The following is a 288,358-nucleotide window of genomic DNA, read 5'->3' as shown; positions in this document are numbered from 1 at the left end:
CCGGGTCCTCTGGCGCTCCACCCCCGCCGCGACTAGATCTTACAGGGGGCGGCGTATACGTGACCGCGCGCGCCACTTCAGGAATAATTCACGAATTACGGGGGAAATTCTATCGGGACAACGGCCCGTGATTTATGGGGCGGAAGTCATAATGGAGAACGTATCGCTTCTTCGAACGGGCGGACGGTGGAAATTATCGCGTTTCTTTTTCTTTATCCCTCCTTCCAGGGGCTGTTTTTTTTTTTTGCCACCTCTCACTTCGCTGGTCCTTATTCCTGGCTATTATCGGCAATTCCGTTCGCCACCCCTGAACGGCGAGTGTTGAAAGAGGATCGGTTGATCGATGAAAGGTCCCGCTTTCCTTTTCTTTGCGTTTTTCATTTGTACGAGTTCCCGATGTCTCTTTTCTCGTTATACCATTTCCTTCTATCGATGGTCGGTGGTCTATTGGTTTCGTTTATGTCAGTGATTCTCAAACTCTGCTTCACGGATCCCCGCTTTGCTCAGAACAGATATAAAGCTTTGACAATTTCAATACTGTTTATATACTCGTGACGATAAATGTTCAGTTTTAGTAATTGAAATTTGGGAAAGATTAAACGTAGAATCAGTAACTAATTTCTGTGGTTACATCTAATATTTGTCATCACAATTTTTGATAATCTTATTTACTTCAAGCTTGTTGAATTTAGTTTAATTTTGTGGTTATTGTTTTGTATTTATAATTTATCAATCACTTCTAATTCTGCTTCCAGAAACCAGAGTTACACGTAATATCTGTCATCACAATTTCTGATAATTTCATTAAATTCAAGTTTGTCGAATGTAGTTCAGTTTTGTCGCCATTATTCTGTATTTATAATTTATCAAACACTTCCAATTCTGCTTCTAGAAACCAAAGTTATATCTAATATCTATCATCACAAATCATATTCACTTCAAGCTTGTTGAATTTAGTTTAGTTTTGTGGTTATTGTTTTGTATTTATAATTTATTAATCATTTCCAATTCTGCTTCCAGAAACCAGAGTTACACGTAATATCTGTCATCACAATTTCTGATAATTTCATTAAATTCAAGTTTGTCGAATGTAATTCAGTTTTGTCGCCATTATTTTGCATTTATAATTTATCAATCACTTCCAATTCTGCTTCCAGAAACCAGAGTTACATGTAATATCTGTCATCACAATTTCTGATAATTTCATTAAATTCAAGCTTGTCGAATTTAGTTTAATTTTATCGCCATTATTTCGCATTTAGAATTTATCAACCACTTCCTTTTAGCTCCTGTTAAAAGTCTGTAAAATTTCTTGTTTTGTTAAAAAAAATTTGTAACTAATTAGTAATAAGCAAATCTAAACAAGGCGCGCCTGTGTCCGTTAAAATTTCTCATATTTATTTTTGTGCATTATTTTAGCAAACAATTGAATCTGAAATCGTTTAAGTTAAGAATTTTGAATACAAAAATACAGTTTTGAAATATGTTGAAAAATAATTTAATATTACGGATGATCCATCAAAAGTGTTTCATTCTTTAGGGATCCGTGGAAAATTGAAGTTTGAGAAACATTTATTTATGTGGTATTAGTAACTTGGTTTTTGGGCTTTTCTTCGTGTAACTGCAATGGCTGAAATTGAAAACAGTTAATCGATAAAGATATACCTTGAAATTATTGTGTGTTGATTATTTGAATTTGTGCATACTTTTGTAATGTTTAGAGTCGTTTGAAATTCTGCATGACAGGTGGTTGTTGAAGCACGAACTAGTGGAATCTGATTAAAATATTTGATTTTGTCGAGAATCTTCAGTCATCTTTGCTCTGAGTTTATTCCTTAAATTCCCCAATGATTTCTTTTATGTATTCATTTCTTATTTTTCATTAAATATCACATAAAAGTTAAAATATATTCAGAAATATAGATATTGAGTTTTTAACAAATTAATTACTTCATCGCCAATTGTATTCTATAAATATGGAGGAAATTGTACGATATCGTGTCAAGTTTTCTTATAAAAATGGTTTCGAACACGAAACAAAATTTAATATGAAAAACACAATCTGAGAGTTTTTTGCAGTTATTATGAAATGATTTTTACAAAGTCATCTATCATGGATCGTGTTAAACTTATTTTTCCTTGGGAATCAATCGTAAAAATTTATTTTATAGAGTTTGTTTTTCCCAATGGCAAATCGTCTTATTACTTGCAAAGTATCCGAGTATTGAGTGTGTAGTGTCAAAATGTCATTTTGATGAGGACCTTCAGTCGCTATTCGCGCGTTTAATTCACCCTTCGGGACTTGCATTGGTTCCGTTCCACTTTCAGTTTCGTAGTTCCCGGGGAAGTGATTTCTAATTGAAAACAGTCAATTAATCGAAATATGGAAACTACAGGTAATTAATTTATGATTTTCTTGTTTAAAAATGTCGGCCATACTTACATAATAAACGGCTAGTTTGGTTCAGATGCATCATAGTTGGCATAGATCTTGAAGCATTGACGATCTAAATTGTTTAAAAACATGAAAATATTAGAGTTCAGTATTTAGATCGCCATTTTTGCTCTAAATTCTTGTTTTCTCTTGCTCTTTCCGGATCTCTGATTAGCTCCTCTTTAGTGTTAATTAGAGAGTGTTATTAATACTCTATTGCATAATATAACCGATTGAAAATTTGGAGAAAAAAATATCTGATAAGTTTTGTGTGAAAGCATAACTGAATTTGTATATATTTTATTATCAAGATATTTAGTTGTCTCGAAGGTTTAATATAAAGTATAGTTACTGTTCGGTTTCAGTATTATATTCGTGAACGTATAAGCAATATAAAAATAATCTCTTCTTTTGAATTTTTAAAATTAAAATAAAACAAATGCAATCAAAAATTAACATTTAGTATAGAATCAGTGTTCAAAAAATTAACTAAATTCAAAACCTTTGTCATTTGAGTTGGTGTTTGGTAAAATTGTTTAAAACTGTTTAAAAATTTGATGAAAATGTCAGAGCTTCATGCATTTTTGATTCCTATCCTTAACATATTTTTCAGTTTCTTCATTAGATCTTTTTTGATACAATTTTTTATTTTTCCAGTAAAGCAGGACTGAAATCTAGAAAAAATTAAATTATCGATGTTAAGAAATTACAATAGATAAATTAGATTCAAATCGTTTGTCGGCAGAGATGGCGTAATCCAAAAACTACAAAAGTCGAGAATGTAATCTGTTGGAAAACACAACGAAAATATTAGAGATGCGAGTGTTCATCGCGAACATGCTCGGTTCGACGAGAGCTTTCGGCCGCCATTGTTGCTCCAAATCCACCCTTCAGACCTCTCGTTGGCTCCCTTTCACTACTATTCTCTTACGTTTCCGCAAAGTAAAACCTATGGAAATCAAATGATCGAAAATAGGAGTTATTTTATTATAGTGGATAAATTAAATTTAAATTATTCGTCGAAATGCAACTGAAAATGAAAGCTCTGTTTTGATCGAGAACAAAATGAAAATATTCAAATATAAAGTGTTCATTATGAATCTGAATTATGGTTTGTTGGAACCTTTAGTCTCCATTCGTTCTTCAGATCTCTCACTATAGTTCTAGTTTATTTCTCAGTACAGTATTATAGTACTAAAAACTGTGAGGTTTATGTTTAATCAGAAAAATTAAATGTATAATCGCTTGAGAATTATCTAAAATTTAACATGGGGCTGTATGGATAAAATAAAAATACCAAAGTATCAAGTGTTTAGCCATTGTTGACCCCAATCCACCCCCTAGATCTGTTATTGGTTTTCTTTTGGTACCAGCTTCTCATTTCTCAGTGGAACAGTATTTTAATCTATTTGAACGTTCCAAAATTATATTAGATAAATTGAATTTAAGTAGCTTGTCGTTATCCTTCGATATGGAATAAGCATTGATGGTGTAAACTGTTTAAATTCGTAAACAACTCGTTGCAATAAGTTCATAACAAACGTGCTCGCTTGGAGGACGTGTTAAAACCTAAGAAAAGTAAATAATCAACGATTAAGTAAATTAAATACAATTCGTCGTAAAAAGCTGCTGAAAAAACAAAATATAACCCATTACCAAGCGTTCGTAGCTCCTGATCCACCATCCAGGTCACCGTAAGTTTCAGTTTTTTATTTTCCAGCAAAACTCTATTAAAACCTACGAAAGTAAATAATCAACGGTGATAATATTAAATGGATGAAACGTAACTCGTTAGTCGATGTGGAAGCCCAGGCATCGAGAATGCAATCTATCGAGAAACAAAATGAATATAACCCAGTATCAAGGGAACGCGCTCGTTTGGACAAGATTTTTCGGTCGCCATCGTTGCTCTAAATCCACCCTCCAGATCTCTCATTGGCTCCCTCCGGCTTCGGGACGGAGACCCGAGTGCCTAAAGACTCTAACTCGATCAATACGTTCTTGTTCGCGATCCTCTCTCGGCTCCACTTTCTCTCCTGAATCCGTTACCCCCTTTAACTCCCCCCTCTCTCTCGTTCTCCTCTCAGCGGGAAGTGCCGATATTTTAAAAAACTGTCGAAATAGGAGCTCCTCCGTAGGAAGTCGCCGGAGTAATTAACGATTACCAATCAGCAGCTTCCAGTCGGGTACGTTCAAGGACGGGAGGGTCGCACGCGCGCCGTTTCCACCCTGATACGGGAGAGGAGAGGACCGAGAAAGAGAAAGAGTGGAGACGGCGTATGGTCGTTCGCTAATATGAATGCCCTGTCAGTAGCAGCGTCTCCTCGCCAAGAACGTGCCCGCTTGTTAATATGCCAGCTTCAAGGGAATATTTACGAGGGTGAAAAAAATATCGCCACGATTCCCCTCGAGTCTCCTTCCTTGTTTCGCTGTCTCCGGCCACCCAGAGGGCTCGACCGCGTTCGCCGAGGAGCTCACGAATATAATTTTTACGCGTATCTAATGAAATCCGCCACGATTTTTCATCCTCGCCGCGCCCAAGAAAATACCATTCGTTTTCTCTTCCGCTCGATCTGACCCCTGCAAACGAGAGAACGTTGTCAGTGTGCGTTCGCTCGACCTTCCGTGCTCTCTGTACAGAATACAAATCGTAATGCTTGGGACTTCAGACGGGGGACACGGGAACGATGAAAGAAGTTTATGGGAAGCATGCATCTTGCTTGACCTCGTTTCCCAGCGACAACCATTTTTGCAATTCCTGACGACCGAACTGAGAAACTATTTACTATTTTTGCTAACTTTACTTGCTATTATTTTGTTTTATTTATTTTTAATTTGTATTTCTTGATTACTGTTAATATGTAGGTAAATATGAATTTGTGTGTTTGTATCTTTCATCGTATTCGAATCCCTATGCAGGGTGTTTGGCCACCCATGGAAAAATTTTTGGAGGCTTCGTTAAAAAGTTATTAAAAAATTAAATTAAAAAATTTCAAACCATCCTGAAAAAAATATTTTTGGTTGCGGAGATCAATTACAATCATTTTCTGTGAGTACACATACCCCCGAAATCCTATCCACTTTTGAGAAAAAAATTCAGGTAGGTGCTGAAATTTTTCGGCGGGAAAAAAATTTTTCAAATCGTTCTAAAAAAATTATTTTTGGCTGCAGGGATCTATTGCAATCATTTTTGGTCATTACATATACCCCCGAATTCCTACGCATTTTCGAGAAAAAAATTCCTTACCAAAAATCTAATGTGAAGCCTGAAATGGTTCCCCGAAATTTCATCTGAATCTTCGAAACATCATAACTCCTGAACGGATTGGACGATTTTAATGTTTAAAAAAGCAAACGACGCGTATTTTAGTGTAGAATATGTATAAATTCTAAAAATATTCGAAAAGTTGTTCCTTGACCCCGCAAAATAAGAAAAACCCCATAAAAATGGTTCAATTTTCAAACGACCATAACTCCTACAATAGCGAATATATTTCAATGAAACTTTTTTCTGAAGTAGAGCTCATGGGTATCTATAAAAAAGTATTAGACAACTTTTCTATAGGGCGTCAAACAAAATTACTAAAAATCAAAAACGAATTTTTAAGAAAAATCGACAGGGGGTAGGTGCCTAAATTTTTCGGCGAAAAAAAAAGTTTTCAAATCGTTCTAAAAAAATTATTTCTAGATTCTGGGGTCAAATACAACCATTTTTGGTGAATATTCATACCCCCGAAATCCTGCGCATTTTCGAGAAAAAAATTCAATAGGGGTGGAACTTTAAACGTTAATAACTTCTTAACGAAGCCTCCATCAACAAATTGGTATTCTTGATTTTCGTCTTATTTTGGCCTCTAGAATTTTCCATTAAAATTTTTCCCAGAGGTGGCCGAACACCCTGTATGTCGTCAATATAAAATCAAATATAACATTTTAAAATGATGGGACAACTATAATTCTAAAGTATATTTGAATAAAACGATATCCATTATTAGGGTAAGAAATTGTAACTAATAATTGTATTAATATTTTTCTTGGATGATAATATAAATATATATGTAAAATTAAAAGATTTTAAACTAGTTTTTATAAGCTAATTTTTACTAAGCTTCTGATTGAATTGTTGCCTATTTGTTCGTTCAGTACTATTATTTTTATTTATTATTATAACGATTAGAAGTTACAACTTTGAAATAAACATCTGCTGGGCGAGGTTTGACAAAGTTATATTTTCTGATAAATATGTAAAAATAAAGGTTAACGAACTTCAATCGAGAAATTTGCATTTCTTACTAACAAACATGAATGTTAACTAGAAAATTATCCGAGAAGCAGTCTTATTTGCATAATTGGGAAATTTTCTATTTCAACAACTAATCAAAAATTACAAATACCTTGTTCAGAATTACAATCGACGAGGTGTTGCATTCGTTGTAAATGTCAGTAGATTTGGTGTTTCTGTAGGAAAATAGTCAGCCATCTTCTGTGTCGTAGTGCAATTTCTTGGATTTTAAATAGTCGTTTAAATAGCCACTGCGTTTAGCATAATTTTTGCAAGGCAAAGCAAATGTCAAGAGAGGCATAAACTTTCGACTAATTTTTTAGCTGAAACTCGAAAATTTTTCTCGCATTCCTTATGGAAATCGCGATGCAGAATCCCGTTGGAACCGATCTCCGTTGAACTGTTCTCGGGCGGAGAATTGTAAATGCAACCGGTGAAATTGATCGAAGAATTTTCGTACATTGTTCTGACGTAAAAATATTTACTTAGGTGCCGAGGACACGAAAAACCAATTAATGTACCTATCCTGTCATTTCAGAACACTCTGTATAACAAGCTCCGCCAGCGATGTTTACACGAGGGGCAGTTAAGGTATTAAAATTTCAAATTTTCTCCAAGCGAAGAATAACAAACAGTATTCAAATTCCACCGATGTTTGCGTCAACTTCAATTACGACGAATGGTTGTACCGTTGGCGTATTAATATAATTATCTTCGATTCTTACAAAGCAAATTCTTTCTCCATCGATTCGTCGTTTGGTCGTCAGAATTATCGACAGCTTGCCCCTCGATCTACAATATTTACGCGATTATTAATGTTTTCTTAACATCGAACGTTTATTAATAGCCATAATATTGCCATGCAATTACGTGTCTGACTTTTTAAATCTATTTTTTTCAAAAGATTAAATGGCACACGTTTGAAAAATTATTCGGAATTAAATCGCAAGTCAAGGGGTTGATTGAAATAAATACAACGTTGTAGAACAAAATAACGACCGTTATTTTTACCTGGTCTACTCGAATGCAATTAAGGCGCCAAAATCGATAATCGTTGTAGTCGGTTTATTCGAACACTCAGACTTGCTCCTGTACAACGTCTGGTTTAATTCCACGTTTACTTGGATATTAAGCAGAAAAACGAGGTAGATCTCCCCATTGGCGACATTTCGAAAGTGTATTGGCTCGAAGGACAAATACATTCTCGCCAGATAATGCCCGGTCCGTATTTTACGACGGATATTAAGATTCTAATCGCTTTTAAAGTCTACCCGGCGAACGTGACCTTTTACCATATTTTTTCCATTTCCTACACATAAATTACAGGTATTTCCCGGGCAGGTCGGTTGAGTCCCTTCGATTTACCCATAAAAAAGGCCGCATTGTCGAAGCTTCGTTTCCCGAAAGCCGCTGGGCGTTCTTTTTTTTTTTTTTCATGTAAATTTTACTGCGCAACGGAAGGAGGCCTAATTTTTTTCGCAAGGGCGGTTCCCGCCGCCATTTTGTGCGGCTGGAAGGGTCGGCCGGGAGCCCCTGAATTTACTCTAATTACTTTCCCGGGATATTACGGCTCTGCAAAAATGTTATTGATAACAACGGCTTGTCGAGTCTGAATTATACTTCGCCTCTCCGCCCTCCTCGCCCTCCACCTGACCACCTCTGCTTCTGGATCATCTTTAAAACAGTTATTATTTCTGATTTTAGTGGCATTAGATAAATTAAAGGTCTCGTCGTCGTTACACCTAACGAGACCGTTCCCTCTCACGCGATTCTGTTCAATTTAATAAAATATTTCCAGCACCTGTAACCGTTGCAAACAATTTCCAAGCTTTGACGTTAGATTGCTATTACGTGCTTGTTGACAAATTTTTTTCGACGTCGGTGATTGGAAATGTTCATTCACTGCGAAATTATTACTGTCGTTCGGGTCCATTTCTATTTTCAGTAATCATACGACAGAATAAATAATTTACTTTAGGCGTCCGTACTAAATAATTTATTTAATTAACAGGGTTCTCGATCGGTCGTAATTATATTGTATCGAACAATTTTTCTGTTTCTCACGAATGATTATGAAACGTCACCGATGGGAGTAATTTTTATTATGTTCTTAATTTTATCGGTAAGTCTTATCGAGTTCTGTTGAATATATTGTGCTTCGAGTAGATGTCTTTGAACAGAAAATAATTGTCTTTAGCTCGAAAATTGAATTTTGTATACGTCTTTTAAAATGTGGTTTAATGTTTCTCACAAGCTCGTAAAATATATGTCTTCCTCCATCTTCTCGTTTCAGATTCAAATTACTGTTTTAAGTGGAGCTGTAAAATAACTGAAAGAATCGTGAAATTTTTAAATAATCACAGCGAGACGATTGAAAACAGATTAACGAAAATCGGTATCTGTAAATGTTTAATGATATTTTATAGAAGTTTGATGGATAATTATATGAGAAATGGAAGCGACGGAAAAACGCGTACCGTCGGATCGCCGCCATTGACGACAACGTTCGTGTCGCGCACTATTTCGAATATATCTCAGAAAATTAAATCTACAAATTACATTTTTCTTCGGAATTATAACAATGATCACGTCATGAACATCAAACGTAAATAAAAATTTAATAATTTCTTCTGGTACATAATAATCACACCGTATACTTATTTTAAAAACTATGTGTTTTACTGCTTTGAATTTTATTTTATGGAGCTACTGAAAATCTACTCATTATTGTATTTTGTGCGAATTTGTTATAAATCAAAAACGAATTTAAAAAAAGAAAGACAGGGTAAAACTATAAATTCCCAAATAATTCTGAAAAAATTTTGTTTGATTAATTAATAATTACTCTAAAAATATATTTCGACGCCCCCGTAATTTTGCGCAACGAACGTCGTCGTCTTTTCGCTTTGTAATTTTAATCGCGTCGTTCCGACCAGTCAAACGAGTAATCGTAACTTTTCTTCGCGCGATAACAAGTGTTCCAATTTTCCGTTGCTTCTCGATGCTCGCGTTTCAATAGAAGTCGGTAAATTCGTGGCGAAATTCGAGCTGTGGGGTGAAAAAAAGGAGAGGAGAAGCGAACGAAATAAAAAAAAAAGGGAAAAAAATAAAATTCCCCAGCGATACTTTATCGATAGATTAATACGCGATCTCGGAGATTGTGTATCGCGTTTATCCAGGCGAAGTTATAGCTCACGCAATCCATTGACTGGGTCGGCCAGCTGCAAATTCGTGAATTCAAGGTCCACGACTAGGATTTCGCAGATCTAGTAGAAATTGCCAGGAATTAGATACATCTTCATTACGCCATCGATCGGTCGGTACATTAATATCGTCACACGTGTACCGGGGCGAATGAATTTGGCCTCGTTGCCCGTGACTATGGTCCTCCGATCGATTCTATCGAACTTTGATACGCGACTCGATACACGTGGCGATGTCGTCTTGTCGCTTCTGAAAATATTCTGCTGTTCTTCGAGTCGAGCCAAACCGGACACATCACTTAATCGATCGATCACAATTGTCTTACTTTCCTTCTAAAAATTTTTATTTTTAACTCTAACGTGTCACTTTCTTCTCAGGTACACTGATAACACCGCGGCGTATTAGTCATTCTTCTCGTGTTGCTTATAATGATTTTTACTAAAAAAATTCTGAAATCGAAACGGTGGACTGCATGGAAAATATTAGTACAAAGAAGGAATAATTTTATGTGTTTGGAAATGATTAAAAATCACGTTTGACGTTTTAATGTTGATTTCCTTTGAAATTCTATTAATCGTAAACTACGATAAGAAATTATTACAATTTGATGGTTTAAAGAAGATATTGAATTTTTAATTTATTTAAGAAAATCACTGAGTGGTTTCGTCTCTAATTTTGGTCCTCTTTGGTACAAATATCAATTTAAGAAATTCAAAAGCAATTTATTTAGAAATTCATACGAAGCAATTGCTGTCAGAAAAATAAAACTGGCTCTTCTTGCACTATTCCATCTTTTCGTATTATTTAGATCAATATATAAACGAAACGTTTAAATATACAATTTGTTTAAACACTTTCATCGTTCTATTGCTATTTCAATAAAAATTATACGATTTCAATGTTTCACGTAAAACAGATGACTTAAGGAATTTATTCGAAAGCTCATTACGAGTAGTTGGTAATATTATTAATTATGCACAAGTTTGAAAATTTTTGCTCGCGAACTACGCCGCCGTAATTGGAGATATTCTATAAAAGTTTCGTCCCGTCTCTATGGAAACGAACAAAAAAATTGCTCACCTCCGGGGAAATGTTTATTTTGCGTTACGAACGGCCCGGAGTAGCTCGTAAAACTGTTTCTGATATTTTCGTAACTCGATTTACTTGTAAATAAAGTTCCTTCGAAACGATACACAGGCGAATTTATCGCCGAATTTGTCCTAATTTTCCAAACACGTTGAAATAGCCATCTTCGATACGGTTCGAATATCGTCCCATCGTTTAAACATTTCGCGTGCACGAGTAACGAAGACACGCCATTAACTTTTTTCGTCGTTGCATTATTGGTAACGACGGAAATAATGGTAGAGCTGAAATCCGCGCTACGATCGAGAAAAAGGGAGCTCCGCGCGAACAAATGGAAAATGCACGATGAAATTGTTTTTAGGAGGTTTCGTTTTCCAGAAAATTGCATTGAAAATTTCGCGACGTACGCTGCGCGTCATGCTGAAACCTGGTGTAGCAAATTGATTTTAATCCGAACAAATCGTCGATAAAAGTAAAATAGAATCCATACATTTTTAATTACGTTCGTAAAAACGATGCCTATCCTTCGTTCTGAATGCTTCACGGTTCCGTGCAAAGTCAAAATCAGAGATAAGTGCTTTTTTGTATTTTCAAATCGAATGTTTTCGAAAATGGATCCTCGACGGAGAAGCTCGATCTCGCGTTTTCGGTTGATTTCATTATACAAAATTATTTCGTTTCTGGTTGCGTCATTTATTATGGAATCAATTATTCGTTGAAGTGGAATTCCCAGAAAATTATTGGCGAGGTAAATATCCTCGTTAGCAACCTTGCCCCCTTTATCGATCACTTGTTTTTACTTTCTACCGAAGTGTCAAATAATGAAACACGAATCGAGTAAAGCGGTTAATAATGAGAATTAAAAATATTTGAACTAATAATTTATTTATGATTTGATTTATTATCAAATTAGCGCATAATTATCGTGAAATTGTGAGATTATAGATAAATTCGGTGATACAATTTTTTGTATATACATTTTTTTAAGCCAAGGGTTTATAATAATTTACTAAAATTAATATTTTTGTATTACTGATTGCGATTTAAGTAATAATTACTATTGAAAAAGTTACAAGTTATTCGATAAAGGTTAGAAGAATTTTTATGTATTTTTCAATATAATTTTGTCGTCAAAATTGATGTTATTTGATATGAATTAAGAGAATATTGATTAAAGTAGTTGTTTTTGAACGATTGTATTAGTAACCACAATAGGCTCGTTTACAATCAATTTATTAAATTTATTATATTATATTATATTATTCATCAAATATTTCTGTATTTTAAAATATTTGCTTTTCCCAAATCATATGTAACCCTGTATTTACTTTTGTTTTGTAGCGTTATTATTTCATCAAATGGAAATTATACACGGTAGCATGATATACGTATGTATATTTGGACGATGGTTCATTTTCTCATTCAAATTTTCCACATATTGACTTTCACGTCATACTTTTACAAACGATATTTAAATTTCGAACTACGAATGCAGGTTATTTATAATCGAATTGTCACAAATTTAATTTTGACAAATTTTACATTTCAAAATATATTGAGAAAATTGAAATGACGAAAATTATGAGAAAAATTTGGGGTACTGCTTTGGAAAATTTTTGTTTCAATTTCACTTTATATCTAGTTATATCCTTTTCCAATTTCCAATTATATCTAAAATTTAATTTTTAGAAATTCTAAGTTTCAAATCGAACAAGAGTTCACTTAAAATATTCTTCAATCGTCGAAATTAATTATGAAAAAAACGTGATTTTCATAAAATCAGCTCAATAATCGATGTTCCTAAACATTATTAATCATACTGAAGCCGAATTTAAAATTTCGTTCAAGGAAATTTCTATCAAATCAATTTAGTAGTTAATGTTTTAAATTTCGTGAAGATTGGAGATCAATATTTATATGTGCCAGATAGGCGAAGTAAAAATATTTCCAATAAATTTTTTGCTGTTTCTGCGGTGTCAGTGATAGATACCTGTTAACGCTTACGCGAACAGATCCGTTCGTTACGTGTGTCCGCGATTCTCTAATCATACGTATCGAATAAACGCCAGGGACTGCGAGCAGCTTAAGCTAATTCGAGAATGGCAATCGTTCGCGAAAGGAAATTATTCATCGAATATAGTCTCGTTTAGGGGAAAGAATCTACAAAAAAAAATGATAACACTTGAAAAGAATCGATTATTGTATTAATAACAGACGCATAGAAACTTTATTGCGAATAAACCGAAGCAACGTAGTATCTTTTATTAAAATATTTTCTTTTTGATTTTGTTTTTTTATCGTTCATATTAGCGAAACACGGAGGAAACGATGAATGAACGGTAACATTGTCACCGTTTTCTTGCCTTTTGCCTCTTTTTTAATTCGGTCAATGTACCACGGAATTCGAGGACACAAAACGTCTGACACCAAAAGATCCAAAAAAGTTTCCGATCGATTGAACCCGTGTGTGTCGAACACGTGTCACGTGTGTAACGGGTTGAGTTAATCCGAGCCATTGTTCGTAACCAGAGTTCTCCAATCATACGGCGTCGAGTCCGCACGTAACATCGCATCGTGAAAAGTTCAAGTTAATTCGGGGGTAACGGCGAAACTTGCCACAAAAATTCAGCCAATCTTCGTTCTTTGAGGTCACATAAACGATGGCGTTTAATTAGTTCCTGATGTTTGCTTTTAAAGAAACCAACGGGGATTTTAATGCTACAAAACTCCCGGGCTTTCCATGCCACGGGTTCTTAATGCGTTCGCCGCCATGTTGGTTGATGGTAACCGATGCTATTAATTTCAAACGAACCATACGCAACCTGTAAAACTACGTTTGCAATCGATGGCAGAAAGGCGTACTGATAAACAAAGCTTTAATTAACTTTACAATTAAATTTTTAAATACTTCTGGTGTTGCTAGGAACGTTATAGACGCCATCGAATATTTCTGTTTTTCGTACCAGAATTTGAACAACGATAGTTTCGTAGATTTCTAAATAAATCGATAAACACACACGTTTCGAGGTATTCGTCTTGGTGAAAATTATCGTGAATATTTGCCAATGAGAATTGCCCCTCGATTTCGAAAGAACTGAGAACCATCGGGCAGCCTTGCAGTTGGAATATGTAAAATTGCAGTTTCCCCATTTTTAATGGCTGGGAATAAAAGTGAAGAACGACTTTCAGAAGGAAACGTGGAAATCGGACAGAAATACGGTCTGCTGATCCCCATAATTCACATCTCCGCGCGATCGATCGTCCTCCGGCATTTTTGAAGGTGACGAGAGCGAAACGAACGCGGCGATAATCGAGAAAAAAGAACGAATGGAAGGAAAGAGGGCACAATAATCGGTTTATACTCGAGGAGGCTGCGTATTGTTCGCGTAGAGTATTCATTGCCGGAAGTACCGGAACCGTTTATACTGCATCGTCGCATAATACACATTATCCCTCCCGCCTGTAATCATACGATCGGCTGGCTATCTGAGCCAGAGTTGTCATGAACATCGGTTCTTTGTTCGCGGAGATTCGATTCCTCGAGGAGAAATAGGCGGACGATCGTTTACGAAACAGGCACGTCGGCGAAACGGGTGTCGATCTTGAAACCAGAAGCGGAATTTCTCGTTATCGTCCAATTATTCGGAACAATACGCGGGAAGAATTCAATCCGCGGTTTTATTAACGCGTCCACCAGCCTCGGCGCTCGTAATGCGCCATCCAGTCTCGCACGACTTTGGAGACTTAAGCCGCGTACACACTGGATTCACGCGCTCTTCGCGAGGAATTATGGGAAAATTTTGGCCAATCGTCGAACGTTTGATACCGAAAAAAGATCTCCTCTTAATAATGGCGAATGGCTTTCGATTGAATTTTGTTGATCTAGGTAAGATGGCATAAAACACGGCGTCTTAGATAATCTTTCTAGTTTTATTTAATTCAAATAAAATTTATGTGTGTTTTATAATTGAAATACGAGAATTATTGAACATAAGTGTTCGCGAAAAGTTCGTGGAGCTCTTTTTCTCGTGTGTAAACGGCTTAGTCTTCTCCATATGCGAGGTGGAGACACATCGTTTTATTTTAAAGGATGATTTTCATGGTTGGTCGAAAATGTTTCCGAACTTAAATTTTATCAGATTTGAATTTGACGAATTTGTAGTATTTTTGTGTATAAAAAAATATTTGTATATTTTGTTTTACGATAAGTAGAAATATAAAGTGAGTAGCAAATGGACGAACGGATCGTGTAATAATAGTTATTATTATTTTATCTGCTTTATCAGCTGTGTAATGGAAATAAAAATTTGCACGGTAGCAGTAAAATTGATTTGAAATTTGTTTTCCTGGCAAGTTATATCAGAGTAATGTTTACTGCAATAATTATCTGTAAATACTAATTTGTTAGTTAATACTTCAAATATTTACATTACTCGATTTCTTAATTTCTAATGTGCCGTAATAACTGGTAAAATAACTATAATTAAATAAAGCAAAAGTTAGAATTTGTTTTACAGTCAAGGAGAAGTTGTAAAGAAGCACTTTTTATTATTTTAAAATTTAATATTATAAATGTTTGCAAAACGTAAATTGTCCTTAACTTCTTTACTTTCAAATTCGTATTTCCCGCGCGAACAGTCCATGAAGAATTGTTCCGAATATTTTTCTAAATTTATTTATATATTAATGTTTCTTTATGTTCGATTTATAAATAGTAATAATTCATCTATAGTCTGCTATTGTGGAAGAATTTTCGATCCTCCGTTGCCTAGAAAAGCGACGAAATGCTCGTTTAACCTCGAAATCTCGAAATATGTTAGAAATTTTATATACTTTTCGTACTACCGATTGCTCTTAACATTATAGTCAAAATTGGATTAAGTGGCTGTAAAGTCGTTAACACGAGTATTATTTAAGCTTCTAAGACTTTTATTCAAATTTTGGAAGATATACGGATACTATTCTTACGAGAAGGGGAAAAATGGCCGCCTACTCCGATTGGCAAGTAGAAGAGCCGTGCATAAACGCGGCGCCATTCGGTCTGGTGACACGTTTCATAAAACAGTCATGGTTATAAAGATTTGTTACATGGATTTATCGTTTTTTTAAAAGTTATACACTGTTGAGAGCTGAATGGCAATACATACGAATAATCTAGGACTAATGCAATAACAAAAAAGTGCTAAAACTCGGTCAAAAGTGGTAAATTAAAACTCGTTTTTAACAGAAAACTGTTACGAGGCAAGATGACGTGAAATGAACTTGAACTTTAAATATGTCAAAGCAGATGTTGATAACATTCATAAATAATACAATTCTTAATTAAATGATAAGTAATCAACGAACTATTTACTTCTAGGTAAGCAATAAATAAAAGGAAGAATTGTGGTTTTTACAAAGCTTTCACGGAAACATAAATATGCTTTCAAGATGGACGACGAAAGATAAGATTGCAAAATTCTATGTAAAATTTCTTTAAGGGAGCATAAACATGTTTGTAAATAAAAGTTTTCCAAACTATTACGATGTTCATGTGTCAATTGTATCTAGGCTGTTATTAACAACTAAACGTTTATAATATTTAAGAATTTTGAGAATTTTGGTTTATTATATTTATTTTAATTAATTCAAAGATCAGATGTCTTTCTTGAATTTGAGCAAACGAACTATTTAAATTCAGTAAAGAGAGACTCTGGACGAATTAAGTGGTTTAAAATTGTCACAGTTATAAATAAATGAAATTTGTCAAACGATGTCAAACATATCGATGGCTGATTGTGCACAGAATATTATGGACAAAGTCTATAAGAGTTCTCTATATTCTTCTTCAGCTCTCAACAATATCGTCAATATTTTAATCAACCTTCAACACTTTGACTGCCACGTTATCACTATAGAACTAAAACAATTAATTCTCAAGATGAAACTTCAAATGAAACAAATTCGAATAAACTTAATGAATTTCAGCGATGTTACGAAGATAAGTACCAAGACAAATTTCAAATCACACAGTTTACAATTGGGGGTTTGGCAGCCATCGCGTTAAAGGCGTGCTTCTACGTTCATCGTCTTTGCAGTTTCCAGCTACGATAGAATCGCCAGTTCTTTTTTCGACATAGTTTGCTTTAATATTAAAGTATTTATATCGCTTAATTTTGTACACTGTTATTAATACGTTTCTTCAACACTTTGACTGCCACGTCATCGCTATAGAACTAAAACAATTAATTCTCAAGATGAAACGTTAAATGAAACAAATTCGAATAGACTTAATGAATTTCAGCGATATTACGAAGATAAGTACCAAGACAAATTTCAAATCACACAGTTTACAATTGGGGGGTTTGGCAGTCATTGCGTTAAGGGCTTTTACGTTCATCTGAACCGTTGAATCGTCTTTGCAGTTTCCAACAACGATAGAATCGTCGTTACCGAGGCGGGAGGTAGTAGAATCGAATCCGAAAGGGGTAACCGGAAATGCTACACGGACAGTTGTCGACGTTGCGGTCGGGGAATCCGTTCTAATCCCCGTTCCTTCGCAGGCGGCAAAAAGAGGATCGAGCCATTAGCGTAAAATAGAAACGGCAACCGTTCGCGGTGAAAACCCCGAAAAAACCAGCTAAAGGGAAATCGTGGTAGCCGGTTAATCCTTGAGGAGGCTGTTCGCGTTGTTCTCCGGCAGGACGCGTTCCCAGGAGGGATGGAACGACAGCGTTGGCCGTGCTGCGGCGCATAATAAGCATTATCCCTGCCGTTATAATCGCGCGATCGGCCGCTTATCCAGGCCAGGCCTATCTGCCACGGCAGCCCTTTGTTTGCGGGAGACTTGCTTTTTCCAAGTGAAACAGGGAAACAGCGCCAAGGGCGCGCGGGGGTGGCGAGCGAAAGGGATCGAGAGACGGGCGCGCACGGAGGGAGAAAGAATCCGAGGGCGAGGAACATCATCGTCCACCCTTGCTAGCCGTCTCTCTTCGCCTTGTCCGTCCTTCTCTTTCTGTTCGCGCACCCCCGTCGGAGAAACGAAAACGACGACGAATGCTAAACGATCCCTCAACCTCAGGCCAACCCTCGGCAACCCTCTTGTCCTCGTGTTTCTCCGCGTTGTACGGCCTCGCTGATAGGGTAAGCGCGGGGTGCTCCACGTTGATGCGAACCTCGTGGAAGATGGCTGCCCTCCATTGTCCCGCCCGTTTCGGTTAGGCACTTTGAAATATTATGCCGGCCGTATCGCAGCCCCTGCCTCGTAGTCGTTCTCGGAATCCATCGCGTAGGCCTTGGTAACAATGAACGATATCGCGCGGCAGTCGACGAAAACGACGCAGGACGAGGAACGACGCCGCGACGCCCGAGAACCCCGCTCGCGCGACCCCTTTGTCGGCGAATTTTGTTTTCGGATAATTTTTAATTAATTCCCCAGGCCCGTACCGCGCCGCGGTACGCCCGCGCCTCGACTATGTCTCCGCCTCTTCCTGGCTACTTTCTCCCTTTCTCCACCCTGTGCCCGACCTTGTCTCCTCTTTCGTTTCTCCCGACCCTTTGCCGTCCCATTCCCGCCGCGTTCCTGTCTTCTTGTCGCTCCGTAAAGTTCATCAGGACAGAAATGGCTCCTTCCGCGGCTTGATGGGATCCCCTTTGCCGCGCGGATGGAGCCCTGCCGCTGATGGCCACGAATTGTACTTTGATGATGACGAAATGCGATCAGCCAGGCAGAATGCTTCGCCGCCCTCGCCATCGCTCCCTTCTTGGTTACCGAGCCTCTACCGTTCCCCGGGAATTTCTGATTAATTTTCGGAGGCCTCCGTTGCGGCCACGCGGGCTCCTGCTACCCCCTAAGAAACTACGGTTCGACGGAAGACTCCAGCCAATGGCGCCCGTTAGAGAAAATTTCGCGAATACGATCTACCGACGATTGAGAAAACGTTTAGACGCGAAAGTGCAAGGGTGAATCGACGATGGGGGCACTACAAGGTTTCGCCCTTCGAGGAGACTCACTTTTTCAAGTATCAAAACAAAGTTTTACAAACGTTTAATGAAAGAAGTATTTCTTATTTTTTGATGGCTTTTCAATTCTGTTAAATCTTTTTGGCGTTTTGTTTTCGATTGAATGTAATTTTTGGTAAACAGTTTTATTTATTGGCAAAGAATCGTGAAGGATTTTTAAAATTGTAATTTCAAGGCAAATGTGTCCAGTCTGATATTTTTCACTTCCTGATGTATTTCTAATTGATTAAATCATTTCTATAATCTTCCTCTTTTTTTTTGCATTTTTTTATCATTTTAATATGTCTACAACAAATGGAATTTTGTAAAAATATGCTTTCTATTAAATGTATTTTTTGGTGGACTGTTTTATTTATTAGCAAAGAATCGTGAAAAATTTTTAAAATTGCAATTTGAAGGTCAATGTGTTTAGTTCGATATTAATTTTATTAAGCATCCATTTTTTTTTAAATTGGTAACGATTTTAAAAGTTTGTTTCGAAAATGAATTTTTTTATTGAATATCAAAACGTTTGAAAAGATTCTTGTTTATTAGCAAAGGAAGGTGAAAAGATTTTTAAAATTGCTATTTCAAGGCAAATATGTTCAGTTTGATACTAATTTTATTAACCAGTTATGGTGACCTCTTTTTAGTTTTGACCTCCAACGATTCTAAACATATTGAAATTTACGAATATATTCTAATTTTCGCTAAAATTACAATTTAAATAGCAAATGGTAATTAATTTTAAACATGACGGACATAGTCGTCGTGACACAAAATACTGCCATTTCTTTATGACGGATCTAGTCGTCAAACACAGCTGACTGGTAACTATTTCAAAAGCTTGCTTCGAAAAGGAATTTTTTTACTGGATGCCAAAATGCTTAAAAAAATTCTTGTTTTTTTTTTAATAAATACGTTTGTAATTATATTGACTTTAAGTAGTATGTATAAATGAATATTTCTAGTCCCAATATTAAAATTACAGTACAATAAATAAAATGGAGTTATTTTCTGAATAGAACTAAATATATGTAAACATTTGGTACCCTTGAAAAATATCTACGAATCTTGATCGTTTCTCAATCGCAAGTTTTAAAGTGGGGCGATAAAACTAGAATATTGACAAAATATTGAAACATTAGTATTTGAATAATATTTACGTGGAAAGACGAACAATGAAACCATGAACTATTGTCTATGAGCCTTCTATCGACTGAATTTCTATGGAATTTTTAAACTTAGTAATTTCACATCCCAGCTCGAAAGATTTTAGGTAACTTTGCGTTCTAAAGTGACACATTAAGAAAATACAAATGCAAAAATTAACAAATTAAATAATTACTAAAAATATCTTTTTAGAGAATAGGTGTCAGTATTTTGCCTACTAGCTCCACAGAATTCTTAAATTTAAAACTTTATATACCACGGTGGAAAATTCAAGGTAATGATGCGTTCTAAAATGGCGTACCGTGTAAACGTTAACGTAAAAATTGAGAGAACATTGAACCGGGCGAGTACGAATGAAAATTGGGGCGATAGTAGAATGGTGGAACGTAGAAGTCTACGGTTGACAAAACCTTGAAACGTGTGTCCGCGAATGAAAATTATGACAGTCGAATGTTCGCTTTATTCAAAATTGGACCTAGAAATATTTTTTCCTAGAAAAGGATATCAACATTTTACGTATGAGCCGTTTGCAGAATTTTTAAAATTACTATTTCTGTACGGTTTTGATTTCAACAATTTTGTTTGTATTTTTACTTATTTTAACGGTATTCCGAAATGACAGAAGATGATAGGTAAAAATATAAAGAAATTATCAAAGAATATTCCGTCAATATTCTTTCTTGAAACTTTGATGCTTCAAATATCTGTTCCTTGAATAACTCTCAGGATTAATGAGTATTTCAAAATGATTAAAGAATTGGATTTTAGTTTAATTTGAGAAAAAACTGTAGAAAAATATGCAATTGGTAGCACAATTCGTGATTATTTTCATTTTTAATCTCCTCAAATAATTTCTTGTATTAATTTCTTTTGTAGATTTTAAAATGATATTTTTAATGGCACTTCCAAACGAACACTGACGTAAAAATTGGCAAGGTATTGAAACGCGTGAAAGTAAATGAAAACTGTGATGAAAGTGGAATGGTAGAATTGAGAAGTGAGAAATTGACGGTACATTGAAACGTATGATTGAAAATTATGACGAAAGTGGAAGGATAAACCGACAGGTTCTGTCAAATCAGAATTGAACATAAAAGAATCTTTTCCTCGATAGAGGGTTCAATATTTTATTGCAGCGTTTAAATAGACTTTTCAAAGGAAATTTACCATCGGGAAATCATATCGTAAAGTGGATATTTAGTGTTAACAGAATTAATACCGAAATCTATCGACGGCCATCATCTAAATAAAATTTCATTTTCCATTTTATTATTTCCATCGATATTGCGATGATCGAGGAGTTTATACAGATCTATTTTGCAAAATGTTTCTGCATAAAAAAAGGAGATTCAAAAAGACACGAACATATTATTTTCACAATATTTTTATGAACATCGGCTATGGTTCTTTCTCTATCATTCAACAATTTTTAGGATCGACGAGTATTTCAGAAATTTACGAAAAACTGGTCATTTGGCCATTTGACCGTTTTTAATTTTCTCAATGACACTTCGAGAAACACGAGCGCAACACATCGAAACGCGCGGGAGTAAGGACGAAAATTACGACAAAAGTGGAACGTTGGAACGGGGAAATTTCAAATTGACAAAGCGTTAAAACGCGTCCGAGCGAATGAAAATTACGAAAGAATTGGAAAGATAAAACCGAAAAGTTCTCTCGATTTAAAATTCGACTTAAAAATACTTTTCATGGCGAAGGGAACGTTTTCCGTGTGAATCTTCCGGGGGATCCTTGGGGCGAAATTTATTACGAGAAAATCGTGTTATTTAAAATATTGTTGGATTAATGCCTCGGGTAATTGGCTCACCGGTCGTCGAAAATCGACGAGGATCACAACCGCGCGAGCTTACGTAGCTTACGTTCGATATGGGGCGAAATTTCATTAAGCCTCCTGAAGGTAAATTGATCGAATAAAATGTAATACCGAAAAAAAACCATCGCTGAACCGACTTCTCCAAATACGAGCATTAATAATTTGCATTCCAATACCGATGGTAACGCGTCGGTACCACTTCCAGTTTTGCCCCCGATCGTTCGTTTCTATCGCGTTACATCGATCCTTCCGCTATTCGAGCCTCCCACGCATTCGTAAATTTTAATTGTTCGCGTTTTCTTTTTCCGTTCGACGGAGGCTAAACTGCGATCCTTCTTGTTTTTATTCGCGATCCAATCTCAATTATTCGAAAATCGTTCGGTGAGCGCGCGAACGCCCCCCCCCCTCCCCCTTCAAATGTTTAAATCGAACGAGCTCCCCGCGTGCAATTTTTCTATTTACATATTTCTTCGACGTCGCGTCAAGAATATTGAAAATTTACGCAAATTGCTTTTCCTTTATTTCGGTTACCGAGGGGAACTTATAATTCCGACGCCCGCGCAATGTGTGGCAACAAAAATAAACAGAGGGAGTCGTTTACATACCGACACATCGTGCGGGAACGTGTTCGACGGGAATCGATTATTCGCAAACAAGAAATATTAGCTGCCATTCGGTAGTAATTGAGCATAGTTTAACACATTGACTGCCAGACTAAAACTCTACGATTTTTGCGAGTCCAGAACTTTGATTTTAAACAATTGTAAATTACACGAATTAAAATTTGTCTTAATAATTATTTTCAAAATTCATGAACCTCATTCAAAGTTATTTCCTTTAACATTTCAGCTTGAGAATGAATTGTTTTGGTTCCAAAGCGAAAAGTCTCGTCACCCAAATATGGACGACGTGACAGTCAACGTGTTAATACATCATTTACTTCGTTAATATTTTCAGTTGCTGTTGAATTCCTAACGATATATTTCACCCGTGCGAGACGAAGAAACTTTGGAAAAAAAAAGAAGAAATGCTCTTTGTGAATCTTCCGTCGTAGAATGTTTGCATAATAAATGTCGTCGATCGACGAACCAAATTTCCGACATTGGTTTTTCCAGTCACGAACCAAGCCACGAGAGAAAATAACCGACCGGCCCTCGACGCCGTTCTTTTGCATAAGTTTAAAGAAATATGGAAATTGATTATTGATTGGTTCCGTGCAGCGTCTCCCCGAAGTGACAATGTCCCGTCGATCGATCCATTTCCGGTTTCACTCTCGCTCGCTATCAAACAGTTTGTATTACGCTGCACCGGTACCCGTTATGTACTTGATCTATATACACGCGAGTACATGAATATGCAATCTTGCGGGTGCGCAGGGACGTTCTCCAGAAATCGAAAGTAAGGACACGTTGGCGAGGACACGCGTTAAAATCGAATCGACGCGTTTAAAAGGGAGGGTGGGGGATGGGGAAATAGTCGCGCATCGTTTATTTCCATTTTTTTGTTCCGATCGTTCGTTCTTTTTTTTTTTCATTCGCTTTTAATTCGAATACTTTCACTTACGCGGGCGAAAAAATGTATGCCAAAAAAGAACTTTTTTTTTTTTTTTATCCTGTCGATATCGTTTCGATATTGATTTATAACCGCCGCTATTTTGTCGCGGGTAGTAAAAGTTACAGTCCGACGCGTTGGTCGCTCGCATTACTTATGGTTGTTTAGATTTATAAATTATCCACGCACGGGAGGGGAAAAATATTGGTAGCTGCTTTTTGTACCGATTGGCGGAAACAAGCCATTCGTATCTATTCGACGCGCACGGTCGATACGTCACGTCGATTAATATAAGTTTATATCGGTGACCTAGCGCGGCCGCGACGATATATTCTTCGCGGCAAGATATTTATGCGAAAACAAGTGACTCGAGCAACGCGACCGCTCATCGATGTTTACCAGTTATGTGGTATTTTTTTCTTCTATTTCTACAGTGTTTCAGAAAAACGACAAAATGACTGTCAAAAGTCGTGCTCTTGGATTTTTAAAGAACGGTAATAAAATGCAGTAAAAATGAGACTTTCGAAGAGATTAAAATTTATAGCCTTTTATTGCAGGGGATTTTCACAAAATTTTTAGCTACTTTACGCGAAAAATGTAATTTTGTCACTGTTTACTTTTCACACGGTAAATACATGTATTACGCTGAATTGTTTATTGAATCAAAAGCCAACAGTTTCTTTTCGGTTTATTGCTTAAATTATCTGTTTAATAATTTTTCTCTGGGCTATTTTGGGAAACCAATACAGTTTACACTCAAATTTGGTACATTCAATCGCGAAAAAGCTATTACAAAAAGCTATTTATAGTTAAATACGCAAATTTCTGTGATTCATTTATATTTGTCTAATCTAATTTTTTTTCTATTTTAATAGACGTTATTTAATATTAATATGGGGGAAGATGGCTTCATACAAATTTAATTAAAAATATAATATACTTTCTTTAAGAAAAAAAATTGTCCCTCTTTCTATTAATAATAATATATTACCAGCATTAAAATTTCAGTTGTTTTTTTTTCAAATAGTTGACATTTCTTTAAGTTTCTACCAATGACCTTCCTGACTATGTTTTATTTAATATCGTTTATTGCTAAATGTCCTGCTTGTGTTTCATTTATGTTTTCAGAAATTGTAATTTTTTGTCTTGTATTTGTCATTAATGATACAGGCTAGAATTATGTGGTCCAAAACGTCACAAAATATTTTTATTTATTATTCCAAGCATTTAAAGACAGCTTACTTAAATATTCGGTGAATATAATTCATATGAAATTTAAATACCGCAGCGATTTCCAATGATATAATAAAATGTGAATTAAATATGAATTTGTTCCAACGATTCTTTGTTTTCCATTAACAATAAAAATAAAATTTCAATAAATATGGAAGTTTCACAGAATAAATTATGTTCGTCGTGGCTTCTCAACCCCTTTTTATATTTTGCAAAAATGAAATTATTTTCTTGGTTATTTATATATTTATTAACTGTCGAATGTTTAATTTTTTAGCTCACTACAGAAACTTTGTAAAATATTCTTTACTCTGTACTCGCGTCTTGGAAGACTGTTTGATTAGAAATATCCTAATTATAACAAACATCTCGTTTAAATGCCGTTGCAATCGTAACAGAAAAGTGAATTAAAAGTCAAGAGATGCTAGAATTGTTAGAAATGATAGAAAGTCAAATTATATACGTTAATTAAAGTAGAATCGCAGTCAGTTCGGTAGTTTGCAAGTTCGAGTTGCATGTGTTCGTTCATTGCGTGTCTGGGAGGAAAGAAAACATTCATGAAAACGGGGTCGGTGTTCTTTTCGATTTAGCCGGAATAAATTTCCCAGAATTTTGAGTCGTCGTGGTGGATAGTCGGCGACACGTGCGTACGCGACCACGTAAATTAATCAAACGGTAGAAAAATTGGAAGAGGAAGCTATTGACAGCCGACGCGGTATAAAAAATAAATGAAATTCAATACCATGGCCCAACGGTGGATGGTTAATAAGCAAAAATTTGTCAGCTGGTACAAAGACGTACTTAATTGCCATCTCTAATTCTGTGTTCGACTCTTCACGTAGTCGTCGTCTTAATTATCACCATTCCTCTTTGAATTTTAAGAAGTCACTCAAAGAATTGTTATTTTACCTTTTGCAGAAAACATGATTGCAAGTAATTAATCGAGACTTTGTAGAATTTATTTAAAGTTTAAATCTTAATATGTGGGTTTCAAAAATAATGTTAAATAGACTGTTAATTAAGATGAAATAACCTTTTGTATTTTGAATTAAGTATTTAATTTTCGAAAAAAGAATTCAACTTAGAAATTTGTGTACACGAATTTCATGTTCTGCATTGGTGTTGCTCAAACAGCGAATGAAACTTCATACATTTGTTACTCGACATACTCGATGAACAACTAATATTGAAACGCGTCGATTTAGATATTTTAGGAACTTTCGTTGAAATCAGTTACTATGGTCCTGAAATGGTTTTATCATGATAAAAAAGTTTAGGAAAACACGCAGTCATCATAGAAAGATCGAGAGCATTATTTGCTCATAGAAGGAGATGAAAATTATCATTTGTCACTCGAATAATATTCGTAAATAATATATTTATAATCTATTCAATTCGCAAAGAGCCAAAGATTTTTCTGTTAGTTGTATGAAATTTCTTTTCCATTTTTAGTAGTTTTCATTAATGATGATTGAAGAGTTCGTCTGGACCAGTTTCATTCGAAAAATGTTTCTGCGCGAGGAAAGAAAATTGAGAGAAGCGTGGAGAAATTATTTCGAAAATGTACCTATCGACAGAAACGAAGCTTTTGTTCTCTTGAAACCCATGTTTCAAATTTGGATGTTTCGAACGCCCATTAACATAATAACTTCTAGAAACGACGAGTACTTTAAGTTAACTAGAAATAAATGCTAGTAAAAAGACATCGAATAAAAAACGATAGAGTATGTCGTCCATTATCAGTCATTTTTAAGCTTGTTATGTAATATAAATTTAAAGCTTCCGGTGCATCGTAAATTTCAAATATTTCAAAGGTTGAGAACGTAACGAACGCGACTATATGATATTTTCCAAGTGCAATTTTTAAGTTGATTAAGACTGGAATTAAAGGTAAATGAGTTATGCGAATAAAAAACTCGAAATAAATCGGTAAATTCGTACCAGTGTCACGATACAAAGGAGAATATCGTACGTAATGATAACAGAAATTTCAAATGTCTACGTAACGAACGTCCCATTATGTTTGATTTTTCTTTGAATTATAATTATTAGAACGTTCATTTCCAGCGTGAACGGAATATCTCTGGTTAATGTTTTCTCGAAAGTAACACATTTATGTAATTCGTTATCAGGAATTACAACAGCCCTAAATGAACGTTGAAAACGAATCTGTTAACATTTGATAGAAAGAATGACTTTTTTCATTGAAAAGTTTCGAGAAAAGCATTTGGAAGTTTGTTCCGACGGAAACTTTTCGCCCAGTTGTAAATTTCCCACAATTTTGACAAACTTGTGTATTCATATTGCATTTCATTGATATAATAATAACAAAGACAATTGAGATTTTCTTTTCCATACAAATTTCTTTGAAATTTATTGTTATATTACGATCGAGAGTGTAAAAATCCAGCCGACGGCATATAAAAACGTTCGCGAAACGTGACACGCATTTTTTCTATTTTTCTTTCAAACGTTCATAATTATTTCAACGCATAATTACTCGAAAAGATACTAGATTTTGTTTTTGTATCATTTCGATAGTGAATACTTCAATTTAGCGTAATGTTAAATTTATTAAAGCAGCGGTTACTTACGTTTCTGGCGACTTAAATTTTTGGCACGGTTCGTTTTCGAAATACCATTGTGAAATATCGGTTTATTAAACGCGATGGAAATGCGTGTTGATCGCGTCGGATAAATTTGCAGATTTTTAAGGTCACGGTTAATGTTTAAATTTAAACCGTTTCGCTTTTACTTTCCGCGAATTACCCATAATTTTCAATCGGTTTCGCCGTCGAAAAATGTTAATAATTCGAACGAGCGGCGCGCGATTAAAATTCATGTGCTTAACGAATTATATAATCGTCGATAATAATGTCTCATAAATTATAACGAAGCGGCAGCAACTGAATTTCCGCGATCGCATTTATCTCCGTCGCAAAAATCAATTGTTTTCGATGTAAAATTATCCACGTTTTCCGGTTGTCGCGATCCACAATTTATTTTGGTAATATGAAAATCACGAGAATAACACCAGCAGGAAACGGAGACGACAAGGCGAACGCGTCCGGTCTCCATTTTTACGCCGAGCAGACGTCCGACGGCAGGCGTCGCCACCATTACGCGAACTTTCACGAGCAACTTCGCACTTTTCTCGGTTTTTCTTTATTTAAATTAACAACACTTCGCGCACAACTTATTTTCCACTACATTCACCGAATCCTCCACTTGCACAAGCCGATTTCGGTCGAAATTTTTTACCGAACGTCGTAGAAACAGTAAAAATGTCAATTTTTCTTCTCGAATGTACAAAAATTTGTCTAAAAATCACACATTTCGAAGTCGATATATTCGATGGTTCTCTCTATCGTAATAATAAGAATTCTTTAACGAAACGGAATAAATATTATTACGTCTCAGCTGCTGATTCTTTTCAAGCTTTCTCGTTACTTTCTTTATTTATTTTTATGTATTTTTCATCGAAACTGCCTCTTGAATGTTTAAAGTAACGATATGTTTACATTCGAATGAAATTCAAATGACTCGCGAGACGATAGGAGCGTTTTAAGTGGAGGTAAGTTAGATTGGCGTGGCCGCCATAAAAATTCGGAGACTTCAACCGACGGTAAGCGCAAACTCTGCTCCCGTCACTTTATTTTCTCACTTTTCTTTTATATTTTCTTGAATACCTCAGATGATACTTAATGTAATCACTTGTTCTACGGTTTCTCTGTCACCGGTGACAATCGTGAATTTGCAAAAGTAGTTCTTCGAAGAGTAATGTTCGAACTTCTCGTCTCGTCGCGTCACTTGTTTTACAACTTTATTTGTTACTCAATTTTACATACTGTTTTTAGAATCTTGTAGAAAGAAATTGATTCGTGTCCGTTTGTACGATTTTTATGGAGGATATTAAATGAAAATGTACCTACAACTTAATTCGTAACATCGAACATTGCGAAGTTTCTCAAAGGGGCACTGAATTGCCAAAGAGGAGAATAAAATGAGATTGCATTAAATGTTAAGGTTGGAAATAGATATTTTCACGAGGAAATAAAGTGAGAATTCTGGCAGACATTTAATGTCAGAATCGAAGATGGAGGTTCACGCATTCTTTAAAAGAACCACAAACTGTTTCAGAATGTAAATATAGAGCTCCAAGGAATGTGATGAAGTATCTAACCATTAAAAATGCTGCACCGGTCGTTGTTATAAACTATTATATATAAACAGTTCTTTTCTCGACATAGTTTGCTTTAATATCAAACTATTTATATCGCTTAATCTTGCTTTTTACACTGTTATTAATACGTTTATTGTATTTTTGTATCCTTTGTATGATTGCGTGCAAGATATAAAAAAATTAAATAAGAACATAATACGTTAATCGAGCCCTAAAATTGTTTAAAGCATGTGTCGTTTTCAGAACAATTTTTATAATTTTGCAACGAGGGTACAAGAAATATTTCCAATCCAGTAATATAAAATATAAGAAATACAAATTAGAATCAGAAAATTTCTTTATTACTTTTATCATACGAAAATTAATTATATTGTTCGATGATAATATTAATTTATTGCTCGATTCTATTCTGCTGATTTGTAATTTCAAAAAACAGTGGGGGGACCACAGGAAAACGTAACAGGTAAGATCAAATGTGCATTTAACTAGTTCACCAAAGTTAAAATTGTTTTCGAGTCGATTAATATAGTTTTTATATCACGCCGCGATTGCCCTTAGGGTAAAATAATTCTGTGCCACTGAAACTATATTAGTCGACTCCAAACAAATTTCAACTTTGACGAACTTGTTAAATGGGCAATCATGATTATTTCAAAATAAACTTAGGCTTAACCGTTGGCCTGTCAACTTTGGTACGCGCTTTTTTCGTGCAATATTTATTTAAAAATGATCTTTCAAACGTAACTTGTCCTATCATCGCATGGTAGCCTAAACCTACTGCAAACTACTATTTTCCATATGATTGACAATAACAGAATTACTCTTCTTTTTCTGATTTTTCGGGATAATTTTGTCCATGGACAGAACAACAATAGAACAGACATAAATAATATATCATAAATATTATATTTGATACGATTAGTAATACAAAAATTACTTTGTCTGGTTTTCTGATTTGCCAGGATATTTTTCACTACGAATAGAAAAGAAATAAAACAGATATAAATAATATAAAATTACTATTATATTTAATAGGATTAGCAATAAAACAAAATTACATTGTCTGGTTTTCTAAGATAATTTTGTCCATGGATAGCATAGCAATAGAACAGACATAAATAAATATATTATGAATATTATATTTGATTCGATTAGCAATATAGGAATTACTTTTTCTGGTTTTCTGATTTTCCAGGATAGTTTTTACCACGAATAGAATAAAAATAAAACAGATATAAATAATATAAAATTACTATTATATTTAATAGGATTAGCAATAAAAGAAAATTACATTGTCTGCTTTTGCAAGATAATTTTGTCCATGGATAGAATAGCAATAGAACAGACATATAAATAAATATATTATGAATATTATATTTGACACGATTAGCAATAAAAAAATGACTCGTCCTTTTCTGATTTGCCAGGATAGTTTTGACCACAAATAGAATAAAAATAAAGCAGATATAAATAATATAAAATTACTATTATATTTAATAGGATTAGCAATAAAAGAAAATTACATTGTCTGGTTTTCCAAGATAATTTTGTCCATGGATAGAATAGCAATAGAACAGACATAAATAAATATATTATGAATATTATATTTGATTCGATTAGCAATATAGGAATTACTTTTTCTGGTTTTCTGATTTTCCAGGATAGTTTTTACCACGAATAGAATAAAAATAAAACAGATATAAATAATATAAAATTACTATTATATTTAATAGGATTAGCAATAAAAGAAAATTACATTGTCTGCTTTTGCAAGATAATTTTGTCCATGGATAGAATAGCAATAGAACAGACATATAAATAAATATATTATGAATATTATATTTGACACGATTAGCAATAAAAAAATGACTCGTCCTTTTCTGATTTGCCAGGATAGTTTTGAACACAAATAGAATAAAAATAAAGCAGATATAAATAATATAAAATTACTGTTTTATATTAAAATTATTATATTTAATAGGATTAGCAATAAAACAAAATTACATTGTCTGGTTTTCCAAGATAATTTTGTCCATGGATAGCATAGCAATAGAACAGACATAAATAATATATTATAAATATTATATTTGATACGATTAGTAATACAAAAATTACTTTGTCTGGTTTTCTGATTTGCCAGGATATTTTTGACTACGAATAGAATAGAAATAAAACAGCCATAAATAATGTAACATAACAATTACGTTTAATACGATTAGAAATAAAAGAATTACTTTGTCTGGTTTGCCAGGATAATTTTAACCCCGAATAGAATAATTAATAATTGTAAAAAATTTCGACAATTTTTAGCTACTGATAGATGCTATTGTTAGGATAAATAACGAATTTAATTTCGAATTGTTGCGTATCGTGGCACGCGGTTTCCCCGATTGCTTTCGAACGAGACGAAGAAATAAAATGGTGGGTGTCGATCGATGAGTTGTCAGTTCCCTTTCGATATCGCTTGACCTTCGTTTCCGGGCGGGAAATCCTGAGAAGTAAATGCGAACCGTATAACAAATGCCGCTTTTCACCCGTTAAGAATCGGATTGGACGTTTTTGGCCGCGATGAATCGGAACGCCGAACGAAGGAAATGGACGCGGCCAGTGAGGGAATTCGTGATCGTGAAAAATAGAACGACACCTGAGGCGGTCGGTCGCGGTCGCTTCTTTCGCGGTTTCGCCGCGCGCGGATATCAGAAATCGAAAGTGATCCAAGCGTTTCGGTTTCACCGGGCGCAACAGCCCAGCGCGAAAGAAAACAAAAGTGCCCGCCGCCGCCCCGGCGCTCTTGTTTTCCGCATTTTCGTTTCAATTGAACGGAATTAATCGACGCTGTTTTACATGCAATTTGAATTATCCGCAATAACGGCGCCTGATACACTTTATAATCGTTTTCACTGAACCTGTCAACGGAACCGAGCCGACACCGTTTTAAATCGCGCTGTCAGGCCGACATTTCCGCGATTCCGATTTTCAACGAAATTACGCGCGCCTAGTTATTGTTAGACGTTTCGTTTAAACGGGAATTCCGACTGAGACCGAACAAACATGGCGACGCGTGACCTGTAATTGCGTTTCTCAGAATAATTATATCGCTCGAATCACTTTAATATTTACCTATGAGTTGTATGAGCTTTCGATGTAAATATTAGTACGCGAAACACGCGTTATTTTCTTCGTCCATGGTGCACGATACGATCTTTTAATTTAGTTATCGGTCGACAGAATGACACAAACAGTTACGAATTATCCCGATCATTAATTAAATATATTTTCTTTTTCGTTTCTACTGTGAATTGTTTTTATCTCTTTCCGTGTATTTGTTACTACATTGTTATTCAAATGTCTGCAAATTGAAAAAAAGTATTTTTCATCCCCTCTGTGTATACGTTGCTAATGTAATGCATCCTGGGGTTAATTACTCAGTATAAAATATTATTATCGCAAATATACATTATTTTTTTCGTCTCTGGTGTTTCGATCGTTTTTTTGAATTTATCTAGGTGAGAAAATGGCGCCTTTAACCACAGAATTTGGAATTAAACATTCTTTAGACTTGTTTTCTTGAATCTGTATTAAAGATTATTTTTAATTTGTTTTGAATATGTAATCATGAAATTCACTTCGTCAGTCTTTTAGGTGCAAAGGATATTCTCAGTGAAATTATTCTATCTAATTATAAGATTAAGTTTAGGTTATTCTTACGAAACTTTATTCTCATTATTTTTGTTTCTAAATATTTAGATCTGTAATAATTATATTGCAGCGTTTGAAAATTCTGATCGATGCTCATACAACAAATGTTAAACGAAAGTAACATTTCTCAGAATATTGATACTGTTTTTCCATATTGATGTTTATTCTATTTACATAATAATTATTCTGAACAGTGTGTTGTATTTCACTTTTTCTTGTTGAACAAATCAGCAAATGTAAGGCGTCTAAATTTAGACGAATTTTTACGATTTATTTAAGTCGAAACTGTTACTTTCATTAGCAATCAAATTTCGTAATTGTGTATAGTTAATTTAAGAGTCTTTCAAATAGATGCAACGTATTTTTGGTATTCAAAAGAAATACTAATTTCAGACAAGCAGAACGAGACGAAAGAATTTTAGACGATCGAACTAAAGCAGTAAGAAATATTTTTCTGTATTTGGTGTTGAGTGACATGATATTAAGTATTAATCGACGACTTCACGGAGACAGAGAAACACACATCAAATGAAAAGTAAACAAAAATAAGATTCTGTTGATTTTGGGATGGAATAATGATTTTAATTTAGATTTCTTAAAATTTCGTTTGTTTTCTTCATTTCCTTACGGCTGACGAAAATATTAAAACCAGTTTTCAATGTTGACCGACGAAATCGTAGATATTCGAGCAATTTTCGATACGGAATTTCGTTTAATAAATTTATTCGTCGGAATATCTATTGTAATGAAAATAATTCGCTGCAGCGAAAATCATTTTCCAGGATATTTCTAATTCCTCCATTTTTTAATTTACGCATTATTAAAAACTTCCCTTATTTCCATCTTTCCGCTCGCAAAACAAACAATTTTCGCGATGAAAAATAAGCAGACGAACGTCAATCAGAGTTTGCATCCACCGATGAATATTACATGACTCTGTAGTTTATCAAACGAAAATTCAAGGATCGATGACTGTATTACCGCGTACCATCAAACACCGAACGAAATTTTCTAATTACATTATACAAAACTTCGTTCTCAATAAAATTTCACTTCGCTTCCGCCGCGTTTAATTACGCCCCGAGAAATAATATTCAAGTCGTCCGGGTCGAAATTCCCTCCCGTCCGCGGCGTTAAAAGCTGGCACGCGAAACGAGCCACGGAAACTCAATTATCGAATAGGCTTCGATCTATTAGGCTGTAACATACCAAATGCACGCTCGAGTGTTCTGCGTTCTTTCGACACATTGTGCCCAAGGAACGCGTCGTTTGTCCGCAATATAAGTAACATGCAATCGAGAATCGCCTCGTACACTATTGTTTTCTCTGTCTTTTGTTCTAAACTATGCTGCAATTTATTCTGTATTTCCTTTCCAACGATATTTCAGTTATTTTTCTTCCTTGACTGCCACGTGCACTTTACACTCGTTCAAAACAGAAGAAATACTTCAATACGCGTCAATTTATAGCGTTCCTAACGACACTGACATTATTTAAACGTTGATAATTATTAGGGTTCGTTCGTAATAAATGTTTGGAAGAAACGGTGTAAGCAGAAGCGCCGCTCACCGGTGACCACCGTGACATTCGTGTTAAATCATAAAAATTATGCAAGGGTCCCAGAGCGCGAGGCATATTTGTATACAATATGAAAAAAGATGCCATAAAAATAGATATTTATTTGACATATTTTTTCTTGTTTTGGGAATTTTAAATAATTGGTGTCGTCGGGAATAAACTTTTCGCTCTTCAGAGAAAAACTATAGAAAGTACGTGTAGAATTTTTCGAATTATACGCTTTTGTGCCTCATCTATATTTATCGTTTATGAGTGACGCTGCAGCCAAGAAGTAGAAATAATAATACTGTGTAGCTTCGATTAATAGTATAATAAAACTTATACTTTTTTTTTTAAATAAACAACACTAGAACAGCATAGTTTTTCCACCTAGAGCACTTCACTTAAAAATATATAAATTTCCAAGTAAAGATCACTGCGTGACAACGTCAACACCTTCACGCTTGTCTTTATCGACTCGTTTGACAAATGCACATTATTTGAGGTTTTTAATTTTCCGGGCATAGAGCACACCGTGTGGAAATTGTCGACACACCGACAAACGAATTTGCGGAAAAGTGACGGAGAATATTTTCCAACCACCGAAACTGGCCTCGTAAAGATTCGAAATAAAATTTCTGCCCCCGCTCAACCCCGCTGTACCAGCACCGCGAATGCCAACTACCGAAACGAACTTTCATGACGGTTTCATTGGCCGATAACCGCGATTGATTCGACGCTCGACCGCACTGCCGTGATTCGATAAGGTATCGACGTAATATCGGAAGATAAAGTTCCTTCGCGTTGTTGCAAAGTGTTCCCCGTACGACGAGATTCATCGTTCGCGATTCGCGCGCGCAAATAACTCGATTTGTTTCGTCCGTTCGCCCCGAATCGACGCGTTTCAATCAATTTTTCGCTGATCGGCTCGTTCCAACGAAATAGGCGGTCGAAAATATTTCATTAATAACGCAATTTAAGAATTAATTTCCATCGTACGTTCTCGCTTCTTCTGTTCAGTTTTTTGAATTATTTTTTTTTACTAACTGTTAGAAATCATTAATGCACCGCGAACGAACGTGGAAGTTACAAAAATTCTGGCAAATAAAACAGCAGGTAAATTTGATATTACCGTAAAACTCATCACGATTTGGAGGAATGGAATTAAATATTACGGAATAATTAACGGGTTCTTTCGCCAAAAGTAACGGGGAAATGTTTGGACGTGTTTAGAACGCGAATGTTTCGAGAATAGATTGACTAGTGTTCGAAGAAATTAGGGTTTCCGAAAGGAAATTGTTGGTCAGAAACTGGACCACTTTTCAATCGTATGCTTCAATAGATTTTTCACTCGTGTGAAAAAGATGAGAAACAATGAATACTGCAATGTCATTTCACCAGAGAGTACATTTCTCAATACCTGATTTAGCAGATCACTAAAATCGACGACATACCAACTCTATTTATTAATAGTAGATCCTTATTTCATAATTTTATTACACGATATTAGAGAGAATAATCGTTTCAATGCCCAATGATTTAGGAAGAACTTCTCATCTTCAGTTTAGTAACTATACTTCATATTAAAATTATAGAATTTAAGCAACTATCAGAAAACCGTGTTATCTTTTGCTTTACTTTTTCATACATATGTCTGCTATCTTTTTTTTGTTTAGATCTCTACTGATTTAATTTTCGTTCTGGATGTGTTTAAAGGCAATCGAATAGAGAGCGGATTTAATTCGTAGAATTTGAGGAATTAACGTCGAAATTTGTTAGCTTAGAAGCCTTCCAATAGACTTTCGCAGAATTTCAATCGGAGCTTGTAAACGTTATTTACAGAATCAGGAACAAATTCGACGATGAATGCGATTTGTTTCGACAATTTTCAGAGATTTAATTTTACAATTACAGAATTAATTTCGATCGTGTGTATTGTTTCGCGTGATAATTGAATTCATTGTCCTTTGATCGAATAAAACGTCGACGCGATTAACTTGTTTTAATATCTGGGGCCTGTTGCGCAATATTTTACGAGCTAACAACATTAGCGTATTTACATGTAAAATTAACTGCCGGTAGATAAAGTTGCAAATTATTTTCGTTTCCTTCTGTATGTTTTGGTCGTCGTGGTATTTAGTTCACGGCTATTATCGTTCTAGATTATAACACCGTTCGCGAAAGATGAAGCGAGACGGATAAACGTTTGATGAAAATGTATGTATCAATAATTTTCCAGGGATCGATATGTAAATTAGAGAACTAAGTCTCGTCTGTCGGTAGGTTAAAAAGCGTTACATAAACGGCCATGTAACGTGAATTCACTCTGCTAACAACGCCCATCAATGTCGACGGTGATGGTAGATATTTATTCAATAAAATCGCAGACTGACGTATTCGCCACTCTCCTCCCCCCCCCATTTTGTACGTGTGTACGCAGATGAATAGCAGAATTAACTTTGTAGCTACCGTAGAAAACGTTTTCTAATTTATAGAAATCGATCGAATCCGTGGCTCGCGGCAAACTATAATGGAAAGAGAAATTGCGAATCTTTTATTTCAAGGCGTACTTTGAATTTTTGTATTCCCTTTAATGGATAACTATATTCTATGGTTTTAAACAATTTTACGTTGAGCAGAACGGTGTATATTCCGGGTTGGACTCCGTGATGAAATAGTAAGCAAAATGTCAAATCAACAAACGGAAAATACATTGGCAATAGAAGTTGTGACAAAACACTGTAACAAAAACATTGTAGACAAAAAGTACCATTTAACATGGGTATCTGCGACGGATATTCTCGATTTTCCAGAGATGACAGAGAGAGACTAGAAAACTCTATCGGATCGCATCAGTTATCGCAAACAGTTTTTAATTTTTCGCACCTAGGATTTGGAATCGAAAAATCGGAAAAAATTCTCAAACACGTATCTCAATAACTACAATGCATCAGATTTTTTTCATAATTTTCGTACCCGATTAAATAGGGGAAATAGACATAAATTTGCTAATCTGATGGAATAAGATAGAGGGTTGAAATTTGGCACAGAACGTGTTTTCCGATGCTCTATCCTCCTTATTCGGCTATACCCTTTATATACAACGTTACTAATTTTTTTTTTTCGTACAGATCATAAATTTTAATATGAAATCGATGATTATATGTATTATTGCAGAGTTTATTTTTAACTTCGAAACTGTGAACTGTCTAATTTTCCTACTGCAATCGTGTATAGATAATTAAGAATGAATTTTCTCGTTACGATCGGGAAAATAAATTTATAGTCGAACAAATCACCGAGGAAGTATCGAAATATATCTGTTTTGATTTTTCTGCAATTTTAATAATCCTAGACAAATTTCTTGCAGAAGGTCAATAGTATAAATAATTTGAATTCGAGCCACCAATCGCGAAATAAGTCAACTGTACGTATAACTTGTGATTTTTTTGCAATTGTTGCAGTCTTTGTAAAAGACTGTTAGACAAACTTGTTGGAAAAGCCAGTGATTAATTATGGAGCACAGGGTTGCTCGGGTGTCTAGTAACTAAATAAGCTTCACGATTTGGAAATAATTTCGATCACTCCGCGCACAATGTTTCGCGTTACTTTTTAAATACTTTGGAAACTGCACTTCGACGACATGTTTGTCACGAGATACAGTCGTCATTCTGAGTCGAGCTATTCGCGATTTGAACTCCGATGAGTCCGCCGCCGAGATCGGCGGACCGTCTGTACTGAGGATGAGATATCGTGGGCCCTAATAAAGATTCGTGGGACCGTAGACAGCTCCGTACGAGCAGCCAATGGGAGAGCTCGGCGGGAACGAGTTCGAGGTGCTTCGTGGGGGGACCGTAAAGGCCATTATTCTGCTCATGCTACCTGCACCAGCAGGACGCGAAATTATTATGCGTAAATTCGTGGAGCAAGAGCTCGACGGCTGGGTGTCAGACATCGAGCTCTTTTGAGGAATGGGGTTACTTTAATTCGAAAAGAAACTGGGCACGTTTCTATAGACAGACGCGTCGAACATCTTTTGCAGAATGGCGAAACCGAGCTCTTGAAATAACCCCTTTGTCTGGTTGCTCATTTCTCATCTGTTTTTGTCCGTGTGTACGGGCACCCTGAAAAGACAAATTAAAATTCTTAAATTACTTATGGACTACCGAATGAGCTCCGACGAGCTGGTTTAAATAAATATTTATTCAAACGTTTCGATCGGTGATTTGATCCCCTTTCGTAATAAGTAGACGGATGTTTATGCGTTTATGGGAAATTTTGTATCTCAAAAAACTACACTTAATATGCAAAAATATAAGAAACACATTGAGTAAGATACGAATTATTGTATTTAGAGGTTGAGACTCTACAAAGCTCCCATTTCGTTAATTAAGCAATGTTAAAAGATGTTAAAAGAATCCTACAATAAAAAATGTTTGGGTTAACGAATATGCAAAACGAGAGAATCATAGAGCAAAAAATAATAAATATTATATCAACAAATTTACTTGCGTAACCGCTCAGAAAAATAATTAATTCTTCAGTTTTTAAAAGCTTTATAATTTATTTCCGTTTCGTTGTTTCTAACCCTTTTTTAATTCTTACGAATTTCGTTAACATAATTACGGTATTATTCTTTTATCTTTCGATTTTTATTCGTCAACACATTTTCAAATACACAAGTCATTCCAATAAGCGTATTATATTATAGAAAGAATTTTTTATTTCTGATTTTCCGATTTACATCAATAATAATTTGCACATGTGCCAGGAAAGTATTAGATTACAGTTGTAATTATTGGTACAAAAAGTAAATTCGTTATGGTTGCAACCGATTTTCTGTGTTAATAATGCAAGAAATTTTGCCTTTTCCTGTTCATTGTTTGCAGTGCATGAATAAATGGTTATCGTACCATATCCTTACTTTTATATCTATAAAGGGTCTTCTGTGTATCCACCTTCCATTTTCATACACGCTTCAAATATTCACGTCACATAGTGGCGCCCTATCACAAATTCCTCGCTGTGTTTCAATCACTTAATCGGTATAATTTACACGTCGAAACTACAAAGCATTGCTTCTTATAACATTGTAAAATTATTATACGATAATAATTATTAATTAAACTCAATTTTTAATTATATTTATCCATTTTACAATATTATAATATTATTCTTGCTTCTAAAGAAGCAACGAGTCTCTGGTTTTAATAAAGTCAAAAAATTTTTTTTTATTTAGATCAGTGTGTACCAAATATTTGTTCTCGTAGTACCTCGTAAATATTAAATTATTATATTATTGTCCATATGTAAAATCCATATTATAAATACGAAAATTTGTTTGTCCAATAAAAATAATAATAGGATTTCTTACGTTGTTTTTGATCGTAACATTTGAATTTTTTTTAGTAATAATGTACAACTACGATCTAATACATTTTTTTCTTACACGCTAAATAAGAACAACACTCTATTTTTACACATTCACTCCTCTAACTATGAACAATGTTATACGATTTTTAAAGTTGATCCCGCCGTTTTCATTTTATTTCTAGTTTTCGATTGTGTTGGGTATTAACGATCCTGTCAGTTCAAAATATCGCAAAAATATTTAATCATTTAACAGTCGGTTTTGTGTATTTTATAATATTAATATTTCGCGATATTAAATGATTTGCTTTTCGATGTATCGACCTTTGTATTCCGTGGACGTGTTTCTTTCGTTACACGAACTATTCGTCCAAACATTTGTTCAAAAACCCAACCCGCGTTTCGGAAAAACAAACGCCGTGCGTTGCAGCTCGTCGATTTCGGCGGAACGCTATGAAACATTGTTCGATCGATGTCATAATTGATAACAACATAACCAAATTCGTTTTGTTTGCAACGTTTGATAATGGGAGGTGTAAGTTCATTTCTCTCTCATTGAGAAATACCGTGTTTACTGTATGAAAATAAAGTGATCAACAATCGGTAAATGAATTTTCATTGTAGCGTGGAAGCCATTCGTGAAAGCATTAAAAGAGTAATAAAATTAAACGAGCCATTAATTTAAGTTGTATAATACAGGGTTTATCATATAGAGAGCGCTGTAATTCGCGATACCATCGAACAAGAGAGCGATTTGCCGTTCAAAATTATATCGAAATTTTATGATATTCAAATAAGAAGATTGCTTTCACTTTTTCATCTGTAAAGTATATTTCGAAACAATATTTTTCACGTATTTTCCTTTTTAGGACTTCCTTGTTTAGTATTAGGTTTTGTAGAAACAATCTTGATAATATTGATCTTGTTAAATGTTGCTCCAATCGATTGATAGCTCAACTTTATTTTTCTAATTACAGGAGCTCCGCAATTTAATTTGTATATAATGTTAAATTATCGTAAAAATGATTGTACGATTTTATAATGCAAGATGTATTATATTGGACCCTTTGTGCTTATATAAGAGTCGATTTTTAGTGAAATTAAATGGAATTTACATTTATTCTCCCTCTAAAATCTTCTAGAGATTTTTCTTATTTATTATATCACATTTTCCGATATTTCTGTCGAAATAACTGAGCTGGAGAAAAGAATTGTTTGGGTTTATTGTACAAGAACTATTTCCGAACTATACGTGCTGTATAGTTCAGGTCTCGATTTCGTTGAAAATTCAAATTATTTCCCGAGTGAAATTTTTACGAATCATTTTGCAAATGGCTTTCTAATATTTCCAAGTACACCCGTCGATATACGATAACGTCTATAAAAACTAAGCTTCGTATCCCAGCTGCTGCGATTGATCCCCAAACCATAACCGATCCATCTCCACAGGTTGGAGTCATATTTTTTAATTCCAGTGCTGTGACACAGTCTCTCTACTCTTTATCTTTCCTGTCGGAACCAAAAACATTGGATTTGCTTTCGCCGGCGAATGAAACTCTTTCCCAAAATTCTAAATCCGCTTTTTACCGCTTTTTCCTAAATTCAATCCTGTTTTCGCTATTAATATCCCTGAGTATCCACGGAATACGTTCATAGAGTTCAAATCTTTTTTAAAAATCTTCGGTAATTCTCACAAGTTTTCGTCGCTTTTTAAAATATATTCAAGTGAAGCATCAACGATTTTCAAGATGCTAAAATCTCAGTTTGTTTACGAATACAAAACATTTTTCAGAAACTAACCAACGCTTGCAAAAATCTTTATCGTTGCTACGATTTTTCCAAACGGGACCTGCACACATTTTTCTTGTTTTTCTCTCGGTGAAGGTAACTCTTTAACACGTTTGTTCATGTGGTCATCATTGAAATAATAATATAATAATAAACTCAGACATGATTGACCAACAAATTGGAAAGATATATATTATACAATTGCACAATCGATACATTGAACCGATGCATTCGACAGTCAGCGACGTAATGCGACAATCGCGACGAGCTCGAACATTTAGACTTAGAGTACGTAGTCTATTTTATAACATAAAGGACAGAGTGGGATCATTAAAGTCCCCCACACAGAAATTGTTTTGTTTTGTTTATAAGTTGGCATATTAATATTACAAAGACTGTTAGTAAATTAAAAAACGGTTATTTAATTAAATTTACAGCATTTATTTTAATAAAAAAATAAAATACTATCCACTTTCAAACATTTCATGTTTTGACATAAAATAAATTTATTATTATAATTAATAATTAAAATAAGGAACACAAACTAAGGAACTCAATTTTATTTCTTTCAACAATAAAAAATACAAAAAAATAAATATAATAATTCATTGCATCAGCTCCATTTCCATCGTTACCACTAAATGCTTTATTCAGTGTCACTAGAATCCATAATATGTTGTAGACAAACGATTTTCTTTTCTTCAGTTCTATGTTCATTACAAACAAAGTTAGAGCATGTGGCACATTTCAATTTAGACCTTTTTATCTTTATTTCTAGGACATAGAAAGCAACGACCACGTTTTATTCCATCCTTTGTTATGAACTTTATGGAAAAAAGGGAATCTGTAACGTAAAGTACGAAGTGGGGTAACTTGGGCCCCCCAAACGAAAAACTTACCTTATAATTATAAATAAATTAATAGTAGAATGCCACTAATAAGTTTTTATACAGGATTTAAAATAAAACTCGACTACCTAAAGGTAAAAAGAGAGAAAGAAATTATTTAGGAAGTTATTAAAGAAAAACTAATCTTGGGGGGTCCAAAGTCTCCCACTTCGTACTCTAAGGGTTAAAATTCAAGAGCCCTACCTAGCTTTATTTTCTTTGACATCTAATCTTGAGAATTAATTTTTTTCATCCCTTGTCGTGTCACCCATATGTGGGTGACGTAGCTCAGTCAATGCGTTAATTGCCTATCCAACGATCTAACGCTATTTTCTTCGACGTAACGAATTCTATCGCGCGGTGGTAGCAAACGAAGAAGTCAGAAAACCGATTGCGTGGCTGGAAATCGCTCGAAAAGCCATCGAGACGGCAACGCCATAAGCGCGCCGCCTCCAACCTCGACCCGCACCCTCCGAAAAATGAGAAAAGGCACGCGGATTCTCCCCCCGTCTCTCTTTTCGTTCATCTCGTCGCGAGCGCACGCGTTCGGAAGATATTACGTTTTATTAATATTTGCACTGCACGGCCGGTAAACATTTCCAAATCCACGTGGTCCACTGTTGTATACTCTGCAGCCGAGGACGGCGCGGAAACGCGAGGCGCGTGATTTTTCTTTCAGTCGTCGCGCCCCCTCCCCCTACCGCGACACTTTTCTCCGGGCATGGTCGTCGCTGCGTGGCACGAGGAGAAAAAAAAAAGCGGAAAAAGAAAAAAATGAAAGAAAAACACAGAAAGAAAGATAAAAAAAGAGTAAAAGGAAAATCAGGGGAACGAGCCAGCCTCGTCGCGTTCTCGTTCCCGGCAATTTCGTTAGCGCCGTTGCGTTTCGAAAAATACCTTGGAGCGTTTCGCGTCCAGACTTCTCTTTCCTATCCGGTTCTCTTGATTTCTCTCCGTTCCTCCGCGTTTCTCGCGTTTTTACTTCCCCGTACTCGCGGGTCCCTTTTTAACGTTACTCTTTTCCGTCGCCTCCCCCCTCCCCTCCCCCTGCTGTCGACGTCTCGCGTTCGTTTTTCTCGTTCTGTCTTCCTTTCCTCCGGTACGCGCGCGCCAACCAAGAGCCCTCCAACGTTAATACGTGCGTGCAATTACTTATTTTTGTTTCTTTTCGCCGCGCCTGCCGTTCCGACGTCCGTGCGCATGGAAATATTTAAGGTCTGTTTTGCGAGGGATGCACCGACGAAGCGTCGCGCTGCACGCGAAGCGAATTCCATTGGCAGAGAACGCGCCGCGGAAGCGCCCTTTTGATTGCAGAGCGCCGGCGGTAATTTCAGAAAACCATCCGTGTTTTCGCAACAGGATTGCTCGAAACGAAGACACGCTCTTAATGGACCGTTGAAAAAGGGACTGTGTCATCGGAGAGTAAAGTTGTTGCACTACGAAACGGCTGCGGGCTGTGTCTGCGCCATGATGGCTGACGCGCGCCATTTTTACGCCGCACGGTGGTTGAAGAAAAATTAAACCTTAATCGATAGCATGTGATTTTTGGTACACAGGGTGTTATACAGGTGTATACACCTCTGGGGAAAATTTTCTAGAGGCCAAAATAAGACGAAAATCAAGGATACTAATTTGTCGATTGAGGCTTCATTGAAAAATTATAGAAACATTTCCGGTCATACAGAATATTTTCGGTAAGAAATTTTTTTCTCGAAAGTGCGTAGGATTTCGGGGGTGTATCTATTCATCAAAAATTATTGTAATTGACCCCTGCAACCGAAAATAATTTTTCCAGGACGATTTAAAATTTTCTTTTTTCGCTGAAAAATAAAATCGCACCTACCCCCTGTCGATTTTTCATGAAAATTCGTTTTTCATTTTTAGTAATTTTGTTTGACGCCCTACAGAAAAGTTGTCTAATACTTTTCTGTAGGTACTCATGAGCTCTACTTCAGAAAAAAGTTTCATTGAAATATATTCACTATTGTAGGATTTATAGTCGTTTGAAAATTGGACCATTTTTCCGGGGTTTTTCTGATTTTACGGGGTCAAGGAATAACTTTTCGAATATTTTTAGAATTTCTACATATTCTACACTAAAATACGCGTAGTTTGCTTTTTTAAACATTAAAATCGTCCAATCCGTTCAAAAGTTATGACGTTTTAAAGATTCGCATGAAAATTTGGGCAGACATTTCTGGCCAGAAATTATATTTTCGGTTAGGAATTTTTTTCTCGAAAGTGCGTAGGATTTCGGGGGTATGTGTAATGACCAAAAATGATTGTAATTGACCCCCGTAACCGAAAATAATTTTTTTAGAATGATCCGAAAAATTTTTTTTTTACTGAAAAATGTCAGCACCTGCCCGATTTTTTTTCTCGAAAGTGGATAGGATTTTGGAGGTATGTGTATTCACCAAAAATGATTGTAATTGACCCCCGTAATCGAAAATAATTTTTTTGGAACAATTTGAAATTTTTTAATTATGTCGAAAAATTTCATACCTTCCCGAATTTTTTTCTGGGAAGTGGGTAGGATTTTGGGAGTACGTCTATTCACCAAAAATTATTGTAATTGACCTCTGCAACCGAAAATAATTTTTCCAGGACGATTCAAAATTTTTTTTTTTCGCCGAATAGTGTAAGCACCTACCCCCTTGTCGATTTTTCTTAAAAATTAGTTTTTCATGTGTAACTAATTTGATTGACGCTGTACAGAAAAGTTGTTTAATATTTTTTTGTACGTATCCATGAACTCTAGTTGCCCCCAAAATTTCAATGAAATATATTCACTATTCTAGAAGTTATGGCTGTTTGAAAATTGAACCAGTTTTATGGGGGTTTTCTCACTTTACGGTGTTAAGGAACAACTTTTCGAATATTTTTGGAATGTCTACATACTCTCCACCAAAATACGTGTTATTTGCCGTTTGAAACATTAAAATCGCTCAATCCGTTCAGAAGTTATGATATTTTAAAGATTCACATGAAATTTCGGGGAAGCATTTCTGGCCAGAGATTATATTTTCGGTACAAAATTTTTTTCTCAAAAGTACGTAGGATTTCGAAGGTATGTATATTCACCAAAAATGCTTGTAATTGATCCTTGCAACAAAAAATAATTTTTTCAGAACAATTTGAAATTTTTTAATTTCGCTGAAAAATTTGAGCATCAATTTGGTAAAAATCAACATTAAATAAATTAATTCAGTTGAGATTGAGAGTCCACCTAAGGGTTAATGTGTAACATCGATTGATTTAAATTACAAATTTATTTGTCATATTTCTGGTTATGGTAATTCCAACGGAATATTTTCCAGAAGCATTTTCAGTAAATGTAGAAATAGAGAAACGATTGTTTGGCCGTTGTAAAATGAGTTCTATGGGCTGTATGAAATTACATCGGTAGAACACACGCCGCGGGAGCGCCCTTTTGATTACAGAGCACCGGAAGTGCAGCTATTTCGAAAAACCGACCGTGTTTTCGCATCACAGATTGCTTAAAACGAAAATACACTCCAATGGGACGAGGAGAAGGAAGTGCACCATTGGGAAATAAAGTTGTTGCACTCCAGGACAGCTTTGAGCAGCGGGGTGGAATATTTTTGAACCTTCCATTGCCTCGATAGTAAATGATTACAACATACGTATATAGACATATCATTCATACACATTCATATTTATTACAATTGTTTAAAGTAAGTGAAAAATTAACACATCAATAGCTGATATCCACCACTTTTAAAAACTTTCTTTGCCTTCGAGACCATTGGTTTGCAGATTCAAACTTACAAATACAAATAAATATCGAAAGGGTTGAAATTTTTAATATTAAATACGACAATGTCAAGGAACATATTGTTTAACCAACATTTAATTATACTCGTGTTCACATTTTACTATATTTAATTGAACAATCATTGGAAAGTCTAAAATTATTCTTGCAACGTATTGTAAATTAATTTATTTCGTTAAAATTTTATAAGTGATAACGTTTGACTACGTAAAATCCACATTTGTAGTTCCTTGCATATTACACATTTTCTAGTAAAGGGTTTATTCCCGTTAATAAATGAATAATAATAATCATAGTAGGAAAACTTTGAAATACGTTTGATCTGTGATTAGAAAAATCGTGCAACGATAGACTAATTTGTTATCCGCGTAAAAATTTCGAATTTAAGAGAAATAATGTTTTATCCGTTGCTCGTCGAATAATTACAATTACCATATAGTATAACTGTTCATTTGCGCCGTTCATTATCCGAATAAAATTTCGTCCGTCTCTGGCCCGAGGGAGGCACGACGCGAACGTGTTGTAATTTTAGAAAACCGTCCGTGTTCTCGCGACAGAGATTGCTCGAAGCGAAGACACGCGCGATGCGCGCTAATTGGGACGAGGAGAAGGAACTGCGCCATTGGAGAGTAAAGCTGTTGCTGTCCAGGAAAGTTTTGATTTCTTTATGTCTGGAGTCTAATGGCTGATGAACCGCGCGCCGGCTGGGAACGCGACCGCCATTTTTACGGTGTGCGGCGGTCGACGTACGGTAAACAATAAATCAAAAAATCTATCTGAATTTTAATATGGGTATCGTAATGAAAATTATTTTCGTTGTTCGACTTAACTTTCATCAGATGCTCTCGAAGCGTCGATTTTAATATTCAGAGGCCCTGATAAAGTACAAAAACTGAGATACTGAAAATCTTTTGAGACGGATTTAGCTCTTATATCATGGAATATGTACACACATTGAGCAAATGAGTTTTAGTATGGGAAAATGTTATCGATTCTTTGTCGTAGTACTTACACTCTGTGCTTTTAAAATTTTCAAACTAGATAATAGATCCTGTACAACCTATCTATTTGCATAAATTATATAGAATGTATCTATTATAATGAAACTTTTCCCAAAAACTTAAGCAATTGATTACTTCAGAAGTTAGTATATGATCTGTTAATCTTCGTTAGTTTAAATTATTTCTGCCTACAAGTTCGCGTTGAATTATCGTTGGTGGCTTGCTTAAAAAATAGTATACCATTTTTTATTAACGGGACATACGCAGGAATTAATTAGATCGATTACTGTTTCATGTGACAAGTCTACTTTGAAGCTAGGAGCCTATAATCTCCAAATCTGAAGATAGATACTAATTTGGTTATTAGACTCGGGGCAACCACCCTTCTCGTTTTTGTCAAATCATAGAAGATCAGGTACCCAGAGACTCTTCTTAACCCTTCCTCTTTTTAAGTACATTCGATCGCAAGGACATTTTTTCTTGGGTCTTTCTTTCCGAATAGTCTATTATTTGCTCGACTCTCCAAAGGAACGAGACTTTTAAGGGTCCAAGTACAAAAGTTAACTCTGCAAGGCAAATCACCTTCGTCGAGTGTTAAGTCAATTCGTTGGACATGGTACGGATAAAGCAGTTGGTCTCCGCCAGCAAAGAGTTAAAGTACTTGTCGGTACGTACGCCCAGCCACATTAATTCGTTCCCGCTTCAAGGAAAAGTCACTAGCGTCGGGTTCCCTGTAGAGGTCCGTTATGTACTTCCCCTTCCCTTTCACGGATCGCTTGGAGTTGTCGGACTCTAGTGACTTTGCCTCCAAGCAGGAACGAATTAATGATGGCCGGGTTTGCAACTTCTTTCTTTTACAAACTGGGAGAGGTACACTTAGAATGGAATTACAACTCAAACACAATAAATGCTTTTACTGTACTCGACATGAATTTACAATAATAAAATTGCAACTTTGTAATTGTACAATTTTTTAACGATAATGTACCTAAACTGCTTTACAAATTTTTGGATTTTTATCTATGTGTTTGTTTTGGGTTCAACTCAAAATCTACCAAATTGATTTCGATATTTACTAGGGTAAACGAAGGTAAATATTAAACAATCTATATCAAAATTACAATTATTTGTGTTATTTAAAATTTCAGTGTAGCGTCATAAAATTCCTATTAGGTGGAGAGTTGTTGAAACACAATAAGTGCTTTTACTGTACTCGACATGAATTTACAAAAATAACATTGCAACTTGGTAATTGCACAATTTTTTGACGATAATGTATCTAAACTGATTTACAAATTTTTAGATTTTTATCTGTTTGTTTCGGGTTCAACTCAAAATCTACCAGATTGATTTCGATATTTACTAGGGTAAACAAGAGTAAATATTAAACAATCTATATCAAAATTACAATTATTCGTGTCACTTAAAATCTCAGCTGCAGAAGAACATAAAATTCCTATTAAATGGGGGGTTGTTGGGTACGCCGACAATAAAATGCACGATATTTCACTTACACTTGCTTTCACGACAAAAGTGTTCATAACATAATTTATTGGAAATTAAATTTAGAATCTTTTCTGTTCTATACAAATTTTCGATACACGGACGCAATTACGTTTTATTTACGTATAAAACGACTCCATGGCGGATGTGATAAAGACAATCAATCGTACATTTGTATCTGTGTGTTTGTTTCAGGTTAACTCAAAACCTACCAAATTGATTTCGATATTTACTAGGGTAAATATTAAACAATCTATATCAAAATTACAATTATTCGTGTCACTTAAAATCTCAGCTGCAGAAGAACATAAAATTCCTATTAAATGGGGGGTTGTTGGGTACGCCGACTACAAAATGCACGATATCTCGCTTGCACTTGCTTTCACGACAAAAGTGTTTATAACATAATTTATAGAAAATTAAATTTAGAATCTTTTCTGTTCTATACAAATTTTCGATACACAGACGCAATTACGTTTTATTTACGTATAAAAGGACTCCATGGCGGATGTGATAAGGACAATGTGCATTTTTTGTCGTCCGTGTTTTGGTGGTTTAATAAATAATGAAAGAGGCCATCGCGATACCTCGAGACGTTCGTGGTCGCAGGATCAGTCATCCGATAATCGGATAGGCGGCAGACGGCTCTTTATTAGTCGTCTGTTTTGCAACGAGTCAAACAAATTATTCAGCGGCGAGTGCTCGTGCTAGTACGCAGTCGAAAATAGTGGTACCGTCGCGTGTAACGACCGCATAAATTCCGCGAAATTGCCCGATGCTCGTTCGTTATGTGTGCCAACGTAGGAGCGAGAAAGAAACCAGGCGTGCACGCGACGACTGGCGAGAAAGAGTGGTCGCCGAGGATCCGGTCGTAGGTTGGGGTAGGGGGGGATGAAAAGTTGAAGAAAAACCGTGGCGTTGTTTACTGGAGCCGGCGGTGGAAAACTTTTCAGACGGTGGCTTTTGAATGGTCGTCGATCGTTCGACGAACTCCGTTGGCCCGTTTCACGATGCTCGGATTTACCGGGCACACGCACGCAAACGCTCTCCTCGTCTCTCTTTTCGCCCCGCCGTATCTGTTTCCTTCGCCACTCGTTTGCCCGGCGTTTTATTTTTATCGGCGAATTCGTCGTAAATTTATCGAGCGCCATTTCCAGCGACGCTTCCCCGAAACGAAAGTGTAACCGTGCAATAAAACTTTATTTTCCACCGGTGAAGTTCGAACGCGCGGTATTCGCGCGCTTAAATTAAGACGCGACGATAAATTACGATCTGATTAGTGATCACTGTGATCGGAAACAACCCTTGTCTGTCTCTCTTTCAATCTGTCGTTTCGCGTCGAAGACGATTCTTTTACCCCAGGGTCCTTTATGACCCGTGATGTATACCAAAACGAAAGTGACATTAAAACAGATTACTTTGAAACAAATGAAAATTAAAACAATTATGCTACATTCACTGCTTGACCAAACTCAAAATAAAATGCCTTCAATTCGCACACCTTTAAAAATTGTATATTTATTCTTTTTTACTGTGTTGTTTCGCGTCGAAGAGGATTCTTTTACCCCTGGGTCCTTTATGACCCGTAATATATATGTCAGAAATCCTTATCAAAACGAAAGTGACACTAAAACAGATTACTTTGAAACAAATGAAAATTAAAACAATTATTGTACGTAGGCAAAATAAAATGCCTTAAATTCACACACGTTTAAAAATTGTATATTAGGTTGGGGAAAAAGAAATTCATTATTTTTCACTTAGATGGCTGTAATGATATATTATGGTTGTTAGAAAAGTGACATTCCGTACTAAAAAAAATTCTTTTAAAGTTAAGTTACAGGGTGTAAAAGATAGAAGTTAACAAAGAGAAAATTCGGTATATTTTACAATTTTGCTTTGACGAAGGCGAAAATGCAAGTTAGACGGCTGAAATTGTGAATGGCGTTTATGGTCCCGATATTGACCTGATAGATCGACATGTAAGCAATCGTAACACTGCCCAAAAGCTAAAGGTCGACCACAAAACAGTTTTAAACCATTTGCATAAAGTTGGATTCAAAGAAAAGCTCGATGTTGACTATCACACGAATTGTTGGGTGAAATAGCCAAACGAAACGAAATCGAATGGCAAGAAATTATAAAATAAAACATATTTGACCCAAGTTGTACAATCCGAGCCATGTTAAATAAAGTCTTGAAATAAACGTGAAAATAATGGATTTCTTTTTCCCCGACCTAATATTTACTCGAACCTTTCCAATCATTTGAAGGTATAGTCTCCTTTCTTAAACGTTTTAATCCTTCAACCTTAAATTCAGTACGTCTTATTTTAGATAGATCGTCATTTCCAAACTTCTTCAAACGTTGTGCCTAGTTTGAACCGCTAAATAAACGCGTCGTATATCCTACTGAACTTCCAATCATGCTTCTAACTTCGGTGTACTACTACCAGTTGCATATTTCCGATGCGATACTACGACCCATTGATACGCGACGTCTTATGTTTGTCACGCTGTTTGACTTCTCCAAAGCTTTCGACACGCTTGATCATGATCTGCTGATTGCTAAACTCCAAGCCATTGTCGTCATTCTCTACCTTGTGGTTACGTTCGTACCTAACTAATCGCACGTAGCAGGTCGCGACCAATGTCAGAACCCCATGGTTCTCATCTGTTTGTTCAATCAAAGGATCTGTATCAGCCGGAATTTGACAAATTTTATTCATGACTGACCAATACAAATTTTAGATTGATTTATCACCTGACTTCTGTTTATATTTCATTCGTAAATTCATCGAGCTTTTGCTCTTTATATTATTACTGTATTATCGCATATTTGAAATGCTGAAATTTAATTTAGTAACACATTAGATAGTCGGAATAGGTGACTGATGGGGTTTGGACCAACGATCGCATGCAGGATAATTCTTCAGCCTAATGCAGGGATGAGGAATGGCGACCAGTATTCTAATTTCGTGCTTCATGCTTCTAATTTCTTATTTCTATCAAACGTAGGAGAACTTTTACTCTACTCTGCTTGTTTGTTACTGTTTGGACAAACGCATTGAGAAGAAGGAATACAGGGATGATGAATTGGCAACCAGTGTGGTTCATACTATTAATTACTTATTTCTATCAAACGTAGATGAACTTCTACTTTATTCTGTTTGTTTGTCATTGTTTGGACAAACGCATTGAGAAGAAGGAATACAGGGATGATGAATTGGCAACCAGTGTGGTTCATACTTCTAACTACTTATTTCTATCAAACGTAGGAGAACTTCTACTCCATTCTATTTGTTTGTTATTGTTTGGACATACTCATCGACAAAAAGGAATGCAAGAAGATGGAAAATAAATTCCCCACTCTTAGTCTAATACATGAAGGATATCCTTCGATCCTTTCGTGTCACATGGTTGAGTGTCGTCGTGTTGTAGAATGACTTGCTTGATTCCGTTGCCAGTCTATGGTTTCTTCCTCTCTAGTTCGTCACTGAAACGAATGAGTTGCTGTTGGCAACGCTCTGAATTAATGATATGCCCCTGTTCCAACGACTCATAATGAATTATGCCCTTGAAATTCCACCAAATGCACAGTAAAACTTTTTCAACGTTAAGGTTGAATTTCGCAGCGGAGGTTGACCGTTGGCCAGGTTGAATCCATGATTTTTTTCGTTTAGGGTCGTCGTATAATATTTTCCATCCCTCGTTAAAATTTTATGCAAAAATCCTTCCTTTCATAGGGAAATTAAAAAAGCGTCTATGCAAGTCATTTTTGCTATACGTTCGTAATAATTAATATTTATTTCCTCAAATAAACATATTTTTTTCAAAAATTTATTTTTTATTATTCACCCTGTATCGTTAAGTACAATTTTTCTCTGTACTGATTTTCATTACCACATTGCAAGTTAATTGCCAATGAAAAGGTTCTTTCACTTTTTTCTTTAACATTTCAATTTTGTACCGCCAAACTGCATACTTGAAAGTACTTCAGTTAATTTTTACTTAACTGTTTACGTATTCAAAGTGTATACATTTGGTGAAGTTATTGAGGTTATCAAAGATTTTGTTGATTTTTAAATGTGTCATACAGGACGATATTTTAAGTAAGATTTTCTAAGGCCTAACTGCTAATTAGTTTAACTGGTTAGGTTTGACTTATGTGTAGACAAAAATTTTGCAAATATTTCGGATACGAACTGTCCAACTTTGATTTTAACGTACTCTCGCATTAAGATGAATTATAGAATCAAAAATTAAAGCAAATACTTGCAAATTTGAGAACTCTGACATTTTTCTTTTATAATTTTATCTTAAAATACGTTCGATGAAAACAAAGTCTGAATAAGAAGGAAGGCACGTAGAACGAATTATTAACTGGTATATATCAAAGGATACACTTACGCACATTTCACTAACTGCTAAACTGGTTGAGGATTACACAGCGATGTTTACAGCGAGACAGGTAAACGAATACTGCGACATTTCCCGACAGTTTGCGACGAATAACCTGGGATCTTCGTGGAATCGAAATTTTACGATCCCAGACACTATTTATTTCCATGCCTCGACCTCGACTTTCAGAGTTTTTCTTCTTGGAACGTAAACTTACCAACGATTCATTTAACACTAAACCTACCGCGACCGGTCAAATGACCGTTTTTAAAATTTCGTTAAGAATTTCCAACACACAATATTATTTTAGCGCCATTTAACTTCACGACTTTTCTTATAGCATACGTACAATGAATTTTACAATATCCACTTCTATTCTTATTGTTTGTTTTCTGAGAAAAATATGTAGTCTGTCTTGCCTACCACGACCAGTCATCTAACCGGTTGAATGATTTATGGTTTTTTGTAAAAAACTGGACAAAATTTGGTACCAAATTCTGGTTAATTTCCGATATAAATAGGAACTATATGTATAGCAAAGACGAAAGGAGAGAATTTTTAGTTTCCACCGTCTTAGAACAGTCTAACAATGCATATTAAAAATAGTTAAACTTTAGACGCGTGCAGTTCCGAAACTACTAGAGTTTTTTAATAATTAAGCCACTGTTGGCAGCGGCAAAGCTTCTCCTTTAAAATGGTTTTTGGTTTTTGTCGATCCGACTTTCCGTTTTCGAGATATCGTAATTTATGTAAAACGTAATTTCTTAAATTCCGCTCTCCGCCTTAGAAAAGGCTATTAAGGCGCATTAAAAATACTAAAACTTTAATTACGTGCAGTTTTGAAACTACTAGTGTTTTATTAATTATTGAGCCACCGTTGGCAGCGGCAAAGCTTCCTCTTTGAAATGGTTTTTGGTTTTTGTCGATCCGACTTTCCGTTTTCGAGATATCGTAATTTATGTAAAAGGTAATTTCTTAAATTCCGCTCTCCGCCTTAGAAAAGGCTATTAACGCGCATTAAAAATACTAAAACTTTAATTACGTGCAGTTTTGAAACTACTAGTGTTTTATTAATTATTGAGCCACTGTAGGCAGCGGCAAAGCTTCCTCTTTGAAATGGTTTTTGGTTTTTGGCGATCCGACTTTTCGTTTTCGAGATATCGTAATTTATGTAAAGGGGTATTTTTCTTAATTTGACTATCTCTGTCTCCGTCTGACGCGTCGCGTCGTACCTCCTTGTCGCGCGTGAGTCGAGACAGTCACGTGACCAGGAACTCGTAGTATTTCTAAGAATTTACTACGCACTGTTTACTATTTTCACGCGCGCGAACTCATTGATATCAATGAAACGTAAACAAACTTCGGACGCTTCTATCTCCGTAACTAGCCACCGCATCGACTTGAAACTAAAATCGCTATATCTCCGGAACTAATAAAGCTATCGACTTGTTCGAACGCTCGTTTTAAAGGGCATTTCATCCTCTACCTAATGATCATATCACCTACTATAATTTTTGCTATCTTCTATGTTTATTTTGAAATTTACTTTGACGCCACATACCCAAAGAAGTTTCAGCAATTCCTACTGATCGTACGACTAGTGTACGATAAAACTAGATTATAAATTGTTTATTTAATTGAAAATTAATTTAAATTTAAATACAAAATGTTTGCGTAATTACTAGCCAGTACTTTTTCTTAAATAAGTGTTTTCTCTAGAACTAACTACGGTATCGACTTGGAACGAGCGTTTTATCTTCTATCCGATGAAAATTAAAAATTTTTTTAACATAAATGACAAGGATATCTTACGAATAAACATCAAAACACAAGTTTCTATAAATATAATGCACAAATTATAAGTACGTTGCCTCGTAAAAGAGAGAAAGAAAGACTGGTCATTTGACCGATCATGGTAGGAATGGGTATACATGAAATGCCGGTAGGTTTAGTGTTAAGACCCAAACATTGTATGTAGAAGAAAATTACCAAAAGACAGTTGGTAATAAGGTAGAAAATTTATTACAATAAAGCTACTTCTACAGTCTCAATTTCTTCCCAACAACTTTAATGGAAGTATGAATATTATTAACAGATGCAATTGCAAAACAGCTCTTTCAGGGGAAGGATATGAACTGTCCGACTTCGATTTAAATGTACTTTTGCAGAATAATTGTAGAGTGATCCCTTTTTGTGTATGTAAAATATTAGGTGCAGACTGAATAATTAAATAATTAAAGAGGGGCAATTATAGGTAGACTGCGGATCTTTATGCAAATTTACATTTTTATTAATAGAATTAACGAAATGGGAGCTTTGCAGAGGGCTGTCTCAACCTCTAAATATAACACTTCGTATCTTATTTTAAGTATTTCTTATATTTTTGGATATTAAATGCATTCTGTAGTTTTTTGAGAATTAAAATTTCCCATAAATGCATAAACATTCGTAGTCTAATTATAAGTTAGAAAACATGTACCAAGTAGGAGTCTATTGATATTGCAATGCTGTAGGAATTAGGAGAGTTTAATGATGCTCACATACCATAATCACATACTATAATCGTATACTGTAACCACATACTATAATCACATACTGAATCGTCTGTAAGTGTCACTGCATGGTGTAATCTGCACAATACATAGGAACAATCTATTTCATAATATACACAGAAGCTTATGAACTGAATTAACATTAAATTTTACAAAACATCCTGTTTTGTAAATAATTGTTGGTGTTATACAGAGCTATAGTTGTTCCACTTTAATTATTTATATATTAAAAACTATCAAGTATCTATATTATTCTGCAAAAGCACATTAAAATCCAAATCGAACAGTTCATCACCTTCTCTTGTACCTTCCATTATTGCAAAAGAAAAATGTTGTCCAAGATACACAAAAACTTATGAACTAAATTAACATTAAATTTTACGAGACATCCTATGAATAATTGTTTTAGTCATACAGAGCTATAATTGCACCCCTTTAATTATTCATATAATATATTAAAAACTATCGAATACCTACACCTAATATTTTACATACACCAAAAGGGATCACACTAGTATTATTATACAAAAGCAGATTGAAATCCAAATCGAACAATTCGTGACCTTCCCCTGTACCTTCCAATAATAATTGCAAATGAAAAAACCTCGTTCAAAATACAGTTTTGCTGCAAGACAGACCAAATTCCAACAAGCTCCCTTGAGGGGTTAATGGCCCTTTGCCACGCGCGTTGAAACGAGCGGGGAACGTGTTTTCGGCCTAAAACGGTGCGCGTTACAAAAGTGGCTAACTCGTTCAGCCTCTTCTGCCGCTCGTAAACGTACGCTGGATTATGTCCGAGCGGAGGCGTACGGCGCGCTTTGAAACCAGAGACGATTCCGAAGTTTCGTATTATTTCGAAAACCCCGAAGCGTCCGGCCCGATGCTCGACGATCGGCCGGCGTACGCTTCTTTCGCGCGTGTCAGATTGCTACCCGTCGGTTTTATTTTTATTTTTCTCTTTTTTAACGGGCCACGCTTTATGCGGACGTCCGATCCGCGCGGAAGTTTCTGCACGCTGACGTCTAATTACCGCGATCCTCGAATCACGATACGCCGCGTACTAATTAGCAATTACCCGTCACGTCGTACTTTCTGAGCGCGGCTCGGGTGGTTACAGCCGCGAAAAGGGGGGCGGCCGCGGGTCGAGGGACGATGGAGAAAAAAATACTTCATCGATCCCCGGGTGTTCGTCTCGTTAACCTGATTTAGGGAAACCATCCGTTCCGTTGGTTGCGCCAATTTAGCCTATTGTGCGTGGGCGGAACGAGTTTGTTGACTCTGACCGACGAAACAATTTCATTCATCGGTTAAGCCGCGACGTAAAAACCTCAGCTGATACCGCGCGGAACGGATCCCCTTGGCGTTTAAGTTTTTCGATCCCGCCAGGATTCAGCGCTAAACGCTCCCCCTCGGATCCCTGCGAAGCGGAGAAGAGGGATTTTTCAGGGAACCGTGACGCACGGCGCTCGCTACGCGAAGAACGTTGGATGCTTTTTGCCAACGACAACTAGCGAGTTCAAATTTTTGCCGGGCCGAAAGAAGAATACGCGGGAAAACGAACTGTTTGGGCGTTCGTAAATTTTGCACGATTTTGTACCGGCAGTTTGTAGCGACCGAAATTTGCGGCACGGGCACGAAACCTTTTTGGAATACTAAACGAGACCGGCAATGAAAGGTTAAAGGTAAATGTACACTTTTGACCTTTGGACGTGCATTGCCGCTGATTCGCGGCGAATGCGAAAGATGAAAGTTGGAGTATTTTCGACCGGTTCGATGGGCCGATTTATGTCACTGGTTTTCGATAGTTTGGCGAGTGTCCGGTTACAAAAATCGTTGAAGAATGAGTCAAGCTTGATTTTGCCAAGAGAATGAGTCAAGTCATTTTTGAGATCAGTTTTAGAAATCCTCGTTTCTACAATTTGAGATATGGTAATTTAAAAACAGTGTTGATTGGCTTAAAAGATACAGTACTGTCAGTGCTTAACTTTGAGTACTCGATAGTTTGGTGTGTCAAGCGGCGAGTGTCCAGTTACAGAAATTGTTGAAGAATGAGTCAAGCTTGATTTTGCCAAAAGAACGAGTGAAGTCATTTTTGAGATCAGCTTTAGAAATCCTCGAAATTTGAGATACGATAATCTAAAAACAAATACTGTTGATTGGCTTAAAAAATACAAGAAACAACTGTCAGCGTTCAATTTTGAGTACTCGCCAAACACTTTCAAATTACGTTTAGTCCAAGTCAATAATTTCGATTATTTTAAAAATTCCACATTAGTGACGTATATTAGCGTGACACAGAACGAGGAATAAATTTAATTTTCTCACATTTTTATTTAGACCACTTTCGTAGCTACATGCAGAAGTAGTAAGTAGCATAATTACGGAAATTGCAGTAGAACATAACTTATCATTAGCGTACAGACTTCCTGGATGTAAATCGATTATTGTTTCAGGGTGAAATAAGTCTACCTCTCTATTACAACAAACGTAACTGTTAATGAGGAAATCCCATTCAATGGATGTACGCAATTTGGTACGGTTCATCATTGTATTAAATTCGATACATCGATTGTGTTGTGCATGATCTGTTACTATGTTAATTCTAGTTGGTGTATGTCTGTTGTGCTGTGCAAATCATGTCAGGAATATTTCTGTAGGAGACGCCATTGATTTGAATTTGTTGTTATACCAGCTTCACGCAGATATTCTCCATTGTTATGTTATACGTAATGAAACCGCTTCGTTTATAGTTGTATTAACAAATTAAATACTAAATGGTTTTTTTAAAATTCATGTCTATTTTCTACATTTTATATTCAAAAATATATTACTAAACAGGTAATATGATTATTTCATAAAAATAATATTTTCCTTTAAATTGTCTTCTATAAACATTTAAATAAGATGCTGACAATTAAAAATATCTAATAATACCCAGACACATGTAAATTCTTGCAAATATTTATGTTTACCAAAAAATTATCACAACGTAAGTTAAAATTAATTCTGTTGATAAAAATCAGGAAATATTCTAGACTAAAGAAATCATGTAAACTATTGTTGACTGTAATTTGTTTTAAGTTATAAATCTACGTGTGTTGTTCTATTGTCAGTCCTGAATATCTAAGTAGGGAATATTTCATAGTTGTATTAAGAAAAATAATAGCAAGATAAATATATTGTGCAATATTAAACTTTTTTATCCATCAAACCAATTAGCTTCAGGCCTTGGAAATTCTAGATCCGCCACTGGCTTCTAGGTGTAAAAAATTTGGAATTTGTACCATCGGTATAGCTTCACGTAACATAGTGAAACTATTTATTCGAATATTGGTAATTTGTGGGATTCTTTGTATATGTTAACTCCATTTTTGAAGTGGTTTGTAGCTTCAGCAGAATCAGTTTTGCTAAATAAAGCGAACACATTGCGACTGTAGCACGAGTCGGTGTGACGAATAACAGTACTGACGCTATAAAAAATGAAACAATTGTTGTGTTGGTATAAATCCCTTCTTTCATTCGAGATACGTTCCATCTGCGTCAATACAGCGTTGGAAACGATCAAGTAATAAACGGAACGATTTTTGTAGCTCTGAATTCGGAATCGCCTTAAAGGGGTGTTCCAGCGTAATATATTTAAAAAATTTCATTTCTCCAATAAATCAAAAATACAATGCTTCGAGAATATATTTGAAAAATAATGTAGAGGGTTGAAATTAACCCCTGAATATTCGTCTCTTTTATTTTCAAACTCGCAAACTGGACTGAAACAAAAATTTTCCGACAAAAATTATTCCTTTTGATTCGATCTATCGAAGGGTAGAAGATTTATCGATCGTTTAAGAAACTAGAAAAAAGTTCTGAATAAAAATAATAATAATCTTTTCTAGAATATGAAGTTGTATAATCTATTTTTTAAAATACAAATATCTTATTCATTTCAATTATCCTGCGTTTTACTATCTGTTGTATACAATTTCTTAATAAATGTTAAAAGAATGTTGCTTGTCATGCAGCTAACGGTGTCAAGAAGTTCATTGATTGTCGGTAACCACAATTTAGCCAACGAAATATAACATCATCTATTAATTTTATTAACGAGTAAACAAGTAACGGAGTCACAATAAAACGATCGTTTCCAACTCTCTTGACGCACTTGATTTCTTTCATGAATTATCATTTCTTTGATAAATAAAATTTGTTTTGTAACATGTTTTATTGTTAATGTATTAACAATTTTTTAAATTTAATCCTTTCGAGGCGGATTTTTTTTAAAGAAAATAAAAGAGACATAAATTTATTCATTATAATAGAATAAAATAAAAAAATTCATTTCTTTTACTTCAGTACAAAAATGAGACATATACAGGGTGTTTGGCACCCTTGAGAAAAATTGTAATGGGAGATTCTAAAGGCCAAAATAGGATGAAAATCAAGAATACCAATTTGTTAATCGAGACTTCGTTAAAAAGTTATTAACGTTTAAAGTTGCGCTTGTACTGAATTTTTTTCTCGAAAGTGGGTAGGATTTCGGGGGTATGTATATTCACCAAATATGATTGTAATTGACCCCTATAACTGAATATAATTTTTTTAGTACGATTTGAAAATTTTTTTTCTTGCCAAACAATTTAGGCACCTACCCCCTGTCGATTTTTCTTAAAAATTCGTTTTTGATTTTTAGTAATTTTGTTTGACGCCTTATAGAAAAGTTGTCTAATACTTTTTTGTAGGTACCCATAAGTTCTATTTCAGAGAAAAGTTTCATAGAAATATATTCACTATTGCAGGAGTTATGGACGTTTGGAAATTGGACCATTTTTATGGGGTTTTTCTCATTTTGCAGGGCCAAGGAACAATTTTTCGAATATTCTTGGAATTTCTACACATTCTTCACTAAAATACGCGTTGATTGCCGTTTGAAACATTAAAATCGCCCAATCCGTTCAGAAGTTATGATATTTTAAAGATTCACATGAAATTTCCGGAGTACATTTCTGGCCATACATTATATTTTCGGTAACGAATTTTTTTCTCGAATCAGAGTAGGATTTCGGGGGTATGTCTATACACCAAATTGATTATAACTGACCTCTGCAACTGAAAATAATTTTTTCAGAACGATTTGAAACACACGAAATTTTAGAAGAATCATTCATTCATGATCAGACATTATATTTTCGGTAACGAATTTTTTTCTCGAAACTGAGTAGGATTTCGGGGGTATGTCTGTTCACCAAAAATAATTGTAATTAACTTCTGCAACCAAAAATAATTTTTTTAGAATGATTTGAAATTTTTTAATTTAATTTTTTAATAATTTTTTGACGAAGCCTCAGTCAAGAAATTGATATTCTTGATTTTCGTCTTATTTTGGCCTCTAGAATCTCCCATTAAAATTTTTCCCAGGGGTGGCCGAGCTCCCTGTATATCCCACTAGTGCTATAAGGATTATGACAAACTTTACTCAAATTTAATATACATGTAGTATATTATATGGCAAAACAAAAGATGTTTTTAGTAGATTAAAGAAATTTTAATAGATTAGTAAAAAGGAAATTATTTATACCTAACAATTTTTTTTAACAAGCCCTTACAAAAAGGCTGAATCTGCCTGTTCGAACAGTCTCGAAAGGGTTAAGAGATTCTTTCATTCCCAAAAAATCGAGATCGAACAATTACAAGAGATACGTGTTGCTCGCCTACGCATTAAAAAGGTGAAAAAATCGGCTTCCAACGGGTCAGTAGCGTTCCTTGCGATTTATGTTTGTGAATGGTGTTAGAATGTTGAGCGAGAGCGCAGAAGGTCCGGTTATTTATCAGACAGACTGCGTATAATAGGAAACGTTGGAGGCTGTTAATCGACTTTCATTATCGGCGATCTGTGGAGCCGGTTTTACATTAAGCCGACCGGGGGCACGGATAACGCCGCCTAATATCAATCTCATTAATGGCCTTAGCTTGAGACACGGCTGCACTTGCACAACGTGCACCGGATGCACTTCGGCCTGGCCTCGTATCTCCTGACGAAACGAAAGCGACGGTCGAGCTGCGACGAGAGGCGGAGGCGACGACGCGGCTGGACGGCGTTTGAGTTTTCGATCGGCGGGCAGGGTGAGATAATGCGATTAACGCCATGCAAAATTGGACCTCTTTGAGCAACGTGTCGTTCGGTCCACGATGCAACGCAGTTACCGCGGGAAAGGGCGCTGCTCCGTGCAATAACCTGCACCTACACCCGGCGTACGTGTAACGTACGTGTACCGACCTTCTCTGACCGTGCGCTACGGTCAAAGTGTGCAGATTTTTCGGGGTATTCGCAACGAGCAAATTTACCTTCGCGAGCCGCCGGAGCTGATTTGGTATTTCCGTCTGGTCGACGATTAAAGGAACGTTTTCGCTATAATTTCGAAGGATTCGTTTGGGCGAACAACCGAATTATCGACGCTCGTCCCTTTCACGTTCCTCGAATATAAAAATACTAAACAAATTCGGGATCGTTGATTGAATCGATGATGGTTACTTCACTTTCTTTCAACAATTTTAATAATGGACTCTTAAAAACAATATTTGACAGTATATTGGATCGAACAACCGCATTATCAACGCTCGTCCTTTTCACGTTCCTCGAAATAAGACTCCTAAACAAATTCGAGATCGTTAATCGAATCGATGATGGTTACTTCACTTTCTTAGATCAATTTTAATACTCGACTGTTGAAAACAATATTTGACAGTATATTGAATCGAACAACCGCATTATCAACTCTCGTCCTTTTCACGTTCCTCGAAATAAGACTCCTAAACAAATTCGAGATCGTTAATCGAATCGATGATGGTTACTTCACTTTCTTAGATCAATTTTAATACTCGACTGTTGAAAACAATATTTGACAGTATATTGAATCGAACAAAAGAATTATCGACGCTCATCGTCTCTTTCGCGTTCCTCGAATGTAAGAATCTTAAAAAAATTCGGTATCGTTGATTGAATCGATGATGGTTACTTCACTTTCTTTCAACAATTTTAATAATGGACTCTTAAAAACAATATTTGACAGTATGTTGAATCGAACAACCGAATTATCGACACTCATCGTCCGTTTCACGTTCCTCGAATGTAAGAATCTTAAAAAAATTCGGTATCGTTGATTGAATCGATGATGGTTACTTCACTTTCTTTCAACAATTTTAATAATGGACTCTTGAAAACAATATTTAACAGTATGTTGAATCGAACGATATTAAGTTTAACAGGTTGACTGCTAGTCCAAACTCCTGAAATTGTCCATGAAAACGATAGTTTGCTTTTATCTGATTAAAATTCAATAGTTCTATCTAGAATTAATATTAATTTTTACGAAACAACCTGTGAATAATCGATGGAGTCATACACAGCTATAATTGTACCCCTTTAATTATTTATACAGGGTGTTCGGCCACCTCTGGGAAAAATTTTAATGCGAGAGGCCAAAATAAGACGAAAATCAAGAATATCAATTTCTTGATTGAGGCTTTGTTAAAAAGTTAAATTAGAAAAATTTCAAACCATTCTGAAAAAATTATTTTTGGTCGCGGGGGTCAATTACAATCATTTTTGGTGAATAGACATACTCCCGAAATCCTACGCACTTTCGAGAAAAAAATTCATTACCGAAAATTTCATGTCTGACTACACATTGACATGTTTCCCTGAAATTTCAGGCAAATGTTTAAAATATCATAACTTCTGAACGGATTGGACGATTTTCATGTTTCAAAATGCAAACAACGCGTATTTTAGTGAAAAATATGTAGAAATTCTAAAAATATTCGAAAAGTTGATCCTTAACACCGTAAAGTAAGAAAAACCCCATAAAAATGGTCCAAACTTCAAGCGACCATAACTGCTACAATAGTGAACATATTTCAATGAAATTTTTTTTTGAAGTAATACTCACAGGTGTCTACAAAAAAGTATTAGACAACTTTTCAGTAAGGCGTCAGACAAAATTATTAAAAATGATAAACGAATTTTTAAGAAAAATCGACAGGGGGTAGGTGCCTAAATTTTTCGACCAAAAAAAGAATTTCATATCGTTCTGAAAAAATTATTTTCGGTTGCCGGGGTCGATTACAATTATATTTGGTGAATATACATAACCCCGAAATCCTACCCAGTTTCGAGAAAAAATTCAGTACTGGCGCAACTTTAAACGTTAATAACTTTTTAACGAAGCCCTGATTAACAAATTGGTATTCTTGATTTTCGTCTTATTTTGACCTTTAGAATCTCCCATTAAAATTTTTCTCAGGGGTAATCGAACACCCTGTATAATATATTAAAAACTGTAAAGTATCTACGCCTAATACTTTACATACACCAAAAGAGATCACTTTAGTATTAATATACAAAAGCACATTAAAATTCAAGTCGAATAGTTCGTGACCTTCTTCTGTACCTTCTATTATTGCAATATCTAGATTTATTTTTGTGACGACTTACTGTATGGACGAAGTGAGTGAATTAGTGGTCGATCGAGTACTTGTGAGAGCGCGTAGCCCTCTGCTGGCGAATTTGAGAGGCTGCATTTTCTCTAACGTCCAATCTTGAGAATTAATTCATGTCACCAATATATTAATGAATCTGCGAGTAAAATTATTTTTCTAAACGCATTTATATTTAATTCAAGCAAAACCAGCGTATCGAGTTGCGTTCAACGATATCAATTATACATAGTACATATAGTAGTTACGAATATTCCATAAAAGTGATTCACGCTTTCACCGTATTCCTTTTCTCCGCATTAAAGAAACATAAATTTCATTCGGTAAAATTTAAGCGACCTTGGAACATTGTCATCGTTCCAACCTACCAACTCCATTCTGAGTAATTTCTATTTAATTTGTGTATCATACTTTTTCTTTAATATACATCGCGCAGATAAATCCATTTACAGATTAAAACGTGTCTATCGGTATTTCAAAAAACTGGATATCTGTAGATTTCATCTTTGAACTGCATGACGCGATTAAACGGACGAACAAATACATATATTTTAAGAAATTATTTAACCCGAGAGAAGCAATGAAAGATTAACGAAAATAAGCTACTCACACTGACGAACTTTCAATGTCACGACAACCATCTAAACAAAACTGTTCCATTTATTTATAAATCCAACCTGGGAGCGAAGAAACAGATTCGAGATAGAACGCTGAATTAAAATGGCGGACGAAAGATTGACGAAACTCTGAACTCGAGTCACGGCAAAGGACCGTCGTAACGAGCATCGTCGATATTCGGCGTTTATTATGGCGAAAGTAAACATCATTATTACGTCGATAGACGTAGGCGTAAATACGGAGTCAAAGTTCTCCTCCATTTTGCACGAGTAATGAGAAGACACGCGACGCGTTCGACACGGATAGCTGGAAATTAACGTGGCGATTATCTAATATTTGCGTCGGTTCTTCTACTTCGTGCTTCGACCGTTGATTACTGATACTGTTTGTTTGGAAACGTTTATTCTGCGGTAATTGGCAACCTTCGGGCTACGCAACGGAACTCGACGATGTCTGGGACGTCGAGCGGTTAGAGTTCTCTTTGCTCGATAGGTCGAACGGTGTTCCGAAACGGGCATTCTGACGAAATGGCCCCCGATCTTTTTGCGGAGCGAAAATGGCGGGTGCGAGGTCCTTTTACAGGAATGTTTTTTGCAACGTACAGGATGTTTACTTCATTGTGAACATCTGGAGTATTTGTTTCTTTTTACGACACGCTAAACAAAGATTTTTCTTCGCGATACCAGAACCGTAATCTTCTGATTGTTCGTTTCAGAGGGTCAGGTATTTTAATAGGTTTTTTCGAGGATCCTAGGAAATTTTTAGATCATTTATATTTTTTAATTCATCTACATTTTCTAAATTGGGATTTTTATGTAGCTTATGGAAAAATCGATTTAAACGAATATTGTGTTCTGACCTTCAAACGACCTTGAATCAAAAAATCACTATTTTATTTCAATTTAAAATTTGAATACGTTATTGCAACAAATTTATTTAAATTACTTTTTTTACTTTAGATTGATTTTTATATTTACCAAGGTAAACGAGGGTAAATATTAAACAAATTATATAAAACTTACAATTAGTTGTGTTATTAAAAAATTTATTTTTTATTCTCAAAGGATAGTTGAATAAATTGCGAAAATAAATTATAGCGTTGAATCTATTATTTAGTTGGAATAATTTAATAAAGATGGTTAAATTTTGCAATGTACTCATGAGACAGCCCCCTTAAGGGATTCTTTCATTCCCAAAAATCGAGATCGAACAATTACAAAAGATACGTGTTGCCCTATGCATTAAAATGGGAGAAAAAATCGACTTCCAACAAGTCAGTAGCATTCTTTGCAATTGGACGTAATAAAAACATGGGAAGTCAATAAGAATTATTGAAAAATTTATTTTATATTCCCAAAGGATAGTTAAGTAAGTCGCGAAAATAACACACGAGACTGCAACGCCCCAGCGTTAGTCGGGAAATCGACAACGAGCAATCCCTCGGAACAATCGTTATCTGGCTCGGAAGATCAGCGAAGAAAAACGAGAGCAAAAACCAAATCGAGAGTCGAACCGATACTCAGGGGCCGTCCGGACTGTAATTTCGCGTACAGACGCGAGGATCGCGAACCAGCCGAACGGAACCCTTAATACGCGGGCATTGTACGTTAGATTGGAATCGCCGGTAGCGATTCTCAGTCCCGCGGGCTGTTGCATCGTAGACAGAGAGACACAGATTGAAAGCATCGGTTACCATAACCATGTCTCTGAATTGCCCGATGGAGACGATCGGGGTGACCCATTGCTGCGATTTACCCAGTACAACGGACGCGGGGGTTAACACGGAAGAGGTATGGCCTACAAAAATACAGATTTCCAATAACCGATAGACCCTCTCTCTTTCTCGATCGTTCTTCCTCCGCTCTTGCTCTCCCGCATTTTTTTCCGCCTTCCTCCCTCAGACGCGGGATACAGAAACAATACAGAGGGTTCGCCGGGATGGTGTGCTTCCCTCTCTTTGCCTTTGTCCCCCTTGTTCGTCGGCGGTCCGTTTCTCTTTATCCCTCCGGCTGCACGCGATTCTTTTCCAACCACCCCTGACCAACCCCACCTATCTTCCATCTCTGCCTCGATCACCTCGGTGGCCTCTCTTCTCGCCTGTTTTATTCCTTCTTTTTTCTTTCTTTTTTTTTTTTTTTGTTGCGAGCGTACGATGCATGTGTACCACGGGACCACGTGTTAAGGTTCTCCGTCCAAACAAACCGCGAACGGACTGGCTGCCGCTTCAATCTCTGGAAGGGGAGAGGGTTTCCTCCATCCCCCTGTTCGTCTGTCGATTCTCCGCGATTCTCTCTGCGATACAACCGCCCGCCGACTCTCTTTTTCCCTCTGCGACAGCGTTGCTGTGTCTTTGTCCTGTCCCAACCGTTCGTGGCCGTCTCCGTGGTTCGGGCGTCGGTTAATAAACCATTGATTGGATTGACACCGATACAGAGAAACCTGTCCGAGCTGAATGAACATCTTTTCCTCTCCGTTTTCTGGCTCTCCGCCACTGGGACGCTCGTTTCGACTCCTGTATCATTCCTTGCTCGCCTCTGCTCCATCGTTCCCAATGTTTCATTATTTTCTTTTTTCTTTCATTTATCGCAATCCTCCGGTTACCCCCGATATGTCTTCGATCGGATGCGTTGTTTCGGTTAAACCGCTATGTTATGGAATCAACTCCTTAATAGCTTGAGAGCCACTATTGCCACTTTTTGTGAACCGTAAAATACTAAATAAATAAATCCAAATTAATTCGAGAGATTTTGTATTAGATGCGTAGATAGATTTACTTATTTCAATAATGTCTCTCGTTCATCAATCGCCTCTTTAATAGATGATGTATATCATGCAATATAGGTATTTTATTTATATCTTTTAATTCTTTCATCCTTTATAATTCTTCTTTCTCCTTAACCTTTTATTTTTCTTGTGACTATGTTTGATAATATGTTCTTTGTTCTTTAAATACAGCTACAGTTGATATTTTATCCATCTTTCTTCTTTTAGTATCTGCTGCGTGTTTTCCTGTTTAAAGAAAAACAATTTTGAAAAGTAGATAGCCTTCCTCCTTTCAGTTCTAGTTAAATTTTCTGTCTTTCAGTAATATTAATTTTTAAAAATATCTTTCTTATACCTTCTCTTGAAATGCTGAAGTCCATAAGAATTTTTTTCAAAGATTCGCCATTTACTCGACGATTATAAATTTGTATTCGTTCTGTTACACTCGATTCTCTAACTTTTGACATTTTGTGAGAAATTGCTTATTATAATATAAAGTATATACACAAAATATATCATTTAAACTTCTTCAGATATAAAAAACATACAAATAAGAAACCTAATATTCTAATAAAAACACAATTTAATATTCTAATAAAAACTACAATTGTAGAATTACACTTTTGATTAAAAAATTTAAAGTAATATTAACAGTTAGGTTTCTCCTTCGATACTGATGTCCTGTCGATGTGGGGGAAACGATAAAGGACAAAAGGCAAACGCCAAATTTCAAACAAAAGAGAGATACACGACAGAGATAGGTAAAAACGCCTAAAATTGAAGGTTTCAACATAAAATATACAAATTTTCAACATACAAAGGCGTCAACATAAAACATCCAATACTAATTACAAACCTAATATTCTAATAAAAAGAAGACAGAGACACGTAAGAACGCCTAAAATTGAAGGTGTCAACATAGAACATACAAATTTTCAACATACAAAGGCGTCAACATAAAACATCCAATACTAATTACAAACCTAATATTCTAATAAAAAGAAGACAGAGACAGGTAAGAACGCCTAAAATTGAAGATGTCAACATAGAACATACAAATTTTCAACATACAAAGGCGTCAACATAAAACATCCAATACTAATTACAAACCTAATATTCTAATAAAAAGAAGACAGAGACAGGTAAGAACGCCTAAAATTGAAGATGTCAACATAAAACATACAAATTGTCAACATAATACATACAATACTAATTGCAAACCTAATATTCTAATAAAAAGAAGACAGAGACAGGTAAGAACGCCTAAAATTGAAGATGTTAACATAAAACATACAATACTAATTATAAACCTAATATTCTAATAAAAAGAAGACAGAGACACGTAAGAACGCCTAAAATTGAAGGTGTCAACATAAATACCAACGCAAAGTGTATATTGTACTGTCTTTTTCGCGCGATCGTTTCAACGATTGAGTAGAGCTGCGGGAAAACAATGTGTTTTCGTGTGTTTCGTAGCGTTTGCGTGGACGAGCACCCTTAGACGGAGTCCCAGTTTCGCCGGTAGGCACGATGGACGCGATTCCTCTGCGCTGGCAATTTCACAGGTGCACGGGTCTCGAAATGGGCCACGGCACATTACCATAGGGGATACACAGAAGCCAACGGGACGTACGGCCGTGCGTAATATCGGTCATTGACAGCGATAGTGTTCCGCAATGTTCCGGAGAATGTGCGTTCACGGTCACGCACATACCGGGTGGCGGTGGCGGCGATCCGCTAATGAAGACAGGGAGTGTAATTAACTGAAATGAACAACGATTAATTGACTTTGAACGCGGGCCTCTTAAATCACACTCCCATTTCCGCTGACAAACCGTGTAAACAAATTACATCGGTTCTCGTCGGCTTTAATTAGATTCATCGACCTTCAAGGTGATCCTATTTCGAGTGGAATGCACACATCCCCTACGAAGCATCGATCGTTCGCGCGAATTGGTAGAAAATTTTAGAAAAACCGATCCCTCTCTAACTTTAGAGGGATTTCGAAAAACGACGATTTTATTTCCCTCGCGGAGCTTGGCCGATATCGCGAACGAAAGATAAATTCGTTGCTTAATTGCGTCATGTATCGCGAAACTATTCCAAGATCGAAAAGCTCGCGTGTCATTGATTTAGAACATCAACGGTCATTCAGAGCTGCTTTGCTCTATAATCATGAAATTGCATACCAAACGGTGCGATCCACCCAGTATACAGTACGGTTTCATGTATGTGGCTGTTAACGTGGTACATGTATGTACAATAGCATTGGACCACCGATCGGGGGAGGTAAAGGGATAGGGGGACACGAAGGGGGTCAACGCGCGTTAATTGGTCCAGTGTCAAGGTCAAACCCCTCTGGCGTGTCATCGCATTATCATCGATTATTGGACATATCTCGTGGTCAGCTCGAGACTCGGAAACCTGACAAATCGATGACAGAGGAATGATAAGACGGCCATTACTATTGTGACGTTCGTCGTCCAGATTCAAGAATTCTTTAGTCCGCCCGATAAAATTCCGAAAACCTTTCGAAGCTGTTGCAAGTTTTTCCAGAAATTTCTTATACGTTTCACTGATTATGAAAAGAATTCGAATTGTTCATTATTTTACTGTTCGTGTCATTCTTATCTAAATTGGTCGAAGCATATTGACGTTACCTTTTGAAAACAATTATAACGAAAGTAATATGATTTGGCGACGATTTGTTACAAAAGCTATTGTTTATGGAGTGTAATGAAAACTCACATTTCAATTTTACCATATTTTCAAACGCCCAATGTAATTGAGATACTGGTTTTTGAAAAGAACATTATATTTTGAAGACTCGAACTGATTTAATTGTAACAATAATCATCCTAGTATCTGTAATGTGTGTGTTTTTTTTTATAGATTGTGTAATAAGAGTGAACGCGATGTAGATCTATTCATGTGGTGCAAGCGTCGAGTGTAAAATATAATTCGACGAACAGCAAAACAGCTTTTTTATTTATCTATTTAAAGATTTTACTCCCTAAATAGAAACAAAAGCAAAATTTCCAATCTAAAGCTTCCAAAGTCCTTCTGTCTTTATTAGTTCTTTTTTAACAATTTTTAAAAAGACAGAAAAAAGTACTTCCGAAAGAATATTTTGAAAAATAAATTAATGAAAAAAATCGTTAAAAATATTCTTCAAAAGATTACAAAATAAATAATAGCTTATGGAAACGATAGTTTAAAAATCTGAACCTATAGAATTCGATTTTGTTTGACGTATGACTATTATGGTCCGTTGTTCGAGGGTTAATTATCGTTCCTTTTTAAAGAGACACGAATAATGAGATTAAAATTGTAATTGAGATAAACGCCTCGGCTGGTATCGTTTATACGAGTGGATAGTAAAGGATTAACCACGTGCTCGATCTGTCAGACCACGTGGATGATCGCATCTTTATCGCGACAAAGGTTGCGCGGATTACGCGGTGGATACCGAAGAGGGGGTGGAAAAAGCGACGAAAAGGAAGAAACTGCGCCGGCGGACGCGGCAATAAATCGGTCAGGCCAGCCATCCGTTTCTTTTTGCTCTTGTTCGATTTTTTCCGTGGTCAGCTGTTGCATCGATCGAAAAACGAACGAGACGGTGCGCTCCACCTATCTATGAATGTAACCTGATGAAACAGCGTCTGTTTATATCTCTAACCACATCTGCAACAAAACGAACAGCCAGTAACCCAACCACTTTATCAATTTTCGATCGTAGCTAAATATTTCTGGGTGAATTTGAATTCTTTCACTGCATTATTACTAACGCGATTCATTTTGTTTACCCGTAAGGAAAGCAAGAATCATTCATTGGTCACTGGGAAACTGTTTTAATTACATTTTCAAATTTCTCAAATACGTGAATGCGCGTTATGCAAACAAAGACAGATTCATTTTACTAATATAAAACGTAAAAATGTACGGATTTTAATATGTTACACTTACGCGACGAATGTAGTACAATTTCGCATGAAGAAACTATAACGAGCCAGCCTCGTTTCTGTACGACAGGGGCTTAATTAATTATGCTCTCAATGACGAACTGTTAGCCTTTCAATTTAATATTCTAAGTAGCTATACGCAATAGTATGTTCTTTTTTATGTATTGTTTATCTAATCGTTGGTTTTATACATTCTTTTTTGCTCGTCAGGTGTTTTTCTAGAAAATAATTTATTTATATGTTGGAATAGGAATTGAGAAAAATTTATAATGCGTAGTAATAACTTACTAAGGATTTGAATAACGTATAACGAATTTTACATATTTTACACGAGTGAATGTTTTGCATATATTTATAATAGATTTACGTATATTCATACATACTTTACATACTTTAATGCTCGAACAACAATTGTGTTGTTTTGTATAAACTGCAAATTAATACCAACAGAATACGTTTATTGCGCCATTATTGTTACGAATAATTAATTTATTTTCAACTCGGATTCATATTAAATTTCAAATTTACACAGTAGTTTGGTGAATATTATTAGTATGAAGTAATTTTTGTACAGAAATGGATGAGCAATTCTGACGTAATTCCTAATATTATATTTACGAAGTTTTCGCAGTTTCTTCTACGTTACAATTATGATAAATTCATTGATATGATCCCTTGTAACTTTTAAATAAAAATGTTTACTCATTAAACCAAGTAACACAATTATTTAGTTAATAGTAATTAAAGTTTAAATATAATATGAATATTATTTACTCGCAAATAAGATGGTTTAATTTATAATTATATTTTCCGTAATAAATATGTCGAAAACATTTTTTCTTTGACTTTTATCAACAGAGTATTAAACATTCGAGTTTCCACTTTTACACTGTCTTTTTTTCATCGAGGGTATGATCTTTTCGCACAGTTATGAGAACCTAAAACTTCCGGTGGCTCATATTACGTGGAATGACGGGGAATACGAGCACTGCCATATTTCTTTTTGTAGTTGGCAGGTTGAATAAAATCTTTTGCAAATGTACACAAATGTTCAGCGAAAGATGCTTTCTAAAAATATGCAAATAAAAACGTTGTATTCCCCTTAGTTGTTTTTATTTGATAAAATAAACTTAACAACGTCCATATTACTTCGTGTTTTTTTACGCGAAACAGAAGCGTGCTGACAACTTTTTCAAAAATGCCATTGTTACATAACAACGTATCGTAAATCTAACCACGTGTCTAAAGCACAGAATTGTTGATTTTATTAGAAGCATGTTACATTAGGTGATAAAGAGTTCGAGTCTATAATTGTACAAGATTACCATTATTACTATTTTTCATTATCCTTGTCTGACTCTCCGATCTCTTTATCCTTTGAAACATTTTCTATTAATTTTCCTATCTGGTATAGATCGATAACGACGACAACAGAGTATAAATATGTCTATATTTTCTTGTTTATATTTTTATCCGTGAACAACGTTCAATAATCAGATAATAGGAGTCCATTAGAAGTTCATCGAATCGGACATTGATGACAATTCCGTTCCAATAAATGGAGTCCTACAAATTCACGAACCTATCTATACACCGAGAGAATTATCGAGTAAATATCCTAATAGAAAATGGCGTAAAGTTACCCTTAAGTCGATCAAGCCTGGGACGACATCATAGTCGAGTATCCATTACCATGTGTACACTTGTAAAATCAAATTTTACTTGGTAGAATTTTTACAGAGTAAAAATTTCACCATGCCAACGTATTCACGACTGCTGCAGACATGGTTACAATTCGACTGACACAAACAGACTAACGATAGAAGTAGCCAGTAGTCGTACTACTGAAGATAAAATGTAAACATTAGAGGACAACGAGTATGAAGGTGTAAACGAAAATGATCATGCTACGTGAGGACTTGAAATAATTTTCAAACTCGATTTTCTCGTAAACGAAACTTCAAAGGGAAAAATGTTATTCCTGTTTTCGACTTATTTTCGTACGTAGAATCAGCCTCTGTCCGATAGTACCACCCTGTATATTAGTGTATAAAATAAAACACAGCTAATAAGATTGATAGTAATTGCTAGTGGACTCAAGTAAGGCAACTCCAGCAGGAAATGTTCGGTCACCCCTGGGAAAAATTTTAATGGGGGATTTTAGAGGCCAAAATAAGACGAAAATCAAGAATACCAATTTGTTGATGAAGGCTTTGTTAAACAGTTATTAACGTTTAAAGTTCCGACCGTACTGAATTTTTTTCTCGAAAATGCGCAAGATTTCGAGGGTATGTCTATTCACCAAAAATGATTGTAATGGATCCCCGCAACCGAAAATAATTTTTTTAGAAGGATTTGAAATTTTTTAATTTCGCCGAAAAATTTAGGCACCTACCCCCTGTCGATTTTTCTTGAAAATTCGTTTTTTATTTTTAATAGTTTTGTTTGACGCTCTACAGAAAAGTTGTCTAATACTTTTTTGTAGGTACCCATGAGCTCTACTTCAGAAAAAAGTTTCATTGAAATATATTCACAATTGTAGGAGTTATGGCTGTTTGAAAATTGGACCATTTTTATGGGGTTTTTCTCATTTTGCGGGGTCAAGGAACAACTTTTCGAATATTTTTGCAATTCATACATGTTCTCCATCAAAATACGCGTAGTTTGCTTTTTTAAACATTAAAATCGTCCAATCCGTTCAGAAGTTATGACGTTTTAAAGATTCGCATGAAAATTCGGGCAGACATTTCTGGCCAGAAATTATACTTTCGGTAAGGAATTTTTTTCTCGAAACTGAGTAGGATTTCGGGGGTATGTCTGTTGACCAAAAATGCTTGCAATTAACCCCTGCAACTAAAAATAATTTTTCCAAGACGATTCGGAAGTCTTTTTTTTCACCCAAAACTTTCAGCACTTACTCGAATTTTTTTCTCGAAACTGGATAGGATTTCGGAGATATGTCTATTCACCAAAAATGATTATAATTGACCCCCGCAACCGAAAATAATTTTTCCAGAACGAATTGAAATTTTTGAATTTAATTATTAATAACTTTTTAACGAAGCCTCCATCAATAAATTGGTATTCTTGATTTTCGTCTTATTTTGACCTCTAGAATCCTCTATTAAAATTTTTCCAGGGTGGCCGAACACCCTGTATACAGGAATAGGTGGTCAGTCGAGTACTTGCGAGAGAGCGTAGCCCTCTACTGGCGAGTACAGCAGGCGTCGCCACATTTTCTCCAACATCCAATCTCGAGAATTAATTTTTTTAGCTCAGCGAAAAGTCATGTTACCCATATATGGATAACGTGAAAAGAATCTCCGCGTCGAACAGGTTGAACTTGTTTCCTGTTTCTATTCAGCAACCCTATTGCAACGCAGGATGACGATCTATGAGTTCTTCAACGGATCGTTCGCTATGTTTTAGGACGTGATTTGAAGAGTGATGGGTTTTGACACAGTTTCAAATAAATAATAAACTGTACAAAGGTTGGATTCGCTGATGGGGTTTACTGTATGTTGTTAAGTGATTTTCGTGTGCTGGTTGAGTGAGTTCTGTTTGGTAGATGTATGTTTGCTTGTCGATTCGATTAAGGTTATTTTGTGGAAAGGTGAAATGTATGAATTCTGATTGGTCGGTTGTGTTACGAGGATGGATCTTTGATGGTCTTGAGGTGGGGCTTGGTTGTTCAAACATTTTGGGAAATGTTGGTCGATCAAAATAACAGGTAATTGAGGTGATTTGCACGTGATGTGCAGCTGTCGAGGAGGTCAAGTTTTAGGCTGAAAATAGACAAGCGACTTTCCCTTGTCTTGCAATTGAAAACAACCAACAAGACAGGCATAAAAACGTCGATATTGTCTATCTTTCTTCTTTTAATTGCAAAAGAAGGAAACAGTCGTTGTGATGCCACCACAGGAAAAGTCGCTAGTCTGTTTCCAGCCTTATGGGGACGGATTTGGTCGCGAAAATTCTTAATTGCCGAGCCTAAAAATGCGATGGTCGCTGCGACCCTTCTATGGCTACCTGTGTTGGGTCTCAAGAACCCCTACCTACGCTTCTAAGAGGGACGTTAAGGAGTCGCGAGGCAGCAACAGGGCGGAAGCGTCGATTGAAAATGAAAGTAAATGACGCGGCTGGATACGGGCGGGCAAACGGACAATAACCAATCATGTGCAATTAACCTGTGACACCATGACACCTAAATACTGCGAGATAGCTACATAGCGGTTATGTTCCCATTATGTGGCCGTATCGACATGTGTTTCGTGCCATGCCACGCCGGGGCGTACGGTAACGGCACGCTACGCCACGCCGGTCCGCGCCACGCTGTGCCGTAACCGGCACACGGTCGCGCATTGTCCGATACCGTTCACGGGATACGACGCATAGACGGGTCTGCATATGTACACCAGACATATTGATACACAGTACGATACACACCGATTACATAATAGGCCTATGTCGCGCAGGTCGGGCCTCGGACTAGGAAACCTGGCTGGATCGACGTCGCTCGATCTGATGTAGTTTACTCGATCGAGATAACTCGCTTTACCATGGACTGTTACCGCGTTCGTTCCTCGTGGAAACGGGCTGCCCTTTGCGGAGGAACAGGTTTCAGGAGAGCAGGGGTCCACGAAACTTTAGGGGAGACTTGTACTAGTCGAATACGAAAGATGGAATTTGTTAACACTTTGATTACTACGTCACCCATGTCTGTGTGATGGGATTCACTATGGAACTAGTAAAATTAGTTCTCAAGTTGAGACGTTGAGGAATATAAATTTGGATTGAATTTGTGTATTTTCAAGAGGACCAGGGTTAGGTTTGAAACTTTAGGGGAACCTCTTGTGCCAGACGAATATGGAGGACGGAATTTGTTAACACTTTGATTACCACGTTACTCATGTCTGTGTGATGGGATTCACTATGGAACTAGTAAAATTAGTTCTCAAGTTGAGACGTTGAGGAATATAAATTTGGATTGAATTTGTGTATTTTCAAGAGGACCAGGGTTAGGTTTGAAACTTTAGGGGAACCTCTTGTGCCAGACGAATATGGAGGACGGAATTTGTTAACACTTTGATTACCACGTTACTCATGTCTGTGTGATGGGATTCACTATGGAACTAGTAAAATTAGTTCTCAAGTTGAGACGTTGAGGAATATAAATTTGGATTGAATTTGTGTATTTTCAAGAGGACCAGGGTTAGGTTTGAAACTTTAGGGGAACCTCTTGTGCCAGACGAATATGGAGGACGGAATTTGTTAACACTTTGATTACCACGTTACTCATGTCTGTGTGATGGGATTCACTATGGAACTAGTGAAATTAGTTTTCAAGTTGAGACGTTGAGGAAAATAAATTTGGATTGAATTTGTGTATTTTCAAGAGGACCAGGGTTAGGTTTGAAACTTTAGGGGAACCTCTTGTGCCAGACGAATATGAAGGATGGAATTTGTTAACACTTTGATTACCACGTTACTCATGTCTGGGTGATGGAACTCACTACTATGGGGCTAGAAAAATTAATTCTCAAGTTAAGATGTCGAGGAAAATAAATTTGGATTGAATTTGTGTATTTTCAAGAGGACCAGAGTTAGGTTTGAAACTTTAGGGGAACCTCTTGTGCCAGACGAATATGGAGGACGGAATTTGTTAACACTTTGATTACTACGTTACTCATGTCTGGGTGATGGGATTCACTATGGAACTAGTAAAATTAGTTCTTAAGTTGAGACGTTGAGGAATATAAATTTGGATTGAATTTGTGTATTTTCAAGAGGACCAGGGTTAGGTTTGAAACTTTAGGGGAACCTCTTGTGCCAGACGAATATGGAGGATGAAATTTGTTAACACTTTGATTACCACGTTACTCATGTCTGGGTGATGGAACTCACTACTATGGGGCTAGAAAAATTAATTCTCAAGTTAAGATGTCGAGGAAAATAAATTTGGATTGAATTTGTGTATTTTCAAGAGGACCAGGGTTAGGTTTGAAACTTTAGGGGAACCTCTTGTGCCAGACGAATATGGAGGATGGAATTTGTTAACACTTTGATTACCACGTTACTCATGTCTGGGTGATGGGATTCACCATTATGGAACTAGAGAAATTAATTCTCAAGTTGAGACGTTGAGAAGAATAAATTTGGATAGGATTTGTGTCTTTTCAGGAGGACCAGTGTTGACTAAACCTTAAAGAAGACGTCTTGTACCAGACGAATACGAAAGATGGAATGTGTTAACACTTTGATTACTATATCACCCATGGCTAGGTGATGGGATTCACTACTATGGAACTAGAAAAATTGATTCTCAAATTGAGACGTTGAGGGAGATAAACTTGGATAGGATTTGTATATTTTAGTAAGGGTACAAAAATAGTGCTTAGACAAATTTTGAGGTCGACAGAACTTTAGGGGAATTACATACATCTAAATGGTCTCAGATACAGTAAAATTCTGATTATTCAAGAGTGATATTGAGAAGTAATGAAAATGAAGAATATAATCGCAGACGAGTGCCCCACTTTTCTGGGGCACAAGAGTATCATTACCATTTTCGTGCCACTCACAATCCATGAGGTTACAGAAATGAATACAAGAGGAAGTGAGACAGTAAATGAAGTTATAGAAGTTATAGAATTTGGGGGTATGAGTTACCCAAAAAATAATTGCAATTGACTCCCCTAGCTAAAAATAATTTTTTTAGAAGGATTTGAAATTTTTTTTTTCGCCGAAAAATTTAGGCACCTACCCTCTGTTGATTTTTCGTAAAAATTCGTTTTTCATTTTTAATAATTTTGTTTGACGCCCTACAGAAAAGTTGTCTAATACTTTTTTGTAGGTACTCATGAGCTCTATCTCAGAAAAAAGTTTCATTGAAATACATTCGCAATTGTAGGAGTTATGGCTGTTTGAAAATTGGGCCATTTTTATGGGGGTTTTCTCATTTTGCGGGGTCAAGGAACAACTTTTCGAATATTTTTGCAATTTGTACATATTCTCCATCAAAATACGCGTAGTTTGCTTTTTTAAACATTAAAATCGTCCAATCCGTTCAGGAGTTATGACATTTTAAAGATTCGCATGAAATTTCGGGGAAGAATTCTGGTCTCACATTATATTTTCTGTAATGAATTTTTTTCTCGAGAATGCGTATGAACTCGGGGGTATGTCTATTCACCAAAAATGATTGCAATTGATCCCTGCAACCGAAAATAATTTTTTTAGAACGATTTGAAACACATGAAATTTCAGGGAAACATGTCAATGTGTAGTCAGACATGAAATTTTCGGTAATGAATTTTTTTCTCAAAACTGAGTAGGATTTCGTGGGTATGTCTATTCACCAAAAATGATTGTAATTGACCCCTGCAAATAAAACAAATTTTTTCAGAACGATTTGAATTTAAATAAAATTGATTGAAATATCTGTACACTATTTCTTTTCAATACCACAAACATGTAAACTGTACGATACAAAGTATTTGGAAGTTATAGTTTTACATTAATTTTAAGAACAAAACTCCAGAATTTACAGCATTTTTTAAAAGTAATACCTTGGACCTAAAATTGACAAATTTTAACTTGAACACTTCAGTTTTGTTTGAGTTATTTTAACTTTAATATTAATTATTTCCACTATAGCTGTATACAGTGACATATAATGCGCGATGAATGAAAAAATACTTCGTTTCACTATCTGTCCTCGACCTGTACAATATAAACCTAAACGTAACACATAGTAAGTAGTCATACAAGTGTAATTATTGTTTATGAAAGACCAAAAAATATTAATTACTCTGGCTATTAATAACCATTATGCACGACTAATTTTCTAGTTGTACCGATAAGCAATATGGATGATGAAATTTTTTCTCACTATCCTCGACCATTCATAATATAAAGTAAATTCTAAAACTTAGGAATGTATCTTAGTAAGTAAAGAGAAGGCATGAAAATATATGAAACAGAAAATAGAATAAATGAGTAATTATAAAACTGTAATTTATTTATATCGATGTAAGTAGCTTAGAACTTCAACAGACATTGTGCTAGGATTATCTACACTAGCGTTTTTGAGAAACATCCCTTGCTAATGCCAGCACATTTCAGTCCAGACAGTATTGGGTAGCATTAAATGGGGGGTCAAAGGTTGTACCCTCAGGACTGTCCCCGTGTTTGTTGCTAACGAAACTGAGCTGGTTTTGCGAAGGAACAGGTTTTTAGGAGACGCTGGTGGCCGAAAGAACTTTAAGGGAGCGTCTTGAAATAATATTTAGGAATAGGGGTATTTATGAACCCCTAACTACACTCATGCGATCTGTGGGGATGTGCAATTTCTTTCTCACATTCCTTAAGAGAGTATTTCCACTTGGAGACGCAGATGATTCAAATAAAGAATTATTATACCAGGTAGTCTATCTAAGTTGACCAACTTTACTGTTTGGATCAAAATTTTGTTGAAAACGAAATTATAGGGTTATACATAATAAAAATTGAAGGTGACCTTAAGAATCTATTTGAAAAGGATAAAAAAAAGTCAAATATCATCACCTTGAAGTTTCTTCCAAATCGTATAATCCACGATGAACAAATTTGATGTGATCGTTTATTTTTTGTTCTATGTGATGGTGTGCACGAAATTTTTAAATTAACTTTCTTCTGACGTAAAATGTATATCTTTTTAATATTTCACCGACTGCACATTGTTCCTGAACCGAGGCGCATTAACATAGCTTAACTTAAACTTCTACAACTCGCAATATGGGAATTAATACGTTCGCTACCACCATTTTACCACCGATTCTATCTAATGTAATGTATGCTTTTAACTGCAACAGAAGCTCCATTATTTGAATTAATACGAAGCCAACATGCTTTGGTTATTAAAAGTTTCGGATAATGAAACTACTTTTCTGATGTTATTTGCTTCATACTTAAGATAAAATTAATATGATACTAACAGAAACGTGAATATAATGTAAAGAAATGATATTCGTAAAAGTTTACGAATCTCGTATCAATTCTTACATTAAAGTTAGTAGTAATAAACATTGATTTAAATAAATATAGAGTGACAGGCCTAATATCAGTCAAATATGTTCATAAACGTTTGAGAAATGAAATATCAAAATTTTAGAATTAAATGTTTAGAACGAAATGTTACGAATAAGTGAAAAAAACATGTTTTTAACCGTAAGTAATATAATTTTATTCTACGTATATCTTTGCATATAAACGAATGAAATTTGTCGTACGCCCAGTGGTAGCATTAATTGTCCGTTCTGGTCAGCAAGATACATTATTATGATAGAATATTTATGAACAAAAATGAAATACTGACGCGCACTTGACGAATTATTCCTCCAAAATGCACTTCCACAAATCCACTTCGTGTCAATCGAGTAACATTATTTTATAGATAAATTAAAAATTTCAATGGAACATAGAATTATCACATGTGAAAACACAATGTAAATTCATTATTTAATACACCACCCATTTTAAGCATTTATATGCATACAAAAAAATAATAAGATTCGTGTAGCTTACTATAAAGTTAAGTGTTATTAAAAGAATTTTCGTAATGTTTATGAAAGTAAGTTTCCTGCAAATATATGTAATAATAAATGTCAATGTAATAAACGACTTTTCCTCAGATGGTCTAGCGAAAATTTATTGTTTCTCCGTTATTTTTAATTATATTACGCAGATACCTACTTTCAGTCAGAAATATATTTTTGGGTGTATTTTGAACACCAAAGTTTTGTTTTAATAATAAATAAGTAACCCATCGAAAGTTAACAAAGTGAAAAATTTGGTTCAGCTGGAATTTGAACTCGGTTCAAACAGAATGCAGTCTGTGTAACCACTCTGCTACGATCGCTCTTGTTGAAGTATGGTTGCTAACAAACATAGACCAAGCTAAATTTTCCAAATTTTAACCTCTCTGTTCTCGAAAGTTTAGGAACATATTCAGACAATATTGTGTCTACCGTTTGCGCAGGTTTGGTCCAACAATCCCATAACAATTTTATTGAAAACGATGTTTCATACTATTAACCAACACTCTGTGGTTTCTTTTCATAATTTTTATGAGCACAAAATTCCTGAGAAAGGCATTAACGATACCAGTAATAGTAGCTTTCTCGATACCATGAAAATTTTTAATTTTTTTAATTTTCCTTTTTCCTCGCAAGACATAATAATTAACGCGAATAAAAACTATTACAAAGAGTTATTTAAATAGCTTCGTTTGATAACTGAAATAGTATTTGAAAATTCATTATGAGTCAGAATGACTGTACGTCGGATATATTTATTTCAAGTGCAGTGGTCGAAATTATTCATTGAAAGAGCACTATTGAACAAATTATCAGAAATTCCAATTCGACATACTTGAACTGCTTGAAGTATCGGTGATTATTTCTAATACTATTGTATCGTTTCAGTCGGGAATAAAAATTAGAAGCAGTTTGTATATAAAATTGTCTAGCAAATTATTATTAATACACGAACTAAAGAGTAGCCAAATATTAATAGCGATATTTATGTTTACATCTATATTTGTATACTTTTTCTCGTTTATGTAATAGCTTCCACAAGAAAAACATACTTGAAATATTCATTTCAAATTTTCAAAATCAACTAAATATTTCAAACAGAATATTAATTGATGTACAAATAAATTATTATTCCACGTTGGACATTATAAACTCGTACCAGAAATAGCTTGCGTAAACATTATTGTAAATGTCATAGAATTATGTTATAAGGTAACAATAACGTGGTAAATATATTATAATTGAAAATTAATGTACCACGGGGTGTGTAAATAAATGGAGTTTGGCAGTGGTTGGTCGTCGACCAGAAAATCATAAACTTTTAGACGAATTTCTCGTGTTTCATAGCGAACCATAGAATTTCTAATACTGTCGGCCATGCAACTCGCTGTGCTAATGATATTTTTATTTTTTATTTCATACACTATTTTCCCCTAGTTCTGGTTATGCCTTTCATCTTCTTCTATTTAATGTTTACATAGTTACATTTTTACTTGCGTAAAACTTGTAATATCAGTCCTTTGTATTCTTGGGTTGTTGAAATGTCGCTTATATTTTTTTCGAAATAGAGTCCATTCGACACTTGTTTCTTGTTTCCTTTTATTTCTAATCAATTCGAACTAAACGCTGGATCAACGTCGCTCGGTTTGATGCAGTTTACTCGATCGAGATAACTCGGTTTAATACGGACGATTCCCGCGTTCATTGCTGATGGAATTAAACTGCTGCGACAAACAGGTTTTGGGAAGATGCTAGGCATCGAATGAGTTTAGAGCTATCGACTAGTAGTGGTAGACACGTGATCTCGTTATCTTTTCCTTCCTTAATAGTCGAAACATTCAATTTGAATAACATTTTGCAATTTTAGAAAATAAAAGGAAATTGTATTGTCGGGACAAGACGTGTTAAGTGATTTGCAAAATTCAGGTAATCGTTGTAGAACGTGATTAATCATGGAAGGAATTGGAAATATTGTTACTTGTTCATATTCTCGTTACTCGATGCAAGATTGAACATATTTTATTTGAAATTAAATAACATACGACTTTATTTTATGTGACACACAAGTAAATTATTTTAATATAATTCTACCCTAGTTAATTCAGATAAAATAATAAATTAACGTATGAGATTGTAGTGTAAACTGTTAATTTTTTGAGTTATTTAAGAAATAATTTCAATAGAAATTCAAATAAAAAATAAAATAAAAAAATTATTTCGATCGAGAGTTAAATAACGAAATAATCCACAGAAGAATTGTTTAACTGTTCAAATAAACTAATTCATGATTATTTCAACTAACATCTGGCTATACAATATCATTAAAATAATGTATTATTTTAATGACCTCTTTTTAAATGCTTTATTTCAATTTTTCCAATGTCTGACTTCTGATACTAAATTCCCCTTTAGCCCATTGATCTCCCTTTCTCGTTGTAATACTAATATATGCAATGATTTTTATGAATTTCGAGAATGTGAAACTAAATCTGAGTTCATAGAGTTATAAAACTGTCTCATAATGTGATACAATGAGAAATACACTACCTGAACTACAGTTTGTCTACCCGTATTATTTTCTTGTTATTTTATTTAGTGGACAGATCAAAAGCTTTCGTTATAAATTACGTGGTTGAGAAAATCCTCCAACGTATAACATTATACCACTTATAAAAGATTCCAACATAATTTTTCAAGACAATTTTTGGTCTGAAACATTATTTTTCGTTTTACTATTATCTAACAGGTATTAAAGCAAATTCAACGAGCTTGAGACAAAATTTTCTGCTTAAAATACATTCACCTTCTTCAACTGTACAAATATGATCTTCGTCTTTAAGATTTGTTGCTACTTTATAAATGAATAAACACTTTTTAACATACATCTAGCAATATAAGTTAAATTTTCGAAAATTATAATCGAATAATTCAATAAAAATACTTAAAAGAGAAACATACAACATTGATGATTCACACATATTGTGTGTGCACTGAACAATAATAAACTAAAATAATAAATTTTGATACCTAAAACAATTATAAAAAAAAGAAAGTATCTTTAAAATTATAAAAACATAAAAATAATCACTAATTTCAGTTTTCTTCATTCTTATCTACCTCGTTCGATTTTGCAGATACTACATTATCAATAAACGCCCTCCAATCTTCAAATACAATTCCATTATTCAGAAAATGAACTTTCATTACACTTTTCATTTAATATCAAGGTGGTCCAAGAATATTACAGCCTTCTAACATGAATTTTTAGAAACATACGATAAGAAAGAATATTATTTTTAACAAATTTATAAGACAAATACCTACGCGATACTTCCACATCATAAACGAATTGTTTGAATTCTTTGCATGTAGAATCATAAATTTCGCCAAAAATACATGTGTGCAGCGAGCCATCGATACATTCGTTTGTATTTGAGGATGTGTTAGAACTACCCGTCAGCGTTTTTAGAAAACATCCCTTGCTAATGCCAGCAAATTCGAGTCCAGACAGCGTAGGGTAGCAACGAATACCTGTGCAGGGTCAAAGGTGGTACCCTCGAGGTCAAGACCTCAAACCCCGTTTGGTCTCCGTTGAACAACCTGTCAGCCCTGTTTCCAGGACCCCTTTGAAAACTAGTTTCAGTCCCTCTGTCATTTTTCGAAACCGTAAACGCTACTCTATGGCTCGCAGTAACCGGTTCTTCGCTGGGGGTCTTCGCGGATCATCATCGGGGCAAAAATTGTTTGCACGCTGCGCGAATCAACGCGATCCATCGACCGTAGCTTTATTCATTAGGCCCGTATTCTCACGAAAGGGTGATACTTTAAGATAGCGACGCAGCTAGAAATAGAAGGATCGTTCAGACGTTATTGTCTGGAAGGTCACGAAATTCGAGGGACGTCTGCGCGAAACGTTGGAAAGGAGTGGGGAAACAAATTCTCTTCCGACGAATTAATAATAAACGTCAGAGCAACGACGATCGACCTTTGCATACGAAATTATGGGACCCGCTGTTGGTCCACGATGACAGGAATTAAATAATCTTCGCTTTATGCAGCGATTAGCAACCGAAGTGTCTCGTGGGAACCTTCCGCCATTTTTGCAACCGTTCTTTTTTAGATTATTTTACGTTACAGCTTCTCTTCCACTCTGTTGATTATTGTGGAATTAATTAAACACGATCATTTGTAGGGTTGAGAGTAGGTGACTAATGGAATACATTTCTTTTGTAATATTATTTAGTATTTTAGATCTGTATTACAAGTTTTGACATTTTTTAAGACGTCTGATGCCTTAGTGTTTATCAGAATTAATCTAATAATGAATGGAACATAGAATGAAAAATTTAAATTGTGTTTCTTAAATTAATCATTACATTTGTATTACAAGTTTTGACATTTTTGAAGATGTTTGATGCCTTAGTGTTTATCAGAATTAGTCTAATCATGAATAGAAAATAGAATGAAAACTTTAAATTGTGTTTCTTAAATCAATCATTACTTCTGTGTGTACGAGAAATTTTGTACTCTTTATTTTGAATTTTTAAAAGATCTTTAGTATTTTAACAACCTATAAACTGCTTTTTTTAGTCAACACACATCTATTTCCAGGTTCTATAGTAAAGAGTGAATAAAAAGCATTCATTTTTAGTATTTTATTTAGTATTTTTGATTCCTATTGCAAGCTCTGTAATTCTAAAAAGTCTTTAATATCTTAGTAATATCTAAATTGTTTTAACAATGCAAACCAGCAAAATAAAAATTTCAATTTTATTTCATAAATTAATAATAACTCTTTTTTAGACTAAATACGTCCATGTGTGTTATTAAACAAAGTATAAATAATTACTCAATATCGAATTTGATCCCAAATCGTTGTGATTCAGGGACTGTTCAAATAAAATGGTTTTGTTTATTAACACAAATGAATGTTTTTGAGATATTTCAATGATGACAATGCACTTTTAATATCAATTATTAACGAGTTATAAACGTTTCATGGTCTTTCATTTTTTGCGTAGCGTAGAACATTATGTGAAGGAAGATACGTTAATTACCATTTGCATAAGTATTTTCAACAAAATTCATTTCAGCGATTTTCCGGCACGATCTGGAAGGACTGATACGAGGAGAAACTTTATGCAAGTTAAAAGCACGACACAGTAAACTGCAAATAGCTCGAGCCGCAAGCACGAAAAGTTCTCACAGGCGTATCATGAGACGTTCTAAAACAGAGTATGATAACGTCGTTGCATGTTTAAACGCGAAACAATAGGTGCTTCCTCAAGAACATTTAACAGTCAATGCGGCCCTCAAGAAGTTTAAACTACGATATGTTATTTTCTAAAAGGGTTCTAATAAACTCCAATATTCGTTAATATAAATCTGGGAATAAAAATTACAGTAAAAATAAAAATGAGTGAATTCTTTTGTAAATGAAACAGTACTGAATTTTGATATAAAAATTATTAGATTTAATGAAACTGCACCTGGGGAATGTAGACAGAAAAGAAAATATGAGTATTATTATGACGGAAAATTTAATTTTGCCCTTCATGTTGATGAGCAACAATTAATCCCAGTATCACAATATTATTGAAAGTTTTACGAATGTAAACATCATTATTGGGAACATACGTATGCCTCCATAAGAAATTTTAACGATAACTAATAATTTAAGTTTTTAGTCAATTGACCATTTTAATAACAGACATTTAAAAAAATTTAGTTACTCCTGGAGTTTATTTAACGTTCATTTGGATCCAACGACAGCTTTGTTTTAAAAAACTTTCCGTTTAAAATGTTAACTAATACCTTTCGAGGGTAAAGTATTCATGCAAGGAAAACAATCTCCCGAGAATGTACAAATTGTTGACGAAAAATGATACTTATGGAATATGTGCTGCATGGAACATGTTTATTCTTCCAACAAATAATTGTTTAACACAGTTAGATTTTAAAAAAATGTGAGCTTATTCTGACAATAAGATTACTATTATTCAAGTTTAACTTGTTTTAATTATACAAAATTCTGATACGTACTTTCGTTTTGAACTTAAGTATTTACTAAAGCGTTGAACAGTAAAGTCCGACATTATACGATTGGGTACAAAAGGACCCTTCTCTATGCAAGGGAAGGGAAAAGTTTAATACAGTTTTTTCAAACATATAGGATTTGAGTTGGAGTAAATATTCTATTTATTTATATAGTTAAATTATTATTAAATGGTTTTATATTAGTACCAAAATAACTATATATTAGATAAAATTGACTTTTAATTAAATATTGTGGTTGAAAATATTTAATTTTGACTAAATTTTTTATTCTAAACAAATTTGCATACAGTTTTTCCTAACATATAGGATTTGAGTTGGATTATCCAACTTTATTTCTCCACTTTATTTATATCACTTTATTTATACAGTTAAATTATTATTAAATGGTTTTATATTCGTGAAAAACTGACTAAATACTAGACAAACTTTATTTTTAATGAAATATTATGGTTGATAATATTTAATTTCGAATAAACTTTCTATTGTAAACAAATTTAAATCCAGTTGTTCCTAACATATGAGATTTGAGTTGGATTAAAATCTAATAAAAACTGTATTTTCCAACTGTATAAATCCACTTTTATTTATACAGTTAAATTATTATTAAATGGTTTTATATTCATGAAAACCTAACTCTAAATACTAGGCAAAATTTATTTTTAATGAAATACTGTGGTCGAAAATATGTAATTTTGAACAAGCTTTCAATTGTTTTGACATTCGATCTGCATAAATAGAATACATTAAAAATATTAAGAAATCTTGTCCAATTAAAATTGTAATGTTCAAAAATGATATGGAGAGCGATGGCTGACAGAGCGTCTTGCGGAACAACGATTCCACCAAGTGGAGGATTCGCAAAGTTCTGCAGCCCCCCTGCACACTCGTGCAAGCCATTCTGCAAGAACGGGGCACCGTGGAGGGGGTCGAGCTGCAGCTCTGCTGGGGGTCCAACAATGGATGGCTGCTCCGCCATAAAAGGTGGCGGCCGGTCCACCATGCTAGGCCACCCTTTCCAGCTAGATCTCATTCCGGTTCCTCGGTAGCTCTATGCAAATCGTTTCGAAAGCGTTGTCGAGATCGTGGAGCGTCGTCCACGGCTCGATCAGTCGAAAATCGGTCGCGATTCGAGCAACTCGACGGAACCGACGCTCCTGGAGGTCCGACGACGAGGACGTCTCCGCGGAGGACGCGATCGTACGATCGAGGTTACGACGAAGTTGTCGGGACCAACGACGCGGGGAAAAATGGCGGGAAAAATCGGGGTGTGCGTGGGCGCAGGATCGATGAAGAGCGCAAAATGGCGACGCCTGAGACGAGATAGGGAACTCGCGTAGGAGGGAGAAATCGCCGCGAGGGTGTCGTGGAAGGGGACGAAGGAGCGAACGACGGAATGCAGAGGGTCGGGGGAAAAGGCGGAGAGAAAGGTGAGTATCGGAGGTTAAAAAAAAGAAAGAAGGGTACGAGGGAAAAAATTGAAGCCGCCCGTTGGAATCGAACGCGCTTTCTGGGTCAAGGATGCCGAGAGTGAAAATCAAAGAGTGGCCCCGCGCGGCTATTCCTTTTTCTTCCTTTTTTCCCCCTCTGCCCTTTTGTCCAGACGAATGAAATACCATTGTGCGAATTCCGGGTAACATATCCTCGACCAGCCATCGTGTTGTAATCGTTAAATACATTTGTACAGCAGGAGAGCACTTTGATCGCCGCAGAAACACGCTTCAAGCAATCGATCCGTGTACAAAGCGTGGTTCTTTACAGTTGTCTCGGAAAATACGCTCGGGCTCGGTTACAACTAGCGCAAACAAAATTTCTTTGTGTGAATCGTTGCCTACTTATATTCGATTTTGAAAAATTTTGAGTAAATTGATAGGAAAACATATTTTTGGAGATAAAAAATAATGTTAATGAGAGAAAAGTGATCACACGGTTACAACTAGCGTAAACAAAATTTCTTTGTGTGAATTGTTGGCTACTTATATCAAATTTTGAAAAATTTTGAGTTAATTGATAGAAAAACATATTTTTGGAGATAAAAAATAATGTTAATGAGAGAAAAGTGATCACAAGGTTACAACTAGCACAAATAAAATTTCTTTGTGTGAATCGTTGGCTACTTATATTCGATTTTGAAAAATTTTGAGTAAATTGATAGAAAAACCCATTTTTGGAGATAAAAAATAATGTTAAAAAGAGAATGATCACACGAGTAACTTGCAATACATTTTACAGATTTACTTTTTCACAATTTTAAAACCGTATTCTTACAAGCAATATTAATAACGAACATGATTTGGAAATTAATGTCATATTAAGCAACTCTTAAAATAAGAAAGTATTGGAAAGTCTTAATTTATTAATGTAAGATGGGAACAATGTTAAATGCTTTCTTGAAATATTTAGAACGTTGAGTATATTAATCTCTTTGTTTTTGCTTTAAATTTCATAGAAATTATTTTTATATACCAAGTAGTTTAGAAATCTGTTACATGACTTTGCTCAAAATTATATGGGAAACGCGGTTTTATAAAACTTTTGAATAATTGGACAACATGCTATAATGTAAATTGAGAAGTTAATGTTTCAATTATTTCGAGCAGTGCAAAATATTAAAAGTGTAAACGATAATTACTACTGAAAAATTCAGCGTTCAAATTTTAAATTAGTAGCTCTCGAAATTGGAAAACTTAAAATTCTAAAATAATTTTAGCAAGATAGGAATTCTTAGTATCTTGAAATGTATTCAACTTGTGATAGGCCTCCCATGAGGAGGTTTTATTGTTATATTATGTGTATACTGGGTGGTTTAGAAACAAGTGTAACAGACAATGATTTTTAAACTAAACAAGAAAGGATTCACTAATGGTATCTTTTGTATATCTTGTAGGTAATTGTGTGAGGTGAAATTAAATTTAATTTAACATAGTAGTATTTTTAATGAAATATATTAACAAATTCAAATTGTAATTATTATAAGCAGTTTAGAAAATTAAAATAGTGGTCGATAATTATTAATAGAAAATTCAAAGTATTCAAGCTACAGATTGGCAACCCTGAAATTGGAAAAGTTTTCAAAATTCTCAAATCATTAATGTAAAATGGGAACTTTTAGCGGCGTTGAAAATTAATTTTGACCAGTAATATGAACGTATTATAAGTCAGAAGGTTTAACATCATTTTTTTTAAATTTCGCCTACTCAGGTTTGCTTAAATTATATGGAATAATTTACAAAATAAATGTTATATTATATTATCCCCTCGTTAAAGAATTATAATGTAGTTTTTTGATGAACCTCATTCAAATATTTCTACAAATCAACGAAGACTTACTATACAACCTTATATGAAAGAAACTTTTATTCTTAATTTATGTGTTCGCTTATTTCCGTGGAAGTTACTTTCTGTCTTCAATTATATACATGTTTGTTAACAATATATATTTCATATGACTGGGAAAGCAGCCTCCGAAATCTTCTTAAATATTTTAAAATAATGATATAATTGTCGTCTTGATATGGTAACAAAATAAAAATTGAGCTTAAGGTTAAAATAAATTTGCTATGCCTAGGTTAAAGTATCGGAGAAAACAAATTAGCAAGTTGAATTCTGATTACTTCGAGCAACTCAGAAAATCAAAAAAGTAGTCACTAATTATGATGGGAAAATTGAATAATTTACAATAATATTTCAGATTATAAATCGACAATTTCCAAAATTCAAAAACACTTCAGAACTATCAATACGAAATACAAACTTTCGACAAAATTGTTAAATGTTGTGCTGTAATATTTAATGTCTCAAAAACAAATCCATTCTTCATAAATCCCCGTCGGATTAAAGTATTAGAAACGTCACTTGGTAGTAGATTAACAAGTTGACATTCTAATTATTTTGAGCAACCCAGAAAATCGAAAGACTACAAACTGGCTACAAACTAATTACAAACTCTGCAATCTTCAGTATTCTAAAAACTACTCCATTTTTGATAACTCCTTGTCTGACCAAATTATCCAAGACATTAGTGCAAAATAAATTTATAAACAGATATTTTAATTATTTCAATCGTCTTAGAAAGTGGAAAATTAAAAGACTGGCTATAAACTAATTACAAACTTTGCAATCTTCAGTATTCTACAAACTACTCCATTTTTGATAACTCCTCGTCCGACCAATTTATCCGAGACGTTACTCCAAAATAAATTTATAAACAGATATTTTAATTATTTCAATCGTCTTAGAAAGTAGAAAATCGAAAGACTGGCTATAAACTAATTACAAACTATGCAATCTTCAGTATTTTTTAAACTACTCCATTTATAATAACTCTTCGTCCGACAAAATTATCCAAGACGTTACTCTAAAATAGATTTACAAGCAAATATTTTAATTATTTCAATCATCTTAGAAAGTGTAATACCCGATTCTTATTTAAGAGCTCCGTAATTTACAATAATTTTCAGATTACAGAGAAGAGTAACACCTTGTCTGACCAAATTATCCAAGCCATTACTGCAAAATGAATTTATAAACAGATATTTTAATTAGTTCAACCGCCCAAGAAAGTGGAATACCCGATTCTGATTTAAGAGCTCCGTAATTTACAAAAATATTCAGATCACAGAGAACAGGAATCTCTGTCAGTGGCAAAAATTGCTCTGCAATGTGTTTGTACAAAAAAAAATATTCTATTTCCGATGGATCTCTTTGGAGATATTCCGTTGGCCGTGCAAGAGCCTCGTTATTAAAATATGCGAAAGTTCACGACCGATGGGTAATCATGGCGTTGAGAAAGAAGATTTTTCGAACGCGCTGCGCTCGGGCGCGCGCGCAATTGTGAGTCGTTAGCGGATTATTCCCCTTCGGCTCGCCTAGTTCCTTTTTTTCTCCCCCTCCCCCCTAGCGAAAGCCAGCAATTCTGCGCGCGAGTTTCTTTGGCTCGGCCGGATATCGGCCCACCTTGTGTCCCGACGTGAGATTCATTAACTTACACGGACGCGGCAGCCCGTTTAGCCCGCTCGAACTCCACGGAAAAGTGTAATCGACAAAGTTTATCGAATGGCAGGAGGGTACGAAAAGGGTCGCGGACGAGGGACGAGCAGTACGTGCCGGCGATTTTCCCTCGTTTCTCTGGAGAGTACCTACGCCGGTCGTGGTTGGCTACTGCTGCTCGTTTCCACGACAGCTCGTAAAATAGGAATGGTACGCCCACGAGACTAGGCGAGAGCCATAGACTCGGAAGGCTCGGTTAATTAGACGTCGAATCGATACCCTGGGCCGAGATATTTATTAAAAACCGAGGACGCGATGCGACCCTGATGATATGACGGATGATCGCGAACTAGACGATCACCCTATTCACGACTAGCCTCGCGATTTTTCGATGCGTTGTCTTCTGGATGAATTATGATATTTTCTGTGGGATCTTAATTTCTGACCAGTTGCACGCGAATGACACAAATTTCTTGTATTCGTTTATTGTGGTTCATTGAATTTATTGTATCTGGCTGAGAAACTGTTTTTGGGATAAATAATTGTATCGAGATATATGGAAGAATCTGTATTGAAAACCCACTTAGGTCCTTCTGAAAAATAACTAAAATTTTGTAGCATTATGTTCAATTTTTTTTAGTTCATGGTATTGTAGATATTCTGTACTTTTAGTTTCATTAATGTATTGTGTGCATATACAGGGTGTTCGGCCATCCCTGGGAAAAATTTTAATGAGATTCTAAAGGCTAAAATAAGATGAAAATCAAGAATACCAATTTGTTGATGAAGGCTTCGTTAAACAGTTATTAACGTTTAAAGTTCTGACCGTACTGAATTTTTTTTCTCGAAAATGCGCATGATTTCGGCGGTATGTGTATTCACCAAAAATGACTGTAATTGACCCCCGCAACCGAAAATAATTTTTCCAAAACGATTTCAAATTTTTTTCCCCCGTCGAAAAATTTCACACCTTCTCGAATTTTTTTCTCGAAAATGCGCAGGATTTCGGGAGTATGTCTATTCACCAAAAATTATTATAATTGACCCCCGCAACCGAAAATAATTTTTTTAGAACGATTTGAAACTTTTCAATTTTGTCGAAAAATTTAGGCAGCTACCCCCCTTCGATTTTTCTCAAAAATTCCTTTTTCATTTTTAGTATTTTTGTTTGACACCCTACAGAAAAGTTGTCTAATACTTTTTTGTAGGTACCCATGAGCTCTACTTCAGAAAAAAGTTTCATTGAAATATATTCACATTTGTAGGAGTTCTGGCTGTTTGAAAAATGGACCATTTTTATGGGGTTTTTCTCATTTTACGGGGTCAAGGACCAACTTTTCGAATATTTTTGCGATTTGTACATATTCTCCACCAAAATACGCGTAGTTTGCTTTTTTAAACATTAAAATCGACCAATCCGTTCAAAAGTTATGACGTTTTAAAGATTCGCATGAAAATTCGGGCAGACATTTCTGGCCAGAAATTATATTTTCGGTTAGGAATTTTTTTCTCGAAAGTGCGTAGGATTTCGGGGGTATGTGTAATGACCAAAAATGATTGTAATTGACCCCCGTAACCGAAAATAATTTTTTTAGAATGATCCGAAAAATTTTTTTTTTACTGAAAAATGTCAGCACCTACCCGATTTTTTTTCTCGAAAGTGGATAGGATTTTGGAGATATGTGTATTCACCAAAAATGATTGTAATGGACCCCCGCAACCGAAAATAACTTTTCCAGATCGAATTGAAATTTTTGAATTTAATTGTTAATAACTTTTTAACGAAGACTCTATCAACAAATTGGTATTCTTGATTTTCATCTTATTTTGGCCTCTAGAATCCTCTATTAAAATTTTTCCAGGGGTGGCCGAACACCCTGTAAAGTTTTTCGATGCATTGTCTACTGAATGAATTATGATATTTTTTATGGGATTTTAATTTCTAACCAGTTGCACGCGAATGGCACAGAAACTTCTTGTACTCGTTTATTGTGGTTCATTGAATTTATTGTATCTGGCTGAGAAATTGTTTTTGGGGTAAATTAAATCAAGATATATAGAATCCAACAAAATATTCAAAAAATTTGTATTAGAAATCTTCTTAGGTCTTTTTGAAAAATAACCAAACTTTTGTAACTTTGCTATTGTAGATTCCTTTAGTTTTACCAATATATTGTGTGGATATAGAGTAGTTCAGAAATAGTATGGCAAAGATTTTCCTGCTCAGCATACAGATTTACCGAGGGTGTTATGTTCATATTTTTATGTTTCTTAAAATTATTAGGGATTCATTGCTGCAGAATATTTCTAAAATTATTTAACTCTTATCCTGTACTGAATGTACTCAGGTCACAAAATCAATTAGCGAGGTGACATTATAATTGATTACTTAATAAATATTACTGTAAAGTTCAATGATTTAATAAAATTAATAATTAGAATATCAGCTTGTATACAAAAGTAATCAATTTAATATGTAGCAAGTAAAAGCAGAATATTATCGATTAATTGTTTGTAGCTCCTGCTGTCTATCTTCTATGTTAATAAAATGATGAAAAAGCAATCAAATTGGTATAAAGAATACTAATATTTGTAAGTTTGTTTCTGAAATTAATACTAGTTCAAACTGTTTGGATAGTGAAGAAGATTTACATGTGGTATATAAACTTGTTAATTGAATTCGAAACGAAAATAAAACAGTTCTTCCATCAGCAATAACAATAAAATATAAAATATGTTAAAGAAAAATAATATATCGAGCTTAGAAATTGTCTCTTATTTTCTATGATTTCTGTTAACTATTAAATTAAAATTATATACATTTTGTTAACCTGAACCATTACTGAAGTCGTGAAATTTATTGTTATGATAAGTAGTAAAGACAAAGAAAGAGATACAGAAATTCCAGAAACACTATTTAACGAATTAAAAAATATTTTAGAATACATGATTCAAGAAATTATCTCATAAAGCATCTCCTTTCATTTGATAGTAAGAATAACACAAATATATTTTTATTATAGTTCTTAATTACCCAATTTCGGCCCCTATCAGTGATGTTCCAAAAAACAAATAATAGGAAGGAAATTATAAGTTAAAAAAAGATATGTGTACACAAAGCAGCAAAGAGGGGAAAAAGTAATACTTCATACTGTTTATAAATGATAAAAAATAAAGTTTAAATAACAAAATAAACCTTTGTCGATGTATACAAAATTACGTACATTGTCAACGATACCTCAATTTGCTAAAAATTCTTCCATTCAATGGAAAGCAAAAAAAGGCATGTTCTGATAAATTAATCACTAAAATAGAATAAAAGGTATTAAGAATACTCGAATAAGTATATGTAGAAAGCTAAATATACCTGAGAGAAATAACAACAGAAAACAAATTACGATCCCAACATACAATTATTCATACTACTGCCAGTACATCGTTTAATTTAATTTCCTATTTCACAGCTAGAAAAGCTTCCCTTTATTTTTTCCAATATTCCGCGAAACGCGACAATCGAGGAAAGAACTTCAAAGCGACCATTCGCGGATTCAATTACGATCTCGAAAAGAAAAAAAAAAAAATAAAGATATTTTCACGATGTCGCGAGGCCGTGATTTTTAATAACTCTGACGAGACTGCATCGTATCGGGCCGTCGGTCAATTACGCACAGTCCACCTATCTTATTTATATTTTTCCTGAGATTGTTTCCCCGGCCTCCCGCGAGAACGTGGGCCGCGATAACGGCGACGTTTCGTGACAGCTCGTAAAACAGAAGCAACACGTCCGCGAGACTGTTCCGCGAATCTCGAGGACCGAGTTAATTAGATATTGAATTAATGCTCCTAGGAAATGCGCGCGCAACGAGAATCGTCGAACAAGCAAGTCTCCCGGTTCACGAAAATAACCTTTCCAATCCTCTTTGTTCTCTTCGTCGGCCCGCCATTCCTTCCTTCGCCCGGCCATCGTCCAGAGACGAGATCGAGCCTCTTCTTCGCAGGGATTTTAATTACCGGCGTATCCTTACTCTTAATTAATTATCGCCCCGTGCGGCACCTCTAAATAATTTTAATTAAAATCGTCGAGGGGGCCCGGTACACTCAGCGCCGACCGGCCGATTACAAAATTTAATTACCCGCCCGATATAAAGTGGTTCGATGCCTTCGCGGCTGATAAGAACGCACCGACGGTGTAACAAGCCATCGACAAAGGGCCTTTCGAGATTTCTCGTCCTTCGAAGAGGGGTAGATCCAGGAGCTCTACTAGGGGCTGGGGGATTTGGGGGATCTTTGATTTTTCGTTGAACGACTAATAATTTATTATTCTGATCACAGTCGATTAAATAATCGAGTTTACGTTAATTATTTGTTTATACAATCTAATCTAAAGTGACCAGTAAATGCATTTTTGTTAATTTCGTAACTATTTAGGGGAAAGCAAACGTAGACAGATTTTTTTCACTGAAGAATTGAAGAATAGGGCTGGATAAAGGTTACACAAATAATACTAAGATACAGTCGATTAAATAATCGAGTTTACATTAATTATTTGTTTATACAATCTAATGTAAAGTGAATAGTAAATATATTTCTTTTAAATTTCGTAACTATTTAGAGGAAAACAAGCACTCTACATAGACAGATTTCCAATATGAGTGACTTTCCACTCAAGAGTTGAAGAATAGGGTTGGATGGGGCTGGAAGGGCTGGGGGATTTGGGGGATATTTGATTTTTGTTTGAACGACTCCTTTCACTAAAAAGTTAAAGAATAGGACTGGATACAGGTTACCAAAATAATATTACGATACACTTTCATGGAAAAAATTATTTCTCACTTGCTAATGTTTCCCTTAATGAAATCTTTTATACAGGGTGTTCGGCCACACCTGGGAAAAGTTTTAATGGGGGATTCTAGAGGCCAAAATAAGACGAAAATCAAGAATACCAATTTGTTGATGAAGGCTTCGTTAAACAGTTATTCACGTTTAAAGTTCCGACCGTACTGAATTTTTTTCTCGAAATTGCGCAAGATTTCGGGGGTATGACTATTCACCAAAAATGATTGCAATTGATCCCTGCAACCGAAAATAATTTTTTTAGAATTAATTAAAATTTTTTTTTTTCGTCGAAAAATTTAAGCACCTACCCCCTGTCGATTTTTCTTAAAAATTCGTTTTTTATTTTTAGTAATTTTGTTTGACGCTCTACAGAAAAGTTGTCTAATACTTTTTTGTAGGTACCCATGAGCTCTACTTCAGAAAAAAGTTTCATTGAAATATATTCACAATTGTAGGAGTTATGGCTGTTTGAAAATTGGACCATTTTTATGGGGTTTTTCTCATTTTGCGGGGTCAAGAACCAACTTTTCGAATATTTTTGCGATTTGTACATATTCTCCATCAAAATACGCGTAGTTTGCTTTTTTAAACATTAAAATCGTCCAATCCGTTCAGAAGTTATGACATTTTAAAGATTCGCATGAAATTTCAGTGAAACATATCGACGCTATGGTCAGACATGAAAATTTTCGGTAATGAATTTTTTTCTCGAAACTGACTAGGATTTCGGGGGTATGTCGGTTGACCAAAAATGCTTGCAATTGACCCCTGCAACTAAAAATAATTTTTCCAAGACGATTCGAAAGTTTTTTTTTTCACCCAAAACTTTCAGCACTTACTCGAATTTTTTTCTTGAAAGTGGATAGGATTTCGGAAGTATGTGTGTTCACAAAAAATGATTGTAATTGACCCCCCCAACCGAAAATAATTTTTCCAGAACGATTTGAAATTTTTGAATTTAATTGTTAATAACTTTTTAACGAAGCCTCCATCAACAAATTGGTATTCTTGATTTTCGTCTTATTTTGGCCTCTAAAATCCTCTATTAAAATTTTTCCCAGGGGTGGCTGAACACCCTGTATTTTTGGAAACTTTTGATATCCTGTATGAGCTATAAAAATGACACAATTTAAGAAAGTACATTTTTCAGGAGTAAAATTATTTACTAAATTCCTAACATCAAAAAAAAGAACAAGCTCAAGTAGACATATTTTCTAAATTTTCTGGATTTATTAATAATACAAAATGTGGTCTATGTTTCGAAATTAATATTAACTGAGATTATTTATAAGACTATATCAACCTGATATTTTTCAAATTTAATTTATTGATTAAAAAAGTGCTTGCCCATATTCTCTATTTATTTCTTCCTAAAAAGTCCCCTTTATCGGGGTTCTCTGCAGCTTGTATTCACAGATTCTTTTCATTAACCTTGTACCCGACAAAATTTCATTTTAGAAACAAATAACACCGACGTCGTTACTCGAGAAAGTACTAATTCTATAAATCAGGTGCTTAACGCTTTGATTGCCACGTATCTATACATGTGTGATAGGACTCTTCACTATGGAATTAAAACAAATTAATTCTCTCGTTGAAATGTCGAAGGAAATAAATTTGAATAGGATCAAAGAAAATGTTTGAAAAAATGTTAAGTTACGTAGTTTACGATTGTCTAAAGCGAAAGTAGCGGTCTCGAGCATTGGGCATTTTCAGTCGCGTTGAGAAAATGGAGCACCTACTGGATAAATTCGTCCCAACCGTGAATCAGCCGCGTAAGTAATCTTCATGGCCTCCGCCTAATTTCGTTTCTCATTGAAAATTACGGCCACGCTCTTCCTCAGTTAATACGCATATTTTGTTAATTCAACTAAAAACCCCTGATCTCATTAACCCGTCCCACGTTACGTACCGCGGCGCAGTTACCTTCGGAACAGTTCCAGCTTATATATTTTTTCCTCTTTTAATACCGAGTACCAATTAGGACAACGGCGGAGTAAGTTCTGGTGCCCCTCTTGAGCCGCCATAAAGCTGGATAGTTTGGGGACGGGGGCAGGGGGAAGCCCCTTTCTCTCGGGCGACTCCAGATGGGGGCTTCTCCCCAGGGTGGTGGTGGCGTCGGTTGAGCCAAAATGGTGGCTCCGTGGCGGGGTGACCTCCGTGCCAGGGTACTTCGTAATGGCGAAGTTTACTTTGCCATTTGTATCGAGGTGAACGGAGAGGGACGAACCGAGCCGAGGAAGAAGGAACGCTTGACCGCGTGATAGAGACGAAAGAGCAACGTAGAGGGGGGGGGGGGGGGAGGAAGCGAAACTGTAGGAAAACCGGAGGGAGAGAGACGCGGAGACAGGAAGAAAGGGTGGAAGACGAGGGGGTTGGAAAGAGACGTTGGATCGACGAATCCTCGGGCTCCGAAAAGGAGCGAGGGGGTCGAAGCCAGGCTTTGGCCATAATAATTCACGATACAAAGCTTAAAGTACCTTGGGCCCGGAGGAAAGTTTCGGAGTGGCGCGCGAACCGTCCGACGTCGATAAATTAGCTTACACTTTTTACATAATACGACAACGAGGTCCGAGGAGAAGGCGTCTGCCCGCTCCGCGGAGGAGTCGGTGGTCGGAGCGGCCGCTAGGGGGTGCACCCTCCCGCCCCGTTCGTTCTGGCGTGCAGAGGTGTACCTAACTACCTCAAACTCGTCTGCCTCCTCGGGTCAAATTAATTCCGGTATTAAAATTTGGCTTGCAAATATTCCCGACCCGCGGCTACGCGTGTGCCGGGGCACACGCGCGTGGTCGAGCGTGTGCACTCTTCGTCGTTCGACAGCGTGCGCATTCATCTACATTCCGGTTTTCCCTGGTCACGCACACGTTACCCACACGCGTGTACCTCGGCTCACGTATATCCGTGTACGCACGTAATTTACATCTGTTATTATGGAAGAGGCCTCGGCCCGTTCCGCTCGCTCGCTCGCTCGCATGCGTTTCGATGTTTCGACTGACCTGTAGAAAGCGAAGGAAAACGCCCTCGGTCACCGGGAATTTCCTTCGACAATGAACGACGCTCTCTCCTTCCACGCCTTTTTGCAGATAATTTTCTCTATATGCCGGTTAGAACGTTCCGGTGGCCCTCTTGGCAGGCACCGTTAATCGAGCCTGAAACATTCTGTCACTTTTTCTTTGGACACTTGCTTTCTTTGTAACCATCCGACTTTTTTTTCCTGAGGGTCTTAACTTTTCCACCCTTTGAATCCCAAGAATTCATTTTGATAGGAGCAACTGGCTACTTGAATGCAATTTTGTGATACCATTTTGAAGTATATTAAAATTGCCCTTTTTTCCAGTGAAATCATTAAATGTTTGTAATTTTTAATTTTTTCGTTTGATTCGGACACGTGCTTTCTTTGTAACCATCCGACTTTTTTTTCCTGAGGGTCTTAACTTTTCCACCCTTTGCATCCCAAGAATTCATTTTGATAGGAGCAACTGGCTACTTGAATGCAATTTTGTGATACCATTTTAAAGTATATTAAAAGTGCCCTTATTCTCAGAGAAATCAATAAATGTTTGTAATTAAAAATTTTCTCGTTTGTTTCGTTAATTAGGTTTGAATTACTATACATAAACCTTAAATCGAGTTGTCGTAGATGCACGTCGTCGTAGCGGCGTCAATTGGAGTATTTAAGTCGAGTTAAAGAAAATACAAAGTCATTATGAAGTTCATTATAAAACGTAATTAATTCATACCAACCCCATACGTTACAACGGAAATAAAAACTATATTTTATTATCAATAATTTTAACAGTTGTTAAGCAATCATAAACTTTCTGTTCATAAATGACTTTATCGATGAACTTCGTATACATTTCTCAATTAATTTAATTTCAATCTTTCTGAAATATTTACTAGTTGTTTCATTGTAGATACGTTTATCTTACTTATTGCATATTTATTTAAATCGTGTGAGACGAAATCCATTCATAATAATTCAACTGTATGAAATGAAAAAAAAACGAAGGATTCTACAGAATACCAGGTTGCAACAATTGTGTAAAAGTAGTAGAATAATTTCGATTCGTTCGATAAATTTATTTTTTAAAACAATTTAAATAATAGCCAACAGTAAAAAGTTCGAATGGTTTGAGACTCAAAAGGAAAGTAAAACAATAAAACTAAATGTGGAAAAGGATTTGAGATCCGCAAGTTTGATTTTTGCTTTTCATCATACAATATTCATTTTATATCGTTGATTCTTAAATATTTTGTATAAAATTCAAAACTAAATACTTGATTTATTAATTCATACAATGGATATTGTTATTGTTCTTTTCCCCCCAAGATGAATTTTCATCATTTTCCAAAAAAATTTCATAATATTTTAATCTGCTATTTTGGTTAGCCTATCTATAATAGCTATTTTGGTTAGTCTATCTACTCATCATTTAAGAAGATTTACAAATTTGTGTATAGACTAATCTGTTTAATTAGTATTTAAAAAGTTATATCCCCTGGAACATAAACCCTCTTTACATTTTAATTGATCCATGGCTTCCACAATAACATTCATCCTGTTGGTTCGAAATAAATGATAAAAAATATTGTTAATTTATAAAGTTGATTATTTCTGGATCGTAATCATTAAAAAAAGTGACCGTACTCTGTAATGAAATTCTTTCTTTATCATTATCATAAATTATTTCAAAGAAATCCCACTGTTTCGTGAATAATTGCATCGAAATGCAATAAATGAAATTTCAAGCTAAATAAAACTTCGTTTTCATCGATTTAGATAAATTCTTTCTATCATAATAAAATTCACTTTTAAACAAAATTGCATAAAATGGATAATCCCGTATTACGATCGATTTAAAATTTGGTATTTCAATCGATTTAGATAAATTCTTTCTATCATAATAAAATTCATTTTTAAACAAAATTGCATAAAATGGATAATCCCGTATTACGATCGATTTAAAATTTGGTATTTTAATCGACTAAAATAAATCGTTGCTATTACAATAGAAATCAGTGTATTTTCACAAGGTAATTTGGACACCTTCGAAATGTCGTGACCGTTCATATTTAAAAAGTGGCATATTTCATAATTAAATTCTTTCTTCATTAGGATCATCAATTATCCCAAAGAAATCCCACTGTTTCGTGAATAATTGCACCGAAATGCAATAAATAAAATTTCAAGCTAAACAAAACTTCGTTTTCATCGATTTAGATAAATTCTTTCTATTATAATATAATTCAATTTTAAATATAATTGCATAAAATGGATAATCCCGTATTACAATCGATTTAAAATTTGGTATTTCAATCGACTTAAATAAATCGTTGCACTACAATAGAAATCAGTGTATTTTCACAAGGTAATTCGGACATCTTCGAAATGTTGTTTGTTTGTGTTGCATGAAACACCGCCATAGACGTGATCGGATCGTAGATGATCGATCAGACACGGTCGGGAACGTAAACCGTGCGCGTCCATATAATCGCGACGCTGAGAACACACGTCACCATCGCTATACGCGGGTGAATTCTCATGGAAATTTTCATATTCATGTATTCATTGTTTATTGGCGGCCGTTCAGGGGGCGGCGGCACGGAGTATTGCGCAGTCACGGACCGAGCCAACGTAAGAACGATCAGCCGCGTTCATAAAAGATCTAGCGACGCGACGATGTTACGTAGCTGCCGCCACGCTCGATCTGTGATTGCTTGATCGCCCGGAAAGCTCGATGCGCGATTGCAGTTTACGCGCGAGTTTACACCGATTGAAAGCGCCGCCTGCGCGCCCCGACGTTCGCCGTGCTTGTGTACTTTGCTCGAGAGGGTGGAAATCGGGGTTGCGTGTCTTATTTCGGTGAACGGTGATCGATTGATTCGTTGGAAATTGTTATACGCCTATCGGCCATCGGCGCAAAACCACCGGTGGGGTTTTCATTAGTCGTTTGCCAGCCGGTGGTTTTTGCCTCCCGATCGCGGTGGGCACGATGAAATTGCAGTCAATTGTAGATGTAATCGTTCGACCCTCCGCAGAAATCTGAACGGTTTCCGGTTTACCACCCCTTACGAAAGCTTCTGTCCTGGAGACGTTCCGGACAATTTTCATTCGCGAGTTTCAGAGAATTCTCAAGCTTCGTTAACGTTCAGGCACGAACAACACTGTTTCTCACGTTTATGTACAGCCAAATTAGTCGCTTTTTTATTTGTTTATTAGTTTTGTACGGTCATAACATTTTGTGCATCAATTTTGCAAATTCAAGAAACTTGTTTTAGCATCACTGTTTTGTTGACAATTCGTACAATAAAATATGATTATAGTAAAGAAATTATTTACTAAGAAATTATAGTAGTCTATAATTCTATTCAATTCTTTAACTACGTATGGTTACTCACTAAAATCAGCAACACGGTAGTTCTTTGTCATTTTTTTTAATCTTTATTTATTTCTTAAAAAAAAAATATAAGACGTGCAACTACTGATGCTCAAATCGTGCCAATTCTTTTGATAATTATAATTAAAATAATTTCGACTATTTATTTTATTGTTAATTCTGCGTTACCAGGTTTTTAAAGGCACAGTTAATTTAAAAAAAAATTAATTTTCTTCACTTTTTGTGTTTACATTTGCAAGCATAGGAAACAATAAACTATCTGACTAATATTATCATTACGATACATTTCTGAGATATCAGAGATAATACTTAAATTTTTTCAGAATTTTTAAAACATTTTATCACGCTGAAAATCTCAATTGGATTCAGAAATCACAAGGTTTGAAATTAAAAACTGATAAAATAAATTTCTAAAATTTTTGATGAAATTGGTTACAATAATAAATTTATTTTCTATTTTTCATTATTCAACAACTAATTATTTATCGTTGAATTGAATTGGAATATTATTACCATTAACATTAATATCATGTGCTTATTGTATTTTACCATGACGGTACCAAATTATTTGAATAATATATATATATAATTATTATTTACAATGTATTAAAAATATCAAAATGACATATTACGCGAAAATTACAGCAACTTTAGTGTTTACTCTAAACTACGTTGATGCCCATTGTAATAATCATTTATGTCAATTAATTGGTATGAACAAAATCTATGATTAATTTTATTTGTATCTAAATTTTATCATTCGATTTAATTACAGAGATTGAATGATCGATGTTATTTCGGTATAACATTGCATTTTTATCTTAATCATTAAACTAGCCATAAATGTATTAACAACAATCTTATTAAAATTATTTTTTTAAATTTCGAGTCCTAACAAAATTTAATTAATCACTATTTTATTAATGAAAGATTCGATTTTGTTTCCCTGAGAAATGCTAAGTAGGTTTTCAGCTATCAAAATGATGATTTGCTATTGATACTCATTTACAAGCTAACTTGTTCTCAAAAAACTCTTTGAAAATGCAATTCGTTTTCGAATTGTTTCACATCAATAGCCTCTGATTGTAGTTGACAAAAATTGTAATTGCGATACTACACAATAACAGTGTTTCACTTAACGAGCAAGAATAATAGTAATAACAAATAGTCTACTTAAAATCACAAAATTAATAATAGTATTAGAAATGATAACTCATTATTACATTTTTCTATTATATAATAAGATTATTAGAAAATATATAAGATAGTGATTAGAAAAAAATAAAAACAAAAATTACAGTTGTTAAACTTTTAAAAATAGAATTATACGCTTAAGTTATCCCTACTGTTCTATACGAACAATTTTCTTTCGAGCCCCCGTTGTATCGTAAGTCACCCCTGTCCATACTTTCAAAAACACTACTTCTACACTGCTCAAGAAATAACATATTTCATACCAAAAATTATCAAACATTCCTATCCATTTTAATCAATAAACTTTTATCGTCGTACTAAAATAACGCACAAAGCATTTCTAAATGTTGATAGTTTCGTTCCATTCATAAAATCGATGACAATCGAACGCTGATTACTTACCATTCAGCATTGAAATTATTTCTAAAAATATTTCGCCTATTAGCTTTGTCATATATTTTAATATACGAATTTTCGTCCCGTTTAACATAAGCCCCGGTTTTAAACCATGAACGATCCAGTACGTTCTTTCATCGGTCAGGTATTTATTAATTTTGTGCCATGCGAAACCATTTCGTTTTTTTTCTCCATTAGTCGGTCGAAAATGCGCGTCCATTTCGAAATTCCGAATTAATTGCCGTTTAAACGCCGGGATCAAACGTGCTTCCGGACCACCATCTCAAATCCCCTTTTTGTTTACCAACCTTGCTCCGCCGCAGTGACGTATGAAATTTTCTACAATTTTTACCTTCCTTCCCGTTCTTATCGTCCTTACTTAATACTTGTTTGCCGCGGAGACAGCTTTCCAATGGCGACCGTTTCTGAAGTCGTCCTCGTCGTCGTCGTCGTCGTCTCCGGTACGTGACAGCACTTTGTTTCGAGGGACTGCGAGAAATTCTCAGATCCATTATGTTTCCAAGTCCTTTGACTCTTTGTCGGTGATAAGCGCGTCAGTCTCCGGCTTCGTTCTCCTTTCACCGGAAATTTCTTTCAGAGGCCACTTAGCGCATGAAACGATTACCGTCGAGTTTTCACGATTGAACTACCGCGAAGTTATCGTGCCTTTTATACCACGAATTTCCTGGCTGGCCTCTTCATTGTCCCGGACAACGAGGACTTCGATAATGTCCTCTCCCGTGGAGGCCTTTATACTTTCCGCGGTCCGCTTTGCGCGCGGCATTACGCAATTAATAACAATATCGCGAACATTGATGTTTCGCCGACGATTGTTCCGAAGTTTTTTGTCCGGCCGCGCTTTGATCCACGGTTTGGCGCGAGATTATGATAATTTGAAAACCGAAATTAGGGATTCGCGCAGAGACGAACGCGGATTATCGTTCTTTGCCGCGTAACGTAGTTTGAGTTTTGCACAGGGGAGGGGTGAATAAATGTTTAAATACGATTTCGAGGAAAGTTTTTCACGGATGGAAAAGCCACGAAGCTGTAACAGTGATTTTTTCCGTTCAAAATACGAAGAATTGCACAAAGCGCGGCGTACCTATCTTTGGAACAAATTAATTTTAAATAAATCTGAATGCGAATTTTCGAAATTATACATTCGCTGGAAATGTGTTACGAGTTATAAAAATTTGCTTGTGGATTTGAAACGGAAAAATTGAATTTGACAGGGGTGAAGTATGTAAAAGTATAGTTTTGAATCTTGAAAAATATAGAAATTTTTAACTAGCAATTGTCTGTGAAAATGTTACGAAATATATAATTTTCAGGGCTAGACGGTTTTATGATAACGAACGCGTGAAAGTAGTGCGGAACTTATGCAGGCGGTTGCAAAATGGCGTAAATTTTTGTCTGCTTTAATCGCGAGACAAATCTCGCGACTAGTACAAACGCAGAGGGTCGTTTGTAAGCGTCGACTTACTGGGTCCGAACGGCCGCGAGTCCTACAAACATTTTATGTCCTCTTGACCATTTTTAACGAACTTTTTCCAAAACTTCAATCTATATGGCTCGTTCCCGACGCAGATGGCACATTCATTTTTCCACGGTAGTTGAGCTTTTACATCGTCTGCGTTTCTTCACCGCCCACTGGCCACCCTGCATAAGTAATTTTCTACCCTGCATAGGTAATTTTCATGACGACCTCGTAGTTGTCGGCGTTGTTCAAGCTAATGTCTAGCATCTGAATAAACGTGTTTATCCCCAAGAGGGGGAGGCGGTAGAGAGAATTGCAGGAAATACATGGTTACAGTGCAGCCGGGACCAGAAACGCTGCTTCTCGGTTTTAGCAATTGATAAAAGGCGCCAGTCTCGACCGTCACACATTATATTCCCGTTTGAAATTATCCAAGAAGAATGTACATTCTGGGAACAACAGCGATGGTAAACTCAATTTCATATCATTTTGGGAAATTGTATAAAATTAACCAAGAAACAGCGTTTGTATTTAGGAAAAAGAACAAAACGTATCAACGATAATATGGTGCTTTCTAAAATAAATTTTATAAGATCATACAACTTTTAATATTGTCAAAAATAAACGATTATTATGGGCCTTTCTGTCTAATTCTTCCTTGGTACAAATTTCAGGAGTCACGTTAAATTTTTAAATAGGAGGGAGCTAGTTCTATTTATCTTAGCTTAAAGAAAAAGAAAACCGAAATGCATCGACATTAATATTTTTCGATGCTTACTGAAACAAATGAACGTTATAAGATTATACAACTTTTAATATTGTCAAAAATAAACGATTATTATGGGCCTTTCTGTCTAATTCTTCCTTGGTAAAAATTTCAGAAATCACATTAAATTTTGAAATAGGAGGGAGTTAATTCTATTTATCTTAATTTAAAGAAAGAGAAAAACGAAACGTATCGACGATAATATTAGGTTGGCCAAAAATATGGTTCTCAATATGTAATTATAACAGAAGGTAATTCTCTTATAATATGAAATATCTTTATTCATTAATGACTTTTTTTACTCCATATTGTTACGTATTCTTATCTTTCGAACAAATTCATAAGTTTTCAACAAACTAATCAAGGGCTATTTAATAGCCTCTTAGGAATTGCAAGAATTTTTCAGAGGTAAACAGATGATAACAAATTTTAATTGCGTTTTCTCCATGGATTTTACATAAATTTTTACAAATTTGCATCTTGTGATTTCCTTTATTATTTCATTTAGAAAATTGTGCAAAAATTATAAAACTAATCTAACCTTCAAACTTTCTTGTTACTATTTATGGTTAAATGTTAGCTATTGATTAACCATGTGCTCTTCAGATTTGATCTGAAATTGCATTTCAGAATGTCTGAATGAACGTTAGAAGATTATACAATTTTTAATTTTAATGGGAGATTCGAGAGGCCAAAATAAGACGAAAATCGAGAATCTCAATTTCTTGACTGAGGTTTCGTTAAAAAGTCATTAAAAAATTAAATTTAAAAATTTCAAATCATTCTGAAAAAATTAGTTTCGATTGCGAGAATCAATTACAATCATTTTTGGTGAATAGACATACCCCCGAAATCCTACGCACTTTCGAGAAAAAAATTCGAGGTGTGAAATTTGTCGACAAAATTAAAAAATTTCAAATCCTTCTGGAATAATTATTTTCGATTGCGTGTGTCAATTACAATCATTTTTGGTGAATAGGCATACCCCAAAAATCCTAACCATTTTCGAAAGAAAAATTCAGTACGGGCGGAACTTTAAACGTTAATAACTTTTTAACGAAGCTTCCATCAACAAATTGGTATTCTCGATTTTCGTCCTATTTTGGCCTGTAGAATCTCCCATTATAATTTTTCCCAGGGGTGGCCGAACACTCTGTATACTTTTTAATATTGTCAAAAATACACGATCATTACAAGCCCTTTTGTCTAATTTTACTTTCGTACGAATTTCAGAAGACACATTAAATTTTTAAATAGGAGGGTGTTAGTTCTACTAGGTTGTCCCATAAGTGTCGTTCAATATTCTGAAATTGACGAGGATCAAACTTGTAATTTAATAGAAAACAAACAAAATTTGTTAGATCAAGAGATTTGTGAAATTTGAAACATACTAACATCAACGATTCATAGAAATTTCAAAGCCATAGATATTGTGACAAAGCTTGAAGTTTAAAATTCCCACTGGCTTATTAAACAAAATTTTCTTAATCGTGTTTGAGTGTAATTGTATGAATATAATAAAACCAAACCTTATAAGAAATAAAATAAAACAATCTCCAGACTTATTAGTAGGCAAACAATTTGAATGAAAAGCATAGAACTATAATTAAAAGAAAAAGAAAACAAGTTTTGTATCAACGATACAATAGTTTTGCTAAAGGAAGGGGAAGGAGTTGTCGAATGAGAAGAGATTTACTATTTTTCATAAAATTCCGTTAGCATATAATAAAACCTTATAAGAAATAAAAAACTATCTTCACTAGTGGGTAAACAATTTGAAAATGTCAATGTTTTAATAAAAAGCGTTGAGCTTCACTTTAATACAAAATCAAACGAGTTTTTCACAAAATTCTACATGTTTAAAATATTACTTTAAGTTGCAGTACAAAACTCAGCACGAACATAGTTACCTTATTAGTGAGTAACCAATTTGAAAATGTCAATGTTTTAATGAAAAGCGTTCAGCTACATTATAGTACAAATCAAACAAGTTTTTTATAAAATTCTATATGTCTAAAATATTACTTTAAGTTGTAGTACAAAACTCAGCACGAACATATGAGACGTCCCAATATTTACCTTATTAGTGGGTAACCAATTTGAAAATGTCAATGTTTTAATGAAAATCGTTGAACTACACTTTAATACAAAATCAAACAAGTTTGTCACAAAATTCTATTATACATTTAAAATATTGCTTTAAGTTGTAGTACAAAATGAACATATGGGACAACCTAATATTTACCTTAGCTTATCGAATTTTGACGTATACGACGAATAAGACGTTGCATAAATGAACGTAAAAAAAAGTCGATGATAAAAGAAAACAACAATTTAGTTTTCCTTAAGCGTCCGATTATTAGGGCCAGTTCGCTAGTCGTTCCTTGCGAGCGATGGCTGATTAGGCGCGTAACTCGCGCGCCTATTCCGTCGATTGTAGTTTTGTCGCGAACGGATTTGTTGCCGATACGTTTGAAGGTTGTCGTCTGTACGAGCACCCTTCCAGGATCGCGGTGAAAACACAAAGGGAGCCTTCGAATCGTTTGCGAGCGCGGCCCCGTTCGCCGCGATCATATTCGCATCGAGGCGCGGTCCAGCGATCACAGCCGGCCACAAAAGCGGGGAAACCCGCGTCCTTTCCGATCGGTCGAGCTCGCGCCTCCGAAATAAAGTCGAAGGGACGTGCACGGTTCGCCGGAGTCGATCAAAAGGAGAAAGAAGAAAGAGACTAGGCGGTTTCGCCCTCTTAGAGGGAAACGAATTTGCCCGGGAGAAGGCAACTCCGTGGCAGCCACCGGTTCCAATTGATCCCCGTAGCCGCTCTTCTGGGTCGTGATCAAAACTACGGGGCATACCGAATTTGATCTGCTGAAAGCTTCTTGTAATTGGACGTAATGCCCTCGTTCGCCGCCGCCCCGTGGAAGAAAACCGGGGCGGGGGTGGACAGACGGGCAACGAAGGGTGGAGAGCCGTGGAAAACGCTCCAAGGAAAAGGGGCGAAGATGGAGGAACCGTGGGTGGAGGGGTGGATTGGTCGCCAAAAGGGACGACGAGGAAATAAGAGAAGGCTCGACGAGCGGTCCGAGACGGCTGTTGCGAATTCGATTGTCCTCCGGCCGGGTCCCTCGCCCGTTCCTCCTCGCCTTGAAAAATCCCCGGACCCTATTTTCCAACGCAACCCTCGCTGCCCGCTCCCGGTCTCCCGAGGAACATGCCTCCCCCCCTGACAGAACACCGCGCGAAACCTCTCCAAATAAAGTCCCGGCCGCGTTCGGGGGACGGCGTCAATTTTTCGCTCGTTGCACCTGCGGCTTTTGGGGCCAACCTATCCGCCCCCCTCTCCAGCCACGTCGAAACCTGTTCGACGACCGATCGACGATCAGAGATGCTTTAAGGGGGATGCTCCATTATGCGGATAAAGGAGATAGGCGACGCGCGCGTTCGCGTGAAGGGGGTGGGGAACAATTCGTGACACGGGAGTATCCGATACGTGAATCTGCGTGGAATGGACGGCTCGGAATTTTGGCTACGTCAAGTATTGGGTCACTGCAAATGCTCTGTCTGTTGGTAAATATTGGGGAGGAATTTCTGTTTTCAAGAGACATTCACGTTCGGATCGGCACTACGAGGGGGAGGGAAACGAGAGAAGCTAATGTAAACAGTTGTTGCGGCGGCGACTATATTTTTAATCGTTGCGTGGTGCAAACGACGGGGAACTTAATGAAAACGATCTCGATTCTTTGAAGAAATTTTATGCCTACAGAGACCAAAATTTTGATTTTAAGCAACCGTATGTAACTTGAAATTTGTCCCCGGTACTTATTTTTGTAATCTCGCTAAAATTCGCGAATTCTATTTATTTATTTTTACATTTCAACTCGAGAATTAATTTATTTAGTTTGATAGTTTTGTCATCTATGCATGGGACAGTCAAAGTATTAAAATGTTATTGCTTAGTTCGGATAACGATTAATTCGAGGATATGAAAATAACGAAACAATTATTTCTTTGTAAAATGACATGAGCATAATTGGATATTTGTCAGATTTGAAATTGGACTAATTAATGTGTTACACTCTTTCAATGGATTGGAAGATCGAAAATAAAACTCAGTGGACTAATTGTAAAGTACTTCTTTCAAAGAAGCGACCTGAAATCAAGGTTGTATTAAATCTAAATTCACTCCTATAGTGTTTCTAGCGCTGCAATAAACAGTCTGAATAAAGAATAAATCATCAAACAATATTAGAACATAATTATCGCTGTTCGTTTTAATCTTCCTAGGAAATGTCTAATGGAATTTACTTCGAAATGTAATCTATTATTATAAATTTTCAAAATTTGTAGACTAGCGAGTTGTATATCGTGAAATTATCAGTATTCCATGAATAAAGAGTGTTTTCTTATTGCAGTGTTCTGCTTTTAGAAAATAAATATATATTCCTATCAAAGATAATTTGGCATCGTTAAAAATAATTCATATTTTAATGTCACGTGATAGATTCTGCTTATTGAAAAATTAAGTAGTTGTCATATGACTCAATTCAATCACATTCTACTCGATCGAAAGAGAGAAAGAAATAATCATAAATCGATATTCTAGAGTGGGACACGCGTGGAAAGCAAAAATATTTGTATCATAGTGCTTCCTTCATAAACAACTTCTGATAGTATTTAAGCAATTCCGAAATAATAGACAAGAATTATATTATTCATTTTCTAGAAATAAATATTTCTTTCTTTTGATACTTTCTAATGTCATGAAATAACAGTGAATCTGTTTTACATATTGATGTTAGGTGAGCCATTTTGAATATACTTTAGCTTTTCTTATGGCAGTTTGTCATTATTTACAGAACAGCATGATACCTCCATTGTGAAAAAAATTTATTGAATTAATCAACATTATTTATAAGTTATTATAGTATAATAAATTATTCTGTTATTTCTATATTTAATAAGATATAGTATAAAGTGAACTGGTCTCTATAAACAGAAGTTCGATGAACAAATTTGCAGAATTTGATAATTTATTTCGATAAAATTAAAATCTTATCTATGAAACCAAGGATTTCGTCAGAGTTTTTCAAATTTCTTCAGAAGATATTTAGAAAATCTGCTTAATAAAGAATTGATAACGGATAATGAATTCGATATCGAATCATTTGATTTTTTGTTTTTATCGTTGAAAATAACACTGAACAAATGTTTATGGTTCATCGTCCTATTTTTCGTGCAACTTTTATCGATAAAAATAGTACTGAAAAAATTTACGTAACATGTAATATATTTGACGTTGAAACTAAAAACCGCAGGCATTTGATCCAGTTGGTATACTTAATTGGTTAGTCGATCAAAAGTTTCGTTTCCATACAAAAAGACAACCTTGCAATAATTAAAATTATCTATCCGAAAACTTAAAATTTAAAGAATAAACAATTCGATACTTATTGAACTTATCGATTTGTACAATATTTTACACGAATGTTACCTTGTACTTTTCAATAAACGTTCGATTGGTAATATACGTACACAAATCACAAAATTAACATTTTAGATCAAAGGTAAAATATAAAATAGACAAAAGAAACAAAAATAAATGAACAATTGAAAGGCTCTTAAGAAGAATTATCTTAAGAAATACTTTTCGAGGTTCGTCTTTCTTAAGGAAACAATTCCACTTTACGCAAACTTAATTTCCAAAAACTAAATTATCACACAAAGGAAAAAGATACTAAGTATAAAAGCTTCATTTAAATGTCTTACGTTTCCTCGGGGTTCGATCGAAAACGCTCATCGATAACGGAGCCAGCGAGCATTGTGAAAAATGGCACGCCATACGCGAGACCGACGACACGAAAAGCAAAAACGCACCACGTGTTGCGTCCGAAATAAATAGCCGGTCGCGTAATAATGTAAACAGTATAACAATCATCGGCATTACGTAATTATATCGGGGCAACGGTGTTATTACCGATAAAGCGGCGATACCGTAATTTGTCGGGTGTCAAAGTTTTCGGGGAAAATATCGAAAAATTTCCACGCGCCGGGATATATATCGGGCTCTGGCAGTCGCGTCGCTTCTGCGGTCCGCTGGATATTATCAGATGGAGTATTGCCAACAGGTGATTCCGAAAATAACAATAATTTAATTTCCCGGAATATGTGGGTCACGGGGACTTTCGATTTCGCGTTAATTAAGTATCGTGCGCGCATTACGCGTCGCGTTCGTTCGCGTCGCGACGCTGTAAATCGCCTGTAGGCCTCGGGGGTTCCGTACCCGTCGCAAAGTCCAACGTAGAAAGATTCGATCGTGGACGGGGAACCGTAATTAATTAGAAACAGTAACCGCGTTATTATTCCCGTAAACGATTTTGGAGATGGTTCGATTTTGAGAATCAAGAAGAAGAAAACGAATCCTCGATATTATCCAGCCAATTTTCGAACAATTAAACCGCCATCGTAACGAGAGCTACCGTACGTACAGTAACTTGGAATTATCGGGAGCATCGCGCAGGGATCTTTCTGTTTGGGGGAAGAAAGGCTCTTGTTTAACCCTCCATCCGACCGTGATCCTTCTCCAGGAGACAATCATCCCCTGGAAAAGCCCGAGAGGCTCGTACGACAGCCGGAGATCTCCCAAACACGAATGTATTTTTAAAGTAAAACGTTAGTGCCTAATGTTCGTCCACATTTTGCGCTTAATACAAGATCGTACGGACGCGGGGGGGAGGGGTTATGGGGAGGGGGGGAAATCGAGGGAATAAGAGCGGTCGAGGGAGTCTCGCGCGCGTGTGTGTGCCGCGCGGAGGGGCGAGGAGAGTCGACGATGGGCGAAGGATGGAGAGAACGCTGGAGCGAAAGAGTAAGGGCGAGAAGTTGGACGAGAGGGTGGAAGGTTCGCGGGGTCGGTGGCAGAGACCCCCTTCGCGCTATCTCGTGGTAGGGCTGTTTTTCGCGGCTCGCAAAATGGCCGCCGCCCCCACCACGTCGGTCAGCTCCGGTTCGAGGGTGTAGAGAACTCGAATTTTCTCCGTCCTGCTCTCTTTCTACCCGGTTCGTTCGTTCGCCGTTCGTTCGTCATTCGTTAGTACACCCCCTCCCTGACGCCGGTGCTCCGGCCTCTTTCAACCCTCTCCAGCAACATTCCCCTCTACTTTCCGTTTCCACCACCATTCTTCCGACTCTCCCTTCTCCGGGGCAGAGCTTGCTCAGCGCCACTGGCGGGAACCGGAAGCTAACCGTTCTCGTTCCTCTCTTTCTCGCCCCCTTTACGTCTCTTCGTTCCTCGTTCTCAGCTTCTCTTTCCACCGTTACGCCACCCTCTTTCTCTGTCTCCTTTTTTCTCTGGCCTCCGTTTTCCACCTCCTCGACCCCGCCATCGTTGCCCACCTCTTTCTCCGGCCGAGCTCTGCTCCTGCCTCCCTCCTCCACCCTCCTTCGCCCTCCACCCTCGCTCGCGCGTACGCGTTTCTCTCTCTTTTTCCTTCCCCCCGGCCCTCGGCGGTCTCACGCACGTACACCGGCGCATACACGATGTTCCGGCGAGGTCGCGCAGGAATATTGTTACCGTAGAACGCGAATGAAATTTATAACTAATTACGGGAAAAGTTTAGATGACCGTCGGGCCGTTCGGCGGCCGGAAAGGGGGTGGCCCGATGGGTGACTGGAATATACGGAAAACGGGTGAGACGCCGAGGAGACAAGCGGGAACGAGAGGGGGCAGAGAGAACCGTTTCGGTCGGACAGTTGGGATTTGTGCCGGTATAGAAACCAAATTACATTAATTAGGGTATTAAGCGTCCTCGGTCGCGCGGGAGAAAAAAGACAGGGACCGGTTCCGGAGGGTTGCTGCCCGGTGAACGCGGCTTAAGACGGATTCCACGGTTTCCGTGCGACAGAGAATTTAAAAGCGCGTGCCACGGCCCTCTCTAATTAGCCCTTATCAGAGCGACAACGTGTTTTGGCACTATCGGTGAATCGACTCCATCGATCGTGCGGCTTCAAACTTATCGAAATACGCGACCCTCCCATCGATACGCTGAAATTACATCGAGCTTGATGCCTCCTCTTAATTACGGCTGCCGACTATTCATCTATTTATATTTATTTATTTCAATATTTTGCGCACTGATCAAATATTTGGAAATTCGTAATATTCGTACAGTATTATGTGGATCATGTTTCTCGAATTCAGCGTTCTTTTCTAAATTTTATTTTCACTTAAAGTGTAGTTTGAACGATAGATATTTTATACAGCATTTCTGTGTTGGCGAGTAACTTATTTTTGCAGTTACATGCCTTTCAGAAATAACTCTTTAAAGGAAAAATAGTAGGAATATTTAAGAAATATTTTGCTAATTTTTACACGATCCTATAATACTCGATATTCGTAGTATTCGAGGAATTATAAAATGGAAGAATTCTTCAGATAGTTCCAACCATGTTTACTAACTGGTTAATAATATTTACGCCCTGTCGTTGTTTCTTGCCTGTTCTATTCGAATAAACTTTTATACGTTTTAGACGAAAACTTCAAGCAACGAATACTAGTGAATTCAATCGTATTATTATTTAGATAGACATTTATATTTAATTCAGTTGCGATCCCAGTTACATTGTCTAGTTGAAGTCTGATATTTGACGTATGAATTTTCAGAAAGTGGATCTTACTAATGCTAACTTATTTCGATATCTGTTTAGTATCAGAACGCAATGCTTGGGAATCGATACGTGCCGGTATTAATGAGTATGTCGTTAGATTTGTCCCATTACTAGTCCTTACCCCAGCATTCTGAATTTCGAGGCTGAGCGGAGTTGTAACAAACGAGTCTCTTGTATCGCGGATCGCTTATCGATTCGATGAAAATCGCCGTCGATGCGTACACCAGGTATTTCATTTTGAATTTCAGGAAGGCGAATTGCCCCCGTACAACGCATCGCCAGTAATGAGGAACTTTAATAGAATTTCAAATTTATTATGCAGGGTGCGACAGTAATATATGTTTTTAAAAAATATAGTTCGACCCTTTATGGTCCTGACGCACTGAACGATGGGCACCCTATGGTTGACGCTATTCTGTGCGTAAAAATTATTCTACAAAATCTATAAACGTCTTTTTTTCTTAATGAATTCTTCTTTACTTATATAGAATAGTATTTTTGTTAAAAGATTTACCCTTAAGGAAGACTTAATTTAGGGTTAGTTTTGCATCAACAACTGAGGACATCCATTAATATAAATTTGGCATGCATTTTAATTTTAGTTGTATTTGCTTGGTGTGCTATTAATACGAATAAATCAGTGTACATTTCCTTCTTCCTTGATCATATTTTTGACATTCAATAATAATATAGTTCATCAGTAGACTTGAGTTGCGATAGGATTTATTTATTCAAAATATACCAATGAAACATTCATTGTGTACTAATTTTAATTTAATTAAATTAATTTCTAAACCATACAATCTGGGATGACTTGCTTTTTATGGACGTCAAATTTTCTTTACGTTTGCATATTGGTTCGATCTATTTATTAACGTCTGAAATTTTATTGCATATCGAATGAAAAAAACAGTTTGAGTCTCCAGTGATTTTTGAACTGGAGGTAGGAGAATTATTATGAATTTAAAGATTACACTTAATATTATTTTGGACGATGATAATTTCCATACCAAATCGACTCTTAGAAACCAAATTCTAATCTTCACTGTTGCTGAGGTAAAATGCGATATTTCCTCGCCGAATCGAAAGCCTCAGAATTAATAGAAGTGGTCGATTGCCCGTTCGGAACCGTTGAAAAATATTTCGAGTCATTTACCGATGAGTCAATTATGTATGCGCGTAATCTTTTGTTTTTTCAAGCCTGAGGCCTTCGATTCACCGCTCTTTGCCGCATATTATCTCAGTAACCCACCTCTTGCTGGGGTTTTTTTCCCCCCGCGATACGGTCCAATGCGAGGCACGATTTCATGATTCAATCGCAAAAGTCATGGCGCACCAGGCGTTCACCCGCGCGTCGACCCCGCCCGGACAAAAAATTATTTCGAACGTTTTTGAACGGCTATCGGCCCGAGTACGGTTTCCAGAATTTCCAATTCATGTAACGCACATATTACTTTTGCTTAATTGCAGATTTCATTGTTCTGCCGGTTCATAGAGCGATTCTCTCTTTCATGTACGCGGCACGGAAATTACTGGAACATGTTCGATTAGAAGCGCAGCCTTAATGAGATTCGCGAGCGTAAATTAGCGCGGGAAAGTGGCACGTGCTATAAATTAGTGTCTGCAACCGCTCGAATTACGTGGTATCGTTTTTAGCGCGTCGATCGGCCTCGTCCTTGACGATTACTTTTCAACGCGTTGGGTGGCACATCGTAATACAATACAAAAGTGTACACGGTACTCGTTTGTGATTTCTAATTCTATATGATCATACGATGATCAAATTGAAACGTTTAGTCGGACTGTATACGCTGTAATATTATTTAAAAAATTATTTACAACGACTAGAGAAATACCCAGCCTCGGGCGCGAAATATTGCAGCGACGTCCATGCATCTCAATATTCTTGGCACGTACGCGTGTGTTTCATTTTTTTTTAACTCGGTTTAGATACAACTAAACTCGCGAATAAATATTTAGAATTTAATGAAGATTTTACACTCAAACGGAAAAGAATTGGCTACTCGGGTTAGATGTAATGGGACAGTAGAATTCCAACAATAGTAGAAACCGATACGCAAGGGTAACAGGTAGAAAATTCGATTGCATCCCAGGCTCGAAAAATCATTCCCACCTTCCAAACAGATCAAGGTTTGGATCAATTGAACGGTAAAATTCTAACGTATTTTGTTTTTTTTAACTCGATTTTTTTGCTCGCTATTCAGGGACTAAGGCTACACAATATATTCCCAGTAAGATAAAAATTTACCGAACGGATAAATGCACCATTTCGTGGAATATTCGTCATATGTCAAAAGACGTTCCAAAATTGTTTGTGGTTGAAATGAACAGTGTGCTTTTATTTTGAAAATTTAGGGGTTATTGAACTTTGGCAGTTCACAATCGCGAAACAATTACGACTCAACGGTATGTATTGTGCTGAGCTCGAATGTTGTCGACGATTGCCATTTGTCAATTGCCAATTGTCGTATCGAGCGTCAAAATATAGTATTAATATAGTAAATGTAGTATTTGTACTATAAAGAAGAAACTACTATACTTGCGAATAAATATTTATTGTTATTGAACTTTGGCAATCCACAATCGCGAAACCATTACGATTCGACAGTATGTATTGTGCTAAACTCGAAAGTTGTCGACGATCGTCATTTGTCAATTGGTAATTGTCGTATCGAGCGTCAAAATATAGTATTAATATAGTAAATGTAGTATTTGTATTATAAAGAAGAAGCTACTGTATTTGAAATTAAATATTTATTGTTATTGAACTTTGCCAATCCACAAACGCGAAACAATTACGACTCGACGGTATGTATTGTGCTGAGCTCGAAAGTTGTCGACGATTACCTTTTGTCAATTGGTAATTGTCGTATCGAGCTTCAAAATATAGTATCAATATAGTAAATGTAGTATTTATACTATAAAGAAGAAACTACTATACTTGGGAATAAATATTTAGAGGTTAATGAAGATTTTATAGTCAAACGCAAAAGAATTGGCTACTCGGGGTAGATGTAATGGGACAGTAGAATTCCAACAATAGTAGAAACCGAAACGCAATGGAAGCAGGTAGAAAATTTGATTGCATCCCAGGCTCGAGAAATCATTCCCACCTTCCAAACAGATCGAGGTTTCGTCTATCCATCGATCTTGTTTTCAACCGAACGGTAAAATTCTAACGCAATTTTCCGACGAACGCCACGCCAGTGTTTTACGTGCGAAACCGCAAGCGGATGATCGGCGTGGCCAGGCCGGTGTATCGAAATTTTTCAATTTACGTGGCGCGCTCGCGCTCGTCGCGCGCCATGGCGACTTCCTGTCAGCGTTTAATTACGGATCTCCCGCCGGATGTCCGGGGCCGTTCGCGGTCGAGAGTCGCATTCGCGCGCCTTCCAAGTTTCGGGGCCGAAAATTACGGCAGAACGGGCAGAAACGCAGCGCGCTAACGAGATTCGCGAACGCAATTTAGCGTGGCTAAGTGCGGCCCGCGCGACGAATTACGAATGCGCGAACGAACTGGCTCCGAATGCTCGCTATTCAGGGACTAAGGCTGCACAATATATTCCCAGACTTCGTAAAATAAAAAATAGACACAACTTCTACGGCGAAGAAACATTTATCGAACGGATGGATGCGCCATTTCGTGGAATATTCATCTGTCGAAAGACGTTTCAAAATTGTTCGTGGTTGAAATGAACATTGTGCTTTTATTTGGAAAATTTAGGAGTTATTCGCGAAACAATTGTGACTCGACGGTATGTATTGTGCTGAGCTCGAAAGTTGTCGACGATTGTCATTTGTGAATTGCATCGAGCGTCGAAATATCGAGACAGTGTCCTGTTTTCTGGCCTCTGTGTCAAAAGTTTGTACTCAGCAATTTGCAATCTTTGCACAGTACAGTGATTCGTCTCTGATTAATCGTTATCTTTCTTCATTCGAAATATATTAGTATTATATTATTCTTCGTTTTAGAAGGTGGCAGGGATAATCACGCGACACTTATGAACGATACTGTACCAAATTTTTACATTGTGCTTGTACTTTGTCTACCAACATTACTACTATATTCAGACAAAATTCTATTGGAGTGAAAGATAACCAATAAAAAAAATATACAGCAATTTATTCGATCCAAAAATTTAGAATTTTAAACCATTCATTGCATTATATTTTTATTTAACGATTTTATTCACCAAATAAAAACAGAAAAGTAAGTACATAGATGAAGTGTACTAAATAGGGTGAAATGCTGTTTCTTCGAATAAAAATAGAACTATTTCTCTTGACTTTTGCTTCAGAATATTCTTCCTTACAGTTTCCTTGGTTCTATTGTTTAAATCGTCGATACAGGGATCATGAAATTTCGCGAAAAATCGACAAAGTTCGCGCCGACGTCGCGACCATTTCGAAAATCGAAGGAAAACAGACGTGGACGCGCGCGCGCGCTCGGTAATTAATTTTTACTCGCAATTTCTGCAGCGCCTGTGACGGCGTTGCTCTCCCCGCGATAGATGAACGAGGACGCAGGTGTAACTTTAAAACGTCGCGTGAAAGTTTTGTCCACACCTTCGGCAGGTGAAAAATTGTCCTTGAAATTCGAACGATTCTCTTTACCATGAATTTCCACTGATTTTCTTTTTCTCTTTTTCAAGGCTTACGGTCGCTTCAACAGTAGCTAGTTATATCGAGAAACACTCTGTTCTCTTAGGGTCGGGACACCCTATTTTTGCATCGATGTTGATTTCCTAAATTCTAATTTGTCTCAAAGGGTTGTCGATACTGAGTTAATTAATAAATAAATAAATTTTTGAACAATGAAACCCCACTCTACCGTCTCTTTTTTTCCAGTAAATAACGAAGGTACAAATGCAAGAAATATTTATGGTGAAAACAACAAAAAATAATTTTGGACGTAAAATAAATAATTTTGCAGAAATTATAGCGTCCGAGAAATATTACAAAACGCTCGAGCGTCGTGAAAAATTTAAAGACAGAGATACGGATAGAAACGTATTACGCGGATGTAAAAATCGAAATCTCAAGTGGAAAATAGGAGAGGAGCCCGAACAGAAATGACGGAAACTGTTGTGACTCCGTATTCGCCGTGGTAGCTGGACCGGTTATGCAATCCGTTAGATGCACCCTCGCGTGCATTTGCTCGTTGCAGTGCGGAGCGATCGTACTTTCACCGTGGAAAGTTCGACGTGCTCCCGCCAAACCGATCAGTCAGTGTACCGTAACGTGTTTTCTCCTGACGCATCGCACGTGCCAATAAATGGGAACAGAGCAATACTTCCAGCGAGCGTTTTAAATCTCTCTAAATTTCGAGCGAGAGGGACGGAAAGGTAGCCACTTGTGCTCGCAGTTCCGCTCGCTTATTTGCAAATACCGTAGCGGATGACCGATTCGTTTTCGAACGCGAAAAACAACAGAACGAAGCTGAGAAACTTCCGTAATTATTTTACCCAAACTAACATCCCAATATTCCGGCTACGGTCTCAACGCGACTACCCTGTAATTTCAAATTAAATAATAAATACAGGCTTTTCATTACGAATGCATTTGGTTACGTTTTAATAATTCATTTTCGTAGCTATTATACAACGATAAAACCCAATTACGGTAAAATAAATAAGATGGCCAGACGGTTCAGTGACTTCGAATTACACGAAAGTAATGCACCCCGATCAGCCTTATTTGTTTCATAACTTTTCCACGTCTGGCCGGCTCGAGGATTAAAGATGCGCGTCTGTCAGGTAACCTATAACTTCCGCGGCAAATTGATCGATCCGTATAGCTGTGCTATAACGCAGTTCTCCGTGACGCATCGCACGTGCCAATAAATCTACGCGGAGCGAGATACCTCCTGGAACACCCTATAAATTTCTCTGATCCTTGCTCGATGAGAGAGGGCGAACCGGGGATTGTCCTGCGATGGATTCACTTTTTCTCGGCTTTCTCTATTAATACATTAACGCACAGGGTGGTTCGATAGAAACAGGCAACCTTAATATTTTTGCTACTTTTGTAATTATATTAAATTATTTATACAACAGTCTGTTAATCTACGGTCACTAATAAGACTAATAGTTTCCATTTAAAAAGGGTTTTAAAATGGCATTAAAACATTATTTACTTATTCGTTCAACAGGACCTTAGAAAATATTTTTCGGGAATTTAAAAACGATCCTTGCTTTCTCGTTGATTAAAGTGGTGAAAATTTTGTATTTATAAAGTGTAAAAATAGCTGTTGTGTAAAGTGTAATAAATAACTGTTGTGAAGTTAAAATTATTATGAAACTTTGGGTTCCTGTAGAATATTATTAAAAAGCCTAATATGGAATGAGAAGGAGATTAAACAGTTTAATTAATTGCAGTGGATATTTCTTGGTTCGACGGACCCATTCTAATTCTAAGAGTTTCGAAATTTAATAGCTAGAATTATCATTTGAAATAAGGCTGTATGCGAAATTTCATTTTTCTAACCTGTTAGGTTTTCGACACTAAACTAATAGGAGACTTAAAGCAAATAAACAGTCTAATAACAAGTGAAATTATATAAAAGTGTATACTTATACATTTTTGGGGAAATAACTATAGTATTTTTAATTATTAAAAACATTCCAAGCCTTTGGATATTTGGTCTCTTCTATACATATAATCCGCCATTGGTTATACAGTGTATTTCATAAAAAAGTAGAAGTCTAATTATATTTTTTTGGAATTAATGATATATGTAATTATATTGTTCTCATAGAAGTGAATGCCGCAGTAAAAATTCATATAAATTCAAAAACCTAATTAGACATATTGTATAATTCATTATGATTTAGTTCGCAACAAATATAAAATATTAAATTTGTTTCAGAATTTCCATACATTATTTCATTATTCTTTAGGTTTTATAGAAGTTTATCATGAGAGAATGTTTAATTATCTATGAAATCTTGTGGTTTGTTCATTTTATCGTAAGCTGTTGTTTACGCAAAGAATCGATAATGAATCTTTAATGCTTGTAGTTAGCATAAATAGAAATTTAGTGATCTAACCTGTACTAATACACTATATTTTCATTGGTAACAAATTTATAAACATTTTCACTCGGTTATTTGTCGAAAAAATTTGTACATAAGCAGTTTTATTAATTTCTCTTTTCTTACTAATTTTAACTTCTAACAATTTCACATATTTTGCTATTGCATTATAAAACAAGTTTATCTTAATTGCTGATTTTACTGAATTCTTTTGCTATTTTTAAAAGGTTCTTCTAACGATGTTCTAGCATGAATTTCTGAAAAATAGTACACTTCTCCAAACAATGATTTTCTTACGTTTACCTTGAAACTTACACCCGTAAACACATATCTAAACAAATTTAGATTTGTTAACTCCATCTTCTTCTCTATTTCATTATAATTTAAACTGTTTCCTAATCTCAAAATCGAAAGCAAACGTCGATACAATTACTATTTGCGAAAACATGATACGTTTTTACAGCCCGGATTACGTAGGATTTTATTCGATATTTCCGTTATAAATGTTTAATAAAGCATTTACGAGTCTCGGCCGCAGAACACGGTCCGTACGTGGGTAAATCTGTGGGGCAGTGTTCTGTGTGTCGTCGGTATCTTGCCCCGCGGCCGATTGATAAAGCGAAATAATCGTTCGATGAACTCCGGGGACCGTTGTTTTTAATTGTTGCGCGTCGCGTTTCTGACGTGAAAGCTGGTACGCCGGTTTTCCATTAAAATCCCGTCAGCGGTAACAATTAACAGCGTCAGGAACTTTAATAAAAACTGCGAAAACCCGCGGCGGTGATCGCGTAATACGTTCCTCTTTGGTCTTACGTTAATTCTCGGCGACCGAATCGCTCCATTGATCCGCGCGTTAATAGCATCAAAGCCGTACAACGTCGTGTGTGCATCGGTCAGTCGTTAAGCGCACTTTTATCCTGTAACGTTCGACAGTTTCCCGCCAAACCAATCGCTATAACCCGCGTCAGACCCGGTGACGCATCGCGTGTGCCAACAAAGTCGGCTGTAACGATACCTTCTGGAACACCCTGTAAATTTCTCCGATCCTCCCTCGAGAAGTCGCGGGTACTCGAAAGGGGATGTCATTATCCGCCCCCTATCCCCCCTGAAACGGTTAGACTATTTCGTCGTTGCTTGATTTTTTCTCCTCTTGAAAAACGATCCCCCCCTCCTTCGCGTGTTTTGCGTCCCTTTCCGGTTCTTACGTTCCCCGACCGTCGCTACGCTTTTGTTACCAAGGAAGACCAATCGCGTGCCCCCCACCACCAGCCAGGCTAATTTTTATTTTCCCACAAGCGACGTTTTAAAAATTACCCTCCACTCTTCTCGCGCCCCACCACCGTCGCCCGGCGAACCGGTGGTGGTAGAAAAATAGAAGGGATGCCGGCGACTGCGTGGGTGGAGTTGATTTCCCTCACCGCGGACCGGCGCTTCCGAAAAAAAGGGAGCGATAAGATGGAAGGGGATCGAGGATCGAGCGAGAAGATCGGCGCAGAGGAGTCGGCGGACGAAGGACGAAACGAACACGTAGGAGAACGTTCCATCCCCTCCGTCGAAGGACTCGACGTTTTATTCATCCCCTCCTCCCTGTTCGTTTCCTTTTTCGCTTTTTATCGTTGTTTTCTCCGTCGGTCGGGAAGAACGTGATGCATTGTTCCGCGTGTTCCCCGTCGTCGCGTTTGGATTCGTTTTTCCCGCCAAATTCCCTGCCAACAAGCTGCTGCCACCTCTCTGTTTGGAATTCAGCCTTGTGTCTCCACCCCGTGCCAGCTTTTTTTCCCGTCGACCACCTCCACCGCCGCCACGGTTCACGGTCGTACGGCTTTCTTAGCTTGATTAATTATCGCGTCGAGCCAAGTGTCGGGATCTGGAGGTCCCCACCTTTTTTTTCGTTGCTTTTTCTGCCTTTTTTTCACCGGGGGTTAGATCCACCCTATTTGCTCTTGTCCTTTCCCTCCGTAGTCGCGGTCGAAACGCGCCCGATAGGAGGACATTACGCGGAATTATGAAAAGGCATCCGGCCGTGAACGATTTCCTGAATAAAACGACGCCGCTGCTGGGAGGACGTTCGACGATAAATTGAGCGCGACACGATCTATCTACCGACATGATTATATCGCGAAGCCTGACGGAGGATCGCGCGAATTAGCCTTTCGAAAGTTATTTGAAAAATCGTCGCTGTTTTGCTGAATCGTTACATTTTAAACACTGGATATTCTTCCACCAAACTTTCCTAAAATTCTCCACCCTCCGCTGGGTAATTTATTCGCGCAAACTCGACGGAACATCGCGAATTTATCGGAAGGTATTTCTCAAACTGTTCCGGGAATCATCGCTGGAGAAGGAAGCGGAGATTGAAGGAATCCGAACCTCCCCGAGCGAATAATTTGAAGGATGAGATAATTAAAATGGGTCCGCGGAAAGGCTGTCAGCCGTGACGGGCAGATAAGTCATGCACGAGTCGTCTAGAACGAAATTATTCTATGAATTCTGATCGTTGCGCGTATTATGCAAAAGCGCAGCTGAAAGTGACAATTTTTACGTTTCGAGAGCGGCCGCGTTCGTTCGTTCGTTACGCTCGAACGAGAATTTTCCATTAGGCGACACGAAGCCTTTTACTCTGTTTATTTCAGCCCGCGCTCGAAAAGACGTCGAACATCTATTTTTCGAAAATTAATCCCACCGGGCACGCTGTTCGACGTATCGATTGAAGGTTCAAGGATAATCGCGATAGTACAATATCGTCTATATTCAACAGTATAGTGGTACATCCCTCGAACGCTATCATGATGATAATACTGGATTTCTTCGCGTGGTCCAGGTTCTGAATAATCGTGGGGAAGTTGATACCGTGCGACTCCATTTCAAAAATATTAAATTATCTTTCAAGCCTCCGTATTTCATTCCGGAAAGTGCAACGATCTCGGTTTGTTAGAGTAAATTCAGAAACAATACCGATATCGTGTAAACGTCCAGGGGCGTTTGGAAGTTCGTGGCACCCTGTGCTCCTTCCACGAAGAAAAATATTTCCAGGAAGCTCGTGGCGAGGGTGAACGGAACGACTCGGGGGTGATTTTCAGGACAGCGAGGAAAGATGAACGACGCTCGAAAAGGTGCCCCACCCCGGGATGACGGTCCAATCCGGACTCGGCGTACTTTTTGCCTACCTTTCCACCACCACCGTCGTCCGTACGACTACCACCACCACCACCACCAACAGCAGCGACATCGTCGGCTACGGCACCCTCGCGACCCGCGCACTTTCAACGTGTATTTTTCCCCTCTGAGGTCGCGCGAGGGTGGCCTCCACGGGCCTCCCCTCGCCTCGTGCCGCGTTTCCTCGTCCTCGTCCGGCGTCGCAGGGGTGGCAAAGGGGTCGTAGAAGGGGCTCCGGTGCAGGGGTGTGCGCAGTACGCGACTTTTCCACGGACGATGGCGCCGAGCTTGGGATCAATTTAAAAATAACCTGCCTTAGACTTTCAAGGCTTTCGAATCGATTCGAATTCCGTGTCCACCGCGGTCGACCCTTCGCGCTCCGTCGTCCTCTTCTTCCTACGACTCACCCCCCACCTCCCACGCACGTCCCTCCCCCCGGCGTTGTTCGCGCGCGACCCTCATTTTTAGACAGACAGCTTCGGGGCGTCGGAACGAAATTTTGGCTCCGCTTTGCCCTTCTCGTGTTTTGCTACCTTCCTCTGCCCCCCTCACCCCTTCCCGTCGGTGGTTCTTCGGCCACAGCGTGGACGCTGATCGATATACAGATGAGAAGGATTCGATGTATGGACGGACGAGTATGAATGATAGTGTCACGCGGTCGGGGGTGTCACATGGTCTTGGCTTTAAACTGTGTCAGGGTATATCGGAGACCAAGAGTAATCCGTTTCTGATCGATAATACCGGCGTATCATAGACCGCAAGACATCGTACGCGGTACGGTCTATCGAGTGCCTCTTAAGTAATTGCGTAATAATAACGATACTCGCGACGAAATTAATAGTACACGGTCCCCCGCGGACGTTCCGTTTCAACGTCTGTTGCCAATTTATTTACCGATTTCTCCGCAAGGGGAATATTTCAAACGGTAGAGTTCGACAAACATATCCTCTGATTGGACAAACAGAAACTGTGATTGTACGGTCTGGAGACTGTATTTAAAAAATTTTCGAACACCGTCCTCCTCGCTCTTTGCTAATGGAACAATAACATGTAATTGATGGTCGGATAAATAACTCCCGGGCGAGGATTTTTTTGTCGGTTATCGTATCCCGCGAAATTTCGTCTCGTATGTGATCGGTGCTTCTGTGTCTCTTTCTATTCGTTACCTTACCCGCCATTTCTCGGGGAATGACCCTCGATGTACCGACAAAAATCAATGATTTTACGCGGTTAGGCGCGTTGCATGGCCCTTCGGCGTTTAAAAATATTTTTCATTTCTACGAGGATACTGTGTTAATTTTAGAATTATTCTGAATATCGTAACACGCATATTTCACGATTGATACAATACGGAAACATGGCCGCAATGTCGATAGATATTCAAATAAAACAATTCCATAATTTGTACAATTTTGTAAAGTTGTAATCTAAAAATTCTTTAAAATATATTCGTTCTATCTTCTCTAATATTATCTTCTGCTATTTATTTTGATTGCGGCATAAATGATGAATTTTTTCGTTTAAAAATTGACGCTAAATATCCAATATCCAAGTAATAGGTATACACGGTAAACATACAATAACCATAATTAAGTCTTTACTTTCACGAATTACGTTTCGCGTTCATGAAAATTTCACGCGTAAATCGTTACGTATCCAGTGCCGTTGCACACGTAAACGCATCGATACAGTTTGAGAGCTCGTGTATATTTTACAATGAAAATTTCTTCCTGGTCCCTTGGTCGATACTAATCGCTAGACACATCTGGAATTCAACTGTATCGCTTCATAACGAGGCAAAGTAAATACTTGCTCGACTAAATGATTCTAGATCGTCAACTACCGCGACAAAGTATGGTTCCGGTTACTGTTTAAACTGTACTTTCTATTTAAATAACCGGTTGCTGCGTTGTTTCGAAGTAGATATCGCTCGATATTGAAACCAAATTACATTTGAAACGACACAAAATTCAAAATTCAATCAGAAATTGGCGACTTCGGAAGCGATTATTCCGCCATTTTAAACTCTTCAGGAATGAAATCTTTCTGTCGAAATGAACTAAAATTCATCTTGGGCTTAGACTATGCAATCTAAAATGACTTTTGTGAAAACTAGAAAATATAATTTGATTTGAATAATTTAATCATTTCTTTTTCAATTGGAAACTAAAACGTAAAATTATATTGAAAATATTGTACGTATATATTGCTTATTTTTTGATGATATGATGAATAGGACTGGTAAACAAAATGAGTAAATAAAAACTATAACGTACTCGTACATGCTAGAATACCTCAGAGTAATTAAATTTCTAATTTAAATTGCACAAATGAATAGAAAGTCTTCGAAAAAATTCACACTAAAATGCTAGACGATAGTTTGATTAATATTCTGTCAATTTGTATAGAAATCTACACTCGAATAGGATAATGTTTTCTTTATAAATTGAAAAGCGTAATGTCTGCTTCTACGAAAGCTCGTCGGGAGAGGCAATTTTGGGTAGGGGGATCGACGTCGAAGATGAAAATATAATCAGCAAGAGTGAAAGGTAAATTGGTGACGGTCCGCGCTCAAAGTCGTTAACAATGTAATTCGGAATTCGTGTGCAAAATCCGGGCTGCAGACGGCAGTAAATCGAGGGTCCTTTTATCAAAGACGAGGACACGAGAACGAGCATTCGTAGGACGTATACTTTGCCTCCATTTACATCAGTTTCTTGATGCTCGGAGCGAGTTGCTACCGTAGCAGCGCCGCCGCCACCGGCAGACCACCCTTTTCCACCCACCCCCCGATCCCCCCTCCGACCCATCCTTTTGCTACTTTCCTCTCTCCTACCTAGCTCCTCCTCTATCGCGGTGCTCTCTGCGTGCTCTCGCGAAAATCCTCGCGATAAATTATGCCGTGCGGGTGGGAAATAAATGACCCACCCCCTTCGGCCCTTCTCTTGCTCGTCCACCCCCGTGCCGTCCCGAACTTCAATCCCCAGCGTGCACGGACCCACCGACACCCTCGTTGCCGCTGCCACCCTCCGACCACCTCTTTCGCTCTTCCTCTTCCACTTCCTCCGAGCCACCCTCCTCCTCCCCCCCCCCCGACCACCCCCCGCTGCCACTTCCTCCATCTCCTTTCTCGTCCTCCCGTTCTGTTCCTCCTCTTTTACCCACTGCCAGAACTCCACCACCTCCTGCGGTCCAACGACCAGGCGGCGGTGCTGCGAGGAAAGCCGGCTTTAAAATTATAATGGCACGCGCAATTTTGATAACCGTCGCCCGAACCACCACTACCACCACCATCCCCGGAGCGACACTGTCGTGAATACTAGCTCCCCGATGCCACGTCGACCACCACACCTGCGACAGCCCGAAGCTGAAGCAGCGAGACTCATCGCATCGACCTCCAACCACCACCCCTTGCAGCCCCCTTTTCTTTTTCTTCCTCCAGGAGCCCTTTTGATATTTCAGCGCGCGTACACAGATCGACGGAGCTCCTTTGCGCGGCTTGTTTGGACAAGTAGCACAGGATAAGGATCGAATCACCCGTGTTCCTCTCTCTTTCATTTACGAACGAGTTCTTCGGTGATTTGTGGGGGGGAGCGAGACGACCGGCCGCGAATCGTATTGGAAATTTTTCGGATTTAGCTTGGCGAAGCAAATTGAGCCTGTTCGGGAGCAGTTTTCGATGTTTGCGAGGGACATGCCTGATAAGTATACAACGAATGGTCCGGCGAAAATTTGAGAAAAGTTTTAGCGATATCGGAATTATTTTATAAACAGAAGTTGGCCCATGCTCGATCGCGGTCGATCAGTTTGTATACCGTTGAGTAAATAGCGCGCGGGTTACAATGATATAATCGGAATTTTTTTATTTTGTTCCTCTTTCGCGGGTGAATTCGAAATTGGAAGAAGTATATATTTCATTTTTGAGCTTGTTCTGATGTGTCACACGATGCTGAGTACTTCATGATCTTAAGCATATGTAATTTTATTTATACTCGGAATATCATCGTTCCATCTCTCGGCTCCAGAAATTCAAATTTAATGACTATTTAATTTTACACACGTCCAGATGGTAATTTCTAGAATTTAATTTGTTCCTTTTCAAAATATTAACATTTTTACTCACTCTGACTAATTTTTATTTGTATATTATCAACCGTAATTTTTATATTTTTTGTGTGTTAATAATTATCATTTTTGTACCGAAGAGGACCTAAATTAAACATTGCAGAGTTCATTAAATGGATAAACCAGAATCGTTTGGATTATGTAAGCTGTCATATTTGTAATTTATTAGTTTGAAATATTATTGTCAAATAATAATTACAAAACGATTGTCACAAATAACGATTGCACAAATAACAAATGCATTTAAAATATAGTAACTAAAAATTCTTTATCTTTTAAAGTCACTGAATTTGAAACTCTTTTAAGTGAAAATGATCGTTTACACATTATTGGATATTTTATTAAAAAATATTACGAAATTTTAAAAATTAATCGACGTTCATTTAATAACGATTTTTGAGTAATTTAAACCATTAATGATCACGAAGGTAAAAAGTATTGATCTAATTTTAATAAAAACAGCACAAGTTAGTGGAACGGTTGAACCTGACATGGCCAAACTTTGTAATTTCGATAAAAATATACATTATTCTGAAACACTAAATTATAAACAAATCAATCTCAGACATTATTATTTTTGAAATTGAGGAAAATATTTAATCTGTATTAAGAATAATGTCAAAATTCGCAAGAGTTTGTACTAGAAATCTTACAAAAAGTACTTTATATAAATAATCTGAATTTTTATTTAATTTTGGTTACCCTCTAAGATCGAATGCCATTATTTTTTAATTCAACGCTCCATTCAGAAAAAAATTTTAATTTCGCACCCTTTGTCAATTAAGTACCTTTTATGTTTATAAATTATACATTCTCCAACGGTCTTTATTTTAATTAAATTTTGAAGCTCGATATTAAAAAATTAATCACCTTTACTGATCTATTCATTACTTTATGATTCGTGTGTTCTTACATTATATACAAAATGCAGACGAAACATAGACTAAAAAATCCTTCGTTCGCTTGTGGACTTCTAAAGAGAAATTAATTGAAAATTTGATATTCTCTTTGGAGAAGCAGAGGCAGTAATTATTAAAATGAAGATTTTTTAAATAGTTGGCTCTAATGTTACTCAACAATTTCTATAACTTGTATATATTATTATACAAAAATCATGTGTAGTGTTACTTTTATATATTAATTCATTAAGTACGAAATTCCTCCTTTCTCAAAATTATTTATTTTATTTAATGTCGCATAAACATCTAATGTTTCCTTATTTTAGATCGCGTGATTAAATTTTTTCGATAATATAACTCAATAATATTACACAAAAAAGACAAATTTCAACATGCTCTAGAAATAGAATACTGACAATGAGTCACTTCCCCAGAATATAGTATGGCGTCGCTTCCTATGCTTGCCACCAGAGGGGTCGCACTCTCACAAGCGCTCGACCGACCCCTCGGTTGCTATATACACATTCCTCGAGGGTCTGCTAGTATAGTATAAAACAAAAAATAATAAAATCACAATATGGGAATGTTTCAACCTACAAAAATTAAGTAAATCATTGCTGTATACAATATTTTTTAAAACTCGTATTATAGAAATGATCGCAAGAAGAATGGAGAGCCCCAATCTCACGTAAAAATCGTTCTTGAAATAGATTTTAGTATCAGCGAAATTATTCAACGAATTAAACAATAATTTCTAAAGGTATTTTTCCCAGAGACGCGAAAAAGATTTTCTATACTACGTTCCAACGGAATTCGAATTTATAATGTTAAAAACCGCCTGCAAACAACTCGTTCTCCTTCTAAATGCCTTCATTTGCGCCCATCGTGAAAATGCCCGTCCAAATATTTCAGAAGCTCGTTCTCGCCGCTCGGTTGGGTCTTCTTCTAAATAGGGCACCGAGCGGCGTGCCCGTTAAAGCGATATCGCGTCCACGACATATTAACGCGCACCCCTTACATCCTGCCCGTGGACCAACCACCCTGTCGCCCGTAAGACCAAACAATGACGCGACGTCGGCCACGAGAATGGCCGTGCTTTTGTAGCCGGAAATTGTTTAAGCTTTTGTTATTTTGCGGCTTCTAAATCTCAGACGTCAGGCGGTGCCCCACCCCCCCTCTCCCCCAGGAGCTGGATGCTCGCACAGAAACGACCGTACACGGGGTAGACGCGGCGTGTGCACGCTCGAATCCGCGTAACCACCCCCCCGCGCGTTTCCGATCGAAATCGCGACTCCTTCGCGGGGTCGTTGCACCGACCTCAAACTATTCCGTGCAATTTGCGTTCGACAATTTTGACCCCCGCTTTCCCTTGTCTCTTCTTTATTCCGTCTCATTACACGCGAGGATATTTTGAGCTTCATTTAATTTAGCGGCAGCATTCGATACGGAAGAGATGGTTTTCGCGTGCGCACACACACGCGGGGACCGGTACTTTTTACTTCGCTCGTTTTTAATTAAACTTCGAAATGAATTCCTTTGTCCTGCATTTGCATATTTTAGGCGTCCATATGAATTTTCGGTTAATCGATTCTTCGCGGACGTGGATAATAATAAAGACACGCCCGTTACCGGAGGTAAAACAGTCGATCATCGTTTCCTTCCAATTTCCAATCGATACTAATTGCCGTCAATTTTGTTTTTTTCCCCCTCCTCCGTTCGCCGTTCCGTTTTGCGACTTCGTTCGCACCCGACCGTGTTCCGTTTCTTTCGCGGAGTTTATTACCGGTCCCTACAAAAGGCAAATCCGTTTTCGAAACGCGCGGATAACGAAATTACTCCCTGGCGCTACTCGTTCCTTGAAAACTTGCTTTCGGAGAAAAATGGGGGTGGATTTCAGATTTTCCTCGGGGCTCGAGTCTCGAGGAGCGCGTCGCGTCGTGCAAATAAATCGCGAGAAGCGAAGATAAGCGTCCGGAGCGATCAATATTTCCTTTGAAAATTCAGCGCCGCCCAACCTATTCCCCGCCATTTTTCCATACTTAATGAACGCGTGCAAGTACTCGTTACCGTGCTAATGCAATTAAAACGCTTACGTTGAATTATAAATATTTGCATGAATGAGTAAGTATCGAACAAAACCAGATTATCGCCGGTTATCGCCACTCTTACGTACAACACACACCCCTCTGCCCCCCGATAACTATGGCTACCGCGATCCCCGTTATTAACATCTATCGTCGAAGACGTTAAAAATCCTCGATATCGATCGTCGTTCGCAAAAACGCGCCTATACAAATTCTTCCACTGTTTTGCAAACTGAATAATTTATTTGGATTCGTCGAAATTTCGGTGTCCATCGTTAAAGTTGCAATTCGCGATTTCGTTCAAGATTGAAATTATTAAATTCGTCGAGTTGAAAAAACACCGTTACTAGAATCGATATTTCGAACCGTAAATCTTGGTCGAAATTAAACGCGTTCAACGCGAATTCATCGAAACCTCGACAAATTAATATTTATCGAGGGCAAACGTGTCGACAAAGGTCATTACTAAAATTAACAACTTGTTCGAAAGGTAAACCTTGCTTCCCGCAAATTGAAAAGTTCAAGTGTAAATAAACGGTAATCGAAATCTTTGAATAAACAAAAATGCAAAAACTAGTTCCTAAGAAATTTGTTTCGTTTATTTATTTAACGACTCATTAACTGAAGCGCTATTCTGTTTCACTTTTATACGCTTTATGACGCGTTACGTACAAATGTTATATTAATTTATTACGTCTAATGCGATACGTAACTGTTTGGTAAGAATCTATAATTTGTGACTTTCAATATTTTTGTTTTTATGATTTTTTAGATCGACGATAGCCAACCTTGAAAATTTTATAATTTGGTAGACATAAATATCTAAATAGTGTATGATGAAAACATGACAAAATCTCTATTAATAAGAAAACTCGACAATTTGGTTAAGGAAATTTTTTGATAATATTTACATTTCTGACATTTTATATTTAAAATAGAATAACACAAAATAATGGAAACGGAAATGAAAAAATAATACAAATTTCTTTAAATTATACTCACGTGGTAGTGCATTCTTTTTGTGCCCCAAACCTTCGGCAGTACCATGAATGTTTGGCAAATTCCTAGTAAAATAAACAGAAATTTATTAATTATTAACCATGAAACAGTAGGAACTACATTACACTAAGGATCAATGAGTTTCATTTTTGATCATCTTTTCAATGAGAATAATGAACATACAAATGTAAGCAGACTCGATCAACATTTTACGATAAATACTAATACACGTATACCTTGACAGTTATAACAAACTTAATTTTCTTTGTGTTTGGAAAAGCGTTACGCCATAGTCAAAGCCGTATCTAGGGCAAACAGAACCCTGGTCATATGCACCCTCGGTTCAAAGATGCAAATATATTGTTGTTTACACATTTACTCGCATTAGTTAAAATTGCATTATTGCAACACTTTTCAATTTTGAAAGTCATTGTAAAACTTTATTTATTTGTAACATTTCTATTGATTTGCGGATTCTGTTACCACTTCCAGTAAGAATAACTAAATATTTTAACAAATAGATAATAATAAGAGAATGTTTACGTTATTGACGAAACAAAATCGTTTAAAAGTATTGTCAATGTGTCTCTCTTCTGTATTAATAGTCTATTTAGTTCATATATAAGTTGACTCTAGTCCGTTTAGTGTAATCTTGAATGATATCCTCGTATCAAATTTTGAATATACAATTACTAATTATCCAGAATACTTATGTCATATTCGTTTCTGCGTAGAAAAGTCTCATTTTGTAGAAAACAGATACACTTGAAAATGGTTGCCACGGGTAACATTGAACCCAGATACGGTACTGACCACAGCCGTGGACAAAAGCTATCGACGCAAAACAGAATACATTTTCGATATCGAAGTCCACGAAAGTAGAGGCGATAAATCGTCGAAACGTATGCTCCACGCATGCAAACGCAATTTTCCTTTACGCCACATCAAGTAAACCCGTACGAACTAAATTCATCGCTCTGGGAACTGGTTGGCGACCACTGCTCCAGAAATTGTATCGCGCGAATTCAGTGAAAGTGACCAACAGCAAACACAAAAAAAAAAAAGGAAAAAGTAGAAAAAGGAGAAAAGAATTTCGATTCGTTCCCTTTCCAGATCGAACATTTCCCTGTGTTCTTAGGCGCGTCTATCGATTGCCTGCCCCCATCATCTCGCGTAGCCCGTCGACGTATAATGATCGCGCGTGGCTGTTGCAACTAATATCAAGCGTTCTTCTTTAGTGGTTATTTTTCTCTAAAATTAATTTTTTTTCTTTATTCTTTCATTAGTAACTAGCGAACTGTTTAACGTCCCACGGTAGATATTTATAAAGCGGCCGTCGCCACCCCCGGCGACCGTTCGTCCAAGGGGGCCAAGAGGAGACAGAGGAGGCGGCAGCAGAGGAGAAAAGGGTGGCCGGTGGCGGTAGTGCGCGGACTTTTGGGGTGGTCGGTGCCCACCTATCGACCCTCTCGGCTCCAGACTCCGCGCTGGCTCTCTTTTCATCCACCGTTTTCTCTCTCTCGGGCCGTTTTCTCTCTCCTCCGCTCCTCGTCCTCGCGCCTGGCCAGCTACCGACCTTCGCGCGCACACACGAGAAAAAAAGCACGCAGCCAGAGGGTGGAAGCGAGAACGGGGAGCGTAAAGGGCGACGGAAAAGGACGGCGCGGCGCGGGTGGCGGGACGGCGCGGCCGGAGAGGCCAAGCACGGCCGAGAGAGCGCAAAAGCTTACGGACACACCTCCACCTGCACGCGTTCGACACACACACGCGCGTATAAACGCACACGAACGCGAGCATCCTAATTTTAGCAGGCATTCGGCGCAGCTGTGCCACCCGCATGTATCGCGCGGGCTCGAAACTCCGAAATTTCGTGCAAATAGCACGGGAAGGAAGCCGTCCCTGATTAAACCGGTTATTTCCTAGGGAAAAAAGAACGCTCATTGGGACGAAATTTACAGGAAATCGAGTTATTAGTCTTCGGGATCGCGAACGGCTATCGTCGTTCAACGACGGCGTTACGCTTCGGTTCTCGTCTCCGCGCCCTTTCCGCCCCCGCGTCTTCCCTTCCGCGTGCACCCAAGAATATTTTACCGTACCATAATTATTTCGCGTTCCTTTTATTTTCGCTCGACGAATTTATCGACGAAAACTGTTCGCGAAATTTAATAATCGAACGCGTTTTTATCTTTGCGACGCCCAACGGATTAACACTTTCGCGAACCGTGTCTGGATACACCGATGGAGTTTTATCGTTTTGGTTGCCTGTTATGTTTTCGGGAAAGTAATCGTCAAAAATCAGAACAATTTGATTTCTTGAGCATAATGCTCTGCAAGACTAAAATTTTGATCTTATGTCCAAAATTTGTCTTAGTATTTATTTCTATAAGTCAATTGATTTCTCTAGTTCCAAATTGATACATCCTGTCACTCACATATGTATGACATGGCAGTCAGTGTTAATAAGCATGCAACGTTTCATTAAATCAAAGTAAAAATGTATTAGTTAAAGCAATTTTCAGATGGACGTTGTTTCTCTGTGTTTCACCAACGTTCGTGCTCCGTCTGCAAAGGGGTTGTGATTCTGGTATGGCCATGGGAATAATGGCGTGGGGTAAAATTAAAGAATAGTAAAGTCAAAATAATCTTTACGAGTAAGAAAATCAAAATGAAAAGGTCACTCGATACGAGCATGTTATTTGTCGTAAATGTTACGATTTTCGATGTAGATTTTTTTTTCAATTTCTACGTAGCATCACCCAGAGTTGCGCGAATTTTTATTCGCGATAAGTTATAAGTAACGAACAAGACTTTGTTTCCTTTTTCTTCGATTGTAACGAGTATTCATCGCAAATTTTAATTTTAAATTGCTCTGCGAAGAAGTTTGAAGATTAATATAACTAGACATTACAATTTTTTTTCGTTATTTATTTTACAGTTTTACAGCCACGAAAAATGCTTAATTCTAAAAAGACTAAACCACAAGACGAGATACTGAAGATTGAGAAAGAGCACCCAAGTTTTCCATGTTTTTTTATTTGCAAAAAATTTTACAAGGGCTACTGCTATAAAAATAACTCCAGTCTCATATGTTAGGAAATTAAAAATGAGTTCAAGAAAGTATTAGTAATCCCTCCGCCTCTGTTATAAGGCCAGTATTTTTCAGAAACGTATTGGGTCAGACATAGTCAGCCTTATCGTGGCAGAACTACTTAATCCTGGACTCTTCCCTGCAGAAACTGATTCCCGTTAGTTAGTAGCGCCATTTTGTTCTACATCGAACGCACGTATTTAACGAATCAAATATAACTACTGTCCTAACTTCCACTCGAATCAAAAATTCATAATTTTTCTCATCGAGTTTATCCTTAAATCATAATTAGCGAGGAGAAAACTTTGTTTAAACCAACAAAATTACGTTCTCGTAAATATCAACTCGCCCCATTTTAACCCTTAGAAGGTGAACGACTAAAACTTATTTCTATTTTATTCCCATTTGTATCTGCTACAGAATTTTAGAATGTGAAGCACAACCTTTTCATTTCTCGCGAAGAATTCATAAACCTCGAGCATTGACACAGAGTTTGGTATATCCGAAAGGTTGAACTGGATCACCAAAAATTGACCCTGTTTGGGTGGCGTGCTTCGAGTACATCGATCACGAACACCCGTACACTCGAAATTCAAAGTGAATAGAAACGATTCGGTACATCTTATCCGCCAACGAATGCGTATAATTGCAAAATTCGAATATCACGATAAATATAAAAATATACAATTGTTCTTCCTGTCCTAACAGGTTACATCGACACTCGACAACTTATTTTCGTGGTACTTCTATTTTCAGCGACCATTTTGGTACAGCATTTTTCGGGCAGTTAAAAATATTAGAGGGCCGTTGCCTCTTTCGAATTACGCGTTTAGAGGAGCGAGTCGATCGCGCGGATACATACATAGATCCCGGGTGCGTTCAATTCAATTAGTCGGTCGTGGCAGATTTGCATACGAAATTAGAAACCGGTTGATACGTTGATCACTCACGATGATAACGCGATTCTAACCGGAGGCGTGTTGGAATTGTCATTAATTCGATTACTCGCGTCCCGGCTGATTATTTATGTTTCGTCAGGATTCTTCCGTGACAAGGGAACGAGCTTGGACCGTTTTTGTTATTCATTCATGACCGCCGCTTTGATGCGGAACGGATCAATCAGAATGATATAATTCTGCGTACACATCAATTAGCAATAATTGTAATTATCGCTAATGTTTGTAGGTAACTGATACTAGCAGATGTGTATAGCGATAGACGTATTTTTGGAAATTATGTATTCGCGCTAACGGCTACGCACATCGCGCATCGATGGAAATTTATGTTTAATATCTACTCCCGTGTCATTCGGACGTCTGGGTTTATCGAACGATATTTCCATACGTAGCTCCTGTAATCGCAATCTTTATCGGTTTCGAAATAAACCAGAACAGAGAAAGGAAAACTGTTCGTTTCAATCGCGAATACAATTTCTTTTTTTCATGTATCCTCAAAGGACTTTAAAATTTTTTCAGTAAGGACATTTTGGTAAATTAACAGTATTCAAATTAATTTACTTATTTCCTCGTCGTTCATTAAACCTATCTAAAAAATTTAGCTATAATTGGTTGACGACACTGTTTTACTTTCAGAAGGAAATTAACAAAGAAAATAGTTTAAACAAAAGTTACTTTTAAGTAATTTAATTTTCGTATAATTTTTCGCAATTCAATTTTTATTTCGACTGTAATTTTTCCCTTGAAATAAAAAAGTGACATGAACCAATTACAGCTAAATTGTTAGGTAGATCTCATGAACATTTGTGCAAAGTTTTATAAAAATTCATACATACATACTTTCGAACAGTATTCTAGATTTTAGTGCACGTAGATTTATGGCTGGGTTGCTAGGATGGTCTTTTCATATTGTTCTGCATCTGCTACATAGACGTTCAATTTTGTTTGCTGAGAGTTTAATTCTGAGATCGTTGCGTACGCACATAGCATGATGCATTAAATATAGTTCGAAGGATGATATGTTGTAATGCTTCTAACTTAGTTACATGGCTTTTAGCTGCCATGCTCCACAATTCAATCCCGTATGTTCATATAAATATAATGCAGTATAGAATTTCGCGATTATTGTTTCATACAATTTTCATTACTGAAGTTTGAACCATAGTTTAGAAACGTAATTAGTTTAAAGATGGACAAAATTTTGTCAAAATTTTATATCAGTAGTTGGATAATTTATTTAATTGCAAACAATTAATTATTAGAAATTGTATCAAATAAAACGAATAAATATTTTCTTCAGTGAGACCTCGTATTTTATGGACACTCTGTATAATAAATTTAAAGAAATTCATTATTAACCATTGATTAACCAAAGATACCCTTTTCAAACTTAATGATAATATTTTTGTGCACCTTTCACAAATTTTTGTACTTTGAAAAATTTTGTAAATGTATATTCATTTAATTTTATTCATTGGTACCTCGATAAATATATAATCAATAAATTCACCACTTACTAAGTCTACACATAAAAAAACTAAAAAGAAAAAAATATCTGCGTTATTTTAAAACCAAAAACACTGTTATTTATAGTAATGTAAGTGACATTGTTTTACATTTTTATAAAGCTTTTTAATATCCAGCTTAATGGAACATAACTGAATTCTCATGTCTGCTTTTATGTCCAATCTGTGGCGATTTTTTGTTTCAGTTGAAACACGCGAGTCGTTCAATGTTAAGTTTGGCATTTTGCGGCGTAATATTTTAGATTTGGCTCGAATTTGTATACGTTTTAGACTTTAGAAATGTCGAAAAATTTAAAACAAATTTTGTAAATGAATGCTTAGAAAGATTCTAAAACAATGTGGTTACCTAATGGGGTAAATATACAATTTTACAAAACACTGACAATATTATTTCTCTAGTTTCCTTTACGTATTACGAAAAGAGGATTGAAACGTTGATTTGCTGTTTGTCCAAAACTTGTTAAAAAAAAAAACATTATCAGTAAGGTAAATCGATTGAAAACCGCGTTTAAATTTCATGCTCAAAAGGGACACAAAAAGTGAACTAAAATTTCGTTCTCTCGACACGTCATGTAAATAGATAAATAAACCCGGGCAATAGAATGTCGCGATCGTCAATGGTTTAATCCCGCGATCGATGTCACCGTGAACTCGTTCGTGCACCGAGCGTAAACTGCGATCGAAGCCGCCAGCCACTCTCGTGGGCTAATTTTTTCCTGCACGGTTGTTGGGGTATCGCGGATGAATTGTCCTTGAGTAAAGGAAACCATGCTCGTAGAACTCCCATTCATCGCTGAAAAATTTCGATTCGGACGGTTCGTTCGAAATATCGATCGAGTCTTCGACACACGAAACGACCGATGAATACGTAACGTGCGATCAACGATCAACGATTCCAAAAATTCGTAAATTTCGTTAGAAAATATTTTTCGTGGCTGGCTAGTGCCCATCCAGTGTTTTATAATAAGTCAGACCAGCGTACCGTCGTGCCGTTCCCGTTTTAGCTACGTTTGTTACCCTTTTGTACGTTCCAATTGTTCGCCTTTTAAATGCTATAACGCGCCACGCGGCACGGTTCATTCGCGGAAGCTCAACGCCTACGGAAATTGGGGCGCGGTTATTAATCAACCCTGCCGCGAGTGTTTTGTACCTTGGACGCGTGTTAAGACGAGGGATGCCCTTTCAATGAAACGAAATTGTCGCGTATAAATTTAATATACGAATATATATTTCTATAAAATCCGTTCTCCAAAAGTTCATTTATGTTTAGAGCAATAAATACGTTCAATAAATATTTCTTATATTGTCACGCGTGTATAAATTATAATAAAACTCCAATTTTTTTTTGCTTCGTTTGATATCGTTGATAAAATTGTAGAACATATAGTATTAACAGTGAAAATTTCTGAAAAGATGTCCTGAAAATAAGGGACGAAACCGGGGAGTAACGTTACGATTTTGGAAGTATATAGTAGAATGTTCGATAATTAAATGTTTGATAATAATAATAAAGGGAAGTAATTTCGTATCATTAAATAATCTTAAAATTGGCGTTTGTTTAGAAAATGTTGCTCCGATATTTCTCAAATTTCCTCTTAAAACAAAATTTATTATCAACATTTATACAGTATATCCGCCAAGTACGCTCGTTATAGAAGCGAACAATTGTATGGGAATACGCGTAAATTACAATCATTATGGCTTTTTGCTAATTACAGCCACGATCTCGCTATATTCGTGCTCGTTATAATCTAGTTCCACTGTCTATAAATGATCCATTAACGGAGAAATTGAGATCCAACTAAAGTCGAAAAATTGGAATTTTAGAAACAGGATTCCAGAGATTGCTCTTGAAATATTTCGAGTTTAATTTTGTTTGATTATCACCTATACCAATGGTACCATTCAGTATGAAAATTTTTAATTTCGTCTACAAATGTTTATGAAGTAATTTCTTAATAAACGTATTATTTACGAGTATTTTACGAAAATCAAATTGAATGCAAATTTTGTGTACGATTTCGTTCTCAATCCAATTTGATTATCATATTGTCTTCATAAACAGACTAAACAATACAAATTCGAAATTTATCTGAAGTTTATTAAAAAATAACAATCTATTTTAATTTTTATTCAAATTGAAAAAGAATATTTCCTGTTTTCTAATAAAGTTATACTGCATACTTTCTAATACGGTATTTAATTGTAATTAATAATATCTCTAAAGACTTCTCATTAGTCGTTAATACTTATAATCATCCCAATGTTGGGTCGAAAAATGTTACATTTGTAATTTTGTTCTGAACTTGGTAACTTTTAGAAATTATAATCTCTATATGTATACACATTATATCTTTTGGGGAGTAAAATGAAAAAGGTGAAAAAATATTGATTTTATTTTGCGTTATTTATAATCGAAATTGTCCATTTGTGGTTCTATCGATGTTAAGTTTCCCTCCGTTCGAATAATTTGAAAAACTTGTAATTTACAATAACGTCGCTATCTTTTAATGAGTGCCATTAAAAGTTACATTTTTTGCATCAAATTTTCCAGCCCTTTTGACATAGAATAAAAAATAAAACCATTAGAGAAAGCCTCGACTGAACGATATTAAGGATAGTTGAAAATACACTGTTGAAATTAGAAATCAATAAGTTCATTATATTTCGAAAAATTGAAGTTTCGTAATAAACGGGTTCAAACGTGTTAAACGGCGCGCTTAAACAATTTCACACGCCCTCAAAAATATTCAGCAACTTCGTTACGCTTTCGAATTCCGAAAATAAAACTTTCGGTCTACATTTCTAACCGATTAAACTTTCGAAAAATGCAAAAAAAGATTCTGAAATTCGTCGACCACTGCGCCAAAGACACCTTTATATCAGCGGGATTCGAGTCGCCTAAAGTTGCGCAAAATATCTCGTAACATCGTTATTTCTCGAATTTAAAAATACGACTTCAGGAACACGTGTATCTGTGTGGCTAAAAATTTTACTAAAACAAATTTTTTGTTTCTTCGAATCTCGTTCAACCCCCTCAATTAATGAAAAGTAATCGTATAAGAAGATTCAGGGATGCGCTGGATGTTCAAAATGGTCACTACCGATGGTCGATCGACGAACGAAGTCTCAACTTGCACAGTTGTATTTAACCAGCTTCGCTGCCCTAAACGGATCCTTCGGATCGAATTCTTGGTTTCGCGGGTCACGTAGTATAAGTTTTTTCGCGTGGCAGTCGGTCAGGGCCGCGGAGTAAAAAGAAAAAAAGGAAACAGAGGTAGGGGATCGCGTCGATGGAAAACGAAAGAGCGATATCTGCTGGCCGATCGGTCGTCGGCGCTGGCCGCGTAGAAAGGGGGTGTCGATGCCGGGAGGAGGGACGGTTCGATGATACAGAGGGATGAGAGTACAGTTTACCTATAACCCATAAATCGACCCCACTTTTCTATTAAGAGACGCACGATTGACTTGCGTTGTTCAGTTTCCTTCCCCCGATACCGTCGCCAGGACCGTTTCACTCCTTCCTTTTGCTTTTCCAACTTCTCCTACCACGCTGGTCCAGCGATCGCTACCCAGCGCGCAACGACCGCCATCCCTCCTTCTTTCCTTCTCCGAATCGCTCGCCTTTTTCCCTCCCGTCTCGATGGCTCTTCCCACCAGGAGGTCGTATCCTGCGCAAAGCTTCGTTCAATCCCTACCAACCTGTTCGTCGTACTGACTATTTAGTTTTTTCTCCTATCATCCCCCACCGACGCGAGACTGCTCCCTCGTCCGCGCGGAACAGCCCTGAAAACACGGCCAACCCCGTATATATCGACACGGGGCAAATACTACTTGGCCATCTGTTTTCGAAGAGACGAACGTACGAAACGCCGTTCCCATTGACTCCGATGCAACCGATCGCAGCTGTCCGATCGATCGCAACCCCGAGGTGAACGCTTCCTGTCCCATCCACGCGTTAACGTTGCGGATCCTTCGTCCAGACGATCCCCACGCGGCTCGCGCGAGCATAATTCGCGCTGCCCGGACGAGTTTCGAGGGCCTCGATTAAATAACTTCCGGGAATTCGGTAGCTTCGTTAGACGGTGCGTTTCGTATCGCTGGATACCTCGAGGAGTCGTTGCATCATCTCGAGCCGCTCGTCGCTCGCACGCAGAATTTCGACTCCGGAGAGTTTAACATCCCCGACGATGAGAACGTAACAGACTTTCGAACGAGTAATTACGCACGCGGCAAATTGGAAGTCCGCAACGCCCAGAACCCTGTTCCTTCATCAAAAACCAAGTAACAGTTTTCTATTAAATTCGCGAACTAGCGCAATTAACGGGTTTGGAACTAATCGACGCCAATACAAACTTTTCTATGGCGCGTCAACCCCGCGCGAACTTGTTTCCGTTTTATTAATATTCACATCCCCCGATCAGGCGGGTTAAAAATGAAAACGGTGGACGAGGGTGGGATCGAGATCTGGTTGAAGGAACTCGGTAGAAGAATAATCCGTTGGAACAACCGGATCCGTGGGCTATCGCGAGCACGCCAGGCTGAGGTTTTGCTGTTACATTCGGCGAAATCCGTGATTCCCGCGGATTATAAAATTTCTTAACATTTTGGGAGCGAGCGTATCGCGATGCACGAGCATTGGACGTACTAATGGAAATCCAGCGATAATTACGCGGCTGTAGCATAATTATTGAAGCTCGCGAACCAGACCTTTAAATTTCGTTAAATTTTACACGCGCCCGCACGCGTTACGGGCTACAGTGTCCAAGGGCCGGATATATATACAGGGGTAGAGGAGTTCATGGCAGTTCATACGTGCGTAATGCGGGGAGTTATGAACGTTTGTACGGAGTAGAGCAAATCGGACTGCTCTTGATAAATCTCGTTAATTTCACTCGTCGCTGATAAACATAATTAAAGCGCAGTCTTCAGCAACGTAGCCATCGATGAACGCCCCTCGCCGCGCTGTCTGTACTTCCGGTTATTTCTACCGTATTTATATTTCAACAAGGAATTTTAATCCTTCGTTGGGTTTTGTAATACCTTCGATTTGCGGTGTCGTTTTAATGGACACGCGCAAACATCGTCCAACCGTGGTCCACGTCGAAAAACGTTTCCGGATAATAGTTGAAGGGTTTCGCGAGGAATTACATGGGGTGCAAGGCTTTGTTTACAGCGGCCAGGCTTTTCGATATTTTTGATATTGTGTTGTCGTCGTTTGTATAAGCGGTATTATATATTTCTTTTTACCTGGTATTGGACTTTACAGTGAAACATCAGTCAAGGTCGATCATTTCAAAATCGAAAAGTGTATAATACTGAAAGATCAAAAATTGTGTATGTTTTAAAAACTACTATTATTCTCAGACGAGCCGTATAACATATTAAATGCTAAGGAATTCAATAAATTGTATGTCCAGGTAATTTTGTTAATTAATGCAATGGCTCCAAACAAATATAAGGATCTCTGGAATCAAATGTCGTTAGATCTGAACAAATCTAAGGGCATCTTTCCGAGTATCAACGTTGAAAACAACGTATGTATTTGGTGTGTATTTCATTATTTAGCAAAATAACATATAGTTGGAATACAAAAAATAGTAATAATACTTTTCCTCCCAATGTCTTTCACGATTTGTAGTAAAACAAAAGAAATTGAAAACGATGAATTTTGTCGATATTGGCGGGAATATATGATACCACACAGTATAAAATCCGCATAAAATATTGGTAAATATGCTCCTTTATAGCAAAAGAATTCTTACAATAAGACAGTACAGTGACAAGTGGTCGAATTAAAATAAATAATTTATATTGCACCAGTTGTGGATACGTGGCTGCACAGAATAATATCGTATTCCATGCGCATTAAATTATTGTTTTCCACGGTAGGTTTATATTCTGATTACCTTATAATTGCGAGACATTTCGCGAAATAACTATGCGTCGGATTTGCATTTATCAGCTAGAATGTTTCGCGCAGGCTGGTTCCCCTATTCTCTCTTTTTTTGCGAATGTCCTTCTGGAAGAATGTTAATTACGCGAAAGATTTGTGAGCCAAACGAATTTTTTTAAAACGGTATTTACTTTTCTGTTTCGTATTTATTTATACACTACCATCGTGCGCGTTTTAATTTAGAAATTTTTTTTAATTTACCTTTCACCTTAAATTGAGATCCGTTTAATGTCGAATCACGTTTGTCCGCCAATGGATTCAAAGAAACTGTTTTGATGTTCTATAATCATTATCCGATTATTGGATCTTCGTTTCTCGTTCCAGACATTCTTTCGGTAAAAATTAAATAAAAATCCGTTCGATCGCGTAACACGGTTTTGAATATCCCAGTTGTTTTCAGCTGCTTGCACTTCGAATTTTAATATACCGATATCGACGTAACTTGCCGCGCAAGAAATGGAGACCCCGATTTTCGTTCTCGTTCGAAATAAAATCCACGTGGCGAGCAAACGTTGTTTGAAACAGCTTTCATGACAAAATTCGCAGACAAATTTCAACCGTTGGTGCATCGAAGTACCGCGTCGATGGTTGTTCACGATATTCCGGTCTAATTTGATGTTAATCATTCGTTCATTTCCGTGCGTTCCAGAAACGCATAACGACGAAGAACGAACTACTCGATTTCATTATCGTGCGCTGGGTAGAACAGCGTTAACTCTTCCGCGATGGTTCGCGTTTCCATTGACAGAATCGAAGAAGTCACGCTTACAATAAATATCTGCACACTGGTTGATAACAGACAGTTCGAATTCTTGTTTTCTTCGATCGATCTTCGTCGTCATTATCCGTGAATTATCCTAATCGAGTGCCCGTCCAAGGAAGCCTCAACGAACGGACCTTAGTAATTATTGACTCACGATTAATTAGCATTAAGTTCGTGGCAAACGTTCAAGGTGCTTGCTCGTGCTGAGTACACATTTCTGGAAGCTAACCAATACTAGGTTCATTCGAGTATATGTAATCAAGAACCGATGATATCGATCGTACCCGACGAATTAGAATCGCGTGAAAGAAAGGAATTTAAATTTTCAAGATCAGTCAAGGAAATTTGATTTGGTTGAAAATTACGTTCATGGCGCACGTAAATATTAATTTGATTACCAGACGTTTCTGATTACGTTCTCATAATCGTACGTAAAATTTACTTGAATCTCGTTCCTCTATATTTTAACGCTCGAACGTAAATATGAAATAACGATCGAGAATATTACTAGCAATCACGGTGCGTCGAGTTTGGATTACATCCCAAATTCTAATCCACAGATACCGACTCTTAAATCCTGCGAATCTATCGTTTATAACAACGATGAGCTCTGCTAATCGTTCAGCATAATCGGCTGTTAAATCGAGTTCGAGCCACCCCCGCACGCGAATGTTATAAAATAACGCGTTCCATCGATTTCAATAACGATTCGTATCATTTAAACCAATGTTCTCTGTACTTGAAGATTAGGGGCTGGAATGAATAACTTAACGCACGGTCTTTGAATAAATTTATACTCGAATATTTGAGTATTCGAAGTATTATTCGAATTATATTGGTGGAAATAGAAGAGGAAAAATTAGCGAAATACGTTCAATATTTCTAATAGTTCTTTTAGCTGAAACCATAGCAATAGCAAACAGAATTTACAGTCGGTAATTCTAAGCATGTGGTTCCTATGTGGGAATTGAAATATTATACAGGACCCGAAGTAGAAAATAAATTCAGTTTTGTGTATAACTAAATGTAGAATGAGGTTCAGAATTACTATAAATTGTACAGATATCGCTAATAAATTGCCCTAAATGAAAGATAAAGTTTAGAAAAGGACGATTCAATGAACTTAATTTCCATAATATTCGAATACTAGATACGTGATTGATTATATATCCCAATATTTATTAATGTAGGAGAATTTGACAAGTAGTCCCAGCCTTGCTACCACGAGCTTTCGATTAGCATCGATGAAGAGCAATCGATCGAAGAAGCGCATCCCTCGAGACTCGAAGTCGCGTGCGATCGAAACGCGAGCAATCGAGTCCCTTCTCAGACTCGGGGGTGGCTTGGAAACAGTGAATTTCGATTCGGCAAACAGCATATTAGCGATCGATCGACCGTAGCGAGAAAGTTAAATCATCCCAACGAGGGCAGGCGCGCGTCGGGGTGCTCGCGTTTCTTCGCCATCGGCCGGTAAAACCGAGCGTTCCCCCATAAATCGATCGGAAACATCAATAGCATTCAGCGCGACTCATTAACCATTGAGACCAATCGATTCCTGAACAGAGTCCGTATAAACACTCGATCAAAGACGTGCGTACACATTACACGGGCCAAGTACAATGCACACAGACAGCCGGCGTCGTAGCCACGGGCCTGTTCCGAGGGACCTCTTAAAACACACCCCTGCGGCTCCCACGGCGGCGCGAGAAGGAAAGCTGGTCGCTGAGCTTCGTCGTCGCGGTCGTCGTCGAGGCTCTCTTTCGACGGGCGAGAGAGACGGGAGAGAAGAGCGGTCGCGAGATGGATCGCGAAGGGGTAGTCGACCGGGGGGAGGGGGGGGGGGTGCGCGGGTAGGGGACCGGTAGCGTTGGAAAAATTGGAAAAAAAGTGGGGTGTGTCGGGTGAGGGAAGTGGAGGACGAGGGGGAGGGGGTGGGGGGTAGGTTCGAGGTGGAAAAAAGAGGGGCGAGCAAGGGCGCGAGCGAGAGGGAACGAGACCGCGGGCACGGCGGGGCGAAGGGTGACGTCCCCGCGAGGAATTTCGGTCTCGCGGCCATTGCAGCGGGAGGGCGTGGCCGCGCAGACGCTGGCAAAGAAAAATCGTCGGCTCGTGGCCAGGAAAAGCAGCGCGCGCCGTGGGGTAGACGCGCGACGAGTTGCGCGAGACAAAAAAAGAAGCCTTGCCGGGGGGTTGGGGGGTGCAACGACTAAGAGAACAGGAAGAGGGTGGCAAATGCGCACTGGCGGCGCACGGGGGCGCCCTTTCGCTCCGACGAACGCGCGCTTCTCCGCGCGCCGGAAGTCATCCCTCTTCCTCCTTTTTCGCTCCTCTTTCTCCTAGTGCCCCTCTTTCGTGTCCCCCCGTCCCTTTTCCCGTCCGTTTTCGCGGTCTCTTTCCCGCGCGGCTGGCCGGTCCACGTTCGAGAACACCGGAGTAGCACTTTCCGGCCTGTTCTTTCTCCACCCGGAGAGCTCTCTTTCGCTCTCTTCCGTCATCCCCGTCGCGTCACGGTTCCCGACCGCCACCCCCTCGCGACACCCTCCGCCGCGTGCTGTTGGTAGACTCGACTCTGTCTGTTCCGCGTTAGTCGTCGCAGGAGGAACGGCGGAGACCCGGCAGGGAAGGAAGAAGAGGGCGAACAGCGGGATTTGCGGCCCGAGGGGATTCAGGGGGGTCGCTGCCGCGAGATCGCGTGCATGTGTGCGGCCCACGGGGGTGGTGGCGGCGAAGGGGACGGCGGGGGAGGGCAGGCAACGCGCGTAGAGAAGTACAGAGCGAGCATCAAAATTATTTTCCAGCGGGCACCACCGCCGGCGCGGTACCACCCCGAAATTTCAGCCCTTTAATTTCAGATGGTATGATAATTCGCGGCGATATTTCACACGAGTCTGGAACCTGGCTCAACGTGGATTTTATTGCGGCCGGCCGGCAGAGGCGGGGCCGGGTCGAAAATTTCCACGGAATTACGGAAAGGGGTCTACGAGAAGGGACGGTCTACGAAGTTGTTAATTAATCTAGGCGCCTAGGTGCTCTTTGCCGTTGCTTCAACTCCGGGGCTCCGATGAAATTTGCGCCGCGTTTGTGCGCTGGGCGCGGGGATCGATGCGCGACTCGCGAGTCCGCGACTTCGTTGCGATAAATTATCGCGGACGGTTCGCCGGCGAACAAGAAGGGCTCGCGTGCTGGTCGAGAGACAACAGACAATTCGAGGAAGATCGAACATTCGATGTTCGTTGGTCTTTTGGGCAATCCTTGAAGAATAACCGATTCTTAATGGCGCACAATTTTTCCTCTTTAACGAAAAGTTATGTATCAGTTTTGAAAAATGAATAATGTATATGTAATTGTTTGGACTTTATATCATAAGTGTTGTACAGTTCTAATCGAGGGAGTTAGATATAGCTTTTTTAGAATTGCTGCGTATCGTATGGAAATACCTATGCCAGTTACTGTAGTTCCTCGTTAATGTTCGAGGAGCTGCATCGACGAGGTGAACGTTGCAAATTTGGTTATTAAATGTTCATACATAAGCCTACCTACACTTCCTTGTAAACATGAAAAACGAAGTTTAAAAATAAGGAAAAAGGAATACATAAGAACCGGAGATTGAACGTACCAAAAAGATGTGAAGCAATTACAAATTGTGAGACAAAAGATCAGGCTGATGATCGCTGGTTAATATGTTATGAGGCGTAACGTTATTAACAAATCAGTCTTCACTATTTTAAAGTTGAACTACCATACAAAAATCTTGCAATTTGTAAAAAGAAGTACATATATACTTTGATATCTGAACGATTTTCGAATCTGTAAAATCAATAAACGTTGACCAGTTCTCTCTATTTCACTCACTCTGAGTGTTTTTCACTTTTACGTCACGGTTAAGTCTGAAAGACGTAACGATCGACAATTCAATAGATACCTCCCTCGATAACGTTCGCGTCGCGGACCCAAGCTAGCAAACAATAACGAGAAATCACTGTACTTGTCGCCATTACAGCCCTATTTTATAGCGTCTTGGGTTAATGATTCTAGATTAACGTCATACACTAGCCCAGATTGTATTTGTAAATAATCTTCTAAACTCTGGAATCCACTCACCTGACCTACTACAACAATTTAACCGTTATTTACCGTAGAGAGATCTACGAAATCGGTTACTTTCTGAGCCCCACAGAACACTTTACGAATATCCGAATCAATTAATGTGAATACCTGTTGTATCATCCTTTTGCATTCTTATGTATCAAAAGGTTTTCCCTCTTAACTACAAATAAATATTATTAGTATAACGTATGGAATGAGATTGTACAGGATAAAACAAGAATATTAATAATCCAACACAGAAACTTTAATAAAAGCAATACTTATATTATACTATTTGAAAGTACTAATACAATGTATATATCTATCTATCTGAAATAATTCATTTATTTCTGAAACCCCGTGTATAAGTTCCCCTAAACAGAAGCATCATAAATTTGCCGAGACATCGATAATGTAAAATAATATTTAAAATTAGTGTACTTTAGATTGTCCCAAGGACCAACAAATATTGAATTTTCGATATGTATCGCGCGAAGTAACATAAGGACAAGATAACAAAGAATTTCTATCGGACAATTGTTTAAAAAAGAAAACCTGCAATACTCACATCGCTGATAGTCTCCGTTTTATTTTTACAGGTCGAGCGGAAGCGTGCTGGGGATTATGGAGGAGCACCGCTGGAAACTGGTTCTGGAATGCTGAAACACGAATTCAAGTTGACGGAACGGCAATTTAGCATTTTTATTTTGATATCCGACTGATAAGTGATGGAAAACATGTTATTTTTTCAATGAAATAGAATATTTTAACAGTCCCAATATTATACAGCAGTGTTTCTCAACCTGCTGTTCACGAATTTCTGGATATCCATAAACACGTTGATGGCAGTACTCAAACTCTCGAAAGAAAACAAAAAGTATAGTACCTATACATATAGAGCAATAAAAAATATACTTTGCGTAGTATTTTATTCTAATTAAAACGACCCTTTAAAAATTTAACAAGCCTTTACATTGCTAAGTAGCATAAACACAAAAAAAGAAAATGAAATCTAAATAGCTCGAATATTTGAAACAGCTAAAATTATTTTTATAGTTTTATCAACAGTAATACTATTCAATGAAACAAAATAATTTATTATTAATCTTATTATAAACTACGTAAGCTCGATAATATTTTTAAAAATTCATCATATCGACAAACATACGAAAAGCTTAAATTAAAATGTGTGAAAAACGATACAGTTTAATGTTATATAAAAGAATAATTTAACTCTATTCTAAAGGATGAGATAATAATTCTGTTATTGAGGACATCAGTGTGTAAGTAAAGTTTGAGAAACACTGTTATACAGTGCAGTGTACTAGTTTCCGTATAGATTTCGCTACTGGGTTTCGCGATTAAAAAACAAAAACGGTAACATAAGTTACAAAATATGAAAGCAACGATGATGGCCTTGATACAAATACTTTTCGTACAAGCATTATACCCAAAATCCGTACTTACGTATTAATCGTTTGAAAATTACTTTGACGTTTTGAAAAACGTAACCTTCACGAGTCAGAATGCAATTGCAACTTTTTAATAAAGTATTTATGACTCCGTGTTTATATGACAGTTTTCGTCTTATTTTTTGTCACAGAACACGATGGTAAACATTGTAAGAAACACTGCGTGACACTGTACAGACATTGACAGTCAACGTTCATGAATATCTTTCTATATTCCTCATAAAATTGTTCTTATGTTGCACAAAACAATTAAATACCTGTTAACAGATCAGCAGCTGCCAATTTTTAAAGACCTCAAAATTTATACGTGTGGTGTCCTTTCTTTTTCACTTTATTTCTTAACATAACGACTCGCTTGCCGCACTGCCGACGCACACCTAACCTTTCCTAACCTTACCGATCTCCGCGGTAAGCTACCAACGTAAGGCGTAAGGCGCCAACATTTGAATCAGAATGTAAAATCGCTTTACATACGGAGCTTCGAAAAACTTTTATTTATGTAGATTTTATTAATCTATTTAATAAATTCCATGTATTACTTATGGTTTTCGAAAAGGTTTGAATGGTTACTGCTTTTCTTACGTAAATTATTTATGCAACAGCAAGAAAAATGCATTTGTTTGTAACAAAGAATTTGTTAACTATTGTACAAAACTGATAGATAAATAAATACAAATATTAACGATCACTAACGCTTATGTGTAAATTTTACTACTAAATATCCTTTTACACCCTTCAGTTTTCCTGAAATACAATAATCCTTCCTCCACAATGGCGTACGCGCCATTGGAAATTGAAAACAGATTTAGTTAATGTTTGCTATTGCTTTGTTTCATTTCTGTATTATAAACGATGTAACAACAATTATAGGTTGTCAGTTGCAACCAACCTTTCTATCGTAACGTTTGAACTCCTATGTTTGTGGTCATCTTCAGAAACGAAACAAATTCTTAATATACGTTCATTTAGTTCGTGCGAACTATTTCTTTCAGAGTCGTGAAGTTTTTGTTCTTAATAAATTACAGTGTGATTGTAAAATTAACGATAATTACAAATACAAAATTTACAAATACAATAACGCAAAAATTCAATGAGATGCCTTGTTCTGGACTGAGAAATAATAAAATTCGGATTCGGGACAAGGTAGACCCGAAAAGTTCCAAAACCCAGCTCCATACATGTACAGAGTGTTCGGCCACCCCTGGGAAAAATTGTAATGGCAGATTCTAGAGGCCAAAATAGGACGAGAATCAAAAATACCAATTTGTTGATGGAGGCTTCGTTAAAAAATTATCAACATTTAAAGTTCCGCCCGTATTGAATTTTTTTCTTGAAAATGCGCAGGATTTCGGGGGTATGTCTATTCACCAAAAATGATTGTAATTGACCCCTGCAACCGAAAATAATTTTTTTAGAACGATTTCAAATTTTCTTTTTTGCCGAAAAATTTAAGCAGCTACCCCCTGTCGATTTTTCTTAAAAATTCGTTTTTCATTTCTAATAAATTTGGTTGACGCTGTACAGAAAAGTTGTTTAACACTTTTTTGTAGATATCCATAAACTCTAGTTGTCCCCAAAATTTCAATGAAATATATTTACTATTGTAGGAGTTATGGCTGTTTGAAAATTGGACCATTTTTATGGGGTTTTTCTCATTTTGCGGAGCCAAGGAATAACTTTTCGAATATTTTTGTAATTTCTACATATTCTCTATTAAAATACGCGTTGTTTGCTTTTTTAAACATTAAAATCGTCCAATCCGTTCAGGAGTTATGACGTTTCAAAGATTTACATGAAATTTTGGGGAACCATTTCTGGCCTGAGATTATATTTTCGGTAAGGAATTTTTTTCTCGAAAATGCGTGGGAATTCGGAGGTTTATGTAATGACCAAAAATGATTGTAATCGACCCCTACAACCGAAAATAATTTTTTTAGAACGATATGAAAAATTTTTTTTTTGCCGAAAAATTTCAGCATCTACCTGAATTTTTATCTCGAAAGTGGGTAGAACTTCGGGGGTATGTGTATTCACCAAAAATGATTTTAATTGACCCCCGCAACCAAAAATCATTTTTTCAGAATGATTTGAATTTTTTTAATTTAATTTTTTAGCAACTTCTTAACGAAGCCTCGCTCAAGAAATTGATATTCTTGATTTCTGTTTTATTTTGGCCTGTAGAATCTCCCATTAAAATTTGCCCCAGGGGTGGACGGACACCCTGTATATATAAAATCGTTGAAATCCATGACACATTTCTTTTACACTATAATGTACTTCATTTTACGGGTACTAAGTAAATTGAATCCAGAATTTGTATAAATCTTTAAAAAACAGTTACATGATAGTAAATTATTCATAAAGTGACGAATGATTTCATTTCGAAAATACAGAAGTTTCTTCCTTTAATAAATCTTACTTCCATAAAGAAATCTTAAGGAATTTTACTTATAGGAGAGTCATTTTTCCAAGAAGCTGAGAAGCCACGTGAAAAGAAATATTCTCTTACATTTTTTCAACTCTTGAGTTCACCTAAAAATATTATGAAACCGTATTCGATCGATTCGAACGTAAACATGCTCGTTCGCGATCGAAGCGTTCGTTTTTGAAAGCTCGAGAAAGAAGAGATCCCGGGACCCAGGACACCCGGAAATTCCGTGGACGTATTCGTTCGTTGCTTCTTAATGTCTAATCCCGAGCGGCGCGCGTAGACGACCGGCAAATGGGCTAAATGTCCCCCGTGTTTCAGCGTCCGCGGGGGTGTCCCGGAAGTTCGTCGTCGTAGATAGGCGGCGAGGGGTGGCAACGGGAACAGAGCGTCCAGAACTTTATCCTCGCCGGTGCAAAGCGGCGCAATTTCGCTTCGTCGTTGGGAAGGGTGGCTGCGCGGAACGGGGGGTGGAGAGGGGGAGGGGGAGGGCAGTTGAACGAGCCAGGTAGAAGAATAAGAGGAAACGGAGGGGAGCGGAGACTGTCGACGGAACGAGGAGGGATGGGAAACAGGGGGGTAGGGGGGGTTTGTGCAGGTGAGGGAGAGGCGGCAATTTTTTAAAATTAAGGCTGTTAAACCTAATCTCCAGGTGTGCAGGCGCACGCGCGCAGAAGTCGTAAAAACTCCGCTATAGCGTCGAGGAGCCCCTTCTTCTCTCCGTCCCGTTCGAACTCTTTCCCTCGCTTCTGTTCACCCTCCCGATATCGTTCAGGCTGGCTTCGCAGCGACGCTGGTGGCTGCGCCGCCCTCGGCGTCCCTGGTCGGTGGTTAAATTGCCGCACGAAACGTTCTTAATGTCCAACGGCGGTGGGCCTCCCTCTCTTTTCGCCGTATCAACTCTGCTCGACTCTGCCCCTCGTCCCTTCGTCGCTTCTTCGCCTCTCGTGTTCGCCAGCCTTCAACGTTCCCCCCCTCCTCCCTCTCGTTACCCTGCTGTTTTCCTCCTAGCGATCCCTTTCACGTCTGTCTTTTTTCCATTCCTTCGTTCATTTTCTGTTTATTTCCCACCCGTCGTCCACCTTCCACGGCTATCCGTCCATCTGCGCGTATCGCGGCGTGTTTTCGAAGGGTCGTCTCTCCCTTTTGTTCTCCGGGAGGCTCTACTACTCGCGACTCGAACGACGCCATCGCGCGCGGACGCGTCGAATGCCGGATTACGAGCGGCCGCGGCGCGATAAACGCGCGAATTATGTTTAATATCGCCCGGTTATCTGGCCGCGCCACGACGCCCGGCGTCCGTATTCGCGGATCGTTGCCTGGCTTTTCTACCCGCGATACCATCAACCGGCTCCGGAGACTCGCGAAGGAACGCAAACGTCCATGGTCGTTGCCTTAATGGGCCCCGATACGCGCAACAAGCAATGCCGTGGAAACCGTCCTCGCGATTAAACGTCCCAACCGACGACTTCCTGGCGAGCCTGTAACGCCGGGGCGCGGTTTACCAGGGCGTAGAGGGTCATTCTGTTTCATTTGCGTGGCTCTTGTTGGTTTGGTTGGAAAGATAGACCCAAGCGAAAACGTTCTTAGAATCAAATATGCTCGCTATTGAGAAGAAGCTCCTATAATACGAAAGCTTAAGCAGTACAGGCTTGATACTTTAACCCTTTGCACTCCGAATTATATTTTAATTTTGTTACCAGCAGCTACCAACGCTTTTAAGTGTTTCATTTGAAATTTACGTTAACTAAAAAATAGGGTCATTTAAACGAATTCAATTAAATATCTGTCTTATTCACACTATTGTTGTATTCTATAATTTTCAAGTGTATATCTCCTTGGTTTGGGCTCGACAAAAGAGCTCCTGAGACGAAAACTGATGTCGAGTCACACTCGATTTAGGAGTGGGAAGGGTTAGGCGTTGCTATGTAGAATCAAAATCAAAGTTGGGAAAAATCTGTAATCTGATTACGCTTACTACGATACAATTATGCATAAGTACACGGTAATTAATATATGATTGTAATTACGTGCAAGTAAATACAGGGTGTTCGGCGACCCCTGGGAAAAATTGTAATGCGAGATTTTAGTGACCAAAATAAGATGGCAATCAAAAATATCAATTTCTCGACTGAGGCTTCGTTAGTAAGTTATTAAAAAATTAAATTAAAAAATTTTAAATCATCCTGAAAAAATGATTTTTGGTTGCGGGGGTCAATTAAAATCATTTTTGGTGAATACATATACCCCCGAAATTCTACCCACTTTCGAGAAAAAAATTCGAGTAAGTGCTGAAAGTTTTGAGTGAAAAAAAAAACTTTCGAATCGTCTTGGAAAAATTATTTTTAGTTGCAGGGGTCAATTTCAAGCATTTTTGGTCAACCGACATACCCCCGAAATCCTAGTCAGTTTCGAGAAAAAAATTCATTACCGAAAATTTTCATGTCTGACCATAGCGTCGATATGTTTCACTGAAATTTCATGCGTATCTTTAAAACATCATAACTTCTGAACGGATTGGACGATTTTAATGTTTAAAAAAGCAAACTACGCGTATTTTGATGGAGAATATGTACAAATCGCAAAAATATTCGAAAAGTTATTCCTTAACCATGCAAAATGAGAAAAACCCCTAAAAATGGTTCAATTTTCAAACAGCCATAACTCCTACAATAGTGAATATATTTCAATGAAACTTTTTTCTGAAATAGAGCTCATAGGTACCTACAAAAAAGTATTAGACAACTTTTCTGTAGGACGTCAAACAAAGTTACTAAAAATGAAAAACGAATTTTTAAGAAAAATCGACAGGGGGTAGCTGCCTAAATTTTTCGACAAAATTGAAAAGTTTCAAATCGTTCTAAAAAAATTATTTTCGGTTGTGGGGGTCAATTATAATAATTTTTGGTGAATAGACATACTCCCGAAATCCTGCGCATTTTCAAAAAAAAAATTCATTACGGGCGGAACTTTAAATGTTGATAATTTTTTAAGGAAGCCTCCATCAACAAATTGGTATTCTTGATTCTCGTTCTATTTTGGCCTCTAGAATCTGCCATTACAATTTTTCCCAGGGGTGGCCGAACACCCTGTATAATTCAATTTGATGAGAGTTATTTAAATTACAAAATCACCGTTCCATTTTAAAAAATTCCCCCTTTTTCATCCTAACAGTCATGTCAAAAGAACTTGCACTTGAGAGCCCCATTATTAGATCATTTAATTAAACAAAAAATGAAGTCGATAACTTCACGGGGTTTTTGAAGAAGTTTTAATATCATACTTGGACAAATTAAGAACTGTAAATTAAAAATTTTTATAAGATTGTACATGTAAATCCAAGATAAATATTGGAATAATTAGTTTAGAAATATGAACGAAATTAGTCAGTGGAATGATACGATTAGTCGATGCAACCATTCACAAACGAGGCATATACGTTGGTAATGGGAAAGTTTCAATTGATCATTAATTGTTTGGTAAAATCCTTAATATATATTATAACTCATATGTCCTTTGTAATGGATCGAATTAATGTTTCATTACACAATTGACATCGTTTCATAATCTCGATTCATTCTTGTTCGGCATGTACGAAGTGTCCGCTGACTTTTGAATGGAAGTATAGACGTCAACAGATCGTATTGGTCACGTAGAAATACAGGTTTCCAGGACTAACCGCTCATTGTTATTAACGTCAATATAAAAAGATCTCCCCGTTCCATGGAAATTCCTCCACAAATCGTATAAGCTAAATTGCAACATAGTAGTAAAAATGAACTCTAGGATACCTTTGTCGAATTTGGCTGTAGAAGTTATTCGGATCTCCCCTGATAGTTAAATTTGATCAATTTTAAATTATACGAACTTATAGTACGCATGATAGAAAGTTGTGGTTATTTGTGAAAAAATACATCTGTTTATTATAAATAGAACTATAAAAAGTATAGAAATTGAAATGAATGCAGAATGAAAGTTATCGATTATTTTACCCAACGAATGCTGCATAAAGAAGATGGATAGTTTTTCTGACAAACGCGCCAAAAACAATAAAATTGATTTGAAACTTGCTTTGACGTCACGTACCAGCTAGTATTTATTGCAATACATTGCAAGTACGAGTTCGTTGAATATTTACGTAATATCACATTATAATATTTACGTTTATCGTTTTCCTCTATTTTCGTCATAGTTTGTCAATTTACGTGTGGGTAAGATAATTACAATGAAATTAAACAAACGTTAATCGTTAACAATGTTGACCATGGAAATCCTCGAGCTAAAAACAATTTATTTTTCAACACCTGAATAAACTAATCATTACTTCCATGATTTTTTTTCTATTATTAAGTATTCATGTTTTAATATTTCTTTCTGTAAGGTTCAGAATGATCGCGACAATACTTTAACATGAAGAATGTAAATATTCGAAGTATGTATGTTTTTCCATGCGACTAATTCAGTCGCCAAGGGCACGCAAAGGTCAATTTCATTTTGTTAAGTGACAGAAAGTTCAGAACCGTAACAAATAGCTGGAACGTAATTGGTATTTCAACAGGAATACTGTGAAAAGATAAAAGCATTTCGTTTCACGAATATTAATTCATTAAGTATTATTCTAATCCCCATCGAGTCTACACTTTCGTAATTAGCATATCGCAGGTATTTCCTAGTATACACATTCGAATTATAATCAGCATTATTTGCGGGCAGTGCTTAACAACTGCGTTCCCTGCTCGCCAAGGTCCAAAATGGCGGTGGCTTTAAGGCATATACGCACTTTATTATTACGAGATTGAAATCGTTCCAGAGATAATATCATTTGACATAGCGTGTGCTCTTCGTGACATACAATAGATTGAAACTGTAAATATAGCAATATTATGTAGCTGTTGTTCCATAATTTCAATAGATACCTCTAATGAATGATAAAAAAGAAATTATAAAACAAAAATGTTTTGTTTGGAAAAGGACACCATGAGGCGCCAAGGACATTTGAAGGTCAACTTCGCTTTTTCATTTGTATACTTACTCTTTTATGACAGAATTCCATACAACATTAAATTCTGAAGGAATACCTATTAGAGTTTATGTATATTAACATTAATAAAAATAATTCTCGAAATATTTAACTTTGAGTAAATGATAACGTCTTTCAACCTTCTTTTTAATACGTATAGTATTACTAAAACAATGAACGCGAGTTTACGTTTGATAATCTTTTCGAAATCGAAGCTGAATCGAGGTCATTCTGCAGGGAACGAACCAAAAACAATATTTAGCACACGTACTATTTTTAATAGCATTAATAGCTGTAAAGAACGAAAAATAGAGAAAGGCAAAAAAATTTATTTTAAACGAAACGAAAATCACTTCCGGTACGCGCATCCTTTGATGGCATTCTCTCTGTACATTTTGTATACACGTTTACAGGGTTGCGCTACTTTGTTCCCGTTTTAAAAATTTAACAACATAATATGCCGAAAATGTCCTCTTTGGATGTTCATTTCTAAAATTATGCCAAACCTATAAAACAATTTTAGTTGAAATATATGGTTAAACCGAATTGTTTGATAAACTGAATATTTCTTACGTTTTAGGATTAATCTTCCATTGTTATGGATTCACTGTTATTGCCTCTATAACTGCGATTTTTTAATTTTAAAAGGTGCCAGCCTTGTTTTATCAGTTGATAGGGTAGTATAGGGTGTTCTAGTAATCATGGTAAAATCGTAGATATAATAAAAAAATGAGTATAGATTGTAATGATTCGTTTTACTAGAGGCGTCTGACCATTATTTACTATTTCTACTTGCGCTGATACTCCAGCGATACTCTTAATTTTTATAGTCGATTTTCTCGAAAACAAAGCCTCGCACGAAAACATTTTATTCTACATTTTCAACTCATTTTCCCTGTGCAATTATCCCTATAACCCACTATATCAATATAAATTTTTATGTACACAAAAATTCAATTCTCTCTAAATATGAATGAATTCAGTGTTACATTTAAATACTCCTCAAAGTGTTTCGGAATACAAAGTCTCATAAATGGGCTGCGAATTTTTATGCAAATTGGAGCTTTCTAGAGGGTTGTTTCAATCCCTAAATACAATAATTCGAATCTTACTCGAAGTATTTCCTATATTTTTGCATATTAACTGCAATTTCTTGAAAATTTAAATTTCCCATAAAACTTATAAATCGACATTCGTATAGTCGATGAGAAAACGTTGAGAAAACGGACTTTTTAAACCATATTAAACTCATCGTTTGGGTATAGAAATTTTTTTGTTTTAGAGATGGAATTTTTCAACATGTTGGGAAGCTAGTGGCCTGTACGAGGAGACTCGAAGTCGTAGCATCGAAAAGGTCCCGGTGTTTAAAATCGATTTCCACTCAGCGCGAGAGCCTTGATCAACCGATGATCGGCCCCGCGTTCGGTTTTAAAAGAACCGAAACGAAGCACCAGCAATCTTATTACTTTAATGTACCGCTGATGGCATTCTGAAGCGGCGGTTGTTACAGCAATTATCAGTCGATTAGCAGGCACCGGCGTAACAGCGTTCCGGGTTTCGTCCCGCGCAAACGTATTCGACGCTCCTCCCGGCGAGCGGATCAGCGCGAGGGAGTAGCGAAAACCGCGAATACCCGGGAAGCTCGAGTTGCTTCCGGTCGACACGCCGAGGTAATGCGAGCACCGATTTTCAAAATGGTGGAGAACAGAGAAACGAGCGTTTCGGAAACGATAAATAGGAATATTCGTTGTTTCCCGGGCGTAGTTTGCCATCCTCGCCGTTTCGAAGCGATTTCCACTGTTATTTCGCGATGCAATACCCCGAAAATTTTTACGCAACGGACCCAAATATGGTCCCCAATTTATTGAAACCTCGTTTCGAACATTCGACGCTCAATATTTGCTTGATATTTTTACTCTCCGCTGCTCGAGCACCTTTCTTAAGGGGCGATTATGAATTCTCATGTAACAGCTTTATAAAAAAACTTTTTTTGGGGTTGTAAAGAGATATACTTATAATAGAGATATCAATTGTTCGATATCGTTTCTTTTTCTTATTTATTGATACTTTAACTGCCGCCTCATGCATATATGAAGCTGAAATAATTAATTCTCAATTTGAAATGTTGAAGGAAATAAATTTGAATAGAATTCATAAATTTTGGTGAAGTTAGAAATTTTAAGTTACATAATTTACAATTATCTGAAATCAAAGTTGTGGTCTCGCAAAAATTTTGCAATTTTGATCTGGCAGTCAACGTATTAATTAACGTAGAATATTGTTAATCTATTGCAAAATACAAACTGCCTATGCTTAAAGTTGACGATACATTTTTTAAAAAATGGTGTTTAAAATTTTTAATGAAGCTCCGAAATATTAATCTACTGCTAACCATTTTACACTTTGACGAAGGAAATGCTCAAATTTTATTAAAGTATGTCACTCAAAATTTTGCAATTTTCTATTTTATAGCACATTACGTGCATTGTATAGTATGGTAGATATAACTTATTTATTAGTGCTGGTGTTTCGCATAAAACATAAATATTCAACGAGCAAAAATGTTAAATCGACTAAAATAAATACAAACAACTTAATTTTGAATCGATTAATGTAAATACAATAAAAGTCTTTTATTCGTATATTTTGAAGCTTCGATGTTTATCGAATCGATGGCGGAAATGTGTAATCGGTAATTAACGGAAATGAATTAAATAGCGAGTAAAATATGCAGAACATCTAGTAATTATTCCACATTACGCTCGAAAAGGGTAGTTCTACCTTTCGACAATAAGTTGAAAACAGTGAATAATTATAGTTTATTACAGGGCTTCGATGTGCTTTGAATTCGCTGCTCATGTTGCAGTAATGCTTCAATACCATTTCAATCACTATGATATTATATTATAGTTAGGGTACAGATGTATATTTAATTCGAATCTTGACGATATATGTTACTTTACTGTTCCTTTATCGCAAAAATAATGAAATTGTAAAAAATAAAAATAAAGAGAGGTGTAATCCAAATTTGAGAAAGATTCACGATTATTTTATCATTGTAATACATAAAAGGTAAACATACAGTTCATTTTACATTAACAATATAAATTATTCGTAATTGATGTGTATCGAAAATAATATAGATATGAAAGTTTATACAAATATAGTACAAACATTGAAGATTGCTTCTTTAATTACAACAATAAAATCTAAGATCAATGGTTTATATAAGAGCATTATAATTCATCAAAAATAAGCACAATCATGCCTTCATAAAACAAAAGTAGTTACAAAAATTAAATAGCATTCTTTGGTGGTTTTCAAACTGACAGAAAACTAAACTTCTGACGTTCCAAATCTACAATTCTTCATTTATAAAATTCATCGAAACTAAGATATTTTTATATATAACATATTTTTAATGAATTAGAATCCTCCCATACTACACGTTGCTTCTAATTTTTGTTTCATTAAGAAACGTAAGACACTTGAGGCAACGAAAACACCGATTTTGATTTTTTGAATCTCTCAAAATCGTTCGAGTCTTCGTTGCAGTCTGCTTTCAACCGATCAGTATTTCTCAATTAGCGATTTTTTCTTGCCCGTGAGATCGGTTAAACAGTGGAACCCGGCAAGGGTTCGAGATCTCGTATTTCTGGCAATTGCCAATATCATTTATTCTACGTTTCAAATCTCTACTGGTGCGCTCGACAAAAATTCACCCCGGCGCCCCTAACGCTCGAGGAACGTTATTGAAAGAGCAATACAAATACAGGCCGCAGTTTTCAGCAGGCGCGTCCCTTTGAAGCAGAAATTGCAACGTGGAATGATGGAATTATGCGACAGGAAACTGTAGATCCCGATGCGAACGAAATATAAAAAAAAAAAAAAAAAATCGTCACCGGTAGGGTACCTGTAACTCCAATCCCAAGCAAATGCATTTGCAATTGAATGCGTTCGCCTCGAATTACGTAAATGAGCCAGAATTCGCGACTTTTTTCTGTCGCGCATTTACGTCATAATTGATGGTCGTTACCCGCTGCATGTTGCGTGTCACGCGATTGATCGTTTACTTTTAAGAATATTTTTCGTCCTGGCGCGACACAGTTTCAGTGAACGACGCCTCCGTGTCTAAGAGATCACCGTATACAAATGTCAGGACTTTGAACTAAGTGACTAAGAAATATTAACTCTTAATTTGTATTTAGAAAGAATTCTTTTCTCTTCTTAATACTGTATCTAAAATACTGGTTAATAAATTGCGAATAAAGTTTCCCCTCAAAGTGAACAAATATTACTTAGCATTTCATTGGACAGTCGAGCAAAATGAAAATACTCTTATTTGATTCGTTTAAATGCCATTTTACCAAGATGTGTAGGAAGCAAGAGATACGCGATTCTTCACGCTGAGAGTCCCTTAATTAAAATAATTAATCGTAGATGAGTGTTCCGTAGATTCGATCAAGTCGTCGAATGACAATTAAAAATAATGGGAATGTACCGAAGAAATGGACAATTCAATTGCGTTCGCTTATCAAGAGTTTTATTGGGAAATAAATATTTATTTAGGGAGGACGCGAGCACAGCAAACAGGAAAGTTAAAGATATACCTGATGCTTGATCTGTCTGGTTGCAACCGCTGAAAGACAGTTTAAAAGCATTCCGATGCATGCCAAAATAATACACGAGGCAAGAATGCAGTCACGTGATCCGCCATCGCGTTACTTAACTAAAGAGAAAAAGAACGATTTATGAAACGTCCCTAAATTGATAACTACCGTAGAATGACAGTTACGGAATGGAACGTGCTTACGACAGTAATGAGAGCTTCCAAAAACGAAGAGAGAAATTATTTCATTAACGTGACGCTTTCAAAACTTCGAGCGTCAATCAAGATATATCAAGAGTTACAGCGGCAAGAAAAATTCTCCCCAATTTCGTTATTAAAATATCCGTCACATCGGGGGGAAAGAAACGTACGAATATTTGCATTCTTCCTATAGGACTACGGTCTGCTTTATTGTATAAATGCAGACCAAAATCAGATAATTATTTGGTAATTTACATTAATATATAACGAGAATTTTTCTTTGGATCGGTTTTGGTTACTGAAAATGGTCTGAATTTCCAAGAATATTTAATGAAGAGCTTACGCACTGTACAATTACTACTAAATTAACATGTATTATTAATAATATATCAGTCGAATATTTTATGCGTATTTAAATGCCACGAATATGTTTAAAGAATTTGACTACTTGAAAATTCCAACATCATTATTCGAATGTTATTATTTATTGGCAATTTTCGTTAATTAGCAGATGGATATTCAACTTTGTGAAAATTTAATAATAACGGATAGAAATTGTAATTAGAATTTATAATCGAGTAATTCTAATATCGAATTTGTGTAGTTTACATAGAGGGTCTCAGCAATTGGGATATAATCAGAGTGGGGGATAATTCTATGTGAAAAAATAAGTTGAAAATGTACAATATAATTTTTTCATACGAGGCTTTATTTTCGAGAAAACAGACTGTGAAAATTAGTCGGCTTGGATACCATCGTAAGTAGAAATAGCAAGTAATTGGTCAGCCGCGCCAGGCGTGTCGTATTAATTGCACGTATTTACTACTTGATTGTGCAGCGTTAGCTACAAGTTCCATGCTTTCTCGATAATATTTTCCTATATTATTTTGTTATTATTTTTTTAATTCCATGCAATCATGTGCTATATTTTTTAATACTCTACGTACGTATTATTTAAAACAATGTTTCTTTAACCAGTCTTTCAACAATCATTTTAAACGACTGTAATGATACTGATAGCTGGAACGAATGTAGACATTTCTAAAAATGGAAATACTGTCCTATTCGTTACGTTAACTGTCACGTTTTCGAAAATACTGGCACTTTAAAATTGACCAAACGAAAAATTAATTGAAGTTAATTCTACATCGAAACACGCTGCTTCGATCAATTGTATACCCTTTGCCAAGCTGCCATTTTATAATACAAAATTTGAAGTAAATAAAAATATAAGCAATTCTTAAAAAATCAATTTTTAAAAGTATTGGCATTTAAAGATTGATCAAATGAAGTCAAAGGTTACACTATATATTTAGTTTAATTTTTGTATAGTAATTTTTAAACATTCATGTTACTAGGCCTTTTTTTAAAAATTAGTTTATGGAAATGTGGCTTAACAAAAAATTGAAATTAATCGAATGATGGTTTCGTGATCCAGAAATTTCCAAGATTTATTGTTATTACTGTAAGAAACACTGAAGTATAAGTGTGAGTCAAAATCGTCTAAAAGTTTTACCCTACAGAGTCATAACAAGTACCAATTATTTATGTAGTGAGAAAATGTTACTTACATAAGTTGCAGGCTTTAAGAAAGTATATAATGGTATAAATGGTACTTTTGCAAATGGATAAAATCTAACACAATTTAGATAATCCATATCATGTAATTTCAGGCGAAGGCTAATATGATAAGGATGGTACTTGCGACGAGCGAGAATTCGTTTTCACGTTCAATCTGACGTAAATTAATATGCGAATTATGTAAGTTTTAGGACAAATGTGCTTTAGTACTTTTATTCTCAGAATATGCCAATCTGTCGAAATCCAGCATACAAAATGGGGCATTCCATTTAAAAAAACAAACTTGACCTCTATATCTCCTCTACGGCTCCATTATGAAAGAACATCATTTATACTGTATCATATACTTCCTTAAACCCTATAACTTCCTCAAGTAACATTTTCTCGTATTATTTGAAACAATCAAGATATTCGAGTGGGCAGAGTTTTATTATATTACTCAGGCAGCTTTTCCGAACAACGGTACAGAGCACTAAAAACAATACGACAACCACCCGTCAGTTTTAACTTACCAAAGAAACGCAAAAACCATCCCCAGTCCGTCACGAAACGAAACGTCGACGCTAAAAAAGAAGCTGTTTAACGAATCGCGAAAGTCTCCGCGGCGCGTTTCGAATCTCGAGATCGCCCATCCAGTATCGAAGTCTCCAGGGGTGGCGTTTCGCAGGGGTAGTTTGAAGGGCGAGAGGAGCGCCGCGGCGCGGCCACGTTTTCCCGGGGGTTGAATTCTTCCCCGGCCGGTAAGGTAGGCAGCGTTTCCCGCGTCGCGCCGTCGAAAAGGGGACCAGTTACCGACGCCGTGCACACCGGCCGGCGGCCATCTTGGAAAAACGAAAGCGACGCGGCGACGTACGAAAAACAAAATGAAGGCGCTTGCGCCGCCGCTTCGGTATTGAGCGAGACCCCCGGCGCCTTTTTGCATTTTCACCCTTTACTCCGCTCCCGGCCTAGCCACGGCCGCCCTGACCCCCCTCCGTCTCGGACCCCGCGAACCGTCCTGCCGTCCCCTGACATCCCACTTCGCCAGCAGCCTCGCTCGTTCTCGTGCGCGTCGACCATTCTCATACCGGACCTTCTCTTTCTCGTTCGCCTCGCGCCGCTTCCTCCAGCGACTCCGGTTGTTTCCAACTGCCCCGCGCAACCCTCCCCCTCTCCCGACTCCCAAGCCGTTGGCTTTTTTGCATTTTAACACGTTTTTAAATGGATGGAAAAATAAATAGCGCTCCTTGATTCGATTACGTCCCCCCGGGTAATCGGCACCGGCGATTCCTCGCGAGCCACCGGCGCCCAGGCGTTCATGATTGCCGCCATACTTTTACCCCGCGATGTCTTTTTCTTCGTCGTCGCCCAGTCCCCGTTTCGTCCCTTGCACTTCGAGCCCCGTGCGCTACGAACCCGATCGACCCTTATCGCACGACGATTCTTCGTCGAACGATCGAACACGCAGGGGGAGGGATGGCGGCCTAACGCTGGAAAATGCTAATTCTTCGCTTACGGTGGAAACGACGCACGGTTACGTGGCGCCCTCTTTTCGCAAGGGATGCTGGAAGTTATCGAGCGCAGGGGAGAATCTAATCATAGAAACCCCTCTGGTAATTGAATGATCGCGCCAAGAGGTTTGATTCCGGAGAATAAGAATTACGTTCGTAGGGAGCGATCGAGAAATATCAGGGTTTAACTGTTCGGGGTGGTTCGAAGGCGACGAGAAAATTTCCAGAGACATTTTGTTGTGGCGCGGGTTGATCTAGAAAGCAACTGAGAACTATTCGAATCGTTTAATAATCGAATATTTTACGCGTATTCAAATAAACAGCGTATATCGTTATTGGAGTATTATTATTCTAATAGGAAAGTGTTCGTTAGAATTATTCGAGTATATTTAAACGTTAATTCTTTGCGTCAGAAATCCATCATAATTAACTTATACATGTAATTGCATATGATTAAAAAATATCGAAGTAGTGGTTATTCAAACACGAGAATATCGTTCAAAACTATGTAATTAGGTCATTTTCAGAAGACAATATGTCATGGTTTATTTAAGATATTTCACCTCGTTTGTACACTAATTTTCCTTTATTCATAACTGCAGAGTTTTTAGAATGTCAACACCCTCGCGCCAAATGTCGAAAAATTTGATATGGAAATCGTAATAGAACAATGTTATACGTTAATTGCTTGCAAATATTTGCATTTAATTTTCGTTAGAAATACATTAAGATGGACTATAAATAGATGAACTATAAAAATTAAAGTAAATACTTGCAAATATGAGAACTTTGACGTTCTTCTTTTTGAATTTTATTAATGATGTTAAAATATGTTCGATGAAAAGAAAGTTTGGATAATAAGGAAATTTTTAATTGAGTTATATCAAAATATGCGCTCTCATATCTTTCGTTAACCGCTAAACCGGTCTGTTGAAAATTACACAGCGATACGTACAGTAAGACAGGTAAATAGATACTGCGGTGCAAAAAAGGAGACATCGACAGTTTCCGACAGTTTGCGACGAATGCCGGAAATTTCCGTGCACGAAGGCATTCATTTTACGACATTCAGGTAGTTGTTAATTATCTGGTGTCTTTGTGGAACCCAAATTTTACTATTCCAGAGGTAATAATTTCTTTATGTCGGAGCACATTACTAACCAGTCAACACTGACATAAGTGCGTTTTTTGTTCTCTAAACTATACAATAAAATTTACTATAGGAATATAATTATTTTTTTAAAGAAAATTTACTTTATACTTTTAATAAGAAAATTTATATTAATTTACTTTTATAAATGTTACTTTTTAATATACGTTTGAAGCAAGTGTTCATTCTTTGAGGACGAAAGGGTTAATTATACAAATTGTAGCTTAATCTTTAAGGAAACTATTCTTGTATAATTAAGCTTGTTATCAAGAACGACTTAATTTGTTATAAGTATTTTTATAAAATAATGAGTAAGGTATGATTTAAGTAATTAGTTTTCATAATTGTGGAATCTTCGAACGTAAGAAATTTTTGTACGAAATTTATACATAATATGTGTTTATAACACATGTGTGTTAGTTTAATAAGTAAACAAAATGAAAATATCAAATGTATAATGGCCATAATTAATAATGTTTATTCACATTAATATCAACATATTTTATCAATAAAAAGCAAAACGATACCCAATATTTGTTAATAAATATTAAATAATAGTATTCGTTTTGTAAGTCAGAGTTGTGATAATACTGTTTACGTATTTGTCGTAGTCTCATTAATTTCTACACAGTTCTTCGTTGCAGAGGAATACAGTCTTTTTTACCTACAAGTTAGTTAAAAATATTGATTTTATCCTTAAAGTAATTGTGATATGAACGCATAATAAATGCAAAGTATTTCATAAGAAACTCGTTTCTACAAAAACGTAAACATTTAGAACAGAAATGATCGTTAAAAATAATCCTTCAACTTTCTATTTATAATTTCCATTATTTAGTTATCTTATATTTTCGCACTCGCGTAATCTCATTTTCTGTTATCAGTATTTTATAACAATAATCCAATTTAGGGTGGTCGTTGAGTTCGAGAAACTTTCCTAAATCAATATTCTCTCGAAGAAACCTAATTCTGGAAACGTCCAGTATCCTTGATCTTCGATTCTCGATTCGTGTTTCTCCGGATTCCGCGTGCAACGAGCCGCTTAAAAATGTCCTCGAGAGAGGAAAAAGCGCCGTCGGGTTTTCGTTCCGTTTTAACAAACTTGAGAGCCTCGGGGTTAGTCGTTGAAACTTTAAGAAGCACTCGCCGAGGACGGTCGCCGTCCCTCGAGGAGAAGGGACAGGGGGGGTGAAAAAAGAACCGGAAGAGCGGGCGAGTCGCATAAGGCAACGGGGTATAATATGTGCTTTATAATGCGCGGACGTGAGGAAAAGAATAAAAAGCGGGGAAATGTTTTCGCAACCGTGCAGTATCCGCGGGGGCGGCGAGTCAGCGGTCTCTCTTAATAATCCCACATTCTTAAGCACGTCGACTTAATTTACATTTTAACCGCTCTGCAGAAAAAAAATTCCGTCGTTTCCAGAGACGACTCGACTCGGGGCTCACCCTGCGACCGTCCCAACCGGCCAACTTTCGATCCCCCATCCCCTTCATACGGCCCTCCAGCGACGTTTGCGGCGCGTCATTAGAGAATGAGTTTTTATTCCCCGTGACACCGGATGACGGCCCCGCTGGACCAGAGGATGCAAATCTCTGTCCCGACCAACTGGTTCTTAGACCGCCCCGAGGAGAATAAAAAGATCGATTCAAACTCCAAGGTTCCATTGCGTGGCCAATTATCGGTGACCTCGAATGAAATTTACGCGTTAAGGGTAAAAACACCCTCTTTATCGTCGACCTTCGAGTATCCAGTTTATGTATTATCAATGTTTAGAATAGCAAGATTATAACTGGGATTTGTTGCTTAGCCCCCTCTGGGTAGCCTAAACTGCACCCCTTTATTATGTTTTTAGAATTCCTTCTGAGTTTATTCAAATCCTATTTAACCACTGTTCTATATATATTTGTGAATAGGCTATTTATCATTTAATTTATCGTATGATCGAGTTTTCGAGGCAAAGTAGAATAGAATAAATGAAATATGCAGATGGTGATTGAATTGAATAAGAAAAAGAGTTATATTAAAGCATTTTAATTTAAGGATTATTTATTATATATAATAAAGTTATTCCTCTTTCTGTGCTTTTATACATATTTTGTACGTGTGTTAAATAAAATTTTCCTTCCTAAAGAATGCATTTGATATTTTTTATTCGAAAAATATTCGAAAACAAGGTTATATACAATCAATTGAGAATCCTATAATTCATCCACTGTATAGTTCGGTTTCTGAATTATGCTTTCCGAGCAATGGCGCAGTTTTGGACAGAGTGTGATTGGAACGAGGATGGCGACACCAAACGTGGATGTGTGTAGTTTTTTGCTTTCAAAGAACCGTATTGCAGAAATATACGCTTTCAGAAAGATGCCAAGAGATCATACGTCAGTGGTTTTCACAGATTATAGCTGCTCTAAAAAAATATTTCTCTGAAAGCAAAATATGCCTGCGTTCGTGATAAGTGGTGTGTTCAAAATGATACGAGGAACATATATAGTTACGATGCTTAGTGAGTTAATAGAAAGGAACTTTTGGATTACGTGCGTTTTTCTACACTAAAAATTTTCTTTTGTATCGCCCTTGAATTGCAAGATGTCCCCTTCTAAGGGTTGCATTCCCTATTATAAAAAACCTACCATTAATCATCGTGTTGCAATTGTATTTGTGACTGTTTAAGCCTAATTTGGCAATTTACAAGTTTCACACAAACGCATGGAAGACGAATTGCAATTTTCTTTATAAAGGTGTTATAAACAATATTCTCGAATGTGACAATAATAAAGCTAGATTTCTCAATCTTCATGTTAAAGAAAGATTCCATTTATATTTGCATCTCATTGTACTTAATTTATATTTAAAGAATGATTCTATATTATACTTAATTGTAGTTTCTAACAGCAGTAAATTTCTCATTGAATACAAATGATCTTATAAAACAAAATCCTATAATATAACATTATCTTTTAATGTAATATAAGAATAGTATTTACTCGATGTTATATGTGTTTGAATTCTCAACACAAGGAAACAGAAACTAGAAATTCCTTAATTTCATCTAGAAAGAAGCCCTTTGTCTAGAATCTAAACCACTCCCACGGCATGGAAGATGGAGAATCCCGTGATAGAAAAGTTGTCCGAACCGTTGGTGTCGCGGAAGGTGTAATTGTGGTTTCAGCGTGTTGTGAAAGATTCGTAAAATTATGGGTTAATCTCGTAAGACAGCTTGGCGACGATATTTCTTAATGCTCTTTTACGAGTCGCTGCGCCCTCCTCGAGTGCGCATTTATTAAGGGTTGTTACCCCTTCCAGCGCGATCCATACACGGTTATTCGGTCGCATCTGCGTGTGTGCGACTTCCCCACCAACTTCGCGTAGCCCCTCTCTAGTTCCTTCCGTAGCCCTTTCATAGAAAATAGTGGTGGGGTGGCGCGATTAGATGCATAGGGGAGGTTAGATAAAAGTTTAGATGAAACGCAGGGTGCGTCAGCTCCACGATCCTTCCTGCGCACGAATGTGAACGACGTGCCATACCCTTCGCTTTCCAAGCTTAGGTGGGGCATTTCGTACCACCATTTGCAAACAATTTCACGTATCGCGTTATTCCTCCTTTCTCGTTGTGTTTTTATTCTCGTTTCGAACAGTGATAAATAGTGTATTCAAGTTTTTCTTCTAGGGATCGATAAATGACGAATTGGAACGATGTATGTTATTTGACTCACGATAGACGTTTCTATTGGAATGTTACGATACGAATAATTTGTGAAATTTAGCAATATTAATAAAAATAATTAACGAAGTTACGGTATACGTTATAATTAATGTAATCGACGGCTTGAATTTATCGTTATATCGACGAACAATTTAACTTTAAAGTGAATTGTCCCGTCGTGCATCTGCAAGAAACGTATACGTTTAGACACGCTCGTTTAAAAAGCCATTATTGCATTAAACGAAGCATACGGATTAAAGATTTAAATTAACGAAAATTTATTGATACGTTATACTCTATCGCTGGATGTCCTGTTAATTACTACGATACATTCATTAACATTCTCTGGATATTCTGTCACGTTGCTTTTATTTTCCCGAGTGACTTCTCGACGTTCCTCTTAACTAATATCCTTTCGCTATTTAAAGATTTCCAATATCGAAGACGGAATATGTTATGTACAATCACGTTGGAACGAACACGTTGAATTATTAACGATTAAATGTCGTTTATTAATACTGTTACTTTACTCATACGTTGAAAGACACAGGACAGCGTAAACAATTAACATAAAAGTTTTTTTTATAAACAGATAACGACGCGTACACGAATATCGATTTACTGTCGATTTAATTCTTTATAATTACCGACTTCTCTACCCGCGATTATTTTCTTCTTTTTCGATGGATCTTGTTTATCTATCAATTTAATTTTTTCGCCAAGGAATTAAATTAATATTACTTTGTAACAGCGAGTATTCTTTATCGTGTACACAATTATATACTGTTCAGAAAAACTGTTAAAAGTATAAAGGGATACTTCTATAATATCAATTAATATATCTTGCACAAATAACAGTTAAACTCTTTTACAAAAAAATTAACTTATACGTAGTAAACACACCATAAAACTAAGCAACGGATACTTTTGTGAATTAATAATAAACGAGATTCACTCTCTAAGGTAAGAAATAATCATGAATAAAAAAGTCAGTAATTACAGAGAGTTAAATCGACAGTAAATCGATGTTTACTCGCGTACGACACGTTACACGGATGGACATAAAACGTTCGTGAAATACAATAAACAGAAACACATTCGTCATAAAAAATTTATACAATACGTGTATGATATTTATACAGCATAAAGAAACAGCCTGGAACTGTTTGTAGTATGTAAAAACTTAAATTTAACAAAAAGCAGACGTACAATACGCGTACTGTAAACCATGGGTACGTTCTGTTATTTCTTATTCTTTTCCGTCAATACGTCGATACGAACATACAATACATTGTTTTTGTGGATCTCTTTTTATTACTATTGATAGTATAATATTTATAAAGTATGTTTCTGCCACTGGTGTTAGAGCATGGTTTTCTTTTAAGTGAATCTTTTTTTATTTGGCGTGAATTGTGTGGATTTGATGCCACGTGCCATGCTTCTGATGAAACTATCGAAATAACTTTATCGGAATCGAAGTTCAATGGCCACGAAAATCCTGTAATTTGACGCCATTAGACTTTTTCTTGCGAGGCTATGTTAAACTTTTTGTTTATTTATTATATTATATACCTCGTTGATCGACTGACTTTGATCGAAATTTGGGTTTATCGTATTCGTTTAAATAATGTCATCGAATGCGAGTAACACAACGAACGCTAGATCATATTTCGTAGTTCTCATTTTATTTCGATTCAAAGTATAGTCCTAGCACAAGAAGAGCGTGTTTACATCCCCATTTCTCTTGCAGTCAGTTGACTTTTCCACCATCACAATTATTGCGATCATATAGGGACTGATTGAGACAAAATATTCACTCATTGTTAGCAGCATTGGTGAGTATTCTGTTTCACTCAGTCACAAATTAACTGCTGATCTTCGTCACCGTTTTCGACCAATAGCAACCAATATTGTAACAGAAGTGGGGATGTAAGCACGCTGTGCCATCTTCTGTACAATCTATCGGAAAACCTATCAGTTTTCAATCATAAAAATTCTTAAAATCGTGACCAACACCAGCGTGCCTCAAAAAATACAGCACTACAAAACACAATAAACATGGTCATTGAACAACGGGTCATAAAAGGGAGAAAATATTTTCAATTCTATATCAATAAAAATTCCAATAAACCCTCGTCCAAAAAGTTACCCAGGGAATTCATCAACACAATAAATTGCATCCGAGTCAACCGAGTAACTGCTTCTCTAGGCCGTATAAATATAATAAGCAATACAAAGTATAACTGCAAAGGAAAGAAGACATTAATCATGCAGCAATGTAATCTCTACGACGCCAAAAGAGTTACAAATTGATCCAAAGTATGCGTTAAATGAAACTGTTATTGCCTCTTATCAATGCATTTATATCTTCTCCTTTCTTAAAAAGGTAATTTAAAAATTTTTGAAACTTTGTCTTATGTCAATCGAATAATGTAATTTAATTGTATGTAGGTATCTAAAGATCGTATGTAAGCTGAAATAAACTTCTTCAGAGGTTTCAAATGCTCAATAAAAAAGAACCTTAGTGACTAAGAACTATTCTGGATATATCATATCAATGTATCTATATCCTCTACTTCCTTAAAGAATGTAATTTAAAAATTTTTTAAACTGTATCTTATATCAATGGAATACTACTGTAATTTAATTGCATGTACATGTATAAAGGTCTCATGAAAGCTGAAATAAACTTTTCCAGAGGTTTGAAATAGCGAATAAAAAAAAATAACTTCAGTGATTAAGAGTTGTTCTGGATACCTCATATCAATGCATTTATATCTTCTCTTTCTTTAAAGAATGTAATTTAAAAATTTTAGAAACTGTATCCTATATCACTCCAACAATGAAGTTTAATTGTATGTAGGTATATAAAGATCCTATCTAAGCTGAAATAAACTTCTCCAGAGAATTTAAATGCTGAATATAAAAAAAGCTCCAGTGTCCAAGAACTGTCTTGAGTATCTTATATCAAGGTACTCTTTATATATTTCTTCCTTCCTCAAAGAATGTAACTAAAAACTGTCAATAAGCTGAAACGAACTTCTCCAGAGGATTCAAATGCTCAATAAAAAAAAAAGGATCGCAGCGTGCAACTGTTCCGTGTACTAAATAAGAAAGAACGTCGGCGTCCGCCCCGTTGGGGATGCAACCGAACGCAAGTACGCGCAGCTCGTTGGAAACCACGAGCATCGAAGAACTGCATAGGCCTCCTCGCAGCGGCGCCAAAATTCCAGAAAGAGCGAGATCCCGTTTCACCGGGTATTCCGCGTGTACCCCGGAGTGCGGTGCTCCGACGTTGCATCGTGCATTATTTAATGGACGGTTTTTCGCTTTGTTCGGTCGACTCATTAACCACGGGGGCTCCCGATTGTACTTTGCGCCGGTTCTCCGGTGCAACAGAGAACCTGCGCTCGTTGTACCGGCGAAAAGGGGGGGATACAGTCGCGTCGTTGCATAATGAACAGGACGCCGCCACCCCCTAGAGTTCCGTCCGTGCCTCGCCAACCCCCTGTCACCCCGTAGGCGCCTCTCGCCGCTGCTGTTGCCGTTCCCTCCTCCCCCTGAGCCCCCTCGTGTAACCACGTCCATCCCCCTCATCAACCTATTATTTCTCCGTATTACGTTACGTCGCGTTGTGTTACGTGCGCGCCGCGCCGTGCCGCTGTTCGAGCCTCGTCCGAACAACAAAAATGATGATACGCGCCGCGGCGAAAAAACGACCGCTGAACGTCAGGAGGAATAACAGAATAAGGGATGAACCCGGTACTCGACGATACGCGTCCTTCTTGAACTCCTGACGCGTCTTCGTCCGGCCGATCGACGGATTTATGATCGTCGAGGGTCTCGTCGCGGAGGACCGCGGGTTCTTTCTTTCGAATCTTTCGCCGTGGGGTCGTCGACAGCGCCAGAAACGGGGAAAATAATTACGCGCAAACTTAGTTTGACGCACGCGGGTGGCGCGGTTCGCGGTTCTCGCGGTGACTTGCTCGTCGTAGAGGAAATGAGTCGCGGCGTTGCGGTGGTCTTCGTACGATTTGCGGCCGCGCTCCAGGCCGGATTGAGAATTGAAATTTCTGGGAGGACCCCATCGATCGCGAAGATCGACCGTCGTTTTGGACCCGGGATTCCCAACGGGACGTAGCAATATTTGGGGGAAAGCTAACTTTTCGGCAAGAATGGTCGCAACAGTATGTGAACGTGGATTATCGCGTAGGGAAAAATGATAAAATCAACTTTTTGACATAGAGAATTTGATTTGATTTGATTTGATTTGATAGAGATTTTGTTTGCTTATGTCATTTTCTTGGCGATATGATCCATTTTAAGTACTCTGATCTTAGATGTACCCACAGGTGTTCTATAAGATTCCTATATCAGACTAAACAATTTAACTTTTTTCCTTGAAAATACCACTGCATAAACTTTTATACGTGACACACAGCTGAGTTTTAGAAATTTATTGTGCTATTACAACAAATATTTTGGAATCCTCGACTTAAATATTGTTTCTATAACTGTTTATATTTTGCACTATCCATCATCCGGTTTTAGGATCTGAAATATTGCTAATGATGAATTACATCAATTTGCACAGTATTGTATTTTAGGAAGTATTCAAAGCTAATTATAAGGAAAACCAAAGTTGCCCTAATAATGCAGAAAGTTAACATTCTCGGCTCGTACTGATGGGTCACAGATGACCCTCAAAACTGTTTCAATTGTCGTTTCTGTAGAATTCGTCTACAATGATGTGGAGGAATTAATTTTGCCACATCAAATGTTTACTTCCTTGTTTTTGTTCATTACGAACAAACATATACTATCGTGGGGACTTATTGTTACTGCTACTTAAAAAAAATGTCGAGTACTTGTAAGAGAGCTTTAATTTCTAGTTTATTTATTCACTTACATAAATGGATAACAAAAAGAGAAAAAAACATCTACTCATAACTCTCTCTTTAAAAAAGAAAAGTGAAAATCGTCCTTTTCATAACAGGGTGGTATTGAATTACTTGCGTTTATGAGTGAAAATATCCTCCATCTTATGTCTGTTTACGAATTGTAAAAGATAACGATTTTTCAAAGTAAGATAATTTGAAATACAATCGACAAACCTACAAAAGTTGAAATTGCATTTATTTATAGAAATTATGTCGAAGACAGCCTGAAATAAGCTGCAAACGTTTGAAATAAATTGTAAAATATAAAGAAATATCGTAGAATAATAAACAATACTGAAAAAGAATGGTACGTACCTCGTGTACGATTTCGACGAAAGGTTCACGACGCGGAAATTCGAATTTCATTTTCCCCCGATAATCGCGCGTTAAATTTCCAAAACTACGTCGATAAAGATCGAACCTATTCGCAATTACGATTATGTTCCTCGCTGATACATTATTTTGTATCCCTCGCGGAAATACGAAGGGAAACCATGCGCGGCGAACGAGCGAAATTCGAAATGTATGAGTACTTTGTACGATTAAAGTACGTTCGTCTTACTCCCCCGCCCTGTTTTTCCTCGTCTGTCCCGGTAATCCGCTTCGAAGCGCGGACCGCTTTATTGACGATTCGATATCAACGCTCGATTCTTCGATCGGGCGAATCGAATGAAGCGAACATTATTAGCCGACTATTTGCCATCGATGGCAGGACTTTTTTCGTTCGCGCGCGTACGCTATTCGCTGATAATACGAACCAAGGAAATCGATTAGAAACGACGATAAATGGTAACGAATGCCTGCAGGACGTTTATTAATTATCTATTTATTCGTTCAATTTATTTGATTGAAAGAACAGAAAAATAAGACAGAGGATGAAGGAGATTATTAAGTACAGTTATAATTCTTGTTTCGTTGCGTTTCCAAATCACTGTGTATTAAAGTCTTCCTCTATTTTAAACCGCATATTTGAATGCATTTATCAGGTTTTTGTGTAAGTAATGCAAGTACTTGTTTCCTTTCATTCGAGGAGGATTAATCATTTTTCTACGTGCTCAATTTTTCAAATCATCTTCGTTTCTTAACTCCTTTTCGAAACAATGGCTTCGCGATCTAATGAATAAGTATTCATCCGACGAAGTCACGCGCGAGGAGCAAATAATGCGTATCATTCGGTTCCACGAGAGATAATCACATGTGACAGAACGTTGTCTTGAAGAAAAAGAACACGTCTTTTATTAGGCAAATTAGGCTGGGTATTTCAATGCTAATTACAGTTGTAGCTGATAATAAATATGAAATGAATTATTTCGTTCATATTTCGTCAAACAGAGAGGAAAAACTTTTTGCTTGGAACGTAAACAGCTGTTCCCATACTTAACTAAAAATTAAGTATTTGATAATTTGCAAATCCATCTTCCTGAAAAAGAGTTAAAAAATATTAACACAGCCAAATCGAATTAAAATTGAAGAACTGTTATGAAATAGACGTCGAAAACGATTAACGATTATTAATCTGTTTCACCTTACTTATTTCGAAAACAGAGAAATATTTGAATTATTTATAGGACAATTTAATACTGGTAATTTTATTAGATGCTGGTTAAGTAGCTAGGAACTCTCTTCTTCGTCACTAATTTAAGATAACTAATCGTTTCGAAGTTGATTCGTTCAATCTCTCTCATATCCGTGACTCCCGACGTTAAGCTGTTTCGGATCAATCGAAAATTGGACCCTCGTCATGATCGCGATGGCGATTAAACCGCGTTCGCGTCGAATCCGGAAACACTTACCTTCGTGCAAATTATTTACAACTCGAGTTACGCTCCCCAACTGCGGTGATGTTTACGGCGATGGACGCGGTTCATTCGTCGTTTCATTTTTAAATTAACGCATTTTTTATTTCTGTCTTTGTCAGCTGCCCGTGACTACCTACAGGGTGGTTGTAAAATCTAGAGCAAGTTATGGCTCCTTACTGAACAAAAAGTTCACGCAAAAAAGTTCAATTCCGTAACGAGACTATATTTTGATGACATAATTTTCTTCCGGTGCAAACACATGTTCCATATTGTACTTCACTTGTTTTCTAAATGCACTTTTTGTATGTATAATAATCATACATAAGTTACAAAACAGGTGTTCAAACGTTCCACACATTTTTTTATAATTATTTTGTATTTTTCATTATATTTTCAAGATTTGTTTTCTAAATAGAATCACTTTTTATATGTATAATAATCATACATAAGTTACAAAACAGGTGTTCAAACGTTCCACACATTTTTTTATAATTTCTTTGTATTTTTCATTATATTTTCAAGACACGTAGTAGAATTCAAAATATCTACTGAAACAAAGAGTAGCGAATACATAGAGTTTGTACAAATTGGGCTAACGAGCCAGTTAGCGGTATAGGATTTCATAGACCATACTATTTTTGCTTTACGATGTATAAAAAAAAAGAATTGTAATCACGAAAAGAGTAGAACAAATTTTTTTTTTTATACAAAATCGCGAGTTGATTGAGTTGACTATTCATTTGAATGGACTTCAAAGAATTTTTATATTTAAATTTTATATTTTTATTTGAAAAAATAAGCTGCTCGTTTTTTCAAATTTTTATTTCCATGTTGTACAAAATGATTCCTCCCTTTTCTAATACAAAAATGAAATATGTTCTATGCAGAAACTTGATTATTTAAAAATATATTATTGAAGTTTCCATAATTTTGATTTACTTAAAATTTTATATTGTAGTTCCTAATACTATTCTCTTCAGTTGCACTTATGGAATTTTTGATCGAATAATTAGTTTCGATGCGATCTTAAAAGAAATATTAATTTTATCACAGTTTTTGAGATTTTTCCTTCAAAATTCCATCATTTTATAATAAATAATTATTTTCAAAAATCCGTACGTGCAACTGAAGCTACTGTCTTATAGTTAAAGAAAATTGCATGATTTCTTGCTTCACACATTTTTATACGAAATTATTACAAAAAGTAATTGAAAAAATGACTTTCGAAAATATTAAACATTTATCAGAAAAAGTTTCACAGTTACGCCCAAAAAATTCTTGAAAATTGCCTTTATTTTCAGTCGTCACAGTGGTCTCCCCCCTTAAATCCTCTAATTTTGTAGACCTCTTCAAAATCAAAGATTAGAGCAACACCAAAGTCCACCTTTAAAATTTAAAATCGTATTTTCTATTTCACATAATTTCATTCATTTCCCATCTGCGAAACGACGTCAATCCTATCGACAGTAAAACCACTTTCGCTCGTATACCAGATTGCAGTTCGAAACGTCCAAAATGTTTATTACAACGCGTTAAAAAAGTTCGAACAATACGTTCGAAATTCAATGAATACAATTCGTTAATAAATTCCCCCACATATTCCTAGAACTTTTCTATAAAAAAGAGGTTACAATAATCGCTGAAATAGTCGCATTCGTAACGGGTATCCATCAATCCGTTACCGAGCGTCTCCGAGCGTCGTAAAAATCCGATTTCGCGCGATAGCGATTACATAATCGGTCTCGACTCGCTGGCGCCAGTTAACCCCTTGACTTACGATTTAATTCCAAATAATTTTTCAAATGTATACTATTTAATTTTGTTTAAATTTATTCGTACAATGGCCACGAGAAAGATTTCTTTTAAGAATACCTAGTGAATGTAAAAATGTGTTGATTTTAATAGACAAATCTATGACATTTACATCTTCGTGGATACGTTAACTTGGCATACGATTGAATTCCAAATAACTTTTCAAACTTACACTATACAATTTTGTTTAAATTTGTTTGTACAAGGAATGGTCAATAAAAAGATTTGTTTTACGACTACCTCGTGAATGTAAAAATGTGTTGATTTTAATAGACAAATCTACGACATTTACATCTACATGGATACGTTAACTTGGCATACGATTTAATTCCAAATAACTTTTCAAACTTATACTATTTAATTTTGTTTAAATTTGTTCGTACAAGGAATGGTCAATAAAAAGATTTGTTTTACGACTATCTTGTAAATGTGAAAATGTGTTGATTTTAATTTACAAGGCTTGATGACGAGTGGCCTCATAATTGACAAGAAGTTAACGATGGAACTATGTAGAGTTAATATTCGAAATTTGTTTTACGACTACCTCCTGAATGTAAAAATGTGTTAATTTTAATTTATAAGGCTTCATGACGAGTGAGTGGCCTCCATAATGGTGAAACTTGACGTCAAGAATTTCTTCAATCTTGCCACTGTATGACAAGGGGTGAAAACGAGAGACTCTCGCGTACGCCTGGATCGTGGAGGTTCCGATAAAAAGTGATTAAAGGAACGGTTAGCCGGTTTCCGGGCGAGGGGCGCGACGCAGGAGGGCACGCGACTGCGAGAAATTTGGTAATGAGGACAATCAGCTTCCAAGAGACTTTTCCTTCCACTTGCGGCCTAGAGGGGTGCACCGGGGCCACGGGCGTCGACGAAACTATGCAAAAAGTTTTCAGCAACGAGCCGGAAACCGCACCGATTTCCCTACCACCTATCCCCCATACCCGCTCCGTGACCCTTTCGGGCGTTGTTCCGGTCGAATTTGGAAAGAGGACTGTACGATGAAAATGGAACGCAACTTTATAACATAGACAGCACGTACAGGCGTGACAGGGTGGTGCCCTCTGCGGACTGAAATTAGAGGGTGCTGTCCGAACTTCTCCGCTACACGTTTGCATTTCCTATGCACTATTTCCCGCGTGTAGGTGCGTACAGTCCCGCGCAAAACACCCCCCCGGAACGGTGGCGCGCGATGGCACGCGAATTTGTCAGCTTATCGTCGAGCGGGTTCGCGTTGCAAGAAACAACGAATAAAAAAAAAAAAAGAGAAAAAAAGGGAAAAAAATAGCGAGGAAAAAATGAATGAAACCCGCGAATGAAATTGCTTTCGTTTTTTTCCCCTCTCCCGCTGACCACCCGCCAGTTGTCTCCGTTCCCTCCATCCGACCCCCTCTCGAGCTCGCTCTTTTTTTTTACGCATCGATAATATTTTATGGAGTCGATCTGTTAACACGTGTCCGAGCGACGCGAGCGTGCCGCTCTCCCCCTTCGTTCCGATTTACACGATGCTCGGTTAACGTTCGAGCGACCGTTCCATGCAAATTAATCGACTACTAATGCCATCGGGATGTTAATTCTTTCAGCCTGTGTCCAACGTTTCCCTCGATTCCGCCTCGTCTCGTTAGAACTCCATCCGCGCGAATCGGGAATAAAAACCTCGAATAGATTCAGGTTTCGTCGAAAAACGCGATACTCCACCGGCAACAGTCGGGATGCTTTCGAGCCCCCTGTTGCATCCTCCGATTTCATCGGCATTCTTTGCGCCTCGTGCCGCCCCGTGACCTTTTTACCGCTCCCAACGGTTGACCCCGAGTTTTGCCAGGGACTGTACGCGCACGTATACACGCGTACCCTCTCCAGAGGCATTAGACGCAGTGTATCGGCGGCCGTGCTCGTGCGCGAGTATTAGACACCATGCCCACAGCTCATTTGCCAACTCCGGCAAATTTACCAAATTTAAATGCAAAATCGGCCGGTGCTCCGTCGGTTCGTGAAAGCACGAGCGAGTCGGGGCTAGGAAAGACAGAGAGGGAGAAGGAGGAAAAGGGAGGCTGCCCGGACCGAATGGACGTCGGCGATAGGGGTGGAAGGAGGACGGAGGACGCAGAGAGCGAGGGAAAATGGAATATAGATAGATAGAGGAACGATAGTATCGTCGGTGCGACGAGGAGGCCTTCCAGAGAGGAAGGGAGACTGGACCGAGGCTGGATGTGAACGCGAAAGAGAAAGAGGGCGAATCGTTGTAGTAGGAAACTCAAATGGTCGCAACGGTGCAGTATAGTAGTCGGCTGGTTGTCAGGCACAGCATGCGATTGGTTCACCGACCGTGTGTTGCCTCTCTTCTCCTCTCGTTTCGCCACTCTGTACCCGTCCTTACTTTTTGTCGTTTCTGCCGCTTCCACTGAGGTACGCGTCTAACATTTTGGACGCTCAAGGCCATTCGAAAATATGTCTTAGTTTTCTTGGTTGAGAAAGAAACATCAAAAATGAAATGATGAGGGTGCAATGGGGCCAAAAGGCTATTCACATTTTGGTTTTTTGTAATAATATTAGAAAGAAGCTATACACTGACAAATACTATATACATTTAAACATCGAAAAATGAAACGATCAGGGTGCAATGAGGTCAGAAAACTATTTACACTTTGGTTTTCTTATAATAATACTAGAAAGAAGCTATACATTTAAACATCGAAAAATGAAACGATAAGGGTGCAATGGGGTCAGACGGCTATTTACATTTTGGTTTTTTTTGTAATAATATTAGAAAGAAGCTATACACTGACAAGTACTATAAACATTTATGGGCTACTTTAACCCTTAAGTGGACTCTCAATCTTAGTTTAACTCTTTGCGGCACAGGATTTCAGATAATAAAATAGACCCATGTTGCATAGAAATTTTATTGCGTTCTAAATTAAACAAAATTGGTATATTTTTATTAATAAAGGTATCACATAATGTAAAAACATAATAAAATAGTAATAGTTTAATTAAATTTGTCGCAATAAACCTTTCGCTTGCAACAATTAATGAATGTGTATTGGCATGTTGAATGTTGCTAATACAAGTGGATATATTTGTAACATTTGTTGAAATGTTAGCAAACTTACAAAACTAAGTATCGAACCAAATTTTATGTTATGCAGTTTACGATTGTTTCAAATCAAAATTGTAGCCTTGCAGAAAATTGCACTAAAATTATTCAGAAATCAAAGTACAAAAATGACTGTTTTACAAATTGCATGATTTTCGTATGGTAGTTCAACTTAAAAATAGCGAAGAAAATAGCTTTCTAAAACATTTACCAGCCAATTGTCAATCTATTTTTTTGTACCAGATTTTTAATTGTTTCGCTTTTCTTTAATGCATTCAATATTTAGTCCTCATTTTGAAACTTCGTTCTTCATGTTTTCTATGGTTAGTCTTATGTATGAACATTTAATTGGTGGCGATTGGTCTGTAAAGAACATCGAGTGAAAAAATAGCGAACATTAACAAGGAACTACTGCTTCTTTGAAACTTTATGCTTAAGTTAATCTTTCCTGATAGTCGACTTTTAATTGTTACAAAGCCCCGTTGCGTTCTATTGTTTGTACGTCATATTAATCGCACAATTCGAGCCACCCTCGTTCCGAGGAAAAATAACAGCGATCAAATTTCAGTTCTTCTCGTCGATAACTGTCGCGGTTCAGTCCAACAGTGCGACTAAATAATACGAACATAGTGACTGGAAACTCGGCCAAAGATATTTAAATAAATCAACGAAATTGTGGAAAAATTTTTTAAAATAAAGTGAACTTTGAAAAACAATATTCGAAACTTAAAAATAGTACTTGTTATCGTGAAATGACAAAATACACTTGCCATTAACTGACAAAATGTTAAAATACTCTTTTCAAAGAACATTTAAAAGTCTCGAACATTCTATAAGAGCTGGTAACTTCGATACAATTAAATCAGGTTAACAGTCTACTCTAGTGACCAGCAATTTGTACTTACACAATAGTTGCTACGCTTCAAAAGTGTATTATAACCTACTTGCTATAACCTGTTACCATGTTTTTAACCGATATTGTAGGGTGCAAGGAACGGGTTTATTCAAACACGAGAAGGAACGGAATCCACTGGTCCGTACGTGCCGGGCGCACCACGCATAAAAATTACGTCTTTCATCTCACACCACAGCTTAGACGACAAAAGAAGCGAGTTTCCATGGAGGATACAGCGACTTCCGATAGACCGAATTGTCGCTGTACACCACGTAGAAAGTTGACGAATAGCTTAACAGGTTAAAGAGTCCAACTAGTTTGATGCTCTAAAACTTGGCTGTAGCTTGAAATCTTTTCTCACAAAAACTATTGGACTTATGAATTTCAAAGTTTGCACATACACTCATCGAATAGAGGATAAAATGCCTTTGAAAACGAATTTTGTTTCAAGTTGTTACCGTAGTTAGTTCCAGAGAAAACAATTCTTTATGAAAAAATAATGGCTAGTAATTACATAGATATCCCATATACAAATTTAACCCTTTGCACTCCTATTTATATTTAAGAAGGCTATCTTTTATTTATTTATTTTGTTTCATATATACACACACATTTAAGCAGAAACTAAGAGTTTTGTAACAAGAGTTTCTAAAATTAAATACTATTGTAAATATATGTATAATAATAAAATGTAGGATGGCAAGCATATAAGGACATACGAGTGTAAAGGGTTAAATCCATTATCAATTTAATAAACAATTTATAATTCAGTTTTATAGCACACCAGTCGTATAATTAATAGGAATTGCTGAAACTTCTTTAGGTATATTGTGTCAAAGTAAATATCAAAATAAACATAGAAGACAGCATAAATTATAACAGTAGTTACAGTCATCGGATAGGGGATGAAATGCCCTTTAAAATGAGCGTTCGTTCAAGTCGATAGCTTTATTAGTTCCGGAGATATAGCGATTTTAATTTCAAGTCGATGCGGTGGCTAGTTCCGGAGATAGAAGCGTCCGAAGCGTTTGTTTACGTTTCATTGATATCAATGAGTTCGCGCGCGTGAAAATAGTAAACAGTGGGTAGTAAATTCTTAGAAATACTACGACTTCCTGGTCACGTGACTGTCTCGACTCACGCGCGACAAGGAGGTACGACGCGACGCGTCAGACGGAGACAGAGATAGTCAAATTAAGAAAAATACCTCTTTACATAAATTACGATATCTCGAAAACGGAAAGTCGGATCGCCAAAAACCAAAAACCATTTCAAAGAGGAAGCTTTGTCGCTGCCAACGGTGGCTTAATCATGAAGAAAATATTAATAGTTTCGAAACTGCACGTAATTAAAGTTTTCGTATTTTTAATGCGTGTTAATAGCCTTTTCTAAGGCGGAGAGCGGAATTTAAAAAATTACCTTTTACATAAATTACGATATCTCGAAAACGAAAAGTCGGATCGCCAAAAACCAAAAACCACTTCAAAGAGGAAGCTTTGTCGCTGCCAACGGTGGCTCAATCATGAAGAAAATATTAATAGTTTCGAAACTGCACGTCATTAAAGTTTTAGTATTTTTAATGCGCATTAATAGCCTTTTCTAAGGCGGAGAGCGGAATTTAAAAAATTACCTTTTACATAAATTACGATATCTCGAAAACGGAAAGTCGGATCGACAAAAACCAAAAACCATTTTAAAGGGGAGACTTTACCACTTCTAATGGTGGGTAAATTATTGATAAAACACTAGTAGCTTCGGAACTGCACGCGTCTAAATTTTAACTATGTTTTATACGCGTTGTTAGACTTCTAAAACAGTGAAAAATGAAGATTCTCTCTTATCATCGTTACTATCTACAGGGTGTTCCGCATTTTTCCGTACATACATAAGCAGTATGTTCTACAAGCAAAAATAAGACTAAAGTGTTATATAACAAAAAATTCATAAATGCTTTGTTAAGAAGTTATGACAAAAGTATGCAATGTAATGCTTTTTATTTAACAAATTTACTAACACTTTGTTTAAAGAGGCTAATTGGGGCACGAAACAATATTTTTAATGTAGAATTATGTGGATAACTTAAAAATTTCTTTATCAGAGTTTAGTTTCTATCATTTATCTTGGATACTGAAGTATTCTTTCTTCGATGATAACTTTTTGTTGATCATAAAATTTTGAACTATTGTTCAGGTTTATGTTAAATTGCAAAGAAACTCACGATGTCGAATGCTTGCAAAAGATTGATTGTATTTTATTATAAATTGTTCTTATTTTAATGTTCTGAATCTCAACCGAATTTCACAGTTCATATTTTTGTTATAATTTCTTAACATTTGTGGATTTTTTTTTATGTAACATCTTAGTCTTAGTTTTACTTGTAGAACACACTGCTGAAGTGTGTACGGAAAAATGCGGAACACCCTGTATTTCCTATTTATATCGGAAGCTAACCAGAATTTGATACCTTTTGTCCAGTTTTTTACAAAAAAATATAAATCCTTCTACCGGTTAGATGACCGATAGTAGAGAGACCGATTTTTCTCAGAGAACAAACAATAAAAGTAGAAGTGAATATTTAAAAATTGATTCTACGTATACTATAAGAAAAATCGTGAAGTAAAACGACGCTAAAATAACATTCTATATTAGAAATTCAAAACAAAATTCTAAAAACGGTCATTTGACCAATCGCGGTAGGTTTAACGTTAAAGGAGGTCACTTAAAAGAATAAAAGTAACTTTTCCCGGAACAAATGTTTCCTTCGTTTCGTTCAGGGTTAAAATGGCGGAAAGTGGATCGCGGAGACCGAGTGCGCCTAATTGAGGTCAGAATAGGCATCAGAGCGAACGATTCGTACCAGAAATCGTCAATCAATGTCTCACGGGCGTTCCAGCCGTTTCCCAACCCCGGCTTCCGGTACGTCGCCGCACGCGATCGAAGGGTTGCCAATTATTATTTGCGGTATACTTCGCGCCGTTTTGTTGTTCATCGGTAACGGCGTTTATTATTCATCGTTCATCATATTGCGGTGACCGTTCCACACAGTTACAGCGGAACGGCCAGAGAGCGTTGCACTGGCGCGTGACGTTACAGCTTTACATCGACGTTACACCGCTAAACGGAAAAGAGAGTCAACGGTGGTCGCGTGCGTGCGCGCGCGTTCTAGCGCGCTCGTGCTCCACAGTCCGTTTCCGTTTGTGTGCATCGAAATGCAAAATGGACACGACACGCCGCAGTGAGAGGTTTATCGTGGACTTTCGTATTTTTTTTTATTCTTTTTTTTTTATTTCAGAGGTTTCTGTTCCGCTAGATAGTTTCGACTTTCTCGGGACGCCCACGTTCATTCTTTCCCCCCCTTGTTTTTCCTAGGTTTTGAAAGGGACTGGAGACGATATGAATGGCAAAGCAACGACGACAAAATATTCTTTCCTGATCGGGGAAGGTCCCTTGCTACGCGCTTTGACGTTCCGAGTTTCTACATTTTTCATGAGGATGATTGGCGTTGGATGCAACCACTGACGCACCCTGAAATTTAGATGGATGCAACTAAAATTTAATACAGCTCGAATACGTCTTAATACTTTACGATGTGTTATGGAAAAGTTTATTTACTAATCTACGAAACATTATATCCTGAATGATCTGTAAAATGTGTATAACTGTGGTAGATTTAAGAATGTTGGCATTTGTTGTGCGATTAGTATCGAAAACTGGCAGAAATGGCTTATTTGTGCTTCCATTTTTATCGACGTACAAGCTGTTCCGTATTTTTCCGTACATACTTCAGCAGTGTGTTCTACAAATAAAACTAAGACTAAAATGTTACACAACAAAAAGTTCATAAATGCTTTGTTAAAAAGTTGTAACAAAAATAAGAACTGTGAAATTCGGATATTGAGGACATTAAAATAAGAAAACAAATTTATAATAAAATAAAATCAATCGCGATGTTATTTTAGCGCCATTTTACTTCACGATTTTTACTTTTCACTTCTACTTTTATTGTTTATATTCTGAAAAAAATATGTAGCCTTGCCCACCACTATTGGTCATCTAACCGGTTAAACGATTTATATTTTTTTGTAAAAAACTGGACAAAATTTGGTATCAAATTCTGGTTAGCTTCCGATATAAATAGGAAATACAGGGTGTTCCGCATTTTTCCGTACACACTTCAACAGAGTACTCTACAAGTAAAACTAAGACTAAGATGTTACATAAAAAAAAATCCACAAATGTTAAGAAATTATAACAAAAATATGAACTGTGAAATTCGGTTGAGATTCAGAACATTAAAATAAGAACAATTTATAATAAAATACAATCAATCTTTTGCAAGCATTCGATATCGTGAGTTTCTTTGCAATTTAACATAAACTTGAACAATAGTTCAAAATTTTATGATCAACAAAAAGTTATCCTCGAAGAAAGAATACTTCAGTATCCAAGATAAATGATAGAAACTAAACTCTGATAAAGAAATTTTTAAGTTATCCACGTAATTCTACGTTGAAACTATTTTTTCGTGCCTCAACTACCACCCTTTAAACAAAACTTTAATTTTGTTTGTTTAGTAAATAAAAAAACACACGTTTCATATTTTTGTCATAACTTCTTAACAAAGCATTTATGAATTTTTTGTTATATAACACTTTAGTCTTATTTTTGCTTGTAGAACACACTGCTAATGTGTGTACGGAAAAATGCAAAACACCCTGTATCTATTAGACGAAAATTGGACTTTCCAACTCTCTTACAAATAAGAACAAAACAAAGAGATAAACCAATTAATTGGGGAATACCGAAGTGAATTTGTATTGCTTATTTGATAATCATTGACGTATTAAGAGGTTCTGCTATCTCTTTGTTCCTGATTGCAGATAACTGTAAATGATTTGTTAAGTGCAGGAAAGTAAATAATGTCCATAAACCATTGTGTGTCGCGCGATCGATGTCGATTATACTGCGTTCGGTTACGACTCAACGATGATTTATTATGAACACATATTTTATTTACAAGAATTTTTGTAAAAGACTTTATACTAAACTCAACATTCGTTTGAATGCAATGGTTAATCTAGAATCCCTTACAATTTACAAATAGAAATATTAAATTATTGAAAAAATTACAAGCGATTACAATTAAGATAATAAATTTTTCTAATCAATAGCGAGGGTTTCAACTAATTTAAAAAAATACGAGTACCTAACGAGTCAGATTTAACTGATTAAGCAGATTTTAAAATGGAGACTGATAGGAAACGGATGTATTGTTTGCACGAAGCATTCGATAAAAACGGATGATCTACGCAAAGCTTTAATTCGTACAAAGTTACATAATATTAAAAGTATAACGTTCCGATAAAACAGAATAACGGCGATAGTTCGTTAACTTTATTTAGTAAATTATAATCACTGTTTCCTACGGTCAATTACTCGATACGTGGCGAATATTATCGCAGCAATTTCATTCATTATATATTTATAACATGTATTGGAAGTAAACCATTTTTCTTTTATTTCGCCAAATGCAATGGAAGCAATAAATTGTCCTGGCGCATTTTGCTGGATCCTGAGAGAGCAATAAAGAGAGGAGAGGTTTTGTATCGGACCTTCGACGCATCGATTTTTCCGCGACCGAATGATATTACGAGTTATTACACGTTTGAAGGGCTTATCGATGAAAGAGGTTTATCAAAATGTAAACATATTAGCGGACTGTGTGCATGCAATGATTACGCGTGTCTATTTGCACGGAATATCTGTGGAAATAAAGCGCTCGTTACATTTGGTTAATACAAATCGTTAATCCACGATTGGCCGGCTATGTGCGAACATGAATTTCCATTAAAACCGAAAAATATAAATATTTGCCTTTGCGTCTTTACATATCGGCGTATTGTTAGTTCAATTTCGAACGTGTTCCCCGTTCTACGGCGCTAACGACTCGACCGCTGAATGTCGTTAATTATAGATTAATTTTGCTTTTTATCGTCCCTTTATCGGCCGGAAGAATTTGTTTTTGCGCCACTCGTCCGGGCGTATTTCCGATCCGGTGTTAATTATTCAAGACACTTACCTGTTGAATCGATGTATTTCAGCATTACAATATTCAATTCGACCGAAAATTACAATGGGAAATTATCTTTTTAATTAATCGCGGAATAAAACATCAATTGGCGGCAATGTTGCCGATTAAATTAATACGCCGTTCCGTCACGAACAGCTGTTCAATAAATTATAAAAAATTTCATTTTAAATCAACACTTTCTCCGCGATTTTACACCATTACGAATTAATTGCTGTTCATCGTTTGATCGCCGCATCCGAAAACGCGATGGAATGACACGTTCGAAACAGCCATTACTAATCAATTTCTTTCTAATCTAAGAGATTTCAAAAGAATTCTTTTTATATAAAACACACGCAAAATATTCTTTTTAATTTACATAAATAAAAAATAAAACTACAGATAAGCTAAATAAACTTTTTGTCTAAATGAAATCTTATTCATTGCATTCTTAAACCACATTAATAACATATATATCATTTCTTTAAAATAGTATGAAAATGATTTATACTATTAATGCTATGAATATTGTGACGTATTCGTCTCTGTTAATTTGTATTAACATTGTTTTCCAGTAAAAGGCCAAAATAAACATTGAGAGATTGACCTTATTCTCTTGTTTTCAGACATTTCTTGTTGCAATAATTGCATCGATAAGTAAACGTTCGAGGAGAGAATTATTATTTTACAGGCATAACCACGTGGCTGGCGTAACGATAAAAAGGAGAAAGAAATCTTGAACGGGCAAAGTTTGGTATTAATAGGGGAAATCCGGAATGCGTCCGACACAGAAAATATATCTCCGTTCTCCTTCTTGCCCTTTCGTTCCAGTAGCGTAATTTTAAATCCCCGCGAAATTTATGGAATTGCACCCTCTTATCCTCCGCAAAAAAGATAAGACTAATGATCATGAAGACCATAAAATACTCTCTGTCTGGGAAAATTCCATTTTTATCGACTTGCTGGAGATCCTTTCAACTACTCACGCCCTACACCGATCGGGAAAAGTCAAAAATAATATTATTAAAAGATAAACAAACCTTTATTCAACGTCTCCATTCTTAGAATTTTCCTCAGAAATAGAAAATGATACAAATTATGAAACAAAAATTATACAACAGGAATTTCAAACGTTATAAAAAAAGGAAGCCCAAACAATAAGATGTATATTTCTATAAAAAATTGAAGAGAACTTAGTACATAAGTTTACGAGTAAAATAAACAGCGACATGGATCACGTTGTATTCCATTGTACACTGCATTTAACTAAAACCATATTTACTAAGTTTTCTTCTACTCTTTTAACTCTAATACGCTCAACTAAAAATATTAAATAAAGATTCATTTATGACTGCTCAAACAGTTACGTAAAAAATATCACCCACGAAAATTATGACGAATATTTCTCATGAATCTCAGACTAAGACTTTTTTTTAAATTAATTAAAAACCATCAAAAAGGTAATGGATATTTTTTCGAGGTAATTCAAGATGGACGAGAACATTTACCACTTTCGAGAAAATTGATTCCCGTAGACGTTTGACTTGGAGATTTCGATGCAAACGTTTTTCTCAATTAGATTTCCATCGAAAGGGGTGGAAAAGTTACGGATTCTTTGGGGGATTGCGGTCGACTCTTTTTCGTCATTCACTTTGACACAATTTCTACGAGCCCGGCGAGTTGAATTTCGTGGAACGTTTAAAAACGACTCGCACCGCGGAACAAAGTAATTTAACATGAATTAACATAAATCACACGAGTTTCACGCGGTTATTCGCTCGCATGCTCGCTACCCCGACGTTGCAGCAACCCTGGGCGCCTTCCCCGAAGTTACCCTCGCCCAGATTACAGTCACCGACTGATTACAACGTTCCACCAGAAGTTTTTAATTTTCGAAATTCCCGTTCACGCCCAGATAGTTTACAAGCTTTCCCTTTCTTTCATATTTTAACACTCGATCGTTAATCATTGATTTATTTATTGCGGTTTAACACCTTGAAACGTAGAGTAAGAAAATGTGTAATTATACAGTTTACGAATAACAAATTTAATGCTCGAAAGCTTGAGAAACAGTGTTTTAAGACTTACTCGATAATTAAGGTTGATTTTATTACATTATAAATAACTTCATGTTCGATACCACAAAATTAGTTCTAGAAAAAGTATACTCTGTTCAAGAAAGCATACTAAATATTTGGAATATAAAGAAGGTTTGAAATAATAATAAGAAATATTTTATTTCTATTTTATCGATTGAATATTAAAACTGGACCTTTCAATAACTTCCATGGGGATACAATTTGTTTGCGTTAGTATAGATTTGTAGGAAAATTGTAATAGGGTACTGAATTCAGCCAATCTAAATTGATCGTGGTCTACTCTGACCCCTAACTACCAATTAAGGGTTAATTTGAAACAACAATGTGTAATATGGTTTTAGCCTATTGTATCCCATCGTCTGTTTTAGTTGTATTCAATTATAATAATTAAATTCCTTCGTCACATACAGCGAATCACGAATTTATTCATAGTTATTTAAACTTAATCGCTACACTGGTTTTCTTTTTTCGCGATTTGGAAATTAATTTTCTAATACAGGCGAACGGAAATTATGTCACCAATTTTTAATCTTTTACAGAAATCGAACATCCGCGATCGAAATGTAATGAAAGACAAATCACAGTTTAAGATACAATCCACTATCTATCCTTGCTTGTATGATTATTCGTTTACAACTATAATATGATTCAATGTAGATAAAAATTCATTTGACTTAATTTCATTAAAAAAGTTTATATGTCTAATTAACAGTTTCGTTTATGTGATTACGAATGAATCAATAGTATCGTATTTGTTGCGTTGTTCCACGCGAGCATAAACTTGTAAAATCGTTTGTTCTTTACTTTGTTTTCACGCACATGATTATTCGAGGTCCGGTAGCGAATCCAACGGATGGTCGATGACAAGGAAAAAACGGCATGCGCTCAAGTGTCTATTATTTGTAAATGCTATTATTTTATTTTCATCGAGCGTATCTATTTGTATCCATTCGGCGTGGGACACCACCTATTGCGAATTGTAACTGTTTGAACAAGATGCGCGGGACACGTGAGTCTGTATATTTTTTTTCTCTTTTCCTCGTCATTTTTTCTGCTTTTTTTTTTCTTTTTTTTGTTCGATTTCAACACATTCAACACATCGAGTGCATAACACGAATAATTGTTGTATAGCCAGTTTCGGCGACCGTTCGAGCGAAAATGCGATATTCGAGAGTATCCCATAAAACGTCACGAATATTTGAAAAATATTAAGGTGTTTTTTTTATGTCTTTTGTGCGTCGTTGCCGGCGCGCCAGTGTTTCGTATTAATAGAAATAAATCGCGCTGCTCGAGCCGCGTTTTCAATAGCGCGGCGAAAAAACAATATTCCGAAAATGCAACGCTCAGCGAAATGGGGGTGATGGATTTGATTTTATAATTTACACGATGTCAGTCGCCGTGTAAAATTTCGCGTTTGGTGATTTCCCTTTGAAAATTAACTTCCTTCTTACGTGCTTGGAAGAATGTTGTTTTGATTTTTATTCAGTTTCTATCTGTTTACAATATTACAAGGGATGAAAATTTACTGTTGTTAAAAGAGCGTCGGTGGGAATTTAATAAAGAATGGAAAATAATTTTGATTCTGGAGAAATAAAAGTGATTCGTTTGTTCCGTGGTGGTTCCAAAAACGTGTGCTAAAATAGAATATAATACACTTAGGCAAAGTGAAATATTAATGCTACTGTCGCATTTTGTTCTACATTTGTTTTTCATATTAACCTAAGCTTCTCGTTCAAATAATATTGGTTAATTCTTTTTTCGAGATATCAAAAGAAACTTTACACAAAAGTTAACTCTTACTTGCTTTTTCTTTCCACGCGTCTAAACAGTTTTTCTTACGGATGAGTTGCTCTACTTGCACACAATTTTTCAAACTTTCAACAGAGAAAGAATCCTCTTATGTACTTTGACGCTTTTACTGTCGCGTCAGTTATATACGGATAAGCTGAAACGTTAATAAATTTAAATAGGATTCGTAAATTTTAAAATCAAAGTTTTGGTCCCGTGAAACACATCGTTTAATAAATTCTCAAACATTTAATTTTTCCTGTTCCCGCGGAGGACTTAAACGTCGAATTTCATCGTTTTACGACTATCACGTTTCCAAACCGTCGGTGAAGAAGGTAAACAGAAATAAAAAGAGGGGCGCGTTATAATGATTCAACGATGGCCAGACCATCCGCCATTTATTCTGCGACCCCTACGAACGCATGGCCATGCGGGCATCATTAACGCTAACCTTAACCACCCCCCGTGTGTGTCTTATGGCCGATCCTAGCTCTCTCTTCGAGGTTTATTAACCATTTTGTGGCGAGGTGACCTCTTGCTATCCAATAACTGTGCTGGCCGGCGGTCGTTTCTTTTTATTGTTCCTGGATAAGGCCAGGTGTATCGCCTTTATTTGCACCGCTGGTCACGTACGCCGATCAGTTCTGTCACACCCGGGACGCTTTCGCGCCGAGAAGCTGCCCGTGCTTTTTGTTGCTTCTCTGTTCGCTTCTATATGGATATACGCTGTCACGTTATGTGTTTGATACACGCGAAAGTGCCGGGCGTATCGTTCGAACGGAACACTTTTAATTGTAAATTTCATCGATGATCGTCGTTTATTACGACGAGGCTATGAAATGGTGTTCCCGACGATCGAATGCTCATGAAAGCCGTTCATGATCGGATGACGTCCAAGTTAAATTGACATTTGAGCAATCCACCTTTCTGCTGTTTGACACGGATGTTCCAGATCAAGAGAAAAAAATAAATCGAGATCTGGGACTCGAGAACCCCCACAATTAACGGAGAAACTATATTATAATATTTTAATTTTTATTTGCAATTTCTAGGTGTTGGATCCGAAATTAAATTGACATTTGAGCAACCCTCTTTTCTAGTTTGACACGGATGTTCCAGATCAAGAGAAAAAAATAAATCGTGATCTGGGACTCGAGACCCCCCACAATTGACTGAGAAACTATATTATTTTAATTTGTATTTGCAATTTCTAGGGGTTGGATCCGAAATTAAATTGACATTTGAGCAATCCTTCTTTCTACAGTTTGACACGGATATCCTAGATCAAGGGAGAAAAATAAATTGAGGTCAGAGACTCGAGACCCCCAACAATTGACCGAGAAAATCTATTATTCCAATTTTTATTTATAATTTCTAAGGATAGGATTCTCGAATCCTTGAAATCTCCAATATATTTCGCTTTGATCCATATCCACCAAGAAATGGACTTGTAATATTTTTAAGAATGCTGATGTCTATGTGGACGCTTAATATTTAAGTTATTTTTAATATTACACTATAATAATAACCACTAGAATTACGAATGAACGTTCACAATTAAATTGCTGCAAAAGATGTTGAATTATGCATTAGTTATACAGTTTTTTGTTTTAATTTGACGTCGTATGGCAGAATTTACCGTTGTCTATTTTGCAAACTTGTACGAAGCTATACGTTACATTTTATTAGACAAGAAAATAAAGTTTTGGGGAAATTTCGTTGAATAAACATCGTCAGTCTCAATTTTTTCTAGGCATTTATACGAAGTATCCTGCAACGAGTGCCGCAACAAAAAATAAAGTGGTTCCACGTGTAAAAATAAATCAAAAACGAGGAGTAACGCATTTTTTGCAGGGAACTTCGTTTTCGAGAATATCGATTTTGGATATACGCGGAGTAAGCAGTTCATTGATAAATTTTCATCACACGGTTCTCTTCCTAATCGTTTCTACAGGCAAACATATAGAATTAGCAATAGAGAAATAGCTTTTTAATGAGAAATTATTATTTTTAACTTTTGTGTACGAATACGATAAACATCTACAGTCGCATTCATTAAACTGAAATTTAGTAAATATAATAAATATGCGTGTGACACAACTTGTTGAGTATAATCAATGCATGCATTAAGTTTTAGTCTAATTTAATTGCAGATTTTATTAATATAACAAAATTTTATCATGTATAGATAGTGCACAGAAGAAAGAAATTAATATATACAGATTAAGGTAATTCAAAAATTGTATAATAAACGTCTAAGTCTGAGTATAGAAAATAAGAGTTTAGTAAAAGTATGACTACGTTAAATATGCATTATTCATATTTTGCATCATAATTTTTTACTTTTAAATTAATGAATTTTTTAATAATTCATTGACTGTTTGGGCTAGGATAATACCTCGTAATGTAATCCTTTGATTTATTTTGGACACTGTGCACATAATTCTATACGAAACAGATTATTTTGGATGCTAGTAAAATATAATGCAGTCACATAATGATTTATTAATATTCCACACAATACTGTTAACAAAATCGTTTGAAACGAAGTAGAACTTTGATTTTTCAAACAATGTGATTTTAATCCTGTACCAAATCAATTATTTAGTAGACCATTTAAACGATTTAAATATTTAAATGAAATCTACGTTTCGATCCCTCTATGTGGGTCCTCATTGAAAATTAAAAACTGATGTAAAATTACTAAACTGCAGACGTTCATGCATGTACTATTAATATGTAAAAGTATAAGATATACTCAAAGTAAGATACGAATTATTTAGAAGTTGAGACAACCCTCTACGAAGCTCTTATTGCGTTAATTCCATTAACAAAAATATGAATTTGTCTAGAAGTCTAAAACTGACGAATAATGAAACAATTTCTTAGTTTCTTAGATGAAACGGATTTATAATACAAACTGAAGAAAAATTCCATTATTCTCACTTTTACAATACTACGAATTAAAATTTTCTTTTTCGAATCAACCATTGCTAAAAGTCGTCTCTTTACGAATACTATAGACACGAATTCCTTCCTAGATCGTATTGAACGCAAGAAGACCGTCCATGGAAATAACCCAGATCTCTCGCCAGAATGCCCCTTTTCCTCTTCTGAATCCCAAATTTAAAATTCAAATTTGAACGCAACAGATCACGCGACCCTCGTCTAAAAATCTTCTCCTAGGCGGTTGGAATTCTTCGCCAGCGTCCGGTTTTCGACTGGACCCAACGTTTTTCGCGAAACGGGTTTCGCCTGAATGGACCACCACGGCGGTTGCACGCGGAAGATGAAACTCGTTTCTTGTGCAAAAGAGGACAACGCTGGACCCGGCCAGGGGGGATGCTGCGGATCGGAGCGTAACGCGTGCAGAACCCCTCGCGGTCGAGGAGATCACGGACGATCCAGCTTTTCGGAATGAACCAGACGGACCGGTGCAGACCCCACCTGGACAGAAAGGACCCCCAGCCATCATTCAGGTTTCCGTTTGGCCAGGAAGTCCCTTTGATATTCAGATTCAGCCAGGATTCACGCGATCGCGATGATCGCCTTTGGGGCTTTTTCGAGCATTCAGTGTCGCGCTCGGTTTGTGACGCGCATCAACGCGATTCTCCGCCAAAGAGACGAGACGCGCTCGAGACACTTTTCCAAAGTAGAATAAAGGAACGCGGACCCCGTCTCTTTGAGGCCTCCGACGCGCGTGACCATCGCTGATGTGCAAGAAGTGATTAGTTCGGTGCTGTTTCGTTAGAAAGCCACGCCGGTTGCACAGTGTTGCACGTAAGTCAGATAACTCGCGATAATATCGATCGATACTCGATACGGTTATTCGTGCGAAAATTAGTGCTTCTCAACGCAACAACAGTGTTGGCGAAAATAATTAAAAAAGATTTTATTCGCCGTTCGGAAACTGTAGAAAATGCAAAAGTATCTTTGAAAACTTTAGATCAGGAATTGTGTGAGTTATTCGAATAAATTGTTGTAAATTCTTTTCTCCTCTGCGCGTAGATCTTATAAAACTTGACTCGAAGTATTTATTTAGACCTTCGGAGCAATATTTCATTTTATCTAGCAGCAGAAATTGAATAGAAACATCATTACGTGTTAACCCAGACCTTATGAAATTATTTGCCTCAAAGCATTTATTTAGACCTTCAGAGCAATATTTCATTCTAACTAGCAGCAAAGATCGAACGGAAATATCATTTACCTAACCCAGACCTTATGAAATTATTTGCCTCAAAGCATTTATTTAGACCTTCAGAGCAATATTTCATTTCATCTAGCAGCAAAAATCGAACAGAAATATCATTTACCTAACCCAGACCTTATGAAATTATTTGCCTCAAAACATTTATTTAGACATTTAAAGCAATATTTCATTTTATCTAGCAATAAAGATCATGAAATTGACGTGCTCCAGAGAATTTTAAACAAATGGACAGTACCGATTTTATTACACGAAAGCGGGAATCTCTGTAACGGTTAACATTGGTATTTATACTCGATGGCGCGTTGTCGACGGTCGTTGAAATTCGACAATCCTCTAAATAACTTATCTCGACGCTATTGAAAGTTTTACTTTCCATCAGGGCTCTAATACCCCGGAAGTGCAGGCGTTCGCTAGTTAAACTTTCACCGAATAATATTTTCCGGCCACGAGAAAGCGCCGTCGCCGCGATCCAGTATCCGAATTTAAACAAGCCGGTCTGTTCGGAGGTTTATCGAATTCTTTGATCTCTCCTCTTTTTATTTCGTCACCCCCATCAAGCAGCGTTCCTTTTTTTCTCGCTCGTCGAGATCGCTTTAAAGCCGCTTTCACCGGCATTCTTGCAGCGTCCTCTCTCGTTCCTCGTGCTTTCTTTTTCTGCATCGGTCCGCGCGCAACCCGCCTTCCGCCTCTTTTTATCCGGCCGGATCGCTCAGAATCACCCCGACGTAACGGAATTAACTCGCGATTTACCGATTTATTAGCAGTCCGGTTCTCGTCCCCCTTTAACGCTTCAATCGTGTACACGTATTTTCCTCTCTCTTCCTCTCTTTATCTCTACTCCGTTCCCCTTTCAACCCCCGTGACTTCCGTCTCTTCCACTTGCATCAGCATTCACCGAAACGAGAACCGATTTATCAGAAAAATGTATCGATCGAACGCTGATAAAAATTGTGAAAGAATTTAGAGATTAGGCTCCATCGAAGTCGATATTAATATTCAACCCCTTAGAGGCCTTTCAAGAAAAAGATTTGTTATTTGAGTTTCTGGAGATTTCGAAACCATAGGGCTCTGCGTTAATAAAAACTGTGAAGGAAATTAGAGGGTTATTAGCGTGTAGATTAGGCTCCATCGAAGTCGATATTAATGTTCAACCCTTTAGAGGTCTTTCAAGAAAAAGTCGATTCGTTGTTCGAGTTTCTGGAAACTTCGAAAACTTAGGGCTCTGTGTTGATAAAAACTGTGAAGACATTTAGAGAGTTAGGGTGTAGATTAGGCTCCATCGAAGTCGATATTAATGTTCAACCCCTTAGAGGCCTTTCAAGAAAAAGATTTGTTATTTGAATTTTTTGAGATTTCGAAAACATAGGACGCTGCGTTAATAAAAACTGTGAAGGAAATTGTGAAGGAAATTAGAGAGAAATCATGAAACTTGACATGAAGAATTGTAACGAGTCAGACTCGTCATTGCACGCCAAGGGGTTAATGTTCAACCCCTTAGAGGTCTTTCAAGAAAAAGTCGATTCGTTGTTCGAGTTTCTGGAGATTTCGAAAACTTAAGGCTTTGCGTATAACAGATATCGATGATTACATTAATTGTTAATCGCATTACGATGATTGGCAATTATCATCCCGTTGACAAACGTCACGAGCGAACGATTAAATTAATTTAATCGTCCGTCGTAGCGAACGTTTAATTTCAATAATCGTCTATCTTCAAGTGCGATTGATTCTGTCGAGTAAATTTTTAATCGCGTAGGAAATTGATTAATTGGTTCAAGAATTAATCGAATTATGCCCGACTCTGATTTGTAGAACTTGGAAAATTCTGGGAAAATTTATGGCAATGCGACGAGGAGAATATGGATAAACTTGGTTGGAAAAATAATTCTGAGCAAATTTTGTTAGTTAACGTTTTAGGTTATAATTTAAATAAATGACATGCTAATAGTTACTGTGAGAAATTATAAATTGTGAAGTGAATATTGTTCTCGTTTTGATGTTAATTGTAATTTTTCAGTAGTTTCAAAGAAAACAAAATAGTTCTAAGTTAGATACAAAAACAATCGGTCACTTTCATGCTTCGTATTTTATTTTCGTTAGGAAAGTAACCGGTCAATGATGGTAGGTTAAAATATGTAAATGGAACACGTTAATAAAGAACCTGTCTAATCGCGATAATGATATTAAGAGGCAGTATTCAATTCTCCGAGCGCAAAATAGTATCATTTCATTTTGTATCTGGTTAAAGATGTACAGCTTGACCTGAAAAGCAGTTAAATATTTAGGAAAAACAATAATCTTGACAGTAGGTTATAAATGTCCAGTTAAGATTTGTTCGTCCGTCAATCGTGTCAGAATAAGTGCAATATTAAATTCTGGTACGATAACCGATATACTTTTCAACGTTCGATAAATGTTATTCCAACAGAAATATTATTACCAATTGTATTTCATATTTCTATTTTTGCAATTCTTAAGAAAGATACACATAATACAATATTAATTTCTACTATTTAAACTTTTCTTTCCACAACATTATATTCATTATTCTGAACCTTGAAAACTTGTGTGTCTCAATTTAATTAAATATAATTACGTAAATTTTACTATAAATGTCGTTCTATGCAAGGAAACTATTCTTTTATTTGTGAAGATAGAAACGTTGTATTAATAATTGTATTTTGAAATCGTTCGTAAGTTTAAATGCGATTTCTTCAGTTTCATATTTTCTCTGTTTTCCAGCAATCACTTAAACACAAAGGTTCGATATAATTTTGAATCGAATCTCCAAAAATCTTTTGATAAAGGTACTTTCTGTATTTACTTTATCATTTCCTTATTTTTCAAAATAATTACAAAGTTATGCCTGCTTTCCAGATAACTTTATACAGAATAATACACAGGGTGTTCGGCCACCCCTGGGAAAAATTATAATGGGGGATTCTAGAGGCCAAAATAAGACGAAAATCAAGAATACCAATTTATTGATTCAGGCTTCGTTAAAAAGTTATTAACAATTAAATTCAAAAATTTCAAATCGTTCTGGAAAAATTATTTTCGGTTGCAGTGGTCAATTACAATCATTTTTGACGAATACACATATCCCCGAAATCCTACCCAGTTTCGAGAAAAAAATTCGAGAATATGTGAAATTTTTCGACAAAATTAAAAAATTTCAAATCGTTCTAAAAAAATTATTTTCGGTTGCGGGGGTCAATTATAATCATTTTTGGTGAATAGACATACCCTCGAAATCCTAACCATTTTCGAGAAAAAAATTCCTTACCGAAAATCTAATGTGAGGCCAGAAATGGTTCCCCAAAATTTCATGCAAATCTTTAAAACGTCATAACTCCTGAACGGATTGGACGATTTTAATGTTTAAAAAAGCAAACTACGCGTATTTTGGTGGAGAATATGTACAAATCGCAAAAATATCCGAAAAGTTAATCCTTGACCCCACAAAATGAGAAAAACTCCCTAAAATTGGTCCAATTTTCAAACAGCCATAACTCCTACAATAGTGAATATATTTCAATGAAACTTTTTTGTGAAGTAGAGCTCATGGGTACCTACAGAAAAGTATTAGACAACTTTTCTGTAGGACGTCAAACAAAATTATTAAAAATGAAAAAGTAATTTTTAAGAAAAATTGACAGGGGGTAGGTGCCTAACTTTTTCGACAAAATTGAAAAGTTTCAAATCGTTCTAAAAAAATTATTTTCGGTTGCGGGGGTCAATTACAATCATTTTTGGTGAATAGACATACCCCCGAAATCCTACCCACTTTCGAGAAAAAAATTCAGTACTGGCGAAACTTTAAACGTTAATAACTTCTTAACGAAGCCACTATCAACAAATTGGTATTCTTGATTTTCGTCTTATTTTGGCCTCTAGAATCTCCCATTAAAATTTTTCCCAGGGGTGGCCGAACACCCTGTTTACAAATCTAATTGGACGAACAATTTTAGAAATTTGCAATATGTCTACTGACAAGGGTCTACCAAACACTATAACAAACCATGTTCTACAAATTCATGTGACCCAAATTGTTGCAATAAATGAAGTCGAAACACTGTCAAACACCAACTAAGAAATCTCCATATTTTACCGAATAGTTAAAAAAAAAACTTCAAATTTACACCCCTCATGATTTCAACCCTCGAAAAGGAAAAAAGAGACGCGTCTTTACTTTCTTCGCTCACGCTGAAGAAATGGGTTACCGAATACATAAATACGCGGTCGGGCAGAACCGTACGGCGTGTCACGAAATGGCCTTGACCGAATGATACTGAAAAGAAGCGAGACTTGAAAGCCTGCCGCAACGAGTAAATGAACAAGTTACGGGGTATCCCCGCATTCTTGGAAGCCGAGCTAAAGCCCGTTGTTCAGCCGGTGCTTCAATGCGAATTGCAACTAAACTAAACCGCGTTTTATCCACGGCCGTCCCCGCCGCCTCCGCCGCTCAACCGCCGTTCTCTTCCACCCCCTGCCGCCCCCCTCCTTCTCGTTGCCGAGTAGACCCGCGTATACCCTCGACACTGACTCTCCCGCGAGAGAGCGGTTAAAACAAATGAGCGGGCAGCACCGGCCTTAAATTAGCGCCGGCAGGGGTGGTTTTCACTTCCACCCTTAAATTAGGACTAAGCCTCGTGCCTCCAAGTTTCACGGTTTTGATCGGATGAGTTACCGCCGTTAAGAGTTACGCCAGCGCGGATTAACGTTCGCCTTCTTCACGCCCAACGGCACCATTTTCTGATTGCCAATGGGCACAACCCTTAGCTTACTCCATCTTCTCCCTGATGTCTTCGATCAAACGAATTTATTCACGTTATAATATGTTGTAAACATTATCATGGGTGACGTGACTTTCCATTGAGGAGCTACAGAAATTAATTTTCAAGATTTAAGAAATAAATCTAGATAGGACTCTTGAATCTTAACGGGGCTGTAAAAACAAATTGACGAATTGTAGGTGTTCTAGTTCCCATTTGTCTAAAAATAAAGTTTCGTTTTCGTGGACAATCAGGAGTTTGGTATGGTAGTCTTCTCACAGGTGTCTTCAACTAAACGAAACCAACGACGTTACAGTCTCAAATCTTTCAATTTTTCAGTCATCAAGTAGGAAATAATAGCGATGTATATGTTTTTGAATTACAACAACAGTTGCGAAACTTCGCGAAAGAAAGAAGAGTTTAAGGGTATCAACGACTTCTTTCAGAAGGTCCGCAAGCTAAACCGCGAAGGTTAATCATACGAAGGGGTGAAAAATGAATCCCATTAAAACCTCCTAAGGATCCCCCGGAATATGTGGAGGGATTACATTCTTTCTCTCTTTATTATTCCCCGACCCTTCTTCCGGGAACGATTCTCCGCCGTTTCAGTAAACCGAGAACTATCGTCGACGAATCGAGGGTTTCCGCGAGCGACTTCGCTCGTTCCGTCGCCCGTCACGGTTCTAATTGCCCCAAACTCCGTTCTCCATCAGGCGCGCCGCGATGTTTTCCGCGGAGAAAAGTTATCCGCGCCGTTGAGACCAATCAGCGAGGACGTTCAACCCGTTTCGAAGGGGATCGGGGACAGGGTGTCGGTGAAAAACACCGTGAAAGGCGGATTAGTCGAACGGGGACGGAGCGCGAAATCAGTCGCGGAATCGCGCTTAATCCAATAGCGGTCCTTAATAATCGAATAAAGCTGGGTCCGAGAATCGCATCTAAGCAGACGTCGGGGTGGCCCAGGGTGGTGAAGGTGATGGTGGCATAGGAAATCCAGTTCCCCACACGCCCCCTCGACCCCCCGGAACACCATTTCCCGGAACTCACTTGGTGTACGTCGCGCGGCTCGGTCGCGGCCATGTTGCCAGAATTGCCACCACCTACCCCCTTTCTCCCTCTTAATATCCCACCGCCTAGTCATCTAGTCCTGCCGGGTCCGCTATGTAAATGTGAACCAACCGACCCTCCCTCTTCGTCGACCCCCCATATACCTCGCCCCTCTTCTATCCCTTCGACTCACCGGTTCTCGTCACCACCCCCCGCGAACTACCTCCAACTAGCAGCCCCTAAATCTAAGTCCATCGGAGCGGTACAGTCCCGGGAAAAAGGGATCGACGCTGCGAGGATAAGGAGGCAGATGTGCAGCCATCGCGTCCAGAACCCGGGCATATTGGAATATGTTTGGATTGCAGAAAATGTTTGGCCCGCTGGATCGTTTAGGGTAGAATTGTTCAAGCGAGTGAATTAAATAACGCGTTTTGTACCGTTTGATCCCAGACACAATGCGGAAAAAGATTATGGAAGGGACAATGGAGTCTGATGTTAGATAACCTCCGTTCTAACTGCTACATGATTTTTAAAGTTTCAAAGTTTTATGGTATTATAATGATAAGTGAGATTTCTCGAGGGAAAGAATTTAAGTGGGCTAGAGAGTTAATTGTAATTTTTATTAGGAATTGAGTGAAATTGTTTGTATTTAAAGGGAATGAATTTTGTCTAACTTTTGCTTTAATAAGAATAATATTTACATTATTCATAAGAAATATATATTTTATAGTTGTTGAAAAATGGGAAAATAGGTTCTGCTGACAACAGTTCTTCTAAATGCAAAATGGAGGATTCAATTTGAGAAACGACACGCTTTACTTAAAATTAAACCGATAAAACATCGACAGAACTCTCCTATTGTACAGTACAATACAATTGTACTATACAATACTTAATTGCATAGCAAATTAAAGTCAAGGTTCCAATTATTTATTGATAAAGACGCAAGTGTTCTTGGTCGACAGAAATATGCGAATTCTCCCCCCCCCCCCTCCCGAGAATACGCTAGACAATATGGTACATTTAATAGTCTAAAAATTGAATAAAAAAATTTTCAAAGACTTATGCATGAACATGTTTTTAAATTTATTGGAAAAATATTAATTAGCTAATCTTTTAGGTGTTTCTACACTTAATGTTGCTATTGAAACGAACGTAATTAATTTAATTTCTATGATTTTTCATTTCTCGAAAATTGGAAAATACCTAGTAGTACATAATAATAGTAAAACTCGCGTCTTAAAATTGATCGTAGTGATATTGAGACGATAAATTGTCTTATAATTTTGAATGCAACAGAAAAGGAGACTTCTCGTTCAGAATAAGTGAAAATACGAAATAAACTTTTTCTGTATATTCCCATAAGATTCAAAAATTCAAACATAAAAATAACAACAACAAATGCAGACTACTTTTCGATCTAAAGATTATTGCAATAAAAAATAACAATACAAATATTTGTCTAAATTGTATTATGGTGTTTTTATATGTATTATGTATTTTATTTTTATTAAATCTTTTGTACTAGAGGAATTAAGATAGTAACTCCTTACCTTCCATTTTGTGTTTCTTCTTCGCCGCGACTGCTGACATGAAAGCGTTCCAATTCCCGACGTTCCCATGCTTCTCTCCAAATCTCTGTTAACATAACGTACGATTAATTAATTAAAACAAATATAATAATAGCTGCTCGTCAATATCTTAAATTAACGAAATCTGAAGTTTGCAATCAGCCCTCTTATATTCATCAACAAATGAAAGATCTAAATGTCTTCGACCTCTATTGATCCTGTTTTGATATCATATGGTAGAATATAGTATAGAGTATAGTAACTTGGTAAATCAAATAATTATAGGTTATATAAACGATAAAAGTTTTGATTATATTTATTCTCTCTTTTCCTTTAACATTTAATTATTCAATATACTTTTTATATTTAATTTTTCATAGTCTACATTTATTAATAAATATAAAATAACTACTCACAAGTTTTACACTTTGTTAATTTAATTAATTAAAAATACTGTAGAATATAAAAGACAATTTCATATCCTGAAAATGACATATTGTTTATATAAATAAAATAAATTTAGAGAGCCAAGAAAGTCCTGTAAAAACAATACCAGAGAGGAAAGAAAAATCGTTTGGAACTACCCTATTATAAAATGGCTTACATTAAATTTTTCCTTCTTCTCCAGTATTGTTTTTCACGACATTTTAAACGTCTAAATTTAATAATATAAATATAAATTTATATTTTTCTACAATGTCCATCTTAGTTTAATCTATACTTTCTCGTCGAGAATTTAAAGAAGTCCCTCGTCAAGATCGAAACGTTAACAGTTATAAGTCGCTACTATTATCATTTTTCTCACACCACGAAATTGCGCACGCCATTAATTCGTCAATCTAACTAAAACTACTAAAGTGGTCAACATGACTCGTTCGTAATTTCCAATTAAAATTGTAGAAAATTTACTAGACTGGATTTTTTCAAATTTATCACAGTTTTCTATATACAGAATGGATAAATATTTATTTCCCATTGCATTATACGTTTCTTCTTGCATCTATCGTTTCAATTTCTTCGCTACAAATAAATACACTATAAGCAATTTTAGTGTCAAAGCCAACTACCAAAAATTTCGACTTGTATATCAATAATATTAATTTCTTCGTTACAAATAAGTACACTTAGCAATTCTAGTATTAAAGCCAACCACTGACAATTTCGACTCGTACGGCAATAATATTAATTTCTTCGTTACAAAATAATACACTATAAGCAATTCCAGTGTTAAAGCCAACCACCGAAAATTTCGACTCGTACGACAATAAGCCGGCTGATTCGTCCGTGCATCTCCAGCCGGACAACCCCCTTCTGGTAATTTCGCGAAGGGTTGACTCATTACGAGCAAAGAAGTAACAGGAATTCCCAGATTGCTGCGTAGCCCGGGCTCTCGACCCTGGTGCCCCTAGGGCAGCGTCGTCGTCGTCATCGTCGTCGTCGTCTGGACGGCGGTCCGTATACGTTTCACACAGGCGCACGAAAGGGCGCCATTACCCCACGGCAGCAAGTTCTAAGCGCGCTAAATAATGGCCGCTAGAAATTCAACGGGGGGGTCGAAATGCCCGTATGGCGCTACGAGTATTCCAACCACGCAGCGCTGTGTCCGCGCGTCCGTGTGTTCTAACATACGCCCCGCTTCCATCCCCGTAAAACATACTTAACCGGGACGGTGGTGTGCTCGCGAGAGGCCCTCGTATGTGTGACTTTGCCCGTGTACGCGTTGGGAGTGGGTATTAATTTAGGCACGTAGTCCTTTACCAGGGCGAGCTAAGAAAAATGCCTGTACGTTGGGGAGCCGGCCCGTTAGAATTTAATCTCACGTCATAGGAGGGCTGCTCTGCTCATCGGCGCGTGTCCGTGTGGGTGACGCAGACGCGCACACACCCTTCTGGAGGACGGTGGGTGGCGTGGCCTGGACCGTCGACCGGAAAGCGGAGAACAACCGGAGGAAAGGGCCAACGTAAGAAAAATAAGCGACAGAGAGCGCGACAGCGATCGAGGGAGGATGGACGCGGCCGAAAGAGGGTTGTAGCTCGAAAGTGGCAGGGGCGGTAGCATCGTAATCGCTAATATCCAGTCCATGGCGACTCCTGGACAAGGGACGAAGACGCGTACGCTGCCAGGGATCGAAAGAACGTTAAGTGTAATTGAGATCAATCGACGCCAGATGGGCGTCCAGGAAGGGGTTGTAATCGTTCAGGATATTTCATTTATGGCGGTAATTTCGGTGAAAGAGTCGTTGGGTTGGTCCGGTTCGATGGAATTTTGAAATTTGTGTACTCTCAAAGAAGATATACTCAACAGAGCCACGGAAGCTCCAGATCCGTTTATGTCAAACATAAGTCTATATACTATATATTAGGACTCAAATACAGTACCACAGAAAATTTAAATTGCCTTTCAAGGTTTTATCGTTTATTGTTCCTCATCTGTTAAACCATTATTTAGTCATTTTCGTATGAATATAAAAACCACTTAATAATAATTTAAATGTATAAATAAAATGGGTATTTAATCAATTTCAAATCCTATACATCTGCATCTATAAGTCTGGAAGAAACAATTGACTATAGAGAAGATCCTGATAAAAATGTACTTTGCGTTTCTTGTGTTCTTGTAGTGTTTCATGTTTTAATTTACTGATGAAGACAATGTTAAAGTAGTTCCTTATTACCTTTTCTCGATGTGAAATAACTATATCTACCCTCTTTGTATACTACCACACAAAATGTTTTTAATTTTAGTTACGAAATATGTACATGTTTTCAATAAGTTATTAGACTGCGGATATTTATGCAAATTCATAAAATTATTAAAATGGGAGCTTCGTAGAGGGTTGTCTCAACCACTAAACACAACAATTCCTATCTTACTTTAACTATTTTTTATATTTTCACATATCAAATGCATTCTGTAGTTCATTTCAAATTTATATTTCCCATAAACGCATAAATATCAGCAGTCAAGTTATCATAAATAATCGGTTTATATCACAAAAACAAAATGTTTCTCAAAAGAAAAGAGGCATAAAGAGGTTTTAAAAACCCACGAAATATTGCTTTCCAGTTGCTGTACAACGGCATATCGGAGAAGTATTGCTTTCGAATTAACGAACGGAAGGTCCCAACACGCGCGATGAAGAAAATAATTCCCCGTCCTCGTTATCTCGTTTCGCAATTACCACCGGGGCAAGTTCTCGCGGCCGTAAGAGACGAAACAATCGAATTCCCTCTTTCGGGGGGGGCCCGGGCGACGATCAAACTCTGTCGCTCGGGTTGACGTGCGCGCAAAAACCATCGCGTAAAGAAACACCGAAGAAAAAACCCTTAAAATCCTTTCTCCGGCGGGCAGAGCGTGGCGCTCGGTCGCGGGGAAAAACGAGTCAAAAGGCAGAGCGCAAACAGAGGAAAAACCGCCGGCGAGACGGAGAAACGACGAGAAGGGAAGAAGCATCGTCGAGAAGAAAAGGAGAAAACTCGGGTAGGATGCGCGACGAGAAAGTTACGACGGGCGCGCATTGTCGGTGCGGTCTTCGGGCGTTACACAAACACAATGAGACCAGGTTGAGCGTGGGTTTAAGCGACTTGCGTGTTGGTTAGCTGCTTGTGAATCCGGGAGGTCCGTCGACTAGGAGAGAAAAGGGGGATATACGAAGAGGTGGCGTGTGATGTGGAAGAGGAAGACCGACGCACTGGGTGCACGGGTCGGTCGGGTGGGGTGGGTTTGGGGGTTGAGGGTTGGGCGGACGGGGGGAGGAGGAGGGAGGAGGGGTGCTAGAACGGCGGCGTTGCTGGCGGTGGCGATGGTCGGGGGTTGTCCCTTGCTAAGCCAGCGTTAAGGGTGGCTTGGAGTATGTACGTAGAGCTTACAGAAAGGTAGGAGGGACGAGAAACCCACGGAAGTGAGACGGAAGGAGACGGAAAGAGCGAGAGAGTGACAATGCCGGCCTGCGTGCGCGTTTGTAAGCGACAGGGCAAGAGGAAGGCAGAAAGCAGATAGAAACTAGAAACGGAAGGCAGCGAGCGAGAGGGAGTATCGGTCAGGTATAGAGAAACAGGGAGGACTATTTAGGTAGAAAGAGAGACGGCGGAGTGGGTACATCGTAGGAAGAGAAGACGAAGGTGGTGAATGTGGAGAACGAAGAGGAGGGCGGGTAAGCAGAGTCTCTATGTTGGCAGTCTTACAGATCAATAAAGCTAACCACCCTCACCCTCTCCCTTTCCTCGTGCCACCCCCTTCGAATCACCCACCTCACCACCTTCCGCCGCCTCCTTCTCATCCGCCACCTTCTCCTACCTCGGGCTGCCTCAAGAACAAACCCCAATATGTCTGACAACAATGCCCGACCGATGGATTAGACGCTTCCGTCGGACGCGTATAAACACGCACACGTGACCGTTCACGCCGCCAGACTCGTTCGTCTTCGTAGACGTTGGATTTCCAGAGGACGATCAAACATCGACAGAGGCGTCCCGGGGGATTCCTCTCTTTTAACCGGGTCCTTTCTTTTCTTCGATGCTTGTATCCACAGGCGGCAGAATCTGCCGGCTATTAAATTCTCCGAAGGGAATGAATATTCATGGCCGATCTCCGGCTCCGCATCGAGCTTTTGCTTTCATCGCCGTTAATTGACACTGATTCCTTGACGGCTCGTTTGGCGCGACGCGGTCGTTCTACACGGCAGGAAATTAGATTTAAATCGATCTGCGACGTAACCTCGTTGCGGTAATTTTTTATCCGCCCGTCCCGCCCCGGGAAACTCCGAATCCGTGGAACCGCGCGGATTCGCGTAATTATCTCGCGTGATTCCGATCGGTCGACCGGTCCAAATTTTGTTGACTTTGGGAATTGGTCGCGGACACCGGGTCCCACGGTGCTGATTTTTTCACGGAGGACCTCGAAACCGCCATTGGTGCTTTCGATGGTATCGCCAATTCTGTTGCAAAGTTTCCAAAGACTTTTTCATAAACCCTAACCTCGATCCTCTGCAACCCAATGAGACTTTCAGTTTTGCGTTTCTATTTATTAAGTCTCGATATTGTAATTAGCTGTATAAAGAAGAATAATCCAGTCAAAAACATCCTTGACTTCGGAGGACCACGTCGGGAAGACGTTGAACTATCTGAGAGAAATTATATAATAAAATTTGAAACACCTGTCACTAATGACTTTCCAGTCAATGACGATTTTTTTGACTACTGTTAACATGGATCTCCCAGTATTATTATGATTCGAAAAACAAAGAAGAATAATACAGTCAGAAACATCCTTGACTTCGGAGGACCACGTCGGGAAGACGTTGAACTATCTGAGAGAAATTATATAATAAAATTTGAAACACCTGTCACTAATGACTTTCCAGTCGATGACGATTTTTTTGACTACTGTTAACATGGATCTTCCAGTAATATTGTGATTCGATTTTATTTGTAATGTAATGTGTTTAGGATTAGCCCGTGGTTCAAGCGAGGAAAACGTAAAGATTGTTGTATATGTAACTAGTAACCATTTCTTTAAGCAAAAGAATGTTGGGTAAGAACGTTACTTGAAAGTATAAATTGATCCTACATCGTATAATTCTTGTCATACTTTTAGTATTATTTTTCTATAACATAGCTTATTATTTATGAATTGAAATTTCACCCTTTGCACTCCGAATTATATTTCAATTTTGTTACTAGCAGCTCCCGGCGCTTTTAAGTGTTTTATTTGAAATTTACGTTAACTAAAAAATAAGGTAGTTTAAACAAAGAGGAGAACAAACAAATTCAATTAAATATCTGTTTTATTTACATTACTGTTGTATTTTATAATTTTCAAGTGTACGATATCTCTTTGTTTTGGATTTGAAAAAATGTCGAATGGGACTCGACAAAGGAGCTCCAGAGACAAGAACTAATGTCGAGTCACACTCGACCAAGGAGTGCAAAGGGTTAATATAGCTTTGCAATTTTCATGCCACGTTAGGTCATTTTATATAGGAAATATAGTGCTTGTATAGAATTAGATTACGTGAGCACACATTATATATGTAAATATTAATGAATTGAAATTTATCTACTAATTTGTATTCCCTGTTATACTCCAAATATCCTATTATACGAGTTTCTTTTCCCTTTAATTTTGTGTATATCTATAAACAACTTCGACACGGCAGGGAAGAGTAACTCAAAAAAATGGCTAAGTAAGTGGATTAAAATACGCGGACTTGGGGAATGATCTGATATTACATCGCGGTGCCCCGAAGAACGCGGCCGGCAAGCGCATTCAAACAGGTGCATGGTATTTTTCCCGGACGAAAAACTCCGGGCCACGTGGTCGTCTGAAAAAGAAAGGAAGACGCGAAAGCACCTAAATCGCAATTAACGTTAATCCCGTTTCCCTTTCGGTCCCCATTCTGCATCCGATAAATCGCACAACATTCCACCTTACGATCGCGATCGTAAAGATTCTACGCAAATAAAAAGAAAAGAGTAAAACAAACAATCTTTTCTTGCCTCGGGACGCTTCGCGATCGACAAAAGCGAGTTTACCCTACGGGAAGAACCGTGTTTACCCACGAAAGGGAAAGAGAGTAATTGTCCGTGCGATTTTTTCCTCGGAAATTTCCTCCGCGCCGACCCATCTTGGAGCCCGTGGAACAAAACCCTCGCACGTGGTCGAGGCAGAGAAAAAGGAGCAGAGAGAGAGAAAGGTTTACGCGCTCTTACGTGTCCCCGTGCGTGTGTAATCTTCCCTCGTCCGCGAGGGTAGCGCGTCGGAGGGTGAGAGCCAAAGTTCACGGACTGAGCGTCGGACGCTCACGCACACAGACGGCGCAATGACCCCTTTCAGAATATTTTCTCGGTTCTTTCTTGCGGACCCTCACCCTAAGCAGGACAACGTAGGGGGTAGCTTGAGGTCCTGGTAAGACCCCCCACCAACGATGCTCCTTATTGATCGTCCTCCGGCCCACCTACCGAAAGGGGGCATACACCATGCTGGTGTGTGCTTTCTCCTTCTCCTTTATCCTCGCTTAGGTCCACCCTCTCGCCTTTGTAGCCCACCTACCAAAAACCACCTTTTCTCTCTCTCTCGTGCTGGTCAACCGCTTGTCTTCGTTCCGCTGGCCCGAACCTACCTGGCTCTCTCTGTTACTCGTCCGTGTTGCTCGATGGTAACCATCGGAGCACAAAGGCTCAACGTGATCCCCAGCGTCTGGGCACCACTACGGGCTACGGATAGTCTGGAAGTATAGTTGGGCTACCCGAGGAGGCTACCGGCGACGTCAATTTACCGGCAATTTCGTTCCCGGGGAAAATTGATTGCGGTGTACAGAAATTCATAATTAGCTGGACGTACCTGGCTGACGTCCTGGATGGGAATACTCCTACGGCCGGGACCTTAAGTATGATTAAACGTCAGGATGGATGACGTCGGATCCGAACGGGAACGAATCGATGCCGTGTAACGGGATATTTTCCCAGTATCCTGTTACGCGCACACTCGCGGCATTTCAGGGTACTCGTTAACGATATTAATTCAAGCATCTTTTCGGCGAACAAGCAAGATGGACGATCGAGACGAGATTAGTATTTGGGAATTTGCGTCGATCTCCATCAAAATCTTATTCATATGGAATTTTGGAAATTTTATCTTGTAACGTGTTTACGAAGACGATAGAATTATAATTGAAAATATGAATTTCTCACCACCCATATATTTGGGTGACAGGATTTACCACTATGGAATTAGAAAAATTCATTCTCAAGTTTAGACGTCGAGGGAAATAAATTTGAATAGGATTTGTGAATTTTAACAAGGTTACAGAAATAAGTACTGAAACAAATTTTAGGTTGCTGTAGTTTACAATGATACAAGATCAAAATTTTAGTCTCGAAGAGTATTATACGGTTTTTATATGGCAGTGAAGGTGTTAACCCCTTGACATATGATTTAATTTTTACGATTTGCCTTATAAAAACCTCGTCAATGTAAAAATATGTTGACTTTAATATATGAGTAGCTTTATGATTGTGAAACTGGACATCAAGAACTTGCAACGAGTCAAATTTGTCATTGAGTGATTAATGTAGACTTTCTGTTGGTTTTTAAGGTAATGCGTAAAAGTTCCGTTTAAGTTTATAATTTTGAGCTTGAAATATAAGAATTTCGTTGATTTATTAATTTTTACTATCACATAGAGTACAACCGGGAAGATTAGGATTCTATGAAAAAAATGTATCGAAAATGTGGAAGAAAGTTTTTTCGTACGAGGCTTTGTTTTCGAGAAAATCGAATTTGAAAATTTAGTGCGTTCGTGAGCAATATAGTGAGTAATGAACGGACAAAGTTCTACTGTATTCTACATATTCGACTCATTTTTTCACGTAAAATCACCTCACTATTGGTTACATTATGATTACTGGGCCATTCTATATGTCTCATAAATTGAAACTTTGAAAGTTACAATACATCGCAAAACAAGAAGAATGTTTTTATGTCGATGATCAAGTTTTCGACGTAATTCAAATTGCAAATCTATCGGATATGCGTGTAATTTAATACAATTTGCCTGGCATGTCTGACCATGACTCACTATTTCTACTTATGCTTATAATGAATTTTAAAAGTTGATTTACTCGAAAACCATAATTATTAGAATACTACACGCAGATATGTAACGATAAAGAAATGAAAGATATGTTTAAAAAAAAAACTAAACTTTTCCTGGCAAGGAATTTAGACAAAAACGAAAACATGACTAGGACTAATCATTATATTAATTTTTCGAATTATGTGCAATATAAATTACACTATTAATAGTATTAATTGATGTATATAAGAACTATCGACATAAACAGTAATGCTCACATAACAAAATATCACATATAAAGTTAGAATTTAACTTTAAAGAATTTAATAATTCGACTAGTGAATGTGTATTTTCACTGCTCGTCATTATTAAATGTTATTTATTATAGTAATGCGTATAAAAGCTCACGGTACATTTATTCTTCACTCATAAACCCGATTTCTAACTTAACTCCCCTTTTTATACTAGCTCTGAACCTCATATAACACGGTTTCACACAACACGGCATTTTCTACGAACCTATCTACCGTGTTGTAGAAGGGTTACCTGCACATTTGACATACTCGAAAGGCTCGAGAAACAAAAGAAATGAAAATTCAGTGCTTCGTAAAAGTTCACGATTTAATTTGCCACTTAGAGCCATCGAATATGAAATTTTCGTAATATCCAGGAATGGTAAGGCGCGTGAACAGAAAGGGAAAGCAACGTCGAGACGTAAGTGTTTATGAATCGCTAGAAAAAGGGCGGCAAAGCCGAACAGGTGCTGAACACGTGGTCAATCGATGGTCGGTCGGCACGGGTTAACTCCTTTTTTTCCAGGCGGCGCTTTTCCCGAAGAACCGCGCAGAGCCGTTTTTCATTCATATTTCCACGGTCGTGACCCGTTCATCGAAGGCTATAACGCCGCGCTGCGGAATCGATTTTAAATGGCGTACCAGTCGCGCCCTTCTTCGCCTTTTTTCCCGCCGCGGACGTTCCCCTAGGTCGGGGTTACATTTATGTACGGTCGGGCTGTGTTTTTTTTTTCGCCCCCACCCCTCCCCCTCCGCCCCGCCCGCCCATATTTTACAATCCGTCGACTCGACCGAACAATAAAAATAATGCGATACACGCCGACCAGTGTCATTCCGTCGTGTTACTCGAATTGTAAAAATTGCTACCCCATGATAAACCAATTCGCAACGCGATTTCGCGCGACGCAAAAGCTTGAAAACGCAGATGGAAACATATTCGTTTTCGAATCGTTAACGGTCAGACACGCTTAATGCAGGCTCGTTAAACTTTCATATTTAAATATACGATGATTTTTGTAACGCAATTATTCTGTTTACTCGCGAAAAGGGTTGGTCTGTCGTTTCCGGTGGACCGTTAAAGGAATTATAGAAGATCAGGTTGTATCAAGAATTCCATAGTAATTTTAATGCATTATGCAGAATAACATATTATCATGGCATTTGGACAAAGGGATTCTACTGTTTTCAACGAATACTTTATTTTGTTAAAATGAATTACTTTCCTTTGACTTTCGTTCTTTTGAAACATTGCATTTTCAACAAATTCGAGAGATTTAAATGAATGTTAAATATGACAATAATGTGCGAGTAATATGCTTTAATATCTGAAATTTGTATTTTTATTTTATGCATGTGCTATTATTTTTCTGCCAGCTTTTGTTACTCAGACTTAAGCTTACTGGAACATTTTCTTCCATGTTGCATTTGTATTGACTTATTATTTTATTATCCATAGAAGAGAATATTGAGAACTGCCAAATATTTTTTACAAAACTTTACACGAATGATTTGAAACCCATGTTGTATTTTGTTGCTGTAGCTTTCTGATTAAATTGCGATCGAGAAAGATTTCGAAAAATTCTTCTCACGGAGTAACACGTCCTTTTTAATTTAATTGATTTTGAGCAAAATAATGATGGTTATCTCTCGATGTTTCTCGATTTTTCTAAAATATATTTGTTATTTATACCACATTTAACAATTATATTTTAGAAAATAAAGAAAAATAAATATTTTCACCAGTTTAATAAAGAAATAATTAAATGAAACCTTATACATTGTATGTTCAAATTATATTAATGTTACATCATAAATGTTTCATAAAGTACTATTTTTCCCAAACAATTATTATCTTTAATTAAAATATAAAGTATCGTGGCAGGTTCGTCTTTTTTCAGTAATAATTCTAGATCCGTGCACAATGAAGTAACAAAATAACCAATCCAAATGAATCGAACGTTCCCCCACTGCATAAAAAATTTCTTTCCACTCAAAATAAACTGCAGCAATATTAATATTACCATTTTACCGCCAGCTTCGTTTTTGTTTCCCGAACCTTTCGCACGCCCCGTAAAAAAAGCATAAATCCCTAGCGGCGGATAACTTCACATGTTTGTAAAGTCTCGCTGAAATTGAAGTATTTGTTTTCGCTAGTTTCCCTTGTCAGTCAGCTCGCACGCGGTGCCGGAATAACCCGGTAAATAGCATGATTCACGAGACATACATTAAACGAAATAGATACTTGGACTTTTTAATTGGACGTATTTTTATTTCGGAATAAATTACTGGATAAATTGCTCCCTCGACAGTCTGACTGGCTGGCTGGTAGATCGTCGATGCATGTAACTCCGATACCCGTTGCCTTCTTCCCTTTTTTTGCGTCAAATATTTTACAGTCCGTCGACTAGCGAGACAATAAAAATCGCGCGACTGCAACGATATCGCTCCGCGCGACGAAGGAATTTCGCTCGATAAAATTGTCTTAAACGAGCACATTAAACGGGCATTAAACGACACGACATAATGAAACTTTTCAGCCACGTCCCTCCCTCGTCGTCGGAACCAGGGTCATCTCGTAGGGTTGCCTTCGAATTCCGAACCGATAATTTCGACGCGTACTCTTGCCCCGTTTGTGTCGAAAATGACTGTTTGTTTCAGAGAAGAATTTTGCTCGAATAATAGAATAGCAAAGATTCCCAAAAACATATTTGTCGAAAACTATTGGGCGTAGAAAGAAAAGTGTGAATAGGGTGATTATGCGTTTTTCAACAAAGTATTGAGTCGTACAAACTGTTCTTAAAAATAGCTCTGTAAAATAGTAATTGATCTGAGATTTTTTGTTACTTTTTTTGTTCTAACAAGTATCAAATTATTGTCACGCAATTTATTGACCAATTTATATGACACAAGGGGTTATAAAAAGGGTGACTTGCAAAAGTGAATTCGTTTGGTTCTCGTATCGGATACCAAAGTTCTATGGATCGGTTTTTAACCAGTTTTGGACGATTTCGAGCGAACAAAGCGAAGAGGAACAAACTAATTCAGCGCGTTGGTTATAATTTCATAAAAATTCCAAGCGATCGGTGGCCCCGTCGAAATGAGGGAATCAAATTCCGGTGGGCGGTAATTAAATCAACTCGCAAAACGCATCGATTGCTCTTTTGGCCCGGACGTCAGGCACACGTCCTTCACCGAAAGGCGAAGTTTCCGGCCACTCAGACTGCCAATTTATGAGGGGCAATTTAGGGGATCACCGTGTCCACGCAACGATGCCCCAACCACGCTCTATCGGAGATACCCGATCAGCGCAACAGCTGATGGCTCGCCGCTATCTATCGACCCATCGACCGGTATCGATATTGTAATAGTTTGCTAATAGTCGCACGATTGTTCGACCATTGACGCGACCTGTAAGCGTGGCCAGAGCCACCTCGGTCGGAAGAACGTGGAAGGGGGGAACCACGACAGAGAGATCAACCGCGTTCGCCGAAAAGAGAAAAGAGAGTAATAAGCGGAGACCGAACGTCGGCCGCGAAAATTTTAACGTCCTATAACGTGCGGTAAATTCGATTATTCTTGGCTGCGGATTCTCACTTTTTACTCGACTCGATACATTCGTTTCCCGCGACGCGCACAGGTGTCCATCTACGGTCGACGACGAAATTTTCAAGGCTCCAAAAATGCCAACTGCGAAATTACACCTCCTTAATACTGTCTTTATCAAACGTGTTAAAAGATACTTCTTAAAATTTTACCTTCAAATTGTTTTCCAAGTTTATTTACTTTTCTTCGATAGCATAATTCACACGACAAGTATTTCTAGTTATTTGCATTCAAATATTGTTAGGTTGAAATTTAACACTATTTCTAACGAAGGTGTAAAAAGACATCTTCTGAAATTCTATTTGAAGTTTATTCGTTTATCCTTCAATAGCATAATTCACACGAACAATTATTTCCAAATTTACGTATTTGCATCCAAATATTGTTAGGTTGAAATTTAACACTGTTTCTACCGAAGGTGTAAAAAGACATCTTCTGAAATTCTATTTGAAGTTTATTCGTTTATCCTTCAATAGCATAATTCACACGAACAATTATTTCCAAATTTACGTATTTGCATCCAAATATTGTTAGGTTGAAATTTAACACTGTTTCTATCGAAGGTGCAAAAGGACATCTTCTGAAATTCTATTTGAAGTTTATTCGTTTATCCTTCAATAGCATAATTCACACGAACAATTATTTCCAAATTTACGTATTTGCATCCAAATATTCTTAGGTTGAAATTTAACAATGTTTCTACCATAGTGTCAAAAGACATTTTTTTAAACTTTAAATTGAAATTATTCTCTGAGTTTATTTACTTTTCCTCGATAATATAATTTACAAGAACCTAATTTTCACATTTGCATTCGAATATTGTTCGATTAAAATAGTGTTAAAAATGTTTGATAGTCAAATAGGGATCGTGGCAGTCAACCGGTTAACGAGTTAAACGCAGAGTTAATTTTGCTTTGCTTTCCAATTAAGCGACGTGTAAATAATAAAAAATGCATCTGTAGAAAAGAGAGAATCCCCATTTTTGTTTAAACTGTTTCGATAAAATTCCTCAACAGATAAATATATTTTTTAGTATTATATGGATTGTAAAGTATTGTTTAAATGTTATACTGTTATTCAGAATTGAATTTCAGTCATTTAGGCTTCCAAATCAACTATTTTTTTAACAATTTTTGAACTAACGAGTTATATTATTCTGAAATTGTATTAAAAACGAAAATATATAATTATTTTTTTATTCAAGCATATTAAGATATTTAAATAGACTTGGGTATCATATTGCTATAGAGTTAATTTTCAGATAAAGTCTCATTTTTTCTTGTATGTATATTTCTTATATAACCACAAAATAATCAGATATTGTTCTTTGTGTCGTTCATACGAGGAGTTCACAAATTCCAGCAAATTTTCCAGAAATTTGTTTAAAAAAAGACACATTTAGATATGAAACTACATAGAAGTCTACAACCTTTATTGATTCAATAGAATTTTTCTTCATATTATTCGTTTATAAATCAATGTTTTCAAATTGTAATTGATCAGTTATTTAATCGAGCCCTTAATATTCATCGCGAGAGAGTTTTGAAAACATGAATTTATTTTGAACGCCATTAAAAATCCGAAAATCCTTAGTGAAATTCATTTTGTTAGCATCCATTGTTCTCTACAAATATATTTTTTGGGCACGCTAAAATGTCTTTCTTTCTAAATACTCGTTCGCAAAAAGCAAACTGTACAATTTTATGTGCATTACGTCGTGTTTTAATAATCTTGTTTCAAATACTTTATTCTCTGAAAAAGCATCGTATATTAATTTATCATTGAAGTTTCAAATTCAATTCATTTAATAGTTGTAATATCAGCAAACAATGCAAATTCAAGAAGCCATATCAGGCCCACCAATTCATATACTTCTTTACCTTTAACAATTACAAATACTAATTTATATTTTATTTTTCAATAAAAAGGATCACTTGGTAATATTCTCTCGAAAGAAATTATCGAAATTGGGGGTGATTTAACGATCAGTGCCTTTTGATAAAAGCTATTATAATCTACTCTAACATTTCAATTAAAAAATTTTTCTAAAATAATTTATTAAATTAATTTATTATGTTTGTATGGCCACTCGTATTCAATTCATCAACTTTTTCAACTTTGCTTACAATTTCTTGTACCTTAAAAAATGTATATTTATTTTTTGATCTTTTTCAACACATAGAAATTAAAATATATGTATTGTACGTGATCTTTAATATGAAATATTTCATATTGAGTCCACTGAGATGTTCCATCATTAAATAAATCATTTTTTGGGGTTTAAAAATATTAGGTTCATACGATAAAAAATCATATTTCGATGATTGTTATGAAACCTTGATCATATTTAAGGAAAGGACAAGCTAATATCACTTCAAACAATTTTGTTTGTAGTTGCAACAAATGACAAACGCAGGAGATTGCATTTATCGCTTGAAGATGACAATTCTCTCGGACTTCTCTAATATTGCGGTGCTCCAAATTAGAATTGTATTGCATACTAGGGCAACCGACCCTAATTATTCCTTAATTATTATGAACAATACAGTCTCTCGTCAAAGTAGAACTAAATATATATTTGTACAATTTGGAAATACACGCATTTTATTCCCGAAAAGTTTTACAAATACTTTTCTTAAAATTGCTTGATGATCTGTGATCACAATTGCGATTACGTTTATCGTAGATATGGATCGTCTTGTCAAACGTTTAAGTGTTTGTCTTCGTGTGGAGATCTCGAACAATCTTACACCGTCTGTCCCAGTAGATATGATGGAGACTAAATAAATATCTTCGAAGTGATTTTAAAAGTCTCCTATCATTTTCCTTTGCGTTCGGAATTGCCTTTCGCGCAAAGTTGTGCAAATATTTGAGCGCAAATAGTCCATGTTTCATAACGTTAATGTTCGGTGGATACACGCGGCGTGTGGACGAAGCGTTAATTTCCTACACATTACACGTACCTACGTGCGCGCGTATTTAAATATTTTATAATTACGAGCGGTACTTATAGTTTTTAATATTAAATAGTTGTTCGCTAACAAGCACTTTATTGTCTAATCTGGGTAGCACCGGTGCTCCGTACGAAAAGCAGTTAACTTCCAATTAACATACACGCCGGAAAATATTCCGGTGAAATTTCGTGCAAACGGCGGTCATTGTAAATTAAAAAGCGGCGCGCTTCGAAGTTCCATTACATCGAAAGACGCACTTTGTAATAAAAATTTCCCGCCCCCGCGCTCGCTGCCATGGCGGAACGATGGCAAGCAACACGCCGCACAATAATTTACGGTTCTCGTACGAGCAGCGTCCAAACGATGGCGCAATAATTAATGAAAGTCACTTGTTGCGAGAGAATCTTTTAACGTTTCATGAATCGCAGCGGTTACGGAAAAAACATTTCATGCTATGGCGAACGTGTTTAAATTTTGCAACACGTTTGCCGACAAGGACGCTCATGAACATTCGACGAGCATCGAAATCCTCGAAAGAATTAAATACTCGATGCAAGACGATGTCGAAGAGCGGCCATTTTTGGCATTCGTCGAAGAAGAAAGATTTGTAATGGTAATTTAGAGGAGGATTTTGGGAGAAAATTTAAATTTATTGACTGTTAAGTGAATTGACAGTATTCTTTTAATGAATGATCCTTGTCATGCATATTTTAGGTGCCATTAAGTGGATGTCCTAACAAAACAAGCAAACTAGTAAATCCTTAGTGTTAGAATAAAAAAAGAATTTTGAGACGGTCTCAATTTGGGAGAGAATTTGAACTTTTGTTGACCTATTTATTGACTGTTAAAGCTATTGACAAAATTCTTTTAATGAATGATCCTTGTAATGAATATTTTAGGTGTCACCAAGTGGATGTCCAAGCAAAAATAAACTATTAAATCCCCAGTGTTAGAATAGAAAATCATGAATATAATCTATCGAGATTACATGGTATTTTAAAAAAGGATTTTGAGATGGTCTCAATTTTGTTGATCTGGGAGAGACCCAAAAGAAATGAATGGTTCGATTCATAACATAATATTATTAAATCCATACATAACCACTGTGTTCAAGTGTTCTTGTTATCGATAATATAGACGTGTCAGTTTAAATCGCATTATCGTAAGTGAAGAGTGATTGCCAACGGTGCTTTTAATGTTATTTCCTTTTTAATTTAATTTATTTATTAGATTAAAACGTAAAATAAATGGTTATTGCGTAGCTCTCTGTTTGATTTTATTGCATCCGATAATTAGGTTTGTATCTTAGTATACGCGATTTATTTATTGCAATTAATTAAACGTAGAAATGAGATGTTGTGGAAACTAAAGTAGAAACGATAGTTTTTATTTATTTTGGAGGGCAGAACATTTAAATCGTCGTTAATTAGACGAAGTATTGTTATGCAGGAGTAATGTCTGCAGTAATTCCGCGATAAAGCGTCGAAGTTCAGAACGGCGCACGTCGTTTTAAGAAGGTAGCGTCGTAATTTGGTTCCTGGGCTCAAATTCTTTTATTTCGAATTTAGAGTGAGATGGATTGACGACGAGGAAAGGGAATGGTAGTAAGCGTAATAGCGAGAAGGTCTCGAATTACAACCGGACGGTCGTCCAGATAAAAGGCAGTGCCGCGTGTCTATCGGATGACAGCTACTAATGCACGCTAGAAACTTTTATATTTCTCATTGTGCCTTCATGAGAATATCACCTAACCCAGACCACTTCTATTGCTGAGCATTTTCAGTGACAAATCTTTGTTATTGTTTTTCCTCTTTGGAATTTTGACTGTGACTATCATATACTAATCCCATAAACCAAAATGGAATAATGAGAATAGATTATCTATAGTTTTGGTTTTTATTTGTTTCATAGGACAGTAAGGCTTGAATTTTATTTTTAAATCTGTTATTAGGAAAGTAGTATAGCATTTGATTCAGTTTCATTTATTAGGTGTAGTATTGTTCATGTATTTTCTTAGATTTTTATTTATATTAGAAAAACCTTCCCTCTGGAAATATGCTTCCAAATTCGTTCAAGAGAAATTGACGTTTAAAGTTATAAGAATTTAGAAATGAATAACATCGAGATAACGTAGGTTTGTCTGGCTGACTGACATTATGAATTATGGTAACTTTTTCTGCCTGCTTGCACCATTTTTCATTTCAGTGATCAAAGACCAAAATCTATATAATGATACCGTGTTAACGGAAAAAGAAATTTTTTAAATAAGATTCTATCGTGAACAGGTAAATAAATGGTCTTGAAAACGTAACGTCCAGTTTGAATAAAAATGAAAGTCAAAAATATATTTTTTCCTCGTAATAGGAATAGTTATTTCGTTTTCAAAAAAGTACTAAATCCTTGCAAATTTACATCGCAACAAGTACGCAATATTTTTTAGTTACTGAATGTAAATATGATATTTACAACGTTATGTAAATATTACATTGTAGTGTATGTACTGTGACATAGCCATTGGTATGAGTTAGTCGTTTTGTAATAAATATTCTCGAGTAACCGTTTCTACGGAACTGTTATTAAACAAATTCTAAAATGTCTGCTGCACGAGATAAATATTTAGAAAAATTCTTAATGGCCAAAATCGTTTCAATATCAAATAAATGTGTTCACTCTCAAATTGCCATACTCGTTAAAACCTACTAATCGAACTTCAGCTTGTAACTTTTATTGGTTTAATTTTAGTACTAAGTATTTCCTAAATTGAATATCAGTTAAAGCTGATAAATATTTATGAAGCTGTTAATGAGGGAAGTATCATAATTAGACAAATAACATACGTATGATCAGATCCAAACACGTTCCAGCTTCTCTTCCTTTTTACTTTCTCCAGTTATTCACAACTTTCTCACCTACTTTGCAGTCCCGTTTCTCTTTCTCCGCCACTGTTTCAACTCACTGGCTAATAATTATACGCTCTATCTCCCTGATTATTTGCTCCCCTCGCTAGAAGGGAAGTTTAAAGTACACGTCACATTTATGCAACCAAACTACATCGAAATACACAAAAAGTAAGCAATAAATGCACAAGGAATTCGTTACATGTGGAATAATTAAATATTGAACGCTGTCTAGCTAAATCTTGTAATTTACATTACAGCAACCCACGTTGTACATTAAGCATCGATTCAGAAGCAACGAATTAAAAAAAAAATTTAATCTTTCACACTAGAAAAGCGATTGGTGTTCTTGAAGAATTTATTCGATCCAAAAATGACAAAATGAATCCGTTAATATATAAGATGAAAGGCCTGACTCACTGACTCATTAACGCCCAGGCTAAGCTTTGCACAGAGGTTTCTTTTATGATGTATACAAGGAATAAGAAAGGATATTCCAAAATTCAACCCCTAAGGGGGTGGAGAGGGGTTGCAACGTTTGTATGAGGAATATTTTATTTGTGGTCGGATTTACTTGAAACTTGGTCTTAATGTTCTTTGACATAATTAATCAAACACCTGTTTCGATATTTAAAAAAATTCTACCCCTGGAGGGGTGAAAGGGGGTTGCAACGTTTATATGAGGAATATTTTATTTGTGGTCGAAGTTACTTGAAACTTAGTCTTAATGCTCTTTGACATAATTAATCCAACACTTATTTCGATTTTTTAAAAAATTCAACCTCTGAATGGGGGAAAAGGGGTTGTAACGTTTGTATGAGGAATACTTTATTCGTGGTCGGATTTGCTTCAAACTTGGTCTTAATGCTCTTTGATTTAATCAATCAAACACCTATTTCGGCATTTTAAAAAACTCAATCTCTGAAGAGGTGAAAAGGGATTGCAACGTTTGTATGGAACATATTTTGTTCGTGGTCTGATTTACCTGATACTTAATCTGAATGCTCATTGATACACTTATTTCGCTTTAAAGTTGCCTTATTTCACCTAAGCGTGTCTTTTTAATTGTTTTCTGTACATTGAGGCCCACTAGATCAATATCCATTGTTTTATGCCTGTGCGAGCGAAGCCGCGGGCAAAAGCTAGTGCCAAATAAATTCAAAGTTTCCATTTTAACATACTAGAACGTCAATTTCATGGCACTTAAGGCACGATTTAATACACGATATCAACATTCGACTGGAAATACTCTCACTTATCTTGAATTTAAACGATATTAGAGTGTACGTTCGTTAAATATTCTCGTTTGTTTCGTTCAGAGTTGCCACTAAAAGTCCATTTTTGCGCAGCTTGTACATGGACAGTCTCGTGAAATGATGCCACAGGTCGTTTACGAGTAACACACGACTTTCTGTTTTGACGCAGAGAATTAAGCGCGGTCGTCCGATCTTGGGCGGATCCTGGGGTCTTTGTAAACGCGTGTAAACACTTTTTACCGTCGCCATTAGCGATGGCTAGTCGGTCATCGTGGACTTTGGTCGAGGAACACGGTGGATCGCGTGTCCTCAAACAATCTACCCCTTTTTCTTTATTTCTTCCCGGCTGCCCCCTAATTATGTTTGCGCTCCTGAGTGCTCCCGCGCTTTTTTCTTCTAATTAGTCACTCGGTTAATCATACTACTCGCGCGTACGGCAACGAAGCCTCCGCTCTTTCCTATTCGCCCTTTCGCGTGCATTTCAGAAAGGACGGTCGACGCTCGGCGCAGCAAGTTTTGCACTTAAGACGAATCCATCTTCCTTTCAGTAAAAATAATCTACTTCGTCCCGATGTATTTCGTAGCGAAATCATTGAAATTTCGTCATCACGATTGCTCGTACAAAATAAAAGCCTTTAAAGAATGTATATTTTTACGTTTATCTGCCCATAAAGATCGACGGGTTTTTAAATTTATTTTTCTCATTACATACAAAATGTATAGATAGTTCAGAATATACAAATTGCATCTGAAATCTGTTGAAAAATAAGAAATATCAAGGAATAAGATTATTAAATTAAAGAAAATTAGAAATTAGGATAAATAAAAATTATAAGTGTAGAATGTTAGTGATATTAGAATATATTTTATTTCATTTCCCTTGTATGTAATGTGTTTTGCTTGATTTTTTGTGTTTACCGAAAACGTGTTCAAAGCAATAGTGCTCTTTATAACATAGGCAACGTATGACCGTTGGTTTGCCACAAACATTGCAATATGGAATTTCTTTTTGCTCTCTAAAATGGCAGCATACATTTTGTATAGCGAATGGAAGAACCGAAATTTTATCGTTTGTGGCAAACCAGCATTTATACGTTGTACACGATGTACAGAGTTCTATTGATTTCATCAATTTTTCGACAAATATGGTTACTGTACTTATTGTGTAGAATAATCTATTCAAACTTTACCCTCCATTTTCATAAATATAGAACTAGTCTTTTTTAGTGGCGATAATAACAATATGCCCATATACAGGGTGTTCGACCACCCCTAGGAAAAATTGTAATGGGAAATTCTAGAGGCCAAAATAAGACCAAAATCAAGAATATCAATTTATTGACTGAGGCTTCGTTAAAAAGTTACTAAAAAATTAAATTTAAAAATTTCAAATCATTTTTGGTGAATAGACATACCCTCGAAGTCCTACCCACTTCCAAGAAAAAAATTCGAGAAGGTATGAAATTTTTCGACAAAATTGAAAAGTTTCAAATCGTTCTAAAAAAATTACTTTTGGTTGCTAGGGTCAATTATAATCATTTTTGGTCAATAGACATACCCCCGAAATCTTACCCATTTTCGAGAAAAAAAATCCTTACCGAAAATATAATCTGAGGCCAGAAATGTTTGCCCGAATTTTCATGCGAATCTTTAAAACGTCCTAACTTCTGAATGGATTGGACGATTTTGATGTTTAAAAAAGCAAACGACGCGTATTTTGGTGAAGAATATATACAAATCACAAAAATATTCGAAAAGTTGTTCCTTGATCCCGCAAAATGAGAAAAACCCCATAACAATGGTCCAATTTTCAAACAGCCATAACTCCTACAATTGTGAATATATTTCAATGAAACTTTTTTCTGAAGTAGAGCTCATAGGTACCTACAAAAAAGTATTAGTCAACTTTTCTGTAGGACGTCAAACAAAATTACTAAAAATGAAAAAGTAATTTTCAAGAAAAATCGACAGGGGGTAGGTGCCTAAATTTTTCGACAAAATTGAAAAGTTTCAAATCGTTCTAAAAAAATTATTTTCGGTTGCGGGGATCAATTACAATCATTTTTGGTGAATAGACATATCCCCGAAATCCTACCCACTTTCCAGAAAAAAATTCTTTACCGAAAATATACTGTGTGTTATTTTGGCCTCTAGAACCTCCCACTAAAATTTTTCCCAGGGGTGGTCGAACACCCTGTATATGTTTGCACATAATTCACGTACAATACGATACACGTATGTGATACTTTAAAATATACAAGAAACGATATTAAACACATTATATGCATACAGTAAAATGAATCTAAAAATCAAGAGATATCTTCCTCTTCGTTTCAGAACCACGAACATTAGATAAATGATTATTTATTGCATTTGCATTTCTTATAAGTCATCAAAATTCCTAATATTTAAAATAACTTTGCTTATATCTTCAAAGTTATATGATAACTATATTTTATAATATACACATATTATGAAAGACCTTTTGTTAAAAGCAGATTAAAGTCAAAGACCAATCGAGGTCAGTACTCTATTTCTGCAAAATTGTAAATCTCGTGGAGCGTATCGGTTGCTGAACCTTCCTTGTCGGTTCTGTTACAACAAAAAAAAAAAACCCAGAGGAAGAACAAATTCGAACGACGTGTTTGTGCGGTGCGTCGGGGGTGGCGAAGTAACAGCTGTTTTCTCGTGTGTCGTAACGGCGCCAAGAGCAGAGAGGAAAAAAAGTGTGGGGAGAGGGTGAGAGGACGAGGAGGAGAAGAACGAAGCAACAATCGAAACCGTGTCAGGCAACGACCATGGCCCGCGCGCTGCACTTCACAGTTGGACCAACGTTGTTGTTGTTGTTGTTCCAATGCCACTGTTCTCCATCGGGGGTTGTCCTTCCGTCCCGGTCGCGACAATTTATTTTTCATCCCTGCTTCGTCTGGGACCCACGACGAGGGAGAAAGTGGTTGAAGATAGTTTTAAGAGTATCAATTAGTCGAAGACCAAGGGAGAATGTGGAAACGGTCCGCGTAAAAAAGAGGGTTTCTTTGCAATAGTAATTAGTTTCCTCTGCGAGGGACAGCGGGCCGAGAAGAAAGAAAAAGGAGGAAGTTAAAGGGGTTTCCTTTAATGATATTGGTTTGCTCGAGGAATGGAAGCGGAAGGGAAAGAAAGTGAGCGGAAAGAACGAATACGAGAGAGAATTGTACCAATCAGAACTGTATTAAGGTGCAATTGTGCAAATCGGAAGTGTGAGATCGAACGTATTCTTCTTCGTTCCTCTATCATATTAGATAAAGATACGTTTTGTCTTTTGGTCCCTGTTTTCTTCTATTATTCATAACAGTCGCTTGTATGCCCGATATTAATTATTTCCCTAATTTGATTTCCTCCTTTTCCATTTTAATGTTTCCATCGTTCGTTCTTTTAATCGATGTTCCGATATCTCTGTTGTATCTCGTTTCTCTTCGTCCACCCCCTATAATTCCTTTCGTTTCTAATTAATTAGAATTAACTATCAATTTACTCCTTCATTCGTTCGCAAATGTCGAGCACTCATTAAAACTTTAATATTTCTATTTATAATTTCTGTGAGTAGGATTCTTAAATTTTCTTCCCTCTAAATTCTTTAAAAGTCACGTGGTGTATTAATTTTAACGAAATACTCACCCATTGAAATTTTTCTAAAAATATTACCGAACTTCCAAGGAGCTCGTTAAACGTTAGTAATCTTTGCGAAAAGTGCGCCATATTTGACTATCATCGAAATAAAATCACGAATCTCGACCTTCCAGCGATAAATACGTGGCATTCGCGTTCGTAGGACTCTCTCTTTTTGCCATAAATAATGAACCGAGGTCATATTTATTCCTGTTTGTTTCATATGCTCGTTAAAGCGTCGGACGGAAACTGTATCGGCGTTAAAAGCCTGGCAATAAATATAAGATAACCTGGTTAATTCACGTTTCTCGGTTCCGTTTGCTAATTACTCGCGATATCGATTTCAGCTGTGTAATTGTAAACAAAGTTAACGGTCATCAAAATAAACTTATGGCGTCAAAACAAGGAGTGCTGCATGTTCGATGTTTTCTTTTGATTAAATCGACAGAGAATATTCAAGAGTTCCTCGCGATATGATTTTATCGAACGAGTCTGATTACGAGCGAGTGAATTACTGTCGAAAAACATTCCGTACGCTTTAAACAGACCGTTCCGTTCAATTTTTCTTAAGATTCAACTTTGGAATTTGGTAATAATTATTTAACAATGAATACAAATTCAGTGAATTCTTCATTCGAGATACGCAATATTTCCACATCAAAAGGAAGAAAATTATATACTTGCTAAAATAAAACAATATAAATATAATAACGAAAGTAAAACGAGGATCAGATGACGTAAATCGTTATTTATTTTATTTAACATCTTTATTACCTACGTATACTATATGTAGATATAGATGATTGTTCACAGATAACTTTTCAAAGTTGGTATTCGTTTACGTAAAATATTTTCCTTTTTGCATTTTCTTATGTTCCGTATCATAATATAATATATACTCTTTTATATTTTCGGCATAAACAGTAGCGTTTAATTTCGTTTCAGTGAAACGAATCAAAATTTCAAAAATAATATAATTTCTGTAACATGTACGCAGATACAGACGACTGTCCACAGATAACTTATAAACAGTAACGTGCGATTTCGTTTCAGTAATCCGGCATATACTGTACGCCAATTTTCTTTCTCCTGAAACTAGTCAAGATTTTAAAAATAATATAATTTCTGTAACATGTACGCAGATACAGACGACTGTCCACAGATAACTTATAAACAGTAACGTGTAATTTCGTTTCAGTAATCCGGCATATACTGTACGCCAATTTTCTTTTTTCTGAAACTAGTCAAGATTTTAAAAATAATATAATTTCTGTAACATGTACGTAGATACAGATGATTGTCCACGGATAACTTTTCAAATCTCGGTGTTCGTCGTGTCGCTTTGACGTACAAGCGTATCGTTCTCGTTTGAGCTAGGCGAATAATAAATGTACGTAAATAACTCGCTGTGAAAATACCGATAAAGCCTCGCGCGGTGCTCGTTAACCGAAGCACCTCGGTATCTTAGGTTCCAATCCTTTCGTTCGTCGCCTCTGCGCCGCGCCAGCACGCTTTCAGATCTCCCCGGACCGGGCGTACGTGTGCGCACAGGTGCAAATGAACCTTTAAGAGTAAACGGCGAATCGGATGAAGAGAAGGGGGGTAAGGGGAGAGATGGGAGAGGGTGTCGGTCCCGAGTATCACGGACCACCTAACGATGCACATATAACCCCGTAAAAGAGGATCCTGAAGCGAGAATAGAAGCAGCAGCGGTCGACGGAAAGTAGAACCGTGAGTCGTAGGGGGCGTCGGAGGGGGTGGGCCGGAGCTAGTATCCTCGAGAAGCTTTTGCAAACCGAGTCGAACTTGTCGCTCGCGTTGTGTGCGGTGCTGATGGTGGGGAAACTGGTCGGTCGATGCGCTCGGTCGCTGCCGGAGCTGCAGGGGGCTGTTTTTGCGGGTGTGGCTTAACGCACCCCCTGTCGCCCCACTGACCCTCGCTTCCTTGCCCCAGGAATTATCAAGCGTTCCTCCCTCGCCCCCGCTGGTCCAACTAGTCGACGAGCATCCTGCACCGGTCTCTTTCTCTCCGGTCCGCGTTTTCGATCCCTTTCCCTCTCTTTCTCTTGCCGTTCCTTCGCCTTCCTCTTCCCGTACCCTCTGCCACCTGTCTAGGCCCCGAGGGCGAGCGCGAAACCGGAGTTGCTCGATCGTGTCTACGTGATCAGGAGGAACTGTGTACGCCCCGTTACGCAAAACATCGTGGAAATATGGAAATTCGAGCTTTGAGACTTTTTGGAGCGCACGGTTGTTGCCTTCTCCGGGGGATCCGACCAGCTCCCTCCCCCGCGTTCGTTTACTATGAAAGGAACGCGTGACACCGCTCCGACCGAGGAGCGCATACCCTTTAATTTCTTTAGGAAACACTTTTACCCGCCACCGTGGCTTTCACCCTCCGATGTTCGACACGACGTAGGCGTTCACCCCTCAACTGGGCAAAATCGAACCGATGACGCTCTTCCTTTCTCGCGAAAACACTTTCCACCCGCTTTGGATCCTCCTTTCTTTTGTCTCGTTGCGTTCTGGTGCTCCTTCTTTTGTTCGAACCACTTTTTTAAAAGAGCTTTCGAAGTAGGATTGTCTATTTCTTTTAAGCTTTGCGATGATTATAACTGACATTTTGAATGTCTTAGTTTTGTACTGTAATCCTTTTTTAACGCCCTTTATCAAGTATTTAATGATGAATTTTGTTCATTATAAATGTTTTTTTTCTAAATCTATGCTTTGACTCATGGGAGATAATAGTATCGAACAATTTACATTTTCGAATTTATTAATCGTAAAATATATTGACAAGATGAAATTTAAAAAGGATTTATTTTACAGTAAAATTAAGAGTGTAGTTTTATGTATAGTTTCTTTATTATTTCTTTTCCCTCGTTTTGCATCACTCGTGGATTATCGTACTTGAAAGCTTTGTAGAATATATCTTTTGAAACTCGAGTAAGATAAATAACAAGATACGATACGATAATGTTTAACTACGTTTACAAGGTGACTTAGTAATCCTGTGCAGTATGTCTGTGATATTTAATGATAAGAGAAAATGTTTAAAGAACGAATTATATGCTTTGAAAAAAAAATTTGTTCTCTCAAAACAATTCAATCTTCAGTCATTTCACCTGAAATATTCATACCCAATATGCATACGTTCGAGTAACTTCGAGATTCCTGCAAGTAAAAATTGTTCATTAGCGAACATTGTGCTGTTTCTATAATAAGATTTCACATACAGAAATAAGCTTTCTCTCTTATTTTCTATCATGCGCCGATCGCAGGTGATTTCGTTATATGGTTTATTAATAAACCGCGGTACATCGTGAAAAAGTCAATATACTCAATTTCTTTTTTACACGGTTTCCATTTCACACGGTTCAGAAAAAAAATTGATTCTACTTTTTTGCATCAACACAAATAAAAGGTTCGATTTTTTTAAACGTCTGCTGCACGTGCACACAAATTCAATATTTTTATTTAGAATATTCGTGAGCAGTAGTGAATCGTGCAGGGGGCGGGGGTGTTCGCCCTACATTCTCAAATACGTTTAAACAAAGAAAGATATTTAACAGTATATAAATCAATTGTAATTCATTACTCAAATGACTATCAAAAATCATTATTGCTCCTTAGCTATTCTGGACGAGAATTTTAAATGCAATCATATTATATAAATGCTCTTATAGCCATCATTCTATTAGAAAACTGTTATTTCGTTTTAAACTTTTAACACGAAAATCTTTTTATAGTTGAAAATATAGATACTTTATATTTTCAACGGTGTACCATAAGTTGTAAGTCGAAAATACAAAGTTTTGTTGTGTGTTTTTCCACTTTTGGAAAAAAATACCTTTGTAAATCTGTAAAATATAGTGGCTAATTATAAATCTCAAAATACAAGGTTTTGTTGTGTGTTTTTCCATTTTTGGAAAAAAATACCTTTGTAAATCTGTAAAATATAGTGGCTAATTATAAATCTCAAACCAAGTTTGTACACAGCAACGTGACATAATTTCGGACAATTATTCTAATAGAACTAATTTTTGATAATTTGTCTATCCATGGTAATTTTCTTCGTTAAATCCGGAATTTTAGTTTATCGATGTTTCCATAATTATTCTCGCAACGAACACGAAAGTCTGCATTACAGTCTCGAGGGCATCCTGTTCGTTATTAATTGACTCTCAAACTAATCGATCAGAGGTAATTTGATGTACATACAAAAGAATATTCGTTTCGCGAGACCTTACCGTTGCAAGAAAATTCGCGAAGCAAAATGGAAACTAATTAAATGGACACGATAAATTCCAGTTCGATTGAAACGCGTAATCGCGTTCGGGGTATTTATCGAACTGACGAAATGAAGGAGTATAAATAACTAATTAAAAAATCCTGAAAATGTCTGATCCTGTTGGAATTTTGACCTGTCTATCTGACCGCTCGCACCGAATGGAAAAGCGGCAATGTATCGTACAGAGCAAACTAAAAATTAGTTACTACAACGACGAATACGTGGCAGGGTTCACTTTTCGCTTAATTTCATTACTTTTCTTAATTATAAGTTATTCGGTTATCTGCAAAGTCAGAAATTATCTTTTTATTATTTTTTGAAGAATGCATATCATGTAACAGGAAATAAAGTGCTAAATGATATTTTAGTTGTACTTTGATTTTTATTTATATTATACAGAAAAATTTTAATGGAAGATTCTAGAGGCCAAAATAAGACGAAAATCAAGAATAGCAATTTGTTGATTGAGGCTTCGTCAAAAAGTTATTGAAGTTTAAAGTTCCGTCTGTAGAACGGCAATTTGAGAACAGCTGCGTACGCGTGATAGTGGCTCTCACTCAGAAAACTGTAAGGCTGTCGATGCGTCAGTGAGTAGAGTTTCTCATACTGAGTGAGAACCGCTATCACGCGCACGTAGCTGTTCGCAGGTTGCCATTCTGCAGGCGGAACTTTAAACGTTAATAACTTCTTAAAGAAGCCTCAATCAACAAATTGGTATTCTTGATTCTCGTCTTATTTTGGCTTCTAGAATCTCCCATTAAAATTTTTCTCAGGGGTGGCCAAACACCCTGCATATTACAGAAATTAAATTATTTTTAAAATCTTAACTCGTTTCAAGGAAAAGAAAATTGACGTACAGTATACCCGGATAACTGAAACAATTTCTTCCCCCGGATAACTGAAATGAAATTACCCGCTACTGTTTATGCCGAGAATATGGAAGAATATGTATTATATTATGATACAGTGCATAAGAAAATGCAACAAGGAAAATATTGTGGCGTTTTATTTTTATTAAGGGGCTCTTTTAACCTAAAGCACCGACAAATTGGCTGTTCTGTATAAATTTTGTACGCAAAGGTTGTTCGCAATAGCTTTCTCCGGATTTGCATACTTATGTACGCACGCTTCAACAATGTACTCTTTTTTATAAGAAATATTAGTTTATTATTGAAGTATGTTAATGGAACGCCAGTAAAAAAAGTTCCTTCCGAGGTAAATGAAGAAGTTTACGTAATTTCGTGTTTATTATAAATACTACTCTCGCTTAATTTCTGAAGAACAGCATCATCCATCTCATTTAAGTTTGCATGATTGTTTTCATTATCTTTTTAATATTCATTACTTACTGCATTCGTTACGTTTCATTGTGCTTTTGTGATAAATGATAAAAGATAGTAAAGTTTAATGAATTTCATGTTCGTAATGAAATAGTTTGAAAGCAAGACATGAGGATTGTTGCAATACTATTTAATATAAAAGAGCTATTATTGTATATTATAGTTTCAAGTAAATTTCAAGAGAACTCACTCGAATCCGTTAATTTTTGTTCGTGTTTTTTATGCATACAGCTAAGTTAAGATATATGAAAGCACATATTTAAATTTAATAAAAATTGTTGAACCATAATTATGTATTTTCTAATTGTATTATAAATTAAATACTATTTCAATAAATGAAAATAATTATTTAACTAACGCAATGAAAATTACAAATTACTAATACAAATTTATTAATTTATCAGTTAGCTCAAAAATTAATTAATTTATGAATATGCAGTGTGCATCATAAGTCATAAAACCAGTAAAGTACGTACATATAAATATGTGCCCTATTTAATTTTGTTCCGAAGTTAGTAACTATCATAACCTCGGTTACTACAATTGATCCTACCAAACTGTTTCTAAACAATGTTTCATAAGTCGTTGATATTCCCCGGTCTTGTTGACTTTTCTGTTCTACGAGTCAATTTAATTCATTCTCTTCGAAAGAGGTCTTGACATTTCATTAAATTGTTAGATGTTAGTGAGCGGAACAAATAAGTGTTCAAACGACGAAATGGCAGACATGCAATTCATGCATAGACTTTTCTGAATGCAATTCAGCCAAAACAAATTGTATTTCCATCTGATATTTATTAAACAAGAAACTGTTTCAGATAGTACATAAATGCCTCTCAAACACAGGTTCATTACAAAAAACAAATGTTAGATGACGGATGACTAATCAGTGTCACAACTATTTATCCCAAAGCGTGACAAGTTTTCTGGTATCAATTACTTTATCCTTATCATTTTCAAAGAATACACTTAAAAAGTAATTTCACAGTCGAGGTTCTAACAGTTAGGATTAAGACTTCTGAGTGTAAGTCGTGTCCTTGTAGCCTAGCTTCTTCAGGGGTCAAATGACATTGAGTCATCGTGAATATTAACTCCTGCAGAAACTAGCTGTAGCGTTAGCGAAACTAAATAATAATTAGGAATAATTTCCTCCAAGGATATGGTTTGCAAACACGACTATTTTCTGAGAGTTAGCTTTTGTTTTTGCCTGTGAAAAATGTCTGTCGTCGAGCATTTTTCATCCGTCGTATTATTTATCTAGGAAGCTTAATACGCCAGAAACGTGATAGTTCATTTTCGCAATACTCATCATTGAGACGATGAAAATCCATATGCAATTTATCGATCGAATAATGTATTGATAGGAATAGTATAATTGGTAACAATCTAATCGGACTAGTTTGTCTCGATGGGAGATAAGGTCAATCTTGTGTCAATTTCTTGAGTAGTCGATTGAATGATCTATTTAAAGAAGTTCCACATGTTCCAACCACATTTTAGCCAAGTAGCCAGACAATTCTTAAACGAACGATTTCTCAACAAATGAACACGTTGTATTAGATCTATAACTTAGCTTGCTTATTCTTGAGACCTTAATTTGTATTTTTCTTTCTGGAACCACTTAGAGAAACCACGACAGAATCTTATGTTGAACTCTTTTTAATAAAATATGATATTTAATCTACCGTGTATAGACAACGTTTGCATATTCCAGTTGAAGAGTGTTATAAAGAATAAAATAAATTTGGGAATGAATAGAATCGATAGTGACGTGGTTTATGAAGTTAAAAATCACGCCAAAATCCGATACTTTATTGACGTTGACGAGAGAAACGTACAACGTACGATGTTAACGAGAAAATCTTATTTTATTGCATTCGGATATATTAAGTTCGATGTTATTGAGTCTACTTTAGGTTTCACATGAGTGTCAATTAAATTTGACCACTTGTTTTATTGCTAACAAAGTAATAATATTAAATCATCCGTGTACAGCAGAACATTTACACATGAAACGTTTCTTACAAAGTTATTAATGAAAATAAGAAAACGTAATGAGCATAGATGACAGCTTTGTGAAGTAATAATTAACCAACAACTTTGTAAATAATCCTGTAGAATATTAACGACACGGAATAGGTCGTTAACTCTCAATTACTATACAATAATAACAACAATTTGTTAATTTTACATTGATAAAAGATTAGTGTCCTTGTCTAGGGACAAAATAATAAACATGGTTTTACCTATACTGTTTTACTTTATTAAAACGACAAGTATACGACAAAATTGAAGTTATATAATAACAAACAATATAAACATTCTGAGAATGGTTACAGATCAATTTTAAAGCTTTAATAGATGAAATATGTTGAAATACGCTTAATGTATTGTTTCGTCACGTTATTGCTTGTTTTAACAATCGATAATTTATGCATTTCAATTCAAACAATTACTTACGCTGCAAAAATAAATACAGTCAGTGTGTAGATTTATGTTATTTGAGTTTATCTGTAACGAGTACTGCGCTCTAATTAAATTCTTCAAACTCTTTTTCACGCTTCCTGTTGAGCAACACGTTCCATGCGACAGAAACGCTTGCCTGTCTCAATTTTATTTTCACAGACGTTCGCGTGTACGAATGAATCTATTTTCCAAGATACAAATGGTTAAATATAGCTACTTCCACTGCATTTTCTTCGAAATAAACAAATATTTTGTTTGTTAACATTTGGTATATTGAGAGCCATAGTGGTGTAAGTCCAAATTTTCAGAACGACATAATGTAAATTGGTTAAAAATAAAATGGCTACGCTATTAAAAAGATAGACCATGTAAAATATATTATAAATATAGTCTAAACTAAAACATCCCGTTCAATGAACTTAATATAAAATCTAACAGACGAGATTGACCATTGACCGTAGACAAAATTATTCAGGAGAAATTATACGAAAATGGATAATGTGAAATTAACTATTTAAAAAAAAAGGGATTTGTAGCATTTATCAAAATATATCCCACCTATACATCATCACTTTTTCAACGCTATTAAGAGCTCCAAGGAAGTTCAAGATTATGGTCCATCTTCTTTCTATATTTATATTTATTTTATTTTTTACATATTTTATATAATTTCACTCCAGGATTTAAACATCCTTTAATTATTTTTATATTTTTCTACACTTTTAGATGTGTTTCTGTAACGTTAATATTTATTTGGAATCTTTTTAATCGACGATTGCAAAACATTATTTATGATTCACACGACTATGTCTGTCAACCCGCTGTTCGCGAAGCAGTGAAATAAGTCCATCTCAATGATTATTTCACTCCAGAATTTAATCATTCTTCAATTTTATATGCAGACATTTTATAACACGTTTCTGAGCTTGTAGAAGTGTTTTTGTAACTTTAATATATGTCTGGGGTTTTTTAAAGCAATGAATGCAAAATAGCTAAAACACTCTCAACTCGCCATATATCGATCAATTGCCTCAGACATGATAACCGTCTCCGACTTTCGTTTAAATATTTACGATCTTCCTTAACATAGGGTAAACAACTAATTTATTCATCGGAATGCACAAACAGAAAAATTATACAAATACATTGAGTGGCAAGAAGAAACGACGATAAAAAGACTAACATTCTGTTACATTAACAAACATACACCACAAATTGTAAACACATCGAGTTTTTCCCAACTATGTGCATATTAAACACTGAAACGGAAATTCATTAAAGCAAAGTGACATAGCTTAAACGTCGTCCCTCCGTGTCTCCCAAATATTTAAGATTTATTCTTCAAATGGAATTGCGACAGTATTCCCTGCAATAGAACGAGCTTCTATTCTCCAAAGGATTCTAATACGCCAGCTTATAATCATGGAGGGATGAAAATCCCCCCTCCTCGGCTCCCCCACTTCTCCCTCCTTCACATTTTCTCCTATCTGTCGATCTCCCCACTCCTAAACCTCCTTCTTCGAACCCTCAGATGCCACCCCCAACATCGTCACCTCCACTAACGGCACGGCTGGCTCCATAACCACTACCAACCCCTGCGACTTTACCCTCCTACGCGACATCGCGCGCACCCACTTGCGCATACGGCTAAGAAAGCTGCGAAAAACGCGGCTTTTTGCGCGCGAAAACTTTTCGAAATAGCCGACGGGACCCCGGCGCACACGCAGAGAGGGCAGAAACTTTTCCTGCGGGGGTGGCGGAGCAGACATTCCCGCGCGAAAGAAATCTCATTTGTCCGATGCGATTAACTTCGCGAAACGAGGTCGTGAGAGCGCCGGAAAATAAATATCACGGCAACTTTCCGCCCACGGTTTTTCGTCGCGAAGTCAACAAAGCGGATCGTTAATTTCTCGATACCAGCAAATATCGTTCCAAGCATTTAAAATTATTTCACTTTAAACGCTTCGATCGCCAATTTTGCCGCGGACGAAACGTTTAAAGTGAACCAATTACTATTTTATTTTGACCGTATAATACTAATTCTTTCGCGGGCGTTTGGAATAAAAATAAAAACGACGCTGGCGAATAGTAATTTTCGCGAACACTGGTTACAAAATTCCAACGACATTTCCAGCCCATTTGGCGCTTCCGCGCGACGGCTTCGAACAATTGCCGAAATTAAACAGCCGCGGCGATCTTTAAATCCCTTTAAAAGTCTCGGTCGTCTTTGTCCCCGTTGACATTCAGCGTTAAACGCGTACCTGTCAGGGGTAGAAATTGTTGTGGGTGGGGTAAATGCGACCGAAAGGGCGAGTCCATAGGCGCAGTCATAAGAGTCGCGCGGGAGGGCTTTAATTAAGGCAAGTAAAGGAAAGAAAAATCCTGAGGGAATTTATAGAGGTCGACAGAGTCCTACCGGAGGGAGTAAGAGACCGAAGGGAATGGAGAACGTCGGTTGAGATGGGGGTCGGTCCTAAACTCGAAGGATGTGCCCATGGTAATTTATACCTTCGAAACGACTCCCAGCCTCCTAAAGGTCTAAATGCAAAACGGACTGCTCCGCGTTAATTCCTTTAGACGATTAAACAACCAGTTGGTTAACTCCTTTCCCTTTTGTTGCTGTATATTACTATATTTTTCAAATCGATATAGCAGAAGAGTATTCTGATGAAAATAAATAGTGCATATTTCACTTTAAAGAACGTCAATGAATGTTTAGATATTGGGATGAATTTTTTAAACGAAATTAAATGATCGAATATTGATACAGTTAGTAGACGATGCAAAGAATATAAAATAAAATCGATTTTATTGGATTTTTATTCTATTTTCTATTTAGATGTATTTCATTTATAATTAAAACATTTTCCCCTTTTAATTTATTCTTCATGCCTACATTTGCAAATAAGATTATCGAAAAGAAGATAGAAATACTTTAACTTTATATCTTACTAAACAAATGCATCTATAAATGTACGCATGTATTTACAAACTAATAAAACTACGGAAAAATAAAACTCGACGACCAACTAAATTTATAAAAAGTTTTTACTAATTGTTAGAGAAATCGAATTTTTTCAGACAAAAATTTTGTAAGAATTATATAAAAATATTCTTGATGGAAACGTGTCATTATTATAACCTGTAATTTACATTTGTAAATGTTCGTTTTGATTCTCCTCCCCAGTTACTATTTTGGTTTACGATTTCTACTGTAATTTAAGTTTTCTATCATACTTATGTCAATTTGTAGAATGTGTATGAATTTATCTTCCAACACAAGACGACGTATCCACAAGTCGTTCCATTTAATTTATAATAAAAAGGAAATGTCAATAGAAAGAAAGAAATCAGGTTTGCAATATTTAGTCACCACACGAAAATAACGAATGTATCTAGTCGTGAAACGTGCAAAATGCAACGAATTAACAATTCCGATCGAACGAAGAATATATAAGGAACGGAAGTTGAAATCTTTAAAAATACGAAGCTACTAAATAAGTTCTAGGACACGCTAATAATAATCTAGTTAATACCACTATAAATATACAGGGTGTTCCGTATTTTTCCGTACACACTTCAACAGTGTGTTCTACGAATAAAAGACTAAAATGTTGTATAACAAAAAATCCATAAATGTTTTGTTAAGAAGTTAAAATATGAACTGTGAAAGATATGATAAAGCTGTTTATCTCAGTTTAATATAGGACAAAACGAGATACGTATTTAGTGTCGATGTTAAGTAACATAAACATGTAAATTAAGATATGTTTACTGTTTTTGTAATGTTGAGTCTCTATAACGGCAATTCATATACTGTACTACGAACGTAATTTTAGTTTCGTTGAGTCTTGCGAATAGATTAAAGTAGTCAAAATGTCAAAAGTATTCTTAAATCGCGAGTATACAAATATTCATTTCGAATACAATATGAAATCAACAATAAATTCAATAGTACGTCGATGCCAAAAGTGTTTCAACAAAGGCGGGCGTCATTTTACATTACATTTCATATTTTTGTTATAACTTCTTAACAAAACATTTATGGATTTTTTGTTATACAACATTTTAGTCTTAGTTTTACTTGTAAAACACATTGCTGAAACGTGTACGGGAAAATGCTGAACACTCTGTAGAATATCTTATATTTTCTGGAACATTCTCTCTTCCAAGGCCTCGAAAGAACGTTCGTCGAATTTGAATTCGAGAATCCGAATTGTATTCAGGCCAGCGTCCCGACAACGAATGTTTGAGTCGCGCGATGTAGCGCGGTCGTCTTTTTATCAGAGTTAAACTCCCCGAGAGAATTTTCCTCGGGGTAGCTCTATTAGTGCACCGAATAATGATGAGTTTAAACATGGCGCCGTCGTGTACGGATACACAGGCGCTGGCTGCTACCCAGCCGAAGGTAGTTCGCTCGGATTAACTTGGTCCGTTGACGAGATGATTAAACGTTGATTAAACGCAGACTAAATTGCAGTCAAAAATATCGATCCTCCGCCTTGACTCCGCCATCACCCTCCACCTACGCCTCTGGGAACTACGCGTCTATAGTAGCTCCTGCCTCTCGCATTTTATCCGTCCCTCCACCTTTCCAACGGGTCACCTTTCAAACCCCCAGTAATCACGGTTATCTTACTCCGTCCTAATGGAATTACAGCACCGCTTTGATATCGTCGTGTCTCGTGATGCATAATTACGAGATTGCTTAACGACTGACGAACGAATGTGAATTGTTCGAGCACGGTACCCTTCGTTCTGCATTTAGAACAAAGCTTCGGGACTCTGAAAGATTCTCGAAGACACCGTTAAAACAAAATGTATTAAAATAAGAAAGAAAATTACTTCTCAGTCGTGCAAACACGTCTTTGTTCGTATTAAGACTAATTTCGTTCGTCTGTTATGAAATCGGTCCAAATTCTCTTTTTGGTCAGTCCTGCATTGTTCGTATCGTTATGCCTGGATGTTGGAATACATTTCGCGCGATCGAGCCCGCAATTTTTCCGCGCTTTCTGTACGGGAACAAGCCGGGAACGTACAATTAGCGGCTCATTAACGACGAGTGCGACGACGTGATACGAAGTGCTCTCGTTAATTCCGCGATTCGAACGTCGCATTCTGCATTCAAACGTGCACGCGCACACACGCGTAACCAAGGCTAGAAACCGTCACCTATAGGACGCTTCCTCATCACGTGCCAACGTTCCGCGCAGAAGGGAGCGAACACCACGGTGAATCGGCGACTTTTAATCAACTCGATTATTGTTAAGAGGATCAGACCCGGTATCCTACACGTAACTCCGCGTGTGTTAACGTTTTACCACTATTCAGTCTCAATATATCACCAGTCCGCTATCTCTTTGTCCCGTTTCTTCTCCGATCTTCTCCATATCGTCATTCACCTCGTTTCACCCTGTTGCGTTGTGCTCAATAGGACCGATATGTGTTCATGGTCGCGCGGATGGAAAAGAGGCGGCTTCCTCGATCGACCTTAATTGGTTCGTCCACAGTGCGCTTGCTTCTCCTTTTTCTTCCTGCGCGTAAACCTCCCCCCCCCCCGTGCTCTTCTCGCCGTGCTTAACGAGATAATCTCGCGGGGTGTCACGCGACCCCTCGAGAACCGGGAATCGAAGGGACGGGAATATTTTTCTTGAGAGAAATTGGGTGGTCGAGCCACGCGCGAAGTAGTTCGGAACGATCCCGTGATTGGATTTCTTTTGTTATGCGTTCCTCCACCCCCTTACTTTTTCGAAGATTAACTTCTACGCGTATACTCTTAGCGAATCACGGATGGACTTACGAACGAATGTTATATTCGATAATTGTAATTAAATACTGTTCGTTGAACGAGCTAACTGAAGCAATCAAAAGTAAATTTTTTACTAATATGATACCGTTTGATAATAACTTTTTTCATTCATCCGTTTACGTTTTAGGGTCGTTTTCGGTACTACAAGCGTATTTAAAATTATTTAGAAAGGAATTAATAATAAATATATATCGATAAATCTTCTGTATAGGTCTAGCCAACAAGGTCAATTCTTGGTATTTACTATAAAAGAAAAATTATTACTTCTCATTAGTAACAGTTGGAAGGGATATACGTTTTCCTTGGTTTTTATTAACAGCAATAATTTATGGTAACTTTAGACAGAGCGACACAAGTCTACTGGATATGTCTGGCTGTTATTCTGTCTGACTGTTACGTTCAGTCAATGTTGAGATAACGTATGGGTAGTTACGCGCGAAGCAATAGAAACTAGGGGAGCAAATGAAATTCCTTCTTGTTTAAATAACTTTTTACGTCACATTCCAAATGAAGCGAACCGTGTTACTTTTACTCAGATTCCTGTAATGAACAAAATAAAAATAATATTATACCGACGGTATTTTCCTATTTGCAAATTTGCAAATAATCAACCACAAATTTTTATCGTACATCTATAAAATGGATTAAAAAGCAATGCGAAGTTAAGATTGACTTGTCTAGAGATTTGTGTCAATTTGTTAGAAACTCTAAAATTCGAAATCCATTTGATGTAATATTTATGAGGCAGTAAATTTTCGAATGCTTTTTCAAAGACCATTGATTATGTAAGATAAAACTGTTCGTCTTGGTTAGATGTGATAAAATATAGACTTTATAAGATATATGAGTATTAAAGATGAAACCTTCCATTAAAATAAACTTCAAGAGGAAAGAATACCTGCATAGAAATTTTAATATGAAATTAAGAACACTTTATGAAGATATTTTATATCTTGATGAAGCACCATTTTATATTAGCTTGTCGACAGCAAGAAATGTCGGATACGTTGATTCTGATATAGATATAATAATAATTTAAGACGAAATTGGAAAGAAAAGTTATATTATTTATGTTTTATGCATTATATAGGTATATGTTATTCTTAAAGCAAATGGGCGTTATATTATTCAATTAAATATTGGACTTATGTTAAATTGCATTTTTACTCTAAATAGGAAATTCGTTTTACCTTATAATCACGTATCTAACAGAATAAACAATACACGATTTTCTTTTTAATAAAAAATTTCACCGATACTTCGGATCACTTCGGATTTACGTTTCAATCGATAAAATAATCCGTCCAATAAACAAATAAAATCTGCTAAAAAGTAATAAACAGGTATTTCGTTTAACTAAATTGAGAGAATCGAACGAATTAATTGCTAACCAGCAACGTACAGATACTGAAGAAGCTCTGGAAACATCGTATGATTCTGCTGGAAGTTTTTAAAAGAGATATGTAATAGTTACAACTAACTTTAAACGCGTTTTTCTCAAAAACTTGTTTTCGCTTCATTTTGCAGTGATGGTAAAAAAAACAGAGGTTCAGACTGACATGAAATTTTTTTTACATACGTAAAAAATGCTCCTTTATGCACTGAACCTCAGTATAAACCTGTAAAAAATTTATAAGGCAAGTTTTTTCCCTTAAAATCTCCATTTTCTGTATTTAATACGCTATTTTCTTAATTTTGATTTTTGTTAAAAATTTTTTATAAATTTAGTTGGTCATCGAGTTTTATTTTTCCATAACTTTTATTAGTTTGTAAAGACATGCGTACATTTACAGTCGCATTTGTTTAGTAAGATATAAAGTTAAAGTATTTCTATCTTCTTTTCAATAATCTTATTTTCAAATGTAAGCATGAAGTATAAATTAAAAGAGAAAATAGAAAATAGAATAAAAATCCAATAAAATCAATTTTATTTTATATTCTTTGCATCGATTCTACTAACTGTATCTATATTCGATCATTTACCTTCTTTTAAAAAATTCATCTCTATATCTAAACATTCACTGACGTTCTCTAAAGTGTGCACTATTTATTTTCTAATACTTTTCTGCCTTATCTTTTTGAAAAATATAGTAATGTACAGCAATAAAAGAGAAAGGAGTTAGCTAACTGGTTGTTTAATCGTCTAAAGGAATATTTAAATATTTAAATAGCTTCAGTACAAAGCACGGGTTATTTCGAATATTTTACTGTTTGGTACATTCGATTCGCTTCATCTGGAGAAAAGAAATCGCTATGAAGTAAAAGTAATTTGAATTTGTTTAAGTGCTCGCTACATGGTTGTTTGACAAGATTTTGAATTCTATACATTTTAAGCTACCAAAACATTCTGTAAAAGAGAATTATTTATACCTAACCGTTTTTCTTTTTAGTGAACCTTTACAAAAAGGCTCAATGTGACTGCCTGGTCCCCTTAATATCAATCACCCTCTGGCGGGAATCCCTTGTTCGCAAGGTCTTCGCTTGCGCGTGCATCGAGATCCAAAACTCGCCCGATGCAGGGATTTCCCACCTTGTCGCGCGAACAGAGAGCAAAAAAAAAAAAAAATAATAGAAAAGAATGGCCTGATATCCGCGTGCCAATATACCGATCATACTTAGGAGGCAAATACACGACGGAGCTCGCTGGGAATCACAATACAAGTCCGGCGGCCGTTGTACGTGGTATCGCGCGAGCACACACTCACAGGTTCGCAAAGAAGTGGACAGCCTGGCCCTGACACTCAGAAGCACCATCAGTTATACAGAGACCCCCGACTGGACCGGCACACCATCAGCTACGGTGACACCAACACCACCAGCGACGCACCATCGTCAACTATCATCGCGAACCGTAACACATGGCGACGCGACCGTACGAGGGGCCACCGATGGATGGGGATGGTTTTTTAAATCTAGCCATCAAGGATCCATCCTGGCCTGGCTGAATGCCCGCACGGCACACATCGAAAGCGATCTAACGCGGTCGCGCGCGTATTTGTCGGCCGCCCATTATCCTCGTCCAAATTCAATTACCGGTGCGGGCGTTGATTCTATTTTTGCGATCACCTGTACTCTCTGTCCTTCCGCCTTAGGCTGCCTTCGATTGTTCCACGGCTCTGCCTTAGTTTGCATTACTTTTTCATTCCACGACCACTATTAAAACATCCCTCGGTGTTTTCGGGTCTCGTTACCGGTCTTCGATCAAAGAAATATTACTGGGGCACATTTACAACGATTTAAATGACATCGTTTACTACGCTCTTGGACACGAACTTTGTTTCTTTCGATTTCCAAAATCAATTCTTTTTTTTTTAAAAGAAAATTATAAAGATTTAAAATTATAAGGGAATAGTAGAATGTAATGACATCAAGCAATCGGAGAGTTTGAATAATATACTATTTATTCTATGGTAAAATATTTTCAATAAATTCTTATCACGGATAATAATATATTAATTAGTATTTAGGTACGTATTTTTGAAATAATAAGAAAATGATAGAATGTAATGGCATCAAACAATCAGAGAGTTTTAAAAATATATTATTTGTTTTCTGGTAAAATATTTTCAATAAATTCTTGTCGCACATAAAAATACATTAATTAGTATTCAGGTACGTATTTTTTTACAATATTGGTAAAAGTAACCATACTTGAAGGAATTCATCAGTTCAAAATGGTTCCTGTATATTATATTATATATTCTTTTATTATCCTATTATTTATCTTTTTTCCAGCCACAGTGCAATAAAGACGTCAAAAAACTTTCGTGGAAATGAAAATTAATATGATTTTTGGTTGAAACATTTCCTTGCATGAAGCTGACTAATTCACTTTCGTTCCCAAAATTAATTTCTCTACCGAGTTCTGCCGTAAAAACTGGACGTTCCATTTACGAAAAATAAAGTTTAATATAGTCAACGTTTCCACATATAAGGACACCACCACCACTATATATGGTCCTCGAAAGCATTCGATGCTGTATATAAACGAGAAGTATATCGAAGTGATTATTATTGTTCGTAATCTGTTTCCAAAGCGGTAGCGTTAATATCTTTAATTGTGAAACATATTTTATAATTCAATTTTAATTGAACAAATTTGAGAGTATATTGTGATACGAGGACGCGTGTACGTGCGCGCTTCGAACGCGTTTCGGGCGGTGTTAATAGATAGGGGTTGTTTCTGAAATGACACCGTTTCGAGTACGTTTTGGGGCGACCTTAATCGATTCTCTTTCTGCGAACGGAAAGTACTTTCTGGTTAAATGGAGTCCCATTGTGCGAGTCCTGGCTTTCCTCTCTTTAAACTTTCTTTCTCTTTGTTCCTGATAATTGCATTCTAATTGCGATTTCACAATTCAGTCAAATATGCAAGAAATCATTCTCTTGACAAGCAAAGGAAAATTAAACGTAACGAAGTAAATCCTGCGATACGCGCTATTAAAATCATTGGTGTAGCGTTTCCATTCGAATCATTGTTACCTTAAAATTTATACGTGTGAGTTATAAGTACCTCCGGGTCATCTCTTTTTCGTTGAAAAGCTATTAATTTCGCGTCGCGTCAAACGGCACTGATAGTTGAAATTGTAATACTTTGTGTCAATGAGAATTGGAACAGCTTTATTTCGCAAGTTTCTAAATTACGAACATTTTTACAGGTAAAATGGAGGAACATAATTAAAAATATCGTAACTGCGTATTGCCGAATATCAAAAACTAAAAACAAATAACTCTAAAAAATATCGCTATAACGGAGACGATTATTTCACGTTACAAAATCAAAACAACAAACAATTATTCGAGTACAATCGATCAAAATTGAATTATCGGTCGTTTTGTTACCCGTCGAATATTATTTCCATCCTAATTTTATGTTTCTATAATTTTAATAGACATAGATTACATCAAACAATAGCACTTCACGTGTTCGATGGATAAATAAATAAATTGTTCCATCGAATTCTTTTTCTCTTTATGTTGACTTTATTCCTGAGTCAACACATCGAATATATATTTCTGATTGTAAGCACGATTGAAGAGTAAAAGTGCCATCATCTGGCACGCTGCGATGCGATTCTTTTTAATCAAATACAAAGTGTATGGAAAACTAACAACGAAGAGATATAATCACGGAACGGGAGCCATGTAACGCAATCCCGTAAATTTGTCGGCTTCCTGTTATTCTCGTTGAAATTCAATTACCGATACCGGCCGTGGTGGAAGAGGTGGGATGGCTGTGGCGTTACATTTTTGTTGCAGCCTGTACACGCGAACAAAATTGTTTTGGGTGGCGTTTATTTCGTGTTTATTCGCGAAACCGCGCTCAGCGTTCCTCAGGCTTCACCGTCCACCCAAGAAATTTCTTTCCACGCCATCGCTGTATCACTTGCTATTTCCATTGAATTTTTAAAAACAAAACTATATTTGAAGCATTTGTATACTAAACTACCATTCTTGGACCTCATTTTTTTTCTTCAATTGTATTAAAAATTTGATTCAGACATTATTATGCATCGTGTATTTTCTTCTCTTTCTTATTTATAATATCAGACTAATGTATTTGTATAATGTATTTCAAGTGGCATTTATCAGCAATGTGGAGTACGAAAATTCATTTAAATATTAACTAATGTATGGCAGATTATGAACTGCATTTTTGTGTAAGGAATAAATACGATTTTGTACATTAAACATGCCATGTTTCATTATAAAAATGTTATTTTGTGTGCTTTTAGCCGCAACGCTACTTTTATGATCTACTTTGTTGCTTTAATTCCAAAATATTTGTGATGTCTGATAAATATTAAAATTGATACAAATATTTTTAAAAATCTAATTAAATGTTAGAACAGTTTAGATAATGTTTTACATGGTATATTGTACTGTACGGAGATGAGAAGTTAGCTGGTCTGATCGAGTGTAGCATAATCTCCTTCCTATAAACCTAGGAAGGAGAGTCTATAAGAATGAGATTATACTATAAAGAATCAGACACATTAACTAATTTCTCATCTGTGTACGGTACATATTATTTGCAAATATGTTGTCTATTTACGTGCATAAATATCCACAGTGTATAAATTAACTACCACATATCTTTCAGCCTCATCTCTCTTGCACATTGCAGCGCTTCATTTTATTTTATTTTTACATACACGTATACTTTCTTTACAATGATAAAATAATAAAATAAAGAACTAATATGTTTGCAACGAACACCATCGTCCCGCCATTAGGTAAATCTAACTCCATTGACCGTACAAATATTAACGTAAATATGTTTGGTATCAACATCGACCAGTTTAATCCCTCCTATGACTCGTTTAGACTCTTCGTCATTAGTATCATTAACTCTAATTGCTCCATGTTGCTACATTGAAACTATCGATTAACTCAATCTATTTCTTGGCTTGCTTCACTGTACCTATTTTTACTATATTTCTCATGTATTCGTTCGACACATAATACATCTTTTATTCTACATAAATAAAAATGTTCAACGGTTTTAACTGAATCGCCGATTCGAGCGGTAGACGCGACTGTAAACGACTAATTTAAACGATAAAGATGGCGACGTAAATGCACACGGTAGAACCTTCCAGGAACATTCTGACAAGTCTATAAACATGCTCCGTGCATATTCTCGTTTTCCATGAGCATATTTTCGTTCGCAACGTTTTCATTGGCCGATTTCCTTCGATATCCCGGCGTCAGGGATCGTCGACGTGTTTGCGAAAACAAAATTTTTTTTCAGGTTAATCGAGAGCCGATCAACCGCACGGTGAATTCTCGAAAGCCCGTATTGTTTATCTCCCGATTGGTAGACGCGATTGAAATCTTTCTCTCGCGCCCCTTTTGTTCCCGGTTCTCTTTTCATTCGGAATGTTCATCCACAAGCTGTAACCGTCTCTTTAAAGCGCGAATTCATTTCGCATTGAAATCTGAGACGACGTGACTTTGATGCAATTAAGCTCGCTTCTGAAGCTGCTCAAAGCAGACCGAACCCTACGTCCCGACGATCAAGATAGACCCTGTTTCCTTTTCGTTATTTTCTTTTCGTCGGGGGAGGGACACGAGCTTTCGTCAACGTAATCGCGAGCTCGTTAATTGAACCGATATTTCGCGATTATTTAAAATGCACCGTAACTTCTCAAGCCTTTCGCGAAAAGTGACCTGAAATATATTTAAACTTTATTTCACAGCATTTCGAACTAAGCATAACAATTTTATTCAACTGAAAATTGTGGTTTACTTTATTTGAAGGAGTTACTGAGATTCCAAAATGTAATATCGTTTTGAATGAAAAATTGTAAAGTAATGAAATTACTTTGCAATGAATATTATTATTAGAATATACCAAATTTTCAACGGGACTGTTCATATAATATACCTTATTCGATACTGATAAAAATAATGAATAATATTAATAAATACTAATAATCCATCTAATTATTTCCAAATCGATCAGATTAAATAGTGCAATAAAAACATCTGTAATTATGATAAATTCAGAACAATGTTTTGACTGACTTCTTGGTTAAAATCACATTTTTCATTGATTGATTCAATAATGTTAACAATATTTTGAATGATCTCCTGATTAATCAGATTTCTTATTGATTGATTTAATCGGATCGACTGAGGATTTGCACCACTCGACTGAAGAGATCGAAATATATAATATTGATTATTAATTAAATTATAATAATTATTTTATTTTTTTTCCTTTAACATTACTTATAGACAACAATATATGTGCTGTATTCAGGGCAAGTTATTTTAATCAATCTACGTAAATATAAATGAAATATTCACGTGTTATCAATGATTTTAAAAAATGTTTCACATAAAAAGTAAAACATTTACGTACTATTCGTGTGACCTACTTTACAGCTGGAAAATTGGAAGTCATGGTTTCTTTCATTTTTATAAAGTTATTAAATACGAAACGACTTATTTAAATCGGTATGTAATCTTCAAATATAGGATATTATTATTAAAGTAACACCATGCCTTTTTCTTCGTCGATCACTGAATACGTTTAAAATAATATGTTTCATCGATACGCCATCGTTTTCTTATCGTTGTTGCGCTGAATAACGCAACTGCCAAGTTGATAAAAATCAAATGTGTGTTGCAAAATACGCACAATCTTTAACGTTGAGAAATGTCGTCTTCCATCAATTGGATATAGCGTACGAATAAAGCAGACGCAATTAAAAATGTCTAACAAACTCACGCGAACGTATTGCAGTAAAAAAATAATTACAGTATATTCTCCAATGTTTAAGCTAAATAGGAAATTTTTTATAAGTTTCATTAAACGCACATTTTCAAATCTACTCACCTTAGAGTAAGATATTTTAAAATATTTACATATTGATTGTTGTATTATTGCTTTAAGACAATAATGTGATAATTTCATTTACTTTAAGACTAAATTTGCAGACTACCCCTTTAAAGGCGATTATTTATGTAATTATTAGTATGTATTTTAGCGAAAAGTAAAAATTAATACAATTATCAAGTTTTGTAGCAACAGCTAAATAAATCTTGATTAGAAGGAAATGAAGTAAACAAGTGATTAAAGTATATGAATGTGATTATCATAATTGTCATAATAAAAAATAGAAAATACAGTTCATCGAAAAGATAGTACTTTGGAGACAGGTGTCGATATTATCTTAATTTTGTTTCTATTTAATGGAACTCAAAAAATATCATGTCCATAGATTCCCAAAAACATGAACTTGAGAAAAACCCATTGAAACCTACTCGAACAACTTGACCCGCTCTGGAAATTATTCAACATGTACTATACTTTTTCGAATTCCGAAGTAAAACTCAAGGAATATATTTTTACGTTTTCCAAAAACGTTCTTTTTTATTTGGAACCTTCGTCGTGTTCGTCAAGGTTTTAAGAACGCGAATTTATACTTGTTTGTTCATTTACGAACCATTCCCTTAAAAATATAATTTTGTAATTTTATGTGTTGATAACGTTTCAGATAAATAAACACAGAAAAAGTGGATGTATTGTATCGATTAAAAATAATTATATTTGAACGGTTGAAGAAAGTATTAAAACTTTTGCATACACTTGATATTTACCAAAATGTAAAAATATTCTATTGTATAATAAATGGTAAAATCTCTACAAAAAGATAATATTAGCCCTCAACGGTCCAGAAGCGTTTCAAATTTACTTACCGCTGGGTCCAAGCTATTTTTTATACGAGGAGAAATTATGGACTAAATATTTTTTATATCAAGTATAGAATAATAGATATTTATTTTATAGTGAAAATTTATATATTTTCATAGTAAGTGAAAGTGCCATGTCGCATATATGAAAGAATCGGACCGTTAAGGGTTAGTATTCGTCTATGAAATGTATCTACAAAAACGATCGCAAGATTTGCTGTTTACGAGGGGTAAACGTTAAAAGAGTGACCATATCGCAGTGCAAGAAGAAATAAGATGCAGATAAGCGTATAATTTAAGTTCGTAATGTATATTTTACCGCGTTTGGTAGGTGAACGTCCCGCCGTGCGACGTTTTGGATGACCAAAACGGTTGGTTAAACGACGTTCGGACGATCGAGTTTCCGTCGTGTCCGCGCGTCGCGAAATAACCCCTGGGTTCCCTTCATTTATTTCCCTGTCTCCTCGGCGTTCAGATCCACCTTCTTTTTGCGTACGCAACGCTTTCTCTTCTCTCGACCGTCCCGGCGAAGGGTTGCGTGTTGAAAAAGAAGGGGCTCCAGGCAGAAAAGGCCGACTGAAAAACGACACACCGAGGCACGATGACTTTCGGAATCATTTTTCAAAATGTCTGCCACCGCCTCGACGGGGGGAGGCGGAGGACCGACACCGACGAACGAGGGTGGGGTGGGTGGGTGGTTAACCCCCGTAGCGAAGGGTGGCAAGATGGCGGCTCACGGTAAATCGATGGAGGCTAGTCACTGCAGGCGCCCTCGCTTTCACAATCCCCAAACTCATCCCCCTGTGCCGCCGCCACCGACCCCCTCATTTTCGAGCTTCACGCAAGCGCCCGCACCCTGGACGCCGTCTCTTCGCCCGTCTAAGAATCATTCCGCACCGATGACCCACTCGCCGCGAAAACTTTCCACTTTTTCCACCCCTTTTTTCCTTCGAGGGCGAAAAAAATCGGACTTTTTTTCGCGTTGCTCGGGAAAACGTCACCGACGATTTCCGTCTTAATTGGCTTACGATTTAACCTGACGGCTTTTAGGGTTTACATTGCTCGCTGTACTCGATTCGATTGTCGATCACTTGTGTTTCGTAGATCTGACAAAATATTCATAAAGAAACGGAAGAAATTTTTAAGTTTCGAAATTATACGGTTATACAAAGAATAATATAAATAGCAAATTAAATACTTTTTCGAGTAAGTTTTTCCGACACTTGAATATGATAGCGATCGACACAATCGAAACACAGTGATATTGCGTATTGCTCGTACGTGATGTTCTTTTATCAGTTAAGCTTTTTCAAGTAGTAGATAGTTATCAAAGACATTTATTCTTTGTGAAGATGTTGTAAGGCTTCTATAACTGCGTTTTCTTTTCTGGTGTATTCTTTTTCTTCTTTTTTCTATTATCAGTCTCACATTGAGTACTCTTTATCTCGTATGAGTAATGAGAGTATAAGTAAAGTCATAGCATTTAACGTTATTTTAAAGTCAAAAAACCCCGAGAGGGTTGCATTGAAAATTTCATGGGATGTATCATCCCATTAAGGGTAAAGGGTTTAAAGGGTTAGTTTGATCTACGTAATGCAAATTTAGGCTTTGCTTTCATATCAATTAAACAAAAAATTATTAGACCTGTCGACTTCAAATTGTGTTCATATATTTTGAAGATTCTTTAAGCACTTGTATGTATTTTCCAAAAATTACCGGTTATTTATTTTCGAGTTACTTGTATCGATGGAAATAAACGAACAGTTATTTGATGGTGTGTTGTTATGGTTTTCTGAATCAGAAATGCCCCAGCAAATTTGTGAACTACAAAGTTAAAAAAGTAATTGAAATTGTGAAATTGCGTTCTTTCCAAAGGAAAAAGTTCGATTTTAGGTAGAAATTTAAATATTTACTATGCAATAACTCTAAAAGTTGCCAACATATGAACGTTGTATGTGTGCAATGTTTTACGTCGATCAGTTAACTACACCTTAGAATATCGTGCCCACCAATTCAAAAAATGTTGTTTTTAAAAAATTAGCTTTAACGTTTCAGAGTTGACTTCGAAATTCTATCTTTGCCAATTTTTTGTACATAACACTTCAAAAGATACAAAAGATTTTATTTCTTTGTTCATGTCGATAATTAACAACTTTGAAGAAAATATGTATAATATTGGAGTGCAATATCGCGTATAATGTGTTTTTGAAAAATTGCACAGATATGAAGAAGAAGCAGAGGAAACAGTACGACATTTTAAAAACCAAGATCCACATTTACATTTGTAATTTATACATAGAAAAATTGGATTACTCAAAATATGTGTAAATGACACGTGAAAGTTAGACTAAATAAAAGTGAACGTTTTATATGTCCATTGATGATTTTAGGAAGAAGTCTATTACCATTCTCTGAACCACTAATGTTTACATATTAAGTATATATATTATAAAATTGAAGCATAATCATGATCTAAATAGGACACGCTGTTCTATAATTTGTACGATGTAAATATTAGAAATTTATGTTAGACTATCTCTAATATTACTTCGTGCTTAGAATATACTAGAGACCAAATAATAGTAGCATATTCTAAACGAGATCTACCTAACGTTACATTTAATAGCATAACAGTCTGAATATTCTTAACCCTTCTGGGTCTGAAATTTATACACGGTTTCCGGTCAAATTTCATTAACTAATAATTGTTTCGTAAGTTATTTTGGGCAAATTGCAAATGTACGATGCAAAATACATTGAAAAAGATCAGTATAGTTTCATAAGAGTACACGTGCATATAAAATACATCTTCGAATTGTATCAAACATCACGAACTTATTTGCTTCAAAATATCATACGCAAACTTCAAAAGATTTTCTTTCCTTTAATTAAATGTCAAGGAACACGCGTGGGAGGAGTCGACAAACGAAACGTAGCTAATCCCAACTTTGCAATATGTTCGGACTCCTTTCTGCTTCGATGATTATAAATGTTTTATGGCCGCAGGGAAAGCGTATCGGAAAAAACGAGACGAAGTAAAAAAATCCGACGCGAAAAATAAGAAAACCTTCTGGGTAGCCGGTTTTTTATTCCCTCATATACGGTGCAAACCTGTTTGATTCTGTCTGAGAAACGAACGCTCGCCGAGGGTGAGAACTTGCGACGGTGCGGAAAAAAAAGGATACGCGAGTACGGAAGGTTAGCTGGCACAACAGGTTTCCGTCTCTTAAACCTCTAACTCCGAGATTTTTCCTTTCGGTCGTTTATTTCACACCCCGAGGGGGATTACACGTACCTGCCGCGTAACGGAGTTAAAATAATTGAATTAAAGTCTGCTTATCATATAAAAACGCGTTAAATAAACTACCATTTATCCAGCAATACGGTGCGAAGAAATTGCTTTCAAGCTGTCTCGTTCTTGATTCCAGATTGGATATCGAAGCTCTGAGCATCGGTGTCCTTCTCACAGGAGAAATATACAGGGTGAGTCACCTAACACTTGCACCTGAAATATCTTCGTTATTTTTAAAGATACGTCAAATGTTTTGAGGACAAAATTGAATGGTACAATGGGGCTCACACGATGCTAAAAATATTTTTATTTCTGTCATTTTTTTTTTTAAAGAAATCAAGGTCACCTTCATTTTTTTAAATGGGATTATCCTTTTTGAAACACCTACAATGATAGTCCCTTCCATTAGGAATTCAGTGACTATAATTATTCAAGGTCATTGATGGTCACGGTCGGAGAAAATTATATAAGATGTAAAATATGAAAGCAGAATACCTGTATTTTACAAATGTGAAACATTAAATGAATTCAATTTTATCTATAGGGATTACATCAAAATCGTTCATTTTTTTCTAATGTCTTGTTAATGGATGAAGCAACATTTAGTTATCATAGCTCAATTAATCTACGGAACGCCCATTATTGATCTGTTGATAATCCGCACTGGCTTCGAGAAGTTGATCACCAAAGACTATGGAGCGTAAACGTGTGGTGTGGTATTTTTAACGATAAAGTAATCGTACCATACTTTATTACCGGAACGATAACAGGGCAGAAATATTCTCAATTTTTGCAAGAAGATCTGCCAATTTTGTTGAAAGATGTCCCTCTACAAAAGCATTACGATATGTGATACCAACATGATGGCTGTTCGGCCCATTATGCACGAGTAGCAAGAGAAACATTGGATTCTAGGTTTCCAAACCGATGTGATGGATTGGACGAGGTGATACTGTTTCATGGCCAGCACGTTCGCCTGAACGTTTGTGAAATATAGGTATTCTGCTTTCACATTTTACATCTTATACCATTTTCACCGAACGTGACCTTGAATGACCTTGAATAATTATAGTCACTGAATTCCTGTCATTGTATGTGTTTCAAAAAGGGTGATCCCATTTAAAAAAATGAAGGTGACCTTCACTTTTTTAAAAAAAATGACATAGAAACAAAAATATTTTTGGCATCGTGTGAAGCCCATTGTACCATTCAATTTTGTCCTCAAGACATTTGACGTATCTTTAATAACAACAGAGATGCTATGTGCGTGGTAATTTCAGTTTTCTCGAGTATAAACGCGATTGATTTATGGGAAAGAACTGTTCAATTTTACCTAATTTTTCTCCTCAAAATTATTATGAACAGATTGGTTTCATCACAGCATGAAAAATACTTTAATACTTTAAAGTATAAAATATTCAAATACTTTATTAATATATCTGTCATTCGATAGTATTCCTAACAATAATAACGTTATTTACAAGTTCGTAAACGCCGGAATTTATTCATAGCACGCGTTTTATTATTATTTTTATTATTTCTGTTGAAATAATGATTTGCAAATGAAAAAAGTTAATAGTTTGTTTGCTCGATGATCCCAGAGAAATTTGTTGAATTCCGAGATCAATTTAGCTCGTCGAAAGAAAAGGAAACATCTGCCCGGAAGTTAAAATCGCACATAGCGTGGGACATCATATCAAAAATGTATTGCCAACAGCTAATAGGTGATCTAACAATGTGCGTTCTGTTATCGATTTGCGTCATGAGAAGCACGTGTAACGAGTCATAAACAATAAAACAGTAAATATCTATACTGTTAATTGCAGTATAGATTAATATAAATAATTGGAGAATACAATTTTTACTGATATACTTTAGACATTAATATTGATGGTTTTAATGATTTATAGATCTGATAAAATAATTAATTATTTCTCCGCTCACTGATTACCACGTCAAAATAAAACAATAAATATATTTGTACTTGTAATCTGGCATTATATACATAATTTTTTATAGAATTGTTGAGTATTATATGCATCAAAATCTATAAAATTTTCAATTGTTATGTTTCGCGTGATCTCTAGTAACTGTTAGCATATTAGAAAGTATAAATGATAAGAAAATGTCAATTGTCGAAAAGAATAAATATAAACAGTGACAATTAAAATAATAAAATTGAATTACCTATCTTATATAATATTTACAAACTATATCTGTTATATGAAAACAGTTGATCTTGTTTTAATAGAAAATTATTATAATGTGAATCTGAACAAACAAGTTACTCGTGGATAAAAATAAAAATTTTTAATCTAATTTTGTCAGCAATATGTTGATTTTAACTCATTATACGTCAGTATTAATTACCATCCAATTTATTATATGTTTTATTATCTACGAGTTCATTTTCGTCAAATGAAATCCAAGTTGGATATTATTTAAATTAATTTCTTCTCAAATAAATATTCATTACTCGAAAGTTTTAATAAAAGAGAAAATAATTACATTTTATTTGAAAATTCTAAATAAATTATTGAAAGGAATATAATTATTTATTATTTATAATATAAAATAAGAAAATAACTAGTAATAAAATTTTCTCCTACGAATAAATTTATTACAGCGCAACAGGACCACCATACTTTTCATCGAAGCAGTATTTGTTTGCAATTCTCGAAATGTTATTCATAATTGGAACGTCTTCGCTTACATTGTTACAAAACATCTGTTTGCTATTAATGAGTAACAATTATGTATTACTTTTTCATTCAGACAAATCTATTGACCGATTCAATCGATCGTTTTATAAAGGGACCTCAAATAGTTACTATGAACAATCGAGTCAAACATGGACACATGTCCTGAGTGGTTTCCTGCTCGTTTGTAGCATCAGTGGTGAATGTAATTCCTTTTGCTTCGTTTCTCATTAAATGTCACACTAAATCATTATTAATACAAAATTCAAATTCCGTGTGTTTGTGACTTCTCTATAACTCTAGTTTTTTTTTTGTCATTTTAGATGACATTTTATTTAGGTGCTTCTTATATTTCAACGGAACATATAGGCTACTTAATTTGAATGTGAATGTTTTTCTTAACGTACGTTGTTTTATTTCATTCAAAACACTGAAATAATATTAAAGTGCCTATTAGAGAAAACAGCAAGGAAGCATACTTGACTGGAATATACTAACTTTCTATAATATTGCACAAACGAAGCAATATTATCAATACAAGTTAGTTTTCAAAAACGATCAAAATTGTGCAAAGTGTTAAAAGTATATTTACGATATTCATTTAAAGAATAATGACAGATTAGCCTTCTCGTAATATTTCATATCATATGCATCGCTCGTAGTCGTGTTTATTCCACAGTCACTCTGTGCTCCTAAACTTTTACCGTAATTTACACTCAGAAGCTTGCTGCTGCTTTTGATACGCAGGATAAATTCGTGCGAAGACTAACTACCAAGAGTAACTCTATCGAAATTAATCTCTAAGGCCCCTTGCCCTTAATTACACCAGAATTCTCGTATTCTTGCGGAGAGTGTCTTCGAATTGTAAGCTGGTTCGAATCAATCTAATTAAAAATCTTAATTCTACTCTTAATCTAATCTTGGTTGCCTTTACTAAAGTGACGAGGATGAACATCGCCAGTGGGAGATTGATTACGCTAATCCTCAAAGTCGTCATCTTGACAGGGTGTTTCTTGTTTTTTACAACATTCCCGCTCACTCTAGTATCTAGGGTCCAGGTAGACCATGCAAGGGTGAACGAGAAATTGCCTTTTTAATAACAATTGCACCCCAGTACACCGCAGCTGTGAGCCAACATGAGGAAGAGCTCCAAGAATTCCAAATCCTGTGTGGAGTTTGGAGATTCCTTAAACGACTGTAACGTAATTTGCCAAAGGAATGTCTCTAAATTCCGATCCTCAAAAATAATGTTAAGGTTCGTTAGAATTCCTTAACATCACGTTTGTCCTCTGAAGTGCTCCGATAATTATTCGTAACCGTCCAATTAAGCGATTCTGACATGAGCCGAACAGCTTTTGCTTTGTTATCGTGCACCAGCTGTTTATAAATTACAAATGAAAAAAATGTATTATCTTATCATTCAAACTGAAGTATCAATACATTCTGTCGGCATTATAAAAGAACCACATACGACTACCATCCACATAGTCAACTCAAACATGAAGGCACGCATTCTGAGTAGTTTCTTCTTAATTTGCAGTATCAGCGGTAATCACAATAATTTTTCTAACTTCGTTTTCCTTTCATTTCTCATAAACTGTCAGGCTGCACTGTTCTCCATAATATTGACTACACATATATCACACACTCGCGTACAATGTTGCAGCTTATTGTTAGTTTTAGTTCCTTATCGTCAAGAACAATAAAGTATAGTGTAGAAACGTTTTCAAGTCGATGATTATCATCAGCGTTAATTTGTAGAAACGCAACGTAAAACAATAAATCGTTTTTGTATCATTAATTTGATATAAAAATAATGTTTACAGGTGTCTCGCTGGCTCAGGAGGTCACTGATGCTGTGCAAAATGCAACAGTTCCGTCTCAAGAAGACCTCACGGATCTAGTAGTGTTCGACGATGATGGTAATCCTGTTAAAGTAGATTTAACTGCATTTTTTCCGGAAACCGAAGAAGAAACTAGAAAGGACTTGAAGAATCGTGTCATCTTCTACTTGTATACAAGATCAAATCCGATACAGCCTGATATCTTACGCGTGGGTAACGTGGATGCTTTGAAGGACAGTAACTTCGATCCGAAGAAACCAACAAAATTTGTTACACACGGATGGATACAATCTTGCAAGAACGATGCTTGCACCGAAGTTCGTGATGGTACGTGTTTCTGGATTATTAAAGAACTCGATATTTAATCAGAATGTTTGAGAATATTCTGAATAGAAATATAATTTTAATCTTAAAGCTATGGGCATAAAATTTGTTTCTATGAATTTTTTGCGTTCGAAAAATGGATTAAAGTTCCGATTAAAGAGTTGTATATTTTTTTATTGTATGCATTGTGCAAGATTCCATATCAAAATTTGTAGCATCAAAAAGTAATTAGACGTTCTATTTGGTCTTGGCACAAGCAAATTTGAGAAACTAAATTTGAAAGTTTAATTTAATTCAAAACTTTTCGACTCTAGATCGAAATAAAAAAATATATACAAAAATTTGTGTAGCATAAGAAATTAATGATGGATGGAAAACTAAATTTTTTTACTGTATGAATGTTACTATAATAATGTTAGTGGATAATGAGAATAGACATTGCGAATGACTGTCAAGAACACAAATTATCAAGAAATTGTTTTCTTATAAAGTTTGAAACTGCAAATTTCGGAAACATGAATTTGTTTAAGTTCGTATCTTATTAGAAGCCTATAATATTGCAAAAATTGTGATACCATCACGTGTCACACAAGTGAAAATTTTTTGTTTCTTTTTCTCAACATTACCAAGAAGTCGGTGTAGATCGATTTATTTTTTGTTCAAATTTGAAATAAATTGAATATTTGCCTGAGAATGAAATAAACCTAAAGAAGTTACTATAACAAAGGACTAGAGTCAAAACTTGCTTGTGTCTGAACTGAATAAAATATCTAAATCGCGTAAGCTTTATCTTTTAAGGGAGTTCTCACCGATTCATTCATTATTCCTTATCTTTTGCAGCTTTCCTTCAAAATGGAGATTACAACGTTATTACAGTGGATTGGGAAAAAATATCGAAGAAGCCATATCTTTGGGCCAGTAAACGAGTACTGATGGTTGGTCAATACGTCTCCTCCATGATTAATTTTCTCGCGGAACAAGGGATGGATATATCTAAGGTGACAGTGGTCGGCCATTCTCTAGGCGCTCATGTCGCCGGATTGTCGTCTCGTTATGCAAAAGAGAGGGTGGATTATGTTGTCGGTAAGTCCATTTAGTCATATTGATATTTACAATCCAATTCTAACTGTAGAGTTCAATACGTACGAATTTCAATAGAAAATTAAATGGAGTTCAGAAATTCTAATTTTTCTATACGATATAAACGTTCGAACAATTTTATTGTAACATGATTGTTTTGTCGATAGTAAAAGTAGTAGTCAATTTCTGAAAATGTACATTTATTTATCGACGTTTCTGCCTGTGCTGAAGGCCTTCTAGATATTGTAGTAAAAACATACGAAATTAAAATGAATACAAAATAAATGGAAAACAAATTACACATACATAATGTTTAGAATAGTATTTAGAATAGATTCTAATGGAAACAGAACGTCTCTACATAATTTTATTTCAACAGAAACGTATATTATATTATACGTTTTATTCAAAGTACTAACACAGTATTATTACTTCATATATTTTTTCCTCATTTTCTCTTTTCTTAGTTTATAATTTAATTTCTTTCAACATAAATCAAACTGCATTCAAACATTCGATCAAACGCGTTGGTTTCATCGCTCTTTTTCTAACAACGGATTTTTAATATATTCATTTAAAAATATGGATTCATATAAATATTTTATTCTCACAACTTATAAAATAGATCCAATATGTTCGTCAAATTAAGTCTTGTACAGTAATTTGTATCGAATTTCTCAGTACAATATAGACTCTTATTTTATATATATTTTAACTTTTTAAGTTTTTGATATAATGACCTGAAGAAGACCATCAACAGATTGGTAGGAATAAATCTATATTTTCAGAAGTTGTTCCTACTACCAAAAAAGAGTCACCAAACATTTTTCACAGTACTTAGTTGCACGAATAATTATTGAACAATTCTGCGATCCACGCTACGTTGATAACTAGACTGCGAATCTTTATATAAATTCATATTTTTATTAATACAATTAATGAAATGGAAGCTTTGTAGAGGGTTGTCTCAACCCCTAAATATAATAATTCGTATCATATTTGAAGTATTTCTTATATTTTTGCATATCAAGTGCATTCTGTACTTTTGTCAGACTTAAAATTTCCCATAAATTCATAAACATCCGCAATCTAGCGATAACGGTACAGTCTCATCAACTAGCACATTCTAGTAGCTAATCTTGCGGTATCTCTTGATCTAATCCGTGTGGCACGATTGCCTCAGACATCGATTGTCTCTGAATCTTGATCGATTAATTGGACAAAATGACCGGTTTGCTACCGATAATCACGAGCATCATTACATGACAGGCTATCTCACGACTGCTAAAACCGTTCTCTTTTTACAGGTTTGGATCCGGCTTTACCAAATTTCCAGAATGAAGGCGTAGGCAGCAGGATCTCCTCAGGCGACGCGAATTACGTTCAGATCATTCACACGAACGGTGGTTTTCTTGGTTTCAAGTCACCGCTCGGTGACAGCGATTTCTACCCAAACGGTGGCAGTATGCAAGTGGGATGTAAACTTGACGTCTTGGGGGCGTGTTCACACTTACGCTCGGTTCACTTTTTCGCGGAATCTATCAACAGCAAAATAGGTTTTTGGGCGTTGAAGTGTCAAAACGCCGGGAATTTCGATAAACTGAACTGCGGATCGAAACCCAAAGCTGTTATGGGAGGCGTCGAACCTAATCCGGATGTCCAAGGCGTGTACTATTTGGAGACGGCCAAGTCATCTCCGTATGCTCTTGGTTATTAATATATTCACCACCAACGACGTAGCGATTTTATATTCGAAAATTCGAAGCGATATGTTCTATCCTAGAGGACTTTGAAGTTAAAACGTGAATCTGACGTCAGTGTATCAAAATTTTTGTACTTAATCCTCGAACGACGGACTCGGGGTCCATTTTAACCCAAATCGGTATTTCGTTATTTAGCATGCCAATATTACGTTTTTAATTTAATTTTTACATTACGAATTTCAACGAGTAATTTGTTTGGTTCATAGTGAATCCGAAATCTGAGCGAAGATTAAAGATCGAACTCTTAGCGACGTGTATTGACAATTAAAAGGTACAATTGGTTTCCACGTTCTGCAATTGTGCATCTTGTAAATTTCTAATAAAAACAGAGGTAAAAACGAATCTACATTTGTTGCAAGCATCCTTGTGTTGCAATACTTAAAATTGGGTAATTGCACTTTGATGCACAAAGTAGTATAGCTAAACGAAAGATCTTACGCTTCCTGATTAAACTGGCGGTACCATTATGTGGTATTTATATTACACTGGCTTTCATCACAACTACGAGTCTATTATAATTCTTTACAAAATGTTCGAATTAATATAATTTCTGTCAAAAAACATCAATAGGATAAGAACTCATATTGTAAAAGTTCAAGCAAGTTACGTCGAATGCAAATTAACTAAACTAATTTAATCGATAGTTTTATAAGCGACATCCTAACATCTGTGTAGAGCAATAAATGTATACAGAACCTTAATCCATAAGTCAGAAAAATACAACTATCGGTTTTTAAGCAAATTCTTATGTACTTTGTTATTTATCCTGTACTCCCTTCAAACTTTTGTGAAATATTTTGTGTCTCATTTAGTCAAAAACACATATGCATTAAGATAGAAATATTTCTCGCAGCAAGTACGAATTGCATAGTATTTAAGGAACTAGAAATCTTTTAATTTGATAAACAAATATTCGTTTTCCTCCGATATTTTTATCGATAAAGTTTGCATGTTAATTACTTATCATAACATATGATATTGTACCTTAATGTCTTTTGAATCAGTTCCTGTAGTATTTACTGTAAAGGACGATATTAATATGTTATATTGTAATGTTTGCAATAAAAATCGAATTAAAGTATACAAAAAAAAATAAGGATTAATACAAAATATATAAAAATATGTTTTAATATGGTATACAAATGCATATTAAAAAAAAAAGTTATAGAATTTAATGTAAAATAAATAATATAGTTTTGGGTGATTGTAATCAACGACCATCTGAATCTACCCTTGGACTCTACAGGTAAATATTATTCTTTTCAATTAACCGATTCAGACATATCTCAATTCAAGGTAATAATTGTAACGTTTTTCATTTACGTATACAGAGAATGAGATTACATTTAATTTTTTTCTTTATTAGAGAGGGTGAAATATTCCTTTAACTTTTAATTTCCCCTATGATTTATTAAAAACATTGTTAGAATTTTTTACAAATAAAGAATATGTAAAAAAAAAATCGTAAACACTCAAGTTTACATTATTTGCATTTAATGAATGCGTTTAATAATGTACACGGTAAAACGTGTTTTATTACTAATAACAGCAAAGAACAATTCACGTGACCTGGAAAACCCAACGTGGTAGTCTACGTCAGTAAAATAAGCAGGATTAGGGTTAATTGAAGTAAATTTGTAGCTCGTATTCGATACTTGACATGTTGACGAGATATAAATATTGTTGGTGCAGTTATATCCTTGACTCGAAGGCGCTCGCTTGGCATTGTCACTCGGTACAGTATCGATTCTAATTCGATCTTGACATCGCGACGGTAACGATCGCGATTTTTAATAAAATAGTTACTTCAAAAGTCCGGAAAACCATCACAGAAAATATATTTTCGCAGTTTGAGCCTACCTGCGCCGAAATTACACGGGAATTCGTGGATTTAACGAGAGTGACTTTCTAGTTAGTAAATTGGTGTTATAAATTAACTCGTATTAGTTGCAACGATTAGTAGTAGAAAATTGCAATTAATGCATTTATTATTGACTGCACGTTCGAGATAACGTAAATATTTAATTAATCAGTAAGTGCATAAAGAAGAGTTTAATTGCTCAAAAAACTCGTGACGGAGTTGGGCAAATTGTATTCATGAATAATAAATAATGATTCGCAAGATTAGTAATTTCCATTTACATTTTAATCGTAAATTCAATTCAAAGCTTTCGTTAAAAGGAAGTATTCGTTATTCGCGAATAAAATTTATTCGACCTTGACTGGCATTGTAGTCGCGTTGATTGAATGTTCCTCCAACACAGGCGGATTTTCATCCTTAGTTGGGAATAGAGTACTTTGCATTCGCGAAATTAAAACAATGACTGCAGAGGATTGTTACTCTGTTTAACTGAAATTTTCGATGGTCGTCAAAACTTTTTTCAATAGTTCTAAGTGTCTTTCTTAGTAAATATTAACCATATTCCATGCCTACTTTAACACTTTTTTACGCCAACTTCGAAATGGTGAAAAAATTGAACCTTCCGTTTAAAAGAATTAAAAGTGGTCTCGACGTATTTGTAAATGATTATTCATTGTTATTCATAATTATCCAAGCAAACCATTTAGATACATCTGGAAGATGTTCCATTTCCGTATCATGCAACGTCTATGCGCAATTTCAAAACAATAGTTACACTTTGTCTTTTTATTACAACTAATGTAACGATCAATTTAGTTCGATCTAGGGACATCAAGAAACTTAAAATGGGTAACTCCAGCATAGACGAATCAAAAATGAGGTTGTTCGCCCTGAGTTGTTTCCTGCTCATTTGCAGCGTTAGCGGTAAATATAATATTTGTTTTACATAATCTGTCACAAAATAATCCAATAATCGTCACTTCGAGTATTACTTATTTTTAGAAATATGAAACAATTTTATGTACAAAAGTTGTATAGAATTGAGCACGTCATAAGATAGCAGCACTATTTTTTTTTATTTTTAATACATCAGCAAATATTTAGACGATTTCAACTATATCGTTATAGAATAATACAAACAACGCTTCCCATGTCATTAGGACTGCATAAAGTGGCATATATGAAGTGAAGAACCATTGCAGCATGCCATACAATCAAACCAGAAAAGATAATAGTTGTATTTTATTCATTTATTTAAATGGAATGATTTTATATTATAAAACGTTGGACTCGTCTATACATTCGTTATTGTATTGAAAATAACAAAATATAGCGTACCGTTTAAAAAAAAGAGGTAATTTAAAAATCTCTATAAACTTATTTCATGTAACTTTTGTACAGAATGTCTGTTCATATTTATAAAAATAACGAAGATATTCAAGGTGGTCAAAGTTATCATATTTTCGAACATCCTTTTACGAAGCATTACAACTTAGCTTTCACTATAATATCCTGTTAAAAAAAGAATGCTGCAACAAAAATTATCAAACCGAACCTCAATATCAGCTATTATTCAGTGTTTTACTTGCACAACAATTCACTACGTCCAACTTCTTTCTCTGTGTTCCTAAACACTTAACACTTTCAAGACGCAGCATTATCTTTGAAATTAAAAAATTCTAAAACCAGGTCAGTGACATGAAGATACAATTTGCAGGCTTTACGTTGCCAGATAAGATAGAAAACATCGTATCTGCTGTCAAGGATATCCAAAATATCACAGATGCTGGCCAGGACGCAACATTGAATATGGACCTGGACGCACCCCTATCAGTGTTTGACGACGACGGAAATATCGTCAGGTTAAACTTGAGCACAGATTATACAGAAATCGAAAGCCGACGTAACAAGAACTGGGAGGACGTTGTACTATTTTACTTGTACACAAGATCAACGCAGAATAATCCTGAGCCTTTGTACGTCAACCAAGTCAATGTATTGAAAAGAAGTCATTTCGCGGCGTGGAAACCAACAAAAATTGTCACGCATGGGTGGATGAACTCTCACTTGGCCAAATCTGTCACCTTGGTTCGAGATGGTATGTCCTGTGCGTCTGTGAGAAGTTGACTAGCAGGAGGGTACAGGGGACAGGGGACTACTTCACTTGTTCCGCCCATCTTCCCCACTCGTCATTTCAGCTAATAGCAACAATACGTAAACTGGAGTGGGGATCTAGGCACCAATCAGATCCACATTCCTTTCGCTAGCTAACTTTTCGCGAACACACAGTACTTCGCTACTATTTAAGTTCTTCTTTTCTTATTATCACTTTATTTACTGGTAATTCTTAACCCTTGGCTAGAATCTATGCTTCTTGTTAGAACTGTAGAAACGTTAAATCGTTTGTGAAAATGCTCACTGTATTGTTTTGTTATAGGGTAATTAAATCTAGTAAAATTTTTTATTTTCATGACCGATAAACACATTGACTGCTACGTCACCTATATATGGATGACATGATTTTTCGCAATTAATTCTCAAGATTAGATGTTAAAGAAAATAAATCCAGATAGAAGTCTTGAATTTTAACGGGTCTGTAAAAATAAGTTCAAGAACAAATGATGGGTATGCTAGTGTTCAGTTGTCTAACAACAAAGTTTCGTTTTCCTGGACAATTTGAGAGGTTTGGTCTGGCAGTCAACGTATTAATAGGCTACCGGTCGATAAAGTATTAAGTAATTTTATATTCTGAATTACCATTTTCTTGTTCACGACAAGTTCCATGAAGATTCTCGTTTGTTTAATCAGCGTTCCTAATCTTTCCAGCTTTCCTGCAACACGGCGACTACAATGTCATCGCGGTGGATTGGAGCACAATAGCAAAGACGCCATACATTTGGGCCAGTAATCGAGTCTTGGAGGTTGCCAAATATATTTCTTCCATGATCAATTTCCTCGAAACGCAAGGAATGGATGTATCCCAGTTGACAATAGTCGGCCACTCTTTGGGCGGTCACATCGCCGGATTGTCAGCCCTGAATGCAAAAAGTCAACCGAAATACATAGTCGGTAAGTCCACTCCGCCATACTAATCTTGATATGTTTGTCGTTTACGTTCGTATCCAATTCTGAGTGTTTAATACCAATTTTACTCGAGTGTTCTTCGTTCGAGAATTCTAGATGCACAATGTCATCCTGTATTCGCGAACGTGGGCAAAATCAGGATGCATTTACGTATAGAGCTTCATACTTAAATACATTTATCGTCAAACTATCAGAAATTCAGAGCTGAGAGGCCCGAGACTTTCGTTATATTCACCTCGAACACTTTTCAATGCGTATACCTATTTAATTTTTCACGAGCATCCTCGCTAAAATTCACGAATCCTCTTCAAATTTCGTTCTTCTAACGTTCCAAATTCACAATTAATTCTTCTAGTTCCGCAGTAGTAAATCCTTCCGTCCATATATGGGTGACTTGGCAGTAAAAATGTTGAGCGTTTCGAGTAGTTCTGGATAATTGCAGCAGGACTTTTACAGGTTTGGATCCAGCTCTTCCAAACTTCTGGACTGCCGAACCGGGCACAAGGATTTCCCGCGGCGACGGAAAACACGTAGTGATTATCCACACGAACGCTGGTCTTCTCGGGTACAAGGCTCCGATCGGTGACATCGACTTTTATCCAAACGGCGGAAGCACGCAGATCGGGTGCGCCCTCGATGTCCTGGGCGCGTGTTCACACTCTCGTGCCGTCTATTACTTTGCAGAGTCCATCAACAGCGTCTCAGGTTTTTGGGGAGTACGTTGCAACGACCATAATATATTCAAAGCAAACAACTGCGAGTTGGAGGTCAGAGTTCTCATGGGTGGAATCGAACCGAACATACACGCTACCGGCGTCTACTATTTGGAAACGGCTAGAACGTCCCCATTTGCTATAAGACTTGCAAATCATTAACGATCGAGAGCATAGCGCTGTCCTTTTTAAAACTTAAAGATAGGAATTTCTGTCTTGGTAGAAACAGACACTGTTGCGTCGCAATACGTGATTCACCAAGAGAAAGAAACGCACGACTTTCTTCCATTTTGCTGGTTAAAAATGATGTATTTTTTGTGATTATTGCGTGGTCTAAATGTAACATAAGTTGGCTATTTCAATTTAATTTAAAGACTAAGTGTTATATAATATTGTCAAAAGAATCTCAAAAATGAAATTACTTTCTTCTTGGCATATTTCAAGGTATTTTGTTACTTATCTCACTGTCATTTAGTGAAATGATGGTGAATGTAAATTAGATAAAAGCTTTGTAGTCTAATTACCAAAACGTGTATATCTCTAGTGTCTTTTACTATCATCATGTTATATGTAGGATCCATATGCCTTAGATAAAGTACATAAAGCGTAATGCTGTATCACTAAGTCAATTCAATTTTTGCATTCCAACTCTCAAAAATATATGTTTCAGTCTGTTCTTGAATCCCACGAATGTAACACATGGTGATGAGGCTTGTGGTGATTGTAAGATCTTCATGCCTTTGGAAAGCTTGCACGTGGTGTACTGCCAAAGTTCAATTGCCAAACCAGAGTTGCTTAAAAAGTGTCTTTATTTGTGTTGCATTGCACGTACCGTACTGCCGATGATACTGATGATGTGTCAATACGTTGCACATAGCCAGTGACAAAATGTTTTTAAAGCCCCTTTGCCTCAAGGACACTAGCCAAATGGCTTTACAACATGAAAAGTCGATATTATTAGCGAAACACGTGGAATAAATTAGTTGATTGAGTAATTGTTGTCAACGAAATTATATACACTGTCATAACTTTTTCAAATGTTAATTCAATTTTTGTATGCCAAGCACGTATTCAGTTCGCTAATATAGATTGTAAAGACAACAGTAGAGGTCTTTATGCTTTCTTTTATGATATTGCCTTGTATCAAATTCATCCAACACATTCTAATACATACAAGGGTCTACGCTCGGAACAGCAGGCCCGAAGAGTAAGAAACATGGAAAGTATTAACCATCCAAATTATTAACGACTCCATCCTCGATGCGGAAAACTTGGACCGTGATGGACAATACTTTCCATGTTTTTTACTTTTTGGGCCTGCTGTTCCGAGCTAGACCCTTGCTATCGGTTTCAACAGGTGGAGTCAAACAACGCAACAATAGGACCGCTTTTATAATTTGCCACTTAAGCCGAGACGTCTCCGCTGAAAATCAGTAAATTTCTAAGCGTTCGGTTCAGATGTTCAAAAATCTTCTCTTGAACTCACCCGTTGATACATCACTCAATAGCTTTTGTTTTCTATTTTTGAGCTTTAATGAAGTTGTGCCAATGATAAAAATAATTCCGGTTTGTGGCATATCGAACATATTTTACTGTATGATGCTGATACAATAGAACAGAAATGGTTTTCACAATTCCAAAAAAAATAATTTTGCATAAATAATGAGACGAAATTTTGTCAATTATCTCAGTTGTATAAATAACGTTTGGACATTTAACTGTGTAGAAAATCATGACGATCAACTGATGAAGTAGTCAAAGAGGTGGATTGCTCTCAATGAAATCAGTGTACAAACTTAAGAACATGTATGAAATATACCAACATAATACTCAAGACCTCTGACATTATGCATCTTACAGTTAATTATTCAATTGCGACAAAAGAATAATTTAAAAGCAACTTCCATAAGCAACAAGCATTCGGGATGTGCCACTTGTTTAATCAGTGTGCACAATCGTTTCTAGCTTTCCTTCAAAACGGAGACTACAACGTTATCATGACAGACTGGAGTAAACTATCGAAGACGATATACCCTTATGCTGCTAAACAAATAATACCGATCGCCAAATATGTCTCTTCCATGATCGATTTCCTCGAGAAACAAGGAATGGATGTATCTCGGTTGACAATAGCCGGTCATTCTCTGGGTGCTCACATCGCCGGATTGGCGGGCCATTACGCGAAAAGCAAAGTGAAATTCATTGTCGGTAAGTCCACTCAAGCATATTCATCATAATTTGCACGACGTTTACGTCTATATACAATTCTGAACAGAGTATTTACATACGAGATTCAAGAAGAAATTGTAATAAAAATTGTCATGAACTGCACGAGAGTTCTTCGTACAAAAGTTAATTGAAAATTCAAAAATTCGAGGTTAGTCAGTAGGAGCTATCATTTATGCCATATTTGTGAACATAGTACTCTATATGTAAATACATTCGCTAGAAAAGTATAGAAAATTTCATACGATTTCCACTTTCCACATATACAAGGTTTTCATTGTATTTAGTCTTGAGTATTATATGACTTTATATTTTAACACTGATTCTATAAGTTTAATTAAAATATATCTCAAAAGGAATTCTCAGTTATAGAGAGATATTATTGACCGTATCTTCAACTACTTTCGAGTGCCTAATATAAACTGAGTAAGATATGGCGATACTTCCCGCACTCGCCAGCAGAGTGTTTACAGTTCTTAATAGTTCTTCGTAAAAACGATCGAATGGAATTACAATAAACAATTTTGTATGGTTTACAAGCCGAATTGCATCTGATGTCCAAAAATAAATATTGTTTCTGCTTCAAAATCTCTATTTCACAATTTTAATTAAATTGCAATATGTGTAATTAAATCTTTTAATTTTAATGAACTGCGGAAAAATTGATTCTGTTATATTACAGATTTCGTTCTCCTATCGTTCAAATCTATATGATTTCAACCTAATTATATTTCTTGTAGGTGAACGCGTTGAGATAATAAGGAGGTTTGTTTCCGTAAGTAGATGTTTCCATTATATATTTTTCAATATAACTCAATTTAACTCAATTTTATATACAAAAAAGTAGTAAGGCAAGTAATGCTGAAAAATCATGCGTTTAGAAGGTATTTGCGTTTCGATATTGCGAAACGATGTTTACTTTCTTAACACGTCTCTGTTTGCGAATAATGGCAGTAGCTGGCACCAAATGACGCCAGCAAAGCACAAGAAAGTATCGAAGGTCGATTAATAAATAACATATGTATTCCAATATGTAGGACGTGGGCAGAGAAATTAAATATTTTATTCGAATAATAATAGATGTCGAATAAAATCAGCATCTGGGAAAAATTTTAATGGAAGATTTTAGAGGTCAAAATACAACGAAAATCAAGGATACTAATTTGTTGATTGAGGCTCCGTTAAAAAGTTATATAAACATTTCTGGCCATAAATTATATTTTCGGTAAAGAATTTTTTTCTTGAAAGTACGTAGGATTTTGAGGATATATGTATTTACAAAAAATAATTGCAATTGACCGCCGCAACCAAAAATAATTTTTCCGAAACGGTTTGAAATTTTTTAATTTTGTCGAAAAATTTGTTCACCTATTTGAATTTTTTTCTCGAAAGTGCGTAGGGTTTCTGAGGGTGTCTATTCACCAAAAATGATTGCAATTGACACCCTCAACCGAAAATAATTTTTTTAGAACGATTTGAAAATTTTTTTTTTTACGAAAAATTTCAGCAGCTTACCCCCTGTCGATTTTTCTTAAAAATCCGTTTTTCATTTTTAATAATTTTGCTTGACGCCCTACAGAAAAGTTGTCTAATACTTTTTTGTATGTGCCCATGAGCTCTACTTGAGAAAAAAGTTTCATTGAAATATATTCACTATTGTAAGAGTTATGGCTGTTTGAAAATTGGACCATTTTTATGGGGTTTTTCTCATTTTGCGGGGTCAAGGACCAACTTTTCGGATATTTTTGCGATTTGTACATATTCTCCATCAAAATATGCGTAATTTGCTTTTTTAAACATTAAAATCGTCCAATCCGTTCAGAAGTTATGATGTTTTAAAGATTTGCATGAAATTTCGGGCTAACATTTTTGGCCAGAAATTATATTTCCGGTAAGGAATTTTTTTCTCGAAACTGAGTAGGATTTCGGGGTTATGTCTATTCACCAAAAATGATTGCAAGTGACCCCCGGAACCGAAAATAATTTTTTTAGAATTAATTAAAAATTTTTTTTTTCGTCGAAAAATTTAAGCACCTACCCCTGTCGATTTTTCTTAAAAATTCGTTTTTCATTTTTAATAATTTTGCTTGACGCCCTACAGAAAAGTTGTCTAATACTTTTTTGTATGTGCCCATGAGCTCTACTTGAGAAAAAAGTTTCATTGAAATATATTCACTATTGTAAGAGTTATGGCTGTTTGAAAATTGGACCATTTTTATGGGGTTTTTCTCATTTTGCGGGGTCAAGGACCAACTTTTCGGATATTTTTGCGATTTGTACATATTCTCCATCAAAATATGCGTAATTTGCTTTTTTAAACATTAAAATCGTCCAATCCGTTCAGAAGTTATGATGTTTTAAAGATTTGCATGAAATTTCGGGCTAACATTTTTGGCCAGAAATTATATTTCCGGTAAGGAATTTTTTTCTCGAAACTGAGTAGGATTTCGGGGGTATATCTAATGACCAAAAATGATTGTAATTGACCTCTGTAACTGAAAATGATTTTTTTACAACGATTTGAAATTTTTTTTTTTTCGCCGGAAAATTGCACACCTACTCGAAATTTTTCAATTCAATTTTTTGATAACTTTTTAACGAAGCCTCAATCAACAATTGACATTCTTCATTTTCGTCTTATTTTGGCCTCTAGAATCTCCCATTAAAATTTTTCCCAGATTGGCCGAACATCCTATATTTATATATTATTCTGATATATTTTCTCTCGAATTAAAATTTTGATTTTTATTGTACGAGAAACGGATGAAAGATTGATTAAACCGAAAGACATCGTCGCGGGCATTATCGGGTGATCAACAAGGCCTCAAACTTAAATATACAATCCAGATTTGAAGCGGATTAGCTGGACAGCCTCCATCATCCGAAGCACCACATCCCCTTTCTGGATCCTAGTGTTATCAGTGAGATCACTGCCGATTCTAACTAGGAAATACCAATAGCAGCGATTGCTATCATTTGCAAATTGAGCTAGTTCATCCTCAACATTTCTTTAGAAATATTCTAGAAATTTCTTTAACATCGATCTACAATTTTCGGCAATATATTGTCAATCGAAAGTCTTCAGGAATCATCATCATTGCAATTCGTCAACTTAGCCTACACAAAAGTAGTTTAGTTACTAATCTATTACAAATCACAGACCACACTTACAGGCTCAAAAGACGTTCTACTCCTAAGTCAGTTAATAGATTTAAGCTCTATGTTGCCCTTAGCTTCATTTTCTTTGTTACTAATTAGCAAAGGAAACGGTTCCCCAAATTCAATTAAAACTCGAACTCAATACATTTACTAATTCTAGGATTGCAACTTCTCCATTGTACCATTTAACTAATCACCGATTTAGAAAAATATCTTTCAACTAATATGTCTTATAATATACACATTAAGTTGTATGCTATCACCGATATCTATATTATTTCGTTTCCTTTCAATAATTTAATAGTGGATATTGAATCTAACGGAACACGATTTGAAATCGTTTACATCAATTTGATGGATTCAATGTACTACTCTGGTTTCTCTTGATTTCAAGAGTTCATATTCTTCCTGACAAATTAGAAGAGAGTAGGAATAGTCCTATTAAGTGTAATTAATTACGAAGAGGAAAGGTTACTGTTTCTTTAGTTTCTCTAGTTACAAGAAAAAGGAAAAACGGAAAAACACATGTCGATTACTTACTACAATAGATTACAAGCTAGGTATGTTTGAATACTCACAATAGCTGCACCGATGATAAACGAATGTAAAGAAATCTGGAACAAATTAAAATAAATATAAGATTACTAAAAATAATGTACAAGAATTTAAGATTACAGACTTCAGACGTAGAGGAACACATAAGAGGTAAATTTAGAAATTCGAAACCACATATAAAAGTACGTTAATCCAGATCTACATTTGCATATATCGAAAATCTGCAAAATGACGTCACTCAACATCTGTTTGCAAATTTTATCATTTTGTTCAAACAAGTATACTGATACACCTAATTAGACTACGGCTTTATATAGCAACATCAAACAGATATCAATCATTCAATTCAATCAGGAAACATGAAGGCGTACATCTTAACTAGTTTGTTGCTCGTATGCAGTGTCAGCGGTAAGCACAATACTTATTTTAGTCTTCTTTACCCAGTTTTTCTAAATTTTCATAATAATAAGTATACTGACGTTGCTCATCAATTTGAAAGTATTACACCTGGGTTTTTATTTTTGATCGTGATAAAGATACAAAAATATGCTACAAGGATAATTCTGTTCTCTCAAATCTTCTTCCCGTTCTCCCGTACAGTTTAATTCCCCGACATTTGCTACGCAGAAATGGAATGACGAATAGTGTACTATAATTGAAAAATGACTTTAGTGACAAATACTATTTATCATGTAACGATGTATACAGGTCTTCCACGTTCCTTCGGGCCTCTAGCAGTGTTTGATGACAACGACAATCTTGTTCCATTAAATCTTAATTCAAGCAATATGAATCTATCAGAAAGTGCTAACTATAACTTGAACCAAAGTGTCTTCTTTTACCTATATACAACAAAGACCAAGGAAAATCCTGAGCTTCTGTATCTCAATGATGTCGATGGATTAAAAAAAAGCAATTTCTCAATAATGAAAGCAACGAAAATGATCACACATGGATGGACAAACTCTTATAAAAACCCGCACATTGTCAAAATAAGGGATGGTACGTATCTTTATACTTTTGGTTCGGTCCATATGTTCGTGTGATACTCAGTTCATACCGAATGCAACGTTTGATTATTAGCTGTGTATAATACAACATTCGATAGCTTTTGTTTTCTATTTTTGGGTTATTATCAATATTCGTGTTGTGCAAATAATGAAGATAATTGGGAACGAAAACATGTCCGACATATTTTACAGTACGCTTTTAATTATGATGAAAGAAATATTGTGCACGCAGAAAACGAAAGAAATTGTTTCCAATATTCGAGAAAAACATTTTTTGCTATAAATGATGCGTGGCGATATCATTGACTATCTCAGTTCTATAAAAAAAATTTGAAAGTTCTGCTATGTGGAAAATCGTGACGTTCAACTGGTCAAGTAATTAAGAAGGTGGATTGCTCACATCAAATGGTGCTTTACTGTTTGAAAATAATGGAATTGCAGTACAAATATAAGAAGATGAATGAAATATATCACGAACAAATGGACCAATTTAATATTAAAGATTTTTAACACTTGGTATCTTAAGGTTAATTTTCCAATTTGCATACGTGACAAATTCCATGGACAACAATGATTTAAGGCATTTCACTTGTCCAATCAATGTTTCCAATCGTTTCTAGCTTTCCTCCAAAACGGAGACTACAACGTCATCATGATAGACTGGAGTAAAATATCGAAAACGCGATACTCGTATGCCTCTCATCAAGTAATAACAGTCGGCAAATATGTCTCTTCTATGATCGATTTCCTCCAGAAACAAGGAATGGATGTCTCTCGGTTGACAATAGCTGGTCATTCTTTGGGTGGTCACGTTGCCGGATTGGCGGGTCATTACGCAAACAGCACAGTGAACTACATTGTCGGTAAGTACTCACAGACATATTGACCATGATTCACGGTATTTAGGCTCAAAAAGAAATTGTGTAAAAATTGTCATGAACTGCCCGGAGTATTCTTCATAGAGAAGTTCGTTAAAAACATTTGAGATTCGCCAGTAGAGGCTACCGATGCCCATTTATGGCGTATTTATGAACATAGAATCAGAATATGTTTATACATAGTACTGTATATGTAAATGCATTCACTAGCAAAGTATGAAATATTTCAGACGATTTCCTCTTTCAGTTGTAGAAGGCTTTCATTATATTTAGGTTTGAGTATTGCCACCATATAACTTTGCATATAAATATTAATTCTATAGATTAATTTGAACTACATTTAGGATGTTCGTGCATTACATTAATCATAAAACCGGGTAATTTGGAAAATAAATTCTCGGTTATATTGAGATATTTTTGCGATGAACCTGTCATCTTTTCTTAACTTAATTTGATATAAGGCTAGCAACATATGGAGTTTCACTGCGCTTCAATGAGAAAAATTTTAATATTTTTGGGCATTATAAACGATTAACTGTCATTTAAGTATATAATTACCAGACTGCGGATGTTTATTCATTTATGGGAAATTAAAATTCTGGAAAAACTACACAATGCATTTAATATGCAAAAATAAAATACGAATTGATATATTTAGAGGTTAAGACAATCCTCTACAAAGCTTTCATTTCATTAATTCCATTAATGAAAATATGAATTTGCATAAAGATACGTAGTCTAATAATTACCTACAAATCTTACTAATGTGAATACCAATTTAGAAATATCGTGTAGTCCTAGAAAATTGTGCTAGGATTAGGATTTCACGCGATGGTCTAACCCAAGACTGTTTTAAAACAAGAATTTCTTGCAGGTTTGGATCCGGCTCTTCCAAATTTCGCGTTTGCTAAGCCAGGAAGTAGAATTTCTGCCAGCGATGCTCAGTATGTAACGATAATCCATACAAATGGAGGTTTTCTGGGTTTCGAAACTGAAATCGGTGACAGCGATTTTTATCCCAACGGTGGCACTGTGCAAACTGGCTGTGCGCCTGATATGCTTGGCGCTTGTTCCCATTATCGCTCGTGTCTTTATTTCGCGGAGGCTATTAATAGTCAAAAAGGCTTCTGGGGAACGCTTTGCAACAACTTTTTTAGTTACATTGAGGACTTCTGCACGTCGGATCCTGAAGAACCTATGGGCACCGTCGATCCAACCCTCAACGCCACTGGCATGTACTATTTACAGACGGCCCCAACATCTCCGTATGCTTTAGGACGCTAGAACATTCTGTTTCTAACGTAATGTTCCTTTTCTCATAACCTAAAGTTAGTAATTCAGTTATTCAGTTGCCTCCCAGATTGAGCACTCTTTGATGTTTGTTAAGGGATGTGAAATAATAATAGCATTGATGTCCTCTAATAAACGACTAGCAAAGGAGTAACACATTTTGTATGACTAACAACAATAAACTCGATATTTTGTAATCGTGCACTGCTTATAACTAGCAATCAGATGAAGTACTACATTTTCCAAAAGAAATGTTGACAGTATTAGTTGATTTTATTTTAATTCTAACGTGAATTAGTCTGACAACGCAGTGATCAAGGTTGTTGTATTTTTTATAGACTATTGTAAAATTGTGAAAAAATTTCGAAAATAAAATCACTTCCTTCTTGACAAATTTCACCCTACTTCATTATTTATCTTACACTTTCGCGAAACCTATGTGAAATTTTATTTTCTCTCGTTTATTGAAATGGCTTTTAAATAGAAAGCATTGCTTTCAGCAAATATGAATCGCATAATGTTAAATAAAATAACAGCTTTTGAGTCTGATTAACGAAACGTGTATTTCTTCAATGTCTTTTATTATCATATTATATTTAAGATCCATATGCTTTCTATATGATATAGTATATTACCTATAATGCAATTAATTTTTTGCCTTCCATCTTTGCAAAGTACATGTGGTAGTCTATTGAACACTACGAATGCCAGATGTGGAATAAATCAGCTCGTTAAATAGTCGTTGTCAACGAGTCTTTGACATGTCGTAGTCGAGGCTGTTTCTTGCGTCATAATCTTTGCGACTGTTCCATTTTTATCAAATAATAATGCCTGTGATGAGTCATCGAAATCGATGTCTTGAAGTAAATTCATATCTCTTGATTATATATAAAAATATTTCGATTCGAATTTATACTATTTTGGATTTGGGAGGGGAAGGTTGTTCATTCGAAGTAATTATATCTTTGTTGGTCAATGTGTAGACAATACGTGGAATTCATGACATATAGAGATGAAGATATGAACGCCCATGTTTCTAACCTAAATTGAGTCTCATGCTTTCGTAGCTTTTCGTTCCACCAAAGTATTGTTTGATTCAGATCATTTCGGTGCATATCTAGCACTAATTCGTTAAAGTATTTGACAGACAGTCGTTTGAATCTTCGATATAATTAATAACGAGTTTGAAAGGTACAATTGAATATCAAAAACAAAGAGTTCTACTATTATATTCACTTCATCGAACAAGAGGAAGGTTTCCAACATGCACCTAATTAATTAATAATATTTGTTCTATTATCAAAATTTGTAATGTGTATTGTTACAAAATAATTAGAAGCCGTAAAAGCATACATTGTACATGACATACTCGAATTTCCTTCCATCGTAGGCGGATTTTCATCGTTCATTGTCTGGTATAGAGTATTTTGCAGTTGCAAAAGTGAAACAATAATTGCAGGGAATCATTGCTCCATTCGAGTGAAATTTATGATAATCATTTTTCTTTGCACGGGATTATACGTGGAAAACTATTCAACACTACACATTAAATGTAGTTCTTAATTCCATTACTGCATAGAACATTTTCATACAAAATTTGAATGGTATCAAAGGGACATATGTTGTCTTTTTTTAAATAAAATAACTAGCATTTTAGTTCATCACTCGATAGAGAATCACAATTTTGAATCATAATCGCTTGTTTTCGATATAAATTTATTATCGTTCAAAATTTCCTGATTTGAACTTTTCGACGTTGTAAATAAGCTGCTCATAGTACACATTTATCACGATTAAGATCGTTCATCTTTACTGTAAGAACAACGATAGAAGTGGAAATATTTACAATACGTTTGATGGTACTGTTTTGTTGTAAATCTACTAAACGCATCTTCGTTGTAGATTCATTAACTGCGAACGTTATACATGGCTATTGAATAAAAATATTATACGTAATATCAACGCCAAACTTTCCATCGAAACAGACTATATTTCCAATTAATAAATTTCTCCGAAATGTATGTATAATTACCCGATGACACGATTCTAACATAATGAACGTTTTTCATTTTATTGTCATGCGACATTTGTTTCTAATTTATGACTGACCGCAACATTTTTATTATTTTAACGAAACTGATGTATTAGTGGACTCAATTGGTCTATGGCTTTATAAAGAAACGTGAAACATGTACCAGCCGCACATTTGACTCAATAAGGCACGAACATGAAGGCATATTTCGTGAGTAGTTTGGTGCTCGTTTGCAGTATCGGCGGTAAGCACATATTCGTAAAAATATTACTAAATAATAGAAAAAAATTTACTTTTAATTAAATATTATTTCAATTTCATCCTTTTTTAATTTCCACAAGTCTTCATGTTGCATTCAGTTTTATAATCAGCATATACAAGTTGCTCACTCGTTCGAAAGCATATCTCGATTTTCATTTTTGATCGTGAAAACTTGCAAAGAAATGCAAGAAATGTTTAAATTTTCTTCCCATTTTCTCCTGTACAGTTCAATGTGCGACATTTCCGAAGCAGAAATGGAATATTGACCAATCTACTATAATTGGAAAAAGATTCCAGAGGTAGGTTCCATTTATCATGAAACATTGATTTACAGGTTGGTCGCTGCTTAACAATGTCGCAGACGGTGCAAGTTGTTTGGGGAACAAGGGAAATCTTGCAAGTCCTTCAAATCTCAACTCAGATTTAGGAATGTACGATGACGAGGGTAATACTATTCCATTAAAGAATAAGGCTTTTGACAACGTGGAACCAAAGGAAATACCTGTCGAAGAAATAGCCAAAGGTGTAATATTCAACCTGTATACGAGGTCGACTCCTAATAATCCTGAAATTTTGGTTGTAAATGACGTCGACAGACTGAAAAGCAGCCAGTTCTCGAAGTTGAGACCAACGAAAATCATCATACACGGATGGTTAGGTTCCAAGCAATCGAGACCTCTTCTTGAAGTTCGTGATGGTACGTACTTTTGTATTATTGATTCCTACGATTTTCATTTTACAGTGATGTCTTGAAAATTGGCCGATTGCTATCCCCACTGGCCAAGTTTCTTTCTACTCTAGTCAGTTTCGATCCCGAACGTCGACCAATATTCAAGTGACCTAACTCACAACATTTGACTATCGGTTATATATTACACATCATTCGATTTTTTTTCTATTCTTGGATGATTGTAAAATATTACGTGCTAGATTAATTTTAAATAGGGTCACAGTCAGAAATGTATCGGACGTATTTCACGGTTTAAGTTTAATCGTGATTCCAGTAGATTTTTGACATTTAGAATCTTCGTATTTATTTTTCAATTGCTCTCATTCTGTTGTACAGTTATCTTTTCCTATGATCACATTCTAGTACACAAGAAATTCCATGAGCAGCAGGGATTCGGGGCGTCCCCACTTCTCTAATCAGTGTTTCCAATCGTTTCTAGCTTTACTTCAAAAAGGAGACTACAACGTAATCTTGGTGGACTGGAGTCAAATGTCGAGAACGCCATACCGTATTGCATCTGCCTGTGTAGTAGGAGTTGGCAAGCAGGTCGCTAAAATGATTGATTTCCTTGAGACTCAAGGAATGGATGTGTCTCAGTTGATATTAATCGGTCATTCTCTGGGCGCTCACGTTGTTGGGCTGGCGTCCCGTCACGCGAAAACCAAAGCAAAATACGTTATCGGTAAGTCCACTTAGACATATGATTCACGATTAGACTGCGGATGTTTATGCATTTATTGGAAGTTTTAATTTTCAAATAACTGCAAAATGCACATAAAGCATGATACGAATTATTATATTTAGGGATTCAGACAATCCTCTACAAAACTCTGATTTCATTAATAAAAATATGAATTTGCATGAAGATCCGCAGTCTATTCATGATATTTAGGTTCGTATACAGCAACCTATTTGATAAAGTACTGTGCATCCGCGAGAAGTTGGCTAGTGAAAGGAATGCTAGTCTGATTGGTGCCTAGATCCCCACTCTAGAGTTTGGCGAGCCCAATGACGATACGTCGTACAACGAAAGTGGGTGGGGTATTCCCCTGCCCCCTGTGTCGTCCTGCTAGCCAACTTCCCACGACGATATTAGTTCCAATATACAGTGTGTTCGGTCACCCTTGGGAAAAATTTTAATGGGAGATTCTAGAGGTAAAAATAAGACAAATATCAAGAATAGCAATTTGCTGACTGAGGTTTCGTTAAAAAGTTATTAACGTTTAAAGTTCCGGCTGTAGAACGGCAATCTGCGAACAGCTGCGGGCATGGAATAACGGTTCTCACTCAGCATGAGAAATTCTACTTAGTGACGTATCGACAGCCTTAGAGTCTTGAGAGTGAGAACCACTATCACGCGTACGCAGCTGTTCTACAGACGGAACTTTAAACGTTAATAACTTTTTAACGAAGCCTCAATCAACAAATTGCTATTCTTGATTTTAGTCTTATTTTAGCCTCTACAATCCCCTATTAAAATTTTTCCCAGTGGTGGCCGAACACCCTGTATAGAATTCGAATAAATAGAACTCCTCTGTACATCTATACGAGAAACGTTGTTATCGTAACAAATCTTATTAGTGCGTGTATCTATTAAAGAGTATCGAATATTTTTGGACAGTCGCGACAAAATTAAAGATCCACGCTACTGTCTACACCAAGATTGCTGAAAGCAGAATTTTCTTACAGGTTTGGACCCGGCTCTGCCATACTTCTCGAACAGTATCACGGAGAACAGAATTGCCCGTGGCGATGGACAGTACGTACTAATTCTCCACACGAACAGTGGTGTTCTTGGTTTCGACAGTCCGCTCGGTGACGCCGACTTTTACTTCAACGATGGTACCGTGCAAAAAGGCTGTGAGGTTGATCCCACAAGCGCCTGTTCCCACTTCCGCGCTACTCACTTCTACGCAGAGTCTCTTAACAGTGCGAAAGGCTTCTGGGGAACCAAATGCGACAACTACAATAATTACAGAGCAGGTAGATGCACGTCCGAGTCCAAAGTTCTTATGGGCGGTATGGAACCGGACACCAGCATCACCGGCTTGTACTACTTGGACACGTCTGCAACGTCTCCATATGCTTTAGGACGTTAGAGCGTTCACGATAGGTAACTGTAGTGTTTTTCTTCTCACAAACCGAAGACAGTAGTTCGCGTTGTAGTAATGATATTAGACTTTGCAAAACAGGAACTCGATGAAAACAAGATTCAAATTTAAAAAACATGTCTTGAACACGACTTGCTAAAGAATAACACATTTCGGATGTCTGACAACGATAAATTATCGCGTAGTTTTTTATCTCCCACCACTATTCCACCTCGATGTTTTTTAGTTGTGTCCTATAAATTACTAGCAATCGAATAAAAAGAAATAAAGAAATAAAAAATCTGTGTTATCGCAGTTAATCCTTCGAATGTACCTTCTTCCCTCTTCACCTATTACAAGTTTTGTGGACCATTGCATATTCTCGATATATTGTAAATGGGACTTACTTTAATTATTATTCAAAGTTTTGTCAAATTTTTAACGAGTCTCGAAAATAAAACGGGTTTCTCCTAGATAAATTTCTTACTTTTCTATTTCGAACCTTCGTTTCCCGTAACTTATACGGAACTTTGTTCTCTTTGATTCAGGAAAAATATCTTTCAAACGAAAACATTTTCACGGTAAGTATAAATTACACGATATTAAATGAAGTAAAAGTTTTTGATTCCGATTACAAATACTTGTACTTCTCCAACCCCTGTTGCTTTAATTTTAACAAGAAAGAAAACGAGAGAAAACAGTTGTATGAGATTACAATAAACGCTTCTGAGACAGTACAATTAATTACGCACAAAATATAAAAGGTACTTTTATATTTTTATTCTTATATTCTCAACTGTAAGAAAGCTGATTGTGTTAATTTACAGGTTCATATTTCTTCATTAAGATCTTCGTTTCCCAACTGTGTTAGTTAAAATTAAACTTTGTTCTAGAAGTTTAAATCTTTTTTTATTTAACACTGTTAAGGAACCGATAAAATAAATAAAAATTGCAGCATAAGGTACAGTATTCTTGAATTGCAGAGTGTTCGAGATATAATTTTTTACAAGCAGAATCATCATGAAAAATGAATTACGTTATGAACGAAGTTTCTCTAAAAAAGATAGTGTTAAAACTTATAAGAAAATGCAAAGAATATTTAACCAACAATCAACCTTCATAAACCTACTTCTATCAAGAATTTGTACTATAGGGAATTATGTTATAGGCACTCAATATTAACACTGAAGATGTTTAGTAATACAAGTTTACTTTCTCAACACGTTCCTGTTATGCGAATAATAGTGGTAGCTGGCACACACTGGCGCATGCAAAGCATAAGAAAATGTCCAAGGTCGATGTCAAACGACACGTGCGCCACAATACGTAAGATACAGTCACAGAAGCGAAATATTTTATTTGAATAATAATCGAAAACGAATAAAATCAGCGCACAACGAATTATTCATGACGTTTAATCTGTAGAACCCGTTATGTATTTATTTATGCATTGTGAAATATTTCGTTGGTCGAAATTTTTATCGAAATAAGAACTTTTTTCTCAGTCGATTGTGCTAATCGGTTAGTATAGTTTTAAATATTGTGAAATTGACGAATTTAAATCAAGTGATTCAATGGATAAACTAATTTGGCACGACTGCGAATCAATAAATTAAGCATAAATTTAATCGGTGACGGTTGTGTCACCGTCCGATTTCCATTTAACGATATAATTAATTGATTTACTATACTTGTTTAACTTTGGTTCGACGCTGAAAGTTCGTACTCTTGATTTTAAGGGCTTCTAGACATTCTAATTCTTATCATAACGGTATGGAATATCAATCATCCTTTCAGAATTGGAATTTTACTGGAGTTTTATTGGAATTTTAAACGTTAAATGTTTAAGCAATGAATGTTAGATACTTATATAAAAATAGTTTATAAGGTCAATTTCTGATTCTAGTAAACAAAATATATGGAAATTATATTTTCCTATTCAAAATATCTTTATATAGACTTCATTTATATAAGTATATAACATTGCTATGATCTTCGATTGCATTTCTTATGATTTGGTATCACTTTTACTGAAACCCAATCCACAACTCGTGATACTCATTTAACTGCTGATAATTAATATTTATTATTTGACCATGTCTCTTCCAAGCGGTTGGATGGATACGAGATCGAGGATTCGTACAACGTTTGGATAATACTGGAAACCACTGGATAAAATGGAGGATCGTCAATGAACTGACGTATGGCTAACACTAGAAGCCACTAGGATAGGTTGTCGTGGATGAACCGATGTATAGTTAATACCGGGAGTTACTTGTATCGTTGTCATGGACAAACCAAAGTGTGGTTAACTCTGGGATTCGATAGGGTGGAATAGTTAAGTCTCATAATAAACGCGATATACTTAGAGCGGCAGAAGTATATCAATGCAGACATTTGCAAACAATTAAGGGAAAAATTTCTCAAATTATTTGGACTGGTATTAAAAGCACTTGACTGGAACTAGAAATCTAATCTTGCATGATTTTAGTCTTCCGAAATTAAACACAGAATGAACCCCATTGACGACCGTGGCTGCTCATTTTATACTAAAAGAATCTGTATGAAAATGTTAGGGAAACAAACAAAGAAATACTGCTTTTGTAATAAAACACGTTAAGTTATATTAACCGATTCTATTATTTCCCTATCTCTATCTGTACAATTCCTTTACAAATATTTCACATTTTCATCGACAAAACTGAAACGTAGAACACAAAAATATAAAAACGTTATACTTTTATCTAGAAATGTTACTCGATAAAATACATAAAATATTGTTACTATATAAATTTGCTTACATAGTTGCTCAAACTTTATACTCGTTCTAAAGTCACAGTCCGGTAGGATTAGAATTAAAATAATGACAGAATTAATCACTGGAAGCGTTAAATTATTTATATCGTTGGATCAAAACCGAGATCATCTGATATATGATACAGAAATTAAAAAATTACAATCAAACAACTAAAAGGAATAGGTCCCACCGCTGTCACCAATTTGTTACGAACAGAGGCTGAGCAGATGCAAAGCCGAGGATTTTTATTATTAGAGTTTTGTGGACGAACCGGCGCTTGGTCAACACCGAGAGCCACGGAACAAAATGGAGGGTGGTCGACGATCCAATGTATGGTTAACATCGGGAGCCAGTAGGATGAAATGGGTAAGCCTCGTAACTTTATAACACGATATACTTCCAACGAAAAAAGTATATTTTTGCCGGAAAAATCTCTATTTTAAATTCGGTCGATCGTCGTTTTCTAAAACGTCACTATTTTCAAAACCGGATTTGGGAATGATAAGTTTCACTCTGACGCTTTAATGCACTTCTTCTGTTTTTTATTTAAATTCAATATTGTTGTAAATACGTCAGCTACCACAATTTTCTAATAAATTAACAACCTGACTATAATATTATTAGAAAATGTATTTATAAATAATAAAATTCCCAACTTTATAAATGTAATCGTTTAATCGAACAAAATTAAAAACTTTGGGCCTGCTTTTTTACCCACCCAGGCTTACGTACCACTTTAAATTTTTATTTTTGATTCTTTCTATTGTTAGTTATTCTTTATAATTGCATCTGCTTCATAGGTGAAAGGTATCTTTCACATCCTGTTAATACCTTTCACGTTTGCGTAAAGCTGATGTTGAATAATTAAACAATATTATGCACAATAAAAGCAACTGTTTATATAGAAGCAAATAAAATATATCAAAACCATAACTACGTCTTCAAAATTTTCACCTCGAAAGTACAATATATGTTCGGTAAATTTCAATAGTGAACAGCGAGTTTGTAACATTCAAAGAAATTATTATCATAATTAAGAAGGTTATTCGTTATTATATAAGTAAATGATTCTAGTGTAATTAAATTGTCATCAAATTCATTGTTATGCAACACCTGTTTGCCATCAATAAGCAACAGTTTCATGTTACCTTTTGATTGAAACTTATCGATCGATTCAATTATTCTACAGCTATATAAAGGAACCCTCGAATACGAGTAGTTGTCAATATCACAGTTAAGGCAAGAAGCATGAAGATTCACTTCCTAACTGGTTTGCTGCTCCTCTGCAGCGTGGGTGGTATAGATAATACTTATTTCGATTCCCTTCTTCCATCACTTTTTGTAAACTTTCATGGTGTATAATATGTTAATTAGTTTTCATTTTTAATCGTGGCAGATTATAAAGCATAGCACAATTGAATATTTTCAAATTTTTCTATTTTCCTAAACAGCTGTCATCTTCGATTTACAGCATTCTTTAAATTGTATACTAAGTTCTGTGATCGATTCTAATCCACACGAAAATACCTACTGTTTACAGGTTCCATGGCGGACAAAGACCACGAATCATCGATGTTGGATGAGTCGTCGGAAGACGTTAGTCCTGCCGCATTAAATCTGAACTTAGAATTGCCAGAAACTCTGGCGGAAACTAAAAGGAAATTACCCAAGCTTATCACCTTCTACTTGTACACGAGATCGAACCCAACTGATCCTCAGATATTGAACGTCAACGACGTTAATACTTTGGAGAACAGCTTCTTCAATTCGTATAGACCAACTGTAATCGTCACACACGGGTGGACGAGATCTTACACGAGCCCAGCTTGCACTACGATTCGCGATGGTACGTGTTTCTACATTGTTTAATAGCTCGACGCATAATCGGAATCTTCGTGTTTATCATAAACTTGACGATATATAAATTCTACTTAAAGCTTCTAATTTTAAAGTTATCCCAACTTACTGCTTTCTAGTTAAACTATTGGATACGATAAATTCTATTAGCTCCGATATTCCTTGCTTTTTGCAGCTTACCTTCAACATGGCGACTACAACGTCATCGCGGTGGACTGGAGCCCAATATCGAAAAACGAATATATTTGGGCCTCAATGCGAGTCACAATGATCGGCCAGTATATCAGCAAGATGATCGATTTCCTGGAGACACAAGGAATGAATGTAT

General features: G+C 36.3%; 5 protein-coding genes and 1 long non-coding RNA gene across 11 annotated transcripts in view; 5 read left to right on the top strand and 1 right to left on the bottom strand.

Moving 5' to 3' along the window:
- Positions 1–99,852: 99,852 nt before the first annotated feature.
- LOC143350146 (uncharacterized) lies at positions 99,853–275,133 on the bottom strand. Its single transcript, XR_013081063.1, has 5 exons — positions 275,109–275,133; positions 206,135–206,219; positions 150,957–151,047; positions 134,017–134,078; positions 99,853–99,956 (listed from the first exon to the last, which is right to left on the bottom strand). It is a non-coding gene; the product is annotated as an uncharacterized LOC143350146 (long non-coding RNA).
- Positions 259,975–263,441, top strand: LOC143349706 (phospholipase A1 VesT1.02-like). Its single transcript, XM_076781153.1, has 4 exons — positions 259,975–260,024; positions 260,303–260,647; positions 261,485–261,727; positions 263,032–263,441. Exons 1-4 carry the CDS (start codon positions 259,976–259,978, stop codon positions 263,439–263,441), a joined length of 1,047 nt encoding a protein of 348 aa, XP_076637268.1. The 5' UTR covers position 259,975.
- On the top strand, positions 265,193–269,580 carry LOC143350009 (phospholipase A1-like). Of its 5 annotated transcripts, none has more exons than XM_076781747.1 (5): positions 265,193–265,398; positions 266,165–266,272; positions 267,066–267,446; positions 268,175–268,417; positions 268,889–269,580. In XM_076781747.1, the coding sequence occupies exons 2-5, from the start codon at positions 266,194–266,196 to the stop codon at positions 269,305–269,307; spliced, it is 1,122 nt and encodes a 373-aa protein (XP_076637862.1). In that variant the 5' UTR covers positions 265,193–265,398; positions 266,165–266,193; the 3' UTR covers positions 269,308–269,580. The 5 variants fall into 5 exon arrangements, with proteins under 5 accessions (XP_076637862.1, XP_076637863.1, XP_076637861.1 ...); XM_076781748.1 differs by having other exon boundaries at positions 265,193–265,519; positions 266,175–266,272; XM_076781746.1 differs by having other exon boundaries at positions 265,193–265,519.
- Positions 273,886–278,597, top strand: LOC143350138 (pancreatic triacylglycerol lipase-like). Of its 2 annotated transcripts, none has more exons than XM_076782002.1 (4): positions 273,886–275,235; positions 275,794–276,087; positions 276,716–276,958; positions 277,848–278,597. In XM_076782002.1, exons 1-4 carry the CDS (start codon positions 275,184–275,186, stop codon positions 278,255–278,257), a joined length of 999 nt encoding a protein of 332 aa, XP_076638117.1. In that variant the 5' UTR covers positions 273,886–275,183; the 3' UTR covers positions 278,258–278,597. The 2 variants fall into 2 exon arrangements, with proteins under 2 accessions (XP_076638117.1, XP_076638118.1); XM_076782003.1 differs by having other exon boundaries at positions 273,888–275,493.
- Positions 278,598–280,404: 1,807 nt separating this feature from the next.
- Positions 280,405–283,679, top strand: LOC143350136 (pancreatic triacylglycerol lipase-like). The gene is made up of 4 exons (XM_076782000.1): positions 280,405–280,539; positions 280,891–281,253; positions 281,726–281,968; positions 282,976–283,679. Exons 1-4 carry the CDS (start codon positions 280,491–280,493, stop codon positions 283,383–283,385), a joined length of 1,065 nt encoding a protein of 354 aa, XP_076638115.1. The 5' UTR covers positions 280,405–280,490; the 3' UTR covers positions 283,386–283,679.
- A 3,727-nt stretch (positions 283,680–287,406) lies between these two features.
- LOC143350137 (pancreatic lipase-related protein 2-like) overlaps positions 287,407–288,358 on the top strand; it is a 2,211-nt gene continuing 1,259 nt past the window's right edge. The window contains exons 1-3 of the mRNA XM_076782001.1: positions 287,407–287,470; positions 287,714–288,019; positions 288,206–288,358. The exon at positions 288,206–288,358 is cut by the window's right edge and continues 90 nt beyond it. Of these exons, the coding sequence (XP_076638116.1) occupies positions 287,422–287,470; positions 287,714–288,019; positions 288,206–288,358 (508 nt within the window). The 5' untranslated portion in view covers positions 287,407–287,421. The remainder of the gene's footprint in view (positions 287,471–287,713; positions 288,020–288,205) is intronic.

This window comes from Colletes latitarsis, chromosome 14, assembly GCF_051014445.1.
Source record: "Colletes latitarsis isolate SP2378_abdomen chromosome 14, iyColLati1, whole genome shotgun sequence".
Taxonomy (NCBI): domain Eukaryota; kingdom Metazoa; phylum Arthropoda; class Insecta; order Hymenoptera; family Colletidae; genus Colletes; species Colletes latitarsis.
This window is presented reverse-complemented; position numbering and strand designations above follow the sequence as displayed.

What these genes read in the sequence shown, in the direction of transcription:
- LOC143349706 (XM_076781153.1), top strand. Translation starts at nt 259,976, where the DNA reads ATGAAGGCACGCATTCTGAGTAGTTTCTTCTTAATTTGCAGTATCAGC. An exon ending in CTTAATTTGCAGTATCAGCG is followed by an intron (nt 260,025 to 260,302) that starts GTAATCACAATA and finishes TAATGTTTACAG; the next exon opens with GTGTCTCGCTGGCTCAGGAG. An exon ending in GAGGGTGGATTATGTTGTCG is followed by an intron (nt 261,728 to 263,031) that starts GTAAGTCCATTT and finishes CTCTTTTTACAG; the next exon opens with GTTTGGATCCGGCTTTACCA.
- LOC143350009 (XM_076781745.1), top strand. An exon ending in TGTCACCTTGGTTCGAGATG is followed by an intron (nt 267,447 to 268,174) that starts GTATGTCCTGTG and finishes TAATCTTTCCAG; the next exon opens with CTTTCCTGCAACACGGCGAC. An exon ending in TCAACCGAAATACATAGTCG is followed by an intron (nt 268,418 to 268,888) that starts GTAAGTCCACTC and finishes GGACTTTTACAG; the next exon opens with GTTTGGATCCAGCTCTTCCA.
- LOC143350138 (XM_076782002.1), top strand. Translation starts at nt 275,184, where the DNA reads ATGTACAAGAATTTAAGATTACAGACTTCAGACGTAGAGGAACACATA. An exon ending in CGTAGAGGAACACATAAGAG is followed by an intron (nt 275,236 to 275,793) that starts GTAAATTTAGAA and finishes CGATGTATACAG; the next exon opens with GTCTTCCACGTTCCTTCGGG. An exon ending in CATTGTCAAAATAAGGGATG is followed by an intron (nt 276,088 to 276,715) that starts GTACGTATCTTT and finishes AATCGTTTCTAG; the next exon opens with CTTTCCTCCAAAACGGAGAC.
- LOC143350136 (XM_076782000.1), top strand. Translation starts at nt 280,491, where the DNA reads ATGAAGGCATATTTCGTGAGTAGTTTGGTGCTCGTTTGCAGTATCGGC. An exon ending in GCTCGTTTGCAGTATCGGCG is followed by an intron (nt 280,540 to 280,890) that starts GTAAGCACATAT and finishes ATTGATTTACAG; the next exon opens with GTTGGTCGCTGCTTAACAAT. An exon ending in CAAAGCAAAATACGTTATCG is followed by an intron (nt 281,969 to 282,975) that starts GTAAGTCCACTT and finishes ATTTTCTTACAG; the next exon opens with GTTTGGACCCGGCTCTGCCA.